The 259,268-nt window shown below is 43.0% G+C and overlaps 17 protein-coding genes, 2 long non-coding RNA genes and 1 pseudogene across 33 annotated transcripts; 9 read left to right on the top strand and 11 right to left on the bottom strand.

The window, feature by feature from the left end:
* Nucleotides 1-12,015: 12,015 nt before the first annotated feature.
* On the bottom strand, nt 12,016-19,108 carry LOC118938287 (uncharacterized; the record flags this gene model as incomplete). Its single annotated transcript, XM_090194353.1, has 6 exons — nt 12,016-12,164; nt 17,672-17,789; nt 17,893-17,981; nt 18,062-18,179; nt 18,303-18,653; nt 18,995-19,108. Coding segments are annotated over 6 exons (816 nt in total), but the record flags the coding sequence as incomplete, so codon positions are not given.
* A 1,303-nt stretch (nt 19,109-20,411) lies between these two features.
* On the bottom strand, nt 20,412-30,024 carry LOC118938288 (uncharacterized; annotated as a pseudogene). The gene is made up of 7 exons (XR_016485470.1): nt 29,906-30,024; nt 29,343-29,458; nt 28,988-29,059; nt 28,591-28,647; nt 21,551-21,947; nt 21,080-21,312; nt 20,412-20,687 (listed from the first exon to the last, which is right to left on the bottom strand). The product of XR_016485470.1 is annotated as an uncharacterized LOC118938288 (transcript).
* A 1,615-nt stretch (nt 30,025-31,639) lies between these two features.
* Nucleotides 31,640-32,715, bottom strand: LOC100136296 (alpha-globin I). Its single transcript, NM_001124550.1, is given in 3 exon segments — nt 31,640-31,840; nt 31,933-32,140; nt 32,608-32,715. Coding segments are annotated over 3 exon segments (432 nt in total). The 5' UTR covers nt 32,703-32,715; the 3' UTR covers nt 31,640-31,711.
* Nucleotides 32,716-33,984: 1,269 nt separating this feature from the next.
* LOC100136291 (beta-globin) lies at nt 33,985-34,812 on the top strand. The gene is given in 3 exon segments (NM_001124545.1): nt 33,985-34,083; nt 34,260-34,482; nt 34,611-34,812. Coding segments are annotated over 3 exon segments (447 nt in total). The 5' UTR covers nt 33,985-33,991; the 3' UTR covers nt 34,743-34,812.
* A 419-nt stretch (nt 34,813-35,231) lies between these two features.
* On the top strand, nt 35,232-38,174 carry LOC149978914 (uncharacterized). The gene is made up of 2 exons (XR_016485956.1): nt 35,232-35,583; nt 35,939-38,174. It is a non-coding gene; the product is annotated as an uncharacterized LOC149978914 (long non-coding RNA).
* Nucleotides 37,651-38,520, bottom strand: LOC110486354 (hemoglobin subunit alpha). Its single transcript, XM_021557877.3, has 3 exons — nt 38,394-38,520; nt 37,965-38,172; nt 37,651-37,855 (listed from the first exon to the last, which is right to left on the bottom strand). Exons 1-3 carry the CDS (start codon nt 38,486-38,488, stop codon nt 37,727-37,729), a joined length of 432 nt encoding a protein of 143 aa, XP_021413552.2. The 5' UTR covers nt 38,489-38,520; the 3' UTR covers nt 37,651-37,726.
* A 1,865-nt stretch (nt 38,521-40,385) lies between these two features.
* LOC100136207 (hemoglobin subunit beta-1-like) lies at nt 40,386-41,321 on the top strand. Its single transcript, XM_021557874.3, has 3 exons — nt 40,386-40,535; nt 40,749-40,971; nt 41,125-41,321. Exons 1-3 carry the CDS (start codon nt 40,444-40,446, stop codon nt 41,251-41,253), a joined length of 444 nt encoding a protein of 147 aa, XP_021413549.2. The 5' UTR covers nt 40,386-40,443; the 3' UTR covers nt 41,254-41,321.
* A 25,607-nt stretch (nt 41,322-66,928) lies between these two features.
* LOC110486353 (hemoglobin subunit alpha-4-like) lies at nt 66,929-67,825 on the bottom strand. The gene is made up of 3 exons (XM_021557875.3): nt 67,681-67,825; nt 67,287-67,494; nt 66,929-67,196 (listed from the first exon to the last, which is right to left on the bottom strand). The coding sequence occupies exons 1-3, from the start codon at nt 67,773-67,775 to the stop codon at nt 67,068-67,070; spliced, it is 432 nt and encodes a 143-aa protein (XP_021413550.1). The 5' UTR covers nt 67,776-67,825; the 3' UTR covers nt 66,929-67,067.
* A 1,893-nt stretch (nt 67,826-69,718) lies between these two features.
* On the top strand, nt 69,719-70,619 carry LOC110486352 (hemoglobin subunit beta). Its single transcript, XM_021557873.3, has 3 exons — nt 69,719-69,844; nt 70,021-70,243; nt 70,372-70,619. Exons 1-3 carry the CDS (start codon nt 69,753-69,755, stop codon nt 70,501-70,503), a joined length of 447 nt encoding a protein of 148 aa, XP_021413548.1. The 5' UTR covers nt 69,719-69,752; the 3' UTR covers nt 70,504-70,619.
* Nucleotides 70,620-73,070: 2,451 nt separating this feature from the next.
* LOC110486351 (hemoglobin subunit alpha) lies at nt 73,071-74,036 on the bottom strand. Its single transcript, XM_021557872.3, has 3 exons — nt 73,788-74,036; nt 73,368-73,575; nt 73,071-73,258 (listed from the first exon to the last, which is right to left on the bottom strand). The coding sequence occupies exons 1-3, from the start codon at nt 73,880-73,882 to the stop codon at nt 73,130-73,132; spliced, it is 432 nt and encodes a 143-aa protein (XP_021413547.3). The 5' UTR covers nt 73,883-74,036; the 3' UTR covers nt 73,071-73,129.
* Nucleotides 74,037-74,889: 853 nt separating this feature from the next.
* LOC110486350 (hemoglobin subunit beta-1-like) lies at nt 74,890-75,881 on the top strand. Its single transcript, XM_021557871.3, has 3 exons — nt 74,890-75,131; nt 75,346-75,568; nt 75,686-75,881. The coding sequence occupies exons 1-3, from the start codon at nt 75,040-75,042 to the stop codon at nt 75,812-75,814; spliced, it is 444 nt and encodes a 147-aa protein (XP_021413546.1). The 5' UTR covers nt 74,890-75,039; the 3' UTR covers nt 75,815-75,881.
* A 12,472-nt stretch (nt 75,882-88,353) lies between these two features.
* LOC110486348 (GATOR1 complex protein NPRL3) lies at nt 88,354-109,654 on the top strand. Of its 3 annotated transcripts, XR_016485950.1 has the most exons (15): nt 88,354-89,023; nt 89,124-89,193; nt 98,434-98,472; nt 99,372-99,504; nt 101,015-101,089; nt 102,838-102,991; nt 103,244-103,325; nt 103,421-103,558; nt 104,159-104,315; nt 104,996-105,102; nt 105,532-105,661; nt 106,075-106,267; nt 106,511-106,703; nt 107,230-107,679; nt 107,717-109,654. XR_016485950.1 is itself a non-coding variant. In XM_021557867.3 (14 exons), exons 1-14 carry the CDS (start codon nt 88,825-88,827, stop codon nt 107,393-107,395), a joined length of 1,836 nt encoding a protein of 611 aa, XP_021413542.2. In that variant the 5' UTR covers nt 88,354-88,824; the 3' UTR covers nt 107,396-109,654. The 3 variants fall into 3 exon arrangements, 2 of the variants coding, with proteins under 2 accessions (XP_021413542.2, XP_021413545.2); XM_021557867.3 differs by having other exon boundaries at nt 107,230-109,654; XM_021557870.3 differs by lacking the exon at nt 98,434-98,472 and having other exon boundaries at nt 88,365-89,023; nt 107,230-109,654.
* Nucleotides 108,353-109,840, bottom strand: LOC110486349 (DNA-3-methyladenine glycosylase). Its single transcript, XM_090194352.1, is given in 4 exon segments — nt 108,353-109,062; nt 109,416-109,546; nt 109,548-109,609; nt 109,835-109,840. Coding segments are annotated over 4 exon segments (657 nt in total). The 3' UTR covers nt 108,353-108,604.
* A 3,033-nt stretch (nt 109,841-112,873) lies between these two features.
* On the bottom strand, nt 112,874-143,687 carry LOC149978913 (uncharacterized). Of its 4 annotated transcripts, none has more exons than XR_016485954.1 (3): nt 133,277-143,687; nt 124,341-124,460; nt 112,874-114,196 (listed from the first exon to the last, which is right to left on the bottom strand). It is a non-coding gene; the product is annotated as an uncharacterized LOC149978913 (long non-coding RNA). The 4 variants fall into 4 exon arrangements; XR_016485953.1 differs by lacking the exon at nt 112,874-114,196 and adding an exon at nt 116,723-117,597; XR_016485951.1 differs by lacking the exon at nt 112,874-114,196 and adding an exon at nt 116,855-121,374 and having other exon boundaries at nt 122,290-124,460.
* LOC110486347 (inactive rhomboid protein 1) lies at nt 131,196-177,433 on the top strand. 7 transcript variants are annotated; one of them, XM_036941055.2, is made up of 19 exons: nt 131,282-131,670; nt 158,040-158,184; nt 158,633-158,772; nt 162,590-162,697; nt 169,202-169,421; nt 169,631-169,837; nt 170,482-170,607; nt 170,884-171,053; nt 171,290-171,541; nt 171,664-171,775; nt 172,386-172,460; nt 172,641-172,802; nt 172,932-173,032; nt 173,173-173,236; nt 173,338-173,432; nt 173,777-173,852; nt 174,582-174,682; nt 175,837-175,990; nt 176,243-177,433. In XM_036941055.2, the coding sequence occupies exons 2-19, from the start codon at nt 158,068-158,070 to the stop codon at nt 176,660-176,662; spliced, it is 2,700 nt and encodes an 899-aa protein (XP_036796950.2). In that variant the 5' UTR covers nt 131,282-131,670; nt 158,040-158,067; the 3' UTR covers nt 176,663-177,433. The 7 variants fall into 7 exon arrangements, with proteins under 7 accessions (XP_036796951.2, XP_090052551.1, XP_036796950.2 ...); XM_036941056.2 differs by lacking the exon at nt 162,590-162,697 and having other exon boundaries at nt 131,196-131,670; XM_090196423.1 differs by having other exon boundaries at nt 172,641-173,032.
* A 471-nt stretch (nt 177,434-177,904) lies between these two features.
* On the bottom strand, nt 177,905-180,456 carry aanat-2 (arylalkylamine N-acetyltransferase; the record flags this gene model as incomplete). Its single annotated transcript, NM_001124257.1, is given in 4 exon segments — nt 177,905-179,141; nt 179,319-179,473; nt 179,831-180,073; nt 180,257-180,456. Coding segments are annotated over 3 exon segments (627 nt in total). The 3' UTR covers nt 177,905-178,835.
* Nucleotides 180,457-201,684: 21,228 nt separating this feature from the next.
* On the bottom strand, nt 201,685-205,763 carry LOC110486346 (forkhead box protein J1-B). The gene is made up of 3 exons (XM_021557865.3): nt 205,496-205,763; nt 204,789-205,373; nt 201,685-204,191 (listed from the first exon to the last, which is right to left on the bottom strand). Exons 2-3 carry the CDS (start codon nt 205,359-205,361, stop codon nt 203,355-203,357), a joined length of 1,410 nt encoding a protein of 469 aa, XP_021413540.2. The 5' UTR covers nt 205,362-205,373; nt 205,496-205,763; the 3' UTR covers nt 201,685-203,354.
* Nucleotides 205,764-209,598: 3,835 nt separating this feature from the next.
* LOC110486339 (putative E3 ubiquitin-protein ligase MGRN1) lies at nt 209,599-219,188 on the bottom strand. Of its 2 annotated transcripts, XM_021557857.3 has the most exons (16): nt 218,793-219,188; nt 218,386-218,504; nt 218,050-218,138; nt 217,582-217,728; nt 216,811-216,928; nt 216,644-216,710; nt 216,414-216,457; nt 216,224-216,271; nt 215,934-216,002; nt 215,529-215,688; nt 215,170-215,279; nt 214,768-214,982; nt 213,855-214,012; nt 213,560-213,670; nt 213,004-213,049; nt 209,599-212,758 (listed from the first exon to the last, which is right to left on the bottom strand). In XM_021557857.3, the coding sequence occupies exons 1-15, from the start codon at nt 218,878-218,880 to the stop codon at nt 213,009-213,011; spliced, it is 1,584 nt and encodes a 527-aa protein (XP_021413532.1). In that variant the 5' UTR covers nt 218,881-219,188; the 3' UTR covers nt 209,599-212,758; nt 213,004-213,008. The 2 variants fall into 2 exon arrangements, with proteins under 2 accessions (XP_021413532.1, XP_021413531.1); XM_021557856.3 differs by lacking the exon at nt 213,004-213,049 and having other exon boundaries at nt 218,793-219,157.
* Nucleotides 219,189-219,251: 63 nt separating this feature from the next.
* Nucleotides 219,252-227,495, top strand: LOC110486345 (UBA-like domain-containing protein 1). 2 transcript variants are annotated; one of them, XM_021557864.3, is made up of 3 exons: nt 219,252-219,519; nt 219,875-219,934; nt 225,963-227,495. In XM_021557864.3, exons 1-3 carry the CDS (start codon nt 219,412-219,414, stop codon nt 226,257-226,259), a joined length of 465 nt encoding a protein of 154 aa, XP_021413539.3. In that variant the 5' UTR covers nt 219,252-219,411; the 3' UTR covers nt 226,260-227,495. The 2 variants fall into 2 exon arrangements, with proteins under 2 accessions (XP_021413539.3, XP_090052548.1); XM_090196422.1 differs by lacking the exons at nt 219,252-219,519; nt 219,875-219,934 and adding an exon at nt 222,886-224,370.
* An 18,755-nt stretch (nt 227,496-246,250) lies between these two features.
* cdip1 (cell death inducing p53 target 1) lies at nt 246,251-257,887 on the top strand. The gene is made up of 6 exons (XM_021557860.3): nt 246,251-246,653; nt 250,734-250,794; nt 251,344-251,505; nt 252,171-252,314; nt 252,446-252,713; nt 256,337-257,887. The coding sequence occupies exons 3-6, from the start codon at nt 251,421-251,423 to the stop codon at nt 256,446-256,448; spliced, it is 609 nt and encodes a 202-aa protein (XP_021413535.3). The 5' UTR covers nt 246,251-246,653; nt 250,734-250,794; nt 251,344-251,420; the 3' UTR covers nt 256,449-257,887.
* The last annotated feature ends 1,381 nt before the right edge of the window (nt 257,888-259,268 follow it).

The raw sequence follows: 259,268 nt of genomic DNA, 5'->3' as shown, positions 1-259,268 counted from the left end.
AATTGTGAATCAGTGATGATTGCAAATCAAATCAAATTACATTTGTCACATGCGCCGAATACAACAGGTGTAGACATTATAGTGAAATGCTTACCACAAGCCCTTAACCAATAATGCAGTTTTAAGAAAATACCTTAAAAAAGTGAGAAATAAAAGTAACAAATAATTAAAGAGCAGCAGTAAAATAACAATAGCGAGGCTATATACAGGGGGTACCGGTACAGAGTCAATGTGTGGGGGCACCGGTTAGTCAAGGTAATTGAGGTAATATGTACATGTAGGTAGAGATATTAAAGTGAGTCTTATGGCTTGGGGGTAGAAGCTGTTTAGAAGCCTCTTGGAACTAGACTTGGCGCTCCGGTACCGCTTTCTGTGCGGTAGCAGAGAGAACAGTCTATGACTAGGGTGTCTGGAGTCTTTGACAATTTTTAGGGACTTCCTCTTACACTGCCTGGTATAGAGGTCCTGGATGGCATGAAGCTTGGCCCTGGTGATGTACTGGGCCGTTTGCACTACCCTCTGTAGTCCCTTGTGGTCGAAGGCTGAGCAGTTGCCGTACCAGGCAGTGATGCAACCCGTCATGATGCTCTCGATGGTGCAGATGTATAACCTTTTGAGGACCTGAGGACACATGCCAAATCTTTCCAGTCTACTAAGGCAGAATAGGTTTTGTCATGCCCTCTTCACAACTGTCTTGGTGTGCTTGGACCACGATTGTTTGTTGGTGATGTGGACGCCAAGGAATTTGAAGCTCTCAACCTGCTCCCCTACAGGGAATGGGGGCATGCTCGGTCCTCCTTTTCCTGTAGTCCACAATCATCTCCTTTGTCTTGATCACGTTGAGGGAGAGGTTGTTGTCCTTGCACCACAAGGCCAAGTCTCTGACCTCCTCCCTATAGGCTGTCTCGTCGTTGTCGGTGATCAGGCCTACCACTGTTGTGTCATCTGCAAACTTAATGATGGTGTTGGAGTAGTGCCTGGCCGTGCAGTCATGAGTGAACAGGGAGTACAGGAGGGGACTGAGCATGCACCCCTGAGGGGCCCCTGTGTTGAGGATCAGTGTGGTGGATGTGTTGTTACCTACCCTTACCACCTGGGGGCGGCCCGTCAGGAAGTCCAGGATCCAGTTGTAGAGGGAGGTGTTTAGTCCCAAGGTCCTTAGCTTAGTGATGAGCTTTGAGGGCACTATGTTGTTGAAGGATGAGCTGTAGTCAATGAATAGCATTCTCCCATAGGTGTTCCTTTTTTACAGGTGTGAAAGGACAGTGTGGAGAGCAATAGAGATTGCATCATCTGTGGATCTGTTGGTGCGGTATGCACCATTATCCCAGGGCTTCTGGGATAATGGTGTTGATGTGAGCCATGACCAGCCTTTCAAAGCACTTCATGGCTACATACGTGAGGGCTATGGGTCGGTAGTCATTTAGGCTGGTTTATCTTAGTGTTCTTGGGCACAGGGACTATGGTGGTCTGCTTGAAACATGTTGGTATTACAGACTCAGACATAGAGAGGTTGGAAATGTCAGTGAAGACAGTTGCCAGTTGGTCAGTGCATGCTCGGAGTACACGTCCTGGTAATCTGTCTGGCCCTGCGGCCTTGTGAATGTTGACTTGTTTAAAGGTCTTACTCACATCAGCTGCAGAGAGAGTGATCACACAGTCGTCCTGAACAGCTGATGCTCTCATGCTTGTTTCAGTATTACTTGCCTCGAAGCAAGCATAGAAGTTATTTAGCTTTTCTGGAAGGCTTGTGTCACTGGGTAGCTCTCAGCTGTGCTTCCCTTTGTTGTATGTAATAGTTTGCAAGCCCTGCCACGTCCAACGAGCATCGGAGCCGGTGGATTACAATTCGATCTTGGTCCTGTATTGAAGCTTTGCCTGTTTGATGGTTCGTCGGAGGTCAGAGTGGGATTTCTTATAAGCTTCCGGGTTAGTGTCCCGCTCCTTGAATGCGACATCTCTACCCTTTAGCTCAGTGCGGATGTTACCTGGAATCCATGATTTCTGGTTGGGTTATATATGTACAGTCACTGTGGGGACGACGTCAACGATACACTTATTGATGAAGCCAGTGACTGATGTGGTGTACTCCTCAATGCCAACGGAGGAATCCCGGAACATATTCCAGTCTGTGTTAGCTAAACAGTCCTGTAGTTTATCATCTGCTTCATCTGACCACTTTTTCATTGACCGAGTCACTGGTATTCCTGCTTCATTTTTGCTTGTAAGCAGGAATCAGGAGGATAGAATTATGGTCAGATTTGCCAAATGGAGGGCGAGGGTGTGTGGTTTTGTTTCTATCCTAACCTTTTTAGGATATTGAAATTTGGTGAGTATTGCAGTATTCCAATCGCCTATATATATATATATACACTGCTCAAAAAAATAAAGGGAACACTTAAACAACACAATGTAACTCCAAGTCAATCAAACTTCTGTGAAATCAAACTGTCCACTTAGGAAGCAACACTGATTGACAATACATTTCACATGCTGTTGTGCAAATGGAATAGACAACAGGTGGAAATGATAGGCAATTAGCAAGACACCCCCAATAAAGGAGTGGTTCTGCAGGTGTTGACTACAGACCACTTCTCAGTTCCTATGCTTCCTGGCTGATGTTTTGGTCACTTTTGAATGCTGGCAGTGCTTTCACTCTAGTGGTAAGCATGAGACGGAGTCTACAACCCACACAAGTGGCTCAGGTAGTGCAGCTCATCCAGGATGGCACATCAATGTGAGCTGTGGCAAGAAGGTTTGCTGTGTCTGTCAGCGTAGTATCCAGAGCATGGAGGCGCTACCAGGAGACAGGCCAGTAACTCAGGAGACGTGGAAGAGGCCGTAGGAGGGCAACAACCCAGCAGCAGGACCGCTACCTCCGCCTTTGTGCAAGAAGGGGTAGGAGGAGCACTGCCAGAGCCCTGCAAAATGACCTCCAGCAGGCCACAAATGTGCATGTGTCTGCTCAAATGGTCAGAAACAGACTCCATGAGGGTGGTATGAGGGCCTGACGTCCACAGGTATGGGTTGTGCTTACAGCCCAACACCGTGCAGGATGTTTGGCATTTGCCAGAGAACACCCAGATTGGCAAATTCGCCACTGGCGCCCTGTGCTCTTCACAGATGAAAGCAGGTTCACACTGAGCACGTGACAGACGTGACAGAGTCTGGAGACGCCGTGGAGAACGTTCTGCTGCCTGCAACATCCTCCAGTATGACCGGTTTGGCGGTGGGTCAGTCATGGTGTGGGGTGGCATTTCTTTGGGGGGCCGCACAGCCCTCCATGTGCTCGCCAGAGGTAGCCTGACTGCCATTAGGTACCGAGATGAGATCCTCAGACCCCTTGTGAGACCATATGCTGGTGCGGTTGGCCCTGGGTTCCTCCTAATGCAAGACAATGCTAGACCTCAAGTGGCTGGAGTGTGTCAGCAGTTCCTGCAAGAGGAAGGCATTGTTGCTATGGACTGGCCCGCCCGTTCCCCAGACCTGAATCCAATTGAGCACATCATGTCTCGCTCCATCCACCAACGCCACGTTGCACCACAGACTGTCCAGGAGTTGGCGGATGCTTTAGTCCAGGTCTGGGAGGAGATCCCTCAGGAGACCATCCGCCACTTCATTAGGAGCATGCCCAGGCGTTGTAGGGAGGTCATACAGGCACGTGGAGGCCACACACACTACTGAGCCTCACTTGTTTTAAGGACATTACATCAAAGCCTGTAGTGTGGTTTTCCACTTTAATTTTGAGTGTGACTCCAAATCCAGACCTCCATGGGTTGATCAATTTGATTTCCATTGATAATTGTTGTGTGATTTTGTTGTCAGCACATTCAACTATGTAAAGAAAAAAGTATTTAATAAGAATATTTAATTCATTCAGATGTAGGATGTGTTATTTTTGTGTTCCCTTTATTTTTTTGAGCAGTGTATATATACTGTCAAACTGGGACCCTCCTCTAGGCCATTTTTATGCAGAATTTGTTTTCTTCTGGGGATTATGAAATACATAATTTCTTAACAGAAATTGATTTTCTAAATAGGCTCAAATGTACAACATACATTTCCTCAAATCTGCTATCAGCTAGCTTGCTACAAAAATATAGCATAGCTGCATTTGACTTAGAAAGACATTACCTCACCAACATAAAAAATCCTAGCTATATTCATATCCATAATAAAAAAGTTAATTTTGCAGTGTTTGACTCTGGTGACAATAAAACATTAATTGAAATTGTTAATGGGTAAGGTCTTTCTGGTTTCGTTCTAGAAAATGTCCATTACAATGTATGTAGTGTTGAGAATGTTGAGCTGATAGGCCTACTTTGTCACATATGTCGACGCTGGAGAGACGAAGCAGGTACGGTGAGTTACATTTAATTAACAACGGACATTGAACAAGACAGGAACAGCGTTAGCAAACAGAAAACAAAGACAAAAACACAATCAATGCAGCAGTGGGGGACAGAGCTGGGAACTGACAAATATAGGGGAGGAAATAAACAGGTGATGAGTGAGTCCAGGTGAGTCCAATATCACTGACGCGCGTGACGAGGGAAGGCAGGTGTGCGTGATGGATGGCAGGAGTGCGTGATGCAAGGCTCCCTGGCGCCCTCAAGCGCCAGGGGGAGGGAAGAGCGGGAGCAGACGTGACATATAGTGGGGCAAAAAAGTATTTAGTCAGCCACCAATTGTGCAAGTTCTCCACTTAAAAAGATGAGGGAGGCCTGTAATTTTCATCATAGGTACACTTCAACTATGACAGACAAAATTAGAAAAAAATCAGAAAATCACATTGTAGGATTTTGAATGAATTTATTTGCAAATTATGGTGGAAAATAAGTATTTGGTCACCTACAAACAAGCAAGATTTCTGGCTCTCACAGACCTGTAACAACTTCTTCGGACGGCCCCTAAGCCATAAGGGGATGCATCACAAGCCAACTTCACTGGCAGTTCAGGGTCGTAATGCATCAGGACCTGTTCAGATGTTATGAACCGTTTTGCCTCAAGAAATGCATTTTCACACTGTTCTGTACACGGCCATGTCCTATTCTTTTCCAGGAGCTGATTTAGAGGCTGGAGTACAGCTGAAAGGTTTGGGAGGAATCTTCTGTAGTAATTGATCAGTCCCGTAAAAGATCTCACTTCTGTGATATTTTGTGGTCGTGGTGCCTGTACCACTGCATCAATTTTGACCTGTATTTTGTGCAATCCATTGGGGTCGATTTCATGTCCACAGAAGACAATCTGGTCTTTGAAGAACTCACACTTCTGTAAGTTTGCCTGTAGACCATACTCTTTCAGTCTTTTCAGGACCTCTTCCAGGTTAGCCAGGTGCTCTTTGTCGGCGCGTCCTGTTATGATCATGTTATGATCATGTCATCCAGGATACACTGGGTTCCTGGGATTCCTTGTAAAATCTGGTCAATAGTTCGTTGCCAAATGGCTGGGGCCGATGCAATGCCAAAAACCAGGCGGTTATACCTGTATAGGCCTTTGTGTGTGTTTATTGTCAGGTACTGTTTGGAGCTCTCTTCAACCGGTAGCTGCAGGTAAGCCTGTTTCAGATCGATTTTACTGAAGTGTTTCCCACCAGCTAGTGCAGCAAAGATGTCATCCAGACGTGGCAGTGGGTATTGGTCCACATGCAACATTGAATTCACAGTTACCTTGAAGTCCCCACACATTCTAACAGACCCGTCTTTCTTCACAATAGGAACTATGGGTGTGGCCCATTCGCTTCTGTCCACTTTCGTCAGGATCCCTGTATGCTGCAAGCGATCGATTTCCGCTTCCACCTTTGGTCTCAGGGAGTATGGAACAGATCTGGCTTTGCAGAATTTTGGGGTTGCGTCATCTCTTAGTACAAGTTTTGCTGTGAAGCCTTTTACTGTTCCCATCTGATCACTGAAAACTGTGTTGTATTTCTTCAGCAAGTGTTCCAGTGTTTGGTCTGCCTTTCTCTTTGGACTGGAACGTATGGAGCATTTTCAAGTCACACCAATTCAGCTTTATTTTTGAAAGCCATTCCCTGCCAAATAATGGGGGGGGGCAGTTCCAGGCACCACATACAGCTGTAACTGTTGTGTTTGCCCCCCATACCGCATTCTGACCTGCAACGCCCCCATTGGGCTCAATCTCTCTCCTGAGTAGGTCTTCAGCAACACATTTGTGTTCTTCAGCTTGATAGCCTTGAAGTGCTCATTGTAGACAGTAGTGGAAATTATAGACACTGCAGATCCTGTGTCCAGTTCCATTTTTTGGGGTTTGCCTTCGATATCTGGTGTCACCCATATTATGCTACTGCTGGGAGAAGTCACTGTGTTTAACTCCATTGTACCAATTAATCGTTCATCTGAATCACTGCCACTGTTCTCTGCTAGTGCTTTCACAGACCCTTTCATTTTTGCTCTGCATGCTCTTTGAATGTGCCCCCTTCTACTGTATTTGTGACACATTTCGTCTTTAAAACGGCAGTCTGTGACCATCTCTGTCACACCTGTTGCATTTTTCGGCCACACGGGGGCGCTGTCGGCTGCGTGAAAACTTGTGCAGGGAAGTTTGTGATAGGTCAGTACTTTTTACTTTGCAACTCAAATGCATCTTTAGTCGCGATTTCCATTGTCACAGCAATTTTAACAGCCTTTGCAAAAGTGAGCTCTGATTCTGTGAGCAAACGTTTTTGAATGTGTTCATGTTTCAGTCCACAAAAAAATCTATCCCATAATGTGTCATTTAGGTTCTCTCCAAACTGGCAATGTTCCGACAGTTTCTTCAACTCTGCTACATATGTACTAACATCCTCCCCCTCATTCTGATCTCTCCTGTGGAAACGAAAACGTATCGCGATGAGGAGTGGTTTAGGTGATAGGTGATTTTGCAATATCTCCACAATCTCTGTGAATGTTTTATTGGAGGGCTTCAGAGGGGCAGTCAGATCTCTTAGCAAACTGTACGTTTTTGGGCCAATTAAACTCAACAACGCTGGTACTCTGTTGTTATCAGCAATGTCGTTTGCAATGAAGTACTGTTCCAGTCGTAAATTGCCCAATTTTCTTGCGTGTCATCAAACACATCTATTTTCCGGATGCTAGCCATTCTCTTTACCTCCGGCTCCACGTCACTGCTTGCTAGCTGTTGTGCTACAGGGTCAAAATCTTCCTCTCTTACAGGGTCAAAATATTCCTCTCTTCCTACGAGCTCCATCTGCATTCGTGATGCACACTGCAGGTAATCATCCTCCTCGCCATTGTAGTGTTTTAGCTCTCATTTATATAATAAGAAATACTCTGAATACAAGAAATTACACTGGAGCTTCACATTTACTTAAACGAGTTAGTACCAGATTAACATAGAACAACACTGCGCATGACCAAGGGTGCTCCATCCTTAAAGAGGACATCAGTAATTAACAGAACATAACACCATATGTGGTTATTGTGTAGGTAGGTCTACGGTTACAATAATATTTTAAATAATCTATCCGCAAGTAGCCTCAGTAAATCAATGAAGCCAATAGTGGTTTCAGCTATATTGTTGTTGAGACGATGTAGGCTTTATGACATTTCTAAACAGTAACAAATATGTCAAATGACTAGCCTATGAGAAAAGTGTAAAAATGTGTATTCGCATCAGTAGGCTAAATAACTGAAATGCATCAGTAAGGTATTGGAAAGTTCGGGAAAACATCAGGGAAGCTCATCGGGTAGTCTGTACAGTAGGCCTAATGTGTGTGCTTATAGAAGATCTGCGTTGCTTTCAATTACTAGACTAATGATCATGAGAACATTTCCCAGCCTAATTGTAACCAAATATCCAAACAGTGATCTAGTGAAAACAAAAATCTGAAATTGATTGATTTCTTGATTTATCAAGCTGACTTCCTTGTCTCAAAGCAGCTGTCCAATCAAAACGGTGTTGGAATTATCAGTTGACCACACATACCATCATGAAGCCTATTGTATAAAATAATTCTAGAATGTAGGCTACATACAACGCATCATCCAAACGGCATGATTGCCTATGCCTACACCTACTGTAAGTGGCTAAAGGAAAATGTTCTATTTTTTAAATACTAAAACACCAAATTAGGCCTACCTTATTATACATTAGGCCATCATCACTGTCAATGATAATGAATCATTCTTCACGTTGCACAGGTGAAACGTACATGCTGCATGCATGCCAACCATTTGATCCCAATCCGTTTCATGGGAATATGCATTTCGATTTTCTTGAATGATGTAAGTAAGGGTGGCTAACCGGCCTAACTAATCACATTTTAGAACAGACGGAGTAAACACAGCCACATGATAATTAAAAAAAATACATTTCAGCACAATCATCCTAAATTATCATAAGAAATGACATGGTGTTTTTGGTATGACATTCTCACAATCAATTCGTGCACATGTGTACATAATGCATTTCAGAAAATTTCGTGCGTTTTTGTGCCTTTTTGGCTGGCTTAATTCGTGAGAAAAGACACGAATTTATGTGCTTCTTAATTCGTGCGAAAAGACACACATTTAACCAGTAGGCTACACACAAGCCATTGCAACAACCAGATAGACGCGATAGTTTATATTTCATTTTTGTTCTTCTTAATGACTAATTCAGCGTTATGAATATACAGAAATGCTGTCTTTGTTTAACCATGTTTTAAAATGTGTCGTTGTATGCCTATATGTACTGTTTTAGACTTGCTGAACATAATTTGAGAAAATACGCACATTTACGTGCGACTTAATTCGTGGGAAATATAGTTTTATTAATGCCAATGCTGTTTTCTGTGCTTGATTTCGCTTAATACTTTGGATAACGGAGCGCGTTCCAGCTCGTCAACACAATCGGCTGCAGGGGAGGTTACTTTCTGTGTTGTTCAGTTTATATAAGAATATCAAATTAAATGAATATAAGAAACGCTTTTGCAGGCAGTTTGAATGTATATTCTTATTCTGTGCGGAATCTGTGTAATTTGACCTACAACACAAATGCGCATCATGACTTCAACAAAGATGGCAAGTTGGAACGTACCCGATCCTCCCATGCGATCATTCTCTTTCCCGATAAGTGAAGTATGCAAATAAACCATGTGGTTGTAATCGCTATTATGTAATGTTATGGAGATTGATTTATTGCTTTTTACGACATTTCTCAAACCACTATGCATTTTCACTGATCTGTAAAGGTTTTCAATCAAAATCTTAGCTATAGGCCTACTCAACCGTTTCTGCTAGCAAGCTAGCGAGCTAGGCTACAGTCTATGGAGTTTCGTGGTGGGCGCAGGGTTTTGTTCTGGGCAACATCTACACACCTGATTAAACTAGTTTGAGTGGTTAATTACGTTAATCCACATGTGTCAAACTACCATGGGAGGTCTGAGTGTCTGCAGGTTTTTGCTCCACCCTTGATTGATAAATGAATGCTGATTGTCTGAAAGCCTTGTTATGTCAGACCATATGACAAAACATTTATTTTTACTGCTCTAATTACATTGGTAATGAGGCACCTCGGGGGTTTGTGGTATATGGCCAATACACCACGGTTAAGGGCTGTGTCCAGGCACTCTTCATTGCGTCATGCATAAGAACAGCCCTTAGCCATGGTACATTGCCAATATACCACACCTCCTCGGGCCTTATTGCTTAAATATACATGCTCACCTCTGCCAATTGAAAACAGTTGTCCACTTGTCTGTCCCATTTCCTTAATATGTTCTATTTCGCAGTGGCAATCAACACCCATACCCCCACACTACAACCCTCCTCCTGTTGCTGCCTAAGAACTGTCTGATATAGTTGCCCCCCAGGAGACCAGCTTCGCCCCCATCCTCAACCAGGTTGAACCCCTGATATCCCCCACCACCCAGGAGACCAGCTTCACCCCCATCCCCAACCAGGTTGAACCCCCAATAACCCCACCACCCAGGAGACCAGCTACACCCTCATCCTCAACCAGGTTGAACCCCCGATATCCCCCACCACCCAGGAGACCAGCTTCACCCCCACCAAACCAAAGAAGACGGGGAGAAAGTCCTGCCACCCTCAAAAAATCCTCCAACTCGCTGAGCATGACACCGTCAATCCCATCAAACCCTATCCAACTCCGACCAAGGAAGAGGAAATATGACTACATGCAAAAAGGTAAATTAGTATCTAACTTATATTGTTTATTCATAAATGTTAATGATGTAAATAACTTAAATTATGCTTTTAATAAATGTATAAAACAATTCTAGTGATTGATGGTCCCCTACTTTTCAGAAGGCAGGCATACTATACACACTTAGAAAGAAGGGTTCCAAAAGGGTTCTTCGGCTGTCCCCAAAGGAAAACCCTTTTTGGTTCTAGGTAGAACTCTATTGGATTTTACATGGAACCAAAAGGGTTCTACCCGGAACCAAAAAGGGTTCTCCTATGGTGACAGCCAAATAACCATTTCTAAGAGTGTAGTCTAAGGCTAGGCATAGATGTAAAATGAATAATGCAATTGACTGTCCTGCTAACTTTATTCATAGTGCAACACCAATTGTAGTTAACTTGCAGTGCATAGACCATATGTATTGAGGATATACTGTACACTCAACACCAAATGTATTGAGGATATACTGTACACTCAACACCATATGTATTGAGGATATACTGTACACTCAACACCAAATATATTGAGGATATACTGTACACTCAACACCATATGTATTGAGAATATACTGTACACTCAACACCATATGTATTGAGGATATACTGTACACTCAACACCATATGTATTGAGGATATACTGTACACTCAACACCAAATATATTGAGGATATACTGTACACTCAACACCAAATGTATTGAGGATATACTGTACACTCAACACCAAATGTATTGGGGATATACTGTACACTCAACACCATATGTATTGAGGATATACTGTACACTCAACACCAAATATATTGAGGATATACTGTACACTCAACACCATATGTATTGAGGATATACTGTACACTCAACACCATATGTATTGAGGATATACTGTACACTCAACACCATATGTATTGAGGATATACTGTACACTCAACACCAAATGTATTGAGGATATACTGTACACTCAACACCAAATGTATTGAGGATATACTTCACACTCAACACCAAATGTATTGAGGATATACTGTACACTCAACACCATATGTATTTGGACAGTGAAGTTAAAATGCACAACTTTGACTCTAAACTCCAGCATTTTGGATTTGAAATCCTGTTTCATATGAGGCGATAGTACAGGTCACCTTTTCACAGTTTAGAAATGAAATCACTTTATGTATATAGTCCCCCTAATTTGAAGAAGCCATAAGTATTTGGACAAATTCACTTAAAGTGTATTAAAGTTATAGTAAATGAAACCTTTTATTTAAAATACTACATTCTGGAGTATAGATCCAAATTTCACATTTCAGCTTCACTCTCAAAATACATATGGTTTTGGCTGTACCGTGGTATTGGATGTTACAGTGCCTTGCTAAAGTAGTCAGACTTTGGAAATGCCTTTGACAGTGATTACAGCTGTGAGTCTTCTTGGGTAAGTCTTTTAGAGCGTAACACACCAGGTGTTACGCTCATCGAAATGATCGGACCAAGGTGCAGTGTGGTAGGCGTACATTTTGTCTTTATTTAAATGAACACCTAAAAACAACAAAAGGAAACCGAATGTAACGTTCGGTAGACTACACAAAGCTGTACAAAAACAACATCCCGCAAAACTAGGGTGGCAAAACAGGCTGCCTAAGTATGATTCCCAATCAGAGACAACGATAGACAGCTGTCCCTGATTGAGAACCATACCCGGCCAAACCTAGAAATAAAGAACATAGTTTCCCACCCGAGTCACACCCTGTGTTGGTCTTTCAGTCAAAGCACCCCATACAGAAGCAATCAGTTGATATAATAATGAACAAACATTAAAAAATCAGGCTATATGAATCAGACAGTAGTAGGTCAGATGGTTGAAAATCAGATTCATATCGTGATTTGAAATGCTTATGTTTACAGTAGGCAAAAATAATATTGTGGTCTTTGTTTTTGTTGTTAGTGACACTCTCCAGTCTCCACTGCCGTGGTTCTGAACTTGCCACGACAATCCCTGCATTTCTCCCGCACTAGCTAACAGTAGCTGTCCGTGGTCCTGAAATAAAACGCTGGCGCACTATTAAAAAAAGGCGCACAGGTTAACATACACAGTTCTTCATTTTACCTGGGCCTTTTCCAATATATTAAAGCTGCTACATTCTGTTTTATAACAAATGAATGTAAATCTGAGACTTACAGGTCACTTGTTTGCTTCTGTCTTTCTACTGGAATAATGTTAGTTCAATGGATAAAGGTACTGGATCATTTCTTTCCAAATCCACCCTATTCCCTTGAAATTGCACTACTTTTGACGAGAGGCCTAGGCACATAGTACAATCAGCATACATTAGAAATGAGCAGTGGATTGGGCTGATAAACTTTAGTACTTAGTGAATGTCTCAGTAATGAGAAAATAAGCATCAAAAGTTCTGAGAATGTTGCATTTTGGCCGACTGACCTTGAACTTCACAATTCATGTCCAAGTTAATTATAGGCCTATAGGCTAGGCGCAGCTAGGCTATATATTATAATACGTAGGACTACGTGTATATCAACATACCTTACACATATATGGATTATACAGTGCCTTGCGAAAGTATTCGGCCCCCTTGAACTTTGCGACCTTTTGCCACATTTCAGGCTTCAAACATAAAGATATAAAACTTTATTTTTTTGTGAAGAATCAACAACAAGTGGGACACAATCATGAAGTGGAACGACATTTATTGGATATTTCAAACTTTTTTAACAAATCAAAAACTGAAAAATTGAGCGTGCAAAATTATTCAGCCCCCTTAAGTTAATACTTTGTAGCGCCACCTTTTGCTGCGATTACAGCTGTAAGTCGCTTCGGGTATGTCTCTGAGTTTTGCACATCGAGAGACTGACATTTTTTCCCATTCCTCCTTGCAAAACAGCTTGACAAGGATAACCTTTTTTTGTTATTCATTAACTAAACTAATAAGCACAGCACATTACAGTTTAACAATGTTTAAATCGGAAATCACCAGGTGAAACAATATATCGTTCTCCCTTCCAATGGTTCTGTAAAAAGCAGAGGGATGGGGCTGGAGAAATGTTTATTTTTTTATTTAACCTTTTTTATTTAACCTTTATTTAACCAGGTAAGCTAGTTGAGAACAAGTTCTCATTTGCAACTGCGACCTGGCTAAGATAAAGCGTAGCAATTCCACACATACAACAACACACATGGAATAAACAAAACATACAGTCAATAATAGAGTAGAACAAAAGAAAACAAAAAGTCTATATACAGTGAGTGCAAATGAGGTAAGTTAAGGAAATAAATAGGCCATGGTGGCGAAGTAATTACAATATAGCAATTAAACACTGTTAAACACTGTCCAGTGTTTAATTGCTATATTGTAATTACTTCGCCACCATGGCCTATTTATTTCCTTAACTTACCTCATTTGCACTCACTGTATATAGACTTTTTGTTTAGATCGGCAGAAGATGAATGTGCAAGTAGAGATACTGGGGTGCAAAGGAGAAAGATAAATAAATAAATACAGTATGGGGATGAGGTAGGTAGATAGATGGGCTGTTTACAGATGGGCTATGTACAGGTGCTGCTCTGACAGCTGGTGCTTAAAGCTAGTGAGGGAGATGTGAGTCTCCAGCTTCAGAGATTTTTACAGTTCATTCCAGTCATGGGCAGCAGAGAACTGGAAGGAAAGACGACCAAAGGAGGAATTGGCTTTGGGGGTGACCAGTGAGATATACCTGCTGGAGCGCGTGCTACGAGTGGGTGCTGCTATGGTGACCAGTGAGCTGAGATAAGGCGGGGCTTTACCTAGCAGAGACTTGTAGATAACCTGTAGCCAGTGGGTTTGGCGACGAGTATGAAGCGAGGGCCAACCAACGAGAGCGTAAAGGTCGCAATGGTGGGTAGTGTATGGGGCTTTGGTGACAAAACGGATGGCACTGTGATAGACTGCATCCAGTTTGTTGAGTAGAGTGTTGGAGGCTATTTTGTAGATGACATCACTGAAGTCGAGGATCGGTAGGATGGTCAGTTTTACGAGGGTATGTTTGGCAGCATGAGTGAAGGATGCTTTGTTGCGATATAGGAAGCCGATTCTAGATTTAATTTTAGATTGGAGATGCTTAATGTGAGTCTGGAAGGAGAGTTTACAGTCTAACCAGACACCCAGGTATTTGTAGTTGTCCACGTATTCTAAATCAGAGCCGTCCAGAGTAGTGATGCTGGACGGGCGAGCAGGTGCGGGCAGTGATCGATTGAATAGCATGCATTTAGTTTTACTTGCGTTTAAGAGCAGTTGGAGGCCACGGAAGGAGAGTTGTATGGCATTGAACCTCGTCTGGAGGTTAGTTAACACAGTGTCCAAAGAGGGGCCAGAAGTATACAGAATGGTGTCGTCTGCATAGAGGTGGATGAGAGAATCAACAGCAGCAAGAGCAACATCATTGATGTATACAGAAAAGAGAGTCGGCCTGAGAATTGAACCCTGTGGCACACCCATAGAGACTGCCAGAGGTCCGGACAACAGGCCCTCCAATTTGACACACTGAACTCTATCAGAGAAGTAGTTGGTAAACCAGGCGAGGCAATCATTTGAGAAACCAAGGCTGTCGAGTCTACCAATAAGAATGTTGTGATTGACAGAGTCGAAAGCCTTGGCCAGGTCGATGAATACGGCTGCACAGTAATGTCTCTTATCGATGGTGGTTATGATGTCGTTTAGGACCTTGAGCGTGGCTGAGGTGCACCCATGACCAGCTCTGAAATCAGATTGCATAGCGGAGAAGGTACGGTGGGATTCGAAATGGTCGGTAATCTGTTTGTTAACTTGGCTTTCGAAGACCTTAGAAAGACCGGGTAGGATAGATATAGGTCTATAGCAATATGGGTCTAGAGTGTCACCCCCTTTGAAGAGGGGGATGACCGCGGCTTCTTTCCAATCTTTGGGAATCTCAGACGATACGAAAGAGAGGTTGAACAGGCTAGTAATAGGGGTTGCAACAATTTTGGCAGATAATTTTAGAAAGAGAGGGTCCAGATTGTCTAGCCCGGCTGATTTGTATGGGTCCAGATTATGCAGCTCTTTCAGAACATCAGCTATCTGGATTTGGGTGAAGGAGAAATGGTGGGGTCTTTGGCGGGTTGCTGTGGAGGGTGCCGGGCAGTTGACTGGGGTAGGGGTAGCCAGGTGGAAAGCATGGCCAGCCGTAGAGAAATGCTTATTAAAATTCTCAATTATAGTGGATTTATCGGTGGTGACAGTGTTTCCTAGCCTCAGAGCAGTGGGCAGCTTGGAGGAGGTGCTCTTATTCTCCATCCTCCCAGAACTTTTTTGAGTTAGTACTACAGGATGCACATTTCTGTTTGAAAAAGCTAGCCTTAGCTTTTCTAACTGCCTGTGTATATTTGTTCCTAACTTCCCTGAAAAGTTGCATATCACGGGGGCTATTCAATGCTAATGCAGAACGCCACACAATGTTTTTGTGCTGGTCAAGGGTAGACAGGTCTGGAGTGAACCAAGGACTATTCCTAGTTCTACATTTTTTGAGTGGGGCATGCTTATTTAAGATGGTGAGGAAGGCACTTTTAAAGAATAGCCAGGCATCATCTACTGACGGGATGAGGTCAATGTCATTCCAGGATACCGCGGCCAGGTCAATTAGAAAGGCCTGCTCGCAGAAGTGTTTTAGGGAGCGTTTGACAGTGATGATGGGTGGTCGTTTGGTCGCAGACCCATTACGGATGCAGGCAATGAGGCAGTGAAAACAGCAGAGTTGTATTTGGAGGGCGAGTTAGTTAAGATGACATCTATGAGGGTGCCCGTGTTTACTGATTTAGGGTTGTACCTGGTAGGTTCATTGATCATTTGTGTGAGATTGAGGGCATCAAGCTTGGATTGTAGGATGGCCGGGGCATTAAGCATGTCCCAGTTTAGGTCACCTAGTAGCACGAGCTCAGCAGATAGATGGGGGGCAATTAATTCACATATGGTATCGAGGGCACAGCTGGGGGCAGAGGGAGGTCTATAGCAAGCGGCAACAGTGAGAGACTTGTTTCTGGAAAGGTGAATTTTTAGAAGTAGAAGCTCAAATTGTTTGGGTACAGACTTGGATAGTAATACAGAACTCTGCAGGCTCTCTTTGCAGTAGATTGCAACACCGCCCCCTTTGGCAGTTCTATCTTGTCTGAAAATGTTATAGTTAGCAATGGAGATTTCAGGGTTTTTGGTGGTTTTCCTAAGCCAGGATTCAGACACGGCTAAGACATCCGGGTTGGCAGAGTGTGCTAAAGCAGTGAGTATAACAAACTTCCAATGTATGCTTCCAATGTTAACATGCATGAAACCAAGGCTTTTACAGTACCAGAAGTCAACAAATGAGAGCACCTGGGGAGTGGGAGTGGAGCTAGGCACTGCAGGACCTGGATTAACCTCCACATCACCAGAGGAACAGAGGAGAAGTAGGATAAAGGTACGGCTAAAGGCTATACGAACTGGCCGTCTAGCACGTTCGGAACAGAGAGTAAAAGGAGCAGGTTTCTGGGCACAATAGCATAGATTCAAGGCATATTGTACAGACAAAGGTAAGGTAGGATGTGAGTACATTGGAGGTAAACCTAGGCATTGCGTAATGATGAGAGATATAGTCTCTAGAGATGTTTAAACCAGGTGATGTCATCGCATATGTAGGAGGTGGAACAACATGGTTGGTTAAGGCATATTGAGCAGGGCTAGAGGCTCTACAGTGAAATAAGACAGTAATCACTAATCAGGACAGTAATGGACGATGCATATTGAGATTAGAGAGAGGCATGTGTAGCCAAGTGAACATATGGGTCCAGTGAGTGGTCGGGCTGACTGGGGACACGGCAATTCAGACAGTTAGCAGGCCGATGCTAACAAGCTAGCAATTAGTAGACCGGGGCAAGCTAGCAGTTAGCAGACCGGGTTAGCAAGCAAGCAGTTAGCAGACCGGGGCAGGCAAGCTAGCAGTTAGCAGACCGGGGAAGGCAAGCTAGCAGTTAGCAGACCGGGGAAGGCAAGCTAGCAGTTAGCAGACCGGGGCAGGCAAGCTAGCAGTTAGCAGACCGGGGCAGGTAAGCTAGCAGTTAGCAGACCGGGGCAGGCAAGCTAGCAGTTGGCAGACCGGGGCAGGCAAGCTAGCAGTTGGCAGACCGGGGCAGGCAAGCTAGCAGTTGGCAGACCGGGGCAGGCAAGCAAGCAGTTGGCAGACCGGGGCAGGCAAGCAAGCAGTTAGCAGGGGCTAGCAGTTAGCAGACCGGGCAGGCAAGCTAGCAGTTAGCAGGGGCTAGCAAGTTAGTCTTTGGGGGACGTCGCGATGGGGGTATGTGATTTGTTATGTGGGGGGTGAGTGAGCCCCAACCTGGATAACCAGGGAATGTTTTGTCTGCATCCTACCCTTCCACCTGTCCGGCTTGATTGCGCCTTCCGGTGGAAAACACCCTCTAAGGGTTAGCTCTCAGGGTCATTGGAGTACGCAAGCCTGTCCACTATGTCAAGTTACATTTAGGATTATTTATTTGTTGTATTCATTTACCTGTATTAGCCCATTGCTGAACTTCCTTTGTCCAGTTATACAGAGACTCATCGCCTAAACCCAAATCACTCTTAAACTTTTCGAGAGTGTGGGTCTCCTCCTGGATTTTTGCTGTTGTCTGAGAATTATGACAAAAACAAAACAGAATAATTAATTGTTTTAAAATAAATTAAATGCATAGATATACTTCTAGAATAAATGTATTGATCCACACAATACACCTTCAAGTATCTTCTGGACAATACTCTGTGCATGTTGTTTTTCCTTCTGTTCCACCCCATGGCCTGGATGGTTAGCATGTCTGTTCTTGCTAGAAAAGCCAAATAGAACTCCTTATACCAGATAAGTATAGACATAGCTGAATAGAACAACCTTAAACAAATTGTTTACCTCCTTTGGACACTTGTTTGGAACAGATTGCAGCCCTCGACAAGAAGCTGCTCCCTTGTTCCACTTCCTTCCCCAGAGTTGTGCCAGCTCCTTCCTGATTCCGTCCTCCCCACTTAATCTACATTAAAAAAATATTGACTTAATATTGCAATTATGTGAATAACAAACATCTAAATGGGAAGCCTTGTAAAGGACTGAAGCTGGAAATTCTCTTTGACCAGCTTAATAAAGAAAAACTGACCTGGCATTTCAAACGATGTGCCTTTGCATGCATGACGGAAAGCAGTGGCTTCATGTCTAGAAGAGTGGCGAGCTCTGGACAATGACAAGCAACTTTGGTCAGGTATGGCCAACATTTGCAGATCACATCCGTACACATGAATTGTTTGTTCCTGCTGCCAGACAATTCCTTCTGCAAGAACAGTGGGTACGCAAATATCTCTCCACGCATCATGTTGAGGCTCCTTAGAAGTATTCCGTGGCGGCAGACGGCAACTTCGAGTCCCTCTTCATCAAGTTTGTTGTTTGTTTCCCTTGACGACTCTTTAGCTGCTGTCCACTGGGATGCTCCACATAACCCTTTTCCATAACCCTAGACAAGGAAGTAGAAGAGTATAGGTAGAAGAAAAAAAAATTGGGGGGGGGAAATGTTAACAGGACAGTGGTTAGGTTTTTAAAATCTGGCTGAGGGCGCAGAGCTACCCGCTGTGGTCGCTACAATGGAGATCAGAAGTTGGAAATTGACTGTCAAAAAGAAGCGCTTGTAAAGTGTGTTGCATTTCTGAACAGAGGGAGTGGTGTAACAACCCTGGACTTGAAGAGAGAGGATGACCATCTCTCCAAAATGATGTGTTTTTATTGGAATAGTGTATAACGAGTCTGCCTTTGAGGCCAGTCCTATTTCACAGATTAGAAGATACACAGGAAACGTACATGTTTAGTCTTTCTATGGACATAGTTCACAAAGTCAGACACATCCTCATCCTTGCAGATAAATACGCCATCAAAGAATCCTTTGTCATCAGCCCTTGAAAGGATGCGTGAAATACATTAAATATATGACATATGAAATATCAATCAACCTCAGTAACTGATTGTGGGACACTTGACAATGTTGATAATTCATTACATTACAAACTCAAAACGTTTAAGCTAAAAATGAACTCCACTGCATTTGAAAACGTTCACACTGGACAAAGAAAAGGCAAACCTTGTTTGGATTGTTTAAATGATATAAAGTACTGTATATCACAGACCAGGCTGGGCAGTCAAAGTACTGTATATCACATACAGGACTTTGACTGCCCAGCCTGGTCTATCACAGACCAGGCTGGGCAGTCAAAGTACTGTATATCACAGACCAGGCTGGGCAATCAAAGTACTGTATATCACAGACCAGGCTGGGCAGTCAAAGTACTGTATATCACAGACCAGGCTGGGCAGTCAAAGTCCTGTATATCACAGACCAGGCTGGGCAGTCAAAGTACTGTATATCACAGACCAGGCTGGGCAGTCAAAGTACTGTATATCGCAGACCAGGCTGGGCAGTCAAAGTACTGTATATCGCAGACCAGACTGGGCAGTCAAAGTACTGTATATCACAGACCAGGCTGGGCAGTCAAAGTCCTGTATATCACAGACCAGGCTGGGCAGTCAAAGTACTGTATATCACAGACCAGGCTGGGCAGTCAAAGTACTATATATCACAGACCAGGCTGGGCAGTCAAAGTACTGTATATCACAGACCAGGCTGGGCAGTCAAAGTCCTGTATATCACAGACCAGGCTGGGCAGTCAAAGTCCTGTATATCGCAGACCAGGCTGGGCAGTCAAAGTCCTGTATATCACAGACCAGGCTGGGCAGTCAAAGTCCTGTATATCACAGACCAGGCTGGGCAGTCAAAGTCCTGTATATCACAGACCAGGCTGGGCAGTCAAAGTCCTGTATATCGCAGACCAGGCTGGGCAGTCAAAGTCCTGTATATCGCAGACCAGGCTGGGCAGTCAAAGTCCTGTATATCACAGACCAGGCTGGGCAGTCAAAGTCCTGTATATCGCAGACCAGGCTGGGCAGTCAAAGTCCTGTATATCACAGACCAGGCTGGGCAGTCAAAGTCCTGTATATCACAGACCAGGCTGGGCAGTCAAAGTCCTGTATATCGCAGACCAGGCTGGGCAGTCAAAGTCCTGTATATCGCAGACCAGGCTGGGCAGTCAAAGTACTGTATATCACAGACCAGGCTGGGCAGTCAAAGTCCTGTATATCACAGACCAGGCTGGGCAGTCAAAGTCCTGTATATCACAGACCAGGCTGGGCAGTCAAAGTCCTGTATATCACAGACCAGGCTGGGCAGTCAAAGTACTGTATATCACAGACCAGGCTGGGCAGTCAAAGTCCTGTATATCACAGACCAGGCTGGGCAGTCAAAGTCCTGTATATCACAGACCAGGCTGGGCAGTCAAAGTCCTGTATATCACAGACCAGGCTGGGCAGTCAAAGTCCTGTATATCACAGACCAGGCTGGGCAGTCAAAGTCCTGTATATCACAGACTGGATCAACTTCAGAGCGGAAGTACGTCCACTCAAAGAAGCTTTTTTGAAAAGTGTCCCCACAGATCATTCCATTCTGGTAAGGGAAAAACACATAGAAAATATATGAAATAACTTTCAACAATAGTATAAACAAAACATACTATAATTCACTATGGCTTACTGGATTTAAGTTAACGCAGGGCCAGTACATAGTGTTGACAGCAAAGCAGGTGAAAGCCAACGCAAAAGTAGGACGAGTACTTATGTTGTAAAGAGCAGGAAATATTGGATGCAAGAGGGGCACAGATAAGGTGCATGGCAGGACAGTGGTGCAGGAGGCTAACACGTACTGTAGCAAGAGACCTAAAATGTTAACATAGTTGTAGTACTGGAAATAAAGTTATGTTACGCAAAGTGTTGTAACAAAATGTAACATAGTTAACCTGAAGTCATACATTGGTAAAGCTGAGTATAATTGATTGTTACCCTGCCAAAGAAGTCAGTTCGCTGCTCCAAAATCCACATAAACGCCAGATGGGACATTCCTGGGGCTGACACTTTCAGCTCCTCAAAAGAGCTGAACAGATCTACCTGGTATATGGTGTCACAGTTCACAGTGGCAGGCCAGTACCCATTCTTAAACAGATCTGCCAAGTTTGCTGTCCAGGTGCTAAGACAGGTTGTGCAGGTCAGTAGAGGCACTGTAACATTGTAGCGACCTTGAGGAAAAAAATGTAGTCTGAATTAATGTTGTTTTACATTGCTATATCACTGTTTGGTTCGTGAAGGTATTGCACATACCATTTATTCCTACAAGGATTATATGTTTTCCATGGCCAACATGGATGGTGCTTGTCAGGCAACCACATATCACCTCTGGTACATCCAATGGTAAGAAACAATCTAGGGACAATATTTATATACAACAATAACCAATAAATAAAAACACAAACACACCCTGTTCGTGAAGTGCATATTTGCCATCACTGTGGAGAGATATGGCTGTAGTTGGAGCAAGGGTCGTGTAGAACCCCTCGATCATGGACGGTCTGTTGTGCAGGGGGAACTTTGCATGTGTAGAGACATCGCAGTCTTCACAGTAAAAGCTGTTTCGGCAGACGGTCTCTACATCGCAGAATAGCCCTTTTCACATTGCATGACTGACAGATCTTCTGAGAAGCATGCTCTGCAACCAGCAGAGAATCTACAATCTCAGGCCTGGACTCTCTCCACCTATCCTGTGAGAGTTCCTTCCTCACACTCCAACTGTGTGATGCACCAGGCACAGCAGGATTTGAACACTCAGGGTCTTCTAAGTCAGCTAGGAGGATGTTAATTTCTCTATGAAGTATTGCTCTTTTGAAAACACAAAAATGGGAAAAGGATTAAATTAAGAAAATTACATAATAATGAATCTATTAAAACGCATATAGGGCTGGCTTGGCTGTAAGTAGGTGACAGCAAATATATCTCTGCACAATCTATGGTGTGACAAGCCAAAAACCTCAGCTTTGATTCTACAGTAAATTCAATTACAGGGCAGACCAACATATTGACTAAAGTCTCAAATGGAATATCAAACAATAGAACTTGATCCCATCGTCAAATAGAAATTCTGAATGTTCTTAAAACAGCAAAAACACACTGAGTACAAAACATTCTCTTTCCCTGACAAACTGACCAGGTGAAAGCTATGATCCCTTATTGATGTCACCTGTTAAATCCACTTCAGTGTAGTGTGGAAGGACCACCAGAGGGCAGGCTGGGCTCATGGATAGTAGCCCAACAAGGCAGGGGAGACAAGGTAACCAGAGGCAATTAAGCACAGCTGACGGTACTAATGACATACTCTCCTTCCCCTATAAGAGAGAGAATGGAACCAGCAGAGAGAGGGGGAAAACTATCTCTGGAAGATGGCCACCGAGAGAGAGGAGCTATCCAGGAAGAACCACTAAGACGGTGACAATCCCGTGACTTGTTGTTGTATTTTAAAGATAATCCTATTATGTTCTTGTTTCATCTGGAGAAGAAGATGTATGTTTTTCCTTGGAAGATTTTCATTGATTATGTTGGAGTGTTTGTGTTGACCCAATGCCCTCAATAGAGAACTGTGTTAAATCAAGAAAACTGACTCGTTTATTCCACCTTCCCGCTTTAGAGTGACGCCCAATTACTTGGTCCGCTCACATTGGTGGAGGATGCAGGCATTAGGTGGACGAGTGACACAAGGATAAGTGAGTATATCAAGATTCTTCCAGTAGACCCGGAGGAACCATTCAAGAACGATGGATACCGCCCTACTACAACAATTGATCACGGCACAGCAGACAACCATAGAACTCCTGCGACAACAGCTGAGCCGACGAGAAGAACCTAGAGTTAAGCCAAGAGCGGCTGCTCACGTCATCTTACCTCGTCTCTCCAAGGAGGATGATATTGAGGCCTTTCTCATGACCTTCGAAAGGACGGCCACCTTGGAAGAGTGGCCGCCCACAGAATGGGCGAGCGCATTAGCCCCTCTTTTGACCGGGGTGGCTCAGGAAGCCTATTTTGACCTGGATTCCCGCGAAGCTGCGGACTATGGGCGACTAAAAACCGAGATCCTGTCCCGGTACCAGCTGACTGCCAGAGATAGGGCTGTAAAATTCCATCAATGGACCTATACAGCTGATCAACCCGTCCGTGCCCAGATCTTCGCATTAATACGACTGACGAAACAGTGGCTAGAACCTGGAAAGGGACAAGGACATGTGATAGAGACTCTCGTAGTGGACAAGATATTGAGAGAATTACCCAGTGACTTAAAAAGGGTTGTGGGGCAAGCCAACCCGTTGTCAGCCGACGACATAGCCCAGGCGGTAGAAACATATCGGTCTACAGGGGAGTTGTTAAAAAGTGACAACGAGGAACGGAAGGAGTCTTCCAATCCCGTACCGCGACTCACCCTGGCGCGCCCGCCACCGAAACGTCCAAACCCCCCCCGGAGGTGGGAGAAGTCAGCCACCACACAACAGGGTTGGTGTTATAAATGTCAGTCTCCCAACCATTATGCCCCACAATGTCCTAGCAAGGATGAGCCCATGGTCACGGAGTCATCACTGCCTATCCCCACACATCCCGTTTTGAGGGGGCAGGATCAACACTGTTGGTTAGCAGAGATAGCCCCAGCCTCAGAGATTCCGGTGCGAGTCGAAGGACAAGATGTGGTTGCTATTCTCGACTCGGAAAGTATGGTTACGTTAGTAGAGGAGCGGATGGTGACCTCCGCAGCACTGCTACCAGACAAAGTAGCCGTATCCTGTATCCATGGAGACACCCACTATTACCCCACTGTGAATCTGCCTATTCTCACTCCAAAAGGAAGGTGTACAGTCAGGGCAGGGAAAGTGCCCCAGCTGAAGGTGCCATTATTGATCGGGAGAGACTGTCCCCTATATAAGGAGCTTCGGCAGATGACGTTATGTACGGGAAGAAGAGGGACAGGAAAGAAGAGAAAATCCAAGCCCGAGGTAGTAGTCCTACAAGGAGACGTAGCCACGTCCTCGTCCTCTGCAGCAGAGGAAGAAATAGCGACCCAACGTTTACGACAGATATTCCAGGAAACCACCGATGAAGACACGTGAAGGGTTATACACAACGCAGGAAGAAAGGAGCAACCAGGCGCTAAGGGATATATTTGAAGCTCCATCCGAGGAGGGAACCTGGAAGGGATTCTCCTCGGTCACCCCTGATGGGGATGTGGAACATCCTCCACATCCCTCTACTGAGGTCGACCTGCCCCAGGAATTAAAGGGACAGTTCGGCACCTCGCAGCATAGAGACCCAGACCTAAGGGAGGCCATGAGGAAGGTGATTGACGGGAGGAACGTCGACGGATCAGGTGAGCCCCCTCTTCCTTACTATGCAATCAGGCGGGGTCTCTTATACTGGGTCGTACGACGAAGGGGGGAAAACCAGGAATTACTAATGGTGCCTAGGCCATACAGGGATACAGTTCTACAGTTAGCCCATTCCCACGTCCTAGGAGGACACCTGGCACGAGACAAGACTATTGACAGAATCATGCAGAGATTCTATTGGCCCCGGGTCACCCGGGATGTGGCCAGGTATTGTAGGACGTGTGATCAATGTCAACGTACAGCCCCACGGCCACACCTACGTAACCCTTTGATTCCTCTCCCCATCATAGAGACTCCCTTTGAACGCATAGCTATGGACCTCGTAGGACCCCTCCCAAAATCCGCCAGAGGACACGAGTACATCCTAGTGGTTATAGATTACGCTACCAAGTTCCCGGAGGCCATACCCCTGCGTAACGTGTCGTCAAAGGGAATTGCCAAGGAGTTATTCCTGATGTTCTCTCGTGTGGGCCTCCCCAAGACTATCTTAACCGATCAAGGAACCCCGTTCATGTCCCGGTTGATGAAGGACTTGTGTCGGTTATATCAGGTTCAACAGATACGTACAAGCATATTCCACCCTCAAACAGACGGGTTGTGTGAACGCTTGAACAAAACAATTAAAAGCATGTTGAGAAGAGTGGTGTCCCGAGACGGGAAAAACTGGGACATGCTTCTCCCACACTTAATGTTTGCCCTGCGAGAAGTACCCCAGGCATCCACTGGATTCTCTCCGTTTGAATTGCTCTATGGCAGACCCTGTCGAGGAATCCTCGACTTAGCCAAGGAGACCTGGGAGACCCAATCATGCCCCTTTCGATCCACAATAGAGCACGTTACCCTGATGAGAGACCGCCTGTCAGCAGTGTGGCCCATAGTCAAGGAGCATATGGAGAAGGCCCAAAGGACCCAAGGCCGGGCCTATGATAAGTCCGCGACCCCCCCGTGAGTTCACCGTGGGAGAGAAAGTGATGGTGCTTGTGCCCACGGCCGAACATCGCTTCCTGCATTACCCTACGAGGTAATGAAAAGGGTCTCACCGGTCAATTACCTCATCAAGCAACCTGACAGGAGGAAGCAGGTCCAACTCTATCACATAAACCTGCTGAAGACGTACCATGGACGAGAGGAGGAGGTGGCTTTGATGGCCCTGGAGGGCAAAGGAAAAGAGGAGGCTCTACCACAGATGCGCCGTGGCCAAACTCTCCTACCGGAGCAGTCAAGACAGCTAGACAAGCTGATTATGAACTTCGGTCGAATATTCTCTCCATTCCCAGGACAAACAGATGTCCTGTTCCACCATATCCACACTGAACCCGGCAAGAAGGTGCATATCCGCCCTTACAGGATTCCTGAGGCTCGCCGAGTCATCGCTAAGAAAGAGGTGAGGGAAATGTTGAGGATGGGCGTGATCGAGCCCTCGACGAGTGAGTGGTCCAGTTCCATAGTCCTGGTCCCCAAATCCGATGGTAGTATGAGACTCTGCAACGACTTTAGGGGCGTGAATGCCATCTCTACATTCGATGCGTATCCCATGCCCCGCGTGGATGAACTCTTGGAGCGCTTAGGAAAGGCCAAGTTCATCACTACCCTGGATTTGACGAAGGGATATTGGCAAGTGCCGGTGGCTCCGGAGGATCGCCCAAAGACTGCCTTCGCCACCCCAGAGGGGCTTTTCCAGTATGTGAGGATGCCCTTCGGACTGCACGGTGCCGCTGCAACTTTCCAACGCCTCATGGATGCCATTCTACGGCCCCATCAAGAGTATGCAGCGGCGTACATAGACGATGTGGTCATCCATAGCGAGGACTGGGATAGTCACCTCCTGCGATTACGGGCGGTGCTCGTGAGTTTGGAAGCCACAGGGTTGACAGCCAATCCAAATAAATGCTGCCTGGGCCTGTCCGAAGCGGAATACCTGGGGTACACCGTGGGGAATGGGAAAATACGCCCACAGGCAGAGAAGACAAGGGCCATTCGTGACTGGCCTCGACCCCGGACCAAGCGAGACGTTCGGGCCTTCTTAGGGATAACAGGATATTATCGCCGTTTTATCCCGGGATATGCAACCATTGCCAACCCCCTCACAAACCTCATCAGGAAAAACCTGCCAAACCAGGTAGAGTGGAAAGACGAGACAGAAGAGGCCTTTCAATTGCTAAAAGATGGCCTGTGTTCTGATCCCGTTCTACAGGCTCCGGACTTCTCACAAGAGTTCATTGTGCAGGTCGACGCCTCGGATACAGGGCTCGGGGCCGTACTAGCTCAGGGTAAAGGTGAAGAAGAGAAGCCGATTCTCTTCATTAGTAGGAAGCTCAGCGATCGGGAACAGAGGTATGCGACCGTAGAGAAAGAGGCCTTAGCCATCAAGTGGGCCCTCGATTATCTCCGGTACTACCTACTGGGTCGGAGGTTTGCATTAGTTACTGACCATGCGCCCCTCACGTGGATGGCTGGTAAGAGAAACAATAACAACAGAATAGCCAGATGTTTTTTGTCTTTACAACCGTTCTCTTTCCATGTCATCCACAGGGCCGGATCGAGGAACGGGAATGCAGACGCGCTGTCCCGACGCGACCAAGACGGTGTGTCTGGCGCCCGACCCTCCGGTTCGGTCCTGGGGGGGAAGGTATGTGGAAGGACCACCAGAGGGCAGGCTGGGCTCATGGATAGTAGCCCAACAAGGCAGGGGAGACAAGGTAACCAGAGGCAATTAAGCACAGCTGACGGTACTAATGACATACTCTCCTTCCCCTATAAGAGAGAGAATGGAACCAGCAGAGAGAGGGGGAAAACTATCTCTGGAAGATGGCCACCGAGAGAGAGGAGCTATCCAGGAAGAACCACTAAGACGGTGACAATCCCGTGACTTGTTGTAGTTTAAAGATAATCCTATTATGTTCATCTGGAGAAGAAGATGTATGTTTTTCCTTGGAAGATTTTCATTGATTATGTTGGAGTGTTTGTGTTGACCAAATCAAATAGAGAACTGTGTTCAATCAAGAAAACATACTCCTGACTCGTTTATTCCATCTTCCCGCTTTAGAGTGACGCCCAATTACTTGGTCCGCTCACAGTAGATAAAGAAGAGGAGACAGATTAAAGGAAGATGTTTAAGCCTTGAGACAATTGAGACATGGATTGTGTATGTGTGCCATTCAGAGGGTGACTGGGCAAGACAAAATATTTAAGTGCCTTTGAAAGAGGTATGGTAGTAGGTGCCAGGTCCAACGTTTTGTGTCAAGAACTGCAACGCTGCTGGGTTTTTCACGACCCGCATTTACCCGTGTGTATCAAGAATGGTCCACCACCCAAAGGACATCCAGCCAACTTGACACAACTGTGGGAAGCATTTGAGTCAACATGGTGTTATTGCCCTCCCCTACAGAAGTATAAGGATGTTGTTATTGCCCTCCCCTACAGAAGTATATGGATGTTATTATTGCACTCCCCTACATAAGTACATGGATGTTGTTATTGCCCTCCCCTACAGAAGTATATGGATGTTGTTATTGCCCTCCCCTACAGAAGTATATGGATGTTGTTATTGCCCTCCCCTACAGAAGTATATGGATGTTGTTATTGCCCTCCCCTACAGAAGTATATGGATGTTGTTATTGCCCTCCCCTACAGAAGTATATGGATGTTGTTATTGCCCTCCCCTACAGAAGTATATGGATGTTGTTATTGCACTCCCCTACAGAAGTACTTGGACCATGATGCTAAAATGTTGAATTTGTCTCTATACTCCAGCATTTTGAATTGCATTGTTGAGAAGCTACCTGCAAGTAAGCATTTCGTTGGATGGTGTTACCATCAGTATCCTGTACATACGACTAATAAAACTACTTGCAACTAGACATGTAAAGTGCTTTCATTTCGAAACGGTAAATCAGAAAAGTCTGAAAATACCTTGAAATGAAAGGTGACATTCTGTACTTTAACCTCATATCAAACATTTGATCTCAAGTCTGAAATTCTGGAGACTTGAGTCACATTTAAAAATGTTGCACCACTGTCAAAATAAAGATGTAGGGCAGTATAATTCAGTAACACCAAGATGACCCCAATTTTGAAAGTAAAACAATTTAAACATACCTATTTCTTCATCAATGTTTAAAACTGGAGTGGATTCCAATCCACTGGTCCTTGTCTCTAAAATAAGATATGCAAAAAAGGAAAGGGTTAGACTTCGAGGCATTCAGAAGTTGATAAAGCCATTTTTGGATTTATATTAATGATATATGGTTAAAACTATTATTTTAATAACATTGATGGTAAGTTGCAATAATTGCAATAATAGCTATATCAAAAAATTGAAAGTGGTTACATTTCGCCAACCCCATCACTCAGCTTTTAACCAAAACAGGGGAGTGTGCTTTGTTATTGTTTCAACTACCAATTACAGATTTAATAAAAATACAATTAACTAATTACAAGGCCACTGAATAACAAGGAATTGTATAGATTAATCTATTCAATCGCTCATCAATACCTGATTCTTCCTCCTCAGTGACTGGCCCAAAATGTTGCACTAGTCTGGCTCTTGATGTACTGGCCCTTGGAGCTGAAAAAATTGGTAATAAAAGGTTTTCAATTCAAAAGATTTGCTGGAATTCTGATTCTCCTTTTGTTAAATGTGTATTTTCATCAGAGACAGACAACAGTTAGAAACAGGGAAAGGTGGGATCAGACCTGCATGTAATGTATTATGTGCTGTGAGTAGATGGTACTAGACCGGCCTATGGCACGGCAACAAATGTTTAATATGCTATGATACAGTATGTTTGAAAGGAAAAAGTCAGATCAGGAACCAATCAAATGGAACACCTAGACAGGATGAAACTTACCAACAGAAGTGGATGTAGTTGCCTTCCTGGTTTCAGGAACAATCTGTCCTCGCTCATCTTTGTCTCCATCTGAACCTAATCCCTGGAGGCTTGTTTGTCTTTTTCTTATTATTGTCCTAAAAAGTGTATTTCAATTATCCTGGCTGGCCCACTAATAAAAGTCTCTCACAAGCATGGCTTGCTTCTGTACATATGGACCACAAGCAAGACTTTGATTTTCACATAAGGTGAAGTGATTTGTCAGCTGAGGAAAGGCACCTGCAGTAGACCCATGTTCTGGCTCACTCACACAGCTAACATGTGTAGAAGTTCACAAGGATGCTAACAAGTGCACCCTTGTGCCTCATGCTCAATGGGCAATATCATTGATGCCTGTGATTAGGTCATATCACGGAGTCTTTGACAAACAAAAAGCAATGATAAAACATAACGCTGTGGTGCTGGAGGTGTGTTGAGAATATATATGCACGTATGGGAGCTGTAGGGGTTACATTACCGGTAATGTACGACTTGTTACATTGTAATGTACGACTTGGGTTGAGCTCCTCAGCCAGCCTTTTTGCCTCGTTAATGGCCTCATCCAGTTGGGCTTGTGGGTCCTTCTCTTGGTTGAGCTCCTCAGCAAGCTGTTCTGCTTTTTAATAGCCTCATCCAGTTGGTCTTGGGGGTCCTCAGAGGCCATACCATCTCAAAAGAAACAAAGAGAAAACTTCCAATCCTAACACATTCCTTCACATAGTAACCTCCCCCGTTTCTTTGAAGATGCAAAGAGGAAAAAGGGGAATATATAGCCTAATGTTTAGGTGGCTAAAATGATATCCAAATATACGCAAGTAATGCAACAAAAATATCCACACATTCCATGTTGTGTATGCAACATTTAATGTCACATGACCGGATAAGGTAACCATTCTTGTTCTTCTTGTAACTTTCCGGTGTTTTACTGCTCATCACAGGTCGACGCAGGTATTGCACATGATTTATCGTTCTCATAAACGTAGCTATTTCACACTGACGATAATTTGAACACAAGAAAGTTTCCAGTGAAAAGGTGCTTACATTCATAGCCTTGTATTTACACTCAGCCAGCTCATAGTACAACTCCACTCTAGCCTTAGTACGGGTTAACGTTTTGGTAATTTTGGTTGGCCAACAAAATGTAAGACTACAATGACTGCATACGTTTCCCCAAATGTTATACGAAAAAATGTATGTTTTTGTATTGATGGACAATGGCAAGGCTGCCATTGTATTTTCAGTTACATTCTGGTCAATAAAAATGTTTTACACCTTTTTTTAAAAATAAATACATGGAACAACCGAATAAAACACCATTATCCATCATGCATTGCTTACATTCATTCTATACTGAAACGTCTGTTCATAAAAATGGAAAACAGTACATATAGGCATACAACCACAATGTTTTAATAAGGATTAAAAAAGACAAAATATCTATAAATTCATAACGTAAAATAAATAAATAATGAAATACAGGCGATCGCGTCTATGGTTGTTGCAAAGGCTTGTGTGTCGCCTACTGGTTAAATTCGTGTCTTTTCGCAGGAGTTAAGGAGCACAGAAATTCGTGTATTTTCGAACGAATTGAACCACACAAAAATGCACAAAAACGCACGAAATCTGCTGAAATACATTTTGTACATATATGCGCGAATTGAATGTGAGGCTGGGATGGATATTATCATGCTATTATAGTCGGTTTGTTATGTACAATACTGATTAATCATGACGTGATCTTGCGAGACAAAACACAATTTTAAGAAGTGGCAGAGCGTCGCTCCGCTGTGCACCCGCAGCACTACACTCCTGATTATAACTGTTGGGTGACTTCGGGGTTTCAGGTAACCACAGCTCCATGAACCAAGTGGCGCATTCAGTTGACTACACTTTTTTTTAAACCATTGCAGCAGCGCAAAAGATTCAGGGCTGACCCAAATTCATAGCGGGCTAAAGCCCTGAAAGCCAGGTCCTGGTGACGTCCATGATGGACAGTACTGTCTGGCCACAACATATTGGTCTCAGGCACATTCATTTGGGACTTTTTAATGTCAAGGTGTATGCAAAGGTGGAGTAAAAATATACATTTATTGTGAAGTGCATCATTTTTATGAAATACCCTTGAAATACTGTGAAATAGGCTGTTAACTTTATTTTATACTTGACTTGACAACTCCATTCTACAAGATAATCCAAATGCAGCCTACAATATAAATCACAAGACAATGTAAGACAATTAAAATGACAAACAACAAACACCTCGGTATGAGTTTCAGTTAGATTTATTGTCAGTGTGCCGATATTGGATGGACATTATTCCTCGGATGACAGCTTGACAGCTGAACTCCAGTTTAGCGGTACTTCTCCGCCAGGCCCAGAGCCAGTTGCTGCAGGAACTTGTCCACGGACAGGTGAATCTCGGGGGTAAATTCCGCAGGGAAGTAGGCGGCAATGACCACAATTAGGTTGTGAGCCAGGATCTGCAAAGCAAAAGGGAAATATATTATTTCACATTCACACAGGTAAAAACTCACATTTTTGTAGTGTTATTTTATTTTTTAAATGATCTTACCTTGAAGTTGGTGGGGTCCACCCTCAGCTTGGTGGCGTGCAGTTCACTGAGCTTGGTCAAGAAACCAAAGAGATCGTCCATGTGGCCAACACAGTCATCGATCTGATTCATGATGGTGATGCCGTGCTTCTTCACTGGAGCGGAACCGGGGGCCACGGAAGCCCAGTGGGAGAAGTAGGCCTTAGTCTGGGGGTAGACTACGAGCATCCTGTCGTGGACATTAGAAATCAGGTGAGCCAAAATGAATCTTAAATAATCATTCGTTCGGGGCTCCTGCCCTTATTTTCGCCCACATACACTCTTAGAAAAAGGGGTTCCAAAAGGGTTCTTCGACAGTCACATAGGATAACCCTTTTTGGTGCCAGTTAGAGCCTTTTTTGGTTCCGAGTATAACCCTTTTGTGTTTCAGGTAGAACCCTCTGGGAAAAGGGGTCCACATGGAACCCAAAGGGGTTCTACCTGGAAACAAAAGGGTTATCGACTTGGAACCAAGAAGCGTTCTTCAAAGGGTCTTATGAGGACAACTGAACAACCCTTTTAGGTTCCAGATAGCACCTTTTTTTTCTAAGAGTGTAGGCTACGCATTTATAGCTTCCAAATTGACTGAGGAGTTGTGTTAGTAATTTGAATACATGTACCTAGTCTAGAATTGATCATACATCGTTATGTAATTACCTGGAAAGAGCCTGGTCTCCAATCTCATCGGTTTTAGGGAGGATCTTGCCCCAGATGGCCTTCACGTTAGCTTTGTCCTTGGCTGAGAGACTCATAGCTGCGTCTTGTCCGTTTATCCACTTAGATGAAGATGCTGAGAAAAGAAGCGTGTGAGCGTAGACTTCTCAGATGCTGTTTTTATCGAGGCATGAAAGAAGGCACACCCCGATATTATCTCGGCTCCGCCTCTGATTGGGAATTTGTCCAAGACATGATTCATGTTTTTTATACGTTATAATTATGTAACCGAGCCAATTCGTGTAATGCCCAGCATATGACCTTAGCACATAATACTTTCGTTTGTAAAAATGTTGCCATAACAATGCATGCATTTATTTCATATAGATTGAATAACAAATGGTTTTTGAAACACTTTACACCTCAATATTTTCTTTACAATTAAAGTTTAGTCTAATATTAAGGTGTAATATTAAGGTCTATTAAGGTCTAATATAGCACTCATTGGTGAGTGAGTATAAGCTATGTGATTCTGTATCCTACAAAATGTTCGATGGAAAAATCGATGGAAAGGTTTCGTTCTGGTAGCAAAACGTTGCCTTTGCCTATCACAAAACATGATAATAACATGTAAGCTACATGCATTTGATTTCAGAAGAATTAAACAAAAAGCTTTATAGTTTCATTGAATGATATCGTCTCATATTGAAATTGAATAGTGTCCAATTAGAACTCATCAATTCCCCGGATGAAAGCCTATAAAACGACTTGTCACCAACTGACATTTAGAATAATCATTCAAAAAGACCAGACATGTGGAACTTTCAAATGGGTGAGTCCGTCTGAATATGAAGATAAAACACATTTTGAGTCATGCTTTTCTTTAATAGTTCCCTCCCAATCTACGGTTTTCCCTAAATAAACACTTACATCAATAATTAGCATTCTATAAATATAATATTACAATTCAATGCCAATAGTACAACGATCAACTAAAATAACATTTATCGCTAAAGGAACCAAAATCCTTTGAAGGTCTATCTGTACATTTTACTTTTTGAAATTATGTTCGATTGTATCCTTAAGTATGCATGTGTTATTGAAGGCTCATCATGACCTGTTCATTTCATCCGTATTAATTAAAATTTGGAAACGCCTAAATGACCAAGCATTATCTTTAAAGGTGGGATGAAGTTGGCTCAATGCCGATATGCGCCACACTCGAGGACCGTGCCCCCCTCAAGACATTCATCCAATCATTTTCTGTGTTCTGTTCAGGGCGGAGATACTGAACATCAATAAATTGGACGTCGCAAGAGACAAAAAGCTCAGGGATCCCTTGTAACATTTTGCAAGTACCAACGGAAATCAACAAACAAACGTCAACATGGTCGACTGGACAGATGCTGAGCGCAGTGCCATCGTAGGCCTGTGGGGAAAGATCAGCGTGGATGAGATCGGACCCCAGGCCCTGGCCAGGTACATTCTTATAATATTTATGTAGATATCATTAAATAATAACACGATAATAGTCTACCTAGAATATTTAGCACTAAGTGCGTAGTAGGAAATCGCGGTGTTCACCTTTGGTGCGATACAGACCATATTGATTGTGAAGTATAATTTTAATGGCAGCCTGTTTTATTTATTTTTAGACTTCTGATCGTGTCTCCATGGACTCAGAGACACTTCAGCACCTTCGGCAACCTGTCCACACCCGCTGCCATCATGGGTAACCCCGCCGTGGCCAAGCACGGAAAGACCGTGATGCACGGACTGGACAGAGCTGTGCAGAACCTGGATGACATCAAGAACACCTATGCTGCACTGAGTGTGATGCACTCCGAGAAACTGCACGTGGATCCCGACAACTTCAGGGTGAGTATTGCACATTAACAAACTGAAACAAAATACAAAAATAATTAGTCTTATGAATTAAATAGCGTTATGAGCCGATGTAAAGCTTATTCCAATATTACATTCTCCATCTGGTTCCTTCTCCACAGCTCCTTGCCGACTGCATCACCGTGTGCGTGGCCGCCAAGCTCGGTCCCGCCGTTTTCAGTGCTGATACTCAGGAAGCCTTCCAGAAGTTCCTGGCTGTCGTTGTGTCCGCTCTTGGCAGACAGTACCACTAGAGCATCACTCGACAGCATCAATATGGAAGAGAGATGACACTCCAACTCCAGTCTGTTAGGCTGGAAGCTGTGCCATAGCTACACATATTGAAAATAATAAAATACATTTAAAGCATTTATCGTTTTGAAGTATTGTTTTTTATGGAAAACGTTCTCCTGCAATTTTACTGATGGCACAAGGTTTCTACACTCTATGTGTGTAGAATGTGAATGTGAATGAAAAAAACTGTTTTGATTATGGTTTTCATACACATACTCTGTCCATAATCTAGAGGCCTATGGGATATTCATTGATGAGGTCAGGAAAGAGGATGGCAAAACATGTAATTGAGTTAATAAAGCCGCATACAAACATGTTTTTTTTAGCCCCTTGGGTTCTGCCATAGAGTTATATTAGAAGTGCCCATCCAAGAAGGCTCAAGGTCATTGGCCACAGATAGAGCGATATCAAATCACGTTATATCTACAGTAGCTTTGATTGGACTCATCATCAGTCATCAGTTGTCATCAAGTTGACATTCTACTGACAAATCCTTTGTAATCATTGTCATATTAAGAGAAATAATGAAGAGAAATGATAGAAAAATGCATCGGTGCTCATCGGCCATTGTACATAAAGATTACTTAACAAGTTGGAAATCGCAAATTCAACAATGAGTCGTTTGGAAGGAATCAGTGGATAACTGCAAGCGTTGCAGAGGAACCACTAACGTTAGCCTGCTATTCAATTGAGTGGCTGTGTTTCCCGAGTTCACACCTTAATCCAGAAAATACCAGACTTTGATAACAAAGTTTGATGACAACATGTGCCAACCAAGGACCGCTGCGCCACCTTCACAAGGTGAGTCCAAACATATTGTATGCTGCTGCATAAATTATATAATATGCAAGGGAGAAATGTATACTGTAGCTAAGTAATACTAAGTGTATGTTGTGTATTAAGCTGTTAGTAGCCCATGTGGCTCACCCTAATCCTTTGGTCTACACATCGTTCGTGGCCCGATCCGTGCTTGTTTGGCAATTGTTTTTGTACAGCTTTGACAGTGCTACTGATAGTAGTTGTGGTGCTTGGCTTGCACGTGAAAATTCAGCACACACAACATTCTATAATATAATTGTATTATTTGACGTGCCAAATTAAACGCGTATTTAATGCAAATAGTGTTGTTATATGTCGTGTATGTCTTTTTTGACAGGTAAAGACCCAAACGGCTTCAATGTGCCACACCCTAATAATTTGGTCTATTTTCACCTCTTAATTTCGCCTACTGTTCAATCAATCAATCAATCAAATGTATATAGCCCTTCCTGCATCAGCTGATGTCACAAAGTACTATACAGAAACCCAGCCTAAAACCCCAAAGAGCAAGCAATGCAGGTGTCGAAGCACGGTGGCTAGGAAAACTCCCTAGGAAGAAACCAAGAGAGGAACCAGGCTATGAGGGGTGGACAGTCCTCTTCTGTTCTAACTTGGTGGTGCACAAACAACCTATAACCTGTTTTAGAGAAATTTAATAATCTAATATTGTAAGAGCTTTCATTGTCTGTTTATATGCCCCGTTTATTTATCCTACGGTTCTGACGTGTACAGTGAGTACACTGTTAGAACGGCCCATGTTCTGAATTCTGTCGCTGTGTATTTTCAAAAGTGCTGAACAAATAGTTATATTGACTACGTCAGTCGTCGCTTGCTCATTAATGTCTTAATCGAAATGACGGATTGCCTTTTTATCCGTTTCCTTCCCTTTACGGCTTAGTTTGTACATCTCAATTGTCAGTAGAAACGACATTTGTTTTTTGTTTTTATATGTAGTGGCTTTCCTGGCATGCATCCCACTTTTTTAGTTTTTGCCCCACCAAGATTTACACGCTAAAATCGCCACTAACACAATCCATCTAAAATATGATTTGTGAGTTTTACTTAATAGGCGCATTGATTGATGCGGCATATTTTTTGGCAACTGATGCAAGACTATTCAAACAAATCCGATGGTGGGGAGTCACATACAAAATAGTGTTCCAAGAATTATTGCATCAATTCACGTAGTCCCATCAAATAAAGTTTGCGGTGCAAAACTGCATATGAATTTAAATACTTTCATGTGTAATCTTTTCCCCCATATGTTAGGCTACGTCTGCGCCTAACCTGCGGGTAAAACTAAGCCTGCGCGTTAAAACGATCAGGAACAAGGGCGTGCAACAAAAACCCGAGAGACTATCCTACTAGTAGGTCTACGAGACAAAATCTCCACAAATGTATAAAAAAAGACATGTTTGTACGAAATAGTAAAACCATTTAACTTACAGACATTTAGGTTCAGAGATGCGCAAGGATACTTTATTATTACAAAATAATCCTAATTACTAATGTATCAAAATAAACTACAAAATGCCGCTGTGCCGAAAGGTGTTTTGGTTGAAAGAAAGTCGAGGCACCGAACTTCCAGAATGAGAGTGTGTGTGGTATATACAAAAAACACGTGTTCGATTTCACTTCCAAATTCACTGCATTGAAAATACAAAATAGCCTATTCTATGGAGTATCTTTTTTTTGTTTTTAAAAGTTATTAAAATATTGTACATTCATGTAGGTCTAAAATACATATGTGTTCGTCTCTGAATAGGTTTTCATTGTGCCTCTACCAACTTCATATAGTCCATTCAGTTTACCAACCCATCTGTAACTACTCCAGATTCATCAAATATTAAATGAGGTCAGCAAAATGCATGTTACACGTATTAGATAGGCTAACCAAAGTTATGGAGAAGAACATAGTGAACTATTTAGTACTTAATCCCTTCCTTTCTTCATGCAATGTATTCAATCTAGATGTGATAGTGAGGAAATTCAAATATCACTTTGTGATGGTGAACTGTGGTGGAATAAGGACACAACAGAGGACGTAACTTCATTCATTGCCTGTTTATTATGTGATAACACCAGAGCAGAAACAGGAGTCCAAGTTTGGACTTTCATGATGGTCTTATCTGTATTTGTCAGCCAGGGCAGCGGACAAAGCTGCAAGGAATTTATCCACAGCAATGTGCACTTCGGGAGTGAAATCCGCAGGGAAGTGAATAGCCAGGGTCACAAGGATGTTGTGGGACAGAATCTGAAAAGTATATTTTAAAAGTTAATATTGAAGGATTAAGCCATAGCAACAGACAGAGTCGATGTCGAGAGTGATCAATATACAAACAATAGGTTATCTGGGGGCCAACCTTGAAGTTTCCAGGGTCAACGCGCAGCGTGAAGGCGTGCAGATCGCTGAGAGCACTCAGTCCCCCCACGAGGTTGTCCATCAGTCCGACTGCTTCACCAATTGCACCCATGATGACGCCTCCATGCTTCTTGACTGGGGCAGAGCCGGGGCTCAGGTCTGCCCATTCGGAGAAGTAGGTCTTAGTCTGGGGGTAGGCAATCAGCATCCTACAAAGCAAGGTACAGAATATTTCGTATTATAGTAGTTTGTATTAGATGCTGAACTTCTAAGCTTTATGCATATCATATTTCTCCCATTGTCTGCCTACAATGTAATGAAAGTAGTTGCCTTATTGTATGATAAAATGCTTATTCGGGGTAGGCACATAGGCCGCTGTCAGCGGGTTAAACACAACCATTCTCATCATTCTTCCATTAAGAAGGCTTACCTTCCCAAAGCCTCAGCGCCGACGACATCTGCCTTTCCTTTAATCTTGCCCCAGAAGGCATTGACCACAGATTTGTCCTTTGCTGTCAGACTCATTTTGCTCCTTTTTGATTGACCTGTATTAAATCTACGAGGAATTAACGGAAGATGACTGTCTATACAACTAGGTCCCTTTATATTACATACAGTAGAGCGGCAGGCACGCCCAGCTACTGTTGGACACTCCCCCTACTCTGCAACCATCTTGATCAAAATCCAATAGTAAGATCCGTTATCTTGGCTTTTATCAAATATTAAGTTAGCGTTTTTATACTGAACATTTCAATAAGATGTCAGAGGTCTATGTTTCTAATAATATCCATCGTTCACTTTGTTCCTTTTTGCGCAATGCATATTAAATTGTAGGCCAACCAGATGCAACAATTGTACAGCTTGATAAAGATTTATTTTTGATGCATAAAACGTATTATTTCAGTGTAATCAAGCGTATATTTCCAATAGGTTCATTCTAAAGTTGCAGCTGTTTTTGCCAAAATAACTATAAATTAAATATTTGGTTATTTGGCAAAATTTCATTTATATCCTAAATAACGTTAAATAATTATTTTGGCGTTTATGAAACATTACGTTTGAATTTCCATATTAAACCCTTCAATAAGATGTCATAGGACTATGTTTCTAATAATGTCCATCATTAGGCCTTATTAACTTTATTTTTGTAGCCTACAATTTAATCTTCTGAATGTACTGTATCTGAAAAGTACTGAATACATTTAAATCAATTGCACCAGATGAAACAGATGTCAACAATTTGACAGTTGTTTTATAAAGATAATTATTACTATTATTATTTCCTTTTTTCGTTGCATAAAAGGAAATCTTTCAGAGTAGGCTAATCGAGCATATATTTCCAACAAATTAATTCAAAAGATACAGCTTCTTTTGCCAAAATAGCCAAATGTTTCATTAATAGTTCATTGGCTATTTGAAATTGAACAGGCCTAGATTTTGACGCAAACTTTGTTCTATCCTACATTATGTCAAATAAGTAAAGGTAGGCTATATATTTGATTGGAGAGTTCTTTAATATATATTACATTTGTAAATTATATTGTAAAAATCAGATCCACCTTCAAAGACCTGCGTTCAATTGGAAAATATTTATTCAAAGTGACGTGTATTTGTATTTCTTATTTAACCTTTATTTAACTAGGCAAGTCAGTTAAAGAACACATTCGTATTTACAGTGACGGCCTGTATCTATGATATGACTACTCTGGGATTGGAAGTTGGATATGATTCCCAATTATAAGGTTGATTGGATTTCGAATGATGATTGAAAAAAAAAAAAGTCAGAGGAAGACAGAGGTCATGCGAGGACATGGGTACACACCTATCTGCAAATAATACAGGACATTCCTGCTTATCATTTTTAATGTCTTGAAATAAATAACTTATAAAGGCGGGTCCGTTCTGAATACCCCGATTAAAAAAAAGGAAGGCATAATTTTGTCGTAGATAAGAAACTGTGCCAAATAGTAGGCCGGAATTGGCTGGAATTATCACATTTTCCAAATTCATATTTTTTTCTTCGTTTGCATAGCCTTATACACTGCAATGAAGGACATGTCATCTTCGGAAGAGTTTTGCCATAACCTTGCTTTTATTCTTGCATCAATTGAATAAATTAAAACTGTTTTAGATAGTGATCATGCGAATTTTGAAACGTTGGTAATCTAGATAAATAGGCCTATATATAGTTTTACATATGCTTCCAGCTTTTAGGATCTAACCTACAGACTTGATTCTTTAACAACTAATAAATTAACATTTACTGTTTCACAGATACATTATTAGAATTGATGTCATCAAGTTCGAGAGCTGAAGCGCTCACTTTGCCAATACTGATCTTTACCAGAGCCAATCATATGCGCCCCCTCCAGTGGGCGGAGTGCACTCATAAATATAAATAGCAGACACAAAGTGTCTCCCTACACAAGACATTCATTTGTTTAATCTAGTTGCAAAACCGGAAAACAAACACTGACAACATGGCTGACTGGACAGACGCCGAGAAGAGCACCATCAGTGCTGTCTGGGGCAAAGTAGATATCAATGAGGTCGGACCACTGGCTCTGGGAAGGTAGGTTATGGCTTCAGCCTCATTCAAATATATCATCTAATATAGTTTATAGTGGAGATCATGAGTAATTATAACAATATTATACTTGTCCTGTTATCTTATTAATATTGAGTTGATATTACGTTTGAATGGAGCATGTTAGAGTATTAACTAGGCATATAATTGAAATACATTTGAAATAATTCACATACTTCGGTGTTCTTGCAATGACAGAGTCCTGATCGTCTACCCCTGGACTCAGCGTTATTTCGGCTCTTTCGGAGATGTGTCCACTGCTGCAGCAATCATGGGCAACCCCAAAGTTGCTGCTCACGGCAGGGTCGTGTGTGGAGCTCTGGATAAAGCTGTGAAGAACATGGGCAACATCTTGGCCACATACAAGTCACTGAGCGAGACCCACGCCAACAAACTCTTCGTCGACCCTGACAATTTCAGGGTAGGCCTTCTCTCTTGAGAAATATGCTTATATTTTAGGCTTTACTGGTGTAAGCCTACACATAACAATCAGAGCAACACGTATAATTACAAAAAGGTCAAACAAAAACGCCAGTCTTATTTAACATCTTCCTTCTTTGTCTTCTGTCTACAGGTGTTGGCTGACGTCCTCACAATTGTCATTGCCGCCAAGTTGGGAGCCGCTTTCACTCCTGAAATCCAGGCAACCTGGCAGAAGTTCATGAAAGTCGTTGTCGCAGCCATGGGCAGTCGGTACTTCTAAATGCACCCCAGACAATTGATTATATTCTGATATTCCTGCCTGAGTGAAAATAAAGACATCGAAACAAACTATTGTATTCATAAAAAGCTTCTTTTTTTTTTTGAGTGTGTGTGTGTGTGTGTGGGGGGGGGGGGGGGGGGGGGTTCACGACCAAATTCTTAGCAATAGAGCACTGACAGAGCAGCCAAAGTGCATGGTTAGATGCTTTTTTGCCCTTCCGCGTCACTTAATTTACAGAAGATCTCTGCTAAACATAGAATCAATATGTCTAGCATGTGGGTGACTGCGGATAACATCAGAACGAAGCTGACTACAACAAAGAAAAATGTTGCCGAAGTATCTACAGTTTTTACAAACAAGTGAAGGATAACATTATAGTTCAAATGGAAACCGAGATGGCTGTATTAAAAAACAGCCTACATGCATGGGCTTTTTCAATCATATTTAACTCAATTTCATGTTCAATCAATTTAGTTATTTCCCCTCAAAGTTTTCATGACGTGTGACAAGTGCGCAGTGATGTGCTCGATCTGTGATTTAGTCCATTATTGCGTAAAGCATAATAACCCGTCAACAGCCTATTTGCAGACATAGTCAAAGTGATTCCTACACAACCTAGGTTTACCTGTAGTCAAGTCTGTGATTTGGTCAAATAAGAAGTCAAATCTTATTCATTAAATCTTTAATGAGCTCGATCATTGTCGATTAAAAATCTGGTTAATTATCACTAAATCAACAATATTGTAATAACATTGTTGGTTTTATAGGCCGCTTCTACATAGGCCTATTGGAATACCAACAAGCTCCTGAGATCTGCCTAGCAAACGTAGCCTTCTCTCACTGATAACGAATTGCCTTCAAATCTGAAATGTAAACGTGTTGTCATCGTACATCTTGAAGACATCCTACATCATATTTTCATGTTAAACAAGGTTGTTTGAATATTGATTCTTAAAAATATTTAAAACAATTATACAAAGATGTGTGCTGTAGGCTATGATCCGAGTCTGACCAAGATAGCAAATACGTTTGGTACGCTACAATACGTTTGGTACGCTACAGTCAACTGGGGGGAAAGTTCCCAAGATGGCCCCATTTCACAATAGTTCCATAAATGGTCTTGTCATGCTCCTCTGTGTGTAGGCTAGATGACAACACAGAGTAATGTCTAGCCACAACATACAGTTCATTCGGAAAGTATTCAGACCCCTTGACTTTTTCCACATTTTGTGATAGACATTCTAAAATTGAATAAATTGTTTTTCCTCAATCTACACACAGTACCACATAATGACAAAGCAAAAACAGTTTTTTTGAAATGTTTACAAATGTCTAAAAATAAAAACTGAAATACCTTATTTACATAAGTATTCAGACCCTTTGCTATGAGACTCCAAATTGATCTCAGGTGCACCCTGTTTCCATTGATCATCCTTTACCTGTGGTAAATTCAATAGATAGGACATGATTTGGAAAGGCACACATCTGTCTTATTTCAGCAGCATTTAAGGTCCCCAAGGACAAAGCGGCCTCCATCATTCTTAAATGGAAGAAGTTTGGAACCACCAAGACTCTTCCTAGAGCTGGCTGCCCAGCCAAACTGAGCAATCGGCAGAAAGGTGCCTTGGTCAGGGAGCTGACCAAAAACCCGATGGTCACTTTGACAGAGCTCCAGAGTTCATCTGGGGAGATGGGAGAACCTTCCAGAAGGACAACCACCTCTGCAGCACTCCACCAATCAGGCCTTTATGGTAGAGTGGCCAGACGGAAGCCACTCCTCAGTAAAAGGAACATTACAGCACACTTGGAGTTGCCAAGATCAAACAAGATTTTCTGGTCTGATGAAACCAAGATTGAACTCTTTGGCCTGAATGCCAAGCATCACATTGGAAGGAAACTTGGCACCATCCCTACGGTGAAGCATGGTGGTAGCAGCATCATGCTGTGTGGATGTTTTTCAGCGGGAGGGACTGGGAGACTAGTCAGGATTGAGGGAAAGATGAAAGGAGGAAAGTACAGAGAGATGAAACCTGATGAAACCTGCTCCAGAGCACTCATGACCTCAGACTGGGGTGAAGGTTCACCTTCCAACAGGAAAACGACCTTAAGCACACAGCCAAGACAAGCCAAGACACAGCCCGAGTGGTGCAGCAGTCTTGAAGATGCGTCACTACAGACACCCTGGTTTGAATCCAGACTGTATCACAACCCGGCCGTGATTGGGAGTCCCATAGGGCGGCACATAATTGGCCCAGTATCGTCCGGTGTAGGCCGTCATTGTTAATAATATATTGTTCTTAACTGACTTGCCTAGTCAAATAAATGTTAAATTAAAAAAATAAAAACGCAGGAGTGGCTTCGGGACAAGTCTCTGATTGTCCTTGAGTGGCCCAGCCAGAGACTTGAACCCGGTCTAATATTTCTGGAGAGACCTGAAAATAGCTGTGCCGCAGCGACGCTCCCCATCCCACCTGACAAGCGCTTGAAAGGATCTGCAGAGAATAATTGGAGAAACTCCCCAAATACAGGTCTGCCAAGCCTGTAGCGACATACGCAAGAAGACTCAAGGCTGTAATCACTGCCAAAGGTGCTTCAACAAAGTACAGAGTAAAGGTTCTGAATACTTATGGAAATGTGATATTTCCATTTTTTTTTTGTTATTAATGTTGTATTTATTAAACATAAAAATAAAACATTGTACAGCATAAAAACATTGAGCATGACATTTAAGACATATCCTCAAACATAGCACATATACACAGCAGAGCACATATACACAGTCAAATAGTATCTCATAGGTTACAATACAGACCTAAATGGGTTCACAAGCATAAGTAATCACATCCCAGTCTTAGAAACATGACAAAGAAAAAGTTCTAGAATTGGTTTCTACCAGTGATCCTAGCAAGCATTTGTTTATAAGATGCTACCTCCAACATTGATTCTATCCACTGTTTCAGAGTAGGAGTCGCATGACCCTTACAAACTCTAAGGATTACTCCAACTGCTGTAACCACACCAACAGTGATCAGTGCAAATTCCTCATTTGTTACATTAGGTAACTCTGTTCTATCGCCCAAGAGACATATTCTCGGTAAAACTCGAGTTGTTAAGCCCCACCATTCCTCCAGATATTTCAAAACATCCTTCCAGAAAGGTAGCACTAATGTATATTTCCATATTGCGTGTAAAAATGTCCCAGTGTCTTTTTGGCATTTCCGACACAGAGAATTGTTGGTCAGGCTCATCTTATGAAGCATTGTTGGTGTCCAATAAAAGCTATATAGTATCTTATTTTGAGTAAGTTTGCCCCTGGCTTCCCTTATGTTCCTCCCTGAGCTGGACAAGATCTTCAAACAGGTATCATCCTCTATTTCACACTCTAGGTCAATTTGCCATATTGTTCTGAGGTTTTTACAGTCTTTACTCTGCAAATGACTAAATATTGAGTAGAAAATGGCTGCTTTACTTTTGTGTAATTCCAAATGCTCAGCTATTGGGTTCTTTCCTGGATTTGGTTGATAGCCGGTTAACAAACATTCTCTCAAATCTAAACATTTACAGAAATGTCCCTCGTCTCCCGCATCATATTTTTTTACCAAATCTGAGTATGACATTAAAACATCTTCATTGTACAGATCACCTATAGTATGAATTATTTCATTGGCCACTGTTCCAGTACACAGACTTCTTTCCTATCTGTAGCCTAGGATTGTGCCACAATGATGAGTATCCTTGTTTTAGATGTGAAATTCCACATATCTTGTGTACTGTTCTCCACAACCTCTTTTGAGTGTAACAAAATTGGGTTGGGAGTTTCAACAGACATCTGCCCTGTAAGACTACGTGACAGAGTATCAACAGACCTCTCCCCTGTAAGACTATGTGACAGAGTATCAACAGACCTCTCCCCTGTAAGACTATGTAACAGAGTATCAACAGACCTCTCCCCTGTAAGACTATGTGACAGAGTATCAACAGACCTCTCCCCTGTAAGACTATGTAACAGAGTATCAACAGACCTCTCCCCTGTAGGACTATGTGACAGAGTATCAACAGACCTCTCCCCTGTAAGACTATGTGACAGAGTATCAACAGACCTCTCCCCTGTAAGACTATGTGACAGAGTATCAACAGGGGTGAAAGGATAATTTAGTTCCCGTTCTATTGTTATCCAATCCAAGCCAGAATCCCTTTTGCCCCAATTTAGCCATTTCAAATTATAGACTGTACAACTTAACATCTGGTAAAGCCAAGCCTCCTACCTCCCTTGGTGAGCACATCTTCATATTAATCCAGTTTTTTTTCCTATCCCACAAAAAGTATTTAGTTAATTTGTCATATTGTTTAAAATACTGGTCTGGATTATTAACAGGCAACATTGCAGAGATATAATTAAATTGTGGGATTACAACCATTTTAATCACGTTGATCTTTCCCCATAAAGAAAGTTTAATCTTTTCCCATTTTTCTACATTGGTCTTAATCTTGACTAGTAGTGGATCAAATCAAAATCACTTCCTCCAAATTTCAGCTCAACTTAATACCAAAATATGTCATCCCATCCCATTAGGAACACATTTGAAATTAAATAGGGGTAACTGTTCCAGAGTAACATACGGTATTAATTGGCATTGCTTCCGACTTATTCCAATTAATTTTGTAGCCTGACATACTAAAATATGCTTCTACTTCCGGCGCCCGTTCCTAGGAAACTATGCAGTATTTAGTTTTTTTATGTGTTATTTCTTACATTGTTACCCCACGAAATCTTAGGTTTTATTACATACAGTCGGGAGGAACTATTGGATATAAGAGCAACGTCAACTCACCAACATTATGACCAGGAATATTCTCTTCAATCATAATCACAGTCATGTACATTCCCCCCCAAAGCAGACACATCGACGGCCCTGAAAGAACTTTATTCGACTCTACGTAAACTGGAAACCACATATCCTGAGGCTGCATTCATTGTTGCTGGGGATTTTAACAAGACTAATCAGAAAACAAGGCTCCCTAAATTCTATCAGCATATCGATTGCGCAACCCGGGCTGGCAAAACCCTGGATCATTGTTATTCTAACTTCCGCGACACATATAAGGCCCTCCCCCACCCTCCTTTCGTGAAAAGCTGACCACGATTCCATTTTGTTGCTCCCAGCCTATAGACAGAAACTAAAACAGGAAGCACCCGCACTCAGATCTGTTCAATGCTGGTCCGACCAATCGGATTCCACTCTTCAAGATTGCTTCGATCACGTGGACTGGGATATGTTCCGCATAGCGTCGAACAACAACATTGATGAATACGCTGATTCGGTGAGCGAGTTCATTAGCAAGTTCATCAGTGATGTCGTACCCACAGCGTCTATTAAAACATTCCCCAACCAGAAACCGTGGATTGATGGCAGCATTCATGCAAAACTGAAAGCGCAAACCACTGCTTTTAATCACGGCAAGGTGACCGGAAACATGACCGAACACAAACAGTGTAGCTATTCCCTCCGCAAGGCAATCAAACATGCTAAGCGTCATTATAGAGACAAAGTAGAGTCGCAATTCAACGGCTCAGACATGAGAGGTATGTGGCAGGGTCTACAGTCAATCACGGACTACAAAAGAAAAACCCGCCCAGTCGTGGACCACGATGTCTTGCTCCCAGACAGACTAAACAACTTCTTTGCTCACTTTGAGGACAATACAGTGCCACTGAGACGGCCCGTTACCAAAACCTGCAGGCTCTCCTTCACTGCAGCCAACGTGAGTAAAACATTTAAACGTGTTAACCCTCGCAAGGCTGCAGGCCCAGATGGCATCCCTAGCCGCGTCCTCAGAGCATGCGCAGACCAGCTGGCTGGTGTGTTTACGGACATATTCAATCAATCCTTATCCCAGTCTGCTGTTCCCACATGCTTCAAGAGGGCCACAATTGTTCCTGTTCCCAAGAAAGCTAAGGTAGCTGAGCTAAATGACTACCTCCCCGTAGCACTCACTTCCGTCATCATGAAGTGCTTTGAGAGACTAGTCAAGGACCATATAACCTCCACCCTACCTGACACCCTAGACCCACTCCAATTTGCTTACCGCCCAATAGGTCCACAGACGACGCAATCGCAATCACACTGCCCTAACCCAACTGGACATGAGGAATACCTATGTAAGAATGCTGTTCATCGACTAGAGCTCAGCATTTAACATCATAGTACCCTCCAAACTCATCATTAAGCTCGAGACCCTGGTTCTTGACCCCGCCCTGGACTTCCTGACGGGCCACCCCCAGGTGGTGAGGGTAGGTAACAACATCTCCACCCCACTGATCCTCAACACTGGGGTCCCACAAAGGTGCGTTTTCAGCCCTCTCCTGTACTCCCTGTTCACCCACGACTGCATGGCCATGCACGCTCCCAACTCAATCATCAAGTTTGCAAACGACACTATAGTGGTAGGCTTGATTACCAACAACGACGAGATGACCTACAGGGAGGAGGAGAGGGCCCTCAGAGTGTGGTGTCAGGAAAATAACCTCACACTCAACGTCAACAAAACAAAGGAGATGATCGTGGACTTCAGGAAACAGCAGAGGAAGCAGCCCCCTATCCACATTGACGGGACAGTAGTAGTGAGGGTGCAAAGTTTCAAGTTCCTCTGTTGTAAGTTCCTCTTTCTAGAAGCACAAGCATTTCGCTACACTCGCATTAACATCTGCTAACCATGTGTATGTGACAAATCAAATTTGATTTTAAATATGATTCAATACAAGTAAGTAACTATGGTACAGACTGAAGAGGATCAGAGACCAGCAGTAGAATATCATCTGCATACATAAGCAGCTTGTGTTCTTTTCCTCCTCGATATACGTCCCTAATTTCTGGATCTGTTCTTATCATTGTCGCAAGAGGCTCTAAAACTACAGCGGAGAGGGGAGAGCGAGCAACCCTGCCTTGTGCCTCTAGAAAGACAAAAAAAATGAGACATAATTCCATTCATAAATACTGTTGCTTTAGGATTGGAATAGAGGACCCCTATCCATTTATAAAAGTGAGGTCCAAAACCAAACTTTTTTTATGGTTCTTAAGAGAAAAGCCCACCCTACCAAATGCCTTCTCAGCATCTAAGGAGACAGCAGCAATAGGAACTATATACAGTGCCTTGCGAAAGTATTCGGCCCCCTTGAACTTTGCGACCTTTTGCCACATTTCAGGCTTCAAACATAAAGATATAAAACTGTATTTTTTTGTGAAGAATCAACAACAAGTGGGACACAATCATGAAGTGGAACGACATTTATTGGATATTTCAAACTTTTTTAACAAATCAAAAACTGAAAAATTGGGCGTGCAAAATTATTCAGCCCCTTTACTTTCAGTGCAGCAAACTCTCTCCAGAAGTTCAGTGAGGATCTCTGAATGATCCAATGTTGACCTAAATGACTAATGATGATAAATACAATCCACCTGTGTGTAATCAAGTCTCCGTATAAATGCACCTGCACTGTGATAGTCTCGGAGGTCCGTTAAAAGTGCAGAGAGCATCATGAAGAACAAGGAACACACCAGGCAGGTCCGAGATACTGTTGTGAAGAAGTTTAAAGCCGGATTTGGATACAAAAAGATTTCCCAAGCTTTAAACATCCCAAGGAGCACTGTGCAAGCGATAATATTGAAATGGAAGGAGTATCAGACCACTGCAAATCTACCAAGACCTGGCCGTCCCTCTAAACTTTCAACTCATACAAGGAGAAGACTGATCGGAGATGCAGCCAAGAGGCCAATGATCACTCTGGATGAACTGCAGAGATCTACAGCTGAGGTGGGAGACTCTGTCCATAGGACAACAATCAGTCAGTCGTATATTGCACAAATCTGGCCTTTATGGAAGAGTGGCAAGAAGAAAGCCATTTCTTAAAGATATCCATAAAAAGTGTCGTTTAAAGTTTGCCACAAGCCACCTGGGAGACACACCAAACATGTGGAAGAAGGTGCTCTGGTCAGATGAAACCAAAATTGAACTTTTTGGCAACAATGCAAACGTTATGTTTGGCGTAAAAGCAACACAGCTGAACACACCATCCCCACTGTCAAACATGGTGGTGGCAGCATCATGGTTTGGGCCTGCTTTTCTTCAGCAGGGACAGGGAAGATGGTTAAAATTGATGGGAAGATGGATGGAGCCAAATACAGGACCATTCTGGAAGAAAACCTGATGGAGTCTGCAAAAGACCTGAGACTGGGACGGAGATTTGTCTTCCAACAAGACAATGATCCAAAACATAAAGCAAAATCTACAATGGAATGGTTCAAAAATAAACATATCCAGGTGTTAGAATGGCCAAGTCAAAGTCCAGACCTGAATCCAATCAAGAATCTGTGGAAAGAACTGAAAACTGCTGTTCACAAATGCTCTCCATCCAACCTCACTGAGCTCGAGCTGTTTTGCAAGGAGGAATGGGAAAAAATGTCAGTCTCTCGATGTGCAAAACTGATAGAGACATACCCCAAGCGACTTACAGCTGTAATCGCAGCAAAAGGTGGCGCTACAAAGTATTAACTTAAGGGGGCTGAATAATTTTGCACGCCCAATTTTTCAATTTTTGAATATGTTAAAAAAGTTTGAAATATCCAATAAATGTCGTTCCACTTCATGATTGTGTCCCACTTGTTGTTGATTCTTCACAAAAAAATACAGTTTTATATCTTTATGTTTGAAGCCTGAAATGTGGCAAAAGGTCGCAAAGTTCAAGGGGGCCGAATACTTTCGCAAGGCACTGTACAATTTCATGCAACTGAAATTTCAATTTGCAGGCAGTTTGAAATGTGCTTTCTGTGAAATGTCTTGCCAAATCCCTTTCCAAACCACATATCTTGGTTTCTAATCTTTTTACTGCTTCAGCCCCTTCACTCTTCTTTTTGGATGCATGTGCTATTACTTTCCCTCTAATATACGCTTTAGAGGTTTCTCATACTGTGGAAATATTTTCAGTTGAGCCTATGTTGATCTCAAAAAAGCATCTAAGACCATCTGCTTGTGATTGGCAAAACATCTCATCTTGTAATAGCATGGTGTTGAGACTAAAACTACCCTTCCTCAAATTTTGGAGTTTATATCAATATGTAACTCTACTACAGCATGATCTGCGAGGCCAATGGACCCAATCTTGCAATCAATCACATTATTAAGCATGAAATTAGATAAAGAATAAATCTATTCTGGAATGTGTCTTATGACAGTGGGAGAAAAAAGTAAATTCTCTATCATTAGGATGGACTAATCTCCATATGTCTGTAAGGCCCATATCGTCTGCTAGCATATGTATTGCAAGTCTATCCTTTGGTGTGGAGTTACCTGTAAATGTACCTATATCAATCATATGATGTCTCCAGCAAGGACAATCTGCCACTCCACATTTCCCAGTAGAACTTTGACCTCATGATTAAAATCAGGGTCCTCCTTGTTGGGAGCATATTTGTTGCATAACACTACCTTAATCCCATTTATAAAAGCCTCAATGCAGATAAACCTGCTAAACTCAGAGTGTTGCTTCAACATTATAAGATTACGTATTTTGCTTATCAGAATAATCACCCCATTTTGTTTGGAATTAAATGAGCTATGATACATTTCTGCAACCCACCCTCCACTAAATTTTAGTGCCTCTGCCTGTTAAAATGTGATTCCTACATGTACACAATAGCTGCCTGTTTTGATTTTAAATATGTCAACATCTTTTTCCCCTTCACTTGATTACCACATCCATTAAAATTCCATGAGATTGTGTTTACATTACATAACCATATTTACGCTGAGTAATTATAGTCTGTGAGCGTTTAGTGTCCCATTTATCACACGTGGCAACTAATGAACATCATTATAAAACATTTCACAATATATGCTCTAACCTTTACAATAAAATAGCGTAAATAAAACGTAGAAAACCAATACCAAAATAAAACAAAGCAACTAGGAACGTAACATTGCTTCTCGATGAGTCAATCATCACAGAACTGTCTTTGATGCTGCAGAAAATAACCTGCAGTCTTAACTCAAAATTCCTTATGGTCCAAGATGAGCTTGAAAGGCTAAATTAGTACCACTCCCCAGTGTCCCGCAAACACATAGGCTACCTTCACTTGTATAGTAAACGGCATACAATTCCACTTGTATTTTACCTTGTCTCGTCTTCTTTATCTAGGCTAAACACCTTGCTCTAGCAATAATCTCTCTGCCTCCACGTTGTCCTTGAAAATAATTGTATTTCCCTTTAAAAAAAATAGCAGGGGCGTTGGGAATGCCAGTGTGTGCCTTACCTGGTGCTCGTGTAGTTGTTTCTTCGCCGTTGCAAACGTTTTCCTCTTCATTACCAGTTCATTGAACAAGTCCGGGGGGAAAAGACAGCCGGCGGACTTCCCACTGAACGCCACCCTTTCTTTCGCCGCTTAAGTACCTTTGTCCCGGTCTGTAGATCGTAGGAAGAGGATGAGAACCGTTATCGGCGGCCGATTCTCGTCAGGCATTAAACTGCGATGTGTTCGTTCAATTTCGAATTCGTGCCTGTTATCAAATCCGAATCCTTCTGCGAGGTTTTTCTGCACACACGAGATTAGTCCACCGCCAGCCTCACTCCCCTCTTTCATATTAAACCGCATTTCTCCTACTTCTGTTCTCAAATTATTCAACATGATTCCACAATATATCCAGCTTTTTCACTTGATTCTCATGACCCTTCTTCAGGCGTGACATGGCATCATTTACTGTCAAAATCCGTCCCTCTGACCCATCCATCCTCTCTTGTATCGCATCTCTTGTATCTCATCAACGGATTCCTTCAACTCCGTAGTTGTTGTTTCAGCCCAACTTCACATTCAATTCGCGCATATATGTACATAATGTGTTTCAGCAGATTTCTTGCGTTTTTGTGCATTTTTGTGTGGTTCAATTCGTGCGAAAAGACACGAATTTATGTGCTACTTAATTCGTGCGAAACGACACGAATTTAACCAGTAGGCGACACACAAGCCTTTGCAACAACCATAGACGCGATAGCCTGTATTTCATTTATTCTTTTTTTAAGTCATGAATATTGTAATGACCTGACTAGATCATAAAGGAACAATTGTCCGGACAGAGGGTTGAGTTTACGAATTGACGGTTTATTAACCCAACTTTACACAGGCTACTGTTTGGCCGTAGCCCACGCCAAATAAACGAAAGATACCCCACAAGCCAACCGTGATCTTCTCTTGTGAAGGCCAGACGTAAGAGAAAGAGAACAAAGGCTAAACCTGGTCTTAACTTCCAATGCTCCATCCCCCTGCCCAACCCCCCTCCACGCCACTCCGCCAAACCCCAGGATGCCCGGGATCAGAACATTCCCGTGATTGGCAGATAGCAGATTGATTGGCATGTCGGACCCCGCGAACACTGGGTACTGGTAAGTACAACACAACGACCTACTAGCCTAACACATAACACACAGCTGCCTGTGCGGGTCGCTACATTATATTGTAACGACCCTGGGTTTATAACCGTGGAAATTGACCTTACCGCACGAGTATGCTTTTGCGGCACAGTCGATAGCGCGCCGGACCTCGGGCTAGAAGGTCGAGGGTTCGAGACCTGCTCCCTGCAGTTTCAATATATTGGTGTCATTACAATATATATATTTTGTCTTTATTTAATCCCTATTAAAACATTGTAGTCGTATATGTACTGTTTTCGACAGACTTTTCAGCATAGAATTGAACGTAAACAGTGCATGATGACTAATGGTGTTTTATTCGGTTGTAGTTCCATGTATACTTATGTCATGCAGTAAAATGCAAATTAGTTACTTAAAAATCATACAATGTGATTTTCTGGATTTTTGTTTTAGATTCCGTCTCTCACAGTTGAAGTGTACCTATGATACAAATTACAGACCTCTACATGCTTTGTAAGTAGGAAAACCTGCAAAATCGGCAGTGTATCAAATACTTGTTCTCCCCACTGTATGTGAAGGAATGTGTTAGGATTGGAAGTTATTTCTTTTGAGATGGTATGGCCTCTGAGGACCCCCAAGACCAACTGGATGAGGCTATTAAAAAGGCAGAACGCCTTGCTGAGGAGCTCAACCAAGAGAAGGACCCACAAGCCCAACTGGACGAGGCCATTAACGAGGCAAAAAGGCTGGCTGAGGAGCTCACCCCAGAACGTGTAATGTAACAAGTCGTACATTACCGGTAATGTAACCCCTACAGCTCTCATACGTGCATAAATATTCTCAACACACCTCCAGTACCACAGCGTTATGATTTATCATTGCTTTTTGTTTGTCAAAGTAGACCCCACGTGGCACAAATGTGAATTTAAACGTAGACTCTGTGATATGACCTGATCACAAGCATCAATTATATTGCCCATTGAGCATGAGGCACAAGGGTGCACTTGTTAGCATCCTTGTGAAATTCTACACATGTTAGCTGTGTGAGTGAGCCAGAACATGGGTCTACTGCAGGTGCCTTTCCTCAGCTGACAAATCACTTCACCTTATGTGAAAATAAAAGTCTTGCTTGTGGTCCATATGTACAGAAGCAATCCATGCTTGTGGGAGACTTTTATTAGTGGGCCAGCCAGGATAATTGAAATACACTTTTTAGGACAATAATAAGAAAAAGACAAACAAGCCTCCAGGGATTAGGTTCAGATGGAGACAAAGATGAGCGAGGACAGATTGTTCCTGAAACCAGGAAGGCAACTACATCCACTTCTGTTGGTAAGTTTCATCCTGTCTAGGTGTTTCATTGCATTGGTCCCTGATCTGACTTTTTCCTTTCAAACATACTGTATCATAGCATATTAAACGTTTGTTGCCGTGCCATAGGCCGGTCTAGTACCATCTACTCACAGCACATAATACATTACATGCAGGTCTGATCCCACCTTTCCCTGTTTCTAACTGTTGTCTGTCTCTGATGAAAATACACATTTAACAAAAGGAGAATCAGAACTCAAGCAAATCTTTTGAATTAAAAACCTTTTTATTACCAATTTTTTCAGCTCCAAGGGCCAGTACATCAAGAGCCAGACTAGTGCAACATTTTGGGCCAGTCACTGAGGAGGAAGAATCAGGTATTGATGAGCGCTTGAATAGATTCATCTATACAATTCCTTGTTATTCAGTGGCCTTGTAATTCATTTATTATATTTTTATTAAAACTGTAATCGGTAGTTGAAACAATAACAAAAGCTGAGTGATGGGGTTGGTGAAATGTAACCACTTTCAATGTATATACAGAGCTATGGATGCAATAACTTACCATCAATGTTAATAAAATAATAGTTTTAACCATGTTTTAAGGCTATACAGTGTTCTTTAAAACATTTACTTTGTCTGCAAACATTGACTTAAACAAGCTTATAGTTAGGGTTCTGATGGGGTACGACAGTTGAATTAAACCCACGAGGCATTAATATGTTATAATCTTCAAGAATCAATGGGTCCATATCATTAATATAAGTCCAAAAATGGCTTTATCAACTGAAGAATGCCCCTTTAAGTCTAATCCTGTTTCGCATATCTTATTTTAGAGACAAGGACCAGTGGATTGGAATCCACTCCAGTTTTCAACATTGCATTGATGAAGAAATAGGTATGCTTAAATGGTCTTACTTTCAAAATTGGGGTCATCTTGGTGTTACTGAATTATACTGCACTACATCTTTATTTTGACAGTGATGCAACATTTTTAAATGTGGTTCCAGTCTCCAGAATTTCGGATTTGAGATCAAATTTTTGATATGAGGTTACAGTACAGAATGTCGACCTTTTATTTCATGGCATTTTCAGACTTTCCTGATTCACCTTTTAGAAATGAAAGCACTTTATATGTCTAACACCACAACCCCCCCCCCCCATTTGAAGATATCAAATATTTGGACACACATCACTTAGTGGGTTAAAGTTGTCAGAAGTGTAGTATTTGGTCCCATATTCCTTGCACACAATGACTACATCAAGATCTTCTATTATTACTTATCATAAAAGTGACTACATAATGACACATTTATTCACCATTCAGTTCCTATTGGGCACAATATAATCTGAAACACAACAAAAACAAGCTGTACAAGTTTGTAGATTCACAAGCTTAATGTAGTCACTGTGTTCTAGGAATATGGGCCCAAATACTAAACGTTTGACAACTTTAATACATACAGGAAATGTGTCTAAATACTTATGACATGGTCAAATGGTGGGGCCAGTTGCAAGTTTTATTAGTCGTATGTACAGGATACTGATGGTAACATCATCCAACGAAATGCTTACTTGCAGGTAGCTTCTCGACAATGCAATTCAAAATGCTGGAGTGTAGAGACAAATTCAACATTTTAGCAGCACTGTCCAAGTACTTTTGTAGGGGAGTGCAATAACAACATCCAAGTACTTCTGTAGGGGAGGGCAATAACAACATCCATGTACTTCTGTAGGGGAGGGCAATAACAACATCCTTATACTTCTGTAGGGGAGTGCAATAATAACATCCATATACTTCTGTAGGGGAGGGCAATAACAACATCCATATACTTCTGTAGGGGAGGGCAATAACAACATCCAAGTACCTCTGTAGGGGAGTGCAATAACAACATCCATATACTTACTTCTGTAGGGGAGGGCAATAACAACATCCAAGTACTTCTGTAGGGGAGGGCAATAACAACTTCCATATACTTCTGTAGGGGAGGGCAATAACAACATCCATATACTTCTGTAGGGGAGGGCAATAACAACATCCATATACTTCTGTAGGGGAGGGCAATAACAACATCCATATACTTCTGTAGGGGAGGGCAATAACAATATCCAAGTACTTCTGTAGGGGAGGGCAATAACAACATCCATATACTTATGTAGGGGAGGGCAATAACAACATCCAAGTAGTTCTGTAGGGGAGGGCAATAACAACATCCAAGTACTTCTGTAGGGGAGGGCAATAACAACATCCAAGTACTTCTGTAGGGGAGTGCAATAACAACATCCAAGTACCTCTGTAGGGGAGTGCAATAACAACATCCATATACTTCTGTAGGGGAGGGCAATAACAACATCCATATACTTCTGTAGGGGAGGGCAATAACAACATCCATAAACTTCTGTAGGGGAGGGCAATAACAACATCCATATACTTCTGTAGGGGAGGGCAATAACAACATCCATAAACTTCTGTAGGGGAGGGCTATAACAACATCCATATACTTACTTCTGTAGGGGAGGGCAATAACAACATCCAAGTACTTCTGTAGGGGAGGGCAATAACAACTTCCATATACTTCTGTAGGGGAGGGCAATAACAACATCCATATACTTCTGTAGGGGAGGGCAATAACAACATCCATATACTTCTGTAGGGGAGGGCAATAACAACATCCATATACTTCTGTAGGGGAGGGCAATAACAACATCCATATACTTCTGTAGGGGAGGGCAATAACAACATCCAAGTACTTCTGTAGGGGAGGGCAATAACAACATCCATATACTTATGTAGGGGAGGGCAATAACAACATCCAAGTAGTTCTGTAGGGGAGGGCAATAACAACATCCAAGTACTTCTGTAGGGGAGGGCAATAACAACATCCAAGTACTTCTGTAGGGGAGTGCAATAACAACATCCAAGTACTTCTGTAGGGGAGGGCAATAACAACATCCAAGTACTTCTGTAGGGGAGTGCAATAACAACATCCTTATACTTATGTAGGGGAGTGCAATAACAACATCCAAGTACTTCTGTAGGGGAGGGCAATAACAACATCCAAGTACCTCTGTAGGGGAGGGCAATAACAACATCCAAGTACCTCTGTAGGGGAGGGCAATAACAACATCCATATACTTCTGTAGGGGAGGGCAATAACAACATCCAAGTACCTCTGTAGGGGAGGGCAATAACAACATCCAAGTACCTCTGTAGGGGAGGGCAATAACAACATCCAAGTACTTCTGTAGGGGAGGGCAATAACAACATCCAAGTACTTCTGTAGGGGAGGGCAATAACAACATCCAAGTACCTCTGTAGGGGAGCGCAATAATAACATCCATATACTTCTGTAGGGGAGGGCAATAACAACATCCAAGTACCTCTGTAGGGGAGGGCAATAACAACATCCAAGTACTTCTGTAGGGGAGGGCAATAACAACATCCATATACTTCTGTAGGGGAGGGCAATAACAACATCCATATACTTCTGTAGGGGAGGGCAATAACAACATCCAAGTACTTCTGTAGGGGAGGGCAATAACAACATCCAAGTACCTCTGTAGGGGAGTGCAATAACAACATCCAAGTACTTCTGTAGGGGAGGGCAATAACAACATCCAAGTACCTCTGTAGGGGAGGGCAATAACAACATCCAAGTACCTCTGTAGGGGAGGGCAATAACAACATCCAAGTACTTCTGTAGGGGATGGCAATAACAACATCCAAGTACTTCTGTAGGGGAGGGCAATAACAACATCCAAGTACTTCTGTAGGGGAGGGCAATAACAACATCCATATACTTCTGTAGGGGAGGGCAATAACAACATCCAAGTACTTCTGTAGGGGAGTGTAATAACAACATCCTGGCAGAGCTTGTTCCTCCACATTTCCTTTAATATGAAGCAATCTACCATTCCACATTATGGAATTAGTCTTAGTTGAATTAATTCAAATCCACTATTGGAATGTTTACACAGTGGCGTTCCTTTTAAAACCACTGTTTGTAATTGTGGAAGCTGGAAGCATTTGCCTTTAAGGAGAGTTTACTCTGTAGTCAAAATACACTGTGTACAAAATATTCCTAATTTGAGTTGCGCTCTCTTTTCCCCTCAGAACAGCCTAATTTCATCAGAGCATGGACTCTACAAGGTGTCGAAAGCGTTCCACAGGGATGCTGGCCCATGTTGACTCAAATGCATCCCACAGTTGTGTCAAGTTGGCTGGATGTCCTTTGGGTTGTGGACTATTCATGATGTACACGGGAAACGGTTGATCATGAAAAACCCAGCAGCGTTGCAGTTCTTGACACAAAACATTGGACCTGGCACCTACTACCATACCCCGTTCAAAGGCACTTAAATATTTTGTCTTGCACAGTCACCCTCTGAATGTTACACATACACAATCCATGTCTCAATTGTCTCAAGGCTTAAACATCTTCCTTTAATCTGTCTCCTCCTCTTTATCTACACTCAGGTGGATTTAACAGGTGACATCAATAAGGGATCATAGCTTTCACCTGGTCAGTTTGTCAGGGAAAGAGAATGTTTTGTACTCAGTGTGTTTTTGCTGTTTTAAGAACATTCAGAATTTCTATTCGACGATGGGATCAAGTTCTATTGTTTGATATTCCATTTGAGACTTTAGTCAATATGTTGGTCTGCCCTGTAATTGAATTTACTGTAGAATCAAAGCTGAGGTTTTTGGCTTGTCACACCATAGATTGTGCAGAGATATATTTGCTGTCACCTACTTACAGCCCTATGTGCGTTTTAATAGATTAATTATGTAATATTCTTAATTTAATGCTTTTTCCATTTTTATTGTGTTTTCAAAAAAGCAATACTTCATCGAGAAATTAACATCCTCCTAGCTGACTTAGAAGTCCCTGAGTGTTCAAATCCTGCTGTGCCTGGTGCATCACACAGTTGGAGTGTGAGAAAGGAACTCTCACAGGATAGGTGGAGGGAGTCCAGGCCTGAGATTGTAGATTATCTGCTGGCTGCAGAGCATGCTTCTCAGACGATCTGTCAGTCATGCAATGTGAAAAGGGCTATTCTGCGATGTAGAGACCGTCTGCCGAAACAGCTTTACTGCGAAGACTGCGAGGTCTCTACACATGCAAAGTTTCCTCTGCACAACAGAGGGGTTCTACACTCCCCTTCCTCCAACAACCGCCATATCTCTCCACAGTGATGGCAAATATGCACTTCATGAACAGGGTGTGTTTGTGTTTTTTTTGCAGCTGAATGTATTATATCAAAGTTCAAATGTATTCTTGTTTATTGTTGTATAAAATATTGTCCCTAGATTGTTTCTTACCATTGGATGTACCAGAGGTGATATGTAGTTGCCTGACTAGCACCATCCATGTTGGCCCTGGGAGACATATAATCCTCGTAGGAATAAATGGTATGTGCAATATCTACAAGAACCAAACAGTGATGTAGCAATGCAATGTAAAACAACATTAATTCAGACTACATTTTTTCCCCACAAGGTCGCTACAATGTCACAGTGCCTGTGCTGACCTGTACAACCTGTCTTAGCACTTGGACAGCAAACTTGGCAGATCTGTTTAAGAATGGGTACTGGCCTGCCACTGCATTCTTATGAATTTACAGCTGACCTACTGTTACTGTAATTTAGTTATTCCAATATGTTTTCATTAATTGAATTCCCTTAATCTATTTTATGAGAATTTGTAAGATTCTTGTTTGCATAAAATAGACGGAGACCAGTCTTTTCAATAATAGGTAACAGAATTTATTCTCGGAGCGCGCTGCCACGTTACCACGAGCAACAGTTTATATACAACAACATGACGTCATTTCATTGCTCCTAAAATGAATCTCCTCCTCCAGACTGGGTCAAAGGGAACTTTAAAAGTTCATTCTGAGTTAATTCTGACCCCCTAGCACATACACAGGACACAACTGAATTAACTTTTGACTCCTCACCATTATCGATCACCACTTAGCTGACAGTTCTAATTAACAGAAAACCTAGGAATGCACTCACTGCTTATCTAAAACACTTCAGAGCTCAGTTTCGTCGGTTCAACCATAGGTTAACTACCTTATCTGTTGACTTAATCCACAAACCATTCCTTTCTTCCTAGTTGGAATGGTGTTCATTAACTTTAATTACTCCTTGTCCGTGTCACACAATCTCTTCTTATGAACTCATATTGTTAATCAGATATAATAAAACAGAGTATAAGTTTACTTAGTTACAGTTCCATTTAAAATGATTTGTTCAGTCATTTAATCATAATTTTCCTAACATCTACTCACAAAGAAAATAGCCTTTGACCGGGTGATGCTCCTGAGACGGCTGAAGGAGGAAGAGTTATTTGTTCTAAAGGAAGTCAAGCAGCACTGGGAAAACCTAAAGAGGGAATCGGAGAGTGTGCAAGACCTTGCTTCACATGTGGCACTTGACCTAAGTAGGCAAAGTAGGGGAACTTTCGTCAATATGTACAATTGATGTTGGTTCCCTGTAATTGCTATTGTATTTAAGGAATACTTAATTATATTTACCCTACACATTACGATTGTTGGCGTTAGGCTGGCATTTGAATCAGTCGGAAGCTGGGAACAGAGGTCTCTTCTCCATGCTTCAGAGGAGAGTCAGCAGCCTGAGAAGACACCGGAACTCTGTCAAACTGATATACAGCAAAGCTATGGGCCAAGACACCTCCCTAGATGACCTCCTGGAAGAGGACCTAGATGACATTTATGACAGCATTTACTACAGCTCTGATGACGAGTAATCTATCACAGAACGTGTTTGTTTTGGTGGGTGCAGTTTGCACTGGGTGAAAGGTGATTCCATTTGTTTTGCATATGTGCTTTATCTGCCTTCATAAGGAAAAATAGTTTGAACATTTTATGGAAATTAAACTTTTATGTTACTTCCTTGTTGACAACGTGATCATGTGGCACAGATTTGAGAAGGGCGCTCCTCTGTTACTGCTTTTGCCTGCTTACATAACCAGGTCTGTTGAACCCATTTAAATGGCCAATCTGCTGTTGCTACATCCACTTTTGGATTCTTGAAGAATATAATTTATAAATGCCTCATGAACATAGTTCAACAGCCGTACCCCATGAAAACCTCAAATATAAGCTTTTTCTACTCCAATATTTGTAAACAAAGTAAATGTAAACATACATGTAGCATGTGTCAAACTCATTCTATGGTGAGCCGAGTGTCTGCGGGTTTTCGCTCCTCCCTTGTACTTGATTGATGAATTAAGGTCACTAATTACTAAGGAACTCCCATCACCTGGTTGTCTAGGTCTTAATTGAAAGGGGAAAACTAAAACCAGCATACACTAGGCTCTCCATGATGTGAGATTGACACCACAGGACTATAGCCTCGAAACACATGGTTACATTTATCCTGCCCCATCCCTCTTCTTTTTACAGAACCATTGGCGGGGAGAACGATTTATTGTTTCACCTGGTGATTGCCAATTTAAACATTGTTAAACTGTAATGTACTTGTGCTTGTGTGTGCTTATTAGTTTAGTTAATGAATAACAAAAAAAGGTTATCCTTGTCTTCAAGTAATCATTTGCATCCTGATGGAGCTACATTAGTACATTAGTCATGGGCTTTTAAGTCAACGATTCCTTATGTATGTATGAGATGTACAAATGCTTATCTAGTACAGAGTACTTTGACCAGTTACTACTTTACTCTCACTCAAGTAGTTTTCGAGAGGGCTACTTTACTTGTACGTGAGTACAAGACGTGACTCTCATCAGCTGCAGATGAAACAGGTTAGTTGAATAATAATGTTTCCTAGAATCTACAGGCACTCCCAATGAATTATCAAAAGTATGGACACAGAATGATTTAAGTAATTATTGTATTTTATTATGCTGACCCAATTATGACCCATTACATATTTTGGGAAGATTAATGCATATGCATTAAGCTGCAAACTTTGAAATGTCCCTATTGAAATGGATTGTCCCATCCTGAACAGGCCAGTTGCAAGTGACATGCTTTTAATGCGACTATTAGCAACAGCGGAGCATGTTCGCGTTTGTTCGTTTTTTTTTTTAATTAGATGAAAAAGGGACATTTATGCAGGCAGGTCTGACACAGTGGGAGAATTGTGAACATGCACGTATATCTGTGTTGTAACAGCGTTTGGCCACGTCTTCAGTTTGGTTGTTCGGTCAGAGTTTGTTTTGGTTACGTGCGTCCCAATGCGCGTGACGTAAAAGACTACGTTTCTGAATTTTCTGATTACATTTTAAAACTATTCATAAATGATTATTGCGCAATGTTACTTTCATTTGAATGTCATATACATTGTCACATTATGAAATAATTGATGTAGTTAATAAATTATTATGTTACAGAAACAGGAACAGTTCTAAACTACACATTTAGTTGTTTTGTCCTAACCCTAGCCGGTTTGTTCTTTATCAATATCTTCGCCAATGTGATTCTAATTGATGTGTAGAATGATGTGTACATTCATTAGGACATACATAACGCTGTACTGCATCAGCACATGCCAATTCAATGTCTGAGGTAGTGCACTTTTTGAAATGTGTTTTTCGTCAGAACTATTTAAGCTTGACATGTGTGATTTTTTTATGCATTTAATAAGGACCCCTCACTAAATCTTCATGTCAAATAACGTTCGGATATGTTAATCTATTCTTGATTTAAAAATCATCAAAGTTTGGGGAAACGTCAATTGTTGGTGGCGCTACTGAGCACCCCATGGCCACCAGGGGTATGGGACTGCATAAGTATATTTAATTCATGCAAAGGATTATTTGTGCCGAGCCATAAGACTGAGCTACTTTTTTTGTGTGTATTCTATGACCAGACCTGCTCTCTTACAAAGGTTTCCTAGGGGTGTATAAAGGTTCATGGCAGAAAACAAGTGTAAATATAAAAATGCTTATATAAACATTGTTACATCGATATTGACGCTTCTAGATGTTCAAAAATAGATATTCAGCAGTCTATATGTGACCTTTCAACCCCTATATCCATGACCCACATTGCCTTATAACCGCACCTCTATTTGCCATGGTCCTCGGCGCATCATATTCCTGATAAGCAACAATGATTAATTCTCACGGCCTATTCAAAAAAAGCAGTTGTGGAATGATTTGGCTTTCACCTTCATTACATATTTTCCGCGGACAACTAGCCTAGAGACCAAGCAGATAGATGGCCTGCCTCTATGCGCTAAACATGTTGCATGCCAATATTACTCAGGGGTAGGCCTATATCCAACATATTTAATGCAGGTAAAGTAATATATGTCATAGCATTTTATATATATATATATATATATATATATATATATATATATGTGTGTGTGTGTGTGTGTGTGTGTGTGTGTGTGTGTGTGTGTGTGTGTGTGTGTGTGTGTGTGTGTGTGTGTGTGTGTGTGTAAGGTATGTTGATATACACGCAGGCCTATGTATTATAATATATAAAGTGAGCAAGGGTTGCACCTATTCCTTTCAAAGGCTACGCCTAGCCTACAGGCCTATAAAAAACTTGGACATGAATTGCGAAGTTCAAGGTCAGTCGGCCTCAATGCAACATTCTCATAACTTTTGATGCTTATTTTCTCATTAATGAGACATTCACTAAGTACTAAAGTTGATCAGCCTAATCTACTGCTCATAACTAATATATCAACATTGTACTATATGTGCCTCCGGTCAAAAGTAGTGCACTTTCAAGGGAATAGGGTGGATTTGGAAAGAAATGATCCAGTACCTTTATCCATTGAACTAACATTCTTCCAGTAGAAAGACAGAAGGAAACAAGTGACCTGTAAGTCTCAGATTTGCATTAATTTGTTGTAGCTTTAATATATTGGAAAAGGCCCAGTTAAAATGAAGAACTGTGTATGTTAACCTGTGCGACTTTTCTAATAGTGCGCCGGCGTTTTATTTCAGGACCACGGACAGCTACTGTTAGCTAGTGCGGGAGAAATGCAAGGCATGCCGTGCCGAGTTCAGAACCACGGCAGCGGAGACTGGAGAGCATCACTAACAACAGATATGAAGACCACAAGATGATTTTTGCCTTCTGTAAAACATTCACGATATGAAGCTGTGATTTTCAACCATCTGACCTACTACTGTCTGATTCATATAGCCTGATTGTGCATTGTGTTATAGATATAGGCATAGGCTAAAGGTAAAAAATGAACAGTGAAATTAAACGTATATATTTAATAACATAGTAAAATGAATCAATGCAAACATAAAATACTAAAATACTAAACTTCTGACTACTTTAATACACATAAGTGAATTTATCACAATACTTTTGGTCCCCTAAAATGGGGGGCTATGTACAATACTTGCTGTAATTTCTAAACGGTTCACCAGATATGGATGAAAATACACTCAGTAAAGCTGATAGTCTGCACTTTAACCTCCTAGTCATTGTATAATTTCCAATACAAAGTTCTGGATTACAGATCCAAAACAACAAAAAATGTGTCATTGTTGCAATACTTTAGTAGCTCACTTTATATGAAGAATAACTAAATGCATATTCTCATGAAACTGATTGAGATCAAATGGTTGGCATGCTGATGCTCCATGCTCCAACCATTTCTGATTGATAGTGATTCATGTGAAGGGAGAGTGAGGAATACATTTGTGCATAAAGTAGAAGTTAAACTGGAGAAACCTGGTCCTCGGCCTTGATCCAGTCATTGTCCCATTTCTTTCCACTGTAAGACAAGAAAAATAAACATAAAAAGGAATTAAGTGTTTTTAAGCAGAAATAGAAAATAAATAATTCAATATATAATCGTATAATTTGATAATTTATTTACATAATAGCGTACCTGAGGATTGATTAGGAACATTGTTTGATATGTTTTAAACAAGTTTATTGGTAATTTACAGGATTCATTTGTATGTATTTTGAACGAGGGAAACCGGTGGATTACTGAATCTAGCACACCATTTAAACATACTTTTTGGGGATCTAAAGAAGGACTTTATCGAACAAAATGACCATTTGTTATGTAACTGGGATCCTTGTGATTGCAACCAGATGAAAATCTTCAAAGGTAAGTGATTTATTTTATCGCTATTTCTGACTTTCTGCATCTGCTTGGTTGGAAAATATATGTAATGCTTTTGTGTACAGATAATTGCATGGTGTGCTTTCGCTGTAAAGCCTTTTTGAAATCTGACAACTCGGCTGGATTAACAAGAAGTTAAGCTTTTAACTGATGTATGACACTTGAATTTTTATGAATGTTTAATATTACGATATCTGTAATTTGAATTTGGCGCTCTGCAATTTCACCAAATGTTGGCCAGGTGGGACAGTAGTGCCCCAATGACCTGTAAGAAGTTTTGAAGCGTATTAAAGTTATACTACATGAAACCTTTTATTTAAAATACTAAATTCTGGAGTATAGATCCAAATTTCACATTTTAGCTTCACTCTCCAAATACATATGGTTTTGGCTGTACCTTGGTATTGGACGTTACAGTGCCTTGCTAAAGTAATCATACCCCTTGGAAACTCCTTTGACAGTGATTACAGCTGTGTCTTCCTGGGTAAGTCTTTTAGAGCTTAACGCACCAGGATTGTGCAAAATTAGTACATTATTATTTTCATAATTCTTCAAGCTCTGTCAATATGTTTGGGATAATGACTAGACAACAATTTAGAAGTATTGCAATATATTTCCAATCAGATTTAAGTCCAAACTTTAACTTGGCAACTCAGGAACATTCACTGTAGATTTGTCATTGTGTTGTAGGTTATTGTCCTCCTGAAAGGTGAATTCCTCTCCCAGTGTCTGGTGGAAAACAGGCTTTGCATTTAGGCCAGAAAGTATATTCCTTTGCAGTTTTTTTCAGTATTAACTTCAGTGCCTTGTTGCATGCAAGATGCATGAATAGATTTTTTTTTAAATCTGTAAATATGTATTCTTCTTTTGTGCACGAATTGAATGTGAGACTGTGTTGCTTGTTTTTATCGTGGAGAAAGCGGATGGAACATCCAACAAAATCGTGTTCAATTTCCCATTTGCTCAAATAGATCCTAAATATGTACCGATTTCTCTGGGTTTACGTGTTTTCCTGTGTCTTGGTGGGAGTGTTGCTGTTTGTTTGCTAGCGAGTGTGGCCTTCTGTGAAAACCGTGTGTTAGGCTTGAATACGTTTTTAGCGTGTGTCGACATTCCAATAACGCCACTTTAGCGAGATGTTTTAAAATGTAAATGATCTTTATATTAAACTGTACTTCAAGTCAATATATTAAGACAAAAATGAAAGCGTATGCCGTTGAATTGCAATATTTGCATGCCGGAAGGAGCTCTCTAAAATGCTGCCATCTTTCTTGGCGGTCCTACATGCTCCTTTGTTGTTTTTTAATACATTTGCAAACATTTCTTAAAACCTGTTTTTGATTTCTCATTATGTGTTTCTCATTGTGTGTAGATTTATGAAGGAATAAACGATTTAATGAATGTTAAAATAAGTCTGTAACGTAACAAAATGTGGAAAAGGTAAAGGGGTCTGAATTCTTTTCGAATGCACTGTAAATCACAAGTCAATGTGAGCAGTGGCTTCATGCACCGCAAAAATCTGAGGGGACACAGAGTAAGTGAGGGTGGCTGTGGGGTGGTCCCTAAATGGAATAATTTTGACAAGCTTGCTTCTCTAACTTGATTGATAGCCTGAAATGGCTTATTGGTAGATAGTTATGAGTTTGGGAGATTGGGAACCCATCTGAGCTAGCTAAAGCCAACGTCATACCATTGCTAAATGGCTGGTAGCATTACAGATAAATTATTATTATTATTACGTTTTTTAAGAGGACAAATCTGAGGGGGTACATGCCCCTGTGCCCCCTATGGGTATTACCCCACTGAATGTGAGACAACGAAAATGAAAAACAAACACCTCAGTATGCGTTTCATTTAGGTTTATTGTCAGTGTGTCAATATCGGAAGGACATTAGGTTTGAGAAACATGGATGAACGTCTAATTCTGATGTAAAACTGTGAGAGCTTGAAGCTCGGATGACAGTTTAGCAGCTGAACTCCAGTTTAGCGGTACTTCTCCGCCAGGGCCAGAGCCAGTTGCTGCAGGAACTTGTCCACGGACAAATGGATCTCGGGGGTGAATTCGGCAGGGAAGTAGGCGGCAACGACCACAATCAGGTTGTGAGCCAGGATCTGCAAAGGAAAATGGAGATGGATTATTTCACCTTCACACAGGTAAAAACGTAGATTTTGTTAGTGTTTTTTTGTGTCTTTTTCTCTTACCTTGAAGTTGGTGGGGTCCACCCTCAGCTTGGTGGCGTGCAGTTCACTGAGCTTGGTCAAGAAACCATAAAGGTCGTCCAAGTTGCCAACACATTCATCGATCTGATTCATGATGGTGATGCCGTGCTTCTTCACTGGAGCGGAACCGGGGGCCACGGAAGCCCAGTGGGAGAAGTAGGCCTTGGTCTGGGGGTAGACCACGAGCATCCTGTCGTGGACATTAGAAAGCAGGTGAGCCAAAATTCATTTGAAATAATAATTCACACGGTCGGGGATCCCGTCCATATTTTTGCTGAGATAGGCAAAGCTTCCATATAATTGACTGAGGAGTTGTGTTAATAATTTTAATACATGTACCTAGTTTATAATTGATCATACATCGTTATGTAATTACCTGGAAAGAGCCTGGTCTCCAATCTCATCGGATTTAGGGAGGATCTTGCCCCAGATGGCCTTCACGTTAGCTTTGTCCTTGGCTGAGAGACTCATAGCTGCGTCTTGTCCGTTTATCCACTTAGATGAAGATGCTGAGAAAAGAAGCGTGTGAGCGTAGACTTCTCAGAGGCTGTTTTTATTGAGGCATGAAAGAAGGCACGCCCCGATGTAATCTCGGCTCCTCCTCTCATTGGGCATTTTTCCAAGACATGATTCATGTTTTTTTTGTATATGTTATGGAACTGAGCCAATTCGTGTAATGCCCCAAATATGACAATTGCACAAAATCGATTTCGTTTGTAAAAATGCTGTCATAACATTGCATGTATTTATTTCATATAGATTGAATAACAAAGTGTTTTTGAAACACTTAATATCTCAATATTTTCTTTACAGTTAAGGTTTAGTCGTACGGTCTAATATTGCCTATACTCATTGGTGAGTTTAGGCTATGTGATTCTGTACACAAGGCAGTGTTGGGGAGTAGTGGACTGCATGTAGTTCAACGAGTAAGGAAACTACATTTCGTAGTAGCTTGGTGGGAGTTGAACTACATTGAAATCTAGTTAGGGTTTTCAGTAGTTAACTACTTCCCCCCCCCCCCCCCCCCCCCCATGTAGCAGCTAACTACCGGAATTACACACTATTTTTTTTGCTAAATAAAATAAAATATGGATGAAATATGCAATCATTTACTTTTGGGGGGCATATTAGTCCTGACTAATTCTGACTTGAAACATCGTTTTTGTGTTAATAGGCTAAACTACACACTGTCAACCTTTTACCCCAAAGTTCTCTGACAATTTTTACTCTATTATATTTCAGATTTACATATGATCATTTTTTACGAAGTTGTTTGGCTAGTGAACTTCTTTGCCATAGTAACTTTATATTTTTTTTAGGGGTAGCTTTAGTGTAGCTTAATTTCTTCCAGTGTAAAATAATTGCTAATTTTATATTTCCAGAGTAGCTTCCCCAACACTGACAAATATTTGCAACGTGATTGGATTGGCAACTAGCAACCAAATCAAGACGTGTTGGCTTATATCCAATTTGGCCGATGTAGTCAATATTCACAGTTAATATGAGACATATTATAGACCTGATAATCGGAACGGTTTTGCTTTGGTTGCAAAGCGTAGCCTAGGCCTATCACTAAACATTGTAACAATATATAGGCTACGTGCATTGAATTTCAGTGGAGTTAAACAAAAAGATGTAGTTTCATTGAATGAAATAGGCCAATATCCACATTGAATAGTGTCCAGTTAGAACTTATCAATTCCCCGGATGAAAGCCTATAAAACGACTTGTCACCAACTGACATTTAGAATAATCATTCAAAAAGACCAGATATATGGAACTTTGAAATGGGTGGGGCCGTCTGAATATGAAGATAAAACACGTTTTGAGTCATGCTCTTTTTTTAATAGTTTACTCCCAATCTAGGCTTTCAAAAAAGAGACCCAAAATAAACATTTACATCAATAATTATAATTTTATAACGATAATATTGCAATTCAATGTGAATATTACAACGATAAATTAAAAGATAATATTGTGCTAAATAAGGTTCTATCCTGAGAGAATTGGCATTAAAGTTTCCGAACCTACATTGGTTTGAGTGGTGTCAGATATTATTTTGAACTTAACAATATGAATTGGCGTATTTTAGTATGTAGTATGTAGAGAACATTGAACAGAACAAGGCTATGTCAATAACTACATTTGGACAAAAATGCCGATGGAGGCTAATCATGACTTGTTTATTCCATCCATAATCATTTGAATTTGGCAACGCCTAAATGACCAAGCATTATCTTTAAAGGTGGGATGAAGTTGGCTCAATGCCGATATGTGCCACACTCGATGACCTTGCCCCCTCAAGGCATTCATCCAATCATTTTCTGTGTTCTGTTCAGGGCGGAGACACTGAACATCAATAAATTGGACGTCGCAAGAGACAAAAAGCTCAGGAGTCCCTTGTAACATTTTGCAAGTACCAACGGAAATCAACAAACAAACGACAACATGGTCGACTGGACAGATGCTGAGCGCAGTGCCATCGTAGGCCTGTGGGGAAAGATCAGCGTGGATGAGATCGGACCCCAGGCCCTGGCCAGGTACATTCTTATAATATTTATGTAGACATCATTAAATAATAACACAATAATAGTCTACCTAGAATATTTAGCACTAAGTGCGTAGTAGGAAATCGCCGTGTTCACCTTTGGTGCGATACAGACCATATTGATTGTGAAGTATAATTTTAATGGCAGCCTGTTTTATTTCTTTTTAGACTTCTGATCGTGTCTCCATGGACTCAGAGGCACTTCAGCACCTTCGGCAACCTGTCCACACCCGCTGCCATCATGGGTAACCCCGCCGTGGCCAAGCACGGAAAGACCGTGATGCACGGACTGGACAGAGCTGTGCAGAACCTGGATGACATCAAGAACACCTATACTGCACTGAGTGTGATGCACTCCGAGAAACTGCACGTGGATCCCGACAACTTCAGGGTGAATATTGCACATTAACAAACTGAAACAAAATACAAAAATAATTAGTCTTATGAATTAAATAGCGTTATGAGCCGATGTAAAGCTTATTCCAATATTACATTCTCCATCTGGTTCCTTCTCCACAGCTCCTTGCCGACTGCATCACCGTGTGCGTGGCCGCCAAGCTCGGTCCGGTCGTTTTCAGTGCTGATATTCAGGAAGCCTTCCAGAAGTTCCTGGCTGTCGTTGTGTCCGCTCTTGGCAGACAGTACCACTAGAGCATCACTCGACAGCATCAATATGGAAGAGAGATGACACTCCAACTCCAGTCTGTTAGGCTGGAACCTGTGCCATAGCTACACATATTGAAAATAATAAAATACACGTAAAAGCATTTATCTTTTTGAAGTATTGTTTTTTAATGGAAAACGCTCTCCTGCAAATGTACTGGTGGCAAATGGGTTCTAGTTAGGCCTTCAGTGGATTCAAATAAGCGATGCCTAGCCTACACACTACACAAGTTTGAAAAATAAATGATTTCCTAAAAACCTGGACAGACATGTTTTACATTTAGCAGACGCTCTCATCCAGAGAGTCTGCTGAATCAGACCTTTCGGTTAACAACACTCTTAACCACTAGGCTGCCTGTCGACCATTACCTAATGTTTGCTACTTGTATTATGATAACTACAGTATATTTAAATATGTATTTTCTTTGTTTTAGATATTTAAATATGTATTTCCTTAGAATGACTGCAATCCACTGTCAACAAATGCTTTTACCATTTTTGGACCTAAAAACCCATTTGTCAATCTTTTTAGCAACATTTTAAACGTCATACCACAATCATGTGAAATTGTTTTCAACACATTATTTGAGTAGCCTAACACAATCCGTATAAAATATGATTTTGGAGCCTTGCCCTCGCCATCACTGGATTTATCCACAGCAATGTGACAGATCGCGCCGTCTTGCAAAACGAGGGCAACTGATGTCGAGCTTTATTCAAACAAATCCGATAAAATACAAAATAGAGCTGCAAGTATTATTGCGGCCTCCGGAGTGGCGCAGCGGTCTATTGCACAGCGCAGTGCTAGAGGCGAGGGCCATGCGAACTCGGATCTTTAGTATGGAAGTTGCAGCGATAGGACAAGACTGCTACTACCAATTGGATATAAAGGAATTGGAGGGTAAAAAAGGCCTATATATATTATTTATTGCACCAATTCACTGTCCATCAACTCCTGGCTGAACACTATGTCACAGCCACTAACAACTAACAACCCATATGCCTGGAATCCTTACATCATAAAGCAACATGATACAGTGGTCTCGTCGCTGTAGCACATTCAGGGATCGATTGATAGACAGTAATCTTAAATAATTCATAGATTTCAAACGAAAACCACTTTCTGTTTATCATAGATGGACCAGATTAAAATGCGATGAAAGGCGAATTCCTAATTAGTTCAGGAAGAGTTCTGTGAGACATTCACAGCAATGGGGGAAGACATTTGGATCAAGAGAGACCTTTAGAAAAATATGCACATTTTCTCTAACACTGTATATACAAATATGTATTTTACAGTTATAAGGAAGGTGAAATCTCATAGTTAGTCATTTTATAATTTGATTCTACTATATTTAGAAAGCATATAAGTAATTTGAAGTCTTATTCATACAGTTTTGTTGAACAGGAAATACATCATCTAAATATTTAATGTATTCATATTTGTATATGTACCTAAGCTTGTGTCCTCAAAAGTGACTACACCTCAGCAATTTATAACAATTTTTTACCAGAAAGTGGAGATTTTAACATTTCTTGGAGTGCAGCATTACTATTGTTTATAGCCCTCTCATGATAAATCATTATTTTTGTTGATTATGTAGATTACATTTTAGATTACATTTAGTTACATTTAAGAGTTTTTAAAATGTTTGCATTTGAAACATTATTCTAGAATATTCAGATTATGTATTACATACATACATACATACATAAATAAGGTGGTATTTATCCAAACAATGTGATTTGCATAAGTGAATGTTCAACCTTAACATGTGATAACTACACAACAGAACAGATTAACAAGAATGACATTAACTCTCATGGTGGATAAAAATAATTATCTGAAAGCCACATCCCTAAACTACATCTCCAATCTTCTGATCTGACCCACTGGGTAATTTAAGCAATAAGGCCCGAGGGGGTGTGATATATGGCCAATATACAGTTGAAGTTCGACGTTTACATACACCTTAGCCAAATACATTTAAACTCAGTTTTCACAATTCGTGACGTTTAATCCTAGTAAAAATGCCCTGTTTTAGGTCAGATAGGATCCCCACTGTCACTCCCTGACCTTAGAGATCCCTATTATTCTCTAAATTTGTTTAGGTCAGGGTGTGACTCGGGTGGGAAAGTATATGTTTTCTATTTCTTTGTTTTTGGCTGAGTGTGGTTCCCAATCAGAGGCAGCTGTCTATCGTTGTCTCTGATTGTGGATCACATATAAAGTTGTCATTTTCCTTTTGAGGTTTGGTGGGATATTGTTTTCTGTTTAGTGTCTGTACCTGACAGAACTGTGCGCTTTCGTTTTCACTTTGGTTATTTTGTTTGAGTGTTTTTTGAAAATAAAATATCATGAACACTTTCCACGCTGCGCTTTGGTCCACTCCTTTCGACGAGACTTTATTTTTATTATGTCTTCATTTCTTTGTCATTCAATTTTTTTTTTTAAATGTGTGAATCTACTGTATTTAGTCTGTTGTATTGCTAACATTCAAATATGGGCTTGATGGTGAAATATGGTGGAATAAGGACACAAAACAGAACATAACTTAATTCATTGCCCGTTTATTTTATTGTGATAACAACAGCGCAGGAACTGAACTACAATTTATCTGTATTTGTCAGCCAGGGCAGCGGACAAAGCTGCAAGGAATTTATCCACAGCAATGTGCACTTCGGGAGTGAAATCCGCAGGGAAGTGAATAGCCAGGGTCACAAGGATGTTGTGGGACAGAATCTGAAAAGTAGATTTTAAAAGTTAATATTGACGAATTAAGCCAGCAACAGACTTAGAGTTGAAGTCGAGAGTGATAAATATAAAGATAATAAGTTATCTGGGCGCCAACCTTGAAATTGCCAGGGTCAACGCGCAGCTTGAAGGCGTGCAAATCGCTGAGAGCACTCAGTCCTCCGACGAGGTCGTCGATCACTCCGACAGCATTACCAATTGCACCCATGATGGTGCTTCCATGCTTCTTGACTGGGGCAGAGCCGGGGCTCAGGTCAGCCCATTGGGAGAAGTAGGTCTTAGTCTGGGGGTAGGCGGTCAGCATCCTGCAAATGAGTTTGCATACCATTTTAGGCGTATTTAGATGCCTTAACTTTTAAGCATTATGCGTATCTTACTCTTACCATCGTCTGTCTACAATGTAATGCAAGTAGTTGACTTATTGTATGTTAAAATGCTTATTCGGGGTAGGCACATAGGCCGCTGTCAGCGGGTTAAACACAACCATTCTCATCATTCTTCCATTAAGAAGGCTTACCTTCCCAAAGCCTCAGCGCCGACGACATCTGCCTTTCCACTAATCTTGCCCCAGAAGGCCTTGACCACAGATTTGTCTTTTGCTGTCAGACTCATTTTGCTCCTTTTTGATTGACGTGTATTAGATCTACAATAACTGAACCTAACAAGATGACTGCCTATACAACTAGGTCCCTTTATATTACCATAGAGCGGCAGACACGCCCAGCTACTAGGGGACACTCCCCGTACACTGCAACCATCTTTGTCAAAATCCAATAGTAAGAAACGTTATCTTGGCTTTTATCAAATGTTAAGTTAGAATTTCTATATTAGGCCCTCCCATAAGATGTCAGAGGGCTATGTTTGTAATAATATACATCATTAACGTTTTTCTGAAAACATTTTGCCTATGTTTTCGTCTTCTGACTGTACTGTGAAACAATGTATGGTAATAAATTGTACCTGTCAACAATTTTACAATTTGTTTGATTGATAAATATAATAGTACATAATAATGATTATTTATTTCGTTGCATAAACGAAATATGTCTGTATAATCAATCATATATGTCCAATAGGCTAATTCTAAAGCTGCTTCTTGCAAAATATCAAAATATTTAATTGCTAGCTAATTAGCTATTTAAAATTACGATGCACTTTAGTAAATTAAATTGTACAAATCAAAACCACCTTCAAGACCTGCATTCAATTGGAAAATATTTATTCAAGGTGACATGTTTGACATTTGTTCGATATGATCCCCAATGAAAAGGTTGATTGGACTTCGAATGATGATCGGGAAAAAAAAGTCAGAAGTCATGCGAGGACATGGGTACACACCTATCTGCAAATAATACAGGACATTCCTGCTTATCATATGTAATGTCTTGAAATTAATCACTTAGAATGGGCGGAACGGTCTGAATCCCCCGATAAAAAAATAAGGCATAATATTGTCGTAGATAAGGAACTGTAACCAAATTGTAGGCCGGAATTAGCTTGATTCTGTACAAACTAATAAAATAGCATTTACTCTTGTTTTTAACAGACAAATTATTGGATTTTGAAACTGAATTCTCAATAACATCAGGTATAAGAGCTGAAGCTCTCATTAAACACTTGGCCAATACGGATCTTTACCAGAGCCAATCACATGCGCCGCCTCCAGTGGGCGGAGAACACTCATAAATATAAGTTGCATGCAGCGTCTCCCTACATAATACATTAATTGTTCAATCTTGTTGCAAAACCGGAAAACAAACACTGACAACATGGCTGACTGGACAGACGCCGAGAAGAGCACCATCAGTGCTGTCTGGGGCAAAGTAGATATCAATGAGGTCGGACCACTGGCTCTGGGAAGGTAGGTTATGGCTTCAGCCTCATTCAAATATATAATCTAATATAGTTTATAGTGGAGATCATGAGTAATTATAACAATATTATACTTGTCCTGTTATCTTATTAATATTGAGTTGATATTAAGTTTGAATGGAGCATATTAGAGTATTAACTAGGCATATAATTTAAATACATTTTAAAATAATCCACATACTTCGGTGTTCTTGCAATGACAGAGTCCTGATCGTCTACCCCTGGACTCAGCGTTATTTCGGCTCTTTCGGAGATGTGTCCACTGCCGCAGCAATCATGGGCAACCCCAAAGTTGCTGCTCATGGCAAGGTCGTGTGTGGAGCTCTGGATAAAGCTGTGAAGAATATGGGCAACATCTTGGCCACATACAAGTCACTGAGCGAGACCCACGCCAACAAACTCTTCGTCGACCCTGAAAATTTCAGGGTAGGCCTTTTGTTTTAGGCTACACGTATAACATTCAGAACAATACGTCTAATTACAAAGGTAAAACAAAACCGACAGTCTTATTTAACATCTTCCTCATTTGTCTTCTGTCCACAGGTGTTGGCTGACGTCCTCACAATTGTCATTGCCGCCAAGTTCGGAGCCGCTTTCACTCCTGAAATCCAGGCAACCTGGCAGAAGTTCATGAAAGTGGTTGTCGCCGCAATGAGCAGTCGGTACTTCTAAATGTACCCCAGACAAGTGATTATGTTCTGACATCCCTGCCTGAGTGAAAATAAAGTCATCGAAACAAGCTGCTGTATTCATATTTGTACAAACAACATTAGGGTTAGGATTGGGGGGGGGGGGGGGTTCCACCACAAAACCCATAACATCAATAATTAGGCAATATAGAGATGGGCATTTCTTAAACCATTGATGGTTTAGGGTCATGAACTATTGTGTAAATGAAGAGCGGCTGCACTGTAAACCCTTATTAGTTATCATTACTCTACAGTGTTGTGGAAACCCGCTGCACTAGTATTCTAGAGTACAGTTACTTACAACGTTACAGCTGGCTTTACTCAAACTATAAGTGTTTCATGATCCCAAATGGGCCACAATTTAAAGTTGATTAAACACAAAAGTTTTAGTAAGTAGAGAAATCTTTTAAGTACATTGTACTCAACATAGTTTGCTAATGAAGTAGATTAGTAGTGTAACACACACTTAATAATTTTTGTCCACTAATGGTAATTTCAGAGTTACCTAAACATAGTAGTTTGAGCTAGATCTACTAAATATTTGGAGTCTGGGCAACATGTTGAAGTATATTTTTTTGAGTACAGAATACTTAAAAGATGTCTGTCCATTAACTTGCTTTTACTCCCTACAACAACTTTAGTTGTAAAGTTCTGTTTGTACTCAAAACATTAAAGCCATAACAACTTGTCACTTATCATGTCACTGTGAATTTAATTGTTTAAGTATCCAAACTGTGTAGCTTTTGCACAACTTACTTACAATTCCAAGTAATATTACTATTTTTTATGTTCATTTCACTTGATTAATAACTTAAATCATTCATGTATCACTGTAATTAATTACTTTAGTTACTATTATTTGGAGTGCATTCAACAAATACCGAATCAACATGTTCAAATTTGAATACAACCTTTGAGGAAATTAAACATAAGACAGTAAAAAAAATAATGCTATCACATTTTAGTCCTGTGTAACTTGATATGTTTTGTTAAGTAACTCAAACAATTTGTAGAAACCAGCTGCACTTCAACATTTTAAGTCAAAACCTACTCTTAAAATCCAAGTTCTTTCTTTCAGTCAACTAGTCTAAAGCAAGTTAGCTTTACAACAGTTTATTTGATTTTATTTGAAACACTGCGGCTTCAGAAACACACATATCTAATTACATGAACGCACCAAACACGATTCATCTATTTTAGCATCCATCAATAGATGAATGCCATTTCTGTACAGCATGACTCATTTTAACAGAACTTTTAAAAGACTATGATAACAAAACCTCAAACTTTCAATCAATTCAATATTGTGTAACACTGCAACATTCCCCATCAACTTAACTGTTAAAACATAAGCACAGTATAATGACCCTTCTTTCTCTAATTAACACTTTCAACTGATGGCTGGTAGCTTCCATTCAATTAAAGTTGTGCTGGAGGTTTTAAAATTAAAATAATGAGGTAGTGATGTGCCGACATCAATTTCAATCTAACAACTTGACTACATTCAACTGTTTAAAAGGAAGATTAATGTTGACAATTCACGTTTCTTCCTCTACGACAATTTTATGTTTACAAAACAAAGTAATACTTGCAGATTATAAAATGTACTTTGTGGTTTCCCCAACGTTCGTATATGTACGGGTCAACAACTCTACACAGATATGCAAACGACCACTCCTTACAACTCCATGAAGATTCCCTATCCATTGTCATCCTCTGGGACCTCGGCCATTTTTCATATGATGACGTCAGCTATGTGAGATTTGTGGCCATTGCCTCTAAAGCGTCCGATATACAAAGATTTGTAAGGTAACTTCACAATGCCAATGTTCAGTTTTCCCAAACAGTAACACTTTCAATTAAACTCTACACCAACTGAAGTCAAGTTACTCTTGTATCTGTGTACATGTTAAGATTAAAGGCCAATAGTATTGCATGACTTTCTCATTTTTGTGATCGGTTTGACTAAATCAAATGCAGGCAGACTTTTTAGTTGCCCACAAAACATTTAATCATCTTCAGTTGTTTTTAAACATTTTTTTTATCCTTAAATCTCTTTTCCTTATAGGATAAAGTAGCTATTTACAATTGTTTAGCGCCATAAATGTTTTTGGTATTGGTACTTTGCAGTTGGTTTTTCAAAGCAAGGACCTTTGGCTTCATTCTGTCCATCCAAGTTTAACAACACTTTTTGTATAAACCCAAAAGTGTTCTTCGTGCAATTCAGGTATCCATGTAGGAGTGAGTACATTAGGCTGTACAAACATACAAAATCAAATCAAATTTGATTTGGCACATACACATGGTTAGCAGATGTTAATGCGAGTGTAGCGAAATGCTTGTGCTTCTAGTTCCGACAATGCAGTGATATCCAACGAGTAATCTAACCTAACAATTCCACAACTACTACCTTATACACACACAAGTGTAAAGGGATAAAGAATATGTACATAAAGATATATGAATGAGTGATGGTACAGGACGGCATAGGCAAGATGCAGTAGTTGGTATAGAGTACAGTATATACAGATGAGATGAGTAATGTAGGGTATATAAACACAAAGTGGCATAGTTTAAAGTGGCTAGTGATACATGTATTACATAAAGATGGCAAAATGCAGTAGATGATATAGAGTACAGTATATACATATACATATGAGATGAGTAATGTAGGGTATGTAAACATTATATTAAGTGGCATTGTTAAAGTGCCTAGTGATACATTTTTACATCAATTCCCACCAATTTCCAATTTTACAAGTGCATCAGGCCAGCACTGGAAATCCTTCATAACCATGTTCTCAAAGACCACGGAGACTCTTCCTGGATGGAACAACCTCGCACACAGCAGCTACATCTCCATCGTCATCAATGAAATGACTGAGATGATGGCTGCTGGTCTCTTGATGGCTGCAGGGTCTTGGGATGTTCCCTCATGAGAAAGAACATGAAAATGTAATTATCATGTCACAATAAACTCTTATGAAGACACACAAGTAGTTTCTCCCCTCCTTTATTTTGGGTCAAAGAATATTTGAACAACCTCGCACACAAACAATCCACCGTGCAAGTTATGAACACTCCAGTTTCCAGTGTTTAATTGCTATATTGTAATTACTTTGCCACCATGGCCTATTTATTGCCTTACCTCTCTTATCCTACCTCATTTGCACATGCTGTATATAGATTTTTCTACTGTACTATTGATTGTATGTTTGTTTATTCCATGTGCAACTCTGTGTTGTTGTCTGTGTCAAACTGCTTTGCTTTATCTTGGCCAGGTCGCAGTTGCAAATTAAAACTTGTTCTCAACTGGCCTACCTGGTTAAATAAAGGTGAAATAAAAAAAAAAAAAATGAAAAGTCATCCTCTTGGAGTATTGCTGGAAGACATCTGAGGACAACAGTTCATCTGTGTTCACATCACGTGGTTGCTACAGAGAAACATTACAAACATGAACTATAGATTTGTGTAAGGGTATCACTGATCTTAAAATGTAACATTTCAATCAATTCATTTGCTTTACACTTTGCTTACTGATTTAATTTCTATACCTGTGTAACGATCTGGGCGTAGTGGGTGCGAGGTCAAGCGCATGAAGCAGAGAGTTCAGGGTAGTGCTATTTAATGCACAAACGGCGAACATAAGCCACCCCACGACACACAGGGCGCACACAAAAAATGCCCCAAACACGGGGACTTAAAAAGTCCAGCCAAAACCCACGAAATGGGAAACACGTTAACCTCAAATGTGCACACTAGTCACACAAACAATCCCGCACAAAGAGCAGGCGGGCCTACTGGTTGACATAGCCCGACTAATCAGCCTAAACTCAAAACAGGTGAAACCAATAAACAGAAAGGGGGAAAAGGATCAGTGGCAGCTAGTAGGCCGGTGACGACGAGCGCCAAGTGCCACCCGAACAGGAAGGGGAGCCACCTTCGGTAGGAGTCGTGACAACCTGGCTGTACAAATTCAGAATGGCAGCCATCTTCTGTCCATTTCTTCCCGTCTATCCCTGCTTCTCTGGATAGGTCTAGCAAGCGTTCTGTGTGTTGATCAACATGGAATAAAACGAATCGCAGGCTTAACGTTAACTCTCAAAAGCAATGCATTTAACACATTAGCCAAAACACTATTTACATTGTCCCCATAGCTCTGTGGAAGAGTAAGTCATGACATAAACTAGAGGAGTCTCTGTTATGCAAACTAACGTTAGCTAGGCTAGCTAATTGTTGAGACGGGCTGCCAACTAGTTAAAACATCAAATAAATACGCACGTCACGGCAGATGGATTTTAACATAAAATTATCGATGTTAACGTTACACGGAACCCAAACAGGCTGCGTGTGTGCGCCATCGTGCATAATAGTATTTTGTCCCCCCACACCAAACGCGATCACGACACACAGGTAAAATATCTAAACAAACTCTAAACGAACCAATTATATTAATTTGTGGACAGGTCGAAAAGCATTAAACATTAATGGCAATTTATCTAGCTAGCTTGCACTTGCTATCTAATTCCTCCTTTATAGCTAGCTTGCTGCTGCTAGCTAATTTGTCCTGGGATATAAACATTGAGTTGTTATTTTACCTGAAATGCACAAGGTCCTCTACTCCGCCAATTAATCCACACATAAAACGGTCAACCGAATCGTTTCTAGTCATCTCTCCTCCTTCCAGGTTTTTTCTTCTCTTGACTTTATATTGCAATTGGCAACTTTCATAAATTAGGTGTATTGACTTTGTTCATCTTTCAGTCACCCACGTGGGTATAACCAATGAAGAGATGGCACGTGGGTACCTGCATCTACAAACCAATGAGGAGATGGGAGAGGCAGGACTTGCAGTGTGATCTGCGTCAGAAATAGGAATGACATCTATTTTAGCCCTTGGCAAGCAGACGCTCGTTGGCGCACACAAGGATTATATTTTGCAACGCTCACGCACGTGACGCCAGCGGTGTAGTCAGCCTGTTACACGTGCATTGATCCATCAGTTGGCTAGCTAGCTAACTTTACCTGTTAGTCATGCTTGCTAAAGCTAGCCACAGAGTTTTCACAGTGTTCTGCAACTAACATTATAACAATCATGTAATGTATTGAGCATAACTTTCTTTAAAAAAAAAAAGATTTACCCTTCAGGTAATTTTGTATTTAACTAGGCTAGGTCATGAAAATCAGCAGCACTTTTCCTTAAATTAATTGGCTAACATGAACTGCTGAAAAGTTAACCGACTTCATCTAATGTTAACGGTACCTACGCTACGTCGTCAGGCTCCGGAAATTTCCTCCCTAACTTAAATAATGAGACTACATTAGATTTCCGTGCTCACAATTGGCTCCCTTAATGCAATGTAGCTTTAAATTATATATACTTAATTGTACAAACCTTGGCGGGAAGTAAGCCGCCTGTGTGTGAGGTTTACTACTGCACACACACTTGGAGAAAGTGCAGTATGATCACAGAGGAGATGTTGCCTTTGACCGATGATTCTTCCAGATTCCCGCCCAAAATGTCAAATTAACCAGCTTTTTTATGACATGCAGCTAACTGTTTAGAAGTTATATCACTTGAACAAAAACATTACTCTAACATTACTCTTAATTCAGGGCGTCATATACCACATTTTCTTGGAGACAGATATCCACAGTGACACTTTACGCACATCTGATCTAAAAATTACCAATGACCAATTAACACCAGGTTTACCACTTCTAGGCCCAGATGCAAGCTACATTTAATCAACACTAGACTACTTCCTCGATCAGATGCAAAACAGTTTTAAAATCTAAATGGAATTGGACACCAGGAGCTTAAGGACCATGTCCTGGACACATTGAATGTGTAATGTAATTGAGCCATCATTTGGGAAATATAGGCCTCCTGACAACATTTTGAGTTGGCCTCCATCCTCACCCTGTCACCGTTCAAATAGGTTTGGCCCTAACCAATTGGGGCATTACTACATTTAGCAATCTGTATTATTCTCACCGTTAGGCTTTGAGGTCCCTACATAATTCTGCCTACATCATGCCAGAGAGTAAGCATGTCTACCAGCTATACACCACACGCACTGACAGAGTACAATGTTATAGAGGGCCAGACAAGGATCAGCACACAAGTCATTGCAGAGGACAGTACATCAGCACAATTTACTCTGTCTGATGGCAGACTATAGGGAGGACAAATTGTGTAAGGCATAAAAAATTGACAAAAGAGTAGAGGGCATGAGAAGATCTCACCAACCATTTTTGACACCCTTTCATTTCTTATGTGGCTGGTGTGTGTTGTGGGTGGAGACAATAGGAGGCAAGTAAAATGACAAGGCATAAGAGGAGAACAAACGATAGGCAGGAAGAGAGACTGACTTAAGACCTCACTAGCCACCCCTTTCCTAACTGTTCAATTTCCCTAGTTTCAAAATTATGTGTATGGTGTGTCTTAGAAGTTGGGCCTACTAACAGTGATATTTAGATGCACCAGTTAAGGTCCTTGTGTAATGTGATATTGTACCCCCTAGCCCAATTGTCCTTTGTATATTATGCATATATACTTGTGTTCCCACATGTACTTCCTGTATTGATTTGTTAATTAAAATTAAAATAAATAGCTAACGTTACTTGCTTCCTGCTAAGAATTTTCAGGGTTCTCCTGCAGCTTCGCGATTACTTCCATTGTACTTGCTCATTTATGATTACGTTGCCACAGCTAGCAAACGACAACGCACGGGACCCGAGACGGTATTGTTCTAATGGTACGTAGAAAGCTAATTTGCTGTACTGCATGTTTGCATGTTTATATAAGCGAATGTGATATGCGAGGTTCAGGCTAGCTAGATACAGCTAACCTGCTGCCCCACAGTAAAGGTAGCTAGCTAGTTAAAGAAAAGTGTTTTGTGTGACCTATACTTTATGTATGACGTTCTGTTGGATGGAATTGAAGGTTAAGTTTGTGCCCACCTCCAATGTGGTGGGACCATACTTTTTGTTGCGTGTGGCCACCGACATCACTCAAAACAGCTTCACATTCACATATAATGAATATGCTTAATTCGAAAATATGCATATTAATTCCATTACTACTTATTAAATTACAGGCTTGACATCACTCATCTTAAAGTAATTGTTATTATGTTCTCTATGGTTTTGCATAAATTGATATGGTATCATCTCCCTTCAAACGTAGAGTGATCTTGGTGGAATTGAAAGGATGATACTACCAGAATGTCCAGCCACTATTGACCAATTGATAATTTTACTGAGGCAGCAATTTGACATTCCTTACACCATTGACATTCAATTTCAAAACTCACAGTCTGATTCACAGTTTTTCAAGCGGACCTGCATTGATGATCTGCCAAACATGGGCACAATTAAGCTTTTGATATTGGAGGATGCCATGACTAGCTTTGGGGTGTCATTGAGTAATCCACACGTAACTTCACAGCATCCAGGACAACCCAGTGACAACTTTGGGGTGCCAACCTTTTCACATGATCTTGAATTGATACTGAGAGAGTGAAATCAAGGGTATGACCAATTTGGAAGACAACTGGTGTTAACCAGAAACCAAAGACAACTGATTTTGGATGGCGTGGCAAGAGCTATGTATCAGAGGAATGAGTATCCAAGTGAGTGTGACTTTGAAGATGCTGCAAAAGCCTTAGTCCACTGTATACATAAATGCCTTGCTGACAATGGGTCACCAAAAGGGTGGGAGGGATGGAAGAATGGCTTAAGTTTAAAGTAGGCAAATACAGAACGGAACTAGGCAGAGAAAGGTGTCCTGAGGTTGGTAAAAAAACACGCCCAAAAAAGAAAAGATCCAGAACCACCACTAAAACACACTGTTTACTGTGGCCCAGTCAACCTCTCACAGTTCCCTCAATCAAACGTTGACGCAGATCAGGAAAAGCTAAGGACCGATATTGCTCTTGAGATGAAGAAGACACACAAAGACTTGGCTGTAATCAATCGCTGTATGGAAAAGACATTTGCCCTGAGAAGACAGGAGATTCTGAGATTCTGGGCTATTGAGTTATTGTCATTCAGTAAGAGCCTGGTAATGTATAATCGTATTAAGTACAGAAGACGTCTGTGTCTTTAAAATATTTAATCTACAGGTATGTGCTGAGTTTCATCACATAACTAATCAGAACCTGCAGCGATTGTTCTTTCTGCACTAGACCATCACACTGAACGCTTGCTGGCTTTATCCCGGGAGGTGCAGGGACAGATGGGGAGCTTTGGACTTTGGCTTTCTGCCATTCTGAAGATATATGATGAAATGGTTTGTTACATTGTAATGGACATATTTGGTCAGTTTCATTGGTTCTGTGCGGGCACTCCCCCTATTTATTATTTTATAAAAAAATAAAGAAATGTCCAAACCCCACCTGCAGTGTACATAAAATTGGTTTGGGGTGAAATGGTAGTCAAAGGGGTGTTGTCTCGATTAGTGATTGAGCCTATGGATAGCCAGATTGGTTTAAAATCACAGTGCCTATATGCTTTTCCAATTTGTCCTCTGCAAGTTGATTTATTAATATTCTGTCTGTGTCCTTTTAGCAATCAAGGGATGTGAATGTCAGGCGAACGGCTGCCCTTCATCGGCTGTCCTTCATCGGCTGCCCTTCATTGTCTTCCAGCACTACTTTGTGAAAGAGACTCAGAGGTGTTCAAAACCTGCAAGGTTCATTAATATACTTCAGAGTTATTACAGAGTTTAAGACTGCTCCTTTTAATATTGATGTGCCTTGCCTAGAAATCACAACACGTCTTCCGCATTGGTTGATCTGTATTTCACACTCTTCCGGTTGTCATACTGTAGGGACGTGAGTCAAGAAATCCTGGTGTCCTCATTGGTCCAGTCTGCATACTTGCTATCATCTCTGATGATGAAGATGCAGTCTCCCTTCAGCCACACCAAGTCTCCATCATCCTCGAAGATGGAGAGGTGATGCACAGTTTCCAATCCTGGCCAGATGCTTTTCTCGCTCTTTTTGGCCTGGTTTATGCTCTACATCTGGATTACCCAAAACCCATGCCCAGCTCATTTCTATTCATTCAGCAAGTGTTCCTTAACGTTGATTGTGAAAAGCTCAAATCAAGTTTTGGCCTTGAAAAATAAACTGTAACCTAATTACAGGTCAAATGTGCCTGTGGTAAGACAACAGATTTTTTTTCTTCAACCTTAGAAAAGAGAACTTGGTGATTGTTGGAACTAAAAAAAGGTGGTGTATGCTTTTTTGTTGTTATTTCCTTTCATGTGGGTTCTCTTGAAATGTAACCAGAGGAAAATTGACTGACAACTGTGAATCTCATGTGTTTGAAATGTTGTTGTGGTATTCTCTAATAATAAATCATATTAATTTGTACAGTCCAACATGAAATGTTGTTGTGGTTTTCTCCAATAATAAATAATATTAATTTGTACAGTTCAACATGACATTTACACCTGAACCTAAATGATCTACATGGAAGCACGCTGGGAGGGATTGGCTTGTGTGTTGTTGTCTTAGCAAGGAGGTGGGTCTAGTAAACTATGACTGCTTTTGTAGACAATGTAAAAAAATACATTTAATGTGTACTTTTGAAGGAGTTACACAATAATACTTCAGCTATTATGTTTGTTCTGGGTTATATTGCCTAACCAACAAATATTCAAAATCATTATATGAATTATCAGACGTCAATACTCTTAATTAACTTGAAGTCATTAGACGTTTACAAAGCAAAGCATGATGAACCGCTAAATGGGTTGGCTTTGAACTTTGCTCCCTGGTTTGCTTTGAGAGAACATGTCATCATGATAACCTCTACTTACAGTACTAATACTGAGCACATTCATAGAGCAGTCTATACAGTAATATACTCAGTCATCTGTCTGTGTTATAATATTGTGGTGTTGAGGGAGCTCACCGTCTCCAGGTACTACTTCAGGCAGTGTTAACAGCAGAGCTCCAACGAGAATTGATTTTGACATATTGTGTGGCATCTGCCTGTTCATTGCACAACATAAAATTGGTTTCCACAGCAGGGTTAAGGGACATACATACACTTATAATTCTAACAACTTTTTTGTTAGTAGAGTATTTAATTGTCTTAAAATATAGTTCAATTTATTTTTGTAAGGTAAGAACATGTGTTTTTTGTTTGTAAATTTACATTTGTGAATATGAGTAACGTTAGCTAATGATCCTCTAGCCGCTGCATGGCATGACATATCTAGGCAGGGAATTTCGCCATGAAATTGTATGTAAACAAAATTCGGTGAATATCGAAGTAAAAAAAATCACTTAAATTGGGCTATTTTTTGCTGCAAAGTCAGCTGGACGAAAACCTGTAAGTCATATTAGATAAATAGCAAGTGTGACTTTAAGCGAGCAGAACCTCATCGTTGATCAAAAATAAAAATGTCTTAAACAGTACATATAGAACTGTAAGCAAACGTGATTCAAACGTGTAAAAAAGTATTTGAGCGCATTAAATTCTCCAACAGCAATAGTCATTCGCTTTCAATTTCTCAAATTGCTCTCTCAAGTTTTGGCACCTTTAAGTTTGGATTCCAGGATTGATGGGGGTGCGGGTTTACAGGCGGGTGCATGTCTATAAACCTTAAATTGGTCACTTTTACTGGAGTGATGGACGAACTAACAAATTCCTGGCATTGGCCAGTCCAGTGTTGTGATTGGCTATTATGAACCGTCTGTTTTCCTGATAATTGGGCTACTTTGAAACGATGTCGCAGGTGAAAATGTATTGGTCGCGGGGGCAGGTTTTTGGGCTACTTCTAAATTGCACCGCAGCCGCCATGGCATTTCATTAAAACATATATATATATTTCACTGTGACCTGCTGCTGACTATCAGGCAGTGAGCAGGCTGTTACTGAGTGTGAGTGAGTGAGTGAATGAATGAATGAATGGTGGAGACGAGGAGGGACAATGAGGTGTGCGTGCGTGCGTGCGTTGAGAGCACTGGTTGAGAGAGTGCTGCACTGCGACAGAGTAGCAACTTTTTAATAGTTGTAGGTAACTGCGTTATACTGAACGCAACATGCAATAATTTAAAATATTTTACTGAGTTACAGTTCATATAAGGAAATCAGTCAATTGAAATAAATTCATTAGGCCGTAATCTATGGATTTCACATGACTTGGCACAGGTGCACCAATGGAAGGGCCCACCCACTTGGCAGTCAGGCCCACCGACTGGGGAACCAGGCCTAGCCTATCAGAATGTGTTTTCCCCACAAAAGGGCTTTATTTCAGAAATACAGAAATACTCCTCAGCACCCCCCTCCACCCCCTCTCAGGTAACCACGTCACTTTAGTCGTCCCCTCGCCTGCCCGGGCTCGAACCAGGGACCCTCTGCAGACAACAGTCACCCACGAAGCATCGTTTCCCATCGCTCCACAAAAGCCGCGGCACTTGCAGAGCAAGGGGAACCACTACTTCAAGGTCCCAGAGCGAGTGACGTCACCGATTGAAACGCTATTAGCGCGCACCACCACTAACTAGCTAGCCATTTCACATCGGTTACAGTTACAAATGGTCTGCTGTTCTGAGGCCGGTTGGATGTACTGGATGTAGTTTATGGTAGAGAAATTAACATTCAGGTCTCTGACAACATCTCTGGTGGACATTCCTGTTGTCAGCGTGCAAATTGCATGCTCCCTCAAAACATGAGACATCTGTGGCATTGTGTTGTGTGACAAAACTGCACATTTTAAAGTGGCCTTTTATTGTCCCCCAGCACAAGGTGTACCTGTGTAATGATCATGCTGTTTAATCAGCTTCTTGATATGCCACACCTGTCAGGTGGATGGATTATCTTGGCAAATGAGAAATGCTCACTAAGAGGGAAATAAACAAATTTGTGCACAACATCTGAGAGAAATACATTTTTTGGGGGCAAATGGAACATTTCTGGGATTTTGTCATTTCAGCTCATGAAACATAGGACCAACACTTTACATGTTGCGTTTATATTTGTGTTCAGTGTAGATAGTCATTATTGAGACACGCTAGAACTGATATAATGGCAACAAAGCAATGGGAAACGACTTTAGGCGCACTAGAGCTCTTTAGATAATTTCGCTCAGATTATTAAAAGTAAACTGGATTCTAATGTCGACTTTTATTATGGATAACAGTATCAAGCAAAGGGTTTTACTCATGCTGGGCGGCAGGTAGCCTAGTGCGTTGGGCCAGTAACTGAAAGGTTGCTAGATCGAATCCCTGAGCTGACAAGGTAAAAATCTGTCGTTCTGCCCCTGAACAAGGCAGTTAAACCACTGTTCCCTGGTAGGCTGTCATTGTAAATAAGAATTTGTTCTTAACTGACTGTTGGACTGTTGGAGCTAGGAACACAAGCAATTCGCTACATCTGCTAAATATGTGTATGTGTTTGATTTGATGTTTAATTTGGGTCTCTAGGTGATAACGTTTAAGAACCCCTGCTCTATGCTTTCCAGTTGTATTAGCCTCACATGATCATGCTGGCTCGCGAGGCTACAGTACAGTTGCATTGCTACTGAATATGAAAAATAACAGTGATGATAAAATGCGAGTATTTGTTTTAGAATCGACCGAATCACTGTAATCTCCCACCCCACTAGCGGAACTATTTTTACGGTCTACATCACATATCAGTGTAACACACAACATTGGCAGGCAGCCTTGAGCTGGAGTAGAGAAACACATCTAGCAGATAACGGAATTATATAAGTATTAAAATATATTGTCACCAGTATATTACCGAATGTTGTTAAGTAGTTAATCAATGTAGCTAATGGTGTAACATAGGTAACATTAACCCTCAACATTTCTTAGGTGGCACAAGCTAGTTAGCTCGGAGCTAGCTATATTTGACCATTATTGGAAAGTCTGGCAAGTGGTAGCTAGGTTTTTTTATAACCATGTAGCTAGCTACTGTAATGTTAAATATCAATTGACAAACAGTTTGCTAACTCGACGTTAAAATATGTACATTCATTCATCATCATTTGATTTACAAGGCGAGCGAAAATCTATGTATAAACAGTCTGAAAATAGCTTCTTCAAATGTGGTGAAAAGACAAGCCCTATCAGTGTAATTTTGGTTACTTCGGGTAGCCGAGGGAACAAATTGCTCTTTAGGTACCCATTTCAACGGGTTGCAGATTGCACATCATCACTCACGAGTAAGTAGTCCTTACTGTGTGTGTGACGTTAGCTTGCTATGTGGTGTGATATGTAAAATTTGGTAAACAAATCTTCTAATCTGATGTCTTTGCCCAATAGCAAAACAGCGAAGTCCATATGCATTGAACACTACAGGAGATGCTCTTGAAGACCCAGATGGAGATTCAAGGTATTGGTCATCATATTATGTCACCTACATAATGTTTCCATGTTTAGGTCTATATCACGATGGGGAAACAAACAACATCCCTTTGAATGGGGACTGTTAGCTTTCGAAAACCCTCATCCATGTGTCGGATTTTCAGCCATTACATTCGCCCGCATTTGGCTCGGTGTAAACTACAATTCCGATGCTGTGTTTTAAGGTTTAAAACCGTCAATAATCATCGCTTTCGAAGCGGTTTTCAAAACGTATGCTGATATGCCCCCTATCTTTCATGTCAGTGTAGCCGGTGCTATACTACACCGCTGTAACTCTGCGTTGTGTGTGGTTGATAGAGACCATAAACGTGGACTTTGGAGATCAGGTAGTTTTAATCAAGCAGAACTGACTCTCTGCATCTTGCATCTGCATCCAAAAGGAAATAAAACATTTGTAGAGCACATCTGTTCTGAGAATCGTCGCCTCTTTCTCTCTCAGTGCATCAAAATGATTTGGAATACAAAAATTAATACACTCTCTCCTTATTATACATAACATATTTTACATTGATAAAACCACATACCTGCATCCAAAAGGAAATAAAACATTTGTAGAGCACATCTGTTCTGAGAATCGTCGCCTCTTTCTACAACAGATGCACAATAGGAGGGACTGGGATCATTCGAGGAGCTAGCCATCGTTCACACATACAATAGCCTGCTAATACCTTAGCTAGCTATTAACCACATGTTGAATTCAGAATATTGATATCATCCTAAAAAGTACAATTACAAGTGCATCTTAACAATACCATCCATTTATGAGTAACCTCTAAATATACATCATTATTCATGAACAAAACATTGTGTGTATGACTTTGTACTTAAAAGAATCAAACTTTTCTGAAGACAGAAAAAGCGTGCCTACCTCTCTCAGTGCATCAAAATGATTTGAGCACGAGCACGCCGGGCAAAACGTAAGTACACACTCCCCTTCTCCCAGGATGCAGGCATGCATAACAAATCAACACAACATATTGATATATGAACCTGGTGAAATTCACATAGTACTTCAACAACTGTTACATTCACCCCTCCTGAATTTCACCAACCTTGTAAAACAACAAAATAACCTACCAAGCTCAAGGCTTAATTCTGAATTCAGCTCAAAGCTACCCATAGGGTTCAGGGCAAGCGAAAGTTGGTCAGGCCTTCAACTGCCCCTAGATGCATAGTGCCTCTTACACTATATCTACATTCTTAGCCTTAAAAAAAAATCCTGTACTAAATCATCTCTGTACTATGTTAAACTTACACCTTCTGGTGGGTTGACTCTATTAGTCTCTTTACTGGTTTAACTACCCTCCCCGCCCTTGTGCGACCTGCCACTGGGCTAGGGGCCATAGTAACTAACGGTGGCTCTGGCCTTAGATCATTGATCAGAGGTGAGTTTGAAGGAATCAGCTCCAGAATCTCAGAGGTGCTTCCCCGGTCATTTTCCTCAAGAAAACAAGGTTCTTCTGGGTCTGACTTTCCATCCGATGTCCAGAGTTCGGAGTAATCGCTTGAATCCTCCGCCAGCCAGGATGCACTTTCCTCCCCAGAGTCCTCCATGTCTTCCCTGTCCAGTCCATCGCCGGAGTGGGTGGCCTCTCCTGCATCTACATTGATTGAAGGCCCTGCAGCATCACTGTCATTGAAGTGTACTGAATCATCAATTTCAAATGGCAGGAAATTCACCTGCAGCAGTAGATTCCTGTGAACCACTTTCTCTCTGCCATAACGATCTTGGATTATGTACGTGTGAGTTTGTGGATTGACTGAAGTCACTGTGAAAATCTCGGGGTTCCACTTGTCAGCCAACTTGCGGCGGCCCCTTTCACCCTTGTTGGCGATGAGGACACGATCCCCCATGGACAAACCGATGCCTTTAACCCGCTTGTCATACTCCCGACCTTGTCGTCTCTGTTGCTTGTCAGTGTGCCTTTGGGCAACACTCATAGCTTCCTTCAGCCCAGTGATCAGAGTCTCGACATACTTGTTGCAATCCACAACACTGGAGTCATCCAAAACATTGCGGAACATAACATCCACTGGTAGCCGAGGGACTCTACCAAACATGAGAAAGAATGGAGCATAGCCCGTAGTCTCGTGAACAGTGGCATTGTAGGCAAATGTTAATGACTGGATTTGTTCAGGCCAATGTTCTTTGGTTTTCAAGGGCAGACTCCTGAGCATGCTACCTAAAGTCCTGTTGAAGCGTTCAGTTTCTCCATTCCCCATTGGGTGATATGCTGTGGTTCTGGACTTTTGGACACCGGAGAGCTTAAGCAGTTCTGCTATTAGCTCACTCTCAAAATTTGCGCCTTGATCAGTATGGATCCTTGATGCAAAGCCGTAGACACAGAAGACATGATCCCACAGTTTACGAGCTACTTGCTTGGCTGTCTGGTTTCTGCATGGCCATGCATGGGCAAGTTTAGTGAAGTGGTCAGTCACCACCAGAACATCAACTGAGTTCTTCTTACTGTCTTCCGCTGTCCAAAAATCCAAACACACCAACTCCATGGGAGAGCAAGTTTTGATGCTCTCTAACGGGGCTCTAGCCGCTGGCTCTGGTGTCTTTGCTAGAACGCATCTCTGGCAGCAGCGCACATACTCCTTGATGTCTCTCTCCATTGCCGGCCAGAAAAATCTCTGCCTGGCCAGAGCTAGAGTTCTAGCTTGGCCTTGATGTCCTGCAAGGTCGTGAATGCCAGTCATCGCTTTGAGTCTCAACACCTCTGGCAAGACATACTGGAACCTTCTCCGGTTTGTGTGACTCTCCTTAATGACACGATACAGAACTCCCTCTCTTAGGATCAAGCGATCCCACTGTTTCATCAGCAACAACACTTTAGAAGAAACACTGTATCGATCTCGTCTGGTGGGCCGTTTCTTATTGAAGACGAAAGGGATGACCTTGGAAGTCACAGAGTCTTGCAGCTGGAAATCTCGAAGTTCCTCGTGCGAGAGTTCAGGCAAAGTGTCAATACCAGGAGAAAGCAGCCGTTGGGTGTTGGAACCAAGCTGGATTGCTTGCATCTCCATTGAACATTCCCAGTCAATATGGAGCTGACATATGGCCTTCACTTCAGCAGTGGTCAAAGAGGTTATCTCCTGGGGATAAGAAGCCCAACGGAAGGCATCTTGGACATCATCATTCAGTGTCCCAACAGCCTCAGACAGAAGTGCTAGGTAGGACTCCCTCATCAGTCTCTGCGCGACAGTCACTGCAAAGGGATCGCGGCTCAGTGCATCTGCTACTGTGTTCTTGCTGCCTGGGATACGCTTCAAATCAAAGTTGTACGGTGCCAGCTTGGCAACCCATCTTTGCTCGCAAGCGTCCAGCTTGGGTTTTGTCATGATGTACGTTAACGGGTTACTATCTGTCCAGACAGTGAACTCGTGCCCCTTAAGCCAGTGACTGAATTTCTCACACACACTCCATTTCAGTGCTAGAAATTCAAGTCTGTGTGCCGGGTACCTTCTCTGCGACTTACTCAGTGTCTTGCTCGCAAATGCTATGGGCCTTGCCTTATCTTCACCTTCAGGTACTTGGCAAAGCACAGCCCCAAGACCATCCAAGGAAGCGTCAGTGAAGAGAATGAACGGCCTCTCGAAATCAGGGTGAGCTAGCATGACACAATTCAAAAGAGCATCCTTCAGCTTCTGGAATGCAACGACACACTCCTCAGTCCAATCCGATAGCGTCAGCTTCCGGAAAATCCCACTGTTGCCCTTCTTCCCATCTCTTCCTCTTCTCTTTTGACCCCCAGTGAGTGCAAACAAAGGTCTGGCTATAGCAGAACAGTCAGGAATGAAGTGCTGGTAATATAATACCATACCCAAGAAGGATTTCAGCCTCCGAGCAGAGGGAGTGCATCCATCTGCCTCCATCAGCTGAGCTTGGCTCATCTTGGCAATGGCCTCCACCTTCTCAGGATCCACTGACACACCGTCCTCTTTAATGATATGTCCGAGGAATTTCACTGTTCTTCGTAGAAAGTGGCATTTTTTGGGTGCTAGCTTGAGATTGTTGGCTCTTAGACGGCTAAACACAACTTCAAGTCGCTGTAGAGCCTGTTCCTCGGTGGGTGCAAAGACCAACAAGTCATCTAAGTAACAAAGGAGATTTGAGAAGTTTAGGTCCCCAAATATACTCATCATTCTCATGAAAGAGGCCGGGCTGTTACACAGACCTTGTGGCATGCGATTGTACTCATAAAGTCCCATTGGTGTGGTAAAGGCTGTGTACTTCTTGTCCTCTTCGTGAACTGGAATGTTATAAAATCCTGAGGTCAAGTCCATGGTGCTGAAAAATGCACTGCCACCAAGGGCTGCGAGGCAATCTGCTTGATGAGGAAGGGGATGAGCGTCCTTCACCGTTCGTGCATTCATCCACCTGAAGTCAGTGCATAACCTCAGACTCCCGTCTTTCTTCCATACCATGACTAAAGGGGAGGCATACTCACTAACTGACTTGCGTATAAGACCTACTTCTTCCATATCTGTCAATACCTTCCTCAGCTTCAGGTAATGAGCAGGCGGAACTCTTCTGTATGGTAGCCGGAAGGGTCTGTCATCAACCAGGTGGATACGGTGAACATAACCCCTGGCTTCTCCGCAGTCCAGATTATGTCTTGAGAAGATGTCTTCATATTTTGTGATGGTATTCACAAGCTTTTCCTTCCACTGGTCAGCTACCTGGCATCCATCAATGTCAATGTCTACTAATCCTAGATCAGACAGTCTTTGTTTCAGATTGTGGCAGCCATTGTCATCCTGCTTCTGTTCCATTGGGGTTTTCCTCACCTCATGAAGGCCCTGAAATATTGTTGCATCCTCAACAGCCAAGCATGTAGACACATCTGCCAACTTCATGTTACGTCTTAGGGTGAGATGTTTGTCAGAACAGTTTACTACCTTTAAAGGCACCCAGCCATCTCCCCACATGGGTGTAATAACTCTACCCACGAGTATGTTTCTGGGCATGACCTTTGACCTGGTAGGTTCGACTATTACAGTGCTGCCTGGAGACAATGCCACATTTTTAGGAAGTTTACCCCAAACTAAGTGTTCAGTCTTGGGCGAAAGAGTCACAGCTTGAGTGAGCTTCACTGTCCCAATCTTGCCATCGACTTGCTGTCCCTTCCATCTTGTGACACTTGTCATCATCTGCAGAAACTGCTCACCCTCTGGTGAGTGGGTCTGGCCATCCATGTTGTTGACGAGCTTCCAGTATTCATCCGTGCCTTTCATCTCATGCAATAGATGCTTAATGACATTCGATCCCAGGATGAGATCATCACGCTGTCCAGGAACAACTAGAGTGGGCACTTTAACATCAATCCCATAGATTTGCATCTCCAAATCATAGAAACACTTTGTTGAGGTCTTCTTCCCCCCACACCCCACTAATACTAACTCTGTGGGAGGCTGATAATGCTGAGGAAGGGCACCTGCTTCCAAAAGTCTCTGCTCCGCATGTTCACTTAATGTACAGGCCATAGACCCAGTGTCAAGCATGCCCTTAAGCTGCACTTTCCCATGTACAGACACAGAGGTGTAAAACAAATCTGAAAAAGTCTCAACTTCTTGTGAACCTAACATAACAATTTTCTCTCCTTCTTTCGCATCAGAGCACAAAATCTCATACGTTTTCTCAAGATCATCAAATTCTTTCTTGGGGGTAGACAGTTGAACACCCACATTTCCCCCCTTCACCTGTGGGCGTGTCAGTTTAACGGTTGCTGCTGTGGTGGTGAGTTTCTCTGCTGTTGTGGTGGGCGTCTTTCACCACCGGGATTGGCATAGCGTTCCCCCGGTTTAGGACAATTTGACTTCCAATGATCTGGGGAAAAGCACAGGAGGCACAGGTTCTCATGTCTACAGTGCATCACAGTGGAGTGATCTGTTGAGCCACAAACCCTGCATTCCCTACGCCTGAAGGGCTGGGTGGGGAAAGATGGTGCCTTGGCCTGTGTCTGTGAAACCATAACGGGTGGTATGCTCTTCTCTAAGGTACGTTCAAGCAGGTGAATGAGTCTCTCGATACTTGCACTCTGCCCATCTTGTTTGGCGCTTGATGTGAGAGAAGTGTCACTGCACGTACCAGCATTGACCCCGCCTTCACATGGAGTTATCTGGGGATGTACTGTTACTTGCTTTGAGGATACAGCGGTAGATTGACACATGGTGGCCTTCCTGCGGCGTTCATGTTCATAGATTCTCTCCTGTACTTCACTCGCAGTCCATTTCTCAGCAGACTTGTATTGGAATACTGCTGCCAGTTTGGGGTCAGGGCAGTATGTTACAAACATCCTAACGACATCAGAGTTGGAGCTGTCAATCTTCTGTCCTTGTCTCTTAAGGCCCTCGTCAGCGACATCTACAGCCTTGTTCAATCGAACCCAGTACTCCATAACAGCCTCTCCGGGTACAGGTTTAGTATTGTAAAAATCAGCCAAGGGCATGCACGAATAGGCCAATTCACTGAAATTCTGTTTCAGAATGTCAAATACAATCTCTGGCTTCTCTGTAGGATCAACTGTTGTCTCATTGCGTAAATTTATCTTTACCATGTCTCTTGCTTTGCCAGATAATCGACTAATCAACTCATCTGATTGTTCCCCAACAAGACAACCCTTTCTCCTCAAGTATATTCTCATCAACTCCTCCCATTCATGAATGGAGCATTTGTCTGTACCATCTCCTCTATATGTAGGAGGTTCCTTTATGTCTGATTGCATGATGAACTTAATTTGACTGAGATCTACATATCCTACTGAGTCTGAATGATGATCACTTATCTTTTCTGTACTTACTGGTGGCTCATAAGTACTGGACCTGCCACTCTGTAGTTCTTCCCTAATGGAGCTCCCTATTTCCCGGGCTAGCTGAGTGACCAGCTCAGCTAGACCATCTACAGGGGCATTTGGATTAACACTAGATGAAGGGCTTTCATCCAATTTTTTTGTGGAGCAAAACATGGGGGAACCTCCTGCACCTACACACTTTACCGGGGTTTGATCAGAGTATGAGAAAAACCTCCCCCTCCCAGCAGTGAATTTGGGTTCATCACCATTATAAGATGCCATGCCACTAAAGTTACGTTAAAATGTCTGTTGATGAACACACTTCTATGTTGGTTAACGATAAACAGCGCTCTCAATACATCGTTGTCAGAAAAAAGAAAATAAAAAAAAAACTGTAGTTCCGATTTCTGCCACAAGGCGGCAAGAGTACCTCAATGATATTTTTAGTCTCTAGAGCAGCAGCGCCGCGGTGATTGAGCTGACGTCGATCAACGATGAATCCGGGTCTAGAAGGCACCAATGTAGCCGGTGCTATACTACACCGCTGTAACTCTGCGTTGTGTGTGGTTGATAGAGACCATAAACGTGGACTTTGGAGATCAGGTAGTTTTAATCAAGCAGAACTGACTCTCTGCATCTTGCATCTGCATCCAAAAGGAAATAAAACATTTGTAGAGCACATCTGTTCTGAGAATCGTCGCCTCTTTCTCTCTCAGTGCATCAAAATGATTTGGAATACAAAAATTAATACACTCTCTCCTTATTATACATAACATATTTTACATTGATAAAACCACATACCTGCATCCAAAAGGAAATAAAACATTTGTAGAGCACATCTGTTCTGAGAATCGTCGCCTCTTTCTACAACAGATGCACAATAGGAGGGACTGGGATCATTCGAGGAGCTAGCCATCGTTCACACATACAATAGCCTGCTAATACCTTAGCTAGCTATTAACCACATGTTGAATTCAGAATATTGATATCATCCTAAAAAGTACAATTACAAGTGCATCTTAACAATACCATCCATTTATGAGTAACCTCTAAATATACATCATTATTCATGAACAAAACATTGTGTGTATGACTTTGTACTTAAAATAATCAAACTTTTCTGAAGACAGAAAAAGCGTGCCTACCTCTCTCAGTGCATCAAAATGATTTGAGCACGAGCACGCCGGGCAAAACGTAAGTACACACTCCCCTTCTCCCAGGATGCAGGCATGCATAACAAATCAACACAACATATTGATATATGAACCTGGTGAAATTCACATAGTACTTCAACAACTGTTACATCAGCGAGAAATAATCTTTCAAATAAAAAAGATACACTTACTTTAGTAGTTTTACACAGATCCATACACATTGTGTGCCCCCAGTTTATTAACTACATTTCCTCCTCAGTTATCTTACACACAGGTGTTCGGAGCACGCTAGATAGCCAATTTGCACAGGAGGCGTCCAATGTCTTCCATCAATAAGCTCTGAAGTAACATGGACATATGTCCGTGTGGGAAAACTAACCCAATAATGGCGTGTAGTAACTTGAATAAAAAATAAAAAAAAGTATTTCTCACTGATAAGAGATATACATTCCTTATGTTTCCAATATAGTACCTCAGGCAATGCTTGTTAATGTTTAAAGCAAAGTGTTTGGGCTCTCAACAAAACTCCCCTAGTCAGAAGATACTATCATCATTATGTGCTAAAGTAGTTAGCATTTATGAATTGGGTAGGGGACTGTGTGACACTGCACCAGCGTGACAGGCTTCAGCATATTCATCATACCTTTTGTTAACCAGTCAAGTTTTGGATATGTTCATATCAGAACAAAATTAGTCAACATTTGATTAAAACAATTGCGGCATGTGTGTTGGCTAGGGTCCTATTGGCTCTGGATCTCCCAAGACGGTTAGGGTTGTATTTGTGCCCTCTTGCAAATGTGTCTGTGATATTACAGCATGGGTTCATGGTAATACACCTCTTATCTGTTGTTTGGAATATGTGATTATGAAAGTCACTCTATATGTATGTCAAATAAATGGATAGGTTACATGAGCTTTTTAACCTTGTTACATAAGTGCCTTTTGCTTAACATGTGGGCTTTTAAAGTGTTTGCTTTTTAATTTTCAAGTGACATTCAGATAAAAAGAAATGGCTGGCATGCAAAATAGTGGTACAAGAGCAATGCATCGTGAAGCGTTACAACATTTTCTGTAATCAAGTCTTTGGTACAAAAATGAGATCAATTTGCTTTAAAATATTTATTCAAGTCACTCTCAAGTGGTAATCTAGCTTTGTTTGTGATGTCCTTCTGTTATGCACTCTGTTCAATTGTCTGCTGCATTTTTTTTCTTTTGTTTGCGTTTTCTTTTTTTTTTATGGCCCTACTCCCATTTCAGAGAACAAACTCCATTAACTGATCAACAGTTGGTAGCAGGGTAAGACCAAGTCATTCTAAAACCACCTTTCCTTTGTTTACCACACCCTTGTCTTTATTCACTCCTTCCTTCCTGTTTTGTCTTGCATATATATATATATAAATATATATCCTGTGTGTGTGTATATATATATATATATATATATATATATACCTACGCCAACCTTAATCTCTGAAATTCCTGTTGAATTATTACAGATGGAATGATTCACTGGTCTATCTTGGTAAATCCTGCATTTCAATTAAGCCTTGTTAAGTGATTGCTCCAAAACCAGCGGACATAGATTCTTCAGTTCATTTAGCGTTGGAATCCACTTCATCTGATGATATTTGATTGTTGGGAAATCAATTCTGAATAAATACAGACTTCTTCTACATGGCTAAACCAAGCAGAGACATAATAACTTATTTCTCAGAACAAAAAAACATAGTCATGATTAAGATTGGATTAGAATCTGTCCCTTTTCGGTTGTCTGGTGGAATAATACCACCTAATGATGTTGATATAATTTGTATTGGATGATGGGGCCAGCCTACAGCATGAGCTATGTAAACCAGCATGAGTCTGTCACCTCCCCTTTACAAAGCCCTCACCTTCTCTGCCAGAGGGGGCTTATTCACTGTCATCTCTCCTTTCCAAGTACTATTTACACCAGCTCCTCTCAAACTGTGATCCATCAATCAGGTTCCAGGCTGATCCATGTGATTAACCTAACCCTCCTATCCATAGTCACACTATGGCTACCATTATAGGTTGATGGACTAAACAATAAAACAAAGACAATGAAACCGAATTAGATATAATTGGCACTTTCTCAGATATCTTGTTGCTCTCCTCCCTTCCTGCTCTACTCTCAGCTGGTTTACTTAGGTATTTTTCTCCTCTCTTTCTCCAATAAGGTTCTCTGACATCATCCTCGCCACTATCTTGGCCACCAAGTCTGATATGTGTGGGAAGAAGTTTGAGCTGAAGATAGACAATGTGCGTTTCGTTGGGCACCCCACCCTCCTCCAGCATCCTCACACCATTCAGGTAAGATACTTTTTTTGTGAATTTGTGATGGCCTGAGCATAAATACACATTCACCCGCAGAGATTCTCTGTCAGTCAGTCCAGCAGTACCATGAGATCTGAATAATGACTGTATATGAATGGATGGACAAAGCCATCAGTCACGTGACACAATTCATCCCTTTGTGAAGACTCAATAGCACATTTGAAGCCAAGGAATTCAGTTAATATGGCATCTCATGGATATATAACATGCACAGTTTGAGCTGCTCCAGAAAGTGACGTTGCAGGCTAGCTCAGTGCTGCCCCCTCTCAATGAATAAATCAAGTTGAAGGCCTACCGGGGTACTGCAGGCTTCCATTAGTCATTTAGTAGATGCTCTTCTGCAGAGCGATTTACAGGAGCAGCTAGGGTTAAGTGCCTTGCTCAAAGGCACATTGACAGATTTTTTACCTAGTTGGCTTCGGGATTAGAACCAGCAACCTTTTGGTTTTAAAATAATCAGTTCAAGGACGTACATCTGGTGTAATATAATAAATTATTGGTACCATGCTTGTCTTAGAATATTTTCATTTATTTACACGAAGATTGACCACGAAGATTGACATTTTCCCAATTGCGGTCGGCTTTGGCTTCATTGAGAGGGGGCAGTTCTTCTCCTCTCTATCTGAAACAGCAATTCTCCTTTGACTTCTAATTCCACTCTGAGACTGTGAATTCAGGTCACTCGCTCCATCTAGTGGAAGAAGTGCCTTACATCTGTGTTTCACAATCATTATTTGACAATTCACAGAAGTAAGATAGAATGATAGAATATAAGGGGTGGGGGTGGAGAAATCATTTGGTGTGAAATTCTAGACAAATATTGAAATGGTTTGTAACGTAACTAAAACGTATCTAACCTAAGTAGGTTGATGATAGGTACTATTCCATTCACTGGACTACATGTAGCCTGTTAGAGGGTTGAAATTAGTGTCCTGATGAACCTGATAACAAATTACTCAACTAGTGCAGTGAATCATTTGCTTTCCATAAAGACTTATTTAATCCATGTGATTTGTATGCTGTTGATTGTATCCAAATGGCAATTTCTCATCAGTGTGATCCCCTAATAACCGAGCCTGAGCCGTATGTTAGAATCTTTACAAAATGGCCCTTTTTAGAAATTATACCAACAATTCATGAGCTATCGCTCTCATAGAATGTTATTTCAAAGCTTAATTGAATACCTACTGTAATAAACCAAGTTTTAAAGAGTGCAATTATATATTTATGTATTTTTGTAAATAAGATGTTGAAAATACCAGTATAAAAGGCACAAATAAAAGGAGCCATTTAAAGCTGTTTATTCTTGTCTAGAGAGCTTTGTCACAGGACTAACATGAATGTTTTCACTGTGTTGTTTATACATTTCAATACATACAATAGAAAGGATTATGATTTAAACAGTGACGTGCAAAGCCATTGATCATAGAATGATTTAGAACATCTTATATCTATTATATTTATGATCTTATTTCTTTCTGTCCAGGTGTCCAAGACAGACCCCTCACCTAAGAGGGAGATGCCCACCATGATCCTGTTCAGTGTTGTGTTTGCTCTGAGGGTAAGAACGTAATTTTTATTTTATTTTCTATAAATAGCTTTTTCTTTCCTCTTGAATATAATTACTGTCATGTCAATAGTATTCATCTTCATTTGATGAATAAGTGCTAATACTCAGGTTTGGATTAGCTAAATGTTTTCCACATTATGTGCTTATTTTACAAACACCACATTCATTGGTGATAAATACATTTTGTCTAATTAAATAAAATAAATTGGCTGGTAATTTGGGTGGGTGAGGCCAGGTCAGGGAGAGTGCTTTCCCAGAAAGGGATGGGTCTCTTGGGGTGATAACATTCCAGCATGGGGTCTATCTGTGTTGGAAAGGAGGGTGAGAGCTGGGTGGGGGCAGTGGGCCCTGTTTAATCACTCTACCCAGCATGGCACTACCCTCCCCTGGGCATGACTCAGCCTGGCAGACTGCTGATTCACTGGAGGCTGCCTAGCCCTGCACAGCTGAGACTGGGCAGAATGTGCACAGTCATGTTCTAACCTCATATCTGCCCAACAACCCACCCAGCCTGTCACTCACTGGCATTTTCCACAGCTCTGCGCCTAACATGACAATGCAGAAAATGATGTCCTGCACTTTTGACTTGTTTGTTTTTTATTTTGAAATATGAGTAATTTGTTTAAATACGCTATTGATTCATATTTTTATATTCATATAAGTAATGTCACTCAATGTCGGTTCACCCAAAATTATTTAACTGCAATAAATAAAATTTGACATGAATGTATTGTTAAAATATCAGATAGATTTGTTTTTATAGTATGCACATTTTTTAAATTAGCAGTTTGGAACTAGGGGCATTTTACCGCTCACAATTTTTAAATTAGCAGTTTAGAACTAGGGCCATTTTACCGCTCACATTTTTTAAATTAGCAGTTTGGAACTAGGGCCATTTTGCCATTCACATTTTTTAAATTATCAGTTTGGAACTAGGGCCATTTTACTGCTCACATTTTTTAAATTAGCAGTTTGGAACTAGGGCCATTTTACTGCTCACATTTTTTAAATTATCAGTTTGGAACTAGGGCCATTTTACCGCTCACATTTTTTAAATTAGCAGTTTGGAACTAGGGCCATTTTACCGCTCACATTTTTTAAATTAGCAGTTTGGAACTAGGGCCATTTTACCGCTCACATTTTTTAAATTAGCAGTTTGGAACTAGGGCCATTTTACCGCTCACATTTTTTAAATTAGCAGTTTGGAACTAGGGCCATTTTACCATTCACATTTTTTTATTAAGTTATTATTGAACTGACTTGCCAGACCATAGATTCCCTATTTGTTACAATTACAATGTAATAATTGAGTAGATGCTCACAATTTCAACCAATGTGTTATAACCATTACATATTTCTAATCATCTATAAACTAATAATAAAGTACTTTTTAGTAGTAAAAAATGTAAGGGATATTTCGACATTTCAGAGTCTCTGCATGCAGTTTGAAGGAAGTTGCTAACTAGCTCAAGCGCAATTGCTAACTAGTGTTAGCGCAATGATTGGAAGTCTATAAACTTCTAGTAAGCATTGGCTCACGAAACAACCTTTCACTTCCTTCATACTGGACGCAGAGACATAAAAATGGTATCGACGAGTTCATCTGACTATGGGGAATTAGATAAATTGCCACAATCTCGAAGTATCACTTTAACCCAGTGTTGAAGTGTGATCAGTGTTCCAGTTGCTTTGCACCAGTGTCTCATAATGCCGTCTCTCTGTCCCTGCGCCTCTTACAGGCCAACGCCGACCCGTCAGTCATCAGCTGCATGCACAACCTGTCCCGGCGCATCGCCATCGCCCTGCAGCACGAGGAGCGCCGCTGCCAGTACCTCACCAGAGAGGCCAAGCTGATGCTGGCCGTGCAGGACGAGGTCACCAACATGACCGAGAGTGAGTCACATACTACATTACCCAAAACACACCACTCAGTGCTTGAGTCTAGTACCATAAAGTACCCTCCATTAAGTACCATATACCACGAAGTACCCACTTTACTCTGATAGCATTTTACAGAACAATGCATATATTTTCCTCTCCATATTGTTCCAAAGAAGATGGGGAGGAGAGGTGTCTGTCAAAGTCTTCACAATGTCATGGAGAGGTCAATGTATGTGACTTGATTTTCTGTGTTTTCGTTCTTAGCTGATGGCAGCCCTCAGTCACCGTTCAGACAAATCCTTCCTAAATGCAAGCTTGCCAGTGACTTGAAGGAAGCATATGACAGGTTTGTAAAAACACCATACAAAGTCATGTATTTGTGGATAGATTCTTTGTTCTTACAGTGCAGGTGTAATAATAGAGTCTGTGTTGTGTTTCTAGCCTGTGTACAACAGGGGTGGTGAGGCTCCATATCAACAACTGGCTGGAGGTGAGCTTCTGTTTACCTCACAAGATCCACCGGGTAGGGGGCAACCACGTACCCCCAGAGGCTCTGGAGCGTAGCCTCAAGGCCATAAGGTGTGTATGTGTGTGAGTTTGTCCTTTTGTGAGCTACTGAACACTGTTTGAGACGTGTGGGTTACAAGTTGTAACTGACGGCAGAACTTCGTAGGCTTTCATTGTATGTGGACATTAGGTTGATCAGATCTGTATTATGGAACGTTTTACAGTAATTATATACCGAGGCTGTGAGAGAGAAGTCTATGTGGTAACAGTTAGCTCTTGTGGCCTGCTTCTTTATGTGGAACTATTAACTGCATCTGGTGAGCAGCTCCACCAATAATTTCCTGTAGGCCACAGCGCCACCTAATGGCGTTCTTTATTTACTTCTTCTGCCTTTCACATGCTTATGTTTAGTCAGACCAATGTTAGTATCTTCATCTCAAATTACTACTACAATTTTGCCCTTAGTAAAACATGCATTGGAACTTAAATATAAGCCATAATGATAGCTATATATTATGAGTATTTTCCAAGAGAGAAAATGTTGTACATTTGTAGCAACAAAGGGGCGCTAAGTGTATTTCCATACACTTCACGGACTATGTAGAATGTAACTAGTGATAATTAGTCATGAACATGGGCTCTGTGTTAAATGTATGTGTTGTTGTCCCCCAGGCCGTATCATGCTCTGCTGTTGCTGGACAGTGAGAAGGCTCTGCTGGCCCAGCTGCCTTTGGACTGCTCTCCTGCTCTGGTGCGCCTCATTAAGACCTGCTCTGCAGTCAAGAACCTGCAGCAGCTGGCACAGGATGCAGACCTGAACCTGCTACAGGTTGGTAGGAGCACCTTGCATCAGTACACACTAATACATGGGTATTTGATTGTTTATTATTTGAATACTTATTTTCTGTGTATTTGAGTATTTTCAAATAATGTGGCTGAATAAAATACTTCTATTGGAAGTATGTAAATGTATTTCAAATAATTTCCTATAAATAGCCTACTATTTGAAAGCATTTTCAAATACTAATTTCAAACACTTTTTTAAAATGGAGTGTATTTGAGTCAGTGTATTTCCAAATACGTTCCAATATTCAACTACTTGTCTTTAAAAATATATAAAAAATATAAATACTTACTTCCAAATGTATTTGAAAACAAATGAAAACCCTAAATAGTATTTGAAGCCAAGTTTAGTTGACATCGGCCCACTTTTGAACAGGGACCAGGGACCAGGAACAGGGATATTTGATTGTAAGTTGCTGAACACTAACATGCTGCAATATAAAGAATTGTCGATATAAAGAATAGCAAGTCATTACAAATTGTCCTCAATGTCACATCATATTGTTGGTGTCATAATGTTGCTGTTCTCATACTGCCATCTAGTGGGGTAAATTATGAATCTTCTTTCTCTTCAGTAATATTTCATTTCTATACAGACAGGTTCTGTCCATGCCCAATAATGTATTTTCACAGTTACATTTTTGTTTCTGTTTGTTGTGTGTGCAGATCTTCCAGATTGCTGCTCACCTGGTGTACTGGGGAAAAGCCATCATAGTGTACCCTCTGTGTGAGAACAATGTCTACATGCTGTCCCCACACGCCAACATCAGCCTGTGAGTATCTGTGTGTGTGTGTGTGTGTGTGAGTGTTTGAACAGTCTCGTGCTCCCTTTCTCTCCTTCTCTCATTCCTGCCATGCCTCATTAACAGGGTGTGTGCTGAGAGTTGGCTAAACTAATGAACCAGACACTGTAATCTGTACATCCATTTTATACCAACATAATAAGCTGTCATCATGAGCATCAGGGTGCTAATTTTGAATTATGACCTAACGATTGGATGGTGAATCTATAACAAAATGTGATGTCATATCATGTTAACCCATTATTTTTGTTGATTGAATTAGATTTTCTTTTGGTCACTCATGGTTTGTCTGTGTTTCGTACTGTAGACTGAAAGGATTCTCTCCAGCTTGAACATTTGTAACGGGTACAATATGAATATGAAGAAGTAAGGAATCACCATCTCCTTCTTCTTGCATAGGTACTCTCCATTGGCTGAGGCGTTTGGCCAGCAGTTCCCAGGTCATGACCTGCCTTCCATGCTGGCCAAGTTCTCCCTGCCGCTCTCACTGTCTGAGTTTAGGAACCCACTGGATGCGTCTGTGCAGGAGGTAGGTCTATTAGGAAATACACAAGCTCATTTTGACTAAAAGATAGCTTCCAGAAAGCTACTCGGCATATAATTGATACCTTAGAAATGCTGATGTCTGAAGCAGAAAGAGCGCCTGGGCTCTCTCCCAGACCCATTCCTGGTTTGGCCGAGCTCTCTAAGCGAAGATGATAAATTATAAAAGACATCACATCAACTCCATCCTTCTCAACATCTATTTTTCATGAGAACAGGACCAGAACACGCAGCTATTTCTTGGCTCTATTTTGGGCCAGGTTGGAACCTTTCTGTCTGAAACAGATGCGCCCAGTTACAGGGTGACGCTTCTTCCAGTTCCACTTGTTCAGTTTTTTTCTTTGAGTGGTGCCTCTAACCCAGTGTGTCCCTTCTCATTTCCCCTCCACCTCTGGCCAGGCCCAGCTGATCCAGATGGTGGTGTGGATGCTCCAGCGGCGCCTGCTGATCCAGCTCCATACCTATGTCTGTCTGCTGGTCCCCCCCAGTGAGGAGGAGCCAGGTCTGCTGCGGGACGAGGAGCTCCCCCTGGTGGCCCGGGTGGGGGGACGCAGCCTCAGCACGCCCAGCGCACTCAGCTTCGGATCTCCAAGTATGTGAACTTCCCCTTCAACCAGCTGTCTTGCACTCTGGGGATGAAGTGTTGATGAAGTACGCTCTGTTTTTATGTACTACCGTACCTGGTTAACCTGTTCAATTCCTGTTCAAAAGGGTTACCTGCTACAGTTGTGCCTCTAGTCAGCTAATCATTAACCCCTGTCTGTCATTCCTTCTCCTCAATCAATGTCTGTCTGTCTCATTCTCTCCACCCCTCACTCTCTCTCTCTCTGTGTAGCCAGCAGTGATGACATGACCCTGACCAGTCCCAGTATGGAAAACTCCAGTGCAGAACTGCTTCCTGGTGGAGACTCTCCACTAAACAGGAGGATGACCGAGACGTTACTGGCCAGCCTGACAGAGCACGAGCGCCAGGTCATCCTCAATATCCCAGCTGCACAAAGTCCTGAAGACCTGCGCATGTTTGCCAGGTACAGTATGTCCCCTGCACTTTACTAGTTGGCACCAAGGTGGGCTACTGTATTTTTAGTGGCGTAATGGCGCCCTCTATTGTGTAACCGCCAGTATGACAGGTGGGCTGGTTCATTTTGAAGGACCGGGGCTGGAGGCTCTTGTGACTAGTATATCTTCAGAACAAACATACATCTGTCAGCTTGTTCTTGTGGGGAATTAAAGGATTTTTGTTCAAGGCTTTGAAAAAAAAAAAAAAAAATCTCATCCTGTCTTCATGTAAGAATATATGGGAAAAATAATGGTATTTTTCAGTTGTGTAACAATTGCTGAGTTGCAGAAGTGAGAAAAAGCTTGAAGGAAAATGCCAAAGCCCTAAGCAGTGAATCAATAGTGTGACTGCATAGTGTGCAGGATGCACTAATGTGATTACTGGCTCTAACAAGTGCTGCTTCGTGCTAGATTTACTCAGCTAATGATTTGGTGAAGAATTTGCTTTAGTCTCATTTCTCTGCCTGTTGTGTGATGTTCCTTCCTTCTTTCCAGGCTGCTGCACTACTTCCGAGGGCACCATCACCTGGAGGAGATCATGTATAATGAAAACATGAGGCGATCTCAGCTGAAGACCCTCTTTGACAAATTCAGAAGTGTTCTGGTGGTCACCAACCATGAGGACCCTGTCATCTCCCTCTTCCAGTCTCCTCTGGAGTAGAGGTCTGTCATCTCCCTCTTCCACTCTCCTCTGGAGTAGAGGTCTGTCATCTCCCTCTTCCAGTCTCCTCTGGAGTAGAGGTCTGTCATCTCCCTCTTCCACTCTCCTCTGGAGTAGAGGTCTGTCATCTTCCACTCTCCTCTGGAGTAGAGGTCTGTCATCTTCCACTCTCCTCTGGAGTAGAGGTCTGTCATCTTCCACTCTCCTCTGGAGTAGAGGTCTGTCATCTTCCACTCTCCTCTGGAGTAGAGGTCTGTCATCTTCCAGTCTCCTCTGGAGTAGAGGTCTGTCATCTCCCTCTTCCACTCCTCTGGAGTAGAGGTCTGTCATCTCCCTCTTCCAGTCTCCTCTGGAGTAGAGAGGGTAGAGAGAGTAAACAGGTCTGTCATGAGGTGAAGGACCCTTTCTGAAATACCAGACGGACAGAATGATACGGACTGCTGCTGTACAAAGGCCTTTATTATGGTGCTCACTGCTTCTAGCCAACTGTACTCATATCAATGCACCCCAAAACAATAAGATTTCTAAAATAATAACTGTCTGCTCTGCTTGGGGGACTGGGAGTGAATGTATGTAGCTTTTAGATGATTTAATTTGTCCCTTTCTCTCTTAGATGTTTTACGTTCAATGCCTTGTTTTCAATACTACTGTACATGATTGACTAACAGTGTGTGAAGAGCTTTAGTGATACCTATAAATTGGGCAGTTTAAACACAGTACTCCACTTGAGCCTTGCCATTTGGGGGATTCCCAAAAGTGCTAAATCATCTCCAACAAACACAATGTAGGAAAACAACCTTAATGCTCATTCCAGGCTGCAGGCAAGGCTGCCTCCCCCAGGAGTCTCAGTGGGAGGGAAAGAATGAATAGATGCCAAACATCAGACATGCTGTTTCTGCTTTGAGAGAAGGAGCACGACGTTCCAAACATCTGCGAAATCATTGATTCCAAGAGAACTTTTCCAGCAAGGATGTTTATTAATGAGAATGACTGGAATGGAAATTCTAGTTGCTTTGATAGCAGGGAGGGGAGGCTAGATCAAATATTTTACAGATGTTTTGGCTTTGGGTATTTTGCAATGATTTCCCCATAGCTAGACCAAATTACTGAAATAGCTCATAGCTGACATTTTTCACTTGCATTATGTCTGTAAAAACATTAAGTATATACTCATCATGGTTTGATACAATTCCCAAAATATTCCCAGTTTCAACTCTGTCCTGTGTCACCATCACATACGTCCACTGAGGAGGACGCAAAGTCTGATATCACATTGTTGGCCAGTGAGTGAATCTGTATCTCTGCCTGTTTGTTCACTACACTCACACAGTGGTGACCACGCAGATAGAAGCGCAGGGGTTTGGTGGCCCATTCCCAATGAGAGTCAATGCCGATCCGGCTTGCTGAGACCACCTCCCTGAGGCCTGGCTCTTGCAGTCCTATCTGGGTGTCCCTCTCCAGCCACACCTCTGGGTCTGAGGCAAGGTCTCTCCGGTCGAAGCAGCGTGGTATGTCCAGGGCCTGGCACAGCTTTGAGGGACCATTGCATAGCTCTTTGTCCTTCAGGGGCCGGGCCCCCTCCCTCCGCCTGGTTGTCCGCAGCTGCTTCATCAGAGGCAGGCCATTTAGAGGCTCTAGAGCCCGCAGAAGCACAGCAGCACCCTCCCCTAGAGAGAACACACACAGGGAACGATAGAGTGGAGCCATACTGTCTCCTTCCTTTGACCTTTCTCCAGTGTGAATGAATGGATAATAACATGGTGCAACATATAATATAACGTCTTCAATAATGAGAAACAGTTGAAAAAAAGAGAACTATCGCCTAATGAAAGTAACATGGGAGAGCCTGGGAGATGCAACACTACTTAGTCTCTAATGAGGTGATTTTCCTACAGATAAGGCCAACACACTGAACTTTTCTGCGTGTGGTTTTAATGGCAGTTTGGTTTATTACTGGTGGTTTGTTCCACTGCCTTCAGGGTAAGCCTGGCTGTTGTACTGTTTTGTTGTATGGTCTTACCTTGACTGGAAACATTCATACAGAGGTAGATGCCGTAGATGGGGTACACATAGATGGTGCCAGGTTTCATAAACATCGCTGTGTTCCTCTCAGTGCATTTTCCCCCAGCAGAGTGAGAGGCTTTGTCCTCAGGCCTCAGTCTCCACCACCCTCCCTCTCAGCTCAGTGCCATCTGCACTCTGACACACCAATACCTTGCAGCACAAACAAGGGATGGCCTAAATAAAGACTTTCTTTCATGTTTGTCCTCAGTGGGTATGTCTTCAGTAGGAACTTGAGCTATTGTTGTCTCTGAAGAGAACTAGACTACATGTGTGGGGTCACAATAAGCCCTGCTGATGATGTATGTGTGCCAATGGCTGTGCAACCGCTAGCTGGACTCCAATGTTGATACAGGAATACACAACACACATTTTAACCACCATGTTTAGCTAGATCATTCAACTCAAGAGGTGAACAAATGATTGTCTATGAACAATGACAAGCCACCAGGGTCTGACAATCTAGATGGAAAATTACTGAGGATAATAGCAGACGATATTGCCACATCTTCAATTTAAGCCTACTGTAGAGCGTGTGCCCTCAGGCCTGGAGGGAAGCTAAAGTCATTCCGCTACCCGAGAATAGTAAAGCTCCTTTACTGGCTCAAATAGCCGACCAGCCTGTTACCAACCCTTAGTAAACTTCTGGAAAAAATTGTGTTTGACCAGATACAATGCTATTTAACAGTAAACATATTGACAACAGAATTTCAGCATGCTTATAGGGAAGGACACTCAACAAGCACAACACTTACACAAATGACAGATGATTGGCTGAGAGAAATTGATGATAAAATGACTGTGGGGCCTGTCTTGTTAGACTTCAGTGCAGCTTTTGACATTATCGATCAAAGTCTGCTGCTGGAAAAACTTGTGTTATGGCTTTACACCCCCTGCTATAATGTGGATAAAGAGTTACTTGTCTTAATTGAAGCCTATAGAATATCATCCAGTTAGAATCAGGAATTCCCCAGGGTAACTGTTTATGCCCCTTGATGTTTGAAATTTTTACTAACGACATGCCACTGACTGAGTAAAGCCAGAGTTTCTATGTATGCGGATGACTCAACACTATACACGTCAGCTACTACAGCAACTGAAATGACTGCAACACTCAACCAAGAGCTGCAGTTAGTTTCAGAGTTGGTGGCAAGGAATAAGTTAGCCCTAAATATTTCTAACACTAAAAGCATTGAATCTGGAACAAAACACTCACTAAACCCTAAACCTCAACTAAATCTTGTAATAAATAATGTGGAAATTGAGAAAGTTGAGATGACTAAACTGATTGGAGTAACAATAGATTGTAAACTGTCATGGTCAAGACATGTTGATGCAGTAGTAGCTAAGATTGGGAGAAGTCTGTCTTTAATAAAGCGATGCTCTGCCTTCTTAACAAAACTATCAACAAGGCAGGTCCTACAGGCCCTAGTTTTGTCCCACCTTGAATACTGTTCAGTCTTGTGGTCAGGTGCCACAAAAAAAGGACTTAGGAAAATTGCAATTGGCTCAGAACAGGACAGCACGACTGTCCCTTGGATGTACAGTTGAAGTCGGAAGTTTACATACACTTAGATTGGAGTCATTAAAACTTGTTTTCAACTATAGTTTTGGCAAGTCGGTTAGGACGTCTACTTTGTGCATGACACAAGCAATTTTTCCAACAATTGTTTACAGACAGATTATTTCACTGTATCACAATTAATAGTATGCAAGTATAAATGCCATGGGACCACGCAGCCATCATACCGCTCAGGAAGGAGACGCGTTCTGTCTCCTAGAAATTAGCGATTTGCGAAAAGTGCAAATCAATCCCAGAACAACAGCAAAGGACCTTATGAAGATGCTGTAGGAAACGGGTACAAAAGTATCAATATCCGCAGTAAAGCGTCCTATATCTACATAACCTGAAAGGCCACTCAGCAAGGAAGAAGCCACTACTCCAAAACCACCATAAAAATGCCAGACAGTTTGCAACTGCACATGGGGACAAAGATTGTACTTTTTGGAGAAATGTCCTCTGGTCTGATGAAACAAAAATGTAACTGTTTGGCCATAATGACCATCGTTATGTTTTGAGAAAAAGGGGGGAGCTTGCAAGCCGAAGAACACCACCCCAACCGTGAAGCATGGGGGTGACAGCATCATGTTGTGGGGGTGCTTTGCTGCAGGAGGGACTGGTGAACTTCACAAAATAGGTGGCATCATGAGAAAGGAAAATTATGTGGATATATTAAAGACACATCTCAAGACATCTCAAGAAGTTAATGCTTGGTTGCAAATAGGTCTTCCAAATGGACAATGACCCCAAGCATAATTCCAAAGTTGTGGCAAAATGGTGTAAGGACAATAGAGTCAAGGTATTGGAGTGGCCATCACAAAGCCCTGACCTCAATCCTATAGACAATTGGTGGAAAGAACTGAAAAAGTGTGTGCGAGCAAGGAGGCCTACAAACCTGACTCCGTTACACTAGCTCTGTCAGGAGGAATGGGCCAGTATTCACCCAACTTATTGTGGGAAGCTTGTGGAAGGCTACCCGAAACGTTTGACCCATGTTAAACTATTTAAAGGCAATGCTACCAAATACTAATTGAGTGTATGTAAACTTCTGACCCACTGGGAATGTGATAAAAGCTGAAATAAATCATTCTCTCTACTATTATTCTGACATTTCACATTCTTAAAATAAAGTGGTGATCCTAACTAACCTAAGACAGGTAGTTTTTACTAGGATTAAATGTCAGGAATTGTGAAGAACTGAGTTTAAATGTATTTGACTAAGGTGTATGTAAACGTCCGACTTCAACTGTACACAGAGAGCTAATATTAATAACATGCATGTCAATCTCTCCTGGCTGAAAGTGGAGGAGAGATTGACTTCATCACTACCTTTATTTATGAGAGGTATTGACATGTTGAATGCACCGAGTTGTCTGTCTAAACTACTGGCACACAGCTCGGACACCCATGCATACCCAAAGAGGTCTCTTCACAGTCCCCAAGTCCAGAACAGACTATGGGAGGCACACAGTACTACATAGCCATGACTACATGGAACTCTATTCCACATCAAGTAACTGACGCAAGCAGTAAAATTTGATTAAAAACACACCTTAAGGAACAGCGGGGACTGTGAAGCAACACAAACATTTGCAAGGACACATGCATACACACACGATAACATACATACACATGGATTTAGTACTATAGATATGTGGTAGTGGTGGAGTAGGGGCCTGAGGGCACACAGCGTGTTGTAAAATCTGTGAATGTATTGCAATGTTTTAAAATTGTATAAACTGCCTTCATTTTTGCTGGACCCTAGGAAGAGTAATGGGATCCATAATAAATACAAAATCAACAGAGGCCATGAGACTCCACTGAGAAGGCATTTAGTATAGATGGAGCTGGGGGGGGGGACAAAGTAGTATAAAATTAGATTAATGTGAGAAGGAAAAATATATTTTTCTACAAGATAAGTCCTCTCCCATCAGTTGTTTGGATCTCAGTCAGCACCAACTACTCAGAGTCAGAGTTTCTTTCAGTGCTGTTGAAAGAAGTCCCCATTGAGGAGAGCAATTATTTCAGCATTGAGCAAAGGACTGTTCACAAACCACACAGTGTTCTGAGGCAGTGTGTGCTGGAAGTTTGGTGGAATGCATGATCACACCGGGGGGAACCAAGCTTCTCTGACAATTAACAACCAGCCCGGAAGCCTTGCCACATGATAATGGCTTTCATACTTTTTATTACAGCCTTCCTGTAAACTGGTCCAGACATAACTTAATTAAACACAAACATGCACAGGATTCAGCCACTGGAGGGCTTAAAAAGAAGCAACGTGCAAAGGAGTAATGGCTAAGATTATTAATAGTCACTCTGCATACACAAGCACTTCCTGGCTTTGAAATTTGCTGGTTGTTTGAATGCAAGCAGTGTTTCTGTTCAGGATTAAAATAGATGACCTTTCCAACTCTTAGTTGCAACAATAATCCTCAGAGGTGACTACAGATTGTTACACCAGGTAATCATTTTTTTGTTCCATGAAGTAATCCTACCATCTTGTCTATTTCAAGTCTTCTCTCATTGATCGAGACAGGTGTCTGTCCTTCATGACATGAGCACCTTGGGGTGAACACCCACCAGTCTCGATCAATGAGAAAATACTTGAAATAGACAAGATGGCGGCGTACAAATTGTTGGATTACTTCACGGAGCAAAAAAAATTAAATCACATTATCTGGTGTAACAATCTGTAGCTATATCAGAGGTAGACATTAGTCCACAAAGAGCCCCCTTCCCATCACAGGGGCTGCCCTAGTCATAGGCCTACCTAATGTGTTATAATCTGTATCTGATCAAGGGTTTTTCAACAGTGGTTTGGGTTAAAATTATGTTTGATTCTAGGGAACGTATTTTGCCCAGGAATGCTTTAGCCAAACTTATACAGGGCTGGTTGAAGAACTCTTCTCCAAGCCTTTGTTGGTCCCCCTCCTTGGAGAAGTACTGACTCTTCACTGTCCCTGGTCTGACATCATCAACATCACTGCTCTCATGGTCATGGACGGTAGACCTCACCTGCCTCAGTGACACGCCCCTTTTTACTTGGCTCTCAGCTCACTGGTCACCATAGCAGCACCCACTCGTAGCACGTGCTCCAGCAGGTATATCTCACTGGTCACCCCCAAAGCCAATTCCTCCTTTGGTCGTCTTTCCTTCCAGTTCTCTGCTGCCCATGACTGGAACGAATTGCAAAAATCTCTGAAGCTGGAGACTCACATCTCCCTCACTAGCTTTAAGCACCAGCTGTCAGAGCAGCTTACAGATCACTGCACCTGTACATAGCCCATCTGTAAACAGCACATCTATCTACCTACCTCTGTGTTGTTGTGTGTCGAATTGCTACCTGGTTAAATAAGGGTGAAATAAATAAACGGATACTTGTGTCCTCTTTCGCCCTGACATGCTACATTGCTTGATGTACCTGAGCTTGTAATCGAGTAAAAATAGCTACCTAGCCAGAGATAATTATAACTCTTTCATCTGTGACCTAGCTTGTTAAACTAGACATGTTTTTTGCCTATAAGGTTAAAAGCATTTTTGTTTTGTTGCAACGATGTAGGTTTGTTGAGGCACATTTATGTTAACCAGTATGCAACATCAATCATGTCCGTTTCCTATGTATTAATCTGAAATTGGGTTTGCACCCACAAATGATTTGATATAGGAAATATTTGTCAAAAACCGGTTTGGCTTGCTAGTTAGCTAGCTGTATAGCGTGTGATGCTGGGGCTTCTGCTGAGTTGATAACTAAATGGGAAGGTGGTAATTACCAGTTGTGAACTCTTAAATTCTAGTTGGGTGCATTCAACTTCTTGAGAAACGCCGATTGGCTCATGTCAACCATCGACAAAAAGTACAGCTATCACGCTCGCAAGCAAATTATAGTGTTAAAAAAACACATTAATAGATTACTTTCTATAAATACTATTTTGTTGTTGCATTTTACTGCCGAAAATGCTGTTATTGAGACCGTTTCCTTAATATGACGTCAGAGTTCAGCATGTGTGAGAAATCGGAGCTCGGGGATGGTACACGAGTTTTCCGCTGGTAGACTTGTTGGAGGTTCGTTCAACTGGATTTTTACCAGTGTGGTAAATACCAGATGCCCACTTGGTTATAAACGCAGCATTTTCTTTTGACTCCTGTTAAAGAGACCACACACATCAGATTAACAAATTCAATCCAAAAATGTATTTATAAAATGTGCTCTCTTATATAGAGAATTTAATTTATGTGAAGTAAATTATGTGATTGAATGGAGGGGGAAAATATGTTCTAATTTCCACTTATTTTTCCCCTTCTACTTCTTTATTTTCTTTTTGTTCCTCACATCAACTCACAAAAGAAAATCACTATTTAGGCTACCTTAGCTACATTAACAAGTGGTTGTGCAATTTTACATTGTAAATCTTTGCTCACAGGCACAGCAGATCATCGTTACTTACAGGGGACCTATAGGGGATGTTTCAAATTAGTGACTTGACTTTTGTCAAGGATGATTGTTGAGTTTCCCTTCACAATTTCTCTTTGTTCACAGTGAATACCTTCCAGCTGTGTTGCTTGGACTGCCAGCGAGACTCAAAGCAGGTGACTGGGGCGATGGATTCACAATAACATCAGATTGTGTCAGCTTCCTGTTATTTTATGAATATTTTGTCTTGGCCATGTCTGAATGAGAATATGTCTGTTAGCTGATCCTGATAAGGTAATGGCCTTTGTCTGGTTACGTTCATAACATTCATAGTTATTGACCCATGCCAAAGTTATTTAAACTTTTTTTGTGGTTTGCTGAACACATTCCATGGATTTCACTTCACATTGCACACATTTAGAGCATCTGGATGGCTCCCTAGAGATGGCATTTCACTTTGCTACTCTCAATTTGTTTTTGTTTTGTATTATCTCAATCGAAACATTACAAAACATTAAGAAAAACCTCCTAATATTGAGTTGTACAATCTCAAAGGGGAATTTCGTACTGCATGTAGTAGACCTGGATCCACTCTTTCCTCTTTCTGCCTTCTCATTTGACACAACTTCATTGGGAAAACAGTGCTGGTTTAATAAGCGGATATAAATAGTTCTGATGTCCTCGTGCCTGCCCGCCCGTGCCCAGGAAGAGGGCTGTCTGCACCAGGCAGCTTGGCCCCAGGCTGTGTTGACCAATGTGCCAGTCTGGCCGTCTATAACAGAATGTGACACGAGCGTGAACACAGCATGGCACACTGGGAATGAAGTACAGTACAGAAGTCTGTCCATTATCCTCGTGTTTAAAATGTTTTTGTGACACAACAGTTTAGGAAGCCTTTCAGAGGTAGTGATATGAAATGAGCTATTATTTTTGAATATGCCATGGCATTTCATAGTCAGGCGGTATGGTCCGGTATGGCGTCCCAGCAAAATAAATAGTGGAGGTACACCATACTGCTACAACATGAGCCTGTGACATAATTAAAACCAAATGTCAACAGAACTGTATGCTGTTACACCCCTTTTTTATCACGGAAGTCAGAGGCATGAAAAATGAGGGAATGGACTTAAAAACGTGTGGTAGCCTAAAGCTTACGCTCCAAAATGCGATGTGGTTCGATGAGAACACGGACATTTTGGCAAGGCAGAGATGAGTGGGCGACACCGACACACGCACGGACAGCAGTGGAGGCATAAATTCTGGCCTAATGACAATCACCAAAATATCATCACACTTTTTGGTCTTTTATGTAATAGATGTCTCTTTCCTTTCACCACTGTTTGGAGGCTGGAAATATGTTGCAAGTGAATGAACGTGCGCTGGTAGCCTAGTAAAGGAGCCCTTTGAAGTGATGATTCGACAATCAGATGAAAACACCATTTATGCCACAATAAAAGGTTTATACATTTGAAATGATTCATCTTTATGAATAGGCCCACAGAGATCCTATTGAATTAATAGGGATTCTATATGTAATTCTATGATTAGCTCCATAAAATGTTTGGTACAGGCCTATGAGTTCCAGTACTGGGAAGAAATGAATTCTACTTTCAGCCTACCTCCCACTTTCAGTATTACTCACTGAAAACTGCCTGCAATAACAACAATTCTAGAAAATAGAAACAGCAGATGATTTGAGAAAGATGTGGTGCTTCAGTATTATGATGCAGGGTCACTTTCCACTCCCTTTTTGGATTTCACATTCTTCTAGGACTTAACTTTGCAGGATGAGAGTGGGCCCCATGTTGGCCAGGTTTGCTTGACATTGTGTGATGGTTAGTAACTCTGATGGGATTGACAGACTTTGGGGTTTCTAGCTTGGTCCCCCATGCCTCTGCCCTGCTGTACGGTTCTGTCATCAGCACCAGCCAGACCCTGCTCCCAGCCGCCTGGTCTACCACCTTCTCCTCCTGCTCCCCGAAGACAGCCTGCTCAGCTGCTCTAAACCAGCACAGGAACACAGGAGTAGAGGGGAACATGGTGGAGCCTGTGTCCCATGGTTCAGTGACAGGCCCGTCTGAAGCCTTTCCAAGGCAGGCCTCTTGCACTTAAGGGAGAGGGAAGTGGTCGCAGTCTGTTACCAAGCAACAGGCTGCTAGGATCAAGCTGGAGAAGAGGGAGAGAAGACCCAGAGCTGAAGGCGGTTACTGCACCTCCTAGAAAACAAGTCAATTTAAATCAGTTGTCAGTCAACTGTCAGGCCCATCATCTGTAGTGAGGCTGATAGACTGGGAGATGTGGAGATGTGTGGCCTTAAGGACTAGGTTTATTTACGCTAGCCCATATCGTAGTTGATCAAATTATGGGAGTTAAGTGATCTTGGACTAGCAGTGTATGTTCTTTATTACATCTTTCCTCATATTAAGGCTGGCCTTTCTCTCCAGTTTTGGTCTGTTGCCACTCCTGAGAAAAGATGATACTGTATATTTCAATCGGAGAAATGCAATGCATGGTTGGGTGGTGATGTACGAACTGCTGATCTCTGCACCCCAGCAGTGCCTCCCTGTGTGGATCAGTCAGTCAGTCAAACGTTTTGGAGGCCTGCCAGAGACAGCAGTGTGCTTGTGGAGTGGTGGTCTTATGTGTAAGCATGGCAGAAATAGGTGAAGGGCATACAGGAAGTTGCCAGTGGGGGTAAGTTGATATCAGTAACTTAAGGATGGCATAAACATTCCCAGATCTAATATTTGCATGGCTCGTTTTTATGATGTCATGGCAGCTGTCCTGTAGTACTTTTATCACTTGCTCTTGTGTGACCAAGTGATCAAATTGTCCCGAGTTAGAAGATATGTGGAGATCTGATTGGTTTTATTGAAGATATCATCGTTATCAAGAACTTTGATTTTATTATCTCTCAATAATTTGGGAATGTATACTGGGCTATTCCACGGTAATGGAATAACAGAATGAGACTTTGATTATTCACTTTAATAGTACGCCAAACAAAAAACATTGATTGTGAAGTTAAACAAACCATACAACTCTATGCACAAGGACTAGTTTGAACAATTTCCACTGAAAATTGTACAAAAACAGACTTACCAAACTTTACATCTGAACTGTTTGAGTAACAGAATGACGATACAATTTTCCTCAGTTTATGTGACGTTTTCCAAACTCCCTGTTAAATGTTTACTCTGAATTAGGATTCAAAGATGTCTGCAGAAAGAATAGGGTGTCAGCTATGATAAAACACATTTTGGTTATTGAACTACAGTAAATTAAGTTGATTAACATCTGGTTAGAGAATGATGGCAGGGGTCTTTACTTCAACATTGTTGTGTTTTAATGTACTTCTTACTACCTTTTAAGACTTGTTCTGCCAGATGTTTCCTAAGACCCCTTTAAAAGCCTTGGCTTATTCCTAATTCGTTAGAATGACAATGGTTGAAAAATGTATATACAGTGCATTCAAAAAGTAATCAGACCCCTTGGCTTTTTCACATTTTTGTTACGTTACAGCCTTATTCTAAAATGAATTAAATAGTTTTTTCCCCTCATTAATCTACACACAATACCCCGCAATGACAAAGCAAAAACAGGTTTTTAGACATTTCTGCACATCTATTAAAAATAAAAACTGAAATATGACATTTACATAAGTATTCAGACCCATTACTCAGTACTTTGCTGAAGCACCTTTGGCATCGATTACAGGCTCGAGTCTTCTTGGGTTTGACGCTACAAGCTTGGCACACCCATTCTTCTCTGCAGATCCTATCAAGCTCTGTCATGTTGGATGGGGAGCGTTGCTGTATAGCTATTTTCAGGTCTCTCCAGAGATGTTTGATCGGGTTCAAGTCTGGACTCTGGCTGTGCCACTCAAGGACATTCAGAGCTGAAGCCACTACTGCGTTGTCTTGGCTGTGTTCTTAGGGTCGTTGTCCTTTTGGAAGGTGAACCTTCTCCCCAGTCTGAGGTCCTGAGCACTCTGGAGCAGGTTTTCATCAAGGATCTCTCTGTTCTTTGCTCTGTTCATCTTTCCCTCAATCCTGACTAGTCTCCCAGTCCCTACCGCTGAAAAACAGCCCCACAGCATGATGCTCCACCACAATGCTTCACCGTAGAGATGGTGACAGGTTTCCTCTAGACGTGACGTTTGGCATTCAGGCCAAAGAGTTCAATCTTGGTTTCATCAGACCAGAGAGTCTTGTTTCTCATGGTCTGAGAGTCCTTTAGGTGCCTTTTGGCAAACTCCAAGCGTGCTCTCATGTGCCTTTTACCGAGGAGTGGCTTCCGTCTGGCCACTCAACCATAAAGGCCTGATTGGTGGAATGCTGCAGAGATGGTTGTCCTTCTAGAAGGTTCTCCCATCCCCACAGAGGAACTCTGGAGCTCTGTCAGGGTGATCATCGGGTTCTTGGTCACCTCCCTGACCAAGGCCCTTCTCCCCCGATTGCTCAGTTTGGCCGCGTGGCCAGCTATAGGAAGAGTCTTGGTGTTTCTAAACTTCTTCCATTTTGGCACCCTTCCCCAGATCTATGCTTCGACACAATCCTGTCTTGGAGTTCTGCAGACAATTCCTTTGACCTCATGACTTGGTTTTTGCTCTGACATGCACTGTCAACTGTGGGACCTTATATAGATAGGTGTGTGCAAATCATGTCCAATCAATTGAATTTACCACAGGTGGACTCCAATCAAGTTGTAGAAACATCTCAAGGATGAATGGAAACAGGATGCACCTGAGCTCAATTTCGAGTCTCATAGCAAAGGGTCTGAATGCGTATGTAAATAAGGTATTTCTGTTTTATACATTTTTTTATACATTTGCAAAAAATTCTAAAAACCTGTTTTCACTTTGTCATTATGGGGTAATGTGTGTATATTGATGAGGATTTTTTTTTATTTAATCCATTTTAGAATAAGGATGTAACGTAACAAAATGTGGAAATAGGGAAGGGGTCTGAATACTTTCCGAATGCACTGTATGCCTTAATTTCTAAAACACAGACTATTAGCTTTCATTTGACACCAAATTTGATATGCTCATATGAACTTCACTTATTAGTGCTCATAGTTTTCGGGGGGGTTACATGGAAATGCCTTACGTTTTTATGTGGCGATAGAGAAAAGGGTAGCTGGTCATTATCCAAAAATAACAGAGAGCGCAATCATTTTGTGTACGTCAATTCCTTGCCTTACTTTAGTACTTTGAGTACATCAACATTGCAAATCAAACACTTCTATGCCTTGAGGGCAGCATGTTGAAGTTATTGGAACATCATGTGTGGCCAATGTGGAGACCAGGTGTCATTTAATTCCTATTGGCGACAAGTCTGTGACTGACTGATGGTGAGCTGAGGTGGGAGCCAGACACAAACCCCCAGGGCAGCTCTGGTAGTAGAGGCCAGGGATGGTTGGATGACTCTGTCATATATCTGATCTGATGGTCTGGCTGAGGCCATCGTTGCCATGCTCTGGCTCTATCTGTTGGCTCGGTTATCTGTGTTTCCTGTGACTGTCAGCAGTGTGGATGGGCTCTGGGCCGGTCCTGGCAGCTTGGCAGTGCCACTGATGAGTTAAATGGGCTGGGTGGGTAGTGGTGGGTAGAGCTTGGCTGTCCTTTTGAATTCTGGCCTTCTTTCATCTCTGAAGTGAACATAGCTATGACGATGCTTCTTTGCAGGGATGCCAATGACCTGTCTGTGATGCACAGATGGTTGGTCTCCGTACAACAACTAGAATGTATCAGCCAGCGCAAGTCAGCACAGGCTGTCTAAATATCTAATAGCACTGTGACTCATAGCCCCCTAATTGCACTGAACAAACATATAAATGCAACATGTAAAGTGCTGGTCCCATGTTTCATGAGCTGAAATAAAATATCCCAGAAATGTTTCATACTGTATGCACAAAAATATTCCCCTTCACAAGGTTCACCTGTGTAATGATCATGCTGTTTAATCAGCTTCTAGATATGCCACACCTGTCAGGTGGATGGATTATCTTGGCAAAGGAGAAATGCTCACTGCCAGTGATGTGAACACATGGGATGGGATGAGATCTTTTATTTCAGCTCATGAAACATGGGACCAACACTTTAGATGTTGCGTTTATATTTTTGTTCAGTATACTTAGGATTTACTCAAGCATATTTGAAGCCACTAACCAATCATAAAGCCATAACATGAGGGTTGTATTCTAGTCCATTAAGAATACAGAATACAAATACATTTTTGTTTTTCATTGAAAAAGGTTTTGCTACGGTGTTCCCTACTGAACATGACCCAATAGGAATTCACTCTGACCCACCAGTGACTTTTGCTGTTTGTAAAAGGTGTTTGGAAGATGTATTGCTCTCATAGAAATCCCCTGAAGCTGTCGATGCAGGCATCTCTGTAAGACAACATATTAACTGTGCTTTCACATGGTGCGATATGTAATGATTTACCTATTACATTTTTTAAACAGACAGATGGCAACCCTCTCATGTTTCAGTGGAGCACCTGCTTGGCTTAGTGTGCTCAGTGTACCACACCAAGGAGAAGGAGCAAAGCCATACTGTTTGGGAGTATTAAATCCTGCATGCTTTTCATTAGGCTTCCCCCTATGCCAAATGTATATTATCTTCATACTACACTGAACAAAAATATAAATACAACATGTAAAGTGTTGTTTCATGAGCTCAAACATTTTCCATACGCACAAAAAGCTTATTTATCTCTTATTTATCTCAAATTGGGCAGAAACTTGTTTACATCCCTGTTAGTGAGCATTTCTCATTTGCCAAGATAATCCATCCACCTGACAGGTGTGGCATATCAAGAAGCTGATTAAACACCATGATCATTACACATGTGCAACTTGTGCTGGGGACAATGAAAGGCCACTAAAAATGTGCAGTTTTGTCACACAACACAATGCCACAGATGTCTCATGTTTTGAGGTAGTGTGCAATTGGCATGCTGACTGCAGAGATGTTTCCAGAAAATTGAATGTCAATTTCTCTACCATAAGCCACCTCCAATGTCATTTTAGAGATTTTAGCAGTCCGTCCAACCAGCCTCACAACTGCAGACCACACGTAACCAAGCCAGCCCAGGACCTCCACATCCAGCTTCTTCACCTCCGGGATCGTCTGAGTCCAGCCACCCAGACGGCTGATAAAACGGTGGGTTTGTACAATGGAAGAATTGCTGCACAAACTGTCAGAAGCCGTCTCAGGGAAGCTCATCGGCATGCTCGTTGTCCTCACCAGGGTCTTGGCCTGACTGTAACGACTTCAGTGGGCAAATGCTCACCTTCGATGTCGAACTGACACGCTGGAGAAGTGTGCTCTCTGTATCCTGGTTTAAACTGTACTAGGCAGATGGCGTTGTGTGGGTGAGTGGTTTGCTGATGTCAACATTGTGAACAGAGTGCCCCATGGTGGCAGTGGGGTTATGGTATGGGCAGGCATAAACTACGGACAATGAACATTATTGCATTTTATCGATGGCAATTTGAATGCACAGAGATACCGTGACGAGATTCCGAGGCCCATTGTTGTGCCATTCATCCGCCGCCATCACCTCATGTTTCAGCATGATAATACACAGCCCCATGTCGGAAGGATCTGTACACAAATCCTCGAAGATGAAAATCTCCCAGTTCTTCCATGGCCTGCATCCTCACACATTAAGCATGTTTGGGATGCCCTGGATCGATGTGTGTTCCAGTTCCCGCCAATATCCAGCAACTTTGCACAGGCATTGAAGAGGACTGTTACAACATTCCACAGGCCACAATCAATAGCTTGATCAACTCTATGCGAAGGAGGTTAACTCTTTTGTTTTTATGCAAAGGCTATTGGCTGGTGGTTTTCTGATGCATTCCCCAACCTTTTTAAAAATGGTATCTGTGACCAATTCATGTGAAATCCAAAGATTAGGGCCTAATGCATTTATTTTAATTGACTGATTTCCTTACATTAAATATTCTAAATGGTTGCATTTATATTTGGTTCAGTGTATTAACTCTCTCCACAGCAGGTCATCATCCCTCACATTACTCTTTACGGACAAACACCATGAATTAAGCACGGCCATAACCCATTTAGAAGAGCAGAGAGCCGACAACTAACAGTATACAGACTTGAGTCCAACGTTAGACTCAAAGGAACTATGATGAAAATAGCTGCTGCAGTACCACACAATGTAAATAAATCATAACTAAACCCCAACATGAAGTTTTAAGGCAAGTAGCCACAACTTTAGAACACAGTGTTTTCTGACACTGCCCCTTCTGTTCGCCTCACTGAACTTTTGCTAAATTTAACCTATCTCTGTCAGCTGACAAGCAGATCCAAGCGTTACTAATCAGAGGCTCCATAGTCCTGCACTACTGTACTCTAGTTTTCCCTCCTCTCTCTCTCGTGCGAGCTGTCTCGCTCTCGCGCGCTGCCTCTCTTTGAATATTGTGAATCACAGAGTATTGGTGGTTTCATTCAGTTAGTAGTGGCTTAAAAATGGTATTTTGCTACAGTGGCAGGTCAATGGCATGCTTGCTGCTTCTTCTTGGTTGGATAGACTTGCATTTTTCAGAGGACAAAACTGCAGCTGAGTGAATCAGTGCTTCAGAGAGAAATGCTAGAAACATTTAATTGAATTCACTTGAGCAGTAATGTATTTAGGTTTCTCTCCATTAAATAGGTACATTGATTCTACATTGAACGGGTGGTGTCATGTTTTACTGAATTAAACTACTACTTCCAAAAAACGCTGTATGTCTTTCACAAATGCTGTTTGTTTAGGATCATAGTCTGTTTTCTGTGTTTGAAGTGGTTCTCCATGCTGTTATTCATCAGCTACAGAAGCAGTTGCGGCTACCCAAGTGATTTTGGCACATAATCATATCAACAGAGCTACCTGTTTGTTTCAGTTGGCATCAGACTTCTTCTTCAGAACATTCCATGGATTCTAGCCCAGGTGTTCTCTACAGCGCTCAATCACCTTCATCAGCAATCCAGCCATGAGTTGATCTTTCACCTGTTAATGAAAAACAGTCACTGAGGTCTCTTGTTACTAATTGATGAGAAGAAGCCATGTGCGAGGCCTTTGGATGACGGCAGAGCCTAATCTTCATCTGCCTCCTTTCTGTTTGATGGGATTAATATTTAATAGAGGATCATGAATGTTTCACGCGACTCCTTTCTTGTGTGATGCAACAGAGGTGTCAGGTGGGTGCAGGTCCTCAGTGGGAGGGAGAGGCAGGATTACTGCTCAACAAGAGTCTCCGAGAGGCCCCCGGCTGGCTCCGCCTAACTGTCAGAGACAAGCTTGATCAGAAACATCTGTCCAACCTGCTCACATTTAGTCACTCAACTTTGTGTGGTTCTCAAGAAAGCGGCCTATTCTGATCAAACTAGAGATACAGAAACTGGGAAGTGGGAGGTATTTTCAGTCTCATCAAGAGGCTGAGTGGGAATCGAGAAGTTGAAAGAGTTGTAATGAAAGAGGAGAAAAAGACAAAGGAAATGACTAAAGACCCTATGCTGTCACTGTAGCTGCATAATACTGACCCTTAGTCACTGTTTAACATGTGGTTGTGGTTTTACAACTTAGCTGTATGTGCAGATATGGCTTAAATCAGGTTTATTTGCCTACCGGGCTCAACAACAACAAAATATTAACATCACCTCGCAAGCTTCTCAAACTATATTATAAGCAAAGCACACACGTATCTGTTGCTCAGGGATAGTAGCAATTGTATGTGTCATTGATTGAGCGAGCGAGGCCATAGTTTTACAAGGAGGATGTTTTCACACAAAGGGCCTCTCCCCCTTAGCATTGAGTTTCTTGGTGTAGCCTGATAACAGGCTTGTCTCCAGTCACACCTGTAGCCCTCCTGTAGCCCTCCTGTTTAAACAACAGCCATTAGGCCAGGCAGGCAGGTGGGGGAAGCAAGGCTGTCTGCAGCCCACAGTCGGCTGCTAATGCTCTGATCATAGCTAGGGAATCGTCACATTCTGTGTGTCTGCAGCCAAAACTGTTTTTTGTTTGTTCTTTATTTTACCTTTTGGAGGCCTCACTCTGCTCTACTTATCCAGCTGCTCAATGTGGGAATGGGATGGATGGTTTTCTCCTTGTTTGGTTGTTTGATCTGAATGCAACCTGCGGCTGCTTAGTTTGTGTTCTTTAGGTCTATTATTAATGTGTTATAAACTGTGAGAATGTGAGATTTCATTGGGTTGGAATTCAATATACAGTATAAAGTACCAGTCAAAAGTTCATTCAACGGTTTTTCTTTATTTGTACTATTTTCTACATTGTAGAATAATATTGAAGACATCAAATCTATGAAATAACACATATGGAATCATGTAGTAACAGTCTTGAAGGGGTTCCCACATATGCTGAGCACTTGTTGGCTGCTTTTCCTTCACTCTGCGGTCCAACTCATCCCAAACCATCTCAATCGGTTTGAGGTCGGATGATTGCGGAGGCCATGTCATTTGATGCAGGACTCCATCATTCTTCTTGGTCAAATAGCCCTTACACAGGCTGGAGGTGTGTTTTGGGTCATTGTCTTGTGGAAAAACAAATGATAGTCCCATTATGTGCAAACCAGATGGGTTGACGTATCGCTGCAGAATTCTGTGGTAGCCATGCTGGTTAAGTGTGCCTTGAATTCTAAATAAATCCCAGACAGTCACCAGAAAAGCACCATCACACCTCCTCCTCCATGCTTCAAGGTGGGCACCACACATGCAGAGATCATCTGTTCACGTACTCTGCGTCTCACAAAGGCGGTTGGAACCAAAAATCTCAAATTTGGACTCATCAGACCAAAGGACAGATTTCCACCAGTCTAATGTCCATTGCTCATGTTTCTTGGCCCAAGCAAGTCTCTTCTTCTTATTGGTGGTCCTTTTAGTAGTGATTCACGCAGTCTCTTCTAAACAGTTGATTTTAAGATGTGTTTGTTATCTGAACTCTGTGAAGCATTTATTTGGGCTGCATTCTGAGGTGCAGTTAACTAATGAACTTAATGAACATATCCTCTGCAGCAGAGATAACTCTGCGTCTTCCTTTCCTGTGGCGGTCCTCATGAGAGCCAGTTTCATAATAACGCTTGATGGTTTTTGCGACTGCACTTGAAGAAACTTTCAAAGTTGTTTAAATTTTCCGTATTGACTGACCTTCATGTCTTAAAGTAATGATGAACTGTCGTTTCTCTTTGCTTATTTGAGCTGTTCTTACCATAATATGGACCTGGTCTTTTACCAAATAGGGTGATCTTCTAAATACCACCCCTAATCGCCACAACACAACTGATTGGCTCAAACGCATTAAGAAGGAAAGAAAATCCACAAATTCAATTTTAACAAGGCACACCTGTTAATTGAAATGCATTCCAGGTGACAACCTCGTGAAGCTGGTTGAGAGAATGCCAAGAGTGTGCAAAGCTGTCATCAAGGCAAAGGGTGGCTATTTTGAAGAATCTCAAATAAAAAATATATTTGGATTTGTATACATTTTTTTTGGTTACTACATGATTCCATATGTGTTAGTTCATAGTTTTGATGTCTTCACTATTATTCTATAATGTAGAAAATTGTTAAATTAAGATAAACCCTGGAATGAGTAGGTGTGTCCAAGCGTTTGACTGGTACTGTATATACAAAAGTCAACTTTGCCGAGTATCACTGTATTGGGTACTTGTTGAGATGTCTCAGTGGCAGCTGGTGTATGGGTTACAGGGCGTATGGAGGGTGAAACATTTGACAAGTGAGCTGACTTTGGGACTTGATGGAGCAGAGGCTGTGGCTTTACATTGAACGTCACAGCCACTGAGAGTAGATTGTCGATAAGTCATTTTGACAGGCTCTACCCTCAAATCAAATGTTAATGCGAGTGAAGCGAAATGCCTGTGCTTCGAGTTCCGACCATGCAGTAATATCTAACAAGTCATCTAACAATTTCACAACAACTACCTTATACACACAAGTGTGAAGGAATGAATAAGAATATGTACATATAAATACATGAATGAGCGATGGCCGTGCGGCATAGGCAAGATGCAGTAGATGGTATAGAGTACAGTATACACATATGAGATGAGTAATGCAGGGTATGTTAACATTATATAAAGTGGCATTGTTTAAAGTGACCAGTGATAAATTTATTGCATCCAATTTTGTTGTCCTTGATGATCTTCTTGACCTTCCTGTGACATCGGGTGGTGTAGGTGCTTTGAAGACTGTCAGCCTGCCAGTCTCTCCGATGCCTCCACTCCCCCAGCCTGTTGTATGTATCCGTTTTCCCTACCTGAATGAGAATGGCTTTAACCCATGAATGAACCATATCTTCACTGTACTGCTTGCGAAGCCCAGGAATTATTCTCTCTCTCGCTGCTTTAGCTTAGCCTCAGAAACGATGGTCCTTCCCTCCATTTCTGTGGTTGGCTGACACAGGAGGAAATAGTTGTGTTATCCATCTGACAGTGTTCCTTTGCTTAAACATGGCCTTTGTAGCTCAACCCTTTTATCTGTGTGTGATTGATGGAGCTTCAGGGGAGCTGGAGTGCTCTTAGAGGTCTGGCGTTGGCTGTCTAATCGCTAGTTGCCTATGCCCTGGCCTGGCCTCACCTCTTTCGCACTTCCCCCTTCTCCTCGACCCCGGTGAGAGTTCACCGTTAGTCACAGCTACTTCATGGTATATCAATCAGAAACTCCCTACGCTACCTCACAGGCCTTTAATGTATGTATTGAAGAGAGTTCTGTCATTTGTATTTTACTTACTCACAAGGTATATCAGAACACATACAGTGGGAAAGGGGATACCTAGTCAGTAGCACAACTAAATGCATTCAACTGAAATGTGTCTTCCGCATTTCACCCAAACCTTCTGAATCAGAGAGGTGTGGTGGGCTGTCTTAATCGAGGTCCACGTCATCCGTGCCCAGGGAGTAGTTAGTGTTGGGGGTTAACTTCCTTGATCAAGGGCAGAACGGCAAATTTTCCCAAGGATTCGATTCAGCGACCTTTCGGTGTCTGGCCCAACGCTCTTAACCGCTAGGCTACCTGCCGGCACAAAGCTAATAGAGGCTCAGAAGCATACAGTATGTTTGCCAATGTTTCTGACATTTTTCTTTATAGGCGGAAAAGGGCAAAAATGTTCAGTAGTCGTGCCACTTTCGAGGTGTTGCAAGGTTACATTGCCACTCTCCTGGCGTGACACCAGCCGTGTGTGTCTTGTGGTCAGTTCTAGGAGCTAGTGAGTCAGTGTTTTTACAGGGGAGGGAAGACACTGCTAGGCAACCTGTTGCTTTTCATGAATATGTGTCGACTTCAGCCAGGGACAGCCTCAGGGCTTCCAGACTCTCTGGTCGAGAGAGAGTGTTTGGATGGAGAAGTGGAGCCAGAAAGCCATGAGGGACGGGATCCCAGGCTGAGGTAACCCCTGCCAGGAGAGGAACTTGCGGCTACTGTACCCAGCAGTCTCAATCTAGAGAAACCTGCTAGCGCTGTCATTATCTCTGGAACCTCCTGCCCCCGTATCAGACTCCCCACTCTAAAGGCCCAGAGTGGATATGAGCTTTCTCTGAAAACATGGAATTGAATGGTCTTTACATTAGAACCAACAGACTTTGTTCTCTGAGGAGCACTTAGAAGCTCCAAACAACTATTCCAGGACAAAAACCTCCCTTGGATTGAATTAAAGAACAGAGAGTACTTTGAATATCAAATTGTTCATTTGATCCACACTGTAATTGTAGGTGATCGTCTGCTACAGATTGTTAATAGCTGACATGAAAAACAAATCCGACCTGGAAACAGGGAAAACACATGGCTGCTTAAAAGAGGTTGGGTCTACATAAGAGTTTCAGCCACTCTTGGAGGAAAATGGAAGTATCTCTATAAACAAATGCATTCATGAGACAGCGTATAGGGAGGAGGTCAAAGACATGGCAGTGTGGTGCCAGCGCAACAACCTCTTCCTCAACGTGATCAAGACAAAGGACATGATCATGTACTACAAGAAAAGGAGGGCCGAGCACGCCCCCATTCTCATCGACGGGGCTGCAGTGGAGCAGGTTGAGAGCTTCAAGTTCCTTGGTATCCACATCACCAACAAACTATCATGGTCCAAACACACCAAGACATTTGTGAAGAGGGCACGACAAAACCTATTCCCCCTCAGGAGACTGAAAAGATTTGGCATGGGTCAGCAGATCCTCAAAAGGATTTGTACATCTACACCTTCGAGAACTGCCTGGTATGGCTACTGCTCGGCCTCCGGCCTCAATGCTCTACAGAGGGTAGTTTGTACGGCCAAGTACATGACTGGGGCCAAGCCTCCTGCCATGCAGGACCTCTACACCATGCGGTGTCAGAGAAAGGCACTAAAAATCCCCAAAGACTCCAGCCATAGACTGTTCTCTCTGCTACCGCACGGCAAGCGGTACCAGAGCTCCAAGTCTAGGTCCAAAAGGCTTCATAACAGATTCTATCCCCAAGCCATAAGACTGCTGAACATCTAATCAAATGGCTACCTGGATTATTTGCATTGACCCCCCCCCCCTTTTTTATGGTGCTGCTACTCACTGTTTATTATCTATGCATAGTCACTTCACCCCTACCTACATGTAGATATTACCCCAATTACCTCGACTAACCTGTACCCCCGCACATTGACTCGGTACCCCCTGTATATAGCCTCGTTATTGTTATTTTATTGTTGCTCTTTAATTTTTTTTACTTAAGTTTATTTTAGGAAATATTTTCTAAACTCTTATTTTTCTTAAAACTGCATTGTTGGTTAAGGGCCTGTAAGTAAGCATTTCACTGTAAGGTCTACCTACACCTGTTGTATTCGGCGCATCTGACAAATACAATTTGATTTGATTTGAATCAGGGCTGTAAAAATATGAAAGAACAAGACCAATTTTGTCTAACAAACCTGTGTGTTTTTCTGGTTTTCATGTGTCTCTCTCAGGAGTAAAATGGAGTGGCGTATGGGAACAGGGTCCGTGGGTTGGGAAAGGAAGGCACATGAGGCTTGGAGAGTAGAGTGAGTAATCATGAAGACATGCTCGTATGTAGCGCCTGCTCGTATGCCCATCAATGCCTAACTAAAACTCAAGTGATAGAATACTTTAGAACCGTACGCAGTCGACAGTACAGATGTTATTCTATACAATTATCGTGGGAATTCATTAGGCTACAGTAGGTTATTATAGGACAAGCTGCCTAAGATAGTAATTTATGTATCTATTTTTAGAGGTGTCTAGGCACTTGTCCATGGAATTTACCAAACACAGATAGGATGTGGTCTGAGTTACGTCAGCTTCTAGGTTCAGTTATCGAAAAGGATGTGAAACAATGTCACATGACTGCTCTCACAACAGAGACCCTTGAGACAAGGGACCATTGCATGTCTATGCAGAGTCATTCTGTCCACATCTGTTATTCATTAACATGTTAGGACCATTGTTTTATTTCAGTTTGATTAAGGCTTGAAACATGCTTTACAAATAAAGATGTTGTGACTGGGATATAAAGAACAGATATTGAACAGATCTGTTGAAATGATCATGGCTTTACTTTAACTACAAAATCACTAGCCTACAAAGGTATGAAGAGGGGTGTACTAATAAGTGTGCTAATAACCTTCAGTTACAGTTGACACATGATTCAACTATTTATTGATCACTGCTGGTCAGGTATGTCCTATGATGTCATGTCATATGATTTCTCTGGATGGGCCAATGTCTGGGTAGTGCCAAATGAGAGCGTACATGATTTGTTACGATCCTGTCTCTTTAATATTTTTAAACTTGATCTCTTCTTAGTCACGCCCGTCAGCCGGTTAGCGCCGAGCGCGGCAGTGGCTGCCCATGTAAACCGATTGGCTGGTGGGTTTGACAGTCTTGTCCTATGCTCAAGGGCGGGGTTCTCGGTCGGTGAAACTGAATTACCGGCCGAAGAAAACTTACCCTTGTTGAGCCTTGCGGTGTGGGAATGCGCTGGACACTGCCTGTGAAAATAGGATCCCCATAGACATATCTGGACATGTTTGAACGTTTTGTCTCTAGTTCCAGGATATAGAAAAGGACTATTGTTTGACTCGAAATAAATGCTTATTTTTCCTTCTCAGAATGAAGTGACATCACATTTCAGTAACTGAGATCTGAAATCTTTACAACCAGATTTTTTCTCCGCAACGGGAAACATAGGATTTGATTTTGATAAGGGTAAGTGTATTTGTACACTACATGAATATGCTGGGTTTAGAGTGCTAGGCTATATAGGATTTAAAACATCAGAAATAGAATGTTAAGAAGACGATCCGGAATAGGCAATCTGTCCCTCAGTCTCGTGTACGCACAGTATGATCGATAGCCTACACCGGGATCGATAGCCTACTCACACGATCCAAAGGGAATGTATCGAACGAATTGTACTATTTGATATTGGAACCTGTTTTGAATTTCCTGGTTCACATGCATCTGTGCTGTAGGTTGCAAAGATCTACGTGTATCGCTATACAATATAAGACCTGTCATACGTTTTGCATATTTGTGATTGTGAATGACAGCTTGTCATCACCTCAATACCAGTGCTTCTATTCTATAAATGTTTGTCATTTCCGCGAGCGCCTATAGGCTTCACGACAGTCCGGCATGTTCATTTGTAGCATAGTAGCACGCCCGGTCTGTAAAGGAGCACATAGCAAGGTATTACTACATAATATGACCGCTATTACGCAGGCTTACACCTGAGGTATTTTGTCAGGTGATGAATGTAACAGTTCTCCTCTGATAATGTTTCTCCTGGAATAAGTGGGTTCAGGTGTTTTCTAAGCAAAATCATTGGAATACAATTATTATGGCTGTACTCTTTCACCTTGTACTCCAACGATTGTTCATGACGCCCATTATCAATATTCTGTTATGAACTATTGATAGCCATTGTTAGGTAATTGATTGCTTTGTTAACATTTTCATACATGTCATGAATGCAATGCCACTGTTTAGACTCCACAATATAGCACAGGTGTCTGCCTCCACTGTGCTACCAGATCAATGGACACTGTACTATAGCCCCCTGTCTGCAACAGGAATGAGAGATGTATTCAAATGTGCTGAGTTATTTTGGCAAAGTGAGAGGAGCAGCAGGCCAGGCAGGCAGCACATGGCCACCCAGAGGATCATCATGAGGGCTGATGTCATGACACAGATACAGCAGGCAGGGCCATGATGTGTGATAGTGACGATCATGTTCATCCTCTCTTACCGGTCCAACTGGACTGGAGGTACAGGGAATGTTTCTACTGAGAAAGAGACTGTGTGTGTGTACAGTATGTAGCATGTGTGGAGGAAGGTGTGTGACATTTTCTGTGCCGTACAATCGAGAGAGAGTATTCATTGGAAAAACCGAGGGGTTCTGGAGCTGGCATTGAAGGGAGCAGGTGGGAATGGGCTAGCCAGGCCAGTGTTGGTTGGTTGGTATGTGGGTGTAGCAGGGAGCTGCTGAGGGGGCACACTGGACTGTAGTCATGCCCACATGAGTCATGGTGCAGTATCTGTCTATCTATCAATCAGTCTTGCTAAGTGTGCAACACTCACTCTCTCTCTCTCTCCATGTGGTGTTGTTTTCACTTGGGTTACTGGGTTGAACCGGGTTTACCCTCAGGAGTCCTGTTTTGAAACCAAGGTGCCAGACTTGTTTCGGTCTTGTTTTTTAAAATCTTTACCCCTAAGGACACTAGCATGGTAGCGTGCATGCATCTCTATTATATGTAAGGCCTTCTAAGGCAGCCATGAGGTTGTGTTCTGTGTAGGTGTTTGTTCTAATCACCTCGTGATGATCATGATGAAAAGCTGACCAGACTTCAGATGTGTCATGGTCATGTCAGATCCTCTGCTGCTCCGTCCAGTCGATGAGATGATGCAGCCCCTTGGTACGAAAAAAAAAGCAGTTCCTGGAATGATCTTCTTGTTTAACGTGGTCTCAGAGCATTTCGTATGATTCTGTACGTAAACCCAAGACACTCTATTTAGTATGACATGTTACATTTGATATGGTATGTAATTCATTTGTGGATGTCCATCATCCATTTCGTACAATATTTTACGAATTTGCAAAACGTACAATATGTTACAAATATGTTACCGACACGCAACCTTTGGGCCCACCTACCTATCGCCGACCAACCACCCTCCTTTCGTTTTTGCCTTAAGTAACTTTTATCTTATGTAACCATACCAAACATAACATATCATACGTTTACTATGTTACATCTAGTCTATAAGACCAGTCTGTCTTGTTATGAAACTACATTGTTCTCTCCCATGGCCTTCAGGTTTTTATCCTAGCCTCTGTACAGTTCTCTCTCTCTCTCTCTCTCTCTCTCTCTCTCTCTCTCTCTCGCTCTCTGTCTCGCTCTCTGTCTCTCTCTCTCTCTCTCTCTCTCTCTCTCTCTCTCTCTCTCTCTCTCTCTCTCTCTCTCTCTCTCTCTCTTGTTCTCTTTGTGTGTGTGTGTGTTGGGGGTCGACCGATTATGATTTTTCAACGCCGATACCGATTATTGGAGGACCAGAAAAGCCGATACCGATTAATCCACCGCTAAATTTTTTTTTGTATTTGTAACAATGACAATTACAACAATACTGAATGAACACTTCTTTTAACTTAATATAAATACAACAATAAAATTAATTTCGCCTCAAATAAATAATGAAACATTTGGTTTAAATAATGCAAAAACAAAGTGTTGGAGAAGAAAGTAAAAGTGCAATATGTGCCATGTAAGACCCCCGAGCTGACAAGGTACAAATCTGTCGCTCTGCCCTTGAACAGGCAGTTAACCCACTGTTCCTAGGCCGTCATTGAAAATAAGAATTTGCTCTTAACTGACTTGCCTAGTTAAATAAAGGTGAAAAAAATCAAGAAAGCTAAAGTTCCTTGCTCAGAAAATGAGAACATATGAAAGCTGGTGATTCCTTTTAACATGAGTCTTCAATATTCCCAGGTAAGAAGTTTTAGGTTGTAGTTATTATAGGAATTATAGGACTATTTCCCTATATATTTCATTAACCTTTGACTATTGGATGTTCTTATAGGAACTTTATTATTGCCAGTGTAACCGTATAGCTTCCGTCCCTCTCCTCGCTCCTCCCTGGGCAGCGAACCAGGAACACAACGACAACAGCCACCCTCGAAGCAGCGTTATCCATGCAGAGCAAGGGAAACAACCACTGCAAGTCTCAGAGCGAGTGACGTTTGAAACGCTATTAGCGCGCTAACTAGCCAGCCATTTCACTTTGGTTACACCAGCCTCATCTCGGGAGTTGATAGGCTTGAAGTCATAAACAGCGCAATGTTTGATGCACAACGAAGAGTTGCTGGCAAAAGGCACGAAAGTGCTGTTTGAGTGAATGTTTACGCGCCTGCTTCTGCCTACCACCGCTCAGTTAGATACTTAGATACTTGTATGCTTGTATGCTCAGTCATATTATACGCAATGCAGGATACGCTAGATAATATCTAGTAATATCATGAACCATGTGTAGTTAACTAGTGATTATGATTGATTGATTGTTTTTTATAAGATAAGTTTAATGCTAGCTAGCAACTTACCTTGGCTTACTGCATTCGCGTAACAGGCAGTCTCCTTGTGGAGTGCAACAAGAGGCAGGTCGTTATTGCGTTGGACTAGTTAACTGTACGGTTGCAAGATTGGATCCCCCGAGCTGACAAGGTGAAAATCTGTCGTTCTGCCCCTGGACGAGGCAGTTAACCAGTTCCTAGGCCATCATTGAAAATAAGAATGTGTTCTTAACTGACTTGCCTAGTTAAATGAAGATGAAATTAAGGTGTAAAAATTTTTTGTTTTACAAATCGGCAAAATCGGTGTCCAAAAATACAGATTCCGATTAATCGGTCGACCTCTAGTGTGTGTGTGTGTGTGTGTGTGTGTGCTGAGCACATACTTTTCTAAATCACCCCAGGCTGCCTGCTGTGGCTTCAAAAGGCCTCGCTACATCATGTGAGACCCAGAGATTATAATCATGTAGTGATGACTATGGCGTGCTATAATGCCATTGGGATAATGTAATAGCTAATTATAATTGCTCTCTTATTAGTAATTATAGTGTTAGTATTAATCAAAGTAATATCAATTGTTGAAGAGAAGACATTTTCAACCACAGGCATATCTGTGGTTGAAAATTCTTTACCCTTTTGGGTTAATTGTAGAGTTAGTGTTGGCTCACACACCCAACAATCTGAGTTATGTATGTGTATCCATATCTCAATTGAGGATTCCTTTGTTTGTGGAAGCATGCTTGCAGTTGTAAAATATAGGGCAAAGCAACAGTATCTCTTGTCTTGCAGTTAAACATGTCAACCAACTTGGTGAGCAGCTTTAGGAACAATAAGCTGTCACGCCCTGACCTGAGATATCTCTGTTTTCTTTATATTTTGGTTAGGTCAGGGTGTGACTAGGGTGGGTACCCTAGTTTTTGTATTGTCTAGTTTTTTTGTATGTCTAGAGTTTTTGTAGGTCTAGGTGATTTGTATGTCTATGGTGACCTGAAATGGTTCCCAACCAGAGGCAGCTGTTTATCGTTGTGTCTAATTGGGGATCATATTTAGGTAGCCATTTTCCCTTTGGTGTTTGTGGGATCTTGGCTATGTGTAGTTGACTGTCAGCACTCGTCTGTATAGCTACATGTTTCGTTTTGTTATTTTGTTAGTTTGTTTAGTGTTCATTCTTTTAATAAATAAGAATGTACGCACACCACTCTGCGCCTTGATCCGATCCTTATAACGAACGTGACAGAAGATCCCATCACAAACGGACCAAGCAAGGTGGCCAGGAGGAGCAGACATCATGGACATGGGACGAGATTTTGAACGGTAAAGGATCGTGGGAGGAAATCATGGCTGGAAAGGATCGCCTACCATGGAAGCAGGTGGAGATAGCGCAGGACGAGCGACGACGATACGAGTGGACACAGCTAGCACGGAAGCCTGAGAGGCAGCTCCAAAAAACATTTTGGAGACCTGAGCCAACTCCTCGTGCTTACCGTGGGGAGCGTGTGACTGGTCAGACACTGTGTTACGCAGTGATGCGCACGGTGTCTCCAGTTCGCATTCAGGAGGAGGCCCTTTGCGCTCTATTCCAACTCCTCGCATTTGCCGGGCTAGAATGGGCATCCATGGATGGATGGTGCCGGCTCAGCGCTCCTGGTCTCCAGGATATCCTGCGCCGGCTCTGTGTACTGTGTCTCCGGTGCGTCTGCACAGCGCGTCCTGTGCTAGCGCCCCGCACTTGCCGGGCTCAAGTGAGCATCCAGCCAGGACGCATTGTGCCAGCTCTACACTCCAGTTAGTTTGTTCAGTGTTCATTCTTTTTATTTGTTTTATTTTACCCCTTTTTCTCCCCAATTTCATGGTATCCAATTGTTTTAGTAGCTACTATCTTGTCTCATCGCTACAACTCCCGTACGGGCTCAGGAGAGACGAAGGTTGAAAGTCATGCGTCCTCCGATACACAACCCAACCAAGCCGCACTGCTTCTTAACACAGCGCCATCCAACCGCCATCCAACCCATCCAAGCCAGCCGCACCAATGTGTCGGAGGAAACACAGTGCACCTGGCAACCTTGGTTAGCGCGCACTGCGCCCGGCCCGCCACAGGACTCGCTGGTGCGCGATGAGACAAGGATTTCCCTACCGGCCTAACCCAGACGACACTAGGCCAATTGTGCGTCGCCCCACGGACCTCCCGGTCGCGGCCGGTTACGACAGAGCCTGGGCGTGAACCCAGAGTCTCTGGTGGCACAGCTGGCGCTGCAGTACAGCGCCCTTAACCACTGCGCCACCCAGGAGGCCCTGTGTTCATTCTTTTAATAAATAAGAATGTACGCATACCACGCCGCGCCTTGGTCCGATCCTTATAACGAACGTGACATAAGCGGGGTGTTCTTGCTCAGCAGATCAGTAAAGAGTGTTCCCACTACGGCAGACAGATAGACGGGGATTTACAAGCATGGCAGGTATAGTGGCACTGAAGAATAATGGCGAGAGAAGAACAATTTACTGCCTATGCGCTCTCTTTGATCTGGGCCCCATTGGTGCTTGCTCAACCACTACCGTCAATAACTTTGATGTGCTTGTAGTCGGCCTGGGGTTTGTGTCAGATTGTGTCAAGGCTTCAGGAATGCTTGATAATCAAAAACAGACCACTCTTTTCAGACATTGCAAAAATAATTTGTCGTGTCAATCTATGAACCGTGGAGAATATGCCGTGGTGATTACGCTTTATGTGGAATACTTGTGAAGAGGAAGATGTTTTCCTCATGCTGTCAGACACTGAAAGCCTTTCTATACATGCAAGCAAATACACAAACCTTCACATTAGTTCCCAACAGTCACAATGAAAAAGCCTCATCAAAACCAACCCCCCACCATTTTGTGTCGTGTGAGGAGTTGGCGTGGCCATGGTGGCTACTTGTTTGTATTCACAATCGTCCTCCCTCGGGTGTCTTGAGTTTGGCCGTGTATGGATAAATGGAACATTGCTTTGGTCTGTGAGTTTCCTGTCAGTGTTCAGGCCTTGATTATGTGTCCTAGGAAAGCAGCCGTGAAGCAGCTCACTGTAACCCTCCCATTACATCTTGGAGGTGGCATGTAGGGCCTGTGCTGCAGAGGCTAGGTCCGGCCGACAGACAGGACTGCAAACTCAGTCAGATGTGATGTAATGCTATTTCAGGTCTACCTCTGGTCTCCAAGGCTCTGTCTGCCAGCAAGCCATTCTGCCTGCTCCTCTCTCTCTCTTAGTCCCTATGTTAGCACCTCATCTATCAAAACTCAGCCATGGCCTATGTTGGGATCCACAGGCAGGAATCCCAAGAAACTCAAATACCCATGTCTCCTGTTATGACTACAGGGCAGAATGTGAATTTCCTTTAACTGAATATGGGGATTAATATAGATTGTTTTATGTTATTATTTGTTTTAAGCTGATTTTAGGTAGGGATTAGTCTGATGAGATGATATTTAGGGCATGGTCCTTGCTGCTGGGGTTTTTATGGATTCCATTGGTTGTTGTTCTCAATGGGGTGGCGTCTGGTCTGAGACTGGTTTACCCGGCGGCACTCGTCATTCTCAGGACTATGGGAATGTTGTGGGTGCTCCCACCAAACAGACCAGAGTTCCAAGGAGGAGGAACTGCTCTGTGTATTTTCATCTTCTGGCTCTGTGTCTGTAGACAGAAACTATAAGGGTGTTTTTCTTTTTCACAGATAAAAAGAAGGGGTCCACAGGATTGTTCCATAGCTGTTGGCATGTGGATAGTGCAGCTCCTGTGTAATATCTCATAACACAGAGTTTACACAACAAGTCAGAATCTCTAGTCTAATTCAGATCCTGACCTGTGTAGTATCTCATATCACAGAGTTTACACAACAAGTCAGAATCTCTAGTCTAATTCAGATCCTGACCTGTGTAATATCTCATAACACAGAGTTTACACAACAAGTCAGAATCTCTAGTCTAATTCAGATCCTGACCTGTGTAGTATCTCATATCACAGAGTTTACACAACAAGTCAGAATCTCTAGTCTAATTCAGATCCTGACCTGTGTAGTATCTCATATCACAGAGTTTACACAACAAGTCAGAATCTCTAGTCTAATTCAGATCCTGACCTGTGTAGTATCTCATATCACAGAGTTTACACAACAAGTCAGAATCTCTAGTCTAATTCAGATCCTGACCTGTGTAGTATCTCATATCACAGAGTTTACACAACAAGTCAGAATCTCTAGTCTAATTCAGATCCTGACCTGTGTAGTATCTCATATCACAGAGTTTACACAACAAGTCAGAATCTCTAGTCCAATTCAGATCCTGACCTGTGTAATATCTCATAACACAGAGTTTACACAACAAGTCAGAATCTCTAGTCTAATTCAGATCCTGACCTGTGTAGTATCTCATATCACAGAGTTTACACAACAAGTCAGAATCTCTAGTCTAATTCAGATCCTGACCTGTGTAGTATCTCAAATCACAGAGTTTACACAACAAGTCAGAATCTCTAGTCCAATTCAGATCCTGCCACTCAAAACAGATAAAATATAAGCCTGATTTTTTAAAATGGTTGTCAAATGGACAGTTAGTGGAACTATTGTCAGTCTTGTTCTTTTTCGACAGGAGTCTTGAGTGCGGGACTAAAAATAACATATACCACATTCAGCACTTTTCCTCAAGCTTTTTGCTAGGAAGTGACCGTTCTAATGTACACCCACAACGTCCATTATTGCAAAATCCTCAAGAGAAATCTTTGTTCTTCAGCTTTCAGTTAGAGCCCATTAGTACAGGTCTCTACTGTCAGACTGTCCATAGTGTTAGATTCCTACACTCACTATCTCTTTAAAAGACTGAATGGCCAGACACACACAAGGATTGGAGAGGGACAATTATAGTTACTATCCCAGGACTGTTACAGTTGAGAGCACATCTTTTTTAAATAGGGCGGCCTGCCTTCTCCGACCCTATCTTTGGCACAGCAAGCCGTCAGACCCTAGTGCAGGGATCATCAACTAGATTCAGTCACAGGACGATTTTTTCTTGAGCGGATCAGGGGGGGGAGGGCGGAACATAATTACAAATCATTTGTAGAATGCAAATTGACCGCAAGAAAGCCCAAACAAAAATGATACAATGACCATGAGTTTCACTATCGTGAATAAGTTGAGTGAGAAAGTTCCAGACGCAGAAATATCATACCCCTAAGACATGCTAACCTCTCACCATTACAATAACAGGGGAGGTTAGCATTTTTGCGGGGGGATGATATTTGTGCATCTGTAACATTCTCACTCTTCATTATTCACAATACCTTCAGGACTATCCGTAATCATGGTAGCATCAACATTAATGTAGAAGCGTTTAGAAACATATTCTATTCTTATTTAGAATAAAAGTGACTCCAATGACACAATACATTATTTACCATTCATTTCTATTGGGCACAAAATAATCTGAAACACAACCAAAACAAACAGCAAATGCATCCAAAAAGTTTGTAGAGTCACAAGCTTGAAGTAGTCATTACGTGCCATGAATATGGAACCAAATACTAAACTTTTGACTAACTTAATACACATATAATTGAATTTGTCCCAATACCTTTGGTCCCCTAAAATGGGGGGACTATGTACAAACAATGCTGTCATAACTGTTTACCCTCAAATTAAAGCTGACAGTTTGCCCTTAGTCATTGTATCATTTCAAATCCTGGAGTACAGATTCAAAAGAAGACAAAATTCTTCACTGTCCCAATAATTTCAGAGGGGACTGTATTACTCTCTACTGTACGTGGGAATACTTTGGAACAGATTTCCATAATGAAGATCACTTGGAGCTGATTTGCTGGTGTTTTTACAGTCCTTTATGTCCAACAGCAAAAACTACTTTTTTGCTTGGTCAACTTGGGGGGTTAACCCAAGGGTTAACCCCAACCCTAACCCAAAGAAAATCACGCAAGGACCAAATTCGGGCCATGGGCCACCAGTTGGGAAAACCTGCCCTATTAGTGTATCACGTGGTAAACTCAAGTAGACTGTTCCCCTGCATGGAAGAGCACACAGAGTCATACACAGTAATATCTGGACAGTCTCAACCAACAGTCCACACCACCACCTCCATCACATACCTTGGGCCCAACTCACTCTGTAATGGCGTTTCCAAGAAATGAGGGTGTGCTTTTGGAACAGCTCTGTGACTTGGCCTTGCCTGGCCCTATGGGAGGAGGTGGATCCAGGAATGACTAATGATAACTGACAGGGAGACCACTTGGATCACTCCGAGTGCACTTCACATTGTACTGAAACTTGAAGCACACTGCTAACCTTGGACAGAAGGTTTGACATTTCCAGTTTCAATGGACCATCATGGTCCCTTACTTGCTGTAAGGGAGCGTGTGCCTTGGCTGTTCTTGTTAAAGCACTCTGAAGTAGTGAAGTCGTCCAAGTGCTACAGCACAGGAAGGTTCTGTAGTTGAACTGTTCTGTTGTGTTTTAAGATCTTTGTGTCACAACGATTGAAATTGGTAATGAAGTCATCCTGTACTTCTACTTGTCCAGTTTGCTCTCCTGTTCTTGTCTGCTGCTGTCACGTCCTGACAGTAGTTCCTTTTTTATGTCTCTGTTTTAGTTTTGTCAGGGCGTGAGTTGTGATGGGCATTCTAGGTTTTGTATTTCTATGTGTTTGGCCTGGTATGGTTCCCAATCAGAGGCAGCTGGCAATCGTTGTCTCTGATTGAGAACCATACTTAGGTAGCCTGTTCCCACCTGTGTTTGTGGGTAGTTGTTTTCTGTCTTTGTGTGTCTGCACCAGACAGAACTGTTTCGTTTGTTTCCGTTTTTTTGTTCTAGTGTTCAGTTTCTTTATTAAATCTACCATGAACACGTACCACGCTGCACCTTGGTCCTCTTCACCTTCTTCCACCTATGACAACCGTTACAGCTGCCTGTGCTACACTTCAGATCCATGCCAACTTTTCCATCCGTTGGCCAGTTGTCAGTGGTTGTGCTTGGCATTGCCTTGTGTCAGGAAGATGATGTAAAGCCTACCAGTGATGCCAGTGTTGCCACCCAGTTGATCACGTCACACACTGCAATAATAAAGCCGTCTTCTGGATTCTTCTGGTTGCGAGCACAGTAGTGAAGGACATTTGCATGTAGAGCAGCGATTCAACAGAAAAAGAAATCAATGAATAGAGTCTGTCAGGTTCTTCAGTCTGGGGACGTAACCCAGATACAGTGAGTCAAGTTGGTTCTGCTGCTGTAGGGGTTGACTAATGCACACTCATCACCACCACTCTGTCTCTCCAAATTACTCTGTCACACCATAACCTGTTACCTGACTGATGAGGGTTTATTTGGATTATCTCACAATGACGAGCACACCTGGGAAGCTGGGATATGTGTCATTCCCTTGTCCCCCCTTATCTCCCCTGTCAACACATTACGCTCATCTCTGTGGAGGAGTCTGTGTTTTCCTCAGCCCAATCTACAGGGTGACGACCGAGGAGGCTCCCTTCAGCCTACTGTATCCCCCATGGGGTCTGCCCCAGCCTTCCTGTGCCTGTGTTTGGGACTTTCCACTACTCTCTGTGCAGCACAGCTGGCTGCAGCAGGCCTGCCCGCCCCTGCTCTCTCTCCCCGACCCCTCAGACCTGAACCCTGGCGGGCCTCCCTTCTGATGATCCCCCAGGGCCAGCTTCACTTCCTCAGAGATGACTTGATGATAGAGAATCCTATGGCACCTTATCAGATTAGGGAATAAGATGTAAAGATACAGGTGAGGGGCTTGTCTGAAACAGGTCAATCAAATGTTATGTGTGAGGGAGATTCCAGGGCATGTGAGAGCTGAGAGAATGACCAAATGTAGCTAAAAAAAAAGAAAAGAAGATCACTAAAACAGAGATTATTAACTTATTTTTCTCCTCTTCATCTAATACAGTGCACATATGAAATACTGAGTGATATGAAATAGAGACATAGCGTCTAAACCGCTTCGACATTGTCATTGTAACGTTTGTATCTTATTTTCACGGTCTGTTGACGGTGCTCTGGAGACTATGATGCAGTGTATCAACCACAAAAATACTCACTTGTGCTATTTATCTCTATTAATACAAAGTTACACAGGACACCAATATTTGAGTAGAGGCTTTAATAAGGAACCCTCATGAACTCCAGGCTTAGAGGTTTACTCTATAAGGGTCGGAAGTTCAGAGAAAGAGATCATATCAGCATAGCATCAGTAGAGTTCAGAGTGCTGCTCCCCCCCCCCCCCCCCCCCCCCCCCCCCCCCCCCCCACACACACACACACACAGCAACTAGTTTGGGCAGAGTGTACATGTTGAAGTTGATGAATGTGGGGACTTGTAAACAGGCAGTCTGGGTGGCTGGCTGCCTGGCTGGTTGCCTGGCTGTGGGAATCAGTGCACATGTTCAAGGTGGAAGTGGAGCACCTGTCTTAGAACACCGCATGGCAACAGCGATACACCTCGAAGACTCAACCACAGGAAGAACATCACTTCCTCTTTCTACCTTTGGATTTGACTATATTGCTGAGTCTCACCTGTTCCGCTTTTATCCTCTTATCTCCCTGGATATCTGCGATTTATTACAGATGAAAGGGATTTAAACGTTGGAGGGTTATGAAACTCACCCTGTTGTGTCTGGGTTAGACAGAGAGACATAACACCAGAGGGATATATATATATATATATATATATATATATATATATATATATATATATATATATATATATACACACTATCGGTCAAAAGTTTTACAACACCTACTCATTCAAGGGTTTTACTTTATTTTTACTAGTTTCTACATTGTAGAATAATAGTGAAGACATCAAAACTATGAAATGACACATGGAATCATGTAGTAACCAAAAAAGTGTTAAACAAATCAAAATATATTTTATATTTGAGATTCTTCAAATAGCCACCCTTTGCCTTGATGACAGCTTTGCACTCTTGGCATAGTTTTGATGTCTGCACTATTATTCTACAATGTAGAAAATAGTAAAAATAAAGAAAAACCCTTGAATGAGTAGGTGTTCTAAAACTTTTGACCGGTAGTGTATATGTCAAAGGTAAATGGGTTTGTCTGGTTGGAGTCACTCTGTGTAGAAGATTAAAGATCCATAGTACACATCCTCAACAGCTACTGTGTAAGTGACTGTAAATGTGTTGAATAGATTGAGACCTCAGATTGTTGCCCCCAATTGTTGAATTGCCTTGTTGCCATATGGAGACAGGTACTACATAGCAGCAGTGTGCTGTAGTAGTCTGTGGTTCATCTATGGCCCCTGCTGTGATGGGGATTACAGACCCTGTTTGTTGTGATGCTGGTCAGGAAATCAATTCCTTCGATCTGCTTGTGTGTATTCTGTGTGTTATTTCTCATTTGTGTACACGTTTCACCAGAAACCGCCCGTCTGCTGAACCAGTTGAGGTCACTTCCTTCCATACAAGAATGTTCTTGGTTTGAGGAAGTGATACCGTGAAGAGTACGTTGTTCTTGAATACATAATTGACTCACTCCAAACCCAATACATATTTACTCACTCCAAACCCAATACATATTTGACTCACTCCGAACTCAATACATAATTGACTCACTCCAAACCCAATACATATTTACTCACTCCAAGCCCAATACATATTTACTCACTCCAAACCCAATACATATTTGACTCACTCCGAACTCAATACATAATTGACTCACTCCGAACTCAATACATATTTGACTCACTCCAAGCCCAATATATATATGACTCACTCCAAACCCAATACATATTTGACTCACTCCAAACCCAAAACGAATGAAAATTAGAGAGAATAGAGAAGTGTTAATTAACCATAAAGGTCAAGCAAATCTGTATGAAGGGATTAGAAGAGGCTTTCAATCATATTACAATCACTGTAGAATTCCCTTCGGAATAAAACTAATTACCAAGTAGTGAACGTTTTAATATAATATATGAATGAAAGATTTAGTAGTAAATGGATAAATTAATGAATCCATGGGATTATGAATGTCATTAAATTAACCTTTCAGTATATGCCTATGTTTTTAGGACATAATGGTGAAGCTAGTTTTCTCTGACGGTTTGTCAGAGCTGGGTTCAAATAGTATTCAAAGACTAAACCTGAGTTTAGTAAACAAATACTGTTTGGTCTGATGGTGTGGCAGTTGATCCCTCACCCCAGCAGACAGACAGACAGAGGGTGGGTGTTCCTACCAGTCCCTCCCTGGCCAGTTTATCAGGAGGTTTGACCTCATTGGCTTTGATTGGAGATCAGAGGGCTGATTTGGACAGGCCAAATGCCCATTCTTTCCCCTGACTAAATCCGTGTGTAGTCTGGCTAATTCCTTTGTCCTAGAGCAACAGGCCACACTTCGTCTGCTCTTCTCAATAGAGACAACAGCTTAGATTTCACACTCCATGGAGATGCCAGATGGCGCTGACGGGACAGGACAGAGGCAGGAGGGAGGGGTGGCTGTTGTTCTCTACTGTGGTATTTGGAGGGGAGGGATGCCTCATAGCCGGTGATGGGATGAAATTGATTAGTGTGTGTGTGTTGTTTCTGTGGCTGTGCGCAGTGAACGCTGTGGGGAAGCCTCCCAGACAGCAGTGTGTTTCCTGCTTTCCCATTCGGAGGTCTCTTCAGCTCCTCCTCTCCTCTCCACTTCCTCCCAGCACATCTTAAATAAGCAGTCATCTGACCTCCCCGTGCTGGTGGTCTTTCAGGGAGGATGTGAGGTCACGCTGTTGATGGCGTCTCTTTGTGAAGTATTTTTACTCGTGTTGATTGGCCAGAGCGTGTAAATAAACCTAGGAGTGCCCACAATGAGTAATATGGTGGTGACAGGCCGTATCACCTCCAGAATACACCAGTCTGAAGGACTTCATAACAAGATACGCTGTCTGTCCGATACTGCTGGAGTCTGTCCACATTTACTCCCTCCTAACCATGATGGGGTTAACGAACTCAGGGCACACAAAGGTCCTTAGCTTAACACAGAACTTGCTGACACCCCAGTTTTGATCGATAAAGGAATGAATCCTTCAGTCAGCCTGGTTTTCCCCTTCCTTCCCTCACGTTGAGGAAGAATTTTGGATCAGTCTCCACAACAATGACCCTCCTTCAGCCCCATGCACATCATCAGCCTGATGCCCAGCACACAATGCAACCTATTGTAGGCGGGAGCGATTCAGGCTGATATCATGCTGGAAACTATTTAGATGGGGATCACATGTTGTTTAGTCATGCTGCTGCTGAGTCCCCTCTTAGCTCACTTGGCTAACAGGAAGGGCAGCTTCTGACTGCTTTCTACAGACAATAAGGCGCTTGTTTAGCTAGTTTGGGGATGCATCTGGGAGCCTCTCTTCAGGGGATAGTAGTGGAGGAGAGAGATTCTGCTTTGAGTTTGTTTTCCTTTGTTTTGTTAAAGCTGCCCTGTCTCTCAAGAGGATGTAAATCCATACAGACACTTCTATGTCCAACGGTGAGAGGTCAAGAGGTCAAACACGCAAAAATGTGGTTTCAGATTTGCATGCTGTGGCTCACCCAGTGGTTTCCCTTGCCCTGTCAGGCCGGTTTAACAGCAGTGTTTTGAATTTGTGAATAAGTAAACTGTCAGAGAGCGCAGAGTGCAGAGAGCGGAGAGACAGTATTTCATTTATACACATTTAATTACTGTGATTTATTATGGAGTGTAAAAGTGTCATGTTAATCTATCATGTAATATTGAGTAATGTTATTACTTGAATAACCCTTTGGCATTTTCAGTAACAAGTTATGCTATTGTCGTTATGTAGTCTAATATTTAGTTTGACAGAAGATGTTACGTAGTCTAATATTTAGTTTGACAGAAGACGGTGTCAGCATTGTTCTACTGTAAACGTTATCTTGTTAAACCACTCAACCTCAGTTAAACCAACCCAGCTTAAAAGGTTCATGTTGATAAATGGTCATGGTTGAATTAGTCCAATCACACACCTCCTCTGTGTTTTCAACCTTTGACCCAGATCTCCTAGTTCCCGTTAAAATAAGATGAGGTCAAGTCCTTGTAAGTGTCATGCTCATGTTCATTTTATTATCTCCATTCTTTACTCTGCTCTTTGTCCCCACAGCATTCCTACCCATCTCCAGGCTGTTAAATACTGGAAACTCATAGATATACCTATTACAAGGCTGTTATACAGGCTACATGGAGTAGCTGTTGTCATGGTCACACCCTGTCCTCCAGGCTGCAGTGGTCTGGGGGGGGGGTGGATGTCAGAGGGGCCCTGAATCTAGGTGGATGTCTACTCCCACTCTCTCCCCAGGTCACAGGCCTTTCTGCGTGGGCACACTGGGTTGTCTGCTGGGGGAGATAAGGAGAGTTTCCATGCGAAAAAGTACCATCTGGGGCCCTGGCATGATAGCAGCAATCTCAGGGACTTCAGACTCGGATAAAACACCCTCTCTATTCCCACCACATCTCAGACTTGAGGAGGTTGTATGAGTGTGTGTGTGTGCATTCCCTAAGAATCAGCTGATGTAATCACTGTCCATGCACAAGAAGACACAGTATTTGATTGTGTTAAATCAAATTGCATTTACTTGTCTTAGAATAGTATAAGGCATCTGGCCCACGAGGCAAGTTTAGAGTCGTCTCTCTTTATATGAGATGTACAAACACTGGCATGTGTCCAGACAAGATACAGATTTACAGGATATGTACCAACCATCTCAAGTGCTGCTGTGGATTAGGAGTGGAGCTTCAGTAAAATGGGCACGCTAAAGAGTTGAGCTAAAAGGGGCACGCTAAAGAGTTGAGCTAAGAGGGGCACGCTAAAGGGTTGAGCTAAGAGGGGCACGCTAAAGAGTTGAGCTCAGAGGGGCACATTACAGAGTATTCTCTCTCGTATGCAATCTGGTTTCCGCTCAGGTTATGGATGTGTCACTGCAACCTTAAAGGTCCTCTCTTTATCTAGTGTTGTGGTGTCTCTTGTTGTGATGTGTGTTTTTGTCCTATATTTATATATTTTTAATACCAGCTCCGTCCCCGCAGGAGGCCGCTTGCCTTTTGGTAGGCCATCATTGTAAATAAGAATTTGTTTTTAACAGACTTACCTAGTTAAATAAAGGTTAAATAAAATAAAAAAGAGTTGCGCTAAGAGGGGCACGCTAAAGAGTTGAGCTAAGAGGGGCACGCTAAAGAGTTGCGCTAAGAGGAGCACGCTAAAGAGTTGCGCTACGAGGAGCACGTTAAAGAGTTGCGCGCTAAGGAGTTGCGCTAAAAGGGGCACGCTAAAGAGTTGAGCTAAGAGGAGCACGCTAAAGAGTTGCGCTAAGAGGGGCACGCTAAAGAGTTGCGCTAAGAGGGGCAAGCTAAAGTGTTGCGCTATGTGGGGCACGCTAAAGAGTTGCGCTAAGCGGGGCACGCTAAAGAGTTTAGCTAAGAGGAGCAAGCTAAAGAGTTGCGCTAAGAGGAGCAAGCTAAAGAGTTGCACTAAAGAGTTGCGCTAAGAGGAGCACGCTAAAGAGTTGAGCTAAGAAGAGCACGCTAAAGAGTTGCGCGCTAAAGAGTTGCACTAAGAGGGGCATGCTAAAGAGTTGCGCTAAGAGGAGCACGCTAAAGAGTTGAGCTAAGAAGAGCATGCTAAAGAGTTGAGCTAAGAGGGGCACGCTAAAGAGTTGCACTAAGAGTGGCACGTTAAAGAGTTTTGAGAAAAGAGACAGTAAGTACTACTGTAGTCACAGAGTGCTATGGGCCAAGTGGTTCTTTCTCTCTCGGTCTCTCTCTCTCTCTCTCTTTCTCTTTCGCTCTGAGAGTGTGTGTGTGTGTGTGTGTGTGTGTGCCATGCCAGCTCCAATGGGAAATACACAGTGAATTATTCACAAGTGTAGAATGGTTTAATAATTTATCTGTTGAATTATCCACCCTTGCAATAATATTTTACCCCCTAAAGAAAAGTGGAGAAACCGTTTTGCCTGGGCAGAATTTACTCAACTTCAAGTGAACTGAATCAGTAGACGTGGCAATTCAGAGCTAATTCCTCTCCCTGATATAAAACACATCTCACCCTTTTTTTCATGTTGATTTGCAGAGGAAGATATATGCACTGTTTTCTCAGTGTATTCATTGGGATGTTGCCTGCTCAACTTTTTATCTTGCGGTTAAATATGCTGTATATGAGGCAGGAGGGTGTTATGAGTGTGATGAACTGCATAACACTGTCACTGTACAGTACAGTGCACATCGTACTGTGAAGTCACTAGTGAGATGTTAAAAGGATGCGGCCATCATTTTGCCAGTTACAGTAGTAGCATTTGCCGTTATATCATCCTACAGTACTTGCTACTGCCTTGATATCTAGCATGTCTGCCATTATGTAAGCTTGTCTATAGTCTATCTCCAGCAGGACGTTGGCCATTGAAGTTCTATAAATAGACTGTATGCACACAGAACAGCGTCAGAGACTTACTTATCCTCTCATACATAGTACCTATGGCACTAGATCTTAGCATACAGTCAATACTGTTTGGACAGCAGTAGCAGAGGTTTTTCCCATGCACCGTATGTAGCACGTTCACACTCACTTTGGATTGAAAGCCACTCACTTCCAAGTGTTGACTTTGCACTATAAAATCCCCCCGTGGTGTGTGTGTGTGTGTGTGCGTGCGGTGAGTGCGTGTGTGTGTGTGTTTTCCCGGACGGTAGGGCGAGCTGGCCTTGTTGTCTGAGTGAGCAAACAGGGGGAATGGAATGAGGTTCCACCAGATAGGCCTGTCATGCCAGTTCCCCCCTCCCCTCTGGCCCCTCCACAGCCATGACACTGGATCCCTGGGTCAGCTGCAGAGGGTATTCCTGTTGTGTTTGTGTTTTAATGTCAGACGAGGATGTTTCGGGGTGACAGCCTGTCACTGTGTCAGTTTGCCTTAGGCTAGACACACACTGAATCTTAATGGTGCGGGGCGGGCCGGACACAGGGCGGCTCCTTGGCCTCCGCTACCCAGGCCTGGTCTGCAGCTATGTGGAGTATTTCCTTCCATGTAAGAGGAGTATACCGCCAGGCCATACTCCCAGACTGAGGAGAGGAACCGGAGCTGGACCCTCCTTCCTTTTCCCCTTAAAAAAACCCTGGTGAAAATCCCCTTGTCATCCCAGCGCCGTGTGCATGGATACCACGTGGTTGAGAGTCACACTGCTCTGTTAGTCATCAGGGAGAAGGTGTGAAGGAGGGAAAGAGGGAAAGAGAAACAGAGAGTTGCGTTTACACCCTTGGTTAATTCACAGAGGCAACTCTCGTCTGCGTCCAAACTCTGCTTCCACAATCAGCGTGGTCACCTGGTCTTGCTGTCGCTCCTCCAACACGAACGTTGTGTTGATATTCTTAGTCCTTTAATCTGCGTCTGTTTCAGAAGTCATCCCAAACTCCCAAACTAAGAGACTGCAGCTTCTGTCAGCTTCTTAATGGGTCTCGCTTTACAGTGGTGTGTGTGTGTGTGTGTGTGTGTGTGTGTGTGTGTGTGTGTGTGTGTGTGTGTGCTATTTAAAGATAAAAAGCAGCACCATGCTGTAATAAATGCCCAGATGGGCCTCAGATGGATCAGGTGTTACACAACACTGAGGCCGTTGTTATTAAGTGCAATTGATTCACGGTCTCTAGATCTCCCATCTAGGTCCATTGCCAGATCAGATGCGTGTTCCAATTGCTTAGCACGTTCCTTATCCATCCAAACACACTTGAAGGATGAGGTCTTGTTGGGCTCCTTGGCAGTAACGACGTTGTGGGAGTGTTGTTGCCTACGGTGCATGCAGATTGCAGCATAGTAAGCCTATAGAGTCCTATGAGGAGTGAGGTCAGTGTTTGGGTAAGAGAGTGAGCTGCTCAATGGCATATTTTCCTCCCATTATTTCCTTTATTTCAGGCTTTGCATTGCTTTCAACATGTAGTGAGGCAGGCGGACTGCAGCCATGATGGATAGGTTGCATTGTTGTTAGTGACAACTCCAGCATGGGGAAGGTCAACAATACCAAGAAGAATCTCTGTTTTTATCCAGGTTTACGGTATTTATGGTGCATATTCTGTTAGGTGGAAAGGGACATGTTATGCGGTACTAAAGCGAAGTCATTGTCTTATAGTTTTCCATAGTTTTTCTTGGTTCATGAGTAAGCAAGTGTGTCACTCATAAAGAGGGAAGAATACAATTATACACAAAGACATTTAGAGAAAACCAAAATAAAGTGATTGAGGTTCAGCTACAGAGGACGAGAGAAAGATAAAGATATATTTGGAGAAATGCTGGGTAAAGAGAGAGAGGAAGCGAGAGAGAATGAGAGAGCAAGGAAGCAGAGCCTTGGGTCAGGATGTTCAGTTTCTCAGGAAGGAAGTGTCCAGCCTTCTCAGTACCCAGATTAATGAGATCATCCATCATGGCGCCTGCCTCGGCCTGCACGCCAGCATCTCTCTGTTTCTCTTCCTCTTCCCCCTACGCCCATCCTGCCTCCCTCTGCCCAGCCTGCCTCATCTACCCAGCCTGCCTACCTCTGCCCAGCCTGCCTCATCTACCCAGCCCGCCTCATCTACCCAGCCTGTCTTTCTTTACCCAGCCACCCTCATCTCCCCAGCCTGCCTCCCTCTGCCCAGCCTGCCTCATCTACCCAGCCTGTCTTCCTTTACCCAGCCACCCTCATCTACCCAGCCTGCCTCCTTAGCCTCAGCTCTGCCCCGCAGCCAGCTGCACTGTCTTCAGCTCTGTCACTTACAATAAGACAAATCATTTTCCTGTGACTGTCCGCACACAGGGCCTACTGAAATGACACCCCACTTTTTGGTCAAAAGTAGTGCACTGTATGGGGAATAGGGTGCAATTTGGGACATAGATGTCCTGTCCTGTACATGGAGCAGCCAGCCCAGACACTGGCTGAACAGACTGGTTAGACTTGATGTGCTTTCTCCAGCAATGCTGCTCACTTTCAGAATCACATTTTATTCACCAGGTACATTTACACATAACTCCGAATTTGACTTGGTGATATGGTGCTGCTAGTGATAGACAACATTTAGAGACAGAATACAGGCAACCGAGTTCATACGAAGTTTACATGCATTATATACAACTAGGTAGAGTGAGCATAGCGCTATAAGATAATGAGCAGATTTATAAATATACAGTGGGTATACGGTTGATATACAGTGGGTATGCGGTTGATATACAGTGGGTATACGGTTGATATACAGTGGGTATACGGTTGATATACAGTGGGTATACGGTTGATATACAGTGGGTATATGGTTGATGTACAGCGGGTATACGGTTGATATACAGTGGGTATACGGTTGAAATACAGTGGATGTACACATTTACATTATCAGTATGAATATATCTAAATGCAGAGAGATAGACGGAGTGCAATGCAGTTATTTTAGTGCAGTTATTTTATGTGCTGTTCAGAGATGGCTTGATGCGGTGTGCAGCATAGGGTGTCCTTTAGTGTCCACAGTCCTTTAGTCTCTATGCGCCAGATGGCTGGTTGGTGAGGGCCACAGTCCAGGGGAAGAAACTTTGTGGCGGGAGGTTTTGATCAAGAGTGACCTGAACCGCCTGCCAGAGGTAAATGTTTGGAGTGGGGGGGACCGGGGTGGGAGGAGTCGGCGATGATCTTTCCTGCACGCTTCCTTGTCCTGGAGGGCAGGTGTCAGCCTATAACCCGCCATGCGGACAATGCGTTGCGGTTTACCCTTGCAGTGGGCAGACCCAAACCAGACGGTGATGGAGGAGGTGAGGATGGACTCAACGATTGATGTGTTAAACCAGATCAGGATTGCCACTGTTGTGTCTTCTTGGTGCCCGCTGTGATCATGTCCTCCCACTTGAGGTTGCGGGAGATGATGTTCCCCAGGAATTTGAATGATTCAGCCCTGCTAACAGCTGAGCCAGCGATCTCGAGGGGGAGAGATGGTGGGGGGCTGTTCAACTGAAGATCATATGGAATGTTGCTGTGGAATGTTCCAGTGACAGTTTATTATGAATTCAGGTTATGTCCCTGGATGGAGGTCTTGGGAAACATACTGTACAAGACCCATTTAAGAAATGTATAATGTTTCACTTCTATTTCCAAATCTGGGCTGGCATTAGATGAGAGAGGCTGCTGACAAATGCATTCCTGCACACATGGATAATGAAATGAATGGATCATGTTGTCTTTTTCTATCGATTAGATCTTATGTCGAGGGGTGTTGAGTATCAGGAAGTTAGGGCTACCAGTTTGAACAGATAACATGAAGATTTTTCAGTGGAACATTTGTTTCTGCTTAGCAGGCATCAAAAACAGGGCTATATTTAGAATGTGGATAACGTCAAACAGGATGTGTCAATTAAGGAAACGTTGTTGTGAGATCGCAGCGGGAGAACCAGGTCCTGTTGAAAAGTGAACCGTGAGAATTAGCCCCTGCCCTCGCACACCTAAACCCCTTCCAGACAGGCAGCTGAAAGAGGCAGTAGTGAAGGAAGGCAGTCACATCTACAAGGCTCCTTGCAGCCCCCAGCCCTCCTCACCACTGTTTGTCTTCAAGCTGTACCTGTTACAGCTGGGCCCTCCATTGTCAATACTCACTGCCTCCCTGTGCATGACTGGCACCCATTTACCAAGTCATTATATTAATAGATGGCCTAAAAACCTCATCCAGGGTGTGTGTGTGTGTGTGTGTGTGTGTGTGTGTGTGTGTGTGTGTGTGTGTGTGTGTGTGTGTGTGTGTGTGCGCGTGCGTGGGCATATTGTTGGTGCCGCTTGCACATACACCAACAATAGACCTACATGGCTCCCAGGGAGGTAAAACACTGTGGTTGAGCCAGGCTGTCAGTTTGATAACCTGAAAGCCTCATGGACGTCTCTGTCCTACCCTGCACCTGGAGAGACCCGGGTCTGTCCTCTGGGTTTAGTCTGCCTGTCAGTCTTCCCCGCTAATGGAGAGCAACAGCAACACCAGAACGTAAAAACACAGTCAATCGAGTTTGTTGTAAATGCATCTCATGGTTGAGTAGGAAGCGTTCGTTTCTCACATGCATTAGCCTGGAGTTGAAGCATCAGCAGGAAGCTAATCTTGCAGTGTGCATGTTGCAAGGATGGGAGTGGGTGTTTTCCTTCTTCAGATGTGGATCTGGAAGATAAAACAAATATCTTTAAAGGGCCCACAGATTAAATCACGTTAACCTCATAGTCGTGGGAAGTAGGGGTGCTGACGGTGCTGCAGCAACCCCTGAAAAATCAGAATTTTAAAAAGTATCTATAAAAAAATATGTCCACTTGCAGCGCCAGCGCGGGCAAAAAGATTTATCCAGCCCCACCCCCAAAATACTTCCCGCGGCTATGGTTAACCTTAAGAATGCTGAGTGCAGACAGACAGACAGACAGACAGACAGACAGACAAGACAGACAGACAGACAGACAGACAGACAGACAGACAGACAGACAGACAGACAGACAGACAGACAGACAGACAGACAGACAGACAGACAGACAGAGTAGTATAATGGTGGGAAAACTGTTGCTATCTCCAGGCATGAAATTGTTTCCACGCAACGTTCAGTTTTAACCTTTAACCTTTAGATAAGACAGTCTTCGACTCAATTAATAATATTAAGCCGTAATAAGCATTAATGTGATAGTATCAAATAAATAAATGGTTGAGCCACTTGCCTTCAATCCTTTTGGAACTTGAATGTGAGTTGAAGCTATAAGGAGTCAGGGAAAATGATAATCCTGTGTCCTTGGATGGGGTCCAAAATGTAGAATTCAATCAACATAATTTCTCCTCAAGGACATCTCCATTGCTCAAGGACTTCCTCCCTATGCAGTCTAGTCAGTGTGCCTCTCAGACTGGGATGGATGACCCTGAATCCTAGCTAGGCCCCTGGCCTTCATGCAGGCCTAATGTACTGTACTCATTCATTATCCTGGGGAGAGGAGATGACAGCCATGTTAAAGACTGACCCGTGGTAGATGACTGCCATAACCACAGCCTGTGTCCATGCTGGGTGTCCTGGAGCCTGCAGACCTAGTATCCGGTTGGCGGTTGCCGCCATCCTCCCATCCTCCTCCCCAGACACAAGCCTCAGAACTCTGACAAGTCAGCTGCCATGTTGACTTTGGACTGGACTGAAGGACAAGAGAGAAAGGAGACAGCTGTCTGTCTGTAGGTCTGTCTGTCTGTAGGTCTGCCTGTCTGTAGGTCTGTGTCTGTCAGTCTGTAAGTAGGTCTGTCTTCAGGTCTCAGTGTGCCAGTCGCGTCAACCACCTGGCCTCTCTCAGAGTTACACTCAAGAGTGTGTACACAGGGTAGTAAGGATGAGAGGAAAGCCAGGCAACAGGCAGGAGGATTTAAGTGGGTTGGCCGTAGGAAAACCGCGGGGAGAATCTGAGGCGCCAACGCCCCCAGTGTTCACTACAAACCCAGGAGATAGTGGAGCGTAGATTCAGCAGGAGACAGAGGCTGAGTCCCAGGTCAAACACACTACAGTCACGGCTCCTGGGCCTGGAATCAAATGAGACAATTAGGCTCCCATCCCTCGATACAATCGGCAGAACCAGGGCATATGCCTCTGCTGTGTTGGATCACTAAGCACTAAGATCCCTAGAGTTTGTCGTTAAAAGCAAATTATGGGAGCTGTGGCTTCGGGGCTGTCTGGGCTATAGAAGAGAGGGTTTGTGTGTGTGGTTCTGGCAGCAATGTTGTAGTGGGTGTTTTGTACAAGTGCAAAGGCTGAAGACAGACAGGCTGAAGTTTCCCTTCTCCAGGCGTTGGTTGCTAGCTGGTCTAACAGAGCTTCACCTGGCCCATGACTCACCCCAGTAGGAGACCAGGGGAGGCTGTCACTACGCCTTATACCCCCGGTCAGAAAACCTACAGTCATGACCTGTACCGTCACTAGAAGTCTAAGCTCATATGGAGCTGAGTGACCGTGCTTCGAAATGTGTAATCTTGTGATATTTTCTCTGCACAGAAGAACCTGGTTGCAAGTCAGTGAGGGTGGTCTCCCCCTCTTTCCTCCCTCACACCTCCCTAACCCACACCCTAGGCAGGCCTGCTTGGTTCCCATATGGCTCAGCTAACAGCTAATCCTGGCCAGTCATCACAGCCCAGAGCTCCTGACCAGACATAAAGGCTGGGGTGGTCGGACAGCATTCCACCACAGAGCCCTCTCTACACTCTGTGCAGTGGGGCAGAATGTCTCAGCATGGCGTCCATGGGTGAAGTGACCGACCTCTAGTTGGCTCTGTCTTCACAGTAGCTAGCTATTTACCACAAGCTTATGGACTTGTTCAGTACGCGCTCTCTGTGTCCGACTTGGGTTCAAATAGTATGTATTTTCTTTCAAATATTTGCTGAATTTGATTGAGCCTACACGGAGTGCCATATTGGCAGGGTTTGCACTTTTGGTACTATTCCCTTGGTTCCATTGCACCAGGCGAGCTCAATTCAACTCAGTTAAAGTATTTACATAAAGCAAATACTACTTGAACCCAGTTGTGTGTTGCAGACCATTTTCACACATGATTGGACAGGTCAGGATGGGACTGACTGCATGTGTGTCCTGCTGTGAACCGATGGCTCGTGAACACCAGCCATCAATGATGGCTTGGCTGACTGGGACCAGGCTGCTGTTACTAGCAGTGTGGTTGACCTCACCTTCTCTCCTCTCCTCTCTATCCGTGGACAGGGTCCCCGGCCTGGGGTTTCACTCCTGCCTCCCTCCACTGCCCTCCATTGTCAGCCTCGCTGGCTCTGTGGCAGGATTTATGTTTCATATGAACACTCCCATCATCACTTGGGCTAAAACAGGAGCCTGCAGTGTGTTAAAATGCAACGCAAAGCAGATGTGCTTGACATTGCCATGGACTTTCCAAGGACCTAAAGCTCTGTAACCATAGAAGGGGAATGCGTGACCCTGTATGACTGCTGCCAGCCCGCTCATAGCCCCCTGATGCTGCTGAAGTGAAAGCACAAGACCACATTAGGGCCCTCATCCCTCGTCTTGTCAGGCATTTGAGCAATATGGGAGTCTGCGAAAGACCATTATCATGTGACAAGTGAGGAGAGCGTTTTTCCTCACATTCACAGGGTTTCATGACAGCTTCTCTGGTAAGGAACTACCCAATGGCGCACTCTTCAGTGTTTTTCTTGGTGGAAATAGTCTTTATTTACGCCTTCATGTATCTCACCGCGGGAATGATGGTTTCAGTCTTCCTATGATGCCCCTGGGGAGAATGTCGCAGAGCACTTTAAGACTGCCACCCTGGTGTTTGAAGGACACTGTACTATCTTACCGTAATCAGCAGTGAGGATAATAACAGGATATTACAGACAGAGAGATAAGTGAGACTGTGAGAGAACCCAAGCTGAAGTGAAGGATTGTTGATAACGATGCTTTAAGGATGAGGAGGTTTCTCTGACGGAGGCCGGCGAGGTTCATTGCACCACCTGTGGCGTCGAGGCTGCGTCATGGGAAGAGACCTAGCAGTTTAGGCTCTCCCACAAATGCCTGGCGGGGGATAGGCCTAGAATAGGGCAATGTATAACAACAAGGTGGGATTAAATTCAGTTAAATCTCTGGGATTTTTAGTCCTTAGATCATAAACTTCCCCTCTCCCCCTGCACAAATATTTATTGCTTTGTTAAGTGGTTCCGTGTGCTTCTTTCTGGGTAAGAGCAAACAGCTGTGGTCTGGTAATCTCTCCATTTGGCGCTCTTCTAACTGGTTTTACGATAGCAGTACAGACCCTGTCACATGGGGTGACTCAAGCCTCTTCAGCACCATCTTGTGTAATGACTCTGCAACACAAGCTATTCAAATCAAAGTTTCAAATCAAATCATTAGCGGGATGCTCTCAGGCTTTCATTTACGAATTGTTGATTCGTCTTTTAAATGAAACTCCTGAGGGACGATGTGATTACATTTGAAGGATGGATATGTATCAATCTCATTTTTCCCTTCATCTCTCTCTCTCTCCCTGTAGGTGGGAGGCGTGGGGTGGGGTTGGGAGCATGGCTGAACCACGCCGTGAGAGCACCAGCAGCCTGCAGAGGAAGAAGCCTCCATGGCTCAAACTGGACATTCCCACTGCTCAGGTGTCCCTGGATGAGCCACCCACCTTCGTCCAGGTATAGCACACACACTCTCTTTCCTTCTCTCTCTCTCTCTCTCTCTCTCTCTCTCTCTCTCTCTCTCTCTCTCTCTCCCTGTCTCTATCTCACTCTTTATCCATATCGTTCACTTTCTTTTTCTCTCTCTTTCACTCTCTTTCTTTCTCTCTCTGTCACTCACTTTCTCTCTCACTCACTTCCTCACTCACTCACTCACTCACTCACTCACTCACTCATTCAATCACTCTCTTTATTTTTCTCTCCCTCTGCGTGCCTTTCCTTGTATCCCACACTTCTTCTCTGGGTCTCTGTCTCCATTCTTCTCCCTGCTTTCTCATTGTCTCTCCCACAGTGTTGTGTTGTGGTCTGTTGTAACTGTATGTGAATCTCTGCATGCAATATGGCTCTCATTGTGTGTACTTCATCTCTGTCTCTTCCCATGCCCCCCCCCCCCCCCCCACTGCAGCCGGTGAAGCGCCAGGGTTTCCTCCGCAGTATCAGCATGCCAGTGGAGCCCTCCCACCTCCGGTCCCCGCCTCGCGACCTCTTTGACCCTCGCCGGCCGCCCCTGCTACGCCAATCCTCCATCACACAGACCATCAAGAGGTAAGGGGAACATATCAACGCTCTGGAGCTACTGAAGGACACCTTGATTGGTTAGATCATGGTTGTGACCCGGAATCGTATGACCTCCATGGGATTTGGTTATCTTAGGTGTTGAGCAGTGGGCCCACTGAAAATATTTGATGATGAAATTGTCATGATGGTGTGAAGTAAGCAATGTTTTAGTCACGGATGGCATGTTTTTGACCAGTTTGTGTTACTGTGGGCTACTTGTGTGATGCCAGTAACAAGGCATGAGACCATAATATCCGTTTCTCTGCCTGATTGCCGCCGCCCACTTCAGCTTGGCGGTTTGATTGCATATTGATCTTTACCAGACACCTGTATTTGTTTGACAGGACAGACTGTTTGTGGTGTGTTTTATCAGTGCCTGTCTGGGTCTGCAGATGGGCTCATACTACAGTGTATAAAAGTTGAAATCACTGTGGCTGTGATTGTGTGCATTGATTCTTCAACAGTCTGAATGAATGAGTTGGGAATCCCTCTGCATGCCTGGTTCTTCGTCTGGTCAGTGTGTATGATTCTAATGCATGTTCAAACTTCATTTCCCTTTACAATTTCAATGCTTGCAAAGCTTTACTCCATTTTGCACTATTTCTGTTTTTATCGCTTTTCTAGATGCTGTTTCTTGCTCACCACCTCTTCTTCTTTCCTCTTTCCTTCTCTTTTTTGCCCTGCCCTATCTTCCGCCTCCTCTCACCTTCCTACCCTCTCCCCCTGCCCTGTCCTCCTCCTCCTCTCACCTTCCTACCCTCTCCCCCTGCCCTGTCCTCCTCCTCCTCTCACCTTCCTACCCTCTCCCCCTGCCCTGTCTTCCTCCTCCTCTCACCTTCCTACCCTCTCCCCCTGCCCTGTCCTCCTCCTCCTCTCACCTTCCTACCCTCTCCCCCTGCCCTGTCTTCCTCCTCCTCTCACCTTCCTACCCTCTCCCCCTGCCCTGTCCTCCTCCTCCTCTCACCTTCCTACCCTCTCCCCCTGCCCTGTCCTCCTCCTCCTCTCACCTTCCTACCCTCTCCCCCTGTCCTCCTCCTCCTCTCACCTTCCTACCCTCTCCCCCTGCCCTGTCCCCCTCCTCCTCTCACCTCCCTACCCTCTCCCCCTGTCCTCCTCCTCCTCTCACCTTCCTACCCTCTCCCCCTGCCCTGTCCTCCTCCTCCTCTCACCTTCCTACCCTCTCCCCCTGCCCTGTCCTCCTCCTCCTCTCACCTTCCTACCCTCTCCCCCTGCCCTGTCCCCCTCCTCCTCTCACCTCCCTACCCTCTCCCCCTGCCCTGTCCTCCTCCTCCTCTCACCTTCCTACCCTCTCCCCCTGCCCTGTCCCCCTCCTCCTCTCACCTTCCTACCCTCTCCCCCTGTCCTCCTCCTCCTCTCACCTTCCTACCCTCTCCCCCTGCCCTGTCCTCCTCCTCCTCTCACCTTCCTACCCTCTCCCCCTGCCCTGTCCCCCTCCTCCTCTCACCTCCCTACCCTCTCCCCCTGCCCTGTCCTCCTCCTCCTCTCACCTTCCTACCCTCTCCCCCTGCCCTGTCCCCCTCCTCCTCTCACCTTCCTACCCTCTCCCCCTGTCCTCCTCCTCCTCTCACCTTCCTACCCTCTCCCCCTGCCCTGTCCTCCTCCTCCTCTCACCTTCCTACCCTCTCCCCCTGCCCTGTCCTCCTCCTCCTCTCACCTTCCTACCCTCTCCCCCTGCCCTGTCCCCCTCCTCCTCTCACCTCCCTACCCTCTCCCCCTGTCCTCCTCCTCCTCTCACCTTCCTACCCTCTCCCCCTGTCCCCCTCCTCCTCTCACCTCCCTACCCTCTCCCCCTGTCCTCCTCCTCCTCTCACCTTCCTACCCTCTCCTCCTCCTCCTCTCACCTCCCTACACTCTCCCCCTGCCCTGTCCCCCTCCTCCTCTCACCTTCCTACCCTCTCCCCCTGCTCTGTCCTCCTCCTCCTCTCACCTTCCTACCCTCTCCCCCTGCCCTGTCCCCCTCCTCCTCTCACCTCCCTACCCTCTCCCCCTGTCCTCCTCCTCCTCTCACCTTCCTACCCTCTCCCCCTGCCCTGTCCTCCTCCTCCTCTCACCTTCCTACCCTCTCCCCCTGCCCTGTCCCCCTCCTCCTCTCACCTCCCTACCTTCTCCCCCTGCCCCCTGCCCTGTCCTCCTCCACCTCTCACCTTCCTACCCTCTCCCCCTGTCATCCTCCTCCTCCTCTCACCTTCCTACCCTCTCCCCCTGCCCTGTCCTCATCCTCCTCTCACCTTCCTACCCTCTCCTCCCGCCCCCTGCCCTGTTCTCCTCCACCTCTCACCTTCCTACCTTCTCCCCCGCCCCCTTCCCTGTCCTCCTCCACCTCCCACCCTCCTCCTCCCACCTTCCTACCTTCTACCCTGCCCTGTCCTCCTCCTCCTCCCACCCTCCTCCTCCCACCTTCCTACCCCCGCCCCCCGCACCCTGCCCCCTGCCCTGTCCTCCTCTCACCTTCCTACCCTCTCCCCCTGTCCTCCTCCTCCTCTCACCTTCCTACCTTCTCCCCCCACCCCTGCCCTGTCCTCCTCTCACCTTCCTACCCTCTCCTCCTGTCCTCCTCCTCCTCTCACCTTCCTACCCTCTCCCCCTGTCCTCCTCCTCCTCTCACCTCCCTACCCTCTCCCCCTGTCCTCCTCCTCCTCTCACCTCCCTACCCTCTCCCCCTGCCCTATCCTCCTCCACCTCTCACCTTCCTACCCTCTCCCCCTGTCCTCCTACTCCTCTCACCCTCCTACCCTCTCCCCCTGTCCTCCTCTCCCTCTCACCTCCCTACCCTCTCCCCTGTCCTCCTCCACCTCTCACCTTCCTACCCTCTCCCCCCGCCCCCTGCCCTGTCCTCCTCCTCCTCTCACCTTCCTACCCTCTCCCCCTGTCCTCCTCCTCTCACCTCCCTACCCTCTCCCCCTGCCCTGTCCCCCTCCACCTCTCACCTTCCTACCCTCTCCCCCTGTCCTCCTCCTCCTCTCACCTTCCTACCCTCTCCCCCTGCCTTGTCCTCCTCCACCTCTCACCTTCCTACCCTCTCCCCCTGCCCTGTCCTCCTCCTCCTCTCACCTTCCTACCCTCTCCCCCTGCCCTGTCCTCCTCCTCCTCTCACCTTCCTACCCTCTCCCCCTGTCCTCCTCCACCTCTCACCTTCCTACCCTCTCCCCCTGTCCTCCTCCTCCTCTCACCTCCCTACCTTCTCCCCCTGTCCTCCTCCTCCTCTCACCTTCCTACCCTCTCCCCCTGTCCTCCTCCTCCTCTCACCTCCCTACCTTCTCCCCCTGTCCTCCTCCTCCTCTCACCTTCCTACCCTCTCCCCCTGCCCTGTCCTCCTCCTCCTCTCACCTCCCTACCTTCTCCCCCTGTCCTCCTCCTCCTCCCACCCTCCCTACCCTCTCCCCCTGTCCTCCTCCTCCTCTCACCTTCCTACCCTCTCCCCCTGTCCTCCTCCTCCTCTCACCTCCCTACCTTCTCCCCCTGTCCTCCTCCTCCTCCCACCCTCCCTACCCTCTCCCCCTGCCCTGTCCTCCTCCTCCTCCCACCCTCCCTACCCTCTCCCCCTGTCCTCCTCCTCCTCTCACCTTCCTACCCTCTCCCCCTGTCCTCCTCCTCCTCTCACCTCCCTACCTTCTCCCCCTGTCCTCCTCCTCCTCTCACCTTCCTACCCTCTCCCCCTGTCCTCCTCCTCCTCTCACCTCCCTACCCTCTCCCCCTGTCCTCCTCCTCCTCTCACCTCCCTACCCTCTCCCCCTGTCCTCCTCCTCCTCTCACCTCCCTACCTTCTCCCCCTGCCCGTCTCCAGCAGCAGAAGGGTGCACTTTGAGCGGATTAACACAGTGCCCGTTAAGGGTCAGCGGGCATCTCGCAGCGGCCCCAGGAAGCATCACTCTCTCTCCAGAACCCTGCTCAGGTACTGCAGGGCAGAGGTCAGGGGTCAGAGGTCAGACTGGGCCCAAAGTACACTGGCCAATGAGGACAGCACTTCCTGTCTGATTACATTACAGTAGCATACAGTAACATACAGTGTGCAACCATGAGGAGCCAGAACATCTTGTGATGGGGGGAGAGGGAAGGTTTAGCTAAGTGTTTACCCCACCAGTGTTTGTGTCCTAGGTTATGTTGGTGGTGGCTCAGATCTGGAGAGTACAAAGAGTATTAAGTGCAGAACAGAGAGAATTATCAACAGAGTGCAGGCTCTCCGTAAGACAGAATACTGCATCAGGCATAAAGGCACAGCTTGAATGAACTGTCTTCCATTGCCTATAGCTATAAGCCTCTTCAGGGGGGCTGTTGTTTTCTCTCTGTGCTATGACTGGTGTTGTTATATGACTCACCACATTGACACATCTGACTCACACGGAATTGGTCATAATAAAGGGTCCTAACACAGGGACCTGCCATTTTCCTGGAATACACAACAACCACCGCATTCCATTGTGGTCAGGCCAAAGACTAAGCAACAATAATGTCGCCTCAGACTTTATGAATATCTGTCTGAGTTAGGGACCATGGAATACATGTCCACTGATTTGATGTTACAGTCACTAAAAGACCATAATTGCGTTTGACTGAGTCTTAAAATAACCTGAGCTGCTCTTTAAACTAAGCCATTCTCGTTAGTTTGTGTATTGCGGCAAGGGTTGGGTTAGCTTGGCCTTCTGCAGCACCTGATTAGATTAGACTGGCAGAGGCAGAGAACATTGTATTGTCATCCTTATTGAATGTACAGATTATATGATTCAGTAGAAAACAACAGCTTACAGAAAAAAAGAGGCAGAGAGAGAGAGGGGCAGAGAGAGGGGCAGAGAGCGAGAGAGAGGGGCAGAGAGAGAAAGAGGGGCAGAGAGAGGGGCAGAGAGAGGGGCAGAGAGAGAGAGAGGGGCAGAGAGAGAGGGGGGCAGAGAGAGAGAGAGAGAGGGGCAGAGGGAGAGAGAGAGAAAGGGGCAGAGAGAGAGAGAGAGAGAGGCAGAGAAAGAGAGGGGCAGAGAGAGAGAGAGAGAGGGGCAGAGAGAGAGAGGGGCAGAGAGAGAGAGAGAGGGGCAGAGAGAGGGGCAGAGAGAGAGGGGCAGAGAGATGGGTGGGCAGAGAGAGAGGGGGGCAGAGAGAGAGGGGCAGAGAGAGAGAGAGGGGCAGAGGGAGAGAGCTTGATATTGAGAAAGGCCGCCAAAGGCAGACTTGGCTCTTAAGAGAAGACAGACTATGTGCTCACTGCCCACACAATGAGGTGGAAACTGAGCTGCACTTCCTAACCTCCTGCCAAATGTATGATCATATTAGAGACACACATTTCCTTCAGATTACACAGACCCACAAAGAATTTGAAAACAAATCTAATTTGATAAGCATATGTTTCCCATGCAACTAAAAAAGAGAGAGAGGTAGAGCGAGGTAGAGCGAGGCAGAGGTAGAGAGCGAGAGAGGGGGCAGAGGAAGAGAGCGAGAGAGGGGGACAGAGGAAGAGAGAGAGAGAGGGGGACAGAGGAAGAGAGAGAGAGGGGGGGCAGAGGTAGAGAGCGAGAGAGGGGGCAGAGGTAGAGAGCGAGAGAGGTTGGCAGAGGAAGAGAGCGAGAGAGGGGGACAGAGGTAGAGAGCAAGAGAGGGGGCAGAGGTAGAGAGCGAGAGAGGGGGGCAGAGGAAGAGAGCGAGAGAGGGGGACAGAGGTAGAGAGCGAGAGAGGGGGCAGAGGAAGAGAGCAAGAGAGGGGCAGAGATAGAGAGAGAGCCGGACAGGTAGAGGGGGAGGGAGAGAGGGAGAGGGGGAGAGGGAGAGGTAGAGGGGGGGAGGGAGAGAGGTGCTCCACATGTTCCATCAGGCAGAGGTCTATTTATAGCCTCTGAGGTCACGGATGCCAGGCTGACACACTCTGATGACACGCCACGACCTGGAGGACAGGGCAGCTGGTCTGGAATGCCAGAAATTCAATTGTGTCACTAACAGACTGATAGAGATAGTACATCCATCCACAACCCAGAGGAACACAGGACACAGTATTTCAAAAGATCTGTCCATATTACCCAGAATAATCCTTTACATGCAACAGGTACAGTAGGTGTATAGTGGGCTATAATAACTGTTGCTAGGGAGTAGGGCTTGGAATTGCCATGGACCTCATGATACGATATTATCATGATTCTCACAATTCTGTATGTATTGCAATTTGATACTGTGATTTCATTGTGTTTCAATGTTCCAAATATATTGCTCACCATATGTCTTCTGCAGAGGGACAAGAGAGAGCCATGAGAAAACAAGTTCGGTGGGCAGTTGTGATAGTTACTAATCGGAATACCATTTTTGACGATATATCGTATCAACTATCGCAATATTATTTTACACCAGAGTTCCAAGTATTTGTCCTCCACAGCTGGTTCTCCCTCTTCTTTTCAAACAGGGAGACTTTTTGTTTTCAGCACTTTTATCTCCATGACTGACCCAAGCTCGTTTCCCCTTGTACCTCCGCAGAAGACAAATGGTGAGCAATATGTTCGGAACGCCGAAACACAACACAATCAAATCAGCTCCATGTTTGGTTTGATGTTACTTAAAGGAGATTTGGCCGTTTAAAAAAAACATTACTTCCATTGATTGTTAGCTTGTCAAATCAAATCAAATTGTGTTAGTCACATGCGCCAAATACAACCGGTGGAGTAGACCTTACTGTGAAATGCTTACTTATGAGCCCCTAACCAACAATGCAGTTAAAAAAAGAAATACAAATAAGAAATCAAAGTAACAAGTAATTAAAGAGCAGCAGTAAAATAACAATAGCGAGACTATATACAGGGGGGTACCGGTACAGAGTCAATGTGCAGGGGCACCGGTTAGTTGAGGTAATATGTACATGTAGGTAGAGTTAATAAAGTGACTATGCATATATAATAACAACAGAGAGTAGCAGCGGTGTAAAAGAGGGGGTGAGGCAATGCAACAGCCATTTGATTAGGTGTTCAGGAGTCTTATGGCTTGGGGGTAGAAGCTGTTTAGAAGCCTCTTGGACCTAGACTCTGGTACTGCTTGCCGTGCGGTAGCAGAGAGAACAGTCTATGACTGGGGTGGCTGGAGTCTTTGACAATTTTTAGGGCCTTCCTCTGACACCACCTGTAATAGAGGTCCTGGATGGCAGGAAGCTTGGCCTCAGTGATGTACTGGGCCATCCTTAATACTCTCTGTAGTGCCTTGCGGTCGTAGGCCGAGCAGTTGCCAAACCAGGCAGTGGTGCAGCTGTAGAACCTTTTGAGGATCTGAGGACCCATGACAAATCTTTTTAGTTTCCTGAGGGGGAATAGGTTTTGTTGTGCCCTCTTCACGACTGCCTTGGTGTGTTTGGACCATTCTAGTTTGTTGGTGATGTGGACACCAAGGAACTTGAAGCTCTCAACCTGCTCCACTACAGCCCCGTCAATGAGAATGGGGGTGTGCTCTGTCCTCTTTTTCCTGTAGTCCACAATCATCTCTTTTGTTTTGATCACATTGAGGGAGAGGTTGTTGTCCTGGAACCAGGCGGCCAGGTCTCTGACCTCCTCCATATAGGCTGTCTCGTTGTGGTCGGTGATCAGGCTGTTGTGTCATCGGCAAACTTAATGATGGTGTTGGAGTCGTGCCTGGCCGTGCAGTCATGAGTGAACAGGGAGTACAGGAGGGGACTAAGCACGCACCCCCAAGGGGCCCCTGTGCTGAGGATCAGCGTGACGGATGTGTTGTTACCTACCCTTACCACCTGGGGGTGGCCAGTCAGGAAGTCCAGGATCCAGTTGCAGAGGGAGGTGTTTAGTCCCAGGGTTCTTAGCTTATTGATGAGCTTTGAGGGCACTATAGTGTTGAAGGCTGAGCTGTAGTCAATGAATAGCATTCTCACATAGGTGTTCCTTTTGTCCAGGTGGAACAGGGCAGTGTGGAGTGCAATAGAGATTGCATCATCTGTGGATCTGTTAGAGCGGTATGCAAATTGGAGTGGGTCTAAGGTTTCTTGGATAATAGTGTTGATGTGAGTCATGACCAGCCTTTCAAGGTACTTCATGGCTACAGACGTGAGTGCTGCGGGTCGGTAGTCATTTAGGCAGGTTACCTTAGTGTTCTTGGGCACAGGGACCATGGTAGTCTGCTTGAAACATGTTGGTATTACAGACTCGGACAGGGAGAGGTTGAAAATATCAGTGAAGACACTTGCCAGTTGGTATGCACTGACCAACTGGCAAGTGTCTTCACTGATATTTTCAACGTCTTGGTAATCCCTCTGACCTTGTGAATGTTGACCTGTTTAAAGGTCTTACTCACATCGGCTGCGGAGTGCGTGGTCACACAGTCTTCCGGAACAACTGGTGCTCTCATGCATGTTTCAGTGTTATGTTCCTCGAAGCGAGCACAGAGGTAGTTTAGCTAGTCTGATAGGCTCCTGTCACTGGGCAGCTCTCGGCTGTGCTTCCCTTTGTAGTCTGTAATGGTTTGCAAGCTCTGCCACATCCGTCAGGGCCGATGTAGTACGATTCGATCTTAGTCCTGTATTGCCGCTTTGCCGTTTGATGGTTCGTCGGAGGGCAAAGCGGGATTTCTTATAAGGTTCCTTGAAAACAGCAGCTCAAGTCTTCAGCTCAGTGCGGATGTTGCCTATAATCCATGGCTTCTGGTTGGGGTATGTACGTACAGTCATTGTGGGGACGACGTCATCGATGCACTTATTGATGAAGCCAATGACTGATGTGGTGTACTCCACAATGCCATTGGAGGAATCCAGGAACATTATTGCAGTCTGTGTTAGCAAAACAGTCCTGTAGCTTAGCATCTGCTTCATCTGACCACTTCCTTATTGAGCGAGTAACGGGTACTTCCTGCTTTAATTTTCGCTTGTAAGCAGGAATCAGGGGGATAGAATTATGGTCAGATTTGCCAAATGGAGGGTGAGGGAGAGCTTTGTATGCGTCTCTGTGTGTGGCTAAAGGTGGTCCAGACTTTTTTCCCCCTCTGGTTGCACATTTAACATGCTGATAGAAATTTGGTAAGACCGATTTATGTTTCCCTTCATTAATGTCCCCGGCTACAAGGAGCGCCGCCTCTGGGTGAGCGTTTTCCTGTTTGCTTATGGCTGAATACAGCTCATTGAGTGCCATCTTAGTAGCAGCATCAGTCTATGGTGGTATGTGGACAGCTACGAAAAATACAGATGAAAACTCTCTAGGTAGATAGTGTGGTCTACAGCTTATCATGAGATACTCAACCTCAGGCGAGCAAAACCTTGAGACTTCCTTAGATATCGTGCAACAGCTATTATTTAGAAAAAGACAGTCTGCTGCCGTCTTACCAGACACCGCTGTTCTATCCTGCCCATAAAGCGTATAGCCAGCCACCTGTATGTTGATAATGTCATCGTTCAGCCACGACTCCGTGAAGCGTAAGATATTACAGTTTTGAATGTCCTGTTGGTAGTTTAATCTTCCACGTAGGACGACAATTTTATTTTCGAAAGATTGCACGTTTGCTCGTAGAAGTGGGGGTTTATTCCATCGCCTACAAATTCTCAGAAGAATCTGGGTCTGTTCCCGGGAGAGCAGTATATCATTCACGTCGGGAGCCCGACTCGTTAAAGGAAAAAAGTCCGTAGCGGCTAAAGTTAGCTGAAGTTTTTAGTGGATGTTTAAAGAGAACTGAACTGTAGATTAGTTTATCCTGGCCCATAGACTACTTTCAGTGCAAGGAACCAGGTTGTAAAATAGTTGTAAAACTCCTTTAACGGGGTCAAATTGTAATACAATAGTCCATTCCAAAAATCTCTTTATTCTAAAGTTAGTCATCTGGAGGAAATGGACAGATTTTCTTCCAGCAACAGAATGCCTCCAGCATGCTTTGAGAGTGGAGAAAGTTCAGTCTTTTACATTGATTGAAATGTTTGACTTTATTACTGTGCTGTAATGCTGCAAAGGCAGGCAAAGTAATACAATATACACCGGACCCATGAGAGAGACGGTGTGTGTGGTGTGTGTGTGTGTGTGTGTGTGTGTGTGTGGGGGTGGGTGGGTGTGTGTGGGGGTGGGTGGGTGTGTGTGGGTGCGTGTGTGTGTGCCTGGACTGGAACATGTCCGGGCTTATTCCCTCTCTCTGGCTGATGGTCTATTACTAGTGCAGTCAAGAACAATTAGTCATTTCTTCTTTTCCTGGGAAGTGTGGCGTTATCGGTCCATTGCATGTTTGCCCACCCAGTCTTCCGAACAGGGCTTTGAGGAGGGACATCTAATAACAGCGCTAAATCTCTCTGGCCATTTACTGATGCACTCTGTGCTAGATAGCTGGAGTTAACAGACTCCCTCTACGAGAGAAGTACTGCGGAACTAGGTGATCAGAGAGAGTTCTGTGGGTAGGGTGGAGTTTATGAGATGAGATGTGTGCTTCCCGCGGACTGAGTGGCTGGTGTTTGTGGTGTCAGGGGCACAGCGGACTGGTTCGGGGTCAGTAAGGACGGCGATGCCACTCAGAAATGGCAGAGGAAGAGTCTGCGCCACTGCAGCATGCGCTATGGACGTCTGAAGCCCCAGGTGATCCGGCAGATGGACCTGTCCAGTCAGGACAACATCTCTCTGACCAGCACCGAGACGCCCCCGCCCCTCTACGTACCCTCCTCAGCACACACCTTTGGCATGCAGAAGGTATATAGTATAGTACTTTTGTACTTCAGTGAGGGTTTCATTGTGGATCTTGATAACATATGTTTGGATGTATCAATATTTGTCTCCTGTGGTACCCACAGTATTTTTTCAATTAGAATCTCGGTAGATTATTCGACCACAATCCAGTTTCACAATATACACTCAGTCCTAGATAGCCCGCTCCTAACCGATGTGTCTGTCATCTTCAGATCGTGGACCCGTTGGCGAGGGGGCGTGCGTTCCGTATGGTGGAGGAGGTGGACGGTTACAGCGTGCCCCAGACCCCCGTCACCCCCGGCGCCGCCTCCCTCTGCTCCTTCACCTCCTCCCGCTCAGGCCTCAACCGGCTGCCGCGGCGACGCAAGAGGGAGTCTGTCGCCAAGATGAGCTTCAGGGCAGCAGCAGCTCTGGTTAAGGTGAGCTTGCTGTGTGACGAGACATTCTATTGAAGGAAGTGGTTTATTATTTTAGAGACTATAAGCTGCTAAAGCCCTCTACTGTACTGTACACACAGATCCAAACCATACCCACCCAGTACCACTATGACCAAACTCTTCCCTTAATCGATAAGGTACCCTCGGTGAAACAGCATGGCCTGATCAGTTATGTGGAATCAGTCAGCCTCCGGCGTTCTAGAACAACACCGAGTTCCATCGGGGCGGACACATTTATTTCCTAAAGGAGACATTATCTCTGTGCTGTGTTGTGTCATTCAGTGTTGAGGGAGACCACTATGTGCTGTGTTGCATGTTCAAGAGCAGCAGTGCTGTGCTTAGGACTACTGTTATGAAAGAGCTTACCGTTTTGGAAGTGCAAGAGTGACGTGGAGGAATGAACGAACATGGCTCCTCAAGCTCTGATATGCCTACTATGCATGGGTTATAATTATGAGGTACTGTCTCCAACATTTTCTGACATGCAAAAATACACTCAACTCAATGTTAGTGTGTGTGTGTGTGTGTGTGTGTGTGCCGGTCAGATCCGTATCGTCCTGCTGTGCTAGGTGACAGCTTATGGTGTGTGTTGTGTTGTCATGTGTGTGTGTGTGTGTGCGTCTCAGGGGCGCTCCCTGCGGGAAAACGCCACCCTGCGGCGGATGCAGAGACGCAGCTTCACCCCTGCCAGCTTCATGGAGGAGGACGTGGTGGACTTACCTGATGAGCTGGACACATCCTTCTTCGCCAGAGTAAGGACATGTCCTCGTCTACTCTGTAGTTAGAAACTCATCTCAGGCCTCCATCTAAAAGAGAACATACAGCACCCCCTGGAGGTCTCTAACAGAGTTGCAGCTTGGGATAGAGTCTAAAGGCCTGTGATTGGCCGACCAGTTAGTGTGTGTTTTCATTAGGACCAGGAGTTCTTCCTAAACCATGTGTGAGCTGACCAGGGAACTCTCCTGTGCCTAGTTCCCACCCACTACTGTTCTCAGACCTGGCCTACCCCCTCCCAATCCCTCCCCCAGGACTGTCTGATGCAGGAGGAGTTGTCCACGTACGCTGACGAGGTGTTTGAGTCTCCGTCGGATGCGGCTGTGATGGATGTGGTGCAGGAGGAGGGCAGTAAGCTGGACGAGACGGAGCTGACCGGCAGCGCTCTGGACAAGAGTGAACTGGAGAGGAGCCATCTCATGCTGTGAGTCAGGCACACTCATCATGACAACAAGTACACCGAAACATCTGAAATTACTACAGTATCTTTGGTTTCCTGTTGCCAATATCCAATACACCAGAGCATCTCAGTGAACCATTCAGTTGTGTTGACACAGTGTTCGGTTTAAAGAGAACCTACACTCTCCCCACGGGTGGTTCTGTGGTGGGTTCCTCTTTAAACTGACTTTACCCCTCCTCTCTGTCTCCCCTCCCTCCCAGGCCTCTGGAGCGAGGGTGGCGTAAGGCCAAAGAGGGAACCCCAGGACCGCCCAAGGTGCCCTTGCGGCAGGAGGTGGTGAGTGTGAACGGACAGCGACGGGGGCAGCGCATCGTTGTGCCCGTCAAGAAGCTGTTCGCTCGGGAGAAGAGGCCCTACGGGCTGGGCATGGTGGGGAAGCTCACCAACCGCACCTACCGCAAGCGCATCGACAGCTATGTGAAGAGGCAGATAGAGGACATGGATGACCATAGGTAATGGTCTCTAAGACCATGCTGAGGCTCAGCGTGTTTAATACATGAGACCCTCGGTGTAGAGTAGAGCACTTCTGTGTTTAAACCGTTCTTTTCTAATATGGACATTGTGTTTTCATCAGGCCTTTCTTTACGTACTGGATCACCGTTGTCCACTTGCTGATCACCATCCTGGCTGTCTGCATCTATGGCATCGCCCCCGTGGGCTTCTCCCAGCACGAGACGGTTGATTCTGTGAGTACCACCTCACTTCAAAATCAAATCAAAGTTTATTGGTCGCGTACACAGTTTAGCAGGTGATATTGCGGGTGCAGTGAGATGCTTGTGTTACTAGCTCCTAACAGTGCAGTGAGATGCTTGTGTTACTAGCTCCTAACAGTGCAGTGAGATGCTTGTGTTACTAGCTCCTAACAGTGCAGTGAGATGCTTATGTTACTAGCTCCTAACAGTGCAGTGAGATGCTTGTGTTACTAGCTCCTAACAGTGCAGTGAGATGCTTGTGTTACTAGCTCCTAACAGTGCAGTGAGATGCTTGTGTTACTAGCTCCTAACAGTGCAGTGAGATGCTTGTGTTACTAGCTCCTAACAGTGCAGTGAGATGCTTGTGTTACTAGCTCCTAACAGTGCAGTGAGATGCTTGTGTTACTAGCTCCTAACAGTGCAGTGAAATGCTTGTGTTACTAGCTCCTAACCGTGCAGTAAAATTTCAATCAAATAATCCTAAACTAAAATCAAGAAACGTCTGAACAAATCATTACAGCTTTACAATGGCCTTACAGTCGTTATGACCTTCTATTCCATCCTTCCAGGATCAACTTGAAATATGAAATGTTTCCCTCCACAGGTTCTAAGAAACAAAGGTGTATATGAAAATGTCAAGTTTGTACAACAAGAGAACTTCTGGGTCGGGCCCAGTTCAGTAAGCACATTCACATTGTTCCCCTTTTGTTCATTCAAACATTCTGTCGCATGACCAGATATGTCCTATCCTTTCAGTTTGGAAGGTACTTATGTGAGCGCTTTAACTAGGCCTGATAAAGGGATGGTGTTCTATGTGTCTATTCCTCACTGTCTGCATGCCATCTGTCTCCCTCGTTAGGAGGCTCTGATCCACCTGGGGGCCAAGTACTCTCCCTGCATGCGTCAGGACCAGCAGGTGCACGACCTGATCCGGGACAAGAGAGACATAGAGAGAGACTCTGCCTGCTGTGTGCGCAACGACCGCTCCGGCTGTCTACAGACCTCAGAGGAGGAGTGTTCGGTGAGTCGTGAGTCCCTGAGCCGACCTATTCTCTCTCGCTCTCTCTCTCTCACTCTTTTGTACTCTACCTCCACGAAAGAGCTATTCAGGGGTCAATATTGTTTCCTTTCAATCTTTGTTTTGCCTCAGAGTACTCTGGCCGTGTGGGTGAAGTGGCCGGGGCATCCCAGCACCCCTCAGCTGGAGGGCAGAGACAGGCAGTACGGCTCAGTGTGCCATCAGGACCCCCGGTGAGAGAACCACTCTGACATTCAGCAGTGCGCCGTCACACCCCTCATGCTACTGTTGTTGCACTGTGTGCTTATTGGGACCACGGACTGAACTGTGTATCCATACTAATATTTCATCAATATTTTTCACCCCACAACAGGATTTGTCTCGAGCCAGCATCGGTGGCACCGCATGAATGGCCTGACGACATCACCATGTGGCCAGTGAGTATTGTGTAACCCCGTTGGTCATGATGAGAGGGTGAGCGGTCAGAGGACCTGTCAATCAGTCAGTGTCTCCTTGTTACCTCTGGCTGTGTTTTTAGGTTTGCACCAGGTACAACACAGGGAACCACACCAACCTGCCTCACATAGACTGCACCATCACAGGCCGGCCCTGCTGCATCGGCACAAAAGGGAGGTGAGGAGAGCCTACATACAAAACCAAACATGCAAACAGTCACGCCACACACCACACACACATTCCTGGGAGTCTATTTACTATCGACACTGTGGTGTTGATTTGCCTGTGTCTGTGGTACATGTAGATGGATGCTTAAACAAGGCAGGGGGCTGCATCTCAATAATCTACATGGACTTCCTCTCCCCTCTTGCCTTCATCTGCACTGATCTGGTAAAGCAGCAATATGTAAGCAGTGTAGTGGTCACCGTGTGTCTTGTTCATGACCTATCAGTGCACACGAAGGGGAGGAGTCAAGGGAGTGTGTGGCCACGAGGTCATGCTGTGGTTCTCCCATTCCTCAGGTGTGAGATCACGTCCAGGGAGTATTGTGACTTCATGAAGGGCTACTTCCACGAGGAGGCTACTCTCTGCTCCCAAGTAAGTAAGCATCTCTCTACTCAATGAATATCGGACTATTACGTTGCGTTAGGATATTGCCAAGTCATCTTCAGTGGCTAGTTAGTATGATGGGTACGATAACCCGAGTCCTACAAAAGACATAACCCAGACCATAACCCCGGCCCCGTTCCGACTAGGTTAATGAGACAGGCTGAGTCGGAGGCAGCCGTTGAGGAGCAGAGGAAGATCTAAGCTGTCAGAGTGGCTAGTGTTTAATCACCATACAGGGTGCCACACAATACCCTACTGAGTAGGCAAACTGTCCTCACTGTAATCCCCTCTGCTCTGAGCTACAGAATATCCAGGCCACAAGTAAATATATTCACACAGAAGGCTCTTCATTATGAATAGGATGTATTCATTCCACAATATGTGTCAAATGAAAATCCATTCTCTACTACTAGGACTTGCAGTGACATGTTTGTCTTAGAACAGCATGGCAGTAAAATAAGTTATTGTAAATCCGGTGGGTATCTGTATGCTGTTGTGTGTGCGGTTTCGCGTGTGTGCGGTTTCGCGTGTGTGAATGTGTGTGTGTGTGTGTGTGTTTGTGTGTGTGTGTGTGTGTGTGTGTGTGTGTGTGTGTGTGTGTGTGTGTGTGTGTGTGTGTGTGTGTGTGTGTGTGTGTGTGAGTGTGTGTGAGTGTGCCAACAGAGACAAAGAGAGAGATGGTGTCCTGTAGGTGATGTAGTCTACCTCCTTCCCCAGGTTCACTGCATGGATGATGTGTGTGGCCTGCTGCCTTTCCTCAACCCAGAGATCCCAGACCAGTTCTACAGACTGTGGCTCTCTCTCTTCCTGCACGCTGGGTAAGTGGCTGCCTGCCTCTGCCATTTCATCACAAATCCTCTGTCCATTTTAGCAGCATTTAATACATTCGACCGGGACTGTACTGTTAGACATCCCTGGAGCAGCTGTATTATAATGAGGCAGAAGGGTGTCCTACGATTCATTCCATTGGGTGACCAATTATGTGTCCTCTCACTGATTCATTATGTGTCATGTACACTTTCTCCAATAACTCCTTCTTCAAGCGCCTCATTAATGTCTTTGACTTCTTCAGTCAGAATGTCAGTGGTCCCACAGCGCAGATGTCATGAGCCTATATTAGTAGAAGGAGCTGAGTGTGTACACTAACGTGCCACTCGGAGGGAGCAGAGTAGCAGTCCTCCATCTCTCTGCTGCCTCTTATCTGTCTCCTCTGCTCTCCTCTCTCACCTCTCTCTCCTCTCTCTCCTCTCTCTCCTCTGCTCTCCTCTGCTCTCCTCTCTCTCCTCTCTCTCCTCTGTCTCCTCTCTCTCTCCTCTCTCTCCTCTCTTTCCTCTCTCTCCTCTGCTCTCCTCTCTCTCTGCTCTCCTCTGCTCTCCTCTCTCTCCTCTCTCTCCTCTGCTCTCCTCTCTCTCCTCTGCTATCCTCTGCTCTCCTCTCTCTCCTCTCTCTCCTCTGTCTCCTCTCTCTCTCCTCTCTCTCCTCTCTTTCCTCTCTCTCCTTTCTCTCCTCTCTCTCCTCTGCACTCCTCTCTCTCCTCTGCTCTCCTCTGCTCTCCTCTCTCTCCTCTCTCTCCTCTGTCTCCTCTCTCTCTCCTCTCTCTCCTCTGCTCTCCTCTCTCTCCTCTATCTCCTCTGTCTCCTCTCTCTCTCCTCTCTCTCCTCTCTCCCCGGGGTAATTATAAAGGAACTGTCCTCTCTGCAGGCAGTAGCCCTCATTAGGCTTGAGGAGATAGACAGACAGCAGAGACATATTGATGCTGGATAAACTAGAGATCCCTGGTTGGCTGGCTGGGGAGGTGTCTTCTCACAGCAGCCGGATTAGCTGGATCCCTTCATCACATGCAGAGGACATACTCTTACATTCACACGCATACACGCTGTAGGATCCTTCGCATCATGGTGTAACGTGTCTTTCTGTCCCCCTGTAGGATCCTTCACTGCATGGTGTAACGTGTCTTTCTGTCCCCCTGTAGGATCCTTCACTGCATGGTGTCAGTGTGCTTCCAGATGACCATCCTGAGAGACCTGGAGAAGCTGGCAGGCTGGCTGAGGATCTCCATCGTATACATCCTGTCTGGCATCACCGGAAACCTAGCCAGCGCCATCTTCCTGCCCTACAGAGCAGAGGTCTCCCCCATAACACACACTAACACACACACCTCAATATGTAGGCTTCAATTTGGACAGCTCAGAACACATGACTGGTAATAGTGTCAGATGAGACAGACTAGATGTATGGTTCAGACTCGGGGTGGATATTTCATTGTTTTGTGCAGCTCATAGAATGTGTCTAATAGAATGTGTCTAGGTGCTGAGTATTTCTATGTTGACCTTTTCCACTGACTGACCGGTCCCTCTCTCTCCCCCTCCCTCTGTCAGGTGGGTCCGGCAGGCTCCCAGTTTGGCATCCTGGCCTGCCTGTTTGTGGAGCTGTTCCAGAGCTGGCAGATCCTTGCCCAGCCGTGGCGGGCCTTCATCAAGCTGCTGTGTGTGGTGCTCTTCCTCTTCGCCTTCGGCCTGCTGCCCTGGATCGACAACTTTGCCCACATCTTTGGCTTCATCTCTGGCTTCTTCTTGTCCTTCGCCTTCCTGCCCTACATCAGCTTCGGACGCATGGACATGTACCGCAAGCGCCTGCAGATCATCGTCTTCCTGGTGGTGTTCTTGGGGCTGTTCGCCGGCCTCGTGGTGCTTTTCTATGTGTACCCCATCAAGTGTGACTGGTGTGAACTGCTCACCTGCATCCCCTTCACAGACAAGTTCTGTGAGAAGTACGACCTCAACGCCCACCTCCACTGAGGAGTGGGAAGGTAGCGCCAGAGGAGGGGCGTCAGGTCAAGAGGCATCGATTGGAAGGTGTTATCAACCAATCCTTGTCTCTGTTCTGCCCTATAGTGTGGCTAAAGAGGAGGGGGGGGGGGTCCTGTACGGAGCTCCCTCTCCTCTGGCTCTGTGAACTGAACTCTGATGACAATATGCTTGTGTTTTTTACTCGGGCTGTCTGTATGAATAAGTAGGAATGCCACTGCACTCCTCATGAGGACTTGCATTAATCACATTCTTTCCACCGCCCCCCCCCCCCCCCCACACACACACACCATTTTCTCTCCTCCACTGACCAATGAGAGAAGGGTATGGGCTATCCCCTTATTTAAGCCCTTCCCACATTTCTCTCTCTCTTCACGTATAAGGCAGGGTTTGGAGGAGTCATCACTGGTACAATAGACAGAAGGAAATATTTCTGTATGTTTTTCAATTTGTTATTTTTTCTAATTTTTATTTTTGTGTTTTTAACACTCACAATCCAGGAGTAGGTTTTGTAATTATTCAGGCAACCTCTCAAAACAACCAGGGACAAACAAATCAGACATTAATACCTTTGGTGCCTTGCTGATAAATGTACCAACTACTGCCATATTTTTGTTACAATACGTTGAGCACTCGAATGCTATCCTTTTATTTGTTTGTTGCTTCTTAAGAAGTAATGATTGATTGAAACAAGGTAGTGTTTTAGCTACCTATCTACTCATATGTAAAGGAATACAACAGTAAAGAAAACGAGAAAAGAAATCCGTCAGTGAAGTCTGTCTGATTTTCTGTGGTGATTGATGCTGCCCTTTACTTTCAGACATGAACATTAGTTACCGTTCGCTAACAATCAGCTTTGTTGAAGGCACCACTGTTTTCGTGATGTATCTCAATGTTAAAGGGAGTATGAGGAGCTATAAAATCAGTGGCATCGTTTCCCTTTGTTGCCTTAGTACATCATAGTGTTAATACGAAAAGATGAGCAACAGCCAAAGAGTTCAACACACCAGAGGACTAATAGGGTTTAGAAAAATAAAATGGTATTTACATCACACTCAGAGAACTCAATAATAGTAGTATCTTAGTAACAGTATCTCAATAACAATAGTAGAGTTAGTATCTCAATAGCAATAGTAGTATTAGTAGTATTAATAGTATAGTAGTATTATTAGTATTAATAGTAGTATTAGTAGTAATACAAACCTCAAACAAGAATAGTACTACAAAGTACGATTTGTGGCAAGGAACATTTAATTTAAATACTCTCAAAATGAAGCATAATTACAATGAAGAATGTTGTGACTGCAATAATTCAATTACGTATACACAAAGTATGCAGAAACTCGACATTGCATCTCAAACATATTCTGATTCTGTCTTCTATCACTAAAAATGTGTTTTTCTTTCTGTTGCTGTTTTCTGAGAAAACCCATTCTTGTACCCTTCATGCGATGGTGCTTGTCCCCTCTCTATGTTGCAGGGGAACGGGATGCTGTCTGTGAGTTACTGAAAGATGGTGTCTCGGAGCCTGCTGGTGCTGCAGCTGAGATTGATGGGGCAGTGCCTACTCTCATGGAGCACCTGTGGTTGCAACCTGGTCTCAGAGCATTTCATATGATTCTGTATGTAAATCTGAGATAATCCATTTAGTATGATATGTTACGTTTGGTATGGTATGTGTTGATTGGTAGATGTCCATCACCCATTTCGTATGATATTACGAATTACAATTCATATTATATGTTCAGAATTTGCAAAACATATAATATATTAGGATTTTACAAAACGTGTAATATGTTGCGAATTCTAGCTAGGTTGGCTAATGTTAGCTAGCTCGCTAGGTTAGGGGTTAGAGTTAAGTTTATGAGATTTGAACTCGCAATCTTTGCTAGATGTTCGTTTTACATGCCCACCCTCCTTAAGTAATCATCTGTCTAATGTAACCACACCAAATGTAACCTATCATACTAAATGGAGTGTCTCGAATTTACGTACAGAATATTATGAAATGCTCTGAGACCAGGTTGATGCGTGGATCTGTCTGTCTGCTGTAGTGTGGTCTGGACGGTCAACTGTGATGACCAGAGTCTATGTTTACATAGTGGATGAGTTCCAGTGCTAGGGTTGATGTGATTATGAGCGGGGTGGTGACGGCCGGCAGTGACTAGCAGCCGCTGTTCCGCCGTGCGTAGGCCGCTCCGCCGATATGGTACTCCATCTCCTGGAAGGTGAGGTTGGGCACGGTGATGGCAGAAGGCCCCTTTTCCTTGAAACCTGCCTTATGGTAGAAGGGCACCAGGAACTCCTCACAGACCAGCAGGGCCCTCCGGAGGCCTGGCACACATCGCAGGTACTGCAGGTAGCGCCACAGCAGGATGGAACCTTTACCCTGCTGGCGAGCGTGGCGGTGTACAGACAGTACATGGATGTGCACTGCCGAGGTTTCTGGGATATGCTGGGTCATGGCCTCCTGGGGTAGGGAAAGGCAAAGGTAGGGTTAATGACCCGGTATGATCAGGGTAAAAACATGTATTTTATTGATGGTTACCTTTCAGATTATGAAAAAAATATATCTGTTTTTTGGGGGGCAAAACAATTCCAAATATGCAATGGAGGTAGCTACTGTAAATTGTGGTGTCTGTCTCACCTGTTCCAGTCTCTCTTTGCCCCAGCCTGAGCCGATGATGAACGCCACCAGCTGGCCCTCTTCAAACCAGCCCAAGGAGAGCTCCGGACACTGACTTAGGAAGTTCAGCACCTCGTCAAGAGTGAGTGGACACTCACCAGACACAGAGACGAATGCTGGTGGGAGGAAAGACGAGACACACGGTCAGTCAGTGAGCAGATGAAGCATCTTGGAAGATTAGCAAACAAACCAGGGATTACAGGCTGCTTGTTCTCTTATCACAGTTTATTGATGTCATTCACAATCCATTTTTTGGGACAAAAATCTGTGATAAACACACATTTGGTGGTATTATGGCATTGTTTAGTTTCCTGGGCTATTTATATAGTGGAGACTGACAGCTATTGTCATTATGTGTTAGAAATGATAAGATAAATGTGCATTTTGTTAAGACCCAAAAGCCTCTGTAGTCCAACAAATCCTATACAATCAACATTTTCTGAGTAACCAGTAGAATCTGGAGATATTCTTACCTTCTCTCTCGATCTCGAACACGCTGATGGCGTCCTGTGGGGTCAGGTTCCTGAACTCGCTGGCGGGGAGCGTGTGGCGTCTCTGGGTTCGCGGAATGACCCCACCAACCGGGGTCCTGGTGTAGAAGGGCTTGAGGAATGGAGAGCGGCTGACCTGATGTGTCATGATGGTCAGTTACTGGGCTGGTGAATAATAACGATGAAACAGTCTCTGTACTGTCTTTACAAGTATAGCAGCTCTTTACAAGTATAGCAGCTCTGTCTTTACAAGTATAGCAGCTCTGTCTTTACAAGTATAGCAGCTCTTTACAAGTATAGCAGCTCTTTACAAGTATAGCAGCTCTTTACAAGTATAGCAGCTCTTTACAAGTATAGCAGCTCTTTACAAGTATAGCAGCTCTGTCTTTACAAGTATAGCAGCTCTTTTTCCAGTCTTCTGTTGTAGAGACTACTGTAGATATTTTCTTGGTTAGATGTTGGTTTCCTCTTGACCGTTTTTTTGTTCCAGAGTGGTTTGATGATGATAATAGTCTTTGAATCCAACACTAAAAACACATCTGAGGTTATCTTGCTCTGTGCTTTCTATCTGCCTGTCTGTCTCTGTCAACTGACTAGTCTTTCTCCTCACCAGTAGAATAGTACCTGTCCTTATGTCTCAACACCTCCACTGCAAGCGCTTACCCTCCCTGATCTCATTCTCTTGCTATCTCTCTCTTATTGGCCCATCCCCTGATCTGTCAAAATGGTCCTTCCAAAGAGGGGATGTCTGGGCACGTGAGGTGGACAATTCACCAAATCTGGTGACAAGCATGTTTATGCATAGCAGTGTCTGGGTTAAATGAAACCATTGTACTCTGTGATATCCATTATGTTAGTGATTGATTGATTCATTCTCTTCACTGTTCATTTTGTTTAGGGTTTTCTTAGAAAACTCAATTGAAGGCCAGTTTTTAATATATTGTCCCTTTCATTGCACTGTTATTAAATCCATTCACAAAGAAATCCATCAAGTTCACAGTTCACACTTTCAAGCCCCATACTGTATGTAAGGGCTACTTATATCACCATTATATGATATAGTAAAACATGATTAGTGAAACCTCTGTGTAGGCTTTAAAGAGTTTTGAAGCCTTCATTAAGCTTTTGAAGTTAAAGCTCAAAGTGTGACCAAGATCACCAAGGTTTTATGTCTCTCACATCGATGACGTCATTTTGGCACGCTAACGTCAGCGCCCACGTCGTCCTTTCTGGGCGGCTCTCATGTGCCGGCCTCGTGCGACAATATACCCACGCTTGTATGTCGTGGATGTGCTCCAGGGTATGTGCATGTAGCAAACGTAGCCGATATACTGTAGCTCACATTGTGTTGACATGTGGGGGCCCTTGGGGGTGTGTTTTGGAGGCGGTGGCGGAAAGGGCTGTAGCGTGGCTTCTGGCTTACTGGCGTGATAGGCATGTGTGTGTAGTTCCAAGGGCATGTGGGCTTTCACTGTAACAAACCCAGAGAGAAAGAGAGAGGGAGATTTGGGTGGATTGCTGTAAGGCTGATGTCATGGCTTAGAGGTTTAGCTCACCTGCTAATTAATGAGAATGAAAGCAGCCTGTTTACTGGGCTGCCTGGAGGAGAGTAAACCTGTTTATATCTACTGGGCCTGGAGGAACGGGGTAGGATGAGTAGGTTACAGAATGACTACTCTTGATGTCACCAGACAAATGAACAGATTTGTAGTCAAATAAAGTAATATGATCATATATGATAATGTCATTCATGTAGCACTATGCAAGTTATTTATGTTGATCATTTATGTAGCACTATGCTAGTTCACTATGGTGATCATATACAGTTGAAGTCGGAAGTTTACATACACTTAGGTTGGAGTCAGTAAAACTTGTTTTTCAACCACTCCATACATTTCTTCTTAACAAAATATCGTTTTGGCAAGTCGATTAGGACATCTACTTTGTACATGACACAAGTCATTTTTCCGGAGGCGAAAGAAACGCACTCCTATTTAGGCGAGGTGCTGGCTAGCGGACTGGAACACTTCAAAAAAATAAAGGAGAGCCGCACACACTAGGAGCTCAGATGTCCAACGTTTCGACAGACAAGCTGTCTTCATCAGGGTACAAGTCATTTTTCCAACAATTGTTTACAGACAGATTATTTCCCTTATAATTCACTGTATCACAATTCTAGTTGGTCAGAAGTTTACATACACTAAGTTGACTGTGCCTTTAAACAGCTTGGAAAATTCCAGAAAATTATGTCATGGCTTTAGAAGCTTCTGATAGGCTAATTGACTGCGATTGAGTCAACTGGAGGTGTACCTGTGGATGTATTTCAAGGCCTACCTTCAAACGCAGTGCCTTTTTGCTTGACATCATGGGAAAATCAGAGAAAAAATTGTAGACCTCCACAAGTCTGGTTCATCCTTGGGAGCAATTTCCAAACGCCTGAAGGTACCACGTTCATCTGTACAAACAATAGTATGCAAGTATAAACACCATGGGACCACGCAGCCGTCATACCGCTCAGGAAGGAGACGCGTTCTGTCTCCTAGAGATGAATGTACTTTGGTGCGAAAAGTGCAAATCAATCCCAGAACAACATCAAAGGACCTTGTGAAGATGCTGGAGGAAACAGGTACAAAAGTATTTATATCCACAGTAAAACGAGTCCTATATCGACATAACCTGAAAGAGGCTCCAAGATGCTTGCAAGCTGAAGATCACCATCCCAACCATGAAGCAAGGGGGTGGCAGCATCATGTTGTGGGGGTGCTTTGCAGCAGGAGGGACTGGTGCACTTCACACAATAGATGGCATCATGAGGTAGGAAAATGATGTGGATATATTGAAGCAACATCTCAAGGCATCAGTCAGGAAGTTAAAGTTTGGTCGCAAATTGGTCTTCCAAATGGACAATGACCCCAAGAATACTTCCAAAGTTATGGCAAAATGGCTTAAGGACAACAATGTCAAGGTATTGGAGTGGGCATCACAAAGCCCTGACCTCAATCCTATAGAAAATTTGTGAGCAGAACTGAAAAAGTGTGTGCGAGCAAGGAGGCCTCCAAACCTGACTCAGTTACACCAGCTCTGTCAGGAGGAATGGGCCAAAATTCACCCAACTTATTGTAGGAAGCTTGTGGAAGGCTACCCGAAATGTTTGACCCAAGTTAAACAATTTAAAGGCAATGCTACCAAATACTAATTGAGTGTATGTAAACTTCTGACCCACTGGGAATGTGATGAAAGAAATAAAAGCTGAAATAAATCATTCTCTCTCATTCTTAAAATAAAGTGGTGATCCTAACTGACCTAAGACAGGGAATTTGTACTCGGATTAAATGTCAGGAATTGTGAAAAACAGAGTTTAAATGTAGTTGGCTAAGGTGTATGTAAACTTCCGACTTTAACTGTATGTAGCACTATGCTAGTTATTTATGGTGATCATTTATGTTGCACTAAAAGACATGTACAGTATGTAGAACTATGCTAGTTATTTATGGTGATCATTTATGTAGCACTAAAAAACATGTACAGTATGTAGAACTATGCTAGTTATTTATGGTGATCATTTATGTAGCACTATGCTAGTTATTTATGGTGATCATTTATGTAGCACTAAAAACATGTACAGTATGTAGCACTATGCTAGTTATTTATGGTGATCATTTATGTAGCACTAAAAACATGTACAGTATGTAGAACTATGCTAGTTATTTATGGTCATCTTTTATGTAGCACTAAAAACATGTACAGTATGTAGCACTATGCTAGCTATTTATGGTGATAATTTACGTAGCACTAAGAATATGTACAGTATGTAGCACTATGCTAGTTATTATGGTGATAATTTACGTAGCACTAAGAACATGTACAGTATGTAGAACTATGCTAGTTATTTATGGTCATCATTTATGTAGCACTAAAAAACATGTACAGTATGTAGAACTATGCTAGTTATTTATGGTGATCATTTATGTAGCACTATGCTAGTTATTTATGGTGATAATTTATGTAGCACTAAAAACATGTACAGTATGTAGAACTATGCTAGTTATTTATGGTGATCATTTATGTAGCACTATGCTAGTTATTTATGGTGATCATTTATGTTAGCACTATGCTAGTTATTTATGGTCATCATTTAAGTAGCACTAAAAACAGGTACAGTATGTAGCACTATGTTAGTTATTTATGGTGATAATTTACGTAGCACTAAAAACATGTACAGTATGTAGAACTATGCTAGTTATTTATGGTGATCATTTATGTAGCACTATGCTAGTTATTTATGGTGATCATTTATGTAGCACTAAAAACATGTACAGTATGTAGAACTATGCTAGTTATTTATGGTGATCATTTATGTAGCACTATGCTAGTTATTTATGGTGATCATTTATGTTAGCACTATGCTAGTTATTTATGGTGATCATTTATGTAGCACTGTTAGTTATTTATGGTGATCATTTATGTGATATTTATTTTGTGCTGAATGCAGATAATACACATGTAGAATATTAAATTGTATTTTTATGGAGTAATTGATAATTTTACTGTTACATTTCTACCAGGGCAATCTGTAAGGTGCAGCTTTTGTCTGTTAGTTTCAAAATAGTGAGGTTGCCAGATGAATTGTAAAATGGCAGCATTTCTTCACATAGTGACTGAAATGGACATTAATCCCCAAACAATATTCATTGAGTAGTTTACAGCAAGCAATAAGATTATGAGAAAGCTAAATAATGTCACGCCGCCCATTTCTTATCAGTTATTAGTATAGCCTTTCATTACTTGTCATAATGTTTACATTAAGACGATATTGTAGACAACAAGAGAACTTTGCCCATGTCAACATAACTTTTTTTTAAAAAGATAACCAACCCCCTCCCGCCATAGCCTTATCCACACAGGCTTAGCAAAGCCATAATAGCTTTAACACCACTGAATGTGGAGTAACTCGGCTCTGTAGACCACTGTTCTACCAAAAAGCATTGTCTGTAGGATTACTTTAGAAACGGATGGTGAAATCTCTATTTCCAGCCAACAGCTGCGTCTTTCCAAGACAATCACAATGAGAAAATCCCCACTTGTTGGGCTCACTGGATATTAGGCCTAGAGCGTATGCACGGATTCTGTTTTTTTTATGATGGCGTGATTTTTTGGGGATCCACCTAAAGCTCTTGGCTTCCTAATCTCACTAGTTTGCTTGAAAAGGGAAGAGGAGAGGAGAGTAGGGTCTCACTGTTGTTGTCAGGAAGGTAATTATCTCAAGGAGCACTCAAACCTCTGAGCTGCAGCTTCTAGCCACTTTAAATGAGAGTTGAGGAGGAAATTATGCTGTGGTGATGTGCAATGGGGGTTTGGGAGGGCATATCATGTTCTCACCTATATGTTTTCCATGTGACATCATGTCCTTGTTTGTTAGTGTCCAATGTTTTGGATTACACTCAGATACATAAGACTCCATCTTACAAAGTTGTTGACGAATATCATTATATTCCTAAATACTTTGATAACCTAAAATGATGGATCACTGGATCAGGATGTGACAATACAATCAAGAAGTAATGACAGAATAATAAGAACACTATAATGTAGTGTTACAGAATGTTCTGTGTGTTTGTGTGTGTGAAGTTGTGTTTGTGTACACTACACTATCAAATTGATCAGAAATACAGTGTGGACATTGTTAATGTTCTAAATGAGTATTGTAGCTTGAAACGGCAGATTAAACATGGAATATCTACATAGGCGTACAGGGGCCCATTATCAGCAACCATCACTTCTGTGTTCCAATGGCACGTTGTGTTAGCTAATCCAAGTTTATAATTTTAAAAGGCTAATTGATCATTAGAAAACCCTTTTGCAATTATGTCAGCACAGCTGAAAACTGTTTTGCTGATTTAAAGAAGCAAGAAAACTGGCCTTTGAGTATCTGGCGCATCAGCATTTGTGGGTTCAATATCAGGCTCAAAATGGCCAGAAACAAAGACGTTTCTTCTGAAACTCATCAGTCTATTCTTTTTCTGAGAAATGAAGGCTATTCCATGTGAGGAATTTCCAAGAAACTGAAGATCTGGTACAACGCTGTGTACTACTCCCTTCACAGAACAACGCAAACTGGCACTAACCAGAATAGAAAGAGGAGTGGGAGGCCCCGGTGCACAACTGAGCAAGAGGACAAGTACATTAGAGTGTCTCGTTTGAGAAACAGACGCCTCACAAAGTCCTCAACTGGTAGCTTCATTAAATAGTACCAGCAAAACACCAGTCTCAACGTCAAAAGTGAAGAGGCGACTCCGGGATGTCGACCTTCTAGGCAGAGTTCCTCTGTCCAGTGTCTGTGTTCTTTTGCCCATCTTAATATTTTATTTTTATTGGCCAGTCTGAGAAGGGAGTAGTGACCTTTTTGTCACGGAGTCACCTCTTCACTGTTGATGTTGAGACTGATGTTTTGCGGGTACTATTTAATGAAGTTGCCAGTTGAGGACTTGTGAGGCGTCTTTTTCCCAAACTAGACAGTGTAATGTACTTGTCCTCTTGCTCAGTTGCTCAGTTGTGATCAATTAGCCTTTTAAAATGATAAACTTGGATTATTTAACACAACGTGCCTTTGGAACACAGATGTGATGGTTGCTGATAATGGGCCTCTGTACGCCTATGTAGATATTCCATAAAAAATCAGCCGTTTCCAGCCTCAATAGTCATGTGTGCACATGTGTGCATGCATGTGCATCAGTGTGTGTGCAAATGGAATTGGTTCTTGAGCTGTACTGGCAGTGTCAGCTTAATGAGGTTAGTGGGTGAGGTTGGCACAGTGTGCCAGACTGTTTTAATCTGTACCGGCCTGCTCAGCCACATCCAGAGGATCACCCATCCTCTGACAGCGTAGTCTCATAACACTTCTACCCTTCTGTGCTGGGAGATTACGCTAGCTGGTTATGAGGCTAGTAGCTCTACTTGGCCTAACAAATGACACAGAGACTGGGCTACAGGTCAACACCAATGGGAAAAGGATGGATGGCTGAAATCCAGGGGTAAATATGGTCTGAGTCCTCCTAAATGAAGTTCGGCTTAGGGTTGAGCCAGGGTGTGGACATGAAGCTAGGGTTAAGGAATCTGCATACATAATATAGGTTTGGTTTGCTCCTAGCAGAACTTGGCAAGGCGAAACGACCGTCTGTGCTCTCATACTCCCTAAAGACCTTCGCTTGAAAAACAAGAAAAAAGCATTTGTCCATTCTGAGTCACCATAGCAACAACATAGCCAGAAATACTTCCTCAAAATAGTCCGAATTAATCTAAAATAACTCAAGAAATCTGTCATTAATTTTGACGTTTTTGGTGAGGTGATCTTAGTCAAACAATTTTACATTTAACTAAGATGTTTGGTGCAGTATTTCTCAAGTTAAAAAATGCATGAAACCTAGTCGTCTGTTGTTGAATGAGAACAAACTCTTCATGTTCCCACTCCTACTAGGAGTAGTACTGTTGACCAATCACAGACTAAGGGGCATAGACTTCGGCTACCGAACTTCGACTTGCCTCAATAATATGTTTTGTGTGCACGAACACCCGAAAAAAAACCTGCTAAAGACCAAAACTAACAAAAAAATATATAATTTATGCACAAACTGTTTTGACTGGGAAGCACAAACTGTTTTGACTGGGAAGCACAAACTGTTTTGACTGGGAAGCATAAGCTGTTTTGACTGGGAAGCACAAACTGTTTTGACTGGGAAGCATACGGTAAGCTTTAGGGTTAGGGTTGAGACGGAGTGTGGACATGAAGCTAGAGTTAGGGTTGAGGTTAGGGTTAGTTGATTGTCTTGGGGAGGGAACTGGCCTTGCACTTGCTGACTGACTGACCTTGTAACTTGACATAGACCGTAGCCAATCCGGGCATGTGTCCAGTGAGAGACACTCTCCTCTTTGTGCTTAGAGACAGTTAACCAGTATCCAGTTTGATGCATAACAGAAACCACTAATGATGTGTGTGTGAGGGTGTGTGAGGGCTTGAAAATACGTAATATACAGTGAGTATAAAAACATTAAGAACACCTGCTCTTTCCATGACGTAGACTGACCAGGTGAATCCAGGCTATGATTCCTTATTGATGTCACAAAATCTACTTCAATCAGTGTAGATGAAGGGGAGGAGACAGGTTAAAGAAGGATTTTTATGCCTTGAGACAATTGAGACGTGGATTGTGTATGTGTGCCATTCAGAGGGTGAATGGGCAAGAGAAAAGATGTGTCTTTGAACGGAGTATAGTAGCAGGTGCCAGGCCCACCGGTTTGAGTCTGTCTAGAACTGTAATGCTGATGGGTTTTTCATGCTCAACAGTGTCCCATGTGTATCAAGAATGGTCCACCACCCAAAGGACATCCAGCCAATTTGACACAACTGTGGGAAGCATTAGAGTCAACATGGGCCAGCATCCCTGTGGAACACTTGCAACACCATGTAGAGTCCATGCCCCGACGAATTGAGGCTGTTCTGAGGGCAAAGGGTGCAACTCAGTATTAGGAAGGTCTTCTTAATGTTTAGTACACTCAGTGTATACAGATATTATGAGTAAGGACTGAGTATTGATCTTACTCTGGGATTGGAGAAATTAGGCCCACTGGACACAGACTTCAGTTCAACGTCTAGTTTTACATTTGGTTGAGGTTTTAACTAACGTGAATTCAACGTGAAATCAGCATAAAAGGACACATTTTCATTGGATTTTGGTTTAAATTTGGGTGGAAAAAAAACCCCGAAATCTCCTTACGTTGATAACTTTTTTCAAATCCAATCAATTTTCCACGTTGATTCAATGTCATCGCATTGAATTTTGGGTTGAAATGACTTGGAAACTGCATTGATTCAACCAGTTTTCGCCCAGTGGGTAGATACTCAAAAATATATAATATAATGTTGATAAATATCTGTATCACCCCTTGCACACATGACATGGGCAAAATAATACCTAACGTGACCAATCCATTGACTCGTGACCAATCCATTGTTATTACATGTGTTTCACTAGTTCCTGCTGAACTGTCTAATCAGTAAACAACACTCTGTCAGAACATGTACGGGCTTGCTGTGGTAGCAGGTTTTATTCAGAAGAATAGGTCATTCACATCAACCCATAATGGACAGGGAGGCAAGTAGTTATTAGTCCTTATCCATGGTGCACAATTATGGGTCTCAGCGGGTTCTTGCCTAACATACTGGTCTGCTCAAACATGACGCCTGTTCTTGGAAGCCGGCTGCAGTTCTGACGTGCATCATCGGTTCTCAGTAAATGTGTCCGTATGTTATTTATTGACAGCCCATCGTTTACGATGCATTTTGTTAAGGTTTTTAATGCAAGGACCATATTTACTCGTCTGCCGTTGGTTATACTGCAGTTTCCACACTAGAGGGCGCCTCGGAGGGTGTAGAATTAAAGTGTTGAGAATCATCTGTACAGGGCTATTCTAGAAATGATGCATGCTATATTCACAATATTTAGGGATCATGAAAGAATACAAACTTTGAAGAACAATAGTTCATGTTAAACGGCTTGTCAAGAACTGTCAAGGTTGTTCATGATCCAATCTTTTATTATCAGTTGAAAGGCCACCAGTGTTGACCCAGGGCTGCCTCCACCTCAAGCCCAGACTTGCAATATTGGCGAACAGTGTCCCTTGTCCAAGTAACTATACATTCCAGATCTATCATATTATCCCCTCTGATTATTTTTGGTATATTGTCATACAAGACAGCACCAAACATTTCACAGTATCCACGTCAGTCCAGACCTGTCTCTTCTTTCAACAGACACATAATTCTGGTGTAAACTATCAAATGAATTTGTACCGCGCCGTATTCCTATAACAACATTAGTGTTACGAAAACCTATTTCTTAAACATGTCGTAAGTGTTGTTCCTCTTTTCCTTTCACATATGTATTACATGTTGACTATAAAAGCTTCGTAGTCTAAGAGGAAGAACTGGACATTTAGGCATCATGTTAAGGAGATACAGGGTCATTTTGTAGACGATAGTGACCGTGACCAGACAGGGAGGAGAGGAGGGCTATATAGGGACACTCCTGTTGTCATGGTAAAATGTCTCTCAGGAAACTGGACAGCAAATAAGAGATAGTCAAATGGAGATGAGTATAACAGACAGACCACACTCTGTGAATTCTATTAGCATATTTCAGGTAAGTGGTTGTGTAGGTTTATTGTGTGGTTGATGTGCAGAAGAGGAAGTATAATCGAAGTTTAACACACACAGGCTCATGTCACCTACTTGCAACCATGAGTACCAGAAGGCCAGTTTTATGGAGAACATCAGCAGGGGGCACTGTGAAACCTGCATGACCCGGCAATGTCTCAATCAGTCCCTCTTGTACATTATCAGCCTAACACAGGTGCATAACAAATAGCTTCAGTTACTCTAGGTCCAATATAACCTTGGAGCAGAAAAGCGAGATCTTATTGACAGTACTGTTCGTTGATTATGATCTGACATGGGGTTCAACATTCTTGTTTCAGTGTTCTCTTTTTTGTCCATTCCAATTCTGTACACAGATTCAGTCAAGTAAACACCTTACAGATGGGATGGACCATCTGAGCTGTTAACTTGAGCTTGTGGTTGACCAATGGGAGGTTAGCATGGTCCTTTTGGAGTGCCAACCCCTGCTGAGAGAGAGAGAGGGAGAGGGAGAGGGAGAGGGAGAGACATTGAGAAGGGTAGACACAGGAAAACCTGGCTCCCTGTAGAGGAAAGACTGTGCAACCACTGCACAACAGCAGAACCTGAGACGGATTTGCATTTCCTGACAAAATATAAAACAATTGGAGAGTGTCATTTTCCCAAAATTTGAAACCCTTATTCAAGGTTTCAAAGACCTCTCTGATGAGAGTAGGCTACCTACCCGTCCTGTTGGGGGAGGACGCAGAGAGCTGTGGGTTGGCAGCGCACTACATTGCTGCCTGCCATAAGTTGAGGGACAGTGTCTGACAGACCAATCAACCTGCACATGTACTCTACTGTATGCGTATTGTTATTGTTGAATGTATGGTTATTTTGACACTTGGTTATTGTTGTCCCATTGACAATTTTATTCTCATTTTTATTTTTATATTGTAAATATCCAAAACAAGCTTTGGCAATATGTACATTGTTACATCATGCCAATAAAGCAAATTGAGCGAGAGAGAGAGATGCGTAGTCCAGGATAGTTGGTGCTGCGATATAAGAAAGGAGGGGCATCTTGAGTGTGGACAGGTCCTGACCCTAATGCCAGAGCAAGCTCCATGATTACCACTACACAAAGACCCCTCTCTCAGCCATGGGATGGACAGATTCAAACGCTAAAGAGTTACTCAATCAAGTATTCATATGATCTGAATAGGGGTATTGAACAATACCTCAGAAACAATGCTCTGAATTAGTTTGAAGGTCGGAGGTCAGCATTCTCATCAAGTATCCACGCCCCATACTACATTTTTTAGTAAGAGCACTGAATCATTTGGCCAAATTGTGTGCTTGATTGTGTAGTGTAATATGTGTCCTTGTGACTGAAATCTGTTTGTGCTCTCTGGAAGACAGTATCAAAATGTCAAAAATGAAGGTCTGTTGGAATAAGGCATTCATACTAGGCTTTACTCATACTGGGCTTTACACATACTTTCACCAGGCACTACTACTTCAAAAGGACTTTTCCAGTCTGTGGTGATGAGGGAGATCTTGGCTGATGTAAATGTGCTTGTTACATTTTTCATTTTTTTATTTGTTATTTCACCTTTATTTAACCAGGTAGGCCAGTTGAGAACAAGTTCTCATTTACAACTGCGACCTGGCCAAGATAAAGCAAAGCAGTGCGACACAAACAACAACACAGAGTTACACATGGAATAAACAAACGTACAGTCAATAACACAATAGAAAAAAAGTCTATGTACAGTGTGTGCAAATGGTGTAAACATCACTAATACTTGCACACAATGTTCTTCACCCTGTCTATTTAGGTCAGAATGGTCTCCAGGTATCTCTCTCTCCCCCTCTCCCTCTCTTTCCCATTGCTACCACCTAGTGCAGCATTAACGACAGCCTAGCCACAAGTCTCATCTCTCCCTCAGCTCTCTCATTAAGCAGCTGCCTAATGAGCTCTGGCCCCTAGGGACTCCCAGGGTCCCCCGGTACCTGATAGTCCTTCCTGAGATACCAACCATGCTCCTACCCACAGTGTAGCTTCTTCACTCTGAGGTCTCATGCCCATCGTCTGGTTTTAGATGAAAAAGAGCCTTCTGACTCTAATATTTGACAGTGCAGTAATTCATCAATAAAAATACAAATAAAAAGCTTTTTATAACATTGCTGTCCAACAGGATAAGGTTTTTCTGTTTTTCTGTGAACATTTACATTTGTCTGATTAATGCACTTTAACACTTGCAATATGCCTGCTTTCATCAGGTATTAAGTATGATGACGGCTTACTGTGTGTGCTCTGCTTGTGTGTATGTGCGAGATAACGGCCCATAATGGGTCTGCCACCATAGACCTATGCCTCTCAAAGCAGGGAAGGAGAAAACCCAGGAGAAGGATTGTGTTCCACTGTTGCTCCAGCATGAATATTTAAAGTAGCGCTGATGGAGAGGAGAGGGTAGCCTTCTCTCACCTGGAGGAACTGAGGCTTCTGGGAGCTGCACACACAGCACCTGCTGTGCCTCATGGCCAATCACAATAGGCAGGCAGATGTACTGCATGTTTGATCAACAGTCTGCCGGGGACAGGTGTAGTCCCAGCTACAGTAATTACACCGCTTTTAATGAATCCCACCGATCTCTTCTGCAAGAGAGGCCACCGTTGGCAGTATCTTGATCAATGGTGTTACGGACTGGTGTGTGGCTTTTTACATCTTTTGTTTGTCTCTATCATTTCTGCAATGTATTAAAATCTGCGTGATTTTACATTTAAAATGTTGTTGTTAGTGGTTGAGAAGTGTTCCACAATATGAGCTTTGTTATTCAGTATATATACAGTATAGTCCGGTTAAAAATGTTTTGGGAATGCCAGTTACATAAAACGTTTTCAAAAGCGGAATAGTCCTTCCAGGAAGTCATTCTAACCTTTAAACAGGTCTGCTTCTACTGTCTGATCCTTGCTCTTTTCATTGGTCAATATTGACTACTGATTGTTAGTCTGATTAGTAAAAGAGAGAGATTATTGTGTTGAGTATGATGATGTCCTAAGAGGAGAGCAGGTGAGAGAGATTCTACTCCCCGTCAAATGTCTTCCAGCATACATACACACATCCCTCCATCCAGACAGCTGATTAGGGGAGCTCCCAGTGCGGTCACCTGGCCCCAGGCCTTGGGAAGGAAGGTGTAGTGTTACCCTGTATTAACCAGTTAGGTGGCCCAGGGAGCCAGATGCCAGGCTTCATAAAACAAGGAGCAGCTAATCAAGTAAGACTCTCTTCAAGACCCAGACAATCCCTGCAATGTAAACCCACCTTCTTATTCATCAGGAAAGCTGTGAGGAGAGGGAAATAGAAAAGAGGACTGAGCATCTGCGCTTACACACACACACACACACAGCACACAACTCAAATTAACACATTCATTTATTGGTGACTGCACTGATGTGGCAGAAAATACTTTCTTATAATGATCGATAGATTTGCAAGAGCTAATTCCTGAGTTGCGCAGCGGTCTAAGGCACTGCATCTCAGTGCTAGAGGCGTCACTACAGACACCCTAGTTCGAATCCAGGCTGTATCACAACCGGCTGTGATTGGGAGTCCAATTGGCCCAGTGTCGTCCGGGTTTGGCCGGTGTAGGCCATCATAGTAAATAAGAATTTGTTCTTAACTGACTTGCCTGGTTAAATAATAATAATAATCAACATGCTGTGTTCAGGGGATGCAAGTTATTGAAGGACCCACCTCTCCACCACTCATTCTCTTCTTTCCTCAGTTTGATCTGGAGTGGAGGCTGTTGTTTGGTGTTCATTATTGATGATAATCCACATTCCCCATAGGGATAGAGCAGACCCACAGCAGGTGGAGGTGGGGCACTTAACTCTAATTGCTCCTGTAAGTCGCTCTGGATAAGAGCATCTGCTAAAAGACTAAAATGTAACATAAATTATGATGACTAAGGATCACCTGACCAGAGGTTCTCAAACAGACAGATGATGTTTCACCCCCAGCCTGTCACCTCACCTTGGGCTGCAGGATTCTCTGACAAATTGGACCCCTCTTTTGTTTAGACATCAATGGTCAGATATCCTGCTGATGCACTGAGATTGGGAGATGTTCAAACTGGACTATCTATAGGGCCGAGGATGAGATCAAATCTAGTCAGACCAAATCTAAAGGAGACAATCCGTTCACCCCCTTTCTCAGAGGGGCCCAAGTTAATTACAGCCTCAACAGGAGAACTATCTGACAGATCGGTGACCTCTGACCTTTACCTTGCTGCCCATCAAAGCCAGAGGGCACACTGCATGACCCCAGCTGTGTGTTGGTGTATACACAGAGAGATCTAGAACATAGCTATATTAAAAATGGCATTAAGCCCATGCTGTGGTTTTATTTTCTGTCCGGAGTCCTCAGGGGTGAGACATGCTCCCACTACCGTTTCATATAAGGAATCAACTGCTTTCTGAACTTGTGAACCACCACTGCAGGACACCACAGAGGCTCTTCCATGTTCCTGGGTGAATAATAGAACAGGAATGCCACTTCCAATAATTCTTTACCACAACAGATTGGATTATCGCTCATTGGGCCTATTTAGTTCCCCTCACATTAAAGAGATGCTGTTTGGGAATTAAGTGGTTTATTCATGGGGGTTATCATTCCAGCATTCCAAGTCCATTCCTTGTATAGTTCCTTTCACACACATGCATCCTTCTACCTTCTCTTTAAATGTACTTGAAAAGTTTCAACCTGCCTCTGTTTTCATTACACTCACGATTTGAGTGAGTTTTTGCACAAAACACTACAGTGAATACTATAGTAAAGTCGACAAAATACTTCAGTGAATACTATAGTATTTATACCATAATATAGACAAAGACAGAACAGCATGTTTAGAAACTATGCGGTATAGATTCAGTAAAGAGGTCAATGGAACTCGACCAAAACAATGGAAATGCCGTGTAAACGTGTAGTGGGAAGAAATTAGCCTACATTTAGTCTATTGTTTATACATGTATGTGTATTTCACACTATATTGAGGTAAACATTGGAGTATATCGTTTGTATGGATGTGTCACGTTCTGACCTTCGTTCTTTTGTTATGTCTTTGTTTTAGTATGGTCAGGGCGTGAGTTGGGTGGGTTGTCTATGTTAGAAAAACTATGATATGCTATTTCTGTGTTTTTTCCTGGTATGGTTCTCAATCAGAGGCAGCTGTCAATCGTTGTCCCTGATTGAGAACCATATTTAGGTAGCCTGTTTTCTATTGTGTTTCGTGGGTGATTATTTTCTGTCTTTGTGTATGTCACCAGACAGGACTGTTTCGTTTCATTCTCGTTTATCGTTTTGTTGTTTTGTTCGAGTATTCGTTTTCATTAAACGGCATAACGAATACTTACCACGCTGCACCTTGGTCCTCCTCTCTTTCTCCCAACGACGAATGTTACAGGATGTCAACCCCAATATATGTTCATCTTGTCATCATCAATCAACTGCATTACAGTTCAAAACAACTTTGACTACCAGCATCATATCTGTATACTAGCTATGGTAAAAGCTTATACTTATGGGAATTAGCATTTAGCAGTCACTTCTTCTAAACCTGAACAGGGACAACTTCTAAATGTTATGCAGTGAAAACAGCCAAATATATCCACATCGGACTTTAGGAACCACATCAAATTGTATTGGTCACATACATATACAGTTGAAGTCAGAAGTTAACATACACTTAGGTTGGAGTCATTAAATCTTGTCTTTCAACCACTCCACACATTTCTTGTTGACAAACTATAGGTTTGGCAAGTCGGTTAGGACATCTACTTTGTGCAAGACACAAGTAAATTTTCCAACAATTGTTTACAGACAGATTATTTCACTTATAATTCACTGAATCACAATTCCAGTGGTTCAGAACTTTACATACACTAAGTTGACTGTGCCTTTAAAAGAGTTTGGAAAATTATGTCATGGCTTTAGAAGCTTCTGATTGACATCATTTGAGTCAATTGGAGGTGTACCTGTGGATGTATTTCAAGGCCTACCTTCAAACTCAGTGCCTCTTTGCTTGACATCATGGGAAAATCAAAAGAAATCAGCCAAGATCACAGAAAAAAACTGTAGACCTCCACAAGTCTGGTTCATCCTTGGGAGCAATTTCCGCCTGAAGGTACCACGTTCATCTGTACAAACAATAGTACGCAAGTATAAACACCATGGGAACACACAGCTGTCATACCGCTCAGCAAGGAGACACGTTCTGTCTCCTAGAGATTAACATACTTTGGTTCGAAAAGGGCAAATCCATCCCAGAACAACAGCAAAGGACCTTGTGAAGATTCTGGAGGAAACAGGTAGAAAAGTATCTATATCCACAGTAAAAAGAGTCCTATATCAGCATAACCTGAAAACCCGCTCAGCAAGGAATAAGCCACTGCTCAAAAACCGCCATAAAAAAGCCAGACTACGGTTTGCAACTGTACATGGGGACAAAGATCGTACTTTTTGGAAAAATGTCCTCTGGTCTGAATAAACAAAAATGGAACTGTTTGGCCATAATGACCATCATTGTGTTTGGAGGAAAAAGGGGGAGGCTTGCAAGTCGAAGAACACCATCCCAACCGTGAAGCACGGGGGTGACAGCATCATGTTGTGGGCGTGCTTTGCTGCAGGATCCGTGCTTTGTACTCGGATGAAATGTCAGGAATTGTGAAAAACTGAGTTTAAATATATTTGGCTAAGGTGTATGTAAACTTCCCACTTCAACTGTATTTGGCAGATGTTATTGTGTGCGTAGCGAAATGCTTCTGGGTCTCTTACAAGACATCAGTCATGACGGATTTGATGAATATCCACTTTTTAAAAAAATAATGTGTTTAATTAGCCCCAATCCAGCTCCCTTCTACCCCTCACGGTCTGCATTCCATTGACCGCCTAACAACCTCTATACTACAGTATGTTTTCATGTGGGAGACCACGTACCTTCATAGAGGAAGTTAATGAAAGACCATTGGATATTAAACCATTATTCCCAACCGTGCTTTGTCTTTGTCACGTTCGTTAGTATAGATGGATCAAGGCGCAGCGTATGTAGAGTTCCACATATTTATAGACAGTGAAACTTAGAAAAAACTAAACAATAAAGAATAAACGAAACGTGACGACAATGCTGTGCGAACAGGCAACTAAACATGAACTAAACATTGGAGACACTTTGCCAGAACCGCCACACATTGTACCGGAACGTTAACACACTTCGCACGGCAAGTGCGAGGATCTGGCACAGGACCAACTGGGCTGTGAAGACGCAGTGGAGACCTGGTGCGTATAGCCGGTATCAATTGTACTGGAACTTTAACACACTTCTCAGGATGAGTACGGGGAGCTGACTCAGGTGGCACTAAACTGACAACACGTTCCTTAGGGCAAATGCCGTGCATCCTCCACCAACTCAACAACTCTCCCATTTCTCTCTCCTCCAGCAGCATACCACCCTGCATACCACTGCTGGCTTGCTTCTGAAGCTAAGCAGGGTTGTTCCTGGTCAGTCCCTGGATGGGTGACCAGATGCTGCTGGAAGTGGTGTTGGAGGGCCAGTAGGAGGCACTCTTTCCTCTGGTCTAAAAAATATCCCATTGCCCCAGGCCAGTGATTGGGGACACTGCCTTGTGTAGGGTGCCGTCTTTCGGATGGGACGTTAAACGGGTATCCTGACTCTCTGCGGTCATTAAAGATCCCATGGCACTTATCGTAAGAGTAGGTGTGTTAACCCCGGTGTCCTGGCTAAATTCCCAATCTGGCCATCAAACCATCACGGTCACCTAATAATCCCCAGTTTACAATTGGCTCATTCATCCCCCTCCTCTCCCCTGTAACTATTCCCCAGGTTGTTGCTGCAAATGAGAATGTGTTCTCAGTCAGCTTACCTGGTAAAATAACAGATAAATAAAAAAAATACACAATTCTCCCAGACTGGCTCTGGTTCACTCCTCGGCCCCACCGACTGCTCCATGTGCCCCCCCCCCCCCAAAATTGTATTTATTTATTGGGGTTTCTGTGGCCTTCCTTCCTGACGTCGTCGCTGTCCTCTCATGTTCCTAGGCGACTCCCGCCAAGGAAGGCGATCATGTCCTGCCAGGATTTCCTCCCAAGTCCAGGATCCCTTCCCATACAGGATCTCCTCCCAAGTCCAGGATACTTCCTCCTCCTGGGCACACTGCTCGGTCCTTTGTTGATGGGATATTCTGTCACGTTCGTTAGTATAGATGGATCAAGGCGCAGCGTACGTAGAGTTCCACATATTTATAGACAGTGAAACTTAGAAAAAAATAAACAATAAAGAATAAACAAAACGTGACGACTATGCTGTGCGAATAGGCAACTAAACATTAACAATATCCCATAACCACAGGTGGAAAAATTGCTACTTAAGTATGATCCCCAATTAGAGACAACGATTACCAGCTGCCTCTAATTGGGAATCATACAAATCACCAACATAGAAAATTAAACCTAGAACCCCACATAGAAATAAATAACTAGACTAAAACACCTAGTCACGCCCTGACCTACTCTACCATAAAAAATACAGGCTTTCTATGGTCACGACATGACAGTCTTTGAGAGAAAAAAACAAATTTTCTTGAGTTCCTGTGAAGATTCCAGTCACAAACAGTAGGCAACTTGGTCTGCAGTCTGGTTGTCAAAACAGCATGGTAAAAACAAATGATATATTTTTCTATGTTTAGATTGTCTTTCTTTCTGGAGGATGTCATTGATCAGTCAGCCCAAGTCAGAATTGGGAATGGACCGTGGAAATGAAATGACCATGGGAGAAAATTAGATTAGTCTGTTTTAACCCCTAATGTGACAGATACGAGACAGTCATCCCACTTGAAAAAAAAAACGGATCTCTTTTGTGTGTCTGAATATCAATCATGACATTTGGTCTCCCAAAAGATTTTTAAGTAAAGCCGAGAATGTAAAAGTTGGAACTTGTCAGGATTCTCCTATCATAATGAATACAACAGTGATAATTAAAGACATGTCTATAACCATGCTCAAGAGTATAGATATATATTTAGAATTATGTTTTAAACTCAGCAGAGCTGTGCATTAGGACAGAGGTTTACTTGACTAATGCAATGCAGTCAGATGCAGCTCCCCATCCCCTTCTCTGCTCTGGTTTCACACACATCTGAAGGAGATGGATCCCCAGACGTCTCTCACCACACAAAGACTTCCACTTGGTTTGAATGAAGATGCAGGGAACAATGAGAAGCAATCATTCTCAGAGTGAATGGACTCTGGGGATTGGGGACCACTTGTTTAATAATAGGTATGTCAGGTCGGGACTGTTTGTACAGACGTAAAAGAAACATACACAGAACAACGCATAGAGCTTTCAGGCCGTCCCCACTCTGTGTTGTGCTTTCTACTGTATATCACTGGAAAGACTAATAAAAACCAACATGATTTGTTTTGTTCATGTATTGTGTACATGAGTGAACCCATCAGTATCAGTTCACCCTTTGTTTCAGCTCCTCCTTGGCTGTCCTGTGCCCCCCAGCAGTCAGCTCCTCCTTGGCTGTCCTGTGCCCCCCAGCAGTCAGCTCCTCCTTGGCTGTCCCCTGTGCCCCCCAGCAGTCAACTCCTCCTTGGCTGTCCTGTGCCCCCCAGCAGTCAGCTCCTCCTTGGCTGTCCTGTGCCCCCCAGCAGTCAGCTTCTCCTTGGCTGTCCTGTGCCTCCCAGCAGTCAGCTTCTCCTTGGCTGTCCTGTGCCCCCCAGCAATCAGCTCCTCCTTGGCTGTCCTGTTCCCCCCAGCAGTCAGCTCCTCCTTGGCTGTCCTGTGCCCCCCAGCAGTCAGCTCCTGTAATCAGCAGTACCAGGAGGACATAAAGCAGACAGGGTCAGGGTGAATTGACTGCCCTGCTTGTTCACCCTGACAGATCTGCATGTTGGGCTGACAGTGTGCCACAGTTCCTTGTTTGAATAGAGCCCCATGGTTCAGCCTGCAGGGAGATAAGTCTATCAGGGCAGCTCAGGAGAGTTGGCTTCGACACCAGACAAAACGTTTGTCCAGGGGGGAATGTTAGATTTGAGCTCACCACCCAGCTGTACCTTCCATTAGATTGTCTAGAACGTAAACTGTCGTAAGGTCCACAAGCTGTGGTGTGGTTCAGTTTGAGTTTAAGTGATTTGCAGATTGGCCATGGACCTCAGGATGACCCAACCTACCTACACATCCAACTGGTTTATGTTTACTCAGAATTGCATAACAACACAATGGCCCCTGCATGCCCAGACCTGCTCCACCACCTCCACCTGACCTGACTCTTCCTTAACACCTGCCTCTGGGCTGCTCATGTTCAGAGTGGCGATTACAAAAACATTAGACTTACACAGACAGACCAAGTTGCACCATGGTTATTAGTCCAGTGGGTCTGGCCATTTTATGAAGCTTCGACAAGCTCAGACTTGCCTGAGGGAAATATCTATGTTTTTTCTGTTGTGAAAGAGAAAGAGGTTCTCTTCATTATAACATGGTGCAAGAGAAGGAGGGAAGTGTTCAGAATGGGTCATACACACACACACACGCACGCACGCACGCACGCACGCACGCACGCACGCACGCACGCACTCACGCACACACACACACACACACACACACACACACACACACACACACACACACACACACACACACACACACACACACACACACACACACACACACACACACACACACACACACACACACACACACACACACACACACACACACACACACACACACACACACACACACCACCAAATGATTATTTTTTTATCCTGGAATAACTTCTCCACCATGAGTGGAATTGAATGGGCACTGCTACAATACCTCATCACGCTCTATCGCTAATGGATCCTCCTCTGGAAATGGAATTTGGATTTGTTGGGAAAGAAACTCCTTGAGGGAACTGAAATAAACGTTTCATCTTGCAGAGAGGGAAGTGTGTTCTTCTGCCCTGCTGGGTGAAGTGCTTTGTTTTGTACCATCCATTTCAGAATGCACTGAGGGACCTGGGCTTAGGCAGGCTGGTCCTCATAAGACGAAGGTTCAGTGGTGTATGGTGAGAGGGTGTAGGTAGGGGATAGAGATAGGACAGTTCATTCCTGGTAGAGTAGAATAATATTTGTCTGTCTACATACATTAACAATAGATCATCCAGTATAGTTAAGCAATAAGGCGCGAGGGTGTGTGGTATATTGCCAATATACCACGGCTAAGGGCTGTTCTTAGGCACAGCGTATCGCAGAGTGCCTGGACACAGCCCTTAACAGTGGTATACTGGCCATGTACCACAAATCCCTGAGGTGCCTTATTGCTATTATAAACAACATAATTAGAGCAGTAAAAAAAAAGTTTTTGGTCCTACCTGTGGTATACGGTCTGATATACTAGTGCTGTCAGCCAATCAGCATTCAGGGCTCGAACCACACAATTTATAATGAGATTTATACAACGGGTGGGCCTAATCCTGAATGCTGATTGGTTAAAACCTATTCCAGCCAGTGTCTATTCCACAAGTTAACACCTATTTACTCTGTTCCATCTTTTTCCTATCCTTGGGAAGATCATATAAACTACATCATGAAATAATGTATTTTTAAGTCCACTGTATTTATTTAATTGATGCATTATTTACAGCCTTTTAATGAATAATTCAATAATTCATCACCCCATTCATCACATGTACGTTTAGATAAACTTACTGCCAAAGAGATGACCATCTATGCAGAAAAAGTGATTCAGTGTTTTCATATTTTAACTGTATTACTTGAATCATACATAAAACATCCTTTACATAACATACCCTTACAACCATGGCTATACTAATGTTAGGTAATCCTGAGCCTTTTTAGAATATCTACTAATGGAAAGAATATTAAAAAATCATCATGAAGTTTTACAGTTGAAGACTTTCAGAGTATAATGTAGCCTGCTGGACAGCCAGCAAACTGTCACGGCACAACTCTCTCTTGCATTATGTCTGATCTGATTGCCCACAAAATACTGATTATGAAATTATATTATATTAATATGTGAAGAGTTCCAAAACACTATATACACACATTTGTCACATTTGTTTTTTTCATCAGAAATGATTTCTTATCCTTCATGTGTGTGTAAAATATCAAATTGCCACCGGTCTAATGTCCATTGCTCGTGTTTCTTGGCCGAAGCAAGTCTCTTCTTCTTATTGGTGTACTTAAGTAGTGGTTTCTTTGCAGCAATTTGTGCATGAAGACCTGATTCACACAGTCTCCTCTGAACAGTTGATGTTGAGATGTGTCTGTTACTTGAACTCAGTGAAGCATTTATCTGGGCTGCAATTTCTGAGGCTGGTAACTCTAATGAACTTATCCTCTGCAGCAGAGGTAACTCTGGGCTTTCCATTCCTGTGGCGGTCTTCATGCGAGCCAGTTTCATCATAGCGCTTGATGGTTTTTGCGACTGCACTTGAAGAAACTTTCAAAGTTCTTGAAATTTTCCGTGTTGACTGACCTCCATGTCTTAAAGTAATGATGAACTGTCGTTTCACTTTGCTTATTTGAGCTGTTCTTGCCATAATATGGACTTGGTCTTTTACCAAATAGGGCTATCTTCTGTATACCACCCCTACCTTGTCACAACACAACTGATTGGCTCAAACGCATTAAGAAGGAAAGAAATTCCACAAATGAACTTTTACGAAGGCACACCTGTTAATTGAAATGCATTCCAGGTGACTACCACATGAAGCTGGTTGAGAGAATGCCAAGAGTGTGCAAATCTGTCATCAAGGCAAAAGGTGGCTATTTGAAGAATATAAAATATATTTTGATTTGTTTAACACTTTTTTTGGTTACTACATGATTCCATATGTGTTATTTCATAGTTTTGATGTCTTCACTATTATTCTAAAATGTAGAAAATAGTCAAAAATAAAGAAAAACCCTTGAATGAGTAGGTGTTCTAAAACTTTTGACAAGTAGTGTAAAATTTTTTGGGAATTAAACCCTTCATGTAAAACGAAGTGGTTGCTAATTTAGGATAGATTTGTTTTGTTCTATAACAGACATTCAATACTACAATAAAAACAGCATGTTTGTTTCATAGATGCAAACAATCACAAAGCAAATAGAAAATGCAAATAAAAAAACACAGTAAATGTGACTCAGATGTTTCTCCGAATAAATCCATAATGCTAATGTAGCAAAACAGTAGTCTATAGGTCCTCTGGCCTCCTGCTGGACTGCTTGTTCAGTATTGGGGCTGGTGCTGGGTGAGGGTGTCACATATAAGACTCTGCTGTCCCCCATGGCTGCATCTCAGTGAAGAAGCCTTCACAGAAGCTGAGACTATGATCCAGGGTGATAGGCACTGCCTGCACCTCCTCTTTCAGCTCCTCCCAGGGGTGCCTCTGCTGCTCATCAGGGAACAGTGTCGGCTCCTCAAAGTGCTGTGGGTGGACCGTCAAAGGGAGCGGCTGCTGCAGCCCAGTCAGGTTGAGGTGCTGCTGGATCTCCTCCATGCTGTAGCAGCCCATGGTGGTCACCTCCATGTACCTGCAGGCCTGCTGGTGGTTCCGATCAGCCCCGCTGCACCACCTCCCCAGGTGCCAGGCCCGGCCTTGATCCTGCTGGGAGAGATCCACCTTACAGCCCAGGGAGTTCAGAGCTAAGTTAATGTCTAGATCCTCAAAGTTATTGCTGCTCCCATTCAGAACATCGTCAAACACCATGGCCCAGTCTAGTTCACCCTTCAGTGCCTCTGGTTCCATGAGTTCCGGTGTCAACAGTGGTGACTTATGGACTGTCTCCCACTTTGTGCCACCAAGTTTGCGTCTGTTCCCAGCACCTGCCCCTCTGTGGGACACTGTGTAGTGGGCCTGGGGGAAATGCTGGTGGTACTCCTGGGTTTTTCGGTTACGGGATGATCCTTGGGTTTTGCTGTGTCCCTGGGTGTTGAAATGGATGGCTGACATCCGCTTGCGCTTGAAGACTCCATTGACAAACATGTCCGCGTACTGAGGGTCAATCTGCCAGAATCCCCCTTTTCCTGGTTCATTCTTCTGCCTGGGAACCTTCATGAAGCACTTGTTGAGTGACAGGTTATGACGGATAGAGTTCTGAGGAGAGAATAGAATGTAGTTCATGAAAAGATGAGCTAACTGACAGCAGTCTCATGAAATATTCTCTGTCATTTGTTGCTGGATCGTCATAATGTTATAACTAATGATGTTTATATAAATCATTGGTTATAACATGTCAAATGTGCATCGTCAGGACAAGGTAATAACAATTTAAGTTCAGTGTACTCCTGGATCATATAGTCCCCATCACAGAGATTCCAAGAAAATCAAACAAAGTCAATCATTTAACTTGTCTAATAAAACTACCCATTTTGAATGGTGAGCGAGCGTTGCGTTTTTTTTTTGTCCAATGATGTCTACCCATTTTTAGGTTGCACCTCTACTCACGTTGGTTTGAGCACCTTCTACTTATTTCCCCCCAAAAAATCAAACATTAAATAACCCACGATTACATCAATGATAAACATATATAATCATGATAGGCCTAGAACATATTTTCCATACGACATCAAAATAAATACTGTATCTCTGAGGGATTAGTTGCATGCAATCGCCCACACATCTCTCTCCCCCTGTGTTGTGTACCTCTCTCAGGTTTGATCAATAATGTAGAAGACAGACTGAGTCACTAACCTGCCAGCTGGTCTCAGCGTGTCTGTAGTAGCAGAAGTTCTCTGTGATCCAGTTATAGATAGCAGACAGTGTGATCTTGTTCTTCTTGCCGGCCTGCATGGCCATGCAGATCAGTGTGGCGTAGGAGTAGGGAGGCTTCACCTCGTGGTTGGTATTGAAGTCTACCTCCTCCAGGGACTTGGCTGGCACAGTGATCTGGTGGTGGTTGTTGGTCACTGTCGGTTGAAGTGAGTAGTAACTAGTCCTGTTGGCTGAGGCACTGGAGGTGATGGGGCTGCCTGCACTCTGAGGCATGCCGGAGGCTGCAGTGTCCCCAGCAGGTGGACTGGAGGGGGAGTCGGAGCCCTGAGGGTGCAGGTGGCTGGGCTGAGGCAGGTGGTACGGCTGGCAAGTGGAGCCCGGTAGGCTTTCTAGACTCACACTGACTATGGTGAAGTCCTGGAGCCATTGGAGGCTGGTGAGACTGTCATCCAGGTGCACTGCACCATTCACATTGTCTTGGTCTTCTGGGTGAAGCTTCATCCATTTCTCCTTGAATCTGGTGGCAATCTCCTGACTTGGTAGTACTGGCATTGTAAAGTGTCCCTGTTAATAAATTCCCACAAAATATTGGTGTGATCTCACTCAACTGCATTATAATCTCATAAAAATAAAAGAACAGTGGCCATTCATTCATAAGGAAGTATTTGCAAAAGCAGTACATTTACCTTGGTCTTGGTGTACTCCGCAGTACAGCTTGAATGATCAGCTCCACTGTTCTCATATGGTACCCAAACCTCTTACACGTTATTGCGATGTCTGTACAGATGGCTTGGAGAGAAACTGCAATCTAAACATGTAAAACCAAGACTTAATTTGCAAAAGCAGCCTTTATGTTTCCACATTCGTTCAGATCCTGTCGATGTGTGATAATAATCTCACAACGCCGAGGGGCAGATCAGAACATACTGAGGGAAAGACAGAAAAGACCGCCTTGAGTTTTAATAGCCCTAAACAAATAGCAGGTCGCTGATTGGCTCAGTGGTTTTCAGGTTTCGCCTTTGTTTCTACGGCTCGCTGTATGTGTGCAAATACAGGAAAAATTTGTTAAATCAGCGAAAACAAACAGAATGTAATTACACAGAATATTGTATCAATATTTTTTACCTAATTAATCAGAAACAAAGTGGCTTCTGACTGTCATGAATACGTTGTGCATTCATAAATTGCAAGAAGAATGAGTTTTGATTTAAAAAACTGAAGTGCAGTTTTGTTACTAAGGGTCTTCTGTAGGCTATTGGACAGTTAATGATACATAATATTTCAAATATATCCTGAATAATTGTAGATAATGAATAAATCCTTAGTTAATTGTAAAACAGCCACCTTTGGAGTCATTTTTTTTACAACTGTGATGTGACACTTAAGCTACACATGGTCGATATTTGAATTGACATTTGATTAATTCCTCGTTTTATAGACATTGAAGACATAAATGTTACAGTTAATGACAATGTGTGTAGTTGAAATTGCGAACATACTGGCTCTGGGATGAAATTGGGTAATTCTGGCTTTGACATGATGTATTAGCGACATCTACTGGTTATTGTCGATGTTAGGTTCTCGAATTTGCTGTATCCGTTTTTTAATCAGTAGGTATACCCAGCTGACAGGGAAACTATGATTCCGTTAAAATGAATATGATCATTGTAGAAAACTCCATCACAGTTACTCTTTCTCTGGTCCTGGGAGTCTGGGACACAGGCTCACAAACTCTGTCTTTCTAACTCAGGGTGTAAAACTCATTTTGCCCCTCGGATCACATTCGCGCACTCGGTCTTCGACGATTTCCGGAGGACGCATTAAAATGTCTTATATTTCCTCGCCATCAGAAATTGGCCTAAAATAGTTCTCTCTCCATCATTTTTTGAATTGTATATACTCCCTGACTGTCTATCTTTAATTTTGATGATTATTAACGAGTTGGACACAGTCAAGAAACTGTATGAAGGTACTGTAGGTCCATTATCGTTTCTACACTGTCTCTATATGGTTTTAGTCATACATACACTACATGACCAAAAGTATGTGAACACCTGCTCGTCAAACATCTCATTCCAAAATCATGGGCATTACTATGGAGTTGGTCACCCTTTGCTGATATAACAGCCTCCACTCTTCTGGGAATGCTTTCCACTAGATGTTGGAACATTGCTGCCGGGACTTGATTCCATTCAGTCCGACACTGATATTAGGAGATTAGGCCTGGCTTGCAGTAGGTGTTCCAATTCATCCCAAAGGTGTTCGATGGGTTTTTAGTCAGGGATCTGTGCAGGTCAGTCAAGTTCTTTAACACCGATCTCAACAAACTATTTCTGTATCAACCTCGCTTTGTGGACAGGGGCATTGTCATTCTGAAACAGAAAAGGGCATTCCGCAAACTGTTGCCACAAAGTTGGAAGCACAGAATTGTCTAGAATATCATTGTATGCGGTATCATTAATATTTACCTTCATTGGAACTAAGTGGCCTAGCCCAAATCATGAAAAACAGCCCTAGACCATTATTCCTCTTCCACCAAACTTTACAGTTGGCACTATGCATTGGGGCAGGTAGCATTCTCCTTGCATCCGCCAAACCCTGATTCATGTGTCAGACTACCTGATGATGAAGAGTGATTAATCACTCCAGAGAACGCGTTTCCACTGCTCCAGAGTCCAATGGTGACAAGCTTTACACCACTCCAGCCAATGCTTGGCATTGCGCATGATGATTTTAGGCTTGTGTGCGGCTGCTCGGGACGAACAGTTCTTGTGCTGATGTTGCTTCCAGAGGCCGTTTGGAACTCGGTAGTGAGTGTTGCAACCTTGGACAGACGATCTTTACGAGCTACACGCTTCAGCATTTGGCGGTCCCGTTCTGTGAGCTTGTGTGGCCTACCACTTCGCTGCTGAGCCATTGTTGCTCCTAGATGTTTCCACTTCACAATAACAGCACCTACAGTTGACCGGGGCAGCTCTAGCAGGGTAGAAATTTGACTAACTGACTTGTTGGAAAGATGGAATCTTATGACGGTGCCACGTTGAAAGTCACTGAGCTCATCAGTATGGCCATTCTATTGCCAATGTTTTGTATAGAGATTGCATGGCTGTGTGCTCGATTTTAGACACCTGTCAGCAAGGAGTATGGCTGAAATAGCCAAATCCACTAATTTGAAGGGTTGTTCAGATACTTTTGTATATACAGTACAAGTCAAAAGTTTGGACACCTTCTCATTCATGGGTTTTTCTTTATTTTTACTAGTTTCTACATTGTAGAATACTAGTGAAGACATCAAAACTAAGAAATAACACATATGGAATCATGTAGCAACCAAAAGCCAGTCCATGCAGAAAATGTCAAGAACTTTCAAAGTTTCTTCAAGTGCAGTGGCAAAAACCATCAAGCGTTATGATGAAACTGGCTCTCATGAGGACCGCCACAGAAATGGAAGACCCAGAGTTACCACTGCTGCAGAGGATAAGTTCATTTGAGTTACCAGCCTTAGAAATTGCAGCCCAAATAAATGCTTTTTAAATTTAACTAGGCAAGTCAGTAAATAACAAATTCTTATTTACAATTACAGCCTACAGGGGAACAGTGGGTTAACTGCCTTGTTCAGGGGCAGAGCGACAGATTTTTACCTTGTCAGCTCAGGGATTCAATCCAGCAACCTTTCAGTTACTGGCCCAACACTCTAACCACTAGGCTACCTGCTGCTTCACAGAGTTCAAGTAACAGACACATCTCAACATCAACTGTTCAGAGGAGACTGCGTGAATCAGGCCTTCATGGTTTAATTGCTGCAAAGTGCAAAGACGCCACAACTAAAGCACACCAATAAGAAGAAGAGACTTGCTTGGACCAAGAAACACGAGCCATGGACATTAGACTGGTGGAAATCTGTCCTTTGGTCTCATGAGTCGAAATTTGAGATTTTTGTTTCCAACCGTCAAGTCTTTGTCAGATGGCGGAGTAGGTGGACGCATGATCTCTGCATGTGTGGTTCCCACCATGAAGCATGGAGGAGGAGGTGTGATGGTGCTTTGCTGGTGACACTGTCTGTGCTTTATTTAGAATTCTAGGCACACTTAACCAGCATGGCTACCCACAGCATTCTGCAGTGATACGCCACCACATCTGGTTTCACTTAGTGGGACTAACATTTGTTTTTCAACAGCACAATGACTCAACACACCTCCAGGCGGTGTAAGGGCTATTTGACCAAGAAGGAGAGTGATGGAGTGCTGCATTAGATGACCTGGCCTCCACAATCACCCGACCTCAATCCAATTGAGATGGTTTGGGATGAGTTGGAGCGCAGAATGACAGAAAAGCAGCCAACAAGTGCTCAGCATATGTGGGAACTCCTTCAAGACTGTTGGAAAAGCATTCCTGGTGAAGCTGGTTGAGAGAATGCCACAAGTGTGCAAAGCTGTCATCAAGGCAAAGGGTGGCTACTTTGAAGAATCTAAACTCTATTTAGAATTGTTTAACACTTTTTTGGTTATTACATTATTCCATGTGTAATTTCATAGTTTTGATCTCTTGATTCTGCTATGTAGAAAATAATAAAATAATTAAAACCCTTGAATGAGTAGGTGTGTCCAAACTTTTGACTGGTACTGTATATATAATATATACATACACATTTCATTTCAACTTGTAGGACTAGCCGCATGTGAATAACAATTAAATAAATGTAATGTTGAACACTTCTGGTTTTAACTGCATGTCCTGTGATGACCATTTAGGGTGAATTCGGGAAAGAGTGGGACAAGACAAACTGGGACAGATTAATCCTGATTCATTTATTTCTTGGTCTGACAAAATAACATCTAAACTATTGTTACTAAAAGCAAAATTACATCACATCAGGGGCAGAGAAAGCAAACAGGAAGCTCACCCCGGGAAGCACAAGGTAAAATCAGTGACATAGCTTCTCTGTGTTGTTGTTAAGGTTATAAAACGGTCCTACATAATGCACTGTGCCGAATGTTGACGTAAATGTGAATACTATGTACTGGTGCATCAAAATACATAAAGTTGCCAATATTATCTTTCAATTTTGAAATTGTCATGTTTGTTGTTGTCCCGCTTTACCAACCATAGCTAGCTAAAGTAGCACAGAATGGAGTGGGCTTTTCTAATGGAGAGAGAACCAGTCTACATTAGGGACCACCTGTATTTAGGTTAAGCTCTGGTTCTTGTAGTACTGTTATTAGTACTGTTATTTCTGGAATTCAGAAAGCAGGACACTTTTTGCGTTTTCGTCTTCTGTAACTTCTTCAGACAACATATCGGCCCAACATGATACATTTCTGAAATCCTCAAATGTTTCCTAATCACACAAAATTGAATCGTCATTGAAGTACAATTAGGACTATAATAATGGTGTCAAAGTCGACCAAAAGCGAACTGAAAATATGGTTATGCCTCCTGTGAATATGAAATCAACAGTCGTTTTTTTGTGTGATTACGAAACATCTGTAGGATTTCAGAAATGTGTCACGTGTTGGGCTAATATGTTGAATAGATGTCGAAAGAGGTTACAGAAGATGGAAATGCAGTGTCCCACTTTTTCCGAATTCACCCTAAATGGTCATCACAGGACATGCAGTTAAAACCAGAAGTGTTCAACATTACATTTATTTAATTGTTATTCACATGCGGCTATAGGCTACACATGTAGGATCTTAATTTGAGCCAGTTTGCTACAGCAGGAAAATAATCCTGCAGCAACAGGAAATTTGAATTATGTGGATTATAATGAATGGGACATTTTTGTAGGGGTTGATACATTTTTCGTTACTGCAAATCTAGTCTGATATTTTAAAGTAGAAATAACAAACTTTAGGAGCCTTTTTAAACCTTAAATACACTACAAGTTTGCATTTCCTGCTGTGAAGGAAAATTCTCAGTAACAGAATAGTGATCAAATGAAGATCCTACATCTGTACACAGGGACAGACAGATATTGCTAGAGTTATGAATCACTAAATGTGGTGTTGTCCTGGATACCAGGTCAATAATAGTGAGAAACAGGAACAAGGCACAAGTGTATCATCAAAGTTAACATGACACATCGTTAGTCAAAGACACATGACATGAACAGTGTTAATCCAAAACAGATTGGATAGTTTTACACCCCTCTACAACAAAACTCACAAGCAAAAGATAACCTAATGTTATCTTACAATGTCTAAAGATGTTGCATAAGTAAAATGGTTGAGAAGCATTTAGTTTATTCCCCCTGGGGGAAAAAATTAGAACACATACAATACAGACCATATAACAACCAAGTCTACTCATAATGTAGTTGATTTTTAGATTAAATGTATCAATATATGGACTTAACATAATTGTAATTGCTGAACAGTTGGTTTTTAATAACAATTAGGTTTCTTTAAAAATATTTAACGAACCATTGAGAATGCAAAGAAACGTCATACTTTTACAGCTCTGTATATCAGCCAATGGGAATAAAAACCTCCTAGACTACGTGCTCATACAGCTGTATATCCTGAAACAGTCATCACAAGAACACCAAAAATGCAACAAGCAGCAGCCATATCTGTTTAGTTGAAGGCACATAGATCTATACGTATGGTGCTACATCTACAGGGAAGTCACACACTGCAAGTCATGGAACTTGAGCAAGGCAACGACTATGCCAGGATGACAAGCCACAATATAGCTACAGAAATATGCCACGTCTACAAATAACACACTTTGTGCTATACAGTCAGCATCGCGTATTGGCTTGTTGCAGGCTCTATCTATCTTTGTGTTCGGCTGTTCGGGTGTAAAGCTGGACTCTGTCACTAAAAATCGATCAGCTAAATGTGAGATACTGTGCATGTAGCTGTAACTACTAATCTCCTTATTTGAATCCCCAGATGTTCTTCTATAATACACAAATATACAATTTTGCAAATTAATCTACACAATTTTCTAGTACAGGTACAATATATAAGATATCACATAATTCAGTATAAAAACAAACAAATGCAGATATTTACCGTTGAAGACAACTTGAAATGAAATGCCTCAATTTGACTTGCTATGACAGGGGAATTCACCATTTCAAAGTAAAATGAATGAATCCTCAAAACCTTTAAAAAAAAATGACACCATTCAATTATGTCATGTTTAGATCATGTCAAATGTCCACTGAAATGTTTCAAAGTTTGCTTTCAAAAACGTTTCATATCATACAAGCACCAAGAAATAACAGTTAAAAAAAAGTTATTAGTTTAGATGAATACAACATGAATGGTATTAATGCTCTCTAAAACAATTAGTGTCAAGCAGTAATTTGAGTAGAGTAAACTGAAAGTGAGTGTGCTTCTAGTACTACCATATGATGGTAGTCATACTCAACCACTGGAATCATGCAACGTCCACCACTGCACCACAACCCCATCCAGAATGGATAAACAATTACACACTCCAAAATGTATGTATGCAAAGCAATCTAATTAAGGACTTGTTGTTTTTTAGTTAAGGTATAGTATGGTTTTAGTAAATCCTTGCAATGACCACCACAAACACATTTTGAATCAATGCCAGTTATGGCATGAATCGGTGACCAAAGTAGGAGAGAGGTCTTCTACAAGGCCCAAGGGGACTGGATCATGGGGGAGGGATGGGCTTGGGAGGAGACCATGGCTAAGTCCCAATTATTCATCCTTTAGGCTAAATGTGCACTTTCACACTCCCCGTCATGGATTTAAAAGCATTGGATTGGTGTAATTATTGACTGGAGGGAGTTTCCACCATTGTGAAATCCATGTGAGAAAGTGAATTGGGACTCAGCCAGAGAGGGAGAACCGTTGGGCCCAGAGGTTAGGGGTCAAATTGCTCATCCTCCATGTGAAGGCTGCTGGGGGAACACAGGAGGGGCTGGCTGGAGCAGTTGGTACTCTGACTCTTCAGGCTCTCTGATGACCCTGTGGACACAAGGAGCATGATCCAATTAAACAAGAGGATCTCTTACTCCAGTGAAATAAATCTAAACAGTTGCATACTTATCAATACAAACTTGCTGTCTATTTGCATGATAAACAGAGTTACAACCTGCAGCAGATTATTAACCAACTGTCCTGAATCGGACAGATTGCGAGGGATCGGTTTCTCTGAAGCAACGTGACAGAAAAGCAGATAGGTAAAGACAGGACAGAGAAGTCCTACATACCACATTTATTCCTCCACACCAATAGAGCAGGCATCAGGACCTAGAGCTGGCCATAGCAAGGCCAGGTAAAGGGACAGGGCAGGGAGTAAGGAAACAGAGAAGAACAAACAGCACACAGGTTAGATGCAAAGCTGGGGGACTGAAAGCCTGGGAGAATAAAGAGAAAAAGAGCCAAAAGGTATTATACGTGCAATCAAAAATTTATGTTAACAATTGGTTTGAGCCTTAAAGACATGCTCTGGTACTTTGGCAACTAGTAAGTATGTTTTAAGGTTCCAATTTTGTGTGTGTTAATGTGTAGTTCATACATAATCTATGAGCAGAACTAGCCAAGAAATCCCTAGCAACACGCACACAGTAGACAGAGAGACATGATGCACATATGTGACAGAGTACGCAATTTTCTGGGGCCACTTTTGGCTCGTGGGCGCTACTTTCAGAACTACTAGCTAAAAAGTATACAAAAGAACCAGAGAATATCTTTAATATCCAGACAAACATACACAATTGTGCACAGATACGCACAGACCTGGGCCTTGTGTTATTATTAGCTTACCTGGCAGAGACAGGTCCCCTGGCGGGTCACTCTCTGTTTTGGTCAGGCTGCTGTGTTCACTGCTGTAGTCCTGAAGGATCTCTCGCTCTCCTCCAGAGTGCAGCCTGTCCTCTGTACCACCCACGACAGGAGGGAGAGACAAGGTCACAACATGCAACAAGACCTAAATGTCCTTACACTGGTTTGCAATGTACCCTGGTAGGTATTTCAAGTCATTATTTGGAGAGGTCACCTACTCGAACTTGATGTAGACTGGACCGCTAACTACGTGCATTCAGAGCATGACAGAACTCACCATCATCTGGGGAGATGAACTCCGGTATATCCTCGGCTGCAGTGGCCTCGGTAGGAGCAGGGCTGCTGGAGAGCAGTGTGTGAGGCTGGGCGTCCGACATCTCAGACAGCTTCTCCTCATCCTCCTCCTGGATGGGTGATGAGGGTGACCTCAGGGTGCTGCGGGGGTGAAACACTTACAATGAGGTGACATTGATAACAAACCAAAAAACATTTACAACCGACGTGAAGCTTTATAATATACAGACTGCACTCTGTACTGTTGTCCTAGTAAGTTTATTTTCTGCAGGTTGGCAAGGCACAGCAATGTCAACTGGATGGATTGCCAAGGACATGCCATATAATCAGTTTGTAGCATGGTGCTGGATACAGAAGATGACCTCTAGCAGCAGCTCACCACAACATAAGGACACTCTTTATTCTGACCCTGGGCCAAGCTGTTACACAAAATGATGAGCAATCAATCCAGAGTCAAACCCAATGTCAACAAGCAAATCCATCCAGGGCAGTTAATCTGTCAGGGCTATTAACTCCATACTAAAACTAAATCATTCAAAATTGCATATGCTCCAAGTTAGAGACCATTCAAATCAAATGGTAATGGTGTGAAGAATTACAGTAGCAGGCAGCTGGACTGTAGAGAGCAGCACTGTGAGACTTTAGCCTACTTCAGTTCCTCCCCCTTCTTCCTAAAGTGTGCACTGATTCACCCTACCTCAAAAGATTTCAAAGCATTGGATTGGTTTAAATATTCGCTGGAGGGAGGTTCCACCATCTTCTCTTACACCTGTCCATTACTTTTAAATCCATGAGGGGGAGTGTAGTGTACGAGTGCACACTTCAGGGAGATGGTCCATCTCAGATGGAGGAGAAAGTGAACTGAGCTTGTTACTACCCTTGTGTCTCAGGATTACCTGTCAGGTGACTTGCTGACCTTGCCCTTCTGCAGGCCCCCGTCACCGGAGTGTTCTGGGGAGCCCAGTGGCCGGCCCTCCCCTACCAGGCTCCCAGAGAAGTTAATATCATCGTAGAGGGGGGCGGGGGGGATGGAGGGGGACACAGAGTGCAGGCCGTTCAGGGCCTCCAGCAGAGAGATGGGCTCAAAGCCTGGGGGAACCGAGTCTGAGCTCTGGAGAGACGCACACGCAGAAAGACTGCTCATATCTTCACTAGTCATTCACAGTCATTTATTAAAGGCTTTGTAACTGCATCGTGATGGAGTTGAGTTTCGTTAAATACAAGTATAAAAAGAAACAATCCTTGTCACAAACGATGTCATGTATTAACACCAAATGCCTGGGTCGTGTGCGCCGTACCGAGTGCTCATCATGGTCCATGGTCTGAGCCAGTACAGGGCTGAAAGACACAGGGGACAGCGGCCCAGGCTTCTTCCTCACAGCTCTGATCTGCAGCAAGGCTCGGAAGGCTGGGGAGAGAGACAGACCAAACACTGATTACACTACACACTGTCAAATGGGACTGCATCTTCACTAAAATGTCAACTTCACAGCATTTTCCTTAAATCAGCTCAGTGCACACAGGGCATTCATCTCCACGTCCATTAGGTGTCTCTCTCGCTGAGCTCTGAAACATGGCAGCCTGGCATGTCTATTTCCTATTAGCGAAGGCATCCCATTTGGAAGCCTATTGGAAACAAACTAGTGTCGCTCCTTACGCAGTCTGCAGATAGGACAGTTGTTGGCCTGGTAACGCAGGGTGTCAGCACAGGAGTTGCAGAGACACAGGTGTCTGCAGGGCAGAATGATGGTGTCTCGGAGGTCTGACAGACAAACAACACACTCATTGCTGTTGTCACTGTTCTCATCCTCCGATGGCTGCAGAGATCCAAAAAACAAGAGTGTTGTTAAGAGTGATGAACATGTAGAAAAAAATTGACTACGCAAACCAACGGTCTGAAAACCTACAGCAAAATGAGCCATATTTCTGATAGATTCAGGTGTGGTTACACCTCCATAATGTAAAAATGTGTTGCTTTCCAACAGCCTTTGTAAATTCATGTTAGATAAATCTACTGTATGCATCTACAAAAGTTGTTCCTGGTGAGTTCTAGAACAACAACCTTGGTCTCTTGGTTGTTTTTGTTTTCAATTCCATAGATCTCCTGCAGCAGGTAGCTCACACGATCCACCTATAACAGAGTGCACACATGGTAACACGTGGCCAAGGACAGAGAACGATGGGAGGAACACATTGTAGCCTTATGTCCCATAGGGGATAAAGAGGACGTAAGCACACATGCTAACAAATGTATGTGTTGTAAATTAACATGTTTTTGTTATTCAGGCATTTGTATTTTGAATAATCGACTAATATAATAGAGAAGACATGGATTAACTTGGATGAACTTACAATTTGCTTCTGCTTCAGAGGCTTGACGGAGAAACTGCCATCCACATGCTTGAAGGGAAGAAATGATGTTTAATTCACATATTTCATAATGTGTGAAAACAGAACTTCATGACATCAGACGCGGGATGCAAATTTGAGTCAAATTCAAACACTGTCCTCTTCCACTCAATTGACACAATGAGTTACTTACTCTCTCAAAGGCTGCCAGCAGCACATGTGCATGTCCCAAGCAATCTGGAAAAGGACAAACACTAATTCATAAGGGATTACTGTACTCTGTGCATACAGAGTGTCTAATCTAGCACCTGCTATTGTGGTACAGCGGAGAGACAGTTGCTAACTAAGTTTGTTAAGTCAGTCTTGAGGTGATATATGGAGCGCAGTACATTAACATCAGCGTCAACCGTTTGGACCACCTACCATCCCCTTCATCCACCACAGCTTGGATCACCATGGGGAAAACACCCCGGTCCAGGTCAAAGTTCAACTGTAAAGATAAAATAAATGGTGACAACAGATGAGTTTATCAACCGTGAGCTGGTGACATCTCTCCACAGGATTGAGTGCTGCTGCCCAGATATACTCACATCCTCCTCCTTCCAGTCGGTGAAATCGATTTTGAAAGAAGGTAGGGAGAAATGTTGGCTCACACCCCTCTTATAGTGTACAGTCTCAGAAACCAGGGCTGGGCCCTTTGGGTTGTACCTACACAAGACAGAAACAGTGATGTCAATATCTTATCAATACAAAAACTATCAACGTTAATTTAGTATAGCGGAAATATAAGATGTTCTTTATCAGATCTCTTGTTGAGAGCTCTTTCTTCGACCACAAATAATGAAAAACAGCATTAGGCCTAACTAAAATCAATTTCCGTATTTTCCCTCTTAAATTTGTCAATGGAAAAGCTCAATAAAAAAAACTGCAAAAAAAGGCAGAAAAACACATCCATCCACTCACATAATGACCTCAGCATAAACTATTATATTAATTCCCTCTTCAGATGACATGCGTATCCATGGAGACAGGCAGTTGCTAAGGACCTATTGTATCTCTCCCAGTCTGCTTTTTGGAGACTGGCATTCTATGCTGTATATTGGCCACTATCATAAGATGTTCTTATACAACGTGTCTTTAAAGTGAATAAAACATTTTCACTGCAGAAACAGATAAAAGGCATGGATTTAATTTCAAATGAGAAATGTAAAATTATGAATTTGATTTAGTTAGCAAGAGAGCAAGAGACAGTGGAAGAAAATATGTATTTCTAATTAGTGAATGACTTAGAAATAGCATATTGATGCTAAACATAGTCTATTATGTAAATGAAAAGGTTTCTGAATCAGACTCTTACATACATTGCCATCCCATTGGTGAATTCCTCAAAAGCTTGGCAATACAGGGTGATAGCCACACGAGCATCAGCGTCAAATGTGAACTCCACACCATACAGAACCTTTGGCTTCCCTCCTTCCTCTACTGGAGCATCAGTGTCATCTTTATACCTAGTAGTCAAGCAGACAAACAAAACAATGTTAAGCTAGCTTTTTCAAGTGGCCAATTTCAAAATGACATAACTTTGATACTGAAGCTATGATTAAGTTAACAACAACAACAAATCCCTCATGCACCACACTTATGAAAGCATGTCGATATCAAATGAAACATAGGATTAAACAAGTACAGTGAATAGATGTTAAGCTAAGCTCAATCAGCCAGGATTCTTGACCTGAATCACTTGACAATGAAAACCACGAAGAAAAATAAATGAGGTAAGGTTAGTCTGAAGACTACTCGCTGTAGAATATGGTGGTGTTTTTCCTCACCTGACCAAGCGCAGGGAGTCCTTTCTGATATTGACCAGACTTCTCAGGGTCTTCACAGGCTCATGGGGTGCCGGGGTCACGTACGGAAACTAAGCAAAGGTGAGACATGACAACTAGTCTAAGAAAAGAACAGCCCAATGCAGATAAACTTCAAATGCTTTAGCCTAATCAATAACATGGGGGATGTGAATCAAGGACTAGTCCTGAACTTCCACTTCAACTAATATGCCTAATAGGCTGTACATGTTACTTCTCTGTCTGCAGCTTGCAAGGTGCAAAACTTAACAACATAGCTAAGAATCTTTACCACTATATAGCGAACTTGTAGGTCCTTACTTGTACAGGCCTATTTCCAAGGAAGTTCAGATCCATGTTTTCTCCAAATAGGTAACCCTCTGGATGTGGAGTGTCAAATTTCTCCCCTCCCATGAAAAAATGGCTGGCAAAGTAATTCCCTTAAAAAAAATAGAAGTATGTGACTAGATTAGAATCAGGATAAAATCAGGATGGAAGGCCTATCTTTAATCAGGACAAGATCAGGACACTGATGTACAACTCATCTCTGCCTCATCAAATAAACATCTCACCACGACTGAATATCATCTAATTACCCATTTACAGCGTTCACATGTAACGTTAGGCCTATAATGTTGGGAACTGATGATGTCAGTTTAACTGACGTTAGCAGCGTTAGCTATAGTTCGAGTTTTAGCGTTACAATCCAAATGAATAGCTATATTTACCCGATTTCGGTGGAAATCTGTACGCAGAATTCGCCTGGATATCAATATCCTCAACGCCAGCGATTCTCCGGCTAAGAATCGACCCCATCTTTCCTTGTTGTTGCTAGCTAGCTAATTAGCTACAGACTTGGCTAACTACTAACGTTACTAGCCCCTACGCTAGTGTAATTATCGTCCAAGGGACCGTTTTGTAACAAGTTTTAGACTTTCTTCGGTATTACACAGCCACTTATATATCCAACTGTGTGCCTGTCAAGAATAACGATAGAACCAAGGATAACTTGGTGTCCGCTAAAGAAAATAAACACAAGTTTCTAGCCAAAAGCCTTCTGATGTGTGATACGTCAAACTACATGGTGTTAGGGACTTGTAGTTCTTTCTGTCACCGACCTACTTACTGATCGACCCTCCCCATCGCTCTGATTTGCTCTCTCGTGCTGCCGATCAAAGGGGCGCTCAGGACACTGAACATAGTTCATACAGTAAATATTTGGGTTTTTACTGCGGACTGTGCTGTCTTCATGGTCGATGAGAGGAAAGGCTAATGCAAGGGAGAATAACCTCAAGGACTGAGCACCAACCCAAGGGGAAAGGTTTAGAATAGCCCGCGTATGCAAATATGGATGATCTAAAGCACCAAGTTATGATAAATCAGTTCGTCCTGACTGCTGGATGCGCGGCAGACCAAGCGAAACAGCTTCTACAAGCGGCACATTGGCAGTTCGAGGTATGGGAACCTTTTCTTGTTGACAATGGGTTTGGTGCATGGAAGATAGATCAGTTACAGAGATCAGTCTGTGTCTGTTTCTCAGAGTCATTCATTAAATACATCTAATTAATACAGTAATGCCAATCATTTGTAAAATAATCTGGTTATCGTTACAACATCCCAGTAGGCTAATGCTATTATGCAATGAAAATGTAGCTAACTATGGTATTCAGCAGCCTAATGGCACAATGTAACATTTTCACAGCAGATAGTATAATATCAATTTAGGTTGTATCTGTCTGCAATAGGCTATCATATGTGTAATGCACACTGGACTGTTGCTTATTGACACATATATTTTATTTTTCAATAGACTGCATTAAGTGCCTTTTTTCAAGAAACCAATATTCCATACAGTCACCATCATCAAATGGTAAGTATAGAAAACCTACAGTATTATTGTTAACAATTAATAATGTATGTATTATTATTACATTATGATGATGATTATTGCAACATCTATGATTATATTTATATTCATGCCCTTGTCGTCCGTGTCCGCCATGTTGTACCGACACACAAGCCTGACAAAAGTAAACACACGTTGGCCACGTTGTTCATAGTGCCTTGTCATGTACTGTAGCATATTACTTACTGTGTTATTTCACTTGAACGGTGACATGATAGGCTGCTATGTTTCTAATACTTATAGTCGGCCAATGAAGTCATGTGAGTTATGGATGATCTGTACTGCTATACTTTTTCTTCTTGAATTGAAGCCTTGAAAATGTGTCTTGTGGGAGAGGGTGGTTCCAGAAAAAGTGAACATTGTTTTAGTAAAAAATAAATTTAGAAAAGGACAAAATAAATAAATAAAATGATTTCAGTGCTACAGCACTTATGATACATACTATACAAAACATACAGTTGAAGTCGGAAGTTTACATACACCTTAGCCAAATACATTTAAATTCAGTTTTTCACAATTCCTGACATGTAATCCGAGTAAAAATTCCCTGTTTTAGGTCAGTTAGGATCACCACTTTATTTTAAGAATGTGAAATGTCAGAATAATAGTAGAGAGAATAATTTATTTCAGTTTTTATTTCTTTCATCACATTCCCAGTGGGACAGAAGTTTACATACACTCAATTAGTATTTGGTAGCATTGCCTTTAAATTGTTTAACTTGGGTCAAACGTTTCTGGTATCCTTCCACAAGCTTCCCACAATAAGTTGGGTGAATTTTGGCCCATTCCTCCCGACAGAGCTGGTGTAACTGAGTCAGGTTTGTAGGCTTCCTTGCTCGCACAAGCTTTTTCAGTTCTGCCCACAAATTTTCTATGGGATTGAGGTCAGGGCTTTGTGATGGCCACTCCAATACCTTGACTTTGTTGTCCTTAAGCCATTTTGCCACAACTTTGGAAGTATGCTTGGGGTCATTGTCCATTTGGAAGACCCATTTGTGACCAAACTTTAACTGATGTTTTGAGATGTTGCTTCAATGCCATCTATTTTGTGAAGTGCACAAGTCCCTCTTGCAACAAAGCACCCCGACAACACGATGTTGCCACCCCCGTGCTTCACGGTTGGGATGGTGTTCTTCGGCTTGCAAGCCTCACCCTTTTTCCTCCAAACATAACAATGGTCATTATGGCCAAACAGTTCTATTTTTATTTAATCAGACCAGAGGACATTTCTCAAAAAAGTACGATCTTAGTCGCCATGTGCAGTTGCAAACCGTAGTCTGGCTTTTCTATGGCGTTTTGGAGCAGTGGCTTCTTCCTTGCTGAGCGGTCTTTCAGGTTATGTCGATATTGGACTCGTTTTACTGTGGATATAGATAATTTTGTACCTGTTTCCTCCAGCATCTTCACAAGGTCCTTTGCTGTTGTTCTGGGATTGATTTGCACTTTGCACTGATTTGCACCAAAGTACGTTCATCTCTAGGAGACAGAACACGTCTCCTTCCTGAGCGGTATGACGGCTGCGTGGTCCCATGGTGTTGATACTTGCGTACTATTGTTTGTACAGATGAATATGGTACCTTCAGGCGTTTGGAAATTGCTCCCAAGGATGAACCAGACTTGTGGAGGTCTACAATTTTTTTTCTGAGGTCTTGGCTGATTTCTTTTGATTTTCCCACGATGTCAAGCAAAGAGGCACCGAGTTTGAAGGTAGGCCTTGAAATACATCCACAGGTACACCTCCAATTGACTCAAATGTTGTCAATTAGCCTATCAGAAGCTTCTAAAGCCATGACATCATTTTCTTGAATTTTCCAAACTGTTTAAAGGCACAGTCAACTTATGTGTATGTAAACTTCTGACCCACTGGAATTATGATACAGTGAATTATAAGTGAAATAATCTGTCTGTAAACAATTGTTGGAACAATTACTTGTGTCATGCACAAAGTAGATGTCCTAATCGACTTGCCATACCTATAGGTTGTTAACAAGAAATTTGTGGAGTGGTTGAAAAACAAGTTTTAATGACTCCAACCTAAGTGTATGTAAACTTCCGACTTCAACTGTACATACATTGTCTTTTAATGACAGCGTTAAAATCTTGACACATGTATAACAGGACATTAGCACAGTTTATTCTAGGCCATTTGTCATATAGATTTTCCATTTGGCCAATAGATTTCTTCCTTCGAAACAACATATGGCTTCATGAGCAATAAGAAATCAGTTTATTTAGGTCTAGAACCTAAACCTAGAACCTCTCATAACCTACCACTGGGTCTGCCATTTCCCAAAAATCTCATCCTGCTCCTATTTTCATTTTTAAACTGATGAAAATAAACAGGATGTGGGCAGACATTAGATTAGATAAGAAGCAGTGACATTGGCAATACATCTGGCGTGGTCTGTTTACATTAAGGGTTGGCTGTCAGGAGTGGCATAAGGTTAAGTTGAGCCCCTTTCATTGACAATTGGTTGACAGGTTAACTACGGTGCAGCATTTGCCCACCGTGTTCTTAAACAGACCAGCGCAGAAAGGCCAAGCGTAGAGGAGGCCCGATGCACATGTAACATGATGTGGAGACATCTCAAGCTGGGGAGTGAGGTTCCGAAATTAACTCTGTTACACCCACGGCTATTAAAGGAAGTGTTTTTGAAAGTGCTGTAGGGTATTGTTTCTGTTGTCAGTAGTGGTTGTGTTGTTATGAAGATCACCGTGACCTTAGTTTAAAATGACACTTGTCACTTGAACAAGTTGACATGACAAACCAGCACCCGTATATTAATCTATCCCTGGCTGCATAATAACAACAAGGGACTGTGTTGGGTTAATTATTGACTCACCTTATGGTTGCTCATTGACCTGTTTGTGTTGGAGGTTGGTGAGATTGATTTGTTGATACAGGACACAGTAATGTAAGCTGTGTATCACGTGACACGTGATGTTTGAATTTCCTTTCGTTCATCTCGTTGGACAGTTGACCACGTACATGGAAACAGACATTGTGTAGGGTGACTGTGAGTTAGTGAAACAGCTCTGAAAAAGGTGCAGCCTCGCTAAAGACAGATTACCCATGATGCCCTCAACAATTTTATCTTGTAGATCAAACGATGGAGGTCAGTGTTGAAACTCAACGGGATGTTACATCCACAGATGATTACGTCCCACATGATTGAAATGCACATAGGGGTTTTTAACTACAGGAGGCTAATAAGGCAAAGGCTGGTGGCAATATTGTAGACGTGTGGCTTATCACAATGTCCCAGTCAATGTCTAGGATGCCAGGAGGTCTGTGGCAGTCATGAATCGAGTCAGTTAAAGAGTCTTCATAACATCGTCCAAAAGAAACAGCTTTTGTAAACTGTACTACTACCCTTGTTATTCACATTTGGGATGGCTATTAGACGTTTAGCGTCTACATTTAGATGTGCTCTGATGCGGGATATACTTTTGAAAAGAACATGTGTCTGTTTTACAAGCCTTTTGAACAATGGTAGAGTAGACTGCCTGGTGTACAATAGCACATTTGTTTAAAATGGACAATGCTGGTTGGTAGGATGCAGGGCTTTAGTACAGGGTACAGTTTGCCATTGTTTATTCTGAGCCACAAATATGGCAAACTGACAATAAACAATAGGAAAAGGGATGAGAAAGACCACACTCTCTAAAACAAGCTCTCTTGTACTGTTTCCCTGGCTGCAGCTGCTATTACAGGATCCATCCCTATCAAACAGGACTGTTTCTATAGCAACTTTGCAGCTCCAGATGAGAAAATACACGGTCGGTCTCCTGTGTGTTTATGTGTACAGAGCCAGCTGATCTGACTGAGTAGCTGCCACACACTGAGGCCCACACCCTGTGTGTCCACATAGCCAACCCCTTCAACACCTTTCTCCTTATACACTGCTGACCTCTCAATGTAAAGCAGTGAAACTCCCACACATACCAGGCTGTCTTGTTATTGTGGTCAGATAACGGAAGGCTTTTGTATTATACGTGTTTTTCAGCTGTGCAGTTTTAACCGTTTTGTAAGCAGATGTAATATTAAAAAAATATCATTCTAAATCAAATCTTAGTGTCACGACTTCTGCCGAAGTCGGTCCCTCTCCTTGTTCGGGCGGTGTTTGGCGATCGACGTCACCGACCTTCTAGCCTTCACTGATAGATTTTTCATTTTCCATTGGTTTTGTCTTGTGAGTGCTGTACAGAAACCGTTCGTTCCATACTGGATTCGAGACCTCGGGCGAGGGGCCTTCAGTACCTCGTGGACTGGGTGGGGTATGGTCCGGAGGAGAGATGCTGGGTTCCGGTGGAGGACGTGTTGTATCCTTCTATGCTGTGAGATTTCCACTGTCTCCATCCGGATCGCCCTGCGCCTCGCCCTCCGGGTCATCCCCGAGGTCAGTGCAGACGTGCGGCTGGAGCCGCGCGTCAGGTGGGGGTACTGTCACGACTTCCGCCAAATTCGGTCCCTCTCCTTGTTCGGGCGGTGTTCGGCGGTCGACGTCACTGACCTTCTAGCCTTCACTGATCCATTTTTCATTTTCCATTGGTTTTCTCTTGTCTTCCTTCACACCTGGTTCCAATACTATCAATTACATGTTGTGTATTTAACCCTCTGTTTCTCCTCATGTACTTGTCGGAGATTGTTTTATTGTATGTCATGTGATTTTGTACCCAATATTTTTGTATATTTTGTTTTTTGGAGTTTTATGAGCACTTATTAAACGACTCTGTTTATACCAAGTTGGTTTTCCTGCGCCTGACTTCCCGGCCACCGACACGCACCCATTACACTTAGGTCATTGTTTTATTGCCGCCATGTGTGTCAGGTGACAGGAAGTCTGTTATGATCACTTACAATTTATTGCTGTAATTTATTGCAATGCTATTGACTGAAGCAAATGTAGGCTACCAGTGATCTGCAAAATGCAAAATTACTTTTCTGAAGCAGCCAGCCTTATGCTAGTATGGCTGCTGCTGACCTGTTTTTTTTGTACAAAGACATGCTTGTCCTGAACTGAGCAATGCACATACTAGCTTTATGGTTCACTACGCATCATAAATGATTACGTTGAATAAAGGCATGTCTTGTTCCTATTGAAGCAGCTCAACGCTAATGCCTGTGGGAAATCCAATGTTTGTTCATTCATTAACTCATTCATTCGTACTGCACCATAGAAACCTTAGAAATCCATGTGTGTGGGATACTCCACTAATGTTCTTATCAAGTAATAAGAATTTCTTTATTAGCCCGTGGACATTTTTTTCTTCTTATACATATTTCAGCTCTCATTAACAAAATGTGGTTAAATTGTCTGACAATCCTCCTAAAGAAATATGTTTACCATAGTCAAAACCTGTTCTGGAGGCAAGCATGTGCCTTGGGGGGGAGGGTATCTGTTTCCCCTAGTTCCACTACAAACCACATGACTGTTTGAGATATTGCATAATCTATTATGTGTGTGAATATCCTGTCCACACAATGAGAAAACAGACAGTCTGGTAGCCTTCAGATGGTTGGGGTGAATCCTAACACTGGTTGCTTTGACCTTTTATGTCCTGGAAGGTACGATTCCTTTGGACCCACTTAGGTTCTTACTCATGGAATGGTGTTTGTTTTGGCTGACTGGTCCTGTGTTTGGCAGTCACAGAGCAGTCTCCTGAGGCCTGCTCTCTGTAGTGTCAGCTGAGAGGGCAGACTCAGGGCAGGATGTAGAGTTCAGTGGAAAGACAAGGGGTCAGTCTGAGGAAGTTGGGCTTCGAAGGGAAAATATTTTTCCCTTTTCGCTTCCACAACTATTATGATGTAGGCACTTCTAAGGACCAGTTGAGGGAGGACATTAGTGTCAAGATGGTAAATCAAACCAAGCTTGTCAATTAGAACTGGAGACAATGCGCCAGTAATGACAAAAGTCAGTAGTGAAATATGTAATCAGAAATGCGTACAGATCGATGTTCTCTTATTAAAGGTTCTCTCTTTTCTCTACAGATGCACACTCCAGCCAACACACCAGCAACACCTCCCAACTTCCCAGACGCCGTGGCCATGTTCTCCCGCCTCAAGGCCTCAGAGAGCTTCAACGCCAGCAGTCCCATAGCCTCCATGGCGACCTCTCCTCCTCAGGTCAACTGGGCCATGGGCCCTTCTGCCCCAGGTCAGACCCAGCAGGGCCTGTGGACTTCTGGGCAGATGCCCTCTCAGGTGCCTCCCCCTGGGTGGCCCCAAGCCGTCACACAGCAGGCCTCCAGTGAACAGGCCAGCGTCACCATGGAGGCAGAGAGATGAGAGCACTGCAGGGGCCTCGCGATAACAAGAGGAACCGACATCGGGCAGTCCTCTTTGAGTTGTCTGTAAGGGAAAGCAGAAAACCAAGCAATGTTGTGGAAATGCACTGAGGACAGAAAGATAGGAATTATGAGCATACAGCTGATGAACATTCACATGACGCCACATTGTAAAAATCTGCAGACAATTTTAGCTAGGCATACGTTTCATTTTTTTTCATTGATCTGAAACCAGAGACAAAGGTGGACTTGTATAACTAGTGCCGAAGAAGGATCTTCTTGTTGTACACACCGATGTGTATGACAGTGTCATCATCTTTCCTTTGTCTTTCTGTAGTGGTGTCAATGGACTGGATGCCTTTGATACTGGGGGTGCACTGCATAAATAACATCATTCTTCTTGATTTTTTAACCAGTGTAAGTGTGTGAATATCATGTGTTCTAGTATTCTAATGTGCTTAGAAACCAACTTGGATCTGCTTTTTCAAACATTGGGCAATGACTTTGACTGTCTCACTCACACAATCAAGGAACACCAGCTAGCCAATCCAACTTATGTTTAATAAGCAACTTTACAAGCTGCGCCTCTTTGTATACAGTGTTTCTGTCTGCATTGAATGCTAAAGGATGTTATACTGCAATCATGGTTCAGTGTTTTTTGCATGATTTTGTTTTCAGCCACTAGTGTTCAGAGGAAAAGTGAGATCAAGGTTTCTGTCAGAGCGAGACTTCTTGCTTGATATTCCAGCTGTGCACCATCTCGAAGTAGCAGTTAGATAGTTTTTGATACAGTGTTGTTGTTGCTTAAGATGGAAATCAACATATTAGGGGAAAATAATAAATAGGGAAAATATATTTGAAAGAATATAGATTTAAAACATATAAATACAAAATAATAAGAAAAAACTGCATATTTGGTGATGCTGTCTCAGGAACTCTCGGCTCAAACATGTTTCGTCTAGGCACCTGATCATCTTTTTATTTTGTAAAATGGAATGAATATTGCAATTGAAAGGAACTGATACATTCATTGAAGGACTCATCCAAACGTTTTCTATTCTACAATCTGTTAATCTGATAATCACACTAGTTTTGCTTTGCACATCGGTTAATCTGAACACACGCCTGTTCCTCAATGTTTTCCATGAGACAGCTACCACAACAATTTTGTGGATTACCAGACAATTAATTATTTTGTGTTTCTGAATAAATATTGTATCTATTACACTGCATTAGATCTTGGAGTCTGACTCTATGTATCAAATGGACATGGGGCTCTAATGGAACTATAACTCACAACATCCTGTGCTCTCTTAGTATTTCCCAGATGGCAGTTTATTTCTCAGCGGATGTTGAGTCCAGTGAGTTGGTATGACGCAATCTTCAGTCACACACATCACATCAGGGAGAGAGATACACTGTTTAAAAAACAGGGGAAATGTGAAATGGTCTAAACAGATGAATGTTTGGCCTTCTCTCTCCATCCTTGGATTGATGAAAGACCTCAGAGCAGACTGAGGAGGAGATGTTGAGTCAGAGACTGTTTATCCCACACTACAAGGACAAGCAGAGACCAAACAGTGCTATGTTATGGCCACTTCCTTGTCTATGTGGTACAGATTTGTTTTTGTATGACAAACCTTTTCACCCCACTGTTCTTTCCCCACCATCTGCTTGGGAAATCATCTCTCCCCATTTGATAGACGTTGTCTTCATTCATGTCATCCCCTGTGTATGCTATTCAACTTCTCTCTATTTTGACTTGAGTGTTGAAGATCGTCATCAGTTCTGTGAGCGTGTTTATGCTCCAACAGTCATAACACATAGCGACATGGATTCAAACATTAACCAGAGCCTAGTTGGACTGTGCACCTATCAACCTCAAACAATTATTGTTCTTCTGCTCACATGGTGAACCTCCCCGTATTCTGTAGCTGGACAGGCCTTAGTCTGGTACATTGTATAATGTCATGCTGACATCAGACTGATCGATCTGATCTGTGTGTACTGAGTTGACAGTGAAAGGTGAGTGGCCCCCGAGCAGTCCACCCATCCTCATAACTCCTCAAAACTCATGGGATTGGTGAGTTGTGTTGCTGTTTGTTTACACTGCAAATTGCTGCACTGTAAAACTGTAAGCAGGCTAGCACAAGATTTCCCTGCTGCGCAGAGCCTTGAAGTACTGTAAGCACAAGCTCGTTTGAGCCAAACTAAGACATGATGGTTCGGGTATACATACTGGAGATTTAGTTTTAGCCTGAAATAGAATGGAGGAAATGGTGAGAGTATGTGCCAGGGGAGATCAGCAATGTGACTTGCTTTTGCCCCAAAATGTGGAGAACACTCAGGCATCCAAACATAAACAACGGCTGCTCTCATAATGCACAACCCCCCCTGTTCTTTTTTTCTTTCTCTCCCTCTTTTTCTACCCCCCCTCCTCTCGGTCCCCCCAAATAACCAGCAGTAATGAGAGGTGGGTTGTGTGTCTCTTTTGACTACGACTATCCTTATATCACCTCCACTTCCCTGGCAGCAGCAGTGCATAAAATACTTTTGAGTCTCCTTTAGACCCATCCTGCTGGACCCAGTCCCCCTCCCTATCCCCGTCACCTCGCTGGCTGTGTTGTGTTTCTGTGTTTGCAGGGTGTGAAATGAATACCAGGCAGCTGCCAGGTTGGCCAGGATGATAGTGGAGCTGGCAGGAACACAAGACGAGATGGAGGAACAGAGTTACATGGCGGAAATTCCTATAATACACTGCCCCACTCTCTGCTACTCCGTACTGCTCACATTCCAACCCACCACAACCATTAGGCTTACTTCATAGTTCTTTACATGGATTTCATGCAATGTTTATGAAGCTTATGCGTTGTAGGTGGATGGGGGGCAGTATTGAGTAGCTTGGATGAATAATGTGCACAGAGTAAATTGCCTGCTACTCAGGCCCAGAAGCTAAGATATGCATATTATTTGTAGATTTTGATAGAAAACAACACTCTGAATGTTCTAAAACTGTTTAAATGATGTCTGTGAGTATAACAACTCATATGGCAGGCAAAAAACAGAGAAAAAATCTAACCAGGAAGTGGGAAATCTGAGGTTTGTAGGTTAAGTCTTTGCCTATCCAATACACAGTGGAAATTTGTTCTGATTGCACTTCCTAAGGCTTCCACTAGATGTCAACAACCTTTAGAACCTTGTTTCAGGCTTCTACTGTGAAGGAGGAGCGAATAAGAGCTGTTTGAGTCAGGGGTCTGGCAGAATGCCATGAGCTCAGTCATGCGTGTGGCCGTGAGCTAGCTGCGTTCCTTTACCTTTCTAAAAAGAAAATAATTGTCCGGTTGGAATATTATTGAAGATTTATGTTAAAAACATCCTAAAGATTGATTCTATACATCGTTTGACATGTTTCTACGAACTGTAATATAACTTTTTTGACATTTCGTCTGTACTAAGTGTGCCTGCGCCTCATGAATTTGGATTTGTGAACTAAATGCGCGAACAAAAAGGAGGTATTTGAACATAAATAATGGACTTTATCGAACAAAACAAACATTTATTGTGGAACTGTGATTCCTGTGAGTGCATTCTGATGAAGATCATCAAAGGTAAGAATATTTATAATGCTATTTCTGACTTCTGTTGACTCCACAACATGGCGGGTATCTGTATGGCTTGTTTTGGTGTCTGAACCTTGGGGTGACAGGGTAGCCTAGTGGTTAGAGCATTGGACTAGCAGCCGAAAAGTTGCAAGTTCATATCCCTAAGGTACATGGCGGGTATGATAAGAATTTGTTCTTAACTGACTTGCCTAATTAAATAAAGGTAAAATAAAAAAACTCAGGTTATTGCATGGTGAGCTTTTTCCGTAAAGCTTTTTTGAAATCTGACACAGCGGTTGCATTAAGGAGAAGTATATCTTTAATTCCATGTATAACACTTTTTCATCAACATTTATGATGAGTATTTCAGTAAATTGATGTGGCTCTCTGCAAAATCACCGGATGTTTTGGAAGAAAAACATTACTGAACATAACGCGCCAATGTAAACTGAGATTTGGATATAAATATGAACTTTTTCGAACAAAACATAAATGTATTGTGTAACATGAAGTCCTATGAGTGTCATCTGATGAAGATCATCAAAGGTTAGTGATTCATTTTCTCTCTATTTCTGTTTTTTGTGACTCCTCTCTTTGGCTGGAAAAATGGCTGTGTTTTTCTGTGACTAGGTGCTGACCTCAGATAATCGCAATGTATGCTTTCGCCGTAAAGCCTTTTTGAATTCGGACACTGTGGTGGGATTGACAACAAGATTATCTTTAAAATGGTGTATAATTTTAATTATGAGATTTCTGTTGTTTGAATTTGGCACCCTGCATTTTCACTGGCTATTGTCAAATCGATCCCGTTAACGGGATTTCATCCGTAAGAAAGACATACCACAATAGAAGTGCTCCAGCTATTGTACTGATGGGAAATGGTTCAAATATATAGAAATTATACACTCCATCTCCAGAACATTGTGGGTTAGCCTATACAATAACAAGATAGCTATTGTCAATGTCAGAGTCATTGTTTGGATATGCTGTCGCAGTATGCAATCTCAGATAAGACATGTTTTTGGAAAACTTGTGAGAAGCTGATGTGATTGCTGAGATAAAAACTTACTCGAGGGTAAGCCTGGAGTGAACCCTCAAAAGCAGAAAGTGGGTGAAAGGTGATGAGGACAAAGTAGACACAGCAGCAGATGCTAGAAGAAAGGGAGAGGCAGGTAGAGATTACAGCAACGAGGAAGAAGAAAAAAGTTGTTTATCACGCGTAAGCCCCTCTGCTACTATGGCATTAACATGTCGCATTTAGCCTACTGCCTATAGGGAATGATCATATTGACACACACACACACACACACACCATGAGCATCTATCGTATCTGCTGTGGGACTGCTGATTACATCTCACATTTGCTCTTGCAAATGGAAGGAATAGGACTGTTCAACTCTCAAAGCATGGGGAGGAGACATTTCTTTCCACCATGACTCCCACCCTCTCCCTCTCTCCGTCTCTTGCCCCCCATTCCTCATTGTTACATAAGAGCACTGCAGTGTGCCCCGTCTCTCATCACACAGACTGATCTGAGAACAGAAACGTAGTGTTCCAGTGAAACGAAACAGACAGGAACACAGGTAGAGAGAAATGTCCTTTCATAACACTGGTGGGACAGACAACACTCCCTTTCATTCATTCCATTCATGCATCTGACTGACCCCTCACCCCCTTGTCTGCTGAAACAATCTCACTCTGGACACCAGTCATGCTTCAGTGTAGTAGTTGTAGTAATTGTAGCACCGGTTTGGGAGAGTCCGGACAGGGAGGGTACTTTACAGCTGGTTTTGCTGGTTCAACATGTTACAGCAGCCTCTTCTTATTAGTACTAAAACATGAATTAGTAGCCTGCTGTAGTCTATGTAACAAGTTATTTCTGGACAGTGTGCCAATATGTATCCTACTGCAAAACCAAACATAGTAACAACCTTCTTAATATAGCAACATCAAATCTATCTGGCAATAAACACATGGAAACTGCGATCAAATTCACCAATCACAGGGAGTGTGATAGAAAAGGAGAGACTGGGTTGGTTGGCCTCTAAACTTGGCTCAGACTATGGGATGTAAAACTTGCCAGAGAACAAGGGAGTGTCTACCCTGCCAACAGCAGTATTTTGTTGTTTTAACTTGTGTGCCTGGAACTTCACTATTGTTTAAGGTTGAATGCATGGGAAAACTTACAATAGGCCAAATGACTAAAATGCAACATGTGAAACAAAACCATACAGAATGCTCTAAAAACAAATATCTCATTAGAGGTAAAACAGCATAAAATTGTCCATATTATCTGCACCTAAGATGCGGGGGAAATAGTTGCATTTGAGTGCAGCGTGGTAGACTAAATGTGTCTTCTGAGGAGGAGACTTCTGGATATAGTTATGCATTGTGGACAGTGCTCTCTAGTGGACATTTTAGGCATGGAGCCATTGCTTCGCAACATTATACAAATTCAGGCTATATAAATAATCACAAACCTCCACCGAGACACCTATTTCAACCGTTTTCTTTCTTTTGTTTATGTCTGTGTATTGAAGTGAATGTTTTTGTTGTTTTGACCCCTAGCATGATGTATATAATTATTGTATCTTCAACAGAGGGCGGAATTAAGTTCAGTTTATTCTCTCTCAGGAAACAGTGGGAGTCTGGGCAATCCTAGGGCCAACGACAACAATAGCGTAATCCTCTCTTTACATAGCGGGTTACTGTTTTCTCTAATGTGTTACTTTTACATGCACAAGTCTCCAATGAATGTTTTACAAACAGAGATCCAAGCTTTAAAATAACATGGCACTGTTCTGGTACAGGGTTGTGGGCTCAGCTGCTCTCAAGTGTCTACTGAGTATTCTAACAGTGGCTGTCTGAGAAAGACTGAGAGGCCATCTGGGGGTAGTGAAACTGAGAGTGCTCTGAGCCAGAGAGAAGACTCAGTGAATAGTCTGCTTCAGAGTTGCACTGTATCAGGAGGTTTTCTTTGGCTCGCACCCAAGCACTACTTCCTCTCATACTGTGCAAGGAAAGGGAGCTGGTGGTTCATAACTGTCTGTTCTGTAGGACTGAAAATATGCCTACATCTCCCAAAGAACAGGAAGGACATCTGACTCAGTATGCTTATTATTGAAGCAAATGGAACATTATAAGAAAGATATGAGGCTACATATCACTTTTTCAGTTCTGTACAAACAATAATTATCATGTTACTTTCAATGACAGTGATGGTCTCGGGGTAATCAATAATAAAGAAAGATCAAGATGGCTTTCAGAGTATTAGATGTTTTATTGACAAAGACAAGCAGAGACGTAACATGTGTTGACGCAGGCATACATGCCAGGGCCCTTGGGAAAAAACTAGTACAGATCTCAAGTACATTTTCTCAAAGCCTTAATTTCTTGTTCATCTCTGTTTATGCCTGGTTTTGCATCATAATATGTCTTGCAATAATTGGTAACTGTAATCAAATTCCACATATCACAACAGCTTGAGTGTAGCGTTTCAATAAACCGGTAGGTAGACCATATTTGGCTAAGCTTCCAGGTGACGAGCTTAATCATCACATCAATGTTGTTGACGTGAGACCACGGATACAAGTAGCTTGTTAGCGGCTGGAGTGGACAACAAGGGTAGGGGGCATTCTCTCTTGACCTTGGGAGGAAACCCTCCCTATGTTAGACTCAATGGGTTCTGACAAATATTTAATTTGTTTCGGAAACAACCTGCAGGATGACCCCATATTCTATGATAAGAGACAGAAAAAGTATTTTGTTTTTCGAAGGCCCATTGGACATCACTGCCCATTTGAGCTTACAAACAAAACACACAGAGGCATATTAATAAGAAAGACAAATCATTGTGGTTCCAGTGGCGATTTTAGCATGTACATCTTGGTGGAGCACTTTTGAAATGTACAGCGACAGAATTCAGAACATGGGTCATTCTTACAGTGTTCTCCCTGTACACCAAGTCAGAACCGTAGGATAAATAAAGGGGGAATATAAGCAGACAATGAAGGCTCTTAAAAAATGTGTTGATTACATTTCTCTAAAACATGTTATAGGCTACATGTGCACCACCAAGTCAAAACAGTTGGCGAAATTAAGAGCGGTAAATAGACCAAATGATTAGGGTGAGGCACATGGGCTACTAACAGCTTACTACACAACGTACACTTAGCATTACTTTCTTAGATACAGTATACATATCTCCCTGGCATATTACACAATTTATGCAGCAGCATACAATACATTTTTGGACTCACCTTGTTGTGCTGTGCTCACTTGAACAGGAAGGTGGCACGGCAGGCCTTTCTTGGCAAATTTTGTCATCAAATTCTGGCCTTCTCTGGATTTATGGTGCTTTCAACTGGGAACTCTGAAAAAAACAAGGTTGAATCATGATGACGTCATTGATCTTCAGGTCGAAGCTCCAGAAAGAGGCCTGAGTTCCCAACGTACAATGCCGAGTTGGATAACCATTCAAAACGTATTTCCCAGTCGGAGATCCTTTTTTCCAGAATTCCCAGTAGGCTTGAACTCACTGAAGTCAAGTTTTGGCAGTTCTGAGTTAACAGATGTTTGGAGTGCGGTATCACGCTTCATTGACAGCATGATTTATCATTTATCATTTTAAACTTCGAAAAGAGACACTTAATCCCAGATTCAAGACCACAGAGCCACTCCACTGAATAGCAGGCTACTGATTCCTTCCAAACCACTCATTGAATTTGCAATTCCAAACTTGTGTAACGTTTATGTCCAATGGCCCATGAGCACCGATACGTTTTATCTATGATTTCTCTTCATTATTTATCTTCATATGACAAGGATTAAAAGGATTTGCCCTTAGATTGTCGACATGATTCATGATGATGCCTTACTCAAGAAAGAAACAGACCATGTTTGTATGCGGCTTTATTAACTCAATTATTATTTTTATTTAATTTTTTACATTGTTTGCAAACTGATATGACACGTATTAATGCCAAAATAACAATACTTTTTTGGGGAGGGGGGTGTTACGCATGCCTCTGAAGAGGGAACGCAACATCCTGCTACAACTCAACTCTCCGTGAAGTGAAAGAGGTATGGACTGTAGGTGTGAGTAAGGTTGACAAAAGACAGAGTGGTACCGTTTACAAGGAATGTATTCCGTCACAAGGTAATATGGGGAAAAGGGGCTGGACGGAACAAAAGGCAAAGAAAGTAAATATCAAAGCCCCCTCCATCTTACCTGCCTAACCACTACTTACCTAATTTAGCACCACCTGGTGCCCTAACCTGGGGGTGGTCCGCCCAGGTCTTACCTAGTGTGCCTAGACAGTGAATATACTACGGGTATATGTATGCTCGCGGGCCTCTTGCCTAAGCACTCCCTAGGTGCCTTCCCCTTCCCCCCTAGGATCAAAAGAAACAGAATATTAAACAATTTCACAAACAAACTAAGAAACAAAGGGCATCAAATAAGCTCTATCTGATAATGCAACAAACTAACACAGTACATACCAACTGCCTGTATCACTCTCAGAAACAACAAACATAATATGACCCTCAGCCATGATCTCTCTAAATCACAATAAATTTTTCTGCAATCTCCTCCCAGCAATGATCTCTCTTCTGAGCAGAGCACTGGCTTTTATATAGCTTCAGAATGAATGGCTAATTGGAGACAGCTGCGTCTTGACGAGGGGGCGGGGTCAGCTCTCCAATTAGCCATGGAGTCGACCAATCAGCTGCTTGAGGGATTTCAGGAAGCCATTTCCTGAAATACACACATGCAAATACACAAACTACAACACAGAAACTGGGGAACGTAACACGCCCACCACAAAAAATGCAAACATAGTTTGGAGATGGCGGGCTGGACCGGCTTACCTTAGGAACTGTTGGGAGAATCACGCACATAATATGTTTTCAGCATGTTAACATGACCCACACAGGAAGAACGCCTTCGATCTGGGGTCTTTATCACATAATTGGTGTCACTGAGTTTCTTTTCCACCAGATATGGTCCAGAAAAACGTGCCGACAGAGATGAGCCAGGGATTGGCAACAACACTAAAACTTGATCCCCTGGTGCAAAAGAACGGCCAACAGCCTTTTTGTCATAATGCAACTTCATGCGTTTTTGAGACAAGGAGAGACACTTTTGGGCAAATGCACAAGCGGTGTGCAGTCTCGCCCGCATCTTACTGACATAATCTAACACATTTTTAGGGGAGCTACTGGGTGTAGAAGATAAGATATGCTCCTTTAAAACGTTCAGCGGACCCCGTGGGGTGTGTCCAAACACAAGGTCAGCAGGGCTGAACCCTAAGGACTCTTGTATAATTTCCCTTATAGCAAATAGGACAAAGGGCACCCCCTCATCCCAATCAGTACTGGTATCCATGCAATACTTGCGTAGCATTGCCTTCAGCGTCTGATGCCTGCATTCGAGAGCCCCTTGACTCTAGATGATACGGACTGGAGACCTGATGGGAAATACATAATGTCTTTAACACATTTGAAAACAGTTTGGACATATAGTTGGATCCCTGATCATTTTGGATTACTTTAGGGAGTCCAAATGTAGAGAAGAACTTCACTAGTGCCTTCACCACAGTCTTAGCCGTTATAGTACGGAGAGGAATAGCCTCTGGGTATCGAGTAGCACTGAACATTATTGTTAGTAGGAACTGGTTACCTGACCTGGTTTTCGACAATGGACCTACACAATCAATTATCACTGTTTCAAACGGTTCCCCCACCACAGGAATCGGGCAGAGCAGCCCTCGGGGAACTGTTTGATTCACTTTCCCAGTGAGTTGACATATGTGACATGTTTTACAAAATTGGACCACGTCAGACTTCAAACCTGGCCGGTTATAAGTCTTTGTGATCCCCAAATGTCCGGACCACGCCTGGTCATGGGCGAGTGACAGCACCTGCTGTCGGAACGGTGCAGGAACAACCACTTGACACACTTCACTCCAGTCATTAACGGTGTCATGAGCTTCCCATTTCCGCATCAAAACTCCTGCTTCCATAAAGTAGGCAGTCTCTTTAGTTTTAGCTTCCTCAATGGAAATTACCGAAGCAAAACACTTGCGAAGACTTGTGTCTCCCTTTTGACATTCAATCACCTTCTCGGGGGTGAATGACAAAAGAATGTCATGTAATTGGGGCGCGATTTTGCTTTCCCCTGCCTTAGTTTTTACGGGGGTAAAAACTGTCGGCATTGCAGAAGGCATACTCGGTGCATTGTCTTCTACCTCAACCTTCTCAAAAATGGAACTAGCCAAATCCACCACATCTCCAAGCTTGCGAGATTGTGCCCTCGTTAACACACAAGCAGGAAAAACATTGGAAATTTATCATCTGTAGTTCTGATTTTTGGGTTGTCTACTTCCTCTAACACAGGAGTGACGTTACCACCAGCAATATCATTCCCTAGTAGCAATGTGACTCCTTTTACTGGCAGTGTAGACACTACACCAACACAGAAATGTCCTGATACCAAGTCTGACACTAAGTGGACCCAGTGTAATGGTACAGTTATGTTTTTTGTCTCTATACCCTGTAATATGACATGCGAGCCACAATACGTTTCAGGGGACCAGGGTAAAGCATCAGTAACAATAACTGACTGCGCCACCCCGGTGTCTCGTAAGACTTGGATAGGCTTTTGACCAGCTTGTTCTCCAGTTAAGGAAACACAACAGGCAGAGATAAACGGAGCATAGACAGGATCCGGTTTCTCAAATGCTGAATCAATAACTCGATCCAATGGACGAGCCAAAGACTTGACTAAACCCAAACTTTTTATTTTTGGGGACGGTGACTGGGACTGTTTTGGTTTATTTTTCAAAACTGGGCAGTCCGCAATCACGTGACCCTTTTGGTGACAGTAAAAACATTCACGGATTTCATGAAAAGGCTTACGGTTGTCAGAGGAAAAGCGACCCGAATGAGGAACTGATGACGTAATCATCCGGCCTTCAAAACAAGGCGCACCAAAGACAGTCTTGTGTGTCAAAGCATACTCATCATCCAACACTCATCATCCAACACTGCTGCCTGGGCCAATGCCGCCACTTTCTGTTCATTTAAATGAACTACAATTCTATCAGGGAGGTTGCTTTTAAAGTCCTCCAACAGCATCAATTCCCAAATATCAGCAAAGGTGTTAGCTTTGCTGGCTGAACACCAGCGACTAAACAGAGACTCTTTGTCCCTAGCAAACTCAACGAAAGTACGGTGAGATGGTTTCTTGTGGTTCCTGAAGCGCTGTCTATAAGCTTCAGGCACCAACTCAAACGCAGAGAAATAAGAATCAACTTCCGACTCTCGAAATGGAGGAACTACTGTCGAAGTGGGCTTGATGATGAGCAGCTTGTGGAGTCGCACTGGAGCCAGCGTCTAGTTGTCGGATCCTCACCTCCTTGTCGGCTTCTATTTTCCTAATTTCAAGTTCAAACTGCATCTGTCTCTCTTTATCTTTTTGCTCCATTTCTAACAGAGCCAGCCTCACCTTCAGCCTAGTGGTCCCGCCTGAACGACCTGAGGCAGAAGCTAAAGGGTCAAATCGGGGCAATGTAAAGGGGGTACGAGCAACCCCTTCCTCCGCCCTGTCCTCCGACTTGGCATCGGAAGGTCTACCCTTCTCCTCTCCTGAAGCCTCCCTCTCATCATCTTTCAATGAGAGAATTCGTTTTCTCACTAATCCCTCCCTGACTAGCACCAAAAGCTCAGCTCAGGGCTTTCTCAGGGATGAAGAATCAATAATGGTCAGCTACAGCGAAAAGGTCTACTTTACGAAACCTCACCAAACAATCGAGTGTGCTTCAAAAAACTTGGAGATGGCTGAGGCAGCCATCTTGTACAATGCAGTCTACTGAACACACAAACTAAACAAGTCATCCAAACTCACAACCTACCATCACACCTCAATCATCAATCACAGAGAGCTCAGTGCAGCAGGGTCCGGTGAGTTTAATGGAATGATCCCGGATGAGCCCCCATTATGTTACGCACGCCTCTATGAAGAGGGAACGCAACACCCTGCTACAACTCAACTCTCCGTGAAGTGAAAGAGGTATGGACTGTAGGTGTGAGTAAGGCTGACAAAAGGCAGAATGTGGTACACACGCCTCCAACTCAATCATCACGTTTGCAGACTACACAACAATGGTAGACCTGATTACCAACCACGACAAGACAGCCTACAAGGAGGAGGTGAGGGCCCTGGTGGAGTGGTGCTAGGAAAATAACGTGTCCATCAACGTCAACAAAATGAAGGAGCTGATTGTGGACTTCAGGAGACAGCAGAGGGAATATGCCCCCATCCACATCGACGGGGACGCAGTGGAGAAGGTGAAAAGGTTTAAGTTCCTCAGCATATACATCACTGACAATCTGAGATGCTGAAGAAGTCACAACAGCACCTCTTCAACCTCACAAGGATGAAGAAATTTGGCTTGGCCCTTAAGACCCTTACAAACCTTTACAGATGCACAATTGAGAGCATCCTGTCAAGCTGTATCACCTCCTGGTATGGCAACTGCACCATCCGCAACCATAGGGCTCTCCAGAGGGTGGTGCGGTCAGCCAAACACATCACCGGGAGCACACTGCCTGCGCTTCAGGACATCTACAGCACCCAGTGTCACAGGAAGGCCAAGAAGATCATTAAGGACGCCAGCCACCTGAGCCATGGCCTGTTCACCCCGCTATCATCCAGAAGGCTAGGTCAGTACAGGTGCATCAAATTAAATGGCCATCACTAGCCGGCCTCCAACCAGTACCCTGCCCTGAACTTAGTCACTGTCACTAGCCGGCTAGCACCCGGTTACTCATCCCTGCACCTTAGAGGCTGCTGCCCAATGGACATAGACATGAAACACTGGTCACTTTAATTATGTTTACATACTGTTTAAACAATTTCATTTGTATATACTGTTTTCTAGTCAAGTCCATCCTATTCAACTGTTGCTGTACATGTAATATTCTATCAAAGTATTCTTCAGATATACAGTGCATTCGGAAAGTATTCAGACCTTTTGACTTTTTCCACATTTTGTTAAGTTACAGCCTTATTCTAAAATGGATTACATTTTTTCTTTTCCCTCATCAATCTACACCCATAATGACAAAGCAAAAACAGGTTTAATTTTTTTTTGCAAATGTATAAAAAAATACTGAAATATCACATTTACATAAGTATTCGGAACCTTTACTCAGTACTTTATTGAACCACCTTTGGCAGAGATTACAGTTTTGAGTCTTTTGGGGTATGTTTCTCCCATTCTTCCCTGCAGATCCTCTCAAGCTCTGTCAGGTTGGATGGGGAGCATCACTGCACAGCCATTTTCAGGCCTCTCCAGAGATGTTGGATTAGGTTCAAGTACGGCCTCTGGCTGGGCCACTCAAGGACATTGTCTTGGCTGTGTGCTTATGGTCATTGTCCTGTTGGAAGGTGAACCGTCGCCTGAGGTCCTGAGTGCTCTGGAGCAGGTTTTCATCAAGGATCTCTCTGAACTAGGCTCCATTCATCTTTCCCTCGATCCTGACTAGTTTCCCAGTCCCTGCCGCTGAAAAACATCCCCACAGTATGAAGCTTCCACCACCATGCTTCACCGTAGGGATGGTGCCACGTTTCCTCCAGGAGTGACACTTGGCATTCAGGCCTGATTGGTGGAGTGCTGCAGACATGTTTGTCCTTCTGGAAGGTTCTCCCATATCCACAGAGGAACTCTGGAGCTCTGTCAGAGTGACCATTGGGTTCTTGATCACCTCCCTGACCAAAGACATTTTTATTTAACCTTTTTTTAACTTGGCAAGTCAGTTAAGAACATATTCTTATTTACAATTACGGCCTACATCGGCCAAACCCAGATGACGCTGGGCCGAATGTGCGCCGCCCTATGTGACTCCCAATCATAGCCAGATGGGATACAGCCTGGAATTGAACCAGGGTGTCTGTAGTGACGCCTCAAGCACTGAGATGCAGTTCCTTAGAAAGCTGCGCCACTTGGGAGCCTTCTCCCCCGATTGCTCAGTTTGGCCGGGCGGACAGCTCTAGAAAGAATCTTGGTGGTTCCAAACTTCTTACATTTAAGAATGATGGAGGCCATTGTGTTCCTGGGGACTTTCAATGCTGCAGACAGTTTTTGGTACCCTTCCCCAGATCTGTGCCTCGACACAATTCTGTCTCGAAGCTCTATGGACAATTCCTTCGCCCTTATGGCTTGGTTTTTGCTCTGACATGCACTGTCAACTGTGGGACCGTATATAGACATTTCCAAATCATGTTCAATCAATTGAATTTACCACAGGTGGACTCCAATCAAGTTGTAGAAACATCAAGTTTGATCAACAGAAAAAGGATGCACCTGAGCTCAAAGTCTCATAAAAACATTTAAAAAATGTCTTTGTCATTATCGGGTATTGTGTGTAGATTGATTGATGAGGAAATATAACTATTTAATCCATTTTAGAATAAGGTTCTGAAAACTTTCCAAATGCACTGTGTGTGTGTGTGTACCTCCACTGTGGTGCTCTATAAACCAGCTAAGTTAGCTAGCTAGTTAACATGAGTCAACTAGGCTACGTACATATTGAACTTCAATCACCAGTGGTACAATATATGAATTTATGGTTAGATCAGAATAGCCATCAATCATTGGCCTGTACAGAGAATTAGGTGAAAACCACAAGTCCAAATCCCCATCTCCATCCATGGCTTAGGAAAGGGATGATTTAGCAAGCTAGCTACTGCAGGACATCAGCACAAACAGACACGTTTTCCTGACAATTGCAAAGTTTTTCTCAGGATGTGATTTGACTAATGTGAAGCCAAACCCTAACCGGCCTCTCTTTTCCAGACCATTCAACAGTTAGATGTAGAACTCTGCAAGGAAAGAATTCAGTTTATTCATGAAAATATCAGTATCAACAGACTTCTGACATACCCGGCAATAAAACATAAGTTGTAAGTTCAGTTACTGGCCAGCAATGTGTGGAGGACTGGGGGAGTGTGTCTATGTGAGTGCAAAACCAAACACAAAATGTAATCAGCGGATCAATCCACCAATAGAGTGCCTTTTGGGTAAACTATAGCAAGTCCCAATTTAAGTAACAGGGTTGATCATAACTGGGTTAACAATTTCATATTTAAAATCAGCCATAACTCCCCTTGTGGCAGACAGAGCAAATGGAAGCTTTTTGTGTAAGCATGTCTACCCTATTTTTCTATGGATAATAGGGTTGACAAGTTATACTCGAGTCGACGCACTCAGGTTTTCCAACACATAACACCAGAAAATGGCAAAGAAATATAGTACAACCAGCTCACCTGCTATTTACACTATGATTCGACAATTAGATGCTCAATGTTTCTTTGGAAAAAAAGTATTTCAAAAGGAATGGTTTAACCACATTAAAACAAGAGTTCAGTTAAATTCAAATATATAAATAAATAAATCAGACTTGAACTTAAAATGTGGGACAAACATAAGTTAATCATTAATCACATGAAATAAATAACAGCCAATATCTGTTGAGGCATCAAAACTAGGGCTTTACAATGATGGTGGAAACTTTGGAAAATGTGGGGATTAAGTGGGTTAAAATCGTCCTAGAACTCAGTAAAACATGCCATGGGACATGTCAAAATGCAGATTTCTGGTACTTTAGCCAGTTATATATAAAAATCTCATTTATTAAATGTTATATGTGGTTTATATTAAAGGGCATGTCATTTAATATCACGAGCTTTAATAATTGAATATTGGTGCACAATTTCTACTTCATTGTGGGGCTCCAGAGTGGCGCAGCAATCTAAGGCACTGCATCTCAGTGCTAGAGGTGTCACTACAGACACCCTGGTTTGAATCCAGGTTGTATCACAACCAGCTGTGAATGGGAGTTCCATAGGGTGCACAAGCCCAGCGTGTAGGCTGTCATTGTAAATAAGAATTAGTTCTTAACTGACTTGCCTAGTTAAATAATAATATCGAAGTGATGCAAAAAGGCACTCTATTCATGGAAAGACCCAGGCAGTCATTGGTATAACTCAAATACCTTTCCTCTTGTGTGTATTTAGTTTCAGGCTGATTGTGTTTGTGTCATTGCCACAGTGCAGGGGCCTATGTCCAGTTTCAGTTTGTTTGGTTTCAGTTTGTTTGTATGGGAGAAAAGCCCAGGGATTAAATAAATTCAAATCCGTTACACTCATCCCCCTTTTGACCTCCTCCTTTTTCCGCAGCAACCAGTGATCCGGGTCAACAGCATCAATGTAACAGTATAACTTTAGACCGTCCCCTCGCCCATACCCGGGCGCGAACCAGGTGCAAACTATCACTAAATGATGCAATGTGATATTGGAGTGAGAGTGGAGCAGAAAAGGCAGAAAACAACTGGGAAATTATGCATACATTCTTTATGAAACACAATTTTCCACCATGGTGGAACCTTGATCCTCAATTACTTTGTTGCTCACTAATTGGATGTCAAGGTAAAGTTATAGCAACTGTTTGTGATCTAATCAAACTCATCCAGACATAATGAGGTGCATGACTGAAGCTTCTCTGGATGTCCATCAAGCCTAAATTGTTCTGTACTCGGATTCTAAAGCTGTTCTAATCATGCATGAGGCCTAAATGCATGTTCTGTTTGATTAAACTGTAAAGTGCAAACTCATCACCTCATCCAGGTTGACTTGGGCTAAATACTGATAACTTAGCCTAGCTCTTATAGAACTGTGCCATACATTCAGATGCCATGCATTTGTATATTCTTATTTTGTCCTAGCCTTGAAAGTCCCGTAATTTCCCCAGCTTAATCAGTGGTCACATCACACTCACTCATTTTATTTTTGAGCAATTTAGGATGTTGCACAACGCATTCAGCCACCGGTGTCAGAAAATAATTGTGTTTTTTCCAGCATTCTTGTCAATGTAGCTAGTTAAGGAGGAAAATGGTGCCTTTACAGCCTGAATGGAGGATGCTTCATGTACAGTACCAGCCAGTCCACGGGGGACACGAGTGTATTACGGGGAATGCACATCAAGCCTCTGCACTACGCTTACAGATCACTTAACAGCTGACCAATATACGCTATCCAAGAGTCTCCATCTAACCCATTCTCAGTAAATATCCTATGTTCAAAATGTTTATACATCAAATAGAATAACTTCAACATTATGTTACGGGCAATGTTGACATATCCATAATACATTTAATTTTAGGCCATTAGTCTACATATGAAAAGCTTAATTTCTCATCTTTGTTACGTTACTGAGTATCATCGGTGTCTACAAATGTGACACTTCTAAAAAGTGCAAGAATGTGTCTGAAACAGAAACAAATAATGCATCGTCATACCCAGAGCAGTAGGTTGCTGTGAAAATTGTGCTTAAAGACTAGAAAAAAAAACTATAAAAATCATGACGTCGGTGAATTTTAAGTCGGCGCTCAAGAAAGATGTCTGAGTTTCCAGTTCCAATATCTCTCGTAGAGCACTGTTAAATCAAATCCCCCTCGAATACCACATCCAAAACAATCGGGAACTCGGAAACCTCAGACTTCAAGACAAAAAAAGAAAGAAAAGCAGGTCAAATAATGACGTCAGTTATCTTCAGGTCGGAGAGTCAGAGCTCTAGAAAGTTTCGATTTGGAATTCCGGGTTGGATGACATTCAAAAAATAATTTTTCGCAGTCAGATCTTTTTTTTTTGTTGGGGGGGGGGGGGGTCCAAGCTGTCTTGAACACACTGAAGTCAGAAGTTATAGATTTGGGGGGGCGGCACAGTCTGCAGCACCCATCCTCACACTACTGGACTCAGAAATCCAATGTCTACTGATCACAGATAATCTGCTACTTCTGTCCCCAACCAAGGAGTGCCTACTGCAGCACCTTGATCATCTGCATAGATTGTCAGACTTTGGCCCTGACAGTGAACCTCAGGAAGACAAAAATAATGGTGCTCCAGAAATGGTCTAGTTGCCAGGATAATAATTATAAATTCTATCGCGACACCATTGCCCTAGAGCAGTGGTTCCCAACCAGGGATACTAGGACCTGAGGGGGTACTTCAGGCAGAGCAAAATTCAGTTGGTGGTAAAATAAATGAAAAGGTTGGAAACCACTGCCCCAGATCACACAAACTATAAATTACCTCAGCCTAAACATCAACACCACAGGTAACTTCCACAAGGCTGTGAACGATCTAAGAGATAAGGCAAGGAGGGCCTTCTACTCCATCAAAAGGAACTTAAAACTCAACATCCCAATTAGGATCTGGCAACAACAAAAATACGTCAATCAGTTATAGAACCAATTGCACTCTATGGTTGTGAGGTCTGAACTCACCAACCAAAAATTCGCAAAATGAAAAATACCAAAATGAGAATCTGCAAAAATATAGCTGGTGTACAACAAAACCACAAACAATGCATGTAGAGCAGAATTAGGGCTATACCTGCTATTTATCAAAATCCAGAAAGGAGCTGTTAAATTCTACAACCACCTAAATGGAAGCGATACCCTCACATTCCACCAAAGTCCTCATCTACATAGAGAGATGAACCTACTATCACGTTTCAGGTAACACCTAGATGCAGACAATGTCAAAGTAACAGTTTATAATCACAGGGGCAGGCAAAAGGCAAGTCAAGGGCAGGCAGAGGTCAGTAATCCAGGAAGGTGGTGTAAAGGTACAGGATGGCAGGTTGAATGGTCAACACCAGGAAAACTAGGAAAGAGGAACAATCGAGAGACAGGAGCAGAGGGGAAAACCACTGGTAGGCTTGCCGAAACTAAAAACCAACTGGAAACAGAGAACACAGGTATAAATACACAGGGGATCCTGGGGAAGATGGGTGACACCTGAAGGGGGGTGGAGACAATCACAAAGACAGGTGAAACACCTACAGAAGAGTCCCCTCAGCCAGCTGGTTCTGTTCACAAACAGACCCCCCAGGACAGCAACACAATTCGACCCAAACAAATTATGAGAAAGCAAAAAAATAACTGTTTGACACAATGGAAAGAATCAACCAAAAAAATTTAGCAAATTGGAACGCTATCTGGCCCTAAACAGAGAGTACACAGTGGCAGAATACCTTATCATGGTGACTGATCCAAAATTAAGAAAAACCTTGACTATGTACGTTACAGACTCAGTGAGCATGGCCTTGCTACTGATAGAGGCTGCCATAGTCAGACTTGGATCTTGAGAGAAGACAGGCTGTGTGCCCACAAAAAAAATTGGTGGAAACTGAGCTGCACTTCCTAACCTCCTGCCAAATGTATGACCACATTAGATACATATTTCACACAGAACCACAAAGAATTTGAAAACAAATCAAGCATTGATAAACTCATATCTGTTAGGCGAAATACAGCAGTGTGCAATCAAAGCAGTGAGATGTGTTGCCGTTGCCATGTGAAAAGGGCAACCAGTGGAGCACAAGCAACATTGTAAATATTATTTCACTTGCTTTGGCAATGTAAACACGTTTCCCATGCCAATAAAGCCCATTTGAATTGAACCGATTTCTTTCCGAGTTTTGAACGCTGCATCTTTCTAGAGTTCCGACTTTCCGACCTGAAGCTCGCCGACGTCGTGATTTGACCTCGTTTTTTTCGCCGAGTTCCCAGTTGTCTTGAAAGCACCACAAGAGGCGGATGTTGAGTAGATGAATGATAAACAGACGAGCTAACGGTTGCCATCATTTGACTTCTCTACAAACAGGCTTGTGATATAGCTGTCGTCATCACCTAATTCCAATTGTGTGGAAGAGACAACACATCAGGTAAATTCCGTGTAGAGATAACTAGGAAACAATATTTGAGAGGCAATCAGCTAGCTAACGTAACGTAGCTAGCTAACGTTAATCTCCGTTTAGTTTTAAACTGATGTTACTCAATGTGAGTTAGCTAACGTTACATGTAACTTGACTGTTCTTTTGAAATGTGTTCCATTTTCACTGATGAAAATAATAGCTAGCTAGATACCTAACCAGCTAGTTGAACTAGCTACAGTAGCAACTATACTAACTAGGCAGACAGTTGTATAACGCTAGCTAGCTGATGTAAACGTCCAGTCAAATCGAGGCTTCTCTCATGTCAACAAGTCCTAAATGCAGTAACGACGAGCTAGCTAGCTAAGATAGCAATTTATGTTTGATATAAACTGTGTCGATGTCTAGATAGCTAGCTACATTACGTAAAGAGTGTTTGTCTGGTGGGTTGAGCGGATCATCTATGTAAATAAAGTTACTGTAGCAAGAGGATTCAGGAAAATCTTTCTAGAAAGTTGCCTCTCACTAGAGAACCCTATGCTGGTGTTGTATGTCACCCCCCCCCCCCCCCTGATTCAGTTCCACATGACAAAATAGTGTAGTTGATCTTCTTTATTTTTAGGTAAATTATTGAAAATTATGATGGCTCATTCATATTCTACTTAAACATAAATTGGCAATGGCACTTTTTTTTGTAACATCACCATCATTGATCCTCAATGACTTTGTTGGAATTCAGTGTAATGTTATAACAAATGAAGGCCCGTTTCAACTGTTTGTGATCAAATCAAACTCATCCAGACATAACGAAGTGCATGACTGAAGAGTCTCTGGATGTCCCTTAAACCTAAGTGTTCTGTACTCTGATTCTGAATTTCTGATGCTGTTGTAATGTATGACGCTTAAATGCTTACTTTCCAGTTTAATCAAACAGAGCAAGTGCAAATTCATGGCCTTATCTAGGTTGCCTTGGGCACAATATGGGTATTAACTTAGCCTAGCTCTTATAGAATTGTGGCCTACATTCAGATGCCATGCATGCATTTGTACATTTTTATTTCTATCATACCCTGGACATTCCTGTCATTTCCCCAGCTTAATCAGTCTTCTTCACATCACACTCACTAACTGGTTGGATAGCTCTCCTCCTCCGCTCCTCCTCCTCTGCCTTAGATTACCCAGTCATTTGACAGGCTTATTTTTATTGCGCTGTCTGGCATTCTGACTGTTTGTTTTGGAGCAGGCAGGCCAGCCTCTTAATCAGTTTATGTTCAAATTAGAGACGCCCTGACATGCATGGTGATCTCTCACAGGCATGGTCAGCTGACCTGGGAAAGTGAAGCCTAGTAGGCCGAAGTATGGATGGCAGGTCTGGACAGCTGGTGGCATAGCAGTGTCCTGCTCCCAAGGCTAGGCTGTGTTTGTTTTCAGACACGTGTAGTAGTCAGGTGAGGTTTATGTTGTTGTAGAGTCTGTTAGGGAAAGTGTTAGGCTATTCTGTAGCCAAGTTAATTGCACTGCATTGCTGAGATGACATATGAGTCTGTAATACCAACATGTTTCAAGCAGACCACCATAGTCCGTTGTGCCCAAGAACACTAAGGTAACCTGCCTAAATGACTACCGACCTGTAGCACTCACGTCTGTAGCCATGAAATGCTTTGAAAGGCTGGTCATGGCTCACATCAACACCATTATCCAAGAAACCCTAGACCCACTCCAATTTGCATACCGCCCCAACAGATCCACAGATGATGCAATCTCTATTGCACACCACACTGCCCTTTCACACCTGAACAAAAGGAACACCTATGTGAGAATGCTATTCATTGACTACAGCTCAGCGTTTAACACCGTAGTGCCCTCAAAGCTCATCACTAAGCTAAGGACCCTGGGACTAAACACTTCCCTCTGCATCTGGATCCTAGACTTCCTGATGGGCCACCCCCAGGTGGTAAGGGTAGGTAACAACACATCCGCAACGCTGATCCTCAACACGGGGGCCCCTCAGGGGTGCATGCTTAGTCCCCTCCTGTACTCCCTGTTCACTCATGACTGCACGGCCAGGCACTACTCCAACACCATCATTTAAGTTTGCTGATGACACAACAGTGGTAGGCCTGATCACCAACAACGATGTGACAGCCTATAGGGAGGAGGTCAGAGACCTGGCTGTGTGGTGCAAGGGCAACAACCTCTTTCTCAACATGATCAAGACAAAGGAGATGATTGTGGACTACAAGAAAAGGAGGACCAAGCACGCCCCTATTGTCATCAATGGGGCTGTAGTGGAGCAGATTGAGAGCTTTAAGTTCCTTGGGGTCCACATCACCAACAAACTAACACGGTCCAAGCACACCAAGACAGTTGTGAAGGGGGCACAACAAAACATATTCCCCCTCAGGAGAATAAAAAGATTTGGCATGGGTCCTCGGATCCTCAAAAAGGTTTTACAGATGCACCATCGAGAGCATCCTGCCTGGTATGGCAACTGCTTGGCCTCCAACTGCAAGGCACTACAGAGGGTAGTGCGTACGGCCCAGTACATCACCAGGGCCAAACTTCCTGCCATCCAGGACCGCTATACCAGGAGGTGTCAGAGGAAGGCCATAAAAATTGTCAGACTCCAGCCACCCTAGTCATAGACTGTTCTCTCTTCTACCGCATGGCAAGCGGTACCGGTGCGCCATGTCTAGTTCCAAGAGGCTTCTAAATAGCTTCTACCCCCAAGCCATAAAACTCCTGAACAGTTAATCAAATGGCTACCCAGACTATTTGCATTGCCCCCGCACATTGACTCTTGTTGGGGAATAATCAGAATTGGTGGTAACGTAGGTAAGATTTTTATATTCATCATATGCTTATGAGTTATTTCTCATAAGAATGTATTTTGTTGTACTATAGTGGTGGCCATTGGCAGTTATCTGTTCTATGTCAAGACTAAGTTGCATGGGCCGCAGAGAGGGGAGAGGTCAAGGTGTCATCATGTGTAAACATATCTTTTGCTCCACTGTGTCTGTGTGCCAGTCACTTCCTACTTTTCCCATCGGGGAGAGGAGGATGGCAGTGTCTGGAATCATTCTATGCTCCCCGTGAGCTTGTCCAGGATTGGTTGTATTTAGAATTGGTTGTATCTAAATGACAATTTGATATATGCCTGTTGATATGGAGGATTGGTTTATGGTTCTGGGTTTGAGTAAGGAGACAAAGCTGAACGATTTATTATGTCTATGCTGTCTGACTATGTGTGTTTTTTTGCTATTAAAGGATCTCAGCTGCAATGTAGAGGGGGCTCTCAGAGAATTCATTGATAGACACTGAATTGATCTGAGAGTCACAGGGTTGTGATAGAGCTCATATAATTAAAGATGGACTTTGATAACTAACTCTGACTTGTGTGTGGTTTGCGCTCATGATTTGGTAAATAGAGGAAATTTCCACGACACTCTGTACCGGTACCCCCTGCATATAGCCCCGCTATTGTTATTTACTGCGGCTCTTAAATTATGTTATTCTATCTCTTTTTTTGCGTGTGTATTTTCTTTAAATTGCATTGTTGGTTAAGGGCTTGTAAGTAAGCATTTCACGGTAAGGTCTACTACACCTGTTGTATTCGGTGCATGTGACAAATAACATTTGATATCTAGTTCTTAACTGTTCCAATAATGTCTGCTCCTCCTGTGTCGTTTGGCCAGTCAATCTCCTTTGTATTGTAGGACTATAGAGCTAAATTTCTCGTTGACATAGGCTACGTTGGTTACACCAGACAGCTTTGCTGCTCCATTTTTGTGGCAATGTGCTTGTTTTATTTAAAGGCTACTGCGATTGTCTTGGGTAAGTGCTTGTGTTGTCAGGTGAATGAATTGAAGTCATAGGAATGCCATGATGCAGTCGACTGTGATTAATGGGCAGGCATGTGTTAGTATCTTGGAGACTAAATGTTATTGCACCAATGTTTGAGAGAAGCAAGTTGTCTATAATTAACCTATCACTTGTTAATGGCTGCATACTGTTAGTGTTTGTCATTTGCGTGAGAAAGTAGCAATTGCAATTTACAAATAGGAGTCTTTTTTTCTCCCTTTTTTCTTATAGGCTGTTGGACCTGACAGAAGAGCAGGCTCTGTAGGTGGAAACTCCCCACTGTCATCAGCAGGTAATCATGACTAATGTCCCTTCTCTTCACTCTGCTGCCATGGGTTCTGTTTTTCTGTAAATATTGGTGGCTTTAGGAGGTCATTTCTGTTTTAATGTCAGACTGCCAACTCATTGCTAAACTCCCTAATGTTTGCTGTTGTGAGTGTGCTAGGATAATAAACAATATTAATGTTTATCATCTAACACACATTTAGGTAAAGGGTGGATTGAAAGCAATTGCCATTGTTTTTGATTTAAATCCCTGTAAATGTAATATTCTAGAGGCCTCAGAGGCAGTAGCCTAGCCCTAGCCTAAACCCAGCGTTATCCAGCAATACTGTTGAATGTTGTCTGCATCCATCATATTTATCATACCAATTCACTTGATTGAAAAGATCTAGGGTCTACCAAGACGAGTCAATACTGAGACAAAAATGTCAGATAAGTTCATTTATTTGAATGCGTCAGTAGCTGAAGTGCGAGGCAGCTGCTGTATCATGTTGTAGTGTGTGGGTGTTGAGCTGACTGTCAGTGAACTGATAGGCCTGTGTGTGTGTTCTTCTCACAGAGTGGCTGAGTGAGTCCAAGGCCAGTGGTGAGTGGAGCTTCTACCCCAGGCCCCCCCCATCCAAAGGTCCAGTCAGCATGTCCAGCGACCCCCCTCCTCCCTACCCCGGAGGTCCCAGCGCCCTTCTTATCAAGGAGAAGAATGGACAGCCAGCCATTCCGGGTACAATTATTCTAGAACTGTGTCTCTCTCTTGTGTATGATGTTGAGGAAAAAAACATTTAGTTTGGGACAAGACTACAAAAAGAGACACATTTTAAGAGACTATTTTACAAATGGACAGAAGTCCAGGGTAGGAACCACGCACAGGCATACCTGTGAACTTTAAAATACCATCTGGTTTCTTCGACTGGGCTGCTGATTTAGTATTTGCACTGTAGCTGACTAGCTGTAGGGAAACTGGTGTGAATTTGCATAATTGCCTCTAAATGCCTCCCATATCAGCTCTTGTGTGGCTGGTTAGAGAAAGGCCTAGAGAAACATCACCAGGGAAACCTTGAAAGTAGGCCCTGTCTGTGAACAAATCTTTCTTTGTCTGGGCTTCCCCTCCACCCCAGGTTTCCTTACAATAAAATACTGTTTCGACCAGCCATGGGAATGTGATCAACAAAGTGTATTTGTTACAAACTACGTAACAAATCCTTGAGAATTGTAAAGCTATGAAAAATAACTATTCTGGCCTGAGTAACAGATGATGATGCATGTTCTCAATAATGGGCCAATGCCTTACTTGATTTAAGCCCAACATAAGTCTTGTTTCTTCAATCAGTCATTGCTGTGAAAGCTCACTAATAAATCCTTCTTGTTTGTCTGTGTTTTCTCTCCCAGGCTCGGCGGTCCCTGTATCGACGGGTCCTCCTCAGGGACACCCCCTGCCTCCAGACTATGGCCCTCCACCCTACGAGGCCACGCTACAGCCAGGCTTCTTGCCGCCACACGTCCCAGGAGATGGGGCCATGCCCATACCACATGGTAGGCATACACTGGTCTACAGAGGGAATTAAATAAGATGGGTGACTCTAAATGCATACCCATGTTGTTGGGCATAGCACCTGTATACAGAACATAAACAGTACATACCGCCTTGTGTTTCTACCCTACAGGTGGCTTCTACCCTCCACCAGGTCACTTTGGCCCGGGACAGTTTGGCCCTGGGCCCATTCAATTTGGGCCTGTGGCAGGTCAGACAGCTCACACAGTGCTGGTACCCCCTGGGACAGCTACCACAGTGACCGTGCTACAGGGGGAGATATTCCAGACAGCACCCGTACAGACTGTGTGTCACCACTGCCAGCAGCCCATCATCACACGCATCAACCACAGCGTGGGCCTCATGAACGCTGTCTTCTGCCTCTTCTGCTTCTTTGTTGGGTAAGAGGAAGAATTGGTGTACTACATTGTATAGAGGTTATGTAACGGATAACCAACAAGTGGCTATACGTTCTATGGAAAATAATAAACGACGTGGAAGGTGTGTTACACAACATTATTTTCCAGAGAAAGCATAAAGCCCAGAGTTGATAATCTCTTTCACACCATGGCTATAATTGAACACATTTGCTGCTAGAAATGTGTTCAACATCCACTGAAGTAGCTAACAAGTTTACTAGATACAGTGCCTTCAGAAAGTATTCATACCCCTTGACTTATTCAATATTTTGTTGTTACAGCCTGAAATAAAAATGAATTAAATGTGTTGTTTTTTATTCGCACCCATTTGGCCAGCAGCATACCACCCTGCATACCACTGCTGGCTTGCTTCTGAAGCTAAGCAGGGTTGGTCCTGGTCAGTTCCTGGATGGGAGACCAGATGCTGCTGGAAGTGGTGTTGGAGGGCCAGTAGGAGGCACTCTTTCCTCTGGTCTAAACAATATCCCAATGCCCCAGGGCAGTGATTGGGGACACTGCCCTGTGTTGGGTGCCGTCTTTCAGATGGGACGTTAAACGGGTGTCCTGACTCTCTGCGGTCATTAAAGATCCCATGGCACTTATCGTAAGAGTAGGGGTGTTAACCCCGGTGTCCTGGCTAAATTCCCAATCTGGCCCTCAAACCATCACGGTCACCTAATAATCCCCAGTTTACAATTGGCTCATTCATCCCCCTCCTATCCCCTGTAACTATTCCCCAGGTCATTGCTGCAAGTGAGAATGTGTTCTCAGTCAACTTACCTGGTAAAATAACGGATAAATAAAATAAAAAAATCTACACATAATACCCCAGTGGGCAGTGGCGATTTTAGAATGTAAATCTTGGTGGATCAAATTAATTTTAAAAGCCACAACACTAAACAATAAATTAATTGCACTATAACGGTGACAAATGGTGTCCACAAACTGTTAGGGCCTACATAAAGCTGTCCTAACAGCAGTCCCAACACTTAACACTGCTACACCTGGCTATCAGCGGAGCCTTGTCTGGCAGCGAAACAGCTCATTCAGCCTCATTTACTGCCTTTAAAAAAACATAGCTGTTTTGGCTGACTTGCTTAAACAAATGTGGTTTCTATTGACAATTGAGATATATATACAAACTGTGGCATAAGGGGACGATAAGCAGATAAGAGACAATCCGTAATTTCGATTAAGACATTAATCAGCGCGCTAGGACAGATGTAGTCAATATAACTATTTGTTCAGCACTTTTGAAATGTACAGCGGCAGAATTCAGAACATAGGCCGTTCTCTCTGTACACTAAGTCAGAACCGTAGGATAAATAAAGGGCACATAAGCAGACAATGAAAGGTCTTACAATATTCAATGATTACATTTCTCTAAAACAGGTTATAGTCTACATGTGCACCACGAAGTCAGAGCAGTAGGTGAAATAGGGTGAGGCACATGGGCTACTACACAACATACACTTAGTATTACTTTCTTAGCTACTGTATACATATCTCCCTGGCATATTACATAATTTATGCAGCAGCATACAAGACATTTGTGGACTCACCTTGTTGTGCTGTGCTCACTTGAACAGGAAGGTGGCGCAGCGGTCCTTTGTGGGCAAATTTTGTCATCAAAGTCTGGCATTCTCTGGATTTATGTTGCTTCAAGACAACTGTGAATTTGGGGAAAAAACTAGGTCGAATCATGATTACGTCGGTGATCTTCAGGTCGTAGCTCTAGAAAGAGGCCCGAGTTCCTGACTTACAATTCCGAGTTGGATGACCGTTTAAAACTTATTTCCACAGCCGCAGCTCGCCCCCCCCCCCCCGAGTTCCTAGTTGTCTTGAGCTCACTGAAGTCAGATTTCCAAGTTAAGTTGTTTTGAGTGTGGCAGAAATCATGTTGGATTGACAGCATGGCCAATGTTGAATATTTATAATTTTAAGCTTGGAAAAGAGACCCTTAAACCCAGACTTGGACCACACAGACATTCCACTGAATAGCAGGCTAGTGATTGCGTTGCAATACTGGCAGTTATAGACTGATTCCTTCCAAACCACTCATTGTTGAATTTGCGATTTCCAACTTGTTGTGTAATGTTTATGCCAATTGGCCGATGAGCACCGATAGGTTTTATCTATTATTTCTCTTCATATGACAAGGATTTGCAAGTAGATCGTCAACTTGATTGAGGATGATTACTAGATTTTGAAAAGTATGATGCTGACTTGATCAGTCCAATCAAAGCTACTGTAGATATAACGTGATTTGATGTCATTTTATCTGTGGCCAATGACCTTGAGCCTTCTTGGATGGGCACTTCTGATGTAACTCTATGGCAGCACCCAAGAGGCTTACATTTTCGAGCCCTACCCTTAGATTTGGCAGTGACGTGGTGTCCCCATGAGTGACAGAATACTGAGCCAATCACGGTGCAACTAGGGAACATTACCATTACCATTACGAGTCACCACTGTGTGTGGGGGGTACAAAAGATGAGGTAGTCATTCAAAAATCATGTTAAACAGTTGCACACAGTGAGTCCATGCAACTTTATATGTGACTTGTTAATCGACATTTTACTAATTTAGTCTTGCCATGACAAAGGGGTTGAGCATTTATTGACTCAACTTTTCATTTTTTTAATTAAAACCTCTACGGGATCGGTGTCCCTAAACCGGGACGGTTGTTGCTAATGTGACTAGGATGACGTAAGTAACAGCCAACTTTCCAGGACATAGAGATGTCTTATATGGGCAGTTAGCTTAACAAGAATTTAAGCTAACTGCATTGCCTAATTTACAGTAGCTATTACAGTTTAAAAAAAATACCATGCGAGTGCATGGAGAGTGCACAACAACAATGCTTTTATCACAGCAACAAAGTATTTCCTTTCAAATGGTACCAATAATATGCATATCCTTGCTTCAGGTCCTGAGCTGCAGGCAATTAGATTTGGGTATGTCATTTTAGGTGAAACTTTGGAAGAATAAAAAGGGTACGATCTGTTCATTTTGTAAAATAAAAAAACATCATTCCACTTTGACATTATGGGGTATTGTGTGTAGGCCAGTGATGACAAAATCTCAATTGAATCCAATTTAAGTTCAGGCTGTAACATAACAAAATCTGGAAAAAGTCTTGGTGGCTGACTAAATATGCTTTCTGAAGACACTGTAACGAGAGTAGTTTCCTCGGTAACCAAACAGACTTGCTAGTATAGCTAACCAAACCATCAGTTCTGCTTGCTGTTATGAAAATCGAATGCAACAATGCCAATAATGTTTTCAATTTAAACGTTTGCTTTCAAAAGCAGCTCAAGCATAGAACATATAAGAATGAAGTAGCCATTGAATTCTACCATGCCTCATAAGGAAATAATGCACGCTCTAGAATGACCTTCAAGCCAATCAGAAACGAGTATTCAACAATGCCATGGTGTAAACACAGAATATTAAACTACGGCAGGAAATATTTGATTTCCGGCCAAACGCGTCAGGATGAAATGAAGGAGAGCAGCGGGATGTTAGCTATAATAAGACTATTGATTTATGGTCTGTATTCTCTGGTGGTTTGTTTCGTAATTTATTTTCTCTCTCTACCACAGGTGTGATCTGGGCTGCTGCTTGATTCCCTGTCTGATCGATGATCTCAAGGATGTGATACACACCTGCCCCTACTGCAAGGGCTACATCTACACATACAAGCGTATCTGCTAACCACCAACAGACAGACACGTGTACAGTGGGGCAAAAAAGTATTTAGTCAGCCACCAATTGTGCAAGTTCTCCCACTTAAAAAGATGAGGCCTGTAATTCATCAATGGTACACTTCAACTATGACAGACAAAATGAGGGGAAAAAAATCCAGAAAATCACATTGTAAGATTTTTTAATGAATTTATTTGCAAATTATGGTGGAAAATAAGTATTTGGTCACCTACAAACAAGCAAGATTTCTGGCTTTCACAGACCTGTAACTTCTTTAAGAGGATCCTCTGTCCTCCACTCGTCACCTGTATTAATGGCACCTGTTTGAACTTGTTATCAGTATAAAAGACACCTGTCCACAACCTCATAGTCACACTCCAAACTCCACTATGGACCAAAGACCTGTCAAAGGACACCAGAAACAAAATTGTAGACCTGCACCAGGCTGGGAAGACTGAATCTGCAATAGGTAAGCAGCTTGGTTTGAAGAAATCAACTGTGGGAGCAATTATTAGGAAATGCAAGACAACTGGTAATCTCCCTCGATCTGGGGCTCCACGCAAGATCTCACCCCGTGGGGTCAAAATGATCACAAGAACGGTGAGCAAAAATCCCAGAACCTGCAGAGAGCTGGGACCAAAGTAACAAAGCCTACCATCAGTAACACACTACGCCGCCAGGGACTCAAATCCTGCAGTGCCAGACATGTCCCCCTGCTTAAGCCAGTACATGTCCAGGCCCGTCTGAAGTTTGCTAGAGAGCATTTGAATGACCCAGAAGAAGATTGGGAGAATGTCATATGGTCAGATGAAACCAAAATATAACTTTTTGGTAAAAACTCAACTCGTCGTGTTTGGAGGACAAAGAATGCTGAGTTGCATCCAAAGAACACCATACCTACTGTGAAGCATGGGGGTGGAAACATCATGCTTTGGGGTTGTTTTTCTGCAAAGGGACCAGGACGACTGATCCGTGTAAAGGAAAGAATGAATGGGGTCATGTATCGTGAGATTTTGAGTGAAAACCTCCTTCCATCAGCAAGGGCATTGAAGATGAAACGTGGCTGGGTCTTTCAGCATGACAATGATCCCAACAACACACTGCCCGGGCAACGAAGGAGTGGCTTCGTAAGAAGCATTTCAAGGTCCTGGAGTGGCTTAGCCAGTCTCCAGATCTCAACCCCATAGAAAATCTTTGGAGGGAGTTGAGGGTCTGTGTTGCCCAGCAACAGCCCCAAAACATCACTGCTCTAGAGGAGATCTGCATGGAGGAATGGGCCAAAATACCAGCAACAGTGTGTGAAAACCTTATGAAGACTAACAGAAAACGTTTGACCTCTGTCATTGCCAACAAAGGGTATATAACAAAGTATTGGGAAACTTTTGTTATTGACCAAATACTTATTTTCCACCATCATTTCCAAATAAATTCATTCAAAATCCTACAATGTGATTTTCTGGATTTTTTTCCTTCTCACTTTCTGTCATAGTTGAAGTGTACCTATGATGATAAATTACAGGCCTCATCTTTTTAAGTAGGAGAACTTGCACAAAAACTTGCACAAAAACTTGCACAATTGACCAAATACTTTTTTTGCCCCACTGTATATATATATATATATATATATATATATATATATATATATATATATATATATATATATATATATATATATATATATATATATCTTATGCACACACAACTCACAGCTCCTCATGGTTGTAGTTGCAGCCTATGTTCTTTCTCCAACATTTGCTCAGTGTGTCGTGCTTCATTTAGCCCTCCTAACTTTACCCTCACTTTCTAAAGCAGTTACTTGTTCACACTCACTATATTTACTGTATATCATAGGAGGCTGGTGGGAGGAGCTGTAAGAGGACAGGCTCATTGTAATGGCTGGAATGGAATCCATGGAACGAAGTCCAACACGTTGTCCATGTGTTTGATTTGTTTGGTACTATTCCATTCCAGCCATTACAATGAGCCTGTCCTCCTATAGCCCCTCCCACCAGCCACCTCTGCTATATTTATTGTCCAGACTCACTTACCTAGCTATGTACAGGCATTTAGATAAGTGCTAGATAGACACGTCACACAGGACTGAACCTGATCTAAAAACAGAAACTTATAACAATTGAGAAAAGATGAGTTGCAGACACGGTACATCTTGCATACTTTATAAAAAATGTATTTGGTTCAGGAAGGCTTTGAATTTGACATTTATGGAGCAAACTTGAGGGGTAGAGAAAGGTCACCCTTTGGGAAAGCTGTAAACATTTGTCACTTTAATCAAAATCGCCAGCAATCATCAGCAATTGCAGGGTCAGTATTTTGTTGTTTTTGTAATTGAATGTATTTTAACATGTTAATATTGAGCACAATGAAGGTTACGTCCATGTCTGAGACCTACTTTATGTTTATGTTCTAATCACCCTGTTTGTCCTACAACCTTAATGGATATCCATTTCAAATGTTGCAAGGAAATAACCATGTATCAGATGTCAGGACAAACTCGAGTCGGTAAGACTGAGTTAATTTTAGTTGTTCTCACTTAAGTGAGAGAAGTACGTGTTACTGTCTTTTTAAATCCTCTATGTGCTTTATAGTCACTTGATGTCCAGTGATTTTTGCTAGAGCTGTTACACAATAATGCCAGTCATGTCCATATTAATGTATTCAATTTTGATAATGAAGAAAATGTGTGCTTGTATTGCGAATGCACAAGTTCCCATGTGAAATTTCATACATTCATAAAACCATAATTGCCATGACTTTACTGTAGTTTTTATTTATTTAAGTGGTTTAGACTGCCATTCAGTTAGATAATTT

Source organism: Oncorhynchus mykiss, chromosome 13 (assembly GCF_057628025.1).
Source record: "Oncorhynchus mykiss isolate SJ-2025 chromosome 13, ASM5762802v1, whole genome shotgun sequence".
Classification (NCBI taxonomy): domain Eukaryota; kingdom Metazoa; phylum Chordata; class Actinopteri; order Salmoniformes; family Salmonidae; genus Oncorhynchus; species Oncorhynchus mykiss.
The sequence above is the reverse complement of the archived record's forward strand: the minus strand, read 5'-3'. Positions and strand labels throughout refer to the sequence as shown.

Bases quoted from the DNA above. Each gene is read 5' to 3' on its own strand.
- LOC110486352 (XM_021557873.3), top strand. From the start codon at position 69,753: ATGGTCGACTGGACAGATGCTGAGCGCAGTGCCATCGTAGGCCTGTGG. The intron at 69,845-70,020 runs GTACATTCTTAT...ATTTCTTTTTAG, and splicing joins GGACCCCAGGCCCTGGCCAG to ACTTCTGATCGTGTCTCCAT. The intron at 70,244-70,371 runs GTGAATATTGCA...CCTTCTCCACAG, and splicing joins TGGATCCCGACAACTTCAGG to CTCCTTGCCGACTGCATCAC.
- LOC110486350 (XM_021557871.3), top strand. From the start codon at position 75,040: ATGGCTGACTGGACAGACGCCGAGAAGAGCACCATCAGTGCTGTCTGG. The intron at 75,132-75,345 runs GTAGGTTATGGC...TTGCAATGACAG, and splicing joins GGACCACTGGCTCTGGGAAG to AGTCCTGATCGTCTACCCCT. The intron at 75,569-75,685 runs GTAGGCCTTTTG...TTCTGTCCACAG, and splicing joins TCGACCCTGAAAATTTCAGG to GTGTTGGCTGACGTCCTCAC.
- LOC110486346 (XM_021557865.3), bottom strand. From the start codon at position 205,361: ATGCCAGTACTACCAAGTCAGGAGATTGCCACCAGATTCAAGGAGAAA. The intron at 204,192-204,788 runs GTTAGTGACTCA...TTCTCTCCTCAG, and splicing joins ACGCTGAGACCAGCTGGCAG to AACTCTATCCGTCATAACCT.
- LOC110486351 (XM_021557872.3), bottom strand. From the start codon at position 73,882: ATGAGTCTGACAGCAAAAGACAAATCTGTGGTCAAGGCCTTCTGGGGC. The intron at 73,576-73,787 runs GTAAGCCTTCTT...ACTCATTTGCAG, and splicing joins GGCGCTGAGGCTTTGGGAAG to GATGCTGACCGCCTACCCCC. The intron at 73,259-73,367 runs GTTGGCGCCCAG...TCTACTTTTCAG, and splicing joins TTGACCCTGGCAATTTCAAG to ATTCTGTCCCACAACATCCT.
- LOC110486354 (XM_021557877.3), bottom strand. From the start codon at position 38,488: ATGAGTCTGACAGCAAAGGACAAATCTGTGGTCAATGCCTTCTGGGGC. The intron at 38,173-38,393 runs GTAAGCCTTCTT...CTTGCTTTGTAG, and splicing joins GGCGCTGAGGCTTTGGGAAG to GATGCTGATTGCCTACCCCC. The intron at 37,856-37,964 runs GTTGGCCCCCAG...TATACTTTTCAG, and splicing joins TTGACCCTGGAAACTTCAAG to ATTCTGTCCCACAACATCCT.
- LOC110486347 (XM_090196423.1), top strand. From the start codon at position 158,068: ATGGCTGAACCACGCCGTGAGAGCACCAGCAGCCTGCAGAGGAAGAAG. The intron at 169,838-170,481 runs GTGAGCTTGCTG...TGTGCGTCTCAG, and splicing joins CAGCAGCAGCTCTGGTTAAG to GGGCGCTCCCTGCGGGAAAA. The intron at 171,776-172,385 runs GTGAGTACCACC...TTCCCTCCACAG, and splicing joins AGCACGAGACGGTTGATTCT to GTTCTAAGAAACAAAGGTGT.
- LOC110486339 (XM_021557856.3), bottom strand. From the start codon at position 218,880: ATGGGGTCGATTCTTAGCCGGAGAATCGCTGGCGTTGAGGATATTGAT. The intron at 216,711-216,810 runs GTGAGTATATCT...TTATCTTTACAG, and splicing joins CCGACTGGAAGGAGGAGGAT to TTGAACTTTGACCTGGACCG. The intron at 214,013-214,767 runs GTAATCCTGAGA...TCACCCCCGCAG, and splicing joins GTCAGCAAGTCACCTGACAG to CACCCTGAGGTCACCCTCAT.
- LOC110486348 (XM_021557867.3), top strand. From the start codon at position 88,825: ATGTACATTCATTCATCATCATTTGATTTACAAGGCGAGCGAAAATCT. The intron at 101,090-102,837 runs GTAAGAACGTAA...CGCCTCTTACAG, and splicing joins GTGTTGTGTTTGCTCTGAGG to GCCAACGCCGACCCGTCAGT. The intron at 103,559-104,158 runs GTGTGTATGTGT...GTTGTCCCCCAG, and splicing joins CGTAGCCTCAAGGCCATAAG to GCCGTATCATGCTCTGCTGT.
- LOC110486345 (XM_021557864.3), top strand. From the start codon at position 219,412: ATGGATGATCTAAAGCACCAAGTTATGATAAATCAGTTCGTCCTGACT. The intron at 219,520-219,874 runs GTATGGGAACCT...ATTTTTCAATAG, and splicing joins CGGCACATTGGCAGTTCGAG to ACTGCATTAAGTGCCTTTTT. The intron at 219,935-225,962 runs GTAAGTATAGAA...TTTTCTCTACAG, and splicing joins ACAGTCACCATCATCAAATG to ATGCACACTCCAGCCAACAC.
- cdip1 (XM_021557860.3), top strand. From the start codon at position 251,421: ATGTCCAGCGACCCCCCTCCTCCCTACCCCGGAGGTCCCAGCGCCCTT. The intron at 252,315-252,445 runs GTAGGCATACAC...TCTACCCTACAG, and splicing joins GGCCATGCCCATACCACATG to GTGGCTTCTACCCTCCACCA. The intron at 252,714-256,336 runs GTAAGAGGAAGA...TCTCTACCACAG, and splicing joins CTCTTCTGCTTCTTTGTTGG to GTGTGATCTGGGCTGCTGCT.
- LOC100136207 (XM_021557874.3), top strand. From the start codon at position 40,444: ATGGCTGACTGGACAGACGCCGAGAAGAGCACCATCAGTGCTGTCTGG. The intron at 40,536-40,748 runs GTAGGTTATGGC...TTGCAATGACAG, and splicing joins GGACCACTGGCTCTGGGAAG to AGTCCTGATCGTCTACCCCT. The intron at 40,972-41,124 runs GTAGGCCTTCTC...TTCTGTCTACAG, and splicing joins TCGACCCTGACAATTTCAGG to GTGTTGGCTGACGTCCTCAC.
- LOC110486353 (XM_021557875.3), bottom strand. From the start codon at position 67,775: ATGAGTCTCTCAGCCAAGGACAAAGCTAACGTGAAGGCCATCTGGGGC. The intron at 67,495-67,680 runs GTAATTACATAA...TGTCCACGACAG, and splicing joins GGAGACCAGGCTCTTTCCAG to GATGCTCGTGGTCTACCCCC. The intron at 67,197-67,286 runs GTAAGAGAAAAA...TTTCCTTTGCAG, and splicing joins TGGACCCCACCAACTTCAAG to ATCCTGGCTCACAACCTGAT.